At 36.0% G+C, this 229780-nt stretch overlaps 12 protein-coding genes across 16 annotated transcripts; 3 read left to right on the top strand and 9 right to left on the bottom strand.

Moving 5' to 3' along the window:
* Nucleotides 1–8370: 8370 nt before the first annotated feature.
* Nucleotides 8371–12800, bottom strand: dynll2a (dynein, light chain, LC8-type 2a). The gene is made up of 3 exons (XM_051128484.1): nt 12638–12800; nt 9513–9649; nt 8371–9420 (listed from the first exon to the last, which is right to left on the bottom strand). The coding sequence occupies exons 2-3, from the start codon at nt 9642–9644 to the stop codon at nt 9283–9285; spliced, it is 270 nt and encodes an 89-aa protein (XP_050984441.1). The 5' UTR covers nt 9645–9649; nt 12638–12800; the 3' UTR covers nt 8371–9282.
* Nucleotides 12801–15667: 2867 nt separating this feature from the next.
* Nucleotides 15668–19976, bottom strand: srsf1a (serine and arginine rich splicing factor 1a). Its single transcript, XM_051129295.1, has 5 exons — nt 19851–19976; nt 19517–19733; nt 18699–18904; nt 17405–17577; nt 15668–16618 (listed from the first exon to the last, which is right to left on the bottom strand). The coding sequence occupies exons 2-5, from the start codon at nt 19705–19707 to the stop codon at nt 16424–16426; spliced, it is 765 nt and encodes a 254-aa protein (XP_050985252.1). The 5' UTR covers nt 19708–19733; nt 19851–19976; the 3' UTR covers nt 15668–16423.
* A 991-nt stretch (nt 19977–20967) lies between these two features.
* Nucleotides 20968–29201, bottom strand: aldoca (aldolase C, fructose-bisphosphate, a). The gene is made up of 9 exons (XM_051129294.1): nt 29097–29201; nt 26021–26151; nt 25729–25940; nt 25113–25167; nt 22504–22664; nt 22331–22414; nt 21955–22129; nt 21671–21870; nt 20968–21582 (listed from the first exon to the last, which is right to left on the bottom strand). Exons 2-9 carry the CDS (start codon nt 26130–26132, stop codon nt 21487–21489), a joined length of 1095 nt encoding a protein of 364 aa, XP_050985251.1. The 5' UTR covers nt 26133–26151; nt 29097–29201; the 3' UTR covers nt 20968–21486.
* Nucleotides 29202–32431: 3230 nt separating this feature from the next.
* rskra (ribosomal protein S6 kinase related a) lies at nt 32432–45053 on the bottom strand. 2 transcript variants are annotated; one of them, XM_051128570.1, is made up of 12 exons: nt 44853–45053; nt 42146–42394; nt 41962–42045; nt 41787–41855; nt 41499–41568; nt 38473–38580; nt 38277–38317; nt 38118–38145; nt 36038–36127; nt 35779–35867; nt 35517–35627; nt 32432–33213 (listed from the first exon to the last, which is right to left on the bottom strand). In XM_051128570.1, the coding sequence occupies exons 1-12, from the start codon at nt 44877–44879 to the stop codon at nt 32896–32898; spliced, it is 1284 nt and encodes a 427-aa protein (XP_050984527.1). In that variant the 5' UTR covers nt 44880–45053; the 3' UTR covers nt 32432–32895. The 2 variants fall into 2 exon arrangements, with proteins under 2 accessions (XP_050984527.1, XP_050984526.1); XM_051128569.1 differs by lacking the exon at nt 41499–41568 and having other exon boundaries at nt 41787–42045.
* Nucleotides 45054–45485: 432 nt separating this feature from the next.
* On the bottom strand, nt 45486–74812 carry LOC127177231 (protein KIAA0100-like). Its single transcript, XM_051129374.1, is given in 41 exon segments — nt 45486–46662; nt 46754–46888; nt 48155–48256; nt 48465–48586; nt 49029–49164; nt 49267–49377; nt 51522–51608; nt 51750–51930; nt 52018–52136; nt 52222–52377; nt 52462–52583; nt 52674–52856; nt 55429–55528; nt 55613–55819; nt 55901–56058; nt 56188–56485; nt 56582–56781; nt 56868–56967; nt 58162–58352; nt 58487–58710; nt 59244–59362; nt 59441–59643; nt 59729–59920; nt 61153–62191; nt 63512–63717; nt 63831–64095; nt 64209–64396; nt 66044–66162; nt 66258–66394; nt 66505–66572; nt 66679–66803; nt 66881–67004; nt 68878–69070; nt 69186–69246; nt 70889–71007; nt 71340–71481; nt 71562–71611; nt 73675–73773; nt 73775–73802; nt 73893–74030; nt 74540–74812. Coding segments are annotated over 40 exon segments (6663 nt in total). The 5' UTR covers nt 73961–74030; nt 74540–74812; the 3' UTR covers nt 45486–46476.
* A 2342-nt stretch (nt 74813–77154) lies between these two features.
* On the bottom strand, nt 77155–81035 carry glod4 (glyoxalase domain containing 4). Its single transcript, XM_051128501.1, has 9 exons — nt 80870–81035; nt 80628–80677; nt 80392–80512; nt 79928–80072; nt 79654–79790; nt 77988–78074; nt 77799–77912; nt 77622–77708; nt 77155–77530 (listed from the first exon to the last, which is right to left on the bottom strand). Exons 1-9 carry the CDS (start codon nt 80957–80959, stop codon nt 77465–77467), a joined length of 897 nt encoding a protein of 298 aa, XP_050984458.1. The 5' UTR covers nt 80960–81035; the 3' UTR covers nt 77155–77464.
* Nucleotides 81036–84087: 3052 nt separating this feature from the next.
* Nucleotides 84088–86616, top strand: mrm3a (mitochondrial rRNA methyltransferase 3a). Its single transcript, XM_051128735.1, has 4 exons — nt 84088–84495; nt 85051–85295; nt 85387–85554; nt 85654–86616. Exons 1-4 carry the CDS (start codon nt 84122–84124, stop codon nt 86166–86168), a joined length of 1302 nt encoding a protein of 433 aa, XP_050984692.1. The 5' UTR covers nt 84088–84121; the 3' UTR covers nt 86169–86616.
* Nucleotides 86617–88475: 1859 nt separating this feature from the next.
* nxn (nucleoredoxin) lies at nt 88476–177547 on the bottom strand. 2 transcript variants are annotated; one of them, XM_051129379.1, is made up of 8 exons: nt 177042–177547; nt 111127–111244; nt 106097–106230; nt 104303–104403; nt 103038–103144; nt 100562–100741; nt 100300–100424; nt 88476–89503 (listed from the first exon to the last, which is right to left on the bottom strand). In XM_051129379.1, exons 1-8 carry the CDS (start codon nt 177348–177350, stop codon nt 89321–89323), a joined length of 1257 nt encoding a protein of 418 aa, XP_050985336.1. In that variant the 5' UTR covers nt 177351–177547; the 3' UTR covers nt 88476–89320. The 2 variants fall into 2 exon arrangements, with proteins under 2 accessions (XP_050985336.1, XP_050985337.1); XM_051129380.1 differs by lacking the exon at nt 177042–177547 and adding an exon at nt 119781–119801.
* A 543-nt stretch (nt 177548–178090) lies between these two features.
* Nucleotides 178091–181072, bottom strand: txndc17 (thioredoxin domain containing 17). The gene is made up of 4 exons (XM_051129381.1): nt 180793–181072; nt 180467–180548; nt 179907–179982; nt 178091–179766 (listed from the first exon to the last, which is right to left on the bottom strand). Exons 1-4 carry the CDS (start codon nt 180935–180937, stop codon nt 179698–179700), a joined length of 372 nt encoding a protein of 123 aa, XP_050985338.1. The 5' UTR covers nt 180938–181072; the 3' UTR covers nt 178091–179697.
* Nucleotides 181073–185147: 4075 nt separating this feature from the next.
* p2rx8 (purinergic receptor P2X, ligand-gated ion channel, 8) lies at nt 185148–192855 on the top strand. The gene is made up of 12 exons (XM_051129835.1): nt 185148–185336; nt 185471–185615; nt 185740–185811; nt 188719–188794; nt 188954–189044; nt 189188–189271; nt 189417–189558; nt 189650–189771; nt 191936–192029; nt 192114–192179; nt 192263–192348; nt 192520–192855. Exons 1-12 carry the CDS (start codon nt 185200–185202, stop codon nt 192566–192568), a joined length of 1164 nt encoding a protein of 387 aa, XP_050985792.1. The 5' UTR covers nt 185148–185199; the 3' UTR covers nt 192569–192855.
* Nucleotides 192856–196529: 3674 nt separating this feature from the next.
* On the bottom strand, nt 196530–204573 carry fam222bb (family with sequence similarity 222 member Bb). Of its 3 annotated transcripts, none has more exons than XM_051129903.1 (3): nt 202721–202845; nt 201762–201927; nt 196530–201536 (listed from the first exon to the last, which is right to left on the bottom strand). In XM_051129903.1, the coding sequence occupies exon 3, from the start codon at nt 201517–201519 to the stop codon at nt 199894–199896; it is 1626 nt and encodes a 541-aa protein (XP_050985860.1). In that variant the 5' UTR covers nt 201520–201536; nt 201762–201927; nt 202721–202845; the 3' UTR covers nt 196530–199893. The 3 variants fall into 3 exon arrangements, with proteins under 3 accessions (XP_050985860.1, XP_050985859.1, XP_050985858.1); XM_051129902.1 differs by lacking the exon at nt 201762–201927 and adding an exon at nt 204106–204573 and having other exon boundaries at nt 196531–201536; XM_051129901.1 differs by lacking the exon at nt 201762–201927 and adding an exon at nt 204378–204573 and having other exon boundaries at nt 196532–201536.
* Nucleotides 204574–207307: 2734 nt separating this feature from the next.
* On the top strand, nt 207308–222344 carry flot2b (flotillin 2b). The gene is made up of 11 exons (XM_051129881.1): nt 207308–207514; nt 209630–209711; nt 210241–210331; nt 213111–213234; nt 213333–213451; nt 213564–213677; nt 213776–213895; nt 214033–214247; nt 215763–215946; nt 216038–216187; nt 220310–222344. The coding sequence occupies exons 1-11, from the start codon at nt 207466–207468 to the stop codon at nt 220346–220348; spliced, it is 1287 nt and encodes a 428-aa protein (XP_050985838.1). The 5' UTR covers nt 207308–207465; the 3' UTR covers nt 220349–222344.
* The last annotated feature ends 7436 nt before the right edge of the window (nt 222345–229780 follow it).

Here is a 229780-nt window from a genome sequence, read left to right as displayed (position 1 = left end):
CATCTCCTTTCCTCAGCCAGCACATTAACCCCGACCACTGGAGCCATCCTCATGGAAAAACGGGCCCTCTCCAAGCATGGAGAGGCGCATCGGATTGACCTTTCCACCTCGGCCCCCCTCTCGACCCCTCGGTTTGAGTCTCGGCCCATCTGCATTTCAACACAGTACCAGCGCATACTCAAACTCCTGCCCTCACTCACTCACTCTCGCCAGCCATGACACATTGTCAGCAGCCCATGGGGGGCTCAAAACCTGCCCTCCTCAGTGCCCCGACTGCATGCCATCATATCGTTCACTACATCCAGGAACGAAGCTGTGAAAATGCTTGGATGATTTCTGTGTTTAAGAACGAGGGAATTAAATTGAGAGCCATTGACTTGCTCACCCCCCAGATTGATGCTGTACTGCTTCCCAAACCCCCTGCTGAGACGTTTTACAACAAATACAGAGTTAAATTGAGTTCAGTGGTGTGATAACAGATGATTCACAAACAAATTACTCTAATGAGCCCAGTCTTTCAGTAAATCATAGACAGTAGTCTGATGATGATAAAATGCATGACTCTTCTGAGTCGGATCTTTTAGTGAATCGTAGACAAAGTGCAATAGGCACAGTCCGACTGGCAAATAAATTAATCTACTGATTCAAAAAAAATTTTTGGGGGGGGGGTTTCTGCATTTTTTCTAGAGAGGACAGTGAAGATTGACAGGAAGCTAATGGGAGAGAGAAAGGGGATGGGATCAGGAAAGGTCCATGAGGCAGGACTCGAACACAGGACACCCAAAACGCAACTGCGCCATATGTCAGCGCGCTGCCCACAAGGCTATCAGCGCCTACCTGATTTGGATCTTTAGTGAATCATAGGCAAAGTGCAATAGACGCAGTCCGACCGGCAAATGAATCAATCTACTGATTCAGATCTTTTAGTAAATCATAGGAAAAGTGCAATAGGCTTAGTCCAACCCCCAAATTAATGAGACTTCTGATTCGGATCTTTTAGTGAATCAAAGGCAAAGCACGATATGCGCAGTCCGACTGCCAAATGAATGAATCTACCGATTCAGATCTTTTAATGAATCATAGGCAAAGCACAATATACACAGTCCGACTGCCAAATGAATGATTCTACTGATTCAGATCTTTTAGTGAATCATAGGCAAAGCGCAATAGGCTCAGTCCGACCTCTAGATTAATGACTCTTCTGAGTCGGATCTTTTAGTGATCTGATATTTTAGCAGTACACACAGTCCGACTGCCAAATTAATGAATCTGCCAATGCAGATCTTTTAGTGAATCATAGGTAAAGCACAATATACGCAGTCCGACTGCCAAATGAATGATTCTACTGATTCAGTTCTTTTAGTGAATCACAGGCAAAGCGCAATAGGCTCAGTCCAACCGCAAGATTAATGACTCTTCTGATTCTGATCTTTTAGTGAATCAAAGGCAGAGCACAATATGCGCAATCTGACTGCCAAATGAATGAATCTACCGATTCAGATGTTTTAGTGAATCATAGGCAAAGCACAATATACGCAGTCCGACTGCCAAATGAATGATTCTACTGATTCAGTTCTTTTAGTGAATCATAGGCAAAGCGCAATAGACTCAGTCCAACCGCAAGATTAATGACTCTTCTGATTCTGATCTTTTAGTGAATCAAAGGCAGAGCACAATATGCGCAATCTGACTGCCAAATGAATGAATCTACCGATTCAGATGTTTTAGTGAATCATAGGCAAAGCACAATAGGCACAGTCCGACTGCCAAATGAGTTACTCTTCTAAGTCAGATCTTTTAGTGATCTGATATTTTAGCAGTACGCACAGTTCGACTGCCAAATGAATGAATCTTCTGAGTCGGATCTTCTAGTGAGTCATAGGCAAAGCACAATAGGCACAGTCCGATTCCCAAATGAATGACTTATCTGAGTCTGATCCTTTAGTGAATCATAGACAAAGCACGATAATCACAGTCTAACTGGCAAATAAATGACTCTTCTGAGTCTGATCTTTTAGTGAATTGTAGACAAAGCCCAATAATCTCAGTCCAACTGCCAAATAAATGATTAGTCTGATTCTGATCTTATAGTGAATCATAGACAAAGAGAAGTTGGTGCAGTCTGACTGCTAAATGAATGACTCTTCTGATTTGGATCTTTTAGTGAGTCATAGGTAAAGCACAATAAGCGCAATCTGACTGCCAAATGAATGACTCTTCTGATTCGGATCTTTTAGTAAATCATAGGCAAAGTACAATAGGGGCAGTCTGATTGCCAAATGAATGATTCTTTTGATTCAGATCTTTTAGTGAATCATAGGCATAGCACAACAGACGCAGTCCAACTGCCGACTGCCAGTGACTCATAAACATAAACTGCAACAAGATCCGTCTTGATTTTTGAACGAATGATTTTTATGAGTCAGTTCATTTTGGAGAATCAAAACCAAAGTGCAGACAGTGGATACAGTTTAAACAATTATCTAAACTAATGATCCTTAACCGCTAATTTTACTTATTAACTGCTGACTAGAAAGTTGTTTACGTGACAAAGTGGAGTAAAAAATATGAGGCTTGTCAAGAGCAAAAATTTTATCAAATGAATTAATTAAATGTATTCCCACATTTTGTAATGGAAATTGAATTGTTCAGTGCAGTCAAAATTCGTACTATTCTTTGATACTTCACAATAAAGTTATGAGGTGATTTTTTTATATATCCCATTACTCAGATTCACCACAATGTTCTTTGTGATTAAATCTTAACCAATTCATCCGTCTCCACATCGGTGCAATGCAAACATAAGCGAATGACTTAGCAATGTCTGGGGACAGAGCGAGAAGGAGGCCCTGCGGCCAATCGCTCAGTGAGCGTGGAACGAAGCCCAAGTTTCTCAGGAACACTCATAAAGCGTTGCGCCGCTTTACAACCCCATTGCTCAACATCACATGCCTTGAGAGAAGGGATATTACCTGAGATAAGGCAAGAGGGATCAAGCTTGGCACCAATCTGACCTCTCCCTCTATCCCTGCTCGCACACACAAACACAGAGAGTGGGACATTTTCATAGGGGGGGTTTCAGACCTCCCAGGGCTTTCTGAAAGACATTAAAAGTCAGGCACTGATGCACAGTAGCTATGTGATGCATTTGCTAAAACAAATGGTGAACCACCGACCCTGGGACTATAATATGTCTTGCTGGAAACTAGTGGAGAGAGAGATGTTTTGTCGAAATCAAAGAGGATCAGTGCAGCACCGCAAGGACTGTGTCACTTGTAGATTCTATAAATCATGTCTTGGTGATAAGCTAATTGCCTTATCCTTGACAGCAGCTCTCTGAGAAAGCAATAAAGGGGCAGGATTACAAGACGTAGAACCATAAAGAGCAGGCCGGCGGTGGAGAAAGAGGGAAAGAGAATGACGAAAGACTGGGGATTGAGAGAAAAGCACAATGAGAAACTAATGTTAGCAGAAGAGGATCTTCAAGCCTAATGAAAATGCATGAGTGAAGTTATCAAAGGCTTCAAGTAATGCTATCAGGATAGTGTAGGAGATTCAGGAAGTGACTATTCCTTCCTTGTCGATTCATAGAGTGTGGAATAAAGGTCAAGAGGAGAACTACTTTCCATCAAGACTGTGCAGCCTCGTAAAAGACTGTGTGCAGCACCTTTACCCTGTTTCCTGTAGTATCATTGACACTGTTGGTCAAAGAAATTTCAATAAATGTCTCAGAAATCTTGGTGATGTCTCAGCAAAGTTGCATTTATTTGATCAAAAATACAATTTAAAGCTTCTATTTTGATATATTTTAAAATGTGTTTATTTCTGTGATGGCAAAGCTGAATTTTCAGCATTATTACTCCAGTTTTCAGTGCTTAATGCTGATTTGGTCATAAGTAGCACAGGTATATTGTATGGGTCAATATATTGTATGGGTCAAAATTAATGATCTTTCTTTTATGCCAAAAATCATTAGGATATTAAAGATCAGTAAAGATCATGTTCCATGAAGATATTTTAGAAATTTCCTACCATAAATATATCAAAACTTAATATTTTATTAGTAATATGCATTGCAAAAACTCCATTTGGACAACTTTAAAGGTGATTTTTCTCAATATTTAGATTTTTTGCACCCTCAGATTACAGATTTTCAAATAGTTGTATCTATTGGCCAAATATTGTCCTTTCCTAACAAACCATACATCAGTGGAAAAGCTTATTTATTCAGGGTGTATAAATCTGAATTTCAAAAAATTGACCCTTACTACTGGTTTTGTGGTCCAGGGTCACATACAAAGTTTTTTTTAAAAAATAGGGTAAATTATAATTTTAAAATATAATACATTGCATTATGGATGTAAGAGGATCTCTTCTCTGTTTAGTGAATCAGGTCAGTGGTGTTTACAGGTCTGGAGTGTGAGTGTTCAGCCTGACTGCCTCAGACATTTCCTGCATTGCTTTGTTAGGCCCCATGGCTGCCACTCAATTTAGAGCAAAGCTATTAGAACAAACTGCTCTTGGGGGCACAAAGGTAGATTGGGCATGACGTTGAGAAGCTAATCGTCTAAATGTCCCCTGTGCAAGGACAACTTTAAAGAACGAGGACAATTGATCCTAAATGGAAGGAGGATCTTAAGGAGTTCATGCATGTGTCAACTTAATCTGAATAATAATAGATTTTTACTTCAAATAATGCTGTTCTTTTGAACTTTCTATTCTACATCAAAAAAATCCTGTAAAAAAGTATCACCGTTTCCATAAAAATATTAAGCAGCGCAACTGTTTTGAACATGGATATTAAAAAGAAATGTTTCTTGAGCAGCAAATCAGCATATGTGACCCTGGACCACAAAATCAGTCTTAAGTCGATGGGGTATATTTGTAACAGTAGCCAAAAATACATTGTATGGGTCAAAATTGTTGATTTTTCTTTTATGACAAAAATAATTAGGAAATTAAGTAAAGATCATGTTCCATGAAGAAATTTTGTAAGATTCCTACTGTAAATGTATTAAAATGTAATTTTTGATTAGTAATATGCATTAATAAGAACTTATTTTAAAGGTGATTTTCTCAATATTTAGATTTTTTATTTTTTTTTTGCACCCTCAGATTCCAGATATTCAAATGGTTGTATCTCTGCCAAATATTGTCCTATCAAACCATACATCAATGGAAAGCTTATTTATTCAGGTGATGTATAAATCTCAGTTTCGAAAAATTGACCCTTACGACTGGTTTTGTGATCCAGGGTCACATATTAGAATGATTTCTGAAGAGTCATGTGACACTGAAGACTGATGCTGAAAATTCAGCTTTGCATCACAGGAATAAATTTAAAATATATTAAAATAGAAAACAGTTAAACTGTAAAAATATTTCACAATATTACTACTTATTACTGAATCTTACCCTGAACTTTAGAGCAAAAGAATAAATAAAAGACGTCATTTAGTGTAGTCATCTTGTTCAGTTTCTCTTCTGCCTCAAACAGCAAATTAGTCCCTTTTATTAAAAGAAGTGTGGAAATCATTAACTTCCCAGGGGAAATCCTGTCTGTCTTATCCTTTCCAGCCTACAAATATCACAGGTCCTTCTTTACATCACCATGAAAACTATGTGATCTTGATAAGGACTGTGGGGAGTTGTATTAAAAGACACATCTTTCCTTCTTTTGTGGTTTGCAGCACTGGATATCAGAAAATGGGATTTTTCCAGCAATTAGACATGAGATTGAACATTCACACCTATAGTGATTCAAATCTATGGCCTATATCCTATAACCACATCCATCATCATATCACTATATGTCTAGTTCACTATATCTGTCAGAAAAATCTTACGGTTCTAGCAAATGCAACAAGACCAAAGACCTTCCCTTCTGAAGCACTTTACCCGGCTAAGAATAAACTTGCAAAACTGCCATAGTCATAAAATCAGAATGAGGAGAAAACAAATAGCCATGCACCAGCACATCTTATCACATATAATGGGCTGTAAAAGAAACCGAAAGACTCTTGAGCTACTCAGATGTGATTGGAATCTGATTTCGCATGATTATCTTCGGGAGGTTAATGGTGCCACACCAAATCGGTGCAAAAATACCAAAGTACCAGCAAAGCAAAACATACATCAGAACAACATACAGATACCAACATCCCAGCTGAATCAAAAACAACAGACATCATCACAAAATCTGTAATGGTTTGACTGGTTAAAATGGGACTAGTATTGGTTTTAATGAAAACTGTAAGAGTTTCTACTGGTAATTGGTCGCCTTCTATTGGTGGGTTTGTTAAAACCACTAAATCCTAATGGAATATGTCCCAAAAAACAGTACAGGAAACTATTAGAATTTCTGTGATGCTTTCTATAGAGTGTTTTCACGACATCATCAATCGGCCATATTGGCGACACTGAATGTAAACAATGCCACTGAACTGAACGAAACTTGCATATATTGCTGATTATTGCTGCTAAAAATGGTCAATTATAGTTATGTTTTGGGCTTTACTAATCGGCCGGACTGGGAAAAATATTTGGTATACTTTAGACTGCCAAAAGTTATAACAAATCAAGGAGAAGAGTGCAAAAACTGTCTGAGGAACAAAAGGTGTTTGTGGTTGGCCAGACTGAACCAGGATTTCAAGGGCAAGAATCTTAACAACATTCGTGTTCGTTCTTATAATTTCTGGTCAGGTAGGTGCAATATTAGGTTAATATCTTATTTAATACTGCTCGTACGTATCTTTACCACCTATTAACTCTCTATATGATTTAGCAGCTTCTAGATCAATCCAAAAGCTTTCAAAATGGTCGCACATCCGGGTAACTGACCAAACCGTGAGATAAGTGCAAACCCCTGTTGGTTTTTTGTTTGTTTGTTTGGATGGCTGACAAGTAATATTATGTCAGTAAATTATACGATATCCACCTTATTTTAAAAGTAAGAGTGGCTGCCGCCATTTGTAACTTGAATGTGCGAGGCTTCCGGTATCAGTCGCTTTCAGTTATTTTAGCTAAAAGAAACAAAAAATTTGTTATGCTGCTTGATATTGCACGCTGGTATCTCTTATATTATTGCAATTTATAATAATAAACTGACTGGCTTGTAGCATAAATAGTTTAACCGTTTACAGCACTGTTATTCTTCTAGTTTTTTTATGGGTAATAAATCACATTCACAGAAAATGACGTTTGCATTTCAAAATAAAGTGGATATCAAGCGATAAATTAAAAAAAATAAATTAGCTTTACCTTGCTGTTTGCGATGAAGGAATCTCTTATGACCCATATGGATAAAATTATATATATATACCCTGGTGAAAAAACCAAGAATATGCTGGTAGGTATGTTTTGATTCTGGAATGCTGGTTAGGTAGGTTTTGATGCTGGTTTAAGCTGGTCCTTTGCTGGTTTTTGCTGGTCATGTTGCTGGTCAAGGACCAGCATGAACCAGCAAAGGACCATCTTAAACCAGCTAAGGACCAGCATAAACCAGCTAAGGACCCGCTTAAACCAGCATCAAAACCTACCTAACCAGCATTCCAGCATCAAAACATACCTACCAGCATATGCTGGTTTTTTCACCGGGGATATATAAAAGATGACATTGCTTTGACAAAGCCAACAACACACCGTTATTTTACTTAACCCAAAATTTCAAAATGTATGGTACTGTTGTCACTTTCCCCTGACGTTCGCATATGCTTCCCATCTAGTTATTTTTGGGGAACCAAAAAACGTTCTGGAAACATTAAGGGAACGTTCTATTTACATAAATAAAACGTTCCTCGCTAACCAACAAAGAATGCTAGAACGCCTGTTTATAGGAACTAGAACTGAACGCTCCCAGAAACAAAAATAGTTTGTGGGGGTACAGTTAAACACAACATGCTTACGTTTATCCAGTTTTAAGATGCTGTATTTATCCATCACAATTTTAACTTAAACTTATAGACAAGATTTTGTCATAAACACAGCGTTTTTGTACTGCCAAACTTTCCTTTTCGAGTTTCACATGGACTTCACAAAATGTGTTTTATGAAATAGCCATAAATGTTTTAAAACTTAATTAGGGCTATTAAGATCTCCCTAGCACTAAAAGAAAGGTTTTAACACGTTAAATTCCCTCATAAGTTTTTTACACAACAGCAGGTGTGTTGAAATATCGACGCTCACCATTGCAAACTAACGTCTCCATTTCAGAGGCTGTAGGCCTCACATAGGCGTTGCACGATGAGAGGGAGCCCTCTTGTGTTTACCAGCTGAAGTAGCAGAAAACACGCTGTTAATGGCTGCTTCAGGCCCTGGAAGAACATCAGTCGAAGCCCACAAGAGAAATATAGAAAATGAACACACACAGTCTTTCCATCACACATTTTAATGAATCTGACAGGCCGCTTTTGTCATGGGCGGTACCTGAGTGGGCATATGGCATATGCTATGTGCAAACTATACAGTCTTATGATTATGCAGACAGATCAAAACTGTAAAAAAAAGCCAAAAAACGAACACATGCAAATTAATTCTACTCATCTGGAACAGCAGACAGGAAGACGGCAAAGACATCTGTTGTGCGATCAAACCTTAACTACTTACATTCAGAAACCTGTTTGTGAGAAGACTTGACAACAATCTGATAGTTTGATGGAGTTAGTATGTCACAATATGAGTTACATATAATGTTTTTGCTTTTAAACTTTATTATATGTGCACCTCCATTACATCTAGTCCATTGTATATTCAGACAGACATTTGAAACAGTCAGTATGGGTTCTCTCAAACGCAATACCTCTCAAAAAGAAAATATACATTTACTGGAGAGGTATTCAGACAAACATCCTTTCTAGTACAACAGAACACTTTAAATCAAACCATACAACCAAATGTGCTTCTATCCATCACCCCAAATATGACATACAGCGCATGGCATTCAATGTATTACAGCACTAAGTCACCAAAAATATATCCATTTATAGCAGACATATGTGCTGGTCAATACTTTACATTTTTTCAGCCACTTTTTGTTCGTTTTTTTATTTTTACAACATATGTGCTAGGAAAAACCCGCAAGGACCATTAACGAAAACTTGGGCCTCTAATGAAAAGCAATTTAACTGCAACATGTACACAAGTAGTATGGGACATGATCCATGCAGTTGTGCACAGCCAGCATAGTCATGGTATGGTCTTGTTTAATATTCGTAGATGACATCAGCCACCAGTGCATCACAGTCTTCATTGGAGATACATTCTACGGTCTGGTTCGGTCCGGACTCAGCCAGACTTGAAGAGGAGAATGGCCACCTGGCCCAAGTAGAAGTAAATGAAGTGTTTCGTCTCATGGGTCACGTAGCTGCCGAAGTTCCTTCCCACAATGCAGTGCCACGTAGGATTGTATTTCTTATCGAACTCCTGTAACACGAGACAACGTGGTTTGAGCATGGCGGAAAACGCAAGCACGACAAAAATACACGTTAGGAGTCTAAAATAACAGCGCGACTCACCTTTTTGATGTACGCGGCAATGTCCTTCTCTATGTTGTATTTCTCCATGGCCTGCGTGGCACAGTCCACCGCATCCTGCTGCATGTCTTCAGACATGTCAGCGTTCTTGATCACAGCCTTCCTGTCGGTCATGGTGCCTGAAAACGAAGAGACGAATGATGTTAAGTCTCCACCGAGAGTCAAACAGTGGGGCCTTTCTTCCCTGACAATGCCAGGTAAATTCCTGACAGAATGCCATCAACGGAGAGGATCTGATTTGTTGAGGCAATTCAAATGACACTAGATACTTTCATGAGAACCAAGCAGGTCTTTCAGTCTAGCACCAGCATTTAAAGCTAGTCAATAAAGGCGGTATTTGCATACTATTAAACCTGGACCCAGAAAACCAAGTCAAATTGTTCTCAAACAACACTTTTTGGAGTTAAACCCAGTATAAAAGTATACATGTAGTTCAAATGCACAGAAAGAAAACAGTGGTCAAAAATAGCAGTCAAATTCTATTTTTTGGAGTTAAAACATGGGACTTCAGTTAACTAGCAATACCAATACTGAGATATATGCAGTTCAAATGCATAGAGAACACATTTGTAGCTAGTCAATAAAGGCCAGATTTCCATACCATTAATGCTGGGCTCAGACAACCTACTCAAATAGTGGTCAAATTCCAAATGTTTAGAGTTAAACTATTGTATTTAGTACTTTAATTAACCAGCAGTACCAATACTGGGATAGATATGGTTCAAATGGATGGAAAGCACACTTGCAACTAGTCAGTAAAGGTGCATTTGCATACTATTAAAGCTGGATCCAGAAAACCAAGTCAAACTGTTCTTAAATAACACTTTTTGGAGTTAAATCCAGTATAAATGTACTTTAGTTAAAAGTTTAGCAAAACCAACATTGGGATACATATAGTCTAAATGCATAGAAGGAACATTTGTAGCTAGACAAAGACCATATTTGAATACAACTAATGCTGGGCTTGGAAAAACTAATCAAATACTAGGCAAATTCCAATTTTTTTAGGAGTTAAATCCAGCATAAAAGTACTTTAGTTATCTAGCAATACCAATACTGGGATAAATATAGTCCAAACGCATAGAAAGCACATTTGAAGCTAGCCAGTAAATGCCAAACTTGCATACAATTAATGCTGGGCTCAAAAAAACCCTAATCAAATAGTGGTTGAATTCCAAAATTTTGCGGTTAAATCCAGTATTTAGTTTTTTAGTTAACTAGCAATACCAATACTGGGATACATGTGGTCCAAAGCACATTTGTAGGTAGTCAATAAAGGCCATATTTGTATACCACCAATGCTGGACTCTGAAAACCTACTCAAATAGTGGTCAAATGTAACGTTTTTGGAGTTAAATGCAGTATAGAAGTACTTTAGTTCACTAGCAATACCAACACTGGGATACATATAGTCCAAATGCATAGAAAGCACATTTGTAGCTAGTCAATGAAGGCCATTTTTGCATACTACTAATGCTGGGTTCAGAAAACCTAATCAAATAGTGGTCAAATGTAACATTTTTGGAATTAAATCCAGTATAGACGTACTTTAGTAAACTAGCAATACAAACACTGGGATACATATGGTCCACATGCAAGGACATGGACGACAAAACCCATTTGCAGCTAGTCAACAGATCATATTTGTATACGGTTAATGCTGGGCTCAGAAAACCTAATCAAAGAGTGGACAATCTCCAATTTTTTGGTGTTAAATCCCATATAAAAGTACTTTAGTTAACCAATACTGAGATACATAAAGTCTAAATGCACAGAGAGCACATTTGTAGCTAGTCAAAAAAGGCCATACTTGCCTACTATTAATACTGGGCTCAGAAAACCAAATAAAATGGTGATTAAATTCAGATTTTTGGAGTTAAATCCAGTATTTAGTACTTTAGTTAACTAGCAATCCCAATACTGAGATGCAGAGTCCAAATGCATAGAAAGCACGTTTGTAGCTAGTCTACAAGGACATACCTGCATACTATTAATACTGGGCTCAGAAAACCAAATCAAATAGCTGTTGAATTCCATTTCTTTGGGAGTTGAATCCAGTGTAGACGTACTTTCGTTAACTAGCAATACCAATACTGGGACACATATGGTCCAAATGCATAGATGGCACTACCATTTGCAGCTGGTCAATAGACCATATTTCCATATACTATTAATCCTGAGCTCACAAAGTAAAGTCAAATTGTGCTCATATTACAATTTGAGGTACATTCTAGTATAAAAATACTTTAAACCAGTTAACTAGCAATACCAATACTGGAGTACATACAGTCCAAATGCATAGATATTGAAAGCACTATAATTTGCAGCTAGCCAATAAAGGCCATATTTGCATACTATTAATGCTGGGCCCATAAAACAAAGTCAAACTGTGCTCAAATTACAATTTTTTGGAATGAAATCCTGTATAAAAGTACTTTGCTTAACACTGGGCCCATAAAACCCAAGTTGAAATGTGCTCAAATTACTTCTCTTTTGGATTTTAATCCTTTAATTAACAAGCAATAAAAGTATTGGGATACAAATGGTCCTAACTCATTTCCATAAATGGCACTACAATTGGAGCGAGTCAATGAAGTCCATATTTGCATACCATTAATCCTAAATCAAACTGGGTTAAAATCACATTTTTTAAAGTAAAACCCAGTACAACAGTACTTTTAGTTAACTAGCTATATCAATACTGGGATTCATATGGTCCAAATGCATACAAGCAAACTAGAAAACCACTGATGTCAGCACCTCACACCACGTTGATTTAGCAGTTGAACTTAATTATATTGTGGCAGTCGAGTGATTGACTGATGAAGGTCTGGAATCATTTATCAAATCATTGACAGATCAGGATGGAGGAATGCTACGTCACACCTCCATTCACAGCGTGCGCGTTTGATGTTCAGCAAATCAATGAAACTCAGGTACACGCGGCGTTCTCATTGTAGCGCTTTCATTTCAAAGTCAAATGCACGCGATTAAAATGTTGCAAAAGAATCGCCATTTTAATATTTAAAACGAAAACATCAGGCTCAAAATGCATGCAAGATCATTTTTTTTGTAGATCACACGAGATGGTAAACTATTCAACTCACCTTTCAACAATATTTGGCAAGAGAAATTTGCAAGTCAAAACAGTCGCCGTACGAGCTTTCGGATGTCCCTTTGACGCTATGAGAGGAACATAAGGATCAAGTCAAACGCCGACTGGTGCCCGCGCTAAAATCCCTGGCTCTCCACAATGCCGTCCTACACAGCGCTCGCCATTGGCTGCAGACCAGCCGCTCCCTGCGCCCCTCTGCCAGCATCTTATTTCATCCCACAATGCATCTTTAACCGGAGACCAGAGGGAAATGTGCTTGTTTGGTTATAAGCTGCAGGACTGTGTGGGCCACAAAATAGCTTAAATTAGAGTCGGTGGACCTTCACAGTAAAAACACTTCACAATTAGTGAAGGACACTTGATGCAAGGTTAGAGGTATTAATCTGTCGTAGCTCTCATGGTCGGTCCCACACAGTGCAATGCGACTAGAAATGGAAAATGAAAGAAATGTAATGATGCCGGTTACAATCAACCATGGTTTTATTATATTAAAAGTGTAGCAACCATGGTTTTTCGGCACATTGATTACCATTTATATAAACACAGTTTTACTACAAATACCCTACTATGGTTAGTGTTTTGGCAAAACCATGTTTTTTTTGGTTTTATTTGTGGTAAAACCATGGTTAATCTTCGTAAATGTCCTTTAGTATTTTATAGAAGTATGTAGGAAAATGAAATGCAGTTCTGCCCTTTATGCCCTTAACACTCTGTTATCAAATGAAAATATTATTTTAGATATCAACAGATTAACTAGAATCAAGGCATGCATTTGTGCTGAAGATGTGATTGCATGCTTTTTTAAAATGCTATTTAAAAATTAGAAATGCTAGAAATGCTTTCTGTCCTTCATAAGTTTCCACTCATTACAATTAAACTCAAAATTGTGTATCTTTGCACGTTATCATGACAACCAGTCGGTATTTTTCACAACAGTAACGGTTTAGTTTCATTGGATGTGATGGCCACTTACCTAAAAAGTAGAGTAACTACAAAAAGTAATAAACAGGTAGATTACTTACAAATTGTAATCCATTACTGATTCCAAATTACATGACAAAAATTGTAGTTAGTAACGTAACCCATTACATTACACATTTTAGGTAATATAATTTTACTAGTTTTAGATTAGGCCTAACTATATTACTTTTAACTCCTTTGTCACATTGATTTAAATAGGATAATCTAGTACCATATTGGCATTAAATGCAGAGAGAGAAAATATATTCCTTTTTGTTGTTATTAACATTAAGTGCATTAAACATATTTCATCAATGTTTCAATGTTGTTTGTGAAGGAACTGCAGGGGGTTTATGAGTTTAAAGAAAAGCTCATAATAAATTAAATCAGTTTGTTTTAATTAAAATAAATAATTTTAAAATCAGTCAAAATAACAAAAAAAGTGAAATATTTTTGTTTACCTGCATGTCATGTGACCATAACCAACGTCAGCGTCAAAGAACTAATGAACATGCAAATGTGACACTTAATTATTAATATATTTATTTTAAATTTCATGAGGTAAATATATTAGGTGAAAGAAGGGAAAATGAGGAAATAGGGGAATCAATCAATTATGAATCATTTATTGCTACTGTGTAAATAATATGTAATCATGTAATCCATAAAACAAGCAACTGCAGTCTGATTACGAGTATTTTCAAATGTGGTTTCATCTAATTACAAGTACCTAATTTTTTGAATCTGAACACATGTATTCAGTTACTACCCAGCTCTGGTAATAACTTGTAATTAATTTAAGTAAATGATTCAGGTTCATTCACAAAAAGAACCGGCTCATAAGAATCATTCTTCCGAGAGTCGGGATACACTGATTTGTAGTGTTTTGTTTTTGATTCACTATTAAGAACAGACTCATCTACTGCAATTAGCTTATTTTCCCTAAACAATTCTCCCATATTTTAGACTATTTATAGCTGCTAAGCAACTACGCATATTAATATAGAATGTGGCGACAACCTTTTTTTTTTTAAACTAGCAGTATCCTGTAGCTCTCATAGAAGAGCATGCTGTTAACATGACCATGTGTTAAATTCCCAGGTAATGTATGAATTGATGACATATAAACCTTAAAAGGGAAGTTCACCCAAAAATGACAATTATCCCACAGTTATTAAGCTGACAGAGCCAGGATATTTTTATTATCAGACTGAAAAGAAAGAAAAAGTCATATACACCTAGGCTGGTTTTAAGGTGAGTAAATCATGGGATGAATTTCATTTTTTGATCAACTATCCCTTTAAGTACAATGTAATTAAATCACTTTGTCATGTTCATAAACATCTGTTACCATTTACTCATCCTCATGTCTTTCAAAAACTGCACAACTTTCTTCTGTGAAATGAAATTAAGATATTTTGAAAAATGTGCACATTCATGTAATGTTGTTTTGGACTGCATTTCACTTCCACATATTTTGTTCCACGAAAGTCAAACAGGCTTGAAATGCTATGACTGAAAACAATGTTAAATTGCAGGAGAACTGTCCATAAGAGTCAAAATATTCAACAATTCAGAGACATTTAAAAAAATAAATAAATAAAGGCAGCCTACACATTTCTTTTTGTATCAATGAAATCTTTATTTAGGCAAAAACTGTTCACTAAAAAGAAACAAAAATGCTAGCGATGTTAAAGCATCAACTGTCCATATTAGGACGGTTTAAAATCTAAAAATGCCTGAGTAAACCCCTCATCCCACATGCACTTTAAGTTTACCATACTGTTCCTGTCGATTCCATCCCCACAGACTGCTCCAGCATCTGCTCCGCCAATGTGTTAAAAAAACGTGAAGGGCCAAAATGTCTACATTTTCCACTGAGGTATAAAGAAAATAAAGCGAGCAGGGAAGTACTTTTGAATTGCGGTCCTAAAATCCTATGATCCTGGGAGCAATTGTTCCTGTTCCATGTATCCAGCATTCCCTATCCTATCTTCATTACGTACTGATCCCAGTGATCCGGCATCCACTGAGCCTCTCCTCCAATCCAAACCTTAAGATACCAGCAAAATCAAAACAAAGAGTTAGAATCAATCCACTCACCCTGCCTTCTTTGATGCATGCATACAGCATTAAGGCCAAGACAGACTATTACGACGAAGAACCTAACACTAAGACTGAATCAAACATGTTGATAAAAACATGAAAGTTGCAATCTATCTTTGGAGACAAAAACCCAACTAGACGAACTAAACCCAACTAAATACACCACCTGATTTGAAAGTGATCTACAACTGGTTCAGTTATCCAAATAAGTCTTTTTTTTTTGTTGCAATAGAGGTTTGTTCTAGGAGTTTAAATTCACCCTTTTACGCAAGAGTATAGATTTAGTAATCCTTTATTACAAAACATCAGTTGAGAGTCACGTCTAGAGGAAGACAGCATAAAACAATGATTGTTGATGACTGACACCATCCCATGAGCAACTTTCATACATGGCATTTACAAAAATATTGGGAGCCATTACATAACCCTTTGGTCTATGAAAAAGACTTCCACTTCACATTTAAAAAAAGAACAAAAAAAAAAAATAACGGGGGGGAAAAGATCAAAAAGTCGGTTAAAATGCAGGTAAAAAAAAAAAAAAAAAAAAAAAAAAAAAAAAACACACACACACAACCAGTACAGAGAAAGGGGGGGGGAAGAGACATTCATAAGATGATCAAATCTTATGAAACAAAGAGGGTGGAATTAAAACATGGGGTTTGTATCAAGACTGTAAAAACAAAAATGGTTCAGGGGCTCAGAGAGGGCTCGTTTAGGAGCGAGAGCGGGAACGGCTATGGCGCGGGGAGTACTGCGGGGATCCACGGCTGCGGCGCGGGGAGTAGCTTCGGCTACGGTTGTTGCTGCGGCTGCGACTCCTGCTGCGACTGCGGCTCCTTGACCTTGATCTTCCGTAGCTCGGACTGCGGGGACCGTCCACCCTCACACGGATGTACGCCGTTTCTCCCTGGCAGAGACAGAACTTTCCATTGAGCAAGTGTGTATACAAGCATGCTAACAGTCATTATACTTACCAGATTTCCTGCAACAAAACTATGTTCTTCGGTTGTACACCATTATTCCCATTTTCATAAACCAGTACGAATTGACTACCAAGACGCCAAATTTGACCCGGTTTAGCTTTTGTATGTACAAGAAAAAAAAAAAAACAGACGACAGATTTTACAGATACTAATGCGTTTACAAACCTGTCTGATAAGGAATCTTGTAATTGTTATGAAGCATTAGTATAAGTGGGAGAGTTTGTATTCTTACATTTTATGCACTGAAGTGTAACCTACACGAATGTAAATAAAGCGCATATTAAACCAGCATGGCATAATATTAATTTAACTGAATCGTAGTGTTTGTGAAATTACAATAGAGTTATTCTTTATTATGATATTTAAATGGCTTTAATATATCATGCAGCCTACAGTCTAATAATGCATTTGAAGGGTTCTTGTCTGTGGAATGAGCCCCTTCCGGTATTTTGTTGGTTACAATTTATTACTTTTTGAATCGAGTACTCATCCAGTTGCTAAAGAAATCTGAACAAGGTTACCACTAAAAAGAAACTGATTAACAGCCCCCCCCCCAATAACTCATAGTTTCAAGATGCAGCTATTGATGCAAACAAAGCAAATACACTTACAATACAGATCATCCCAGTATGACATTAGGTATTCGCTTACCTCAAGAATATTCCAAGGCTAAGCATATCCAAAAATCTAGATAAAGATCTCAAACGTACCTCATGCGAGCGGAACTTTGTGTTATCCAGTTTGCGAACGGCGTAGGTCATGTCTTCTTTGCGAACAAACTCCACCACACCAGTTCCGTCTCGGAAAACGTCAGCGTAACATACATCACCTGCTTCACGCATGTGATCCTTTAGATCCTGCCAGCTCCCGCTTGGTGGAAGCCCTGGAATCAAATACAACGGTCAATACGGTTTCAAACAGCTCTTGAACTAGTCCAGGGGTGTCCAAACTCGGTCCTGAAGGGCCACTGTCCTGCAGAGTTTAGCTCCAACTTGGCTCAGCACCCCTGCCCATTTCTATTTTGCCTTGGGGTTGGAGCTCAACTCTGCCGGACAGTGACCCTGCAGGAGCAGGATTGGACACCCGTGAATTAATTAAAAGAGAAGGTCACTTCCAGAATAAATATTCTGGAAATTTACTCACCCACCCCCACGTCAAAGATGCTCAGGTCTTTCTTCAGTAACAAAGAAATTAAGGTTGAGAAAAACATTCTCGGATTTTTCTCCATATAGTGGACTTCAATGGCGGCCAACAGTCTGAATGCCCAAACTGCAGTTTCAATGCAGCTTTAAAGGGTTCTACACGATCCCAGCCGAGGAATAAGGGTCCCAACTAGCAAAACTATTGGTCATTTTGTTTTGTTTTTTAAAAATAAAAATATAATAATAATAATAATAATAATAATAATAATAATATTATTATTATTTTTTTATTTTTTTTTTTTAAATCACAAATGCTCAGCTAGCATTAGCTCTGTGATGCGCATCTTCATTAAGCGAAAGGTCACGCGTGACATAGGCAAAGTAACGACTGTTTACAAAGCGAACAAACACCCTTTACCAAAAAAAAAAAAAAAGTAACAATGTAGGACAATTTAGAAGTTGGAGGAGAAAATGAGAACCCACAGGTCCACAGACAAAGAACTAACCATGCATGCACTTTCCAATGTGACTGCATAATGTGTGAAGACACACATTGCAGAACAAGCTGAGCATTTGTGGTTAAGTGTATAAATAACATTTAAGAAGGAAAAAGAAAAAAAAAAAAAAAAAAAAAAAAGCTTTGAAGCTGCACTGAAACTGCAATTTGCATCTTCAAACCGTTGGCCACCATTGAAGGCCATACTATAGAGAAAAATCCTAGAATGTTTTCCTCAAAACCCATAATTTCTTTACAACTGAAGAAAGGAGGACATGAACATCTTGGATGACACAGGGGTAAGCAAATTATCAGTAAACGTTTGATCTGGAAGTGAACTTCTTAAAAGCAATGATGCTACCATACCTGAAACAATTACTCTATACTCCGAACGTCTGGATGGGGGTCCGTATCTACCCCTAGGAGCCCCACCACCACCACCTCCTCCTCCTCCTCCTCCGCCGCCGCCACCACCTCCAAAACCTCCTCTTCCGCTCCTGGGAAACTCAACTCGAAGGCGATAGCCATCATAGTCATAGCCATCACGGGCATAAACAGCATCTTCGGCATCTCTAAATGAAACGAAACAGGAAAAGCATGCAAATACCAACCTGGCATGAAAAACCGGTCAGTGTTGCTAGGGGTCGCACTTAGTTAAACTACAATCGACAACTTAACATACCAGCTAGTTAAGTGATTTAAAAGTACTGCAAAATTGCCTTAAAATACAAAAATACAGAACAGGTCAGTGCTAACCAAGCGTTTACCACAAAACTCACTGAAACTAATTTGAATCAAGCTCAAGTCGTCATTTGTGTAGTTACAAAGCTAATTTCCATATCCAAACCTAGCCTAACAAAACCCAACTTAAACTCAAGTTTACACATTAATCATTTTAGGTTAAATTTAATAAATAAAAAATTGCAAAGCCTACTCTCAGTGACTACAAACGCTAGTAAACAAACGAAACGCTGGAAACATGGTGAGCACGGCTAAGCTAATTAGCACGTTAGCACAAAGCAAAAGTAAAAATCGGACTACAAAAACATAAACTCACTTCTGTATAGATTGTGCAAACACGGTTTTCGAGTAACAAGTTTCTCTATTTTAAGAAGTGAAACCGGCAACGTTGAAATAAACAGACTGGATTTTTAGCTAAATGCTCAAGGTTCAGTTGTACCCACCTGGGGTCTTCAAACTCGACAAAGGCGAATGGAGGTCCGCCTCGTCGGTTTTTCAGATCGATGTCTCGAATGGCTCCGTACTTATAAAACACATCTTCGACATCTTTAGTGCGGATATCAGGAGGCAGATTCCCCACATAAATGCGGCAGTCGTTGTTTCCAGCAGGGCCGCGAATCACACCACCAGACATCTCTGCACCGATATACCTTCACCTTTCTGTTGAGCAGAGAAATAAATTACACTTTTCGAGTCTGCTAAATAGCAGCTGTTTGCCTTAGCGAAATGCGTTTAAAAAACGCAACACCAGTCAAAATACAAAACAAAGAGACTTACTATTGTTTGAAGCGCCGCTCGCAAGCACACGACGAGAGCGTGTTTCCTCTGGAGTCGCGCGGGTCGCTTCCTCTTCAGCAAGCGCGCTTTACCCACAGCGAATGAATCTGGAGAACCGGGGTGAGCGGCGGTTAATGACGTAGCTACATCCGCGTCGCGAAATAGTTCCGATAGTGACGTCTAAAACAATAAAAATGCGCTATATGACTGAGTAATTAGTGTGGATACGGAACGAAAGGTATGCCAAGCTTTTATTATATACCGTAGCGTTGATTATTTTGGCCCTCGGATTAAATTAGTCGTCTTCTTCTTATTGTTTGCAGCTGCTGCTGAGGTAAACTGTAGATTACCGGTTGACTTACACTGAGGGAACGTTTAAAAAAACATAAACCATTTGAAGTTACACTTATGAGGCATATGAGCTTTAATCGGTATTTCGTTAATAATAATAATACTAATATGTATTAATATAATGAAGGAAGCATAGTCTGTATAGAGGGTTTGCCCCGTAGTCAGGTAACGGGATGCGCAGCCATATTGGAGATACTCAGATGCAAACAACAGCATTGAGTTGTTGAGTACCATTGAATATGTTGTTCTGCTAATTTATGCTGTCTAAACCACAGAAAAAATGTGTGGAAGCTGCTAAATCATATAGAAAAGGACTTAGTAAGCAGGAAGGGGCGCAATATTTTGACAAACTAAAGTTAACAGGTGGTAAACATACATAGGAGCAGTATTAATTAAGATATTAGTCTAGTATTTCACCTACCTGACTGGAAATTATAAGAACAAACACAAATGTTGTCAAGATTCTTGCTCTGGAAATCCTGGTTCAGTTTGGCCAAAAACAAACGCCTTTTGTTCCTCAGACACTCGTCTGCTTGATTTGTTATAACTGTTGGCAGTCTATAGTACTCCCAATGTTTTCCTGGTCCAACCCGAATATTACAACCCAAAACACGACAATAATTGACCGTTTTCAGCAGTAATAATCAGCTAAATTTATGAGTTTCATTCGGTTCAGTGGCGTTGTTTATGTCCAGTGCTGGCGATATGGCCGATGCATGATGCGTTGTGAAAACACTCTATTGAAAGATTAGAGTCCAGACACATCTTCTATCTTCACAATTTTATTGCAGGAGTTTCAGTTTGTATTCAGGTTGTCAATTTAGTTTCACTTTTGTTTTGTCAGTGCGTCACGGCAAATATTCAGAATCACCAGATACTCATAAACATGCCGTTATTATTCATCAGAACAGGCTTTATTAAAGCTTTAGATGATGAAACGATAGATTACAGAAGCATACAGATCCTTAAGATAACTAACATTAACAGTAAGTGATAAGGATCAATATAACACCGTCAACTGTAACTTTATTAATAAGCTTGTCAGTTCTATTACTTTCCTAAAGAATTATGTAGGCAACGAGCTATAATTTTACAATGTTTTCAAGACAAGCAGAGGACTCCACAAAATTTTGCATCCTCACAAACTTACTTAGCAATCACATTCATGTGCTATTTTACTGTATATCAACATCACAATCTATCTATGTTTAGGTGTTTTATATGGAAGTGGCACTGAAATCTGCTAGCTTTCAGCTAATGCTGGATTACGGGAATCAGTGGCATTTCAATACGCGTAGCTAGAAAGGTAATGGGAAAGACCAGTGGCTCCGCTGCTGTCACCACAAATCGTGTACTTCCCTTGAGAGGCCAGACTGTTGATCTGAGGAGAAAAGAAGAAGAGGTTAGACTGGAGATCTGTCTATCTATCTATACATCTGTCTGTCTATGAATAGATTTGGTTGAAATGCCTCTGCTCGTTTGATGAATTCCTCGGTTGCGGCAGCTTCGTTCTCTCTCTGTCCGCGCCAGGTCTTCAGAGCTGAGGCCTGTAGAGCTCGGCCGAATGAGAAGGTGAGAGACCAGGGTTTCACCAGTGGGCAGTTATTGATGGCGTTTAGGTTAATGGAGGCCTCCTCCTCACTTTGGCCTCCTGAGAGAAAAGTAACCCCTGAAAGTGCAGGAATTCTCCAGTCAGTGTCCAGACTCATCACTGAATTTGAATTCAGGTGTACGTTTTTTACTGTATCCTCACCTGTCACTGCGGGCGGGACAGTACGCCGCAGAGCAGTGACTGTTGCCATTGCAACCTCCTCTGCGCTGTATTTGGTTGGGCAGCTGTGTCCAGGGGTCACCATGTTGGGCTTGAGTAGAGTGCCTTCCAGATACACATGATGATCAAACATGGCTTTGTAGACTTCTGCAAGCACCTGAAAAAATGAGAGTGAATCTAAATCATGTGATCATTCCAGCAGGTTTGAATGTGTATAGCATATTTAAGGAATGGTTAACTCAAAAACTGAAAATACTGTCATTATTTACTGGCTCTCTTGTTCCAAACAAGAGAGGGTGAATGACAGAATTTTTATTTTTGGATGAACTATCCTTTTAAGAAGTAGAGTATAACCAACCCTCTCTGTAACAAACTGACAACGCTTCAGATCATGGTCTCCATCAGGTAGGATCTCAGGTTCCACTATGGGTACAATCCCATGCTGCAAGTACATTATGGACAAGAACTTGTGCTTTAACAATTTTCCGTTTGTATCTCATATTAATAAATTTAGCCTAATTAACATTTTACCTGCTGACAAATGCTAGCATAGCGAGCAAGGACTTTCGCATTTTCTTTAATGCACAGGTTTGATGGGGTTGTATCACTGATTTTCATCACACAACGCCACTTTGCAAAGTCAGCTCCATCCTTTTTATACTGTGCGCAGCGTTCTGAGAGCCCATCCAGACCTGTTGAGACAGTAGAGCTGCACTTAACACTAACTATCATGTTAAAATTCTGACAAATGTTATGTTCCAGGTCAAAATGCCTCTAATTGGATTAAATACAGTTCTCCAAAAATCAGTGTTGCCAAGTCTGCGGTTTTCTCACAGAATTAGGCTTCTTTAAAGTTTTTGTTCACTTCCAGAACAAAAATTTACAGATAATTTACTCACCCCAAGATGTTCATGTCTTTCTTTCTTTAGTTGTAAAGAAATTCAATTTTTTTGAGGCAAACATATCAGAATTTTTCTCCATATAGTGGACTTTAATGGTGCCTGTGAGTTTGAACTTGAAGCTTCAAAGTGCTCTAAACAATCCCAGCCAAGGAAGAAAGATCTTATCTAGTGAAACAATCTGTTATTTTCTAAAAAATCTTTTTTGCAATTTATATAAATTGTAAGCTTAAATGCTTGTCTTTTCTAGCTCTGCGTCAACTCTGTGAATTCAGTGTTTACAAAGTGAATGCACAAGGAGGGTCAAACACCCTTTACAAAAACAATTTTGAAGATGGAGTAGAAAATGAGATGGGAGTTTTTCAAAATACCCTAACTGTATTAAACCGGAATGCACAGAGTACATGCAAAGCTAGACAAGATGAGCATTTAAGGTTAAAAAGTAAATAAATTGTCCATTTTATTTTTAGAAAATAAGCAATCGTTTTGCTAGATAAGACCCTTCTTTTTTAGAGCCTTTGAAGGTGCTTTTAAACTGCATTTTGGAAGTTCAAACTCACCACAGAAGTCCACTATATGGAGAACATTCCTAAATTTTTTTCCGCAAAAAACAATTTCTTTATGACAGAAGAAAGAAAGACATGAACATCTTGGATGACAAGGGGGTGAGTACATTATCTGTAAATTTTTTGTTATGGAAGTGAACTTCTCCTTTACCACTGTTACTGCGGGTTGAAGCAACTTCAATAAAGTGATATTTTAGCGCCTGAAATGTGAATTTTATTAAGGGAACCGCTTCAAAAAGCGTGTATTTTACCCCCCGGAAAACAATTTTTCCTGGAGGACCCCCCAAGAAATGCGATTGGGCTAGTTTAGTGCTAGTTTTGAGTAGCAATTGGGTGGGTTTTGTTGTAAAAACTTGGCATCACAGCGTGAAAAACCTGTAACGTTAATCCTTCTCACACCTTACAAAAGAACTAACATGAAAATATATTATTTTTAAAACTGTATTGAACAACTATCCTTCAAACTTGTTTTTTCCAGTCATAATAGCAATTTCATGTGCACATTCCACAAAACATCACTTTGCAGGCATGACACTGTGTTTACAATGGATGCAACAGAATGAGAACGAGAAACGAGGTATCAGTTACTGTCGGGGATTTGTTGTGTCGTATCGCGCCACACCACATCCAGTGTAGACAACATCACTGATTAAAATAGGTTCTATTGTCTTTTGTCACGTTGCGTTGGCGTAAGGGGTAGTTTACGCAACACCATTTTCAACTAAACACTGAAAATTTGAATGCATTTGGTCATTAATTTACCTGACAACAGTGGGTTTTTTTTTTATCTATAACGATAAAAATCCACCTAGTGGTATTTTCAAATCAAGACGTTCTCAGCTTTTTGTCTGTGTGATGTCACACTGACAAAGGCCGCTCCCACGATAGTTGATTGACACGGCTGTCTTACCTTAGACCCGCCCTGAGCTGTGACCGACTCTGACCACCATTGTGTCGACTCCAGTGCAGGGGAAAACAAGAATGTCTATGATAGAGCGACTGAGGTGTTTTGTTGTTGGATATAATAATGAACATAGCACTCGTCATTTACTTCCAACATTTGAGCCGCTAAAGACGCAGAGGATTAAAGTAACAAGTTTTTTAAGGGAATGCACCGATCCCTGATCTACATACAGGCATCTATGTTCATCATGATCCAGCTTCACCTACAGCAGAAGTGAGTACAAGGGGTTTTTATGCATCTTTGCAAATCGCCTTTTTTAATAATGTGTTTCGCGGCTAAATGCAGCTAAAGTAAACAACGGCTCATCAGCCCACAGAAGAGAGGGGCAGGCCGAGCAGGGCTCATTAGCATTTTAAGGCAAATGCATCAAAATGGGTCAGCCATTAGTGAGATACATCAGCAACCAATGACCCCTTTAAAAATGACATTGCCACCTACTGGCCTGGTATGCATAATACAGCATTTTCAGACTTTTTTGTGGATCCGTGTGAATGGGGATTGTTTCGAACATTCAAATTTCAACCAGTATTTCAAAAATGTGTTGCTGGTCAAATTGACCTGGAACATAATATAAGCGTCAAACACATCAAAACTTACTAAATCAATAACCAAAGAAGTAATGTAAAAGGAGTCTACCAACCAAAAGTATCAATTGTGAAATCGAATTCAAATTGAATTATCATATCCAGAGAATGGATGTCTTTGAAATACCTTGTGTAGTGGTTTCTCCATTAGTCCCTGGCAAGGGGACTACACCTTTATCAACCTGTAAAGAAAGAGCAAGATATTTTAAAATTGAAATATTTAAATTCAGCTCATTGACTTAAACTCCCTGTCAGAAGAAAGGTGCAAAAACTGGTGCATAATTAGTACCTTGGCTTAGAATAGTAATGTGAACCCTTAAAGGGACAGTTCACCCAAAAATGAAAATTCTGTTAGCTTTTAGGGGTAAATAGAGTACAAAGTTGCCCCTTTAAGAGTACCACCCTAGTGTCAAGCAGTTTACCCCAAAAGGCATTTTTGCACATAAATAAAAAAAAAAAAAAATTCTAAAAAAATGTTTCCCAAAGACAGGCTTTGTGAACACTCCTCATAACTGCGACTATTTGGACAGCCAGCCAGTCCCATTCCAAAAATATCTCACTGATTGAAGTGCACTTGAAAGGCTTTTTTTAATGAGAGATGACATGAAATTATGGATCAAATGGGACTGAGAGATGTTGCATTCCAGATTCCAACTCACAGTGCCTGCATGAGCACCAAGGCACAACATGTCAAAGCAAATGCGCTTACATCTACCCCAGTGAACCCAGGTGAGACTTCATACCTTGATTCCAATAGTGATGCCCTTGTCCTTAATCATCTTGACAAATGGGACGCCATCATCAGAGTTCTGGTAGAGTGTTTCGTGAAAGAAGATCACTCCACCGATGCAGTTATCGATGCGGTCATCAGCGGTGAAGAGCACCTGTCGGTAGAGGCGGCGGTTCTCCTCGTTGTTCTCTACTCCTATCTGGTTCAAACGCTTCCCCATGCTGCCTGTTAGAACATTCACAGGATCAAAGTGAGTTTTTGCACACTGCAATGTATGTTGACAAAGTAGAGGGAGCCACACTAACCTATGGACTCGTCCGCAGCTAGGATGCCTTTCCCTGGTGACACTATGCGTAGAGCTATCTCATGTAGCTCCTTCTTTTGCTCAGTGGTGAGGGGAGGAAACTGATGGGTCATCCTAAACGTCTAACACGACCTGAAGATAGGGCAGAAAGTGTAAATGAACAACAAAGGACAATCAGGATAGGATTTCAGTGACATCACTATATTTTGCCTTCCTGCTGAAGTCATTTATGCTTATGACAGGGTTTGTATAGTTCACATACAATGTAGGAAAAATAGATAGAATGTAGAAATCTAAAATCTGTGGAAAAACAGATAATGTCCTGACCAAAATTACCAGAAACTTGTTTTAAGTTTGCAAACATTTCCTAAAACATAACCATGTGTAACTCGAAACATGGATAAATATTTTATCCTTTATATTAACAGCACGTTGGGCTCTATATTTTACAGACATTTATTATGGTGTGTGCACACCAAAAGCTAATTTAATTATTTGCGTAAGTAGATTGCATATAAAGTCGATGCAAAAGACCCGAATAGATGAGGTGACGCGATTGTACGAATGCGCCATATACGCCATAACAGCGTTAAAAAAAACTACAAACATGGTGGATATGCGCGACCGACGGACAGGTAGAGAAAGGGGTTTGCGTGATAATCAATGTCTAACCTGATGAAAAAATATTTATTTAAATTTATCCGCATTATATTTAATCTTCAGCAACATTGTGAACTTTCATAATGATAAGTTTGGTCATTAACTTTTAAATGTATCATTATGCAAACACATGAGCAGACTTCCCAGCATGGAAGACCCGCAACTGGGCAGATCAACGTAACTTTTTATTTCTCTTAAGTACGGTAGGAAATCAAATTAAACGAAATGTAGATGATGTTAACTCTTTAACAGTGACAGGATGCACATAATTCGTAAAACCACGTGATATGCCTGTCGGATGTTGTTTTTCTTGATTTTTTTGTGTTCTAACATGGTTGACTAAATGTTTTCATTTTGTTCGGTTTAATTCTGTTCATACTAGTCATACAACTTATGTAAGCAAACTCCAAACCCCACACCTTTCCTTTTTGGAACTGTCCTTGCAAAAAGTTACATATAACAATGTGTGTTTTTCAGCTTTGAGGATGAACCTCTTGACATCCATTTCCTGCCTCCTAGCAAGGATACAGTGATGTGAAATACGATCTGGAGTTCGTTATTTCAAAGACGCACAGCACACATTTTGTCCAGTTGCGTCCACACCGCATCGAGATAACAACATCTTAACTTTTCAGAATGCTGCAAGTGCACCGCAGGTCATGTGACAAGAACCAATGAATCAGCTTCATCCTTTCCCGTAACAACATTGAAAGCTCAGCCAAGATGGAGGAACAACTGATCATAACTGTTACAGGAATAACCATTTTGAAATAAATTTTGAAATAAATGGCTAGTGTTTTCCACACATTTTTAGGTGTGACATGTGAATGGCCCCTAAGGGGTCAGCAACAGAGCATCCATTAAGGACGCAGCTATGACAAAGTAGTATGTCCCAAAGCTTGCCTACTATTCTGCTAAATTCTCCAAAGTATGTACTTTTCCTTCACTGAAGAGTACATACTTTCACGGCATTGTATAAGCAGGCAATTTGGGACTCTGGAGTGGGAAGTTCGCATGACACGTTGTCACACAAGCCAATCAGCAAAGAGCTTATTGACAAGTCAAGTTGTATTAGAAAATAGAGGGAAAAAAGGTATCTTTTCTGTGTTAATCAGAGTTTTTGTCGTAACTAGCCGCGACAGCGACACACAAAAAATTTAGAAACGGTTTGTATTTCTGCGACGTCACCGCTGGAACCATGACAATTTTAATCTCAGGTACTGCTTATGTGCTTTATTCAATGTTAAAAGTGCCTAATGTGAGTGTGAATTTCATATTGCGTGACATTTATAGCCATACTGAAATCAATGATAAATAATTTACCTCAGATTTGGATAATAAATGTAAATAAAACATATACGTTAAAACTGCAAACTCACTGCAAACCAACAAGTGTTTTCCATGACAAAGATGGTATCAGTCACTCAGTGTGTAGTTTTAGTCATGTTAAAAAGGTTTTATATTTATGAATTAGATTTTAAACTTGTCAATTTCATTGGGATATTTGAGTAATTCTGTCGAGTCAAATTGCTTGTCGCTGGAATATTGTCATGTCGCGATAAAAGGTATCTTTTGTCCTAACTAGCCGTGAGAGCGACATGCAAAATTTCTGTTTTAGAAACAAGGGCACAGAACAGATTTCAGTAATTCAGTAGGTTGGTACATTGGTATCTTGTCACATTGACACAGAAAACCATCCCGCAAGTAATCTACAGAAAACCAATTGGTTTCATTTATGAAGCTTTAATTGGTTAGAAATTGGTTTCTGTGAGTTTAATCTCTAAAAAAGGTAACAAACATTAATAAGATTTCCTAAAGATTTATACAATGTAAAAAGTATTTTTGTATATAAAACAAATAGTGTTTCAGCCTTTTTACTGAAATTGAAGGTTAATTCAGCGTGATCCTTGCGTGTTCCTTTTTTTAGTGTCAACTAAAAAACCACCAACAAAAAACAAAGTTAAATAGATAAATCCAACACAACTGTGACTTAAAATCACAGCAGCTGTTTTACTCAATGCTACTCAATTCAAAAATGCCAAGCATTCACTTTCACAAAACCTTAACAACGATTTCTGCAAGTCTTGCAACTTTGTTATCCGCAACTGAAGCACCGACACAGTTTACAAGCCTAAGCATATATAAATTACTCTCTTTATGAATAACTAAACCACCAAAGTACTGCAAAATGTTATTTTTAAGAGTACTCAACTGCTTGAAAACACACGGCTACGTGGAAAACTGATCGTGCACATGATTCTCAGCACTAAAAAATGATCTATACATTGTCTTGCCTGTGAAATCATAACTTTTTAGAAATAAAACCCTTGCAAAGTTGTCTCTCCACTGCATATTTCATACAACAATTGTAATCCAAAATGGTGATGGCAGTAAATTCAACAGATGGAGTTACTCACCAAGTCAGAGCAGACCGACGAACTCAGACTGAAGGGGCTTTTTTCTACAGACGAGATGAGACGTGACTGAATCTTTAACAGTGCCAGTGTCCCAGTTCTTTATGAAGGTGATATCCCAGAGGATGCTGACACTTGTAGGGCGGAGCTTAACGGCATGCCCTCATTAAGTTATTGGAGGAGGTGTTAAAGGCCACCAAAGGTTGCCCACCCGATCCCATTTCTCTAGCAGCATGTATTCTCATTATTTTACACAATGGGTAATGCAATTAAATGAGATTTATTGCATTTTCTAAACAGCAAAAATTGCTAGGATAGAGTGGGTAGTTGCCAGGGTGTTGCTATACAGCTGTTACAGTTGGTTATTAGGGTAGTAGTGTACTCAAAATAGATAAGGCTCAGATCGCTTGTTTTTTCAACTGGCAAGTAAAAATTGGCACATTATGTGAGGTAGCAACTTTGTAACCTGTTGGGTCTTTCAGGCCACATCTGCTATTTAATTTTAAAGAAGGCTGTATTTCCGTCAACAATATAATTAGATCATATACGCCTTAGGCGAATCCTCAAATCTCTAGTCAGCTGAGACTCCCATCATACCCATAGGAAAATGTTGGCAGTCACAGAGCGGCTGAGATTCGAGCATATGTGTGGTAAAAAATGAGGTGGGGTCATGGCATAATTTCTAGTTCTATACAGGTGAGTAGAATTTTTAGATGACTTTATGATCTAGTTTTCAAGGACAAAGAGGAGTCAAAGTTTGGAGATTCAGTTTACCAAAGCATCGATCTGTTGTGAAATTATGTGATGATAAATGTGGCTTTAAGTGTAATTGACTAACATCACATATATATGTACGTAATATGTATAGAAATAGCCAGACTTTTTTTAGGAGCATGTTGTTCAGTTCTTAATATGAAACCAATAATGTACTGTAGATAAAAATGGCAGGTTTAGAGGGATACCCGATGTCTCATTATACATAAAGGACCGAACCCATTGAAAGTAGACTCTCAGGAGAACTGTTAAGAGTTACGGATATTTTAAGCCTCCTCTACTGGGGCTGTGATTTTTTTCCTGATACCTAATTAAAAACATTAATAATGATGCTTTATCTGGTGTTCAATTTTCAGCCCTATTAAGGCTGCTCCCATTTGGGTTTGTCATTGCTCTCACAAATAGGTCACACCAAAGTCTCAAAGTTGGAGAAATGTCTCCAGATATCATTCACAGATATATATTTTACCATTCTATCATTTGAATTGTGATGACATGAAGTTCTACTTTCTTCCTCCACATCAATCGATTCACAAGTTCTTTTTTAGGTAGATATGTTGAGGATGATCTTTACAGTACTGCTGAAAAATGTTCTCAGATAATCAAATAATGGCAACTGATATTCAGATACTTTTTCCCACTATATACACCGTTTAAACTAAATTGTATTGCAATGCATTGTATTATGGTTTAGCATAGCACCATGTATGTACATTCCATTGTACATACTAATGGATATTAACAGTATATATATTCTATGAATCAGTGGCAATCAACATTATCAACCTCAGTGTTTTTGATTTTCTCTGTGTTCCCAAAATCAAACGGTGTCCGTTGTGAGGTATATTATTAAAGCTGTAGCCTATTGTATCCATCAATGGGAGTTTTCACCATTTGTATTTAGATCTTATATTTTTAGTGACTATTTCTGCAGGTTACAGTGATACTAAAAAGATGGCGACCAGTGAGTCCTTGCTTCAAATGATTTTGTTCAAAACACAGTTACATTCGGGAGTGAAATAAGTGGCAGGCCTTGTTTAAAGGATTACCCCAAAATGAAAAAATTGTCATTAATCACTTACCCCCATGTCATTCCAAAACCATAAAAGCTTCATTCGTCTTTGGAACACAATTTAAGATATTTTGGATGAAAACTGGGAGACTTGTGACTGTCCCATTGACTGCCAGGTAAATATCACTGTCAAGACATAGAAAAGTATGAAAGACACCATCAAAATAGTCCATCTGTGGTTCAATCTGAATTTTATGAAGCAACGAGAATAGTTTTTGTATGCAAAAAAAAAGTTTTTATTCAACAATTTTGGAGAGTATCCGCTGGACGCAAACTGCGTACACCGTTCTATGTCAGTCGCACCACACGGATACGTTTTCTACATATATTTACGTTTTGATTTGAACGAAAACAGCATATCCAGTGTACGCAGTTTGCGTCCAGAGGATACTCTCAAAAATGGTGCTACACTGACATGGAGGAGACGAATTGTTGAATAAAAAGGTTTTTTTGCGTGCAAAAAGTATTCATCGCTTCATAAAATTCAGACTGAACCACTGATGTCAGATGCACTTATTTGATGATGTCTTTCATACTTTTCTGAGTCTTGACAGTGGTATTTACCTGGCAGTCAATGGGACAGTCACAATCCTCCCGGTTTACATCCAAAATACAAGACGAAATAAGCTTTTATGGGTTTGGAATGACATGGGGATAAGTTATTAATAACAAAATTTTCATTTTGGGATGGAGTAAGCAATTCACTCAATCATTCATTCTGTGCAGGAGCAAAAAAAAAAAAATTATTCATTAATGATCAAGTGACATGTCTTTGAGTGAGTCACTAAATTGTTCGCTCACCAATTTGTTCAAAAACAAATATTTAATCAGGAGAGAAACAAGTGAAATATCTGTACAAGTGAGTCATTGAATCATTCACTCAACTGTTTCATTCAGAAACACATTTATTCAGAAGTGAAACAAGTGACGTTACTGAGTGAGTCACTAAATCATTCACTCAACCTAGTGGTGTCAATCGATTAAAAACTTAACTACTTAATCGCACATTTTTTTCTAAAATTAATCACGATAATCCTACCTGGCATTAACATTTTTAATTATACTTTTATATTGCAATAATTTCACATTCAAGCTTCAAATTCATGTAGAAACAACATTAAGAAAGTATATTTTTAATGTGTTTAATGCAATCATCACTGATTCCAGCTGATGTCTTTATGAATTTATTTTTAAATATTTTGAATGCATTAAACTGAAAAAATTAATCACCTGCGTTAACGTGCTAATTTGACATCACTAACAGTGAAACAAGTGACACGTCTGTTTGAGTGAGTCATTGTATCATTCACTCTGTTTCATTCAGAAACTGATTTATTCAGAAGCAAGACAAGTCTTTTTGAAATGAATGATTCAATGAATCATTCATTTAACAAATTCATTCAAAAACACTGATTCATTTTGAAACAAAACACTACTGCTGAGTGTTGTATGGTGATGCACAGAAGTTGATTCTGCTTTGGCTTTGGAACTATTATTTGCAAAAAAGTAACTGGAAATATTGTGTCTAAAAAGTTTCTCGATATTAATATCTCAATGTACTTATGTGTTTAAGCATGATAAGTTTTATTTATTGTTGTCAGATTATCACTCTTATGCTGCCACAGCAAACAGGGCATCACTGTAAGTGGTATGAATATAAAAACAAATGTAAAAATGAGATTAGTTTTAAAATGAGTGAAAATATACACAGGAACAAAAGAAAATAAAACCCAACAGTTCTTGTATCATTAAGGCAAATATCGGCATATTATTAAACTTTCAAAACAGAGGTAACATTGTCAAAAATCTATTAATGAATGCTATTACTGGCTATTCACATAGACTGATTTGTTTGTGCTCTATGTGGGTGAACTATTAGAAAAATACTGTGGCATTTTATCTTGTCTTTGGCAAAACACTGAAGAGAAAAAAACAGTTTATTTTTGTTTTCTGTTTTCATGGAGAATTGGTTCCTATTGCTTTTGTTTCAGCCCCTACTGTGTCTTGATTTACCTTAATCTTCATCAAGGTAGGAGACAAATCTGCAGAGGTGGATGGAGAGTTCAGTAGGTCACACTCAAAATTCTGAAGAAGGTCTAATGATAAACCTCGCATCGACCTTTCCGGTCGGTCAGGATGATTCTTCAGCTCCAGGATTGGCTTGATGGGACTTTTCTGCAGCAGCTGGGAATCAAAAGACATGCCGTGGAAAAACTTCTGGTTTTGATAGAGCTCCAGGCACCTTAAGCGACGTGTGGGGATCTTGCACAGAAGCTATATTCAAAAATGATGAAAGAAATTTAGGAAGAATTATAGAATGTTTGTACAAACAACAGGGTTTTAGGCCAATCAGATTTGAGGGCAGCAGAAATAAAACGTAAAGAAATGCTAAGAAATTCATTTAAAAGAGGTGTGTTTTTGTTATTAAATAGACTATTAGTACGAATTACCTCTAAATTATATCTAACACATAAAATATGGGGTATTTCAATAAACATTAGAATTAATGGTGTAACACTATATAATAAGGTGTCATTTGTTAACATTTGTTAAAGTATTAACTAACATAAATGAACTATACATTTATTACACTGTTTATTAATCTTTGTTAATATTAGTTAATAAAAATACAGTCATTGATTGTTTGTTCATGTTAGTTCAGTGCAGTGCATTAACTAATGTTAACACAACTTGTGATTTTAATAATGCATTAGTAAATGCTGAAATTAACATTCATTTTTTAAGCATAAAATGCATAAATTCATTCATTTTTATATATATATATATATATATATATGGGGAGTTGACAAATAAAAATTGGACTGCGTCCTATGGTATGACATAGCAAAAATGGAGGAAAAAAAAACTTAGCATACAAATAACATGAGAAAAATGTATCTTCATCCTTACAGTTACAAATAGCATGAGAGAGGAGAGGTTTATCTTCAGTGTCTGAGTTTTGTTTTTGTTTTTTTTTGCATTTTTCCGTCACACCATAGGACACATTGATACGTCAACTACCCATATACACACACAGTGCTTTGCACAAGTAATCAAACCATTTTTTTCACGTTTTGTTATGTTGCTATCTTATGTTAAAATGCTTTAAATTACTTTTTTTCACATCAATCTACACTCTATACACCATAATGACAAAGCAAAACAGTGTCGCCACTACTTTGTAAACTTTGTATTTTAAAAATAAAAACCTGAAATTAGTACATTGCATAAGTATTCATACCCTTAACTCAGTACTTAGCTGAAGCACCTTTACAGCCTCAGATCTTCACCCTTTAAGCTCTGCCAGCCTGGATAGACACAGACGCACATTTTCTGGTTTCTCCTGAAATATTTGATGCGTTCAAGCCAAGGCTGTGGCTGGGCCACTCAAGGACATTCACAGAGTTGTCTATAAGCCACTCTTGCTGTGTGCTTAGGGTCATTGTCCTGATGGAAGGTGAACCTTCAGCCCAGAGGTTCTGAATGCTCTGGACTGGGTTTTCATTAAGGCTATCTCTATATTTAACTGTGTTGAACTTTCCCTCTACTCTTACAAGTCCTCTCAGTCCGTGCCGCTGAAAAACAGCCCCGCAGCATGAGGCTGCAACCAGCACACTTTAGTTTTGGGATGCTACTGTGCAGGTGATGAGCAGCACCTGCTTTCCTTCAAACATGATGCTTGGAATTGAGATTCTTCAGACTAGGCAATATTGTTTCTCACAATCTGAGAGTTCTCTTGGTGCTTTGTTGCAAATTGCAAGTAGGTTTTAATGTGTCTTCACTGAGAAGAGGATTGAGTTGGGCCACACCGCCATAAAGACAGGATAGGTGGAGTGTTGCAGTGTTGTTTGTTTCTTCCACCTGCATATATGATCAAGGAGCTCAACTAAAGTGACCATCAGCTTCTTGGTCACCGGTCTAACCAAGCCCCTTCTCCATCAATTGCTCTAGGAAGAGTCCTAGTTGCTCCAAACTTCTTTCATTAAGGGTGCTTCATTAATGCTTCTGTGAACCTTCAATACAGCAATTTTATTCTGAACTCTTTCCCAGATGTGTTGCTTAATGCAACCGTATTTCTGAGCTCTACAGGCAATTCTTTTCTTTTCTTTTTTTTTTACCTCAGGGCTTGGTTTTTGCTCTGATATGGATTTTCAGCTGTTAGACCTTTTATTAAGATGTGTGTGCCTTTCCAAATCATACTCATTCAAATGAATTTGCCACAGTTTAACTCCACTCAAAGTGTAATAACATTTACAAGCAATATGAGTGCTCCTGAGCTAAATTTCAACCGTCCCAGATAAGGGTTTGAATACTTATGCAATGGAATCATTAACGTTTTTAATTTGTAATAAATTTGCAAATATGTTTTTTTGCTGTGTCATTATGGTGTATGGAGTGCAGATTGATGTGGAAAAATATAATTGCCTTTTATTGTATAATACATGTTTATGAATATCAACCATAGTCAAAACCTATATGCATGTAAAAAAAACAACAACAACATATAATTGATTTTAATTGTATTATGTATATCATATAAATACATACATACATAAAGATTATTTATAGCATCTCACCTCTATGAGCAGGAAGGCCAGAGTTGGACTGAGGGTTGCCGGCATGTCATATGGACACTCACTGACGCTGCTGAGCATATCACAGTGATCTGCTTCCGGCGGCAGAGGAAACTACAAATCAAAATAATCAAGAAAAGACTCACACAGTCTGTATAAGCAGCCCGTAGCACTTTCTCCACATCACTGAGATCTGCACATTGAGACTGACACATCCATCAAGTATAATGCTCATCTTGCTGTATGGCCTCTGGGTATGTCTCACCCCTCCAGTGGCTAAAGCGTAGAGAAGAACGCCAAGAGACCACCAGTCTGCAGCGTGGCTGTACGGGCCGCCGCTCAGGACCTCAGGAGCTGTTTAATGACCACATCATGTAATTAAACATCCACTTTTACAGAAATAGCTCATTTGCTTAGAGCTATACATGTCTTTAGTTACAGCCAGATATAGATGATGGTAAACACAGTCTTACTACGGAAATCCTTTCCCATTTAAAAAGAGATGGTTGGGATTTCTGCCTTACCCATGTACTGTATTGTGCCGCAGATAGTAAACGCTCTATCCCCACGCTCGAGTCGGCGAGACAGCCCGAAATCAGTCAAGCGGAGGTGACCTAAATGAGACGGCATTAATATTCCTATTGCACAATTCCCTTTACTTAAAGCTAAATGAGTGCTTCACAGTTGGGATGGTCTTTTGAAAACAATCCAAAGACACAAACGACACACACGGTCCTGGCATATGTGAAAAAAAGGCAAGATAGTTTTTTTTTTAGAATAACTATGTGGATATATGTTCATATCATGTGAAGTTGTTAATGTTAATGAAGTCTACATAATAGTCAGCAAGGACACAATGACAACAGTGATATTTCTCTGGTTAAGAAAATATGTATAATTTTGTCTTCTAATGAGGAAATTTTATAGAAAAACCACGGATGAATTTGGAACTAATGGTTATTTCAAAACTGAAAACCAAATATCTTTAAATATACATCAATCTGAATTACTTGCAATCAAAATTTAACCCTGATATATTGTAATAATTTTAAAATGTATGCTTTTTTTGAATATTCAAAGTTTTAAAAAAAATTGCATCTATAACAGTTTAGTAGCATATTAAAAATAGACTGTCAATATTTAATGTAACATTATCGAGCTATCAAAATTATTCAACCCCTATTCATTAATTACTGGAAAATATTTGATATATAGTAGGTTAATTTATACATTTGTACAATATCTTTGTATAGCACTTTTTTACTTAATACTACATTTAAATATTCTTAGACTATATTACCATAAATCCTTCAGTAACTAAGATAAAGGTGAGTATGTTGAGGACAAACCTCTTAAAATATAATAAAATATAACACTGAAATATTTTCATATTAAAAATATATTAAATATTTTTTGTCTGTACAACCAGTCTTTTGAAAGCAGAAGGTAAAATTAAATAATAATATAATGCAATTAATAATAATAATAATAATAACAATAATAATAATAATAAAATTAAATAGTTAAATAAAATAATAATAATAGAATTAAATAAAATAATTAAATATAATAATAATAATAATAATAATAATAATAATATAAAATCTATTAAAATATAATGAAATTACTAATTATAATAATAATAAATTATAAATAAGAATAAGGAATAATAATAAGAAATTAACAATAACAATAATAATATTAATAATAATAATAATAATAATATAATGAAATTAATAATTATAATAAAAAAATCTAAATAATAATAATAAGGAATAATAAGAAAAAGAAATTAACAACAACAATAATATTAATAATAATAAATTCTAAATAATAATAATGAAGAATAATATTATTATTAATAATTACATTAAATTAAATTAAATAATTAATAATATTAATATACTGAGATTATTATTTTTATTATTATTAATAATAATAAACATTAATAATAAATTATAAATTATAAATAATAATAAAAAGAAATTAACAACAACAATAATTAATAAGAATAATATATAATAATATTCTTAGTAATAAATAGTAAACTAATAATCAATAATATAATTAATAATAATTAAATTAAATAATTAAATAATTATTTAATTAAATACTTAATGTTAATATATAATTAATATTGTAATAATAATATAATGAAATTAATGAAATTACTAATGAATATTAATATTATTATTAAAAATTAAATTTATTAATAATAATAATATATAATTAATAATAAAATATAAAGAAATTCTGTGTGTTATAAATAAATAAATAAATAAATAAATACATATTATATTTATTATATATGTATGACTTAAAAACAGCAGTATTGAATATATATATACAGTATATATATATATTCAATACTGCTGTTTTTCAATACTGTTATTTTTTTATTTTATTTTTTTCAGTACTGCTGTTTTTAAGTCACTTATTTGTATGGTAGGGTACAAATATTGTTGAAAAGCTGCTGAAAGCTGTTACAGATTCATAAAGTTGTGCATTAATGTTTAGAGCCAGTCTGATTTTTTTCATCAACTTTATGTTCTCAGAATCACTCAAATATGTATTAATAAACTTGTTATAATAGTTTACTGATACCTTTATCAGTCAAAAGGATGTTCTCCATCTGTTTAAGAAAAAAAAACAGTCAAAATGGTCATGTCAAAAAAACTGAATATTCCTGAAAATTGAATGTGTTCAGTATTCACCAAAATAAATCAAACTAAATAAAAAAAAGTATTATACTGTAACTTATACCTTCACATCCCTGTGTATTATTCCAAAGTCATGCAAAAAACCTGAAAATTAAAAATAAACGTATGTTAACTTATAGTGTCATTGATACAAATTTACAACACCTGTTTGTGAAAACAACCCAAAACTAAATATAACAGATTCATTAAATAAAAACTAAGTGCTTGTTCATATACATAGAGAATCTAACAACACTCACCCAAAGCAGAGCCCAGTTCAGCAGCAAACACTCGAACATCTCTCTCATCAAAGCAGCCGTTCAGTGTCCAGTAAGTATAGAGATCTCCAGTGCTGCAGTAATCACACACTGAACACAAACACACACGAGCCAGAGATGAGAGACGACAAAGACAATGTCACAGCAGACTGATTGGCCTGACCTTGAGGCCAGCTTCTTATAGATCAAACTCTGAGGGACTTCATTCAAGCACAATATGATCTGGAGCAGTAGTTTAGAGTATAATCACAAGCCGGTGACACAATTTCAGTCTGTCACAGGGTCACGCAGGGAGACTTTGGAAAGGAAGAAGACACAACACAATGATTAAGTCTCATAGCTTGCCTTGGCAAATGGATGTGGAGAGAAAAATACATGTGGGGGAAAGGTTTAGCAACAGAAACACATTGAACGAAACAGATAAATCACATGGAAAAGGACAAAATTAAATAAGAGTAATGCACTGAGAGCAGATCTTTAAAGTAATGTACAACTACAGCTCTCTTGACAGATATATGCACTCTTATAAATCTGGTAAACTCAGTCAATTTCACATGATATCCATGCACGAATACAAGGTAAACAGCACAGCAACATTAGAGTTGGATCAGAACTGTTTGTTTGTGTGGCGAATGTGGGCAGATGGGGAAGTGTTTTGAAAAACAGTCAAACTAATTTCACTAGTAATGCAGTTAGTACAGAAAACACACTTCACCTTTCACTTCACTTGTTCCTTTAAATCAGGGCTATTCAAACTTTCAGATGACCCCAAATATACAATATATATATTGTATGTAATTAGGTAAATAAGGCAATTATATATTTAAACACCCTTTGTGATACATACAATATATATATATATATATATGATTTTATTTTATTAAGTATCATGCAAATGATCATTAATTAATTAGTATATTAATATTAATAAATAATTCTGTATAATATATTATTGAAAATGTATATTACATATGAAAGATTAAAAGGCTTTTAACCTTTGTTATACACCCACTGTGATAAAACTGTTACTATTGTAAAAACGCTGCTTAAAAATAAATAAATAAGTTAACTTTATGTTTATATTACATTAGATATTATTACAATATATTTAAAATATAGAATCATACTTTGTTACATTTATATTTATATTAGTTCTGTCAAATGATTAATCACAATTAATTGCATCCAAAATAAAAGTTTACATAATATGTGTCTACTGAGTATATTTATTATGTGTGTGTGTGTATATATATATATATATATATATATATATATACACACATTCAGTGTATATTTAGAAAATATTTACATGTATTTACATGTATATAATGGTATTCATATAATTAATATTATAAATAAATATATTTCACATATAAACATAACATATTTTTCTTAAATATAGCCATGCAAGTGTGTGTATTTATATATAAATAATAAACATACAGAGTACACATACATATATTGTGTTAACAAACACTTTTATTTTGGATGTGATTAATCGTTTGACAGCACTAATTTATATTAAATATATTTATATTATATTATATTATATTATTATATTTTTGATCTTTGTGATACACCCACTGTGATAAACATGTTATTATAAAAAATGAAGCTTAAAAGTAAGTAAACATATAAATAAATACAAAAAAAAGTTAAGTTTATATTTATATTAGATTAGATTATAATATATTTAAAATATACAATCATATTTTATATGTAAAATGTATATTTATATTATATTGTATTATATTATCATGATTAAAGAACCTTTGTGATGCACCCACTGTAACAAAAATGTGTTATTATAAAATATACTGCTTAAAAATAAATAAATAAATAAATAAATAAATTTAGTTTATATTTATATTATTATATATTTAAAATATATAATCATGATTAAATGATTTATGATTAAAGACCCCTTGTGATATTTCCACTGTGATAAAAAATTATAAAAATAGCTGCTTAAAAATAAATAAATAAATAAATAAGGTAACTTTACATATATATTGTATTAGATATTATTATAATATATTTAAAATATATAATCATATTTTATATGTAAAATTTGTATTTACATTAAGTAAATTTAAGAAAGCACATATATCTTCATGGTCAAAAGCCATGTCACTGTGCGAGAATAATGTGATGATATAAAGACAGCATGCAAATGATCATTCATTAATTAATATATTAATATAATAATATTATAAAATATTACCTGGAAAATACTTGATATTTAGTAGGTAATTAGGTAAATTGATACATTTGTAAAACATCTGTATAGCACTTTTATATTAAATATTCATCTAGACCATACTGCCATAAATCCTTAAATAAGCAAGCTGAAGATGACTGTGTTAGGGATAAACTTACAAAACATATTTTATATTTTTTCAATAGACAAAAAAAAGAATATCAGTAGAATATAATAATGTGGGGATTTCCAGCTAGGTATATTTGTAGAAATAGCCAAAAATACACTGTATGGGTCAAAAGGATCGATTTTTGTTTTATGCCGAAAATCATTAGGATATTAAGTAAAGACCGTGTTCCATGAAGACATTTTGTAAATTTCCTACCGTAAATATATAAAAATATTTGATTAGTAATATGCATTGCTAAGAACTTCATTTAGACAACTTTAAAGGTGATTTTCTCAATATTTTGATTTTTTTGCACCATCAGATTCCAGATATTTTTAAATAGTTGTATCTCTGCCAAATACCGTCATATCCTAACAAACCATACTTTAATGGAAAGCTTGTTTATCCAGCTTATTGATTTATAAATCTCAATTGAAAGAAATTACTCTTATGACAGGTTTTGTGGTCCAGGGTCACATATATATGTAAAAATACCTTACAGAATATATTTTGTAACTTTTGTATGTTGATTCTCTCAAAAGCCCTCTGTGAACCCCTGTACCCCAGTCTGAAGCCCCCTGCTTTAAAGCAAAGGAAAATAAGGAGCGGAAGAGCGGGTTTGTATGTGGTGTGACTCACTGATGAAGAGATTGCTCTGGCTCTGCCAACAGTCCCGGAGACTGAGGAGGAAAGGATGTCTGACTTGTCGCTACAACGTAACAGTTGACAACACAAAACGAGATGGACGTGAGCGCAGGCGCTGAGAGGAAGTGGGAAGAAATCATAACGGCATGAGCAAAACAATTGAAGTATGAAATGTGTGCATGCTTATAGGGCATCGAGTGAGAGGACGTCAGTGCTGTCTATGTATCACTGGCCCGGTTAGAACCAGATCCGACGAGCCATAGCCGACACAGAGTGACTCACTTGAATTATCACCTCCTCTTTGGACTGCTGGAGGACTCCATGTCTCAAAACCTCCGCTTTGGGTAAAACCTAACCAACAGCGACAGCAGAAATTCTGGACAAGGATGATGCAGCGTAGCAAACATAAAACATTTTGGAAAAGGCAATAAAATGAAAACAAGGCAGAATAAGTCACCTTTATAGCATAAGTCTCATCTTTAGACACATCCTTCACCTTCAGGATTGGACCAAATGAGCCTTTAGCTACAAAACCAAGAATCTGAGAAGAAAATCACTCTTTTAAAAAGACACAACAGTTTTCTCTTTCTTGATTTATGTCTGTTTTTGTAAGGATTTTCAGACTTATGACAGTGAACTACCTGTAAATGCTTACGCCCAGTAAACCCGTGAGGAAACTCAGGCAGGAAAACGGAAATAAAGCCCGGCAGTGTCCACTCCAGACGGGGCCCCTCAGGGTTTGAGTCTGAGGGCCGAGATTGCTCAGAGACGGGGTATTCTAGGTGCTGGGCGCTGCGTCTAAATAGACTGTGATGAACAAGCTGAGCCGGGACAGACAGAAAGCCCTGATGACATGACAGGGATCTCCTCTTCACCAGTGATGATGATTCCTGCAGAAATGACAACATCTGTGATTAATAACTATACAAAAATTATAATTCTGCCATCATTTACTCACACAAATTGTTCCAAACCTTTAACCTTCTTCTGAAGAATGCAGGTAACCAAACAGCTGATGGACCCCTTTGACTTTCATAGTAAGGAAAAAACATACAGATTCTTCAAAATATCTTCTTTTGTGTTCGGCAGAAGAAACAAACTTGTATAGGTTTGGAACAACTTGCGGGTGAGTAAATTATTCAGAATTTTAATTTTGGGTGGACTATCCAGCTACCAAAGATATGTTCTCAGAATGTTTTGATAACATTCGCTTTAAATTATGAAAATGTTACTCCTGGAAGTTTTTTTCGTGAACGTTGGAGGAATATTCCATTCTATCATATGGAAATATTATTTCTGAATGTACTCAAAACATCCATTTTTTAAATGTTTTAAGAATGTTATGTGCAGCATTCCAACATTTTATGCAAACATTCTGCAGATATTAATAACAGCATAAAGAGGTTCTGAGAATGTTATACTAAGAACGTTTTCTCAATGTTATGAGAATGTTCATAAAGTAAAAATAACATTGTAAGGATGTTCCATGAATGTTGTACTCATAATGTTTTATGACAGCATTATAAAAACATTAAGCAAATAGTAATAACATTATAAGGATGTTGCGAGAATGTTACCTCTCAACATTACAAGAACATTCATTATGGAAATCACATAATAAAGACGTTCCATGAACGTTGTTGTCACGCTGGCATTGTGTGCGGGGAAAGACGAGGAGGAGCGAAGAAGTCCAGCACATAGAGTTTTATTAAATAATCCACAGTGAACAGGAACGGACAGGAAACAGCAGGGAACAGCAACCACAACATAAACCGACAGAGAATCAAATGCACGAAGACAAAACAATCACAGACAAACAAACGTGAACACAACCAACCTTAAATACACAGAAGAACCAATCAGGGGGAGACAGGTAAACAATACAAACAGTGACATCATAATTACAAACGGAACAGGAAGGACCAAATAAGGGCATACGGGGAAAAACACACAAAAACAGTCCAAAGGGTCTGACAGTTGTACTTAGCACATTTTATGAAAGCATCCAGAAAATAAAAAGTAATATTAAAGGAGAAGTCCACTTTCAGAACAAAAATTTACAGGTAATTCACTCACCCCCTTGTCATCCAAGATATTCATGTCTTTCTTTCTTCAGTCGGTAAGAAATTATGTTTCTTGGGAAAAACATTCACAATTTTTTCTCTATATAGTGCACTTCTATGGTGCCCCCAATTTTGAACTTCCAAAATGTCATTTTTGAAACAAAATTTAAATTTGTTTAAAAAATATCAGATTGTTTTGCTAGATAAGACCCTTCTTCCTCGAGTGGGATCATTTAGAGCCATTTGAAGCTGCATTTAAACTGCATTTTGAAAGTTCAAACTCGCAGGCACCATAGAAGTCCACTATATAGAGAAAAATTCGGGAATGTTTTCCTCAAAAAACATAATTTCATATCGACTGAAGAAAGAAAGACATGAACATCTTGGATGGCAAGGGAGTGAGTACATTATGTGTAAATTTTTGTTCTGGAAATGGACTTCTCCTTTAAGGACATTCCAAGAATATTATACAAAGGAAGTTTCTCTTAACATTACAAGAACATTCATTAAGTACAAATAACGTCATAAGGATGTTCTCTCAACATTGCGGGAGCGTAATTAACTATCAGTACCATTATGAACATGGGGTATTAAGACTTGTATGGCTTAATATAACATAAAAGATGTCTCTTACTGAAATATGTAGTCGAAAACTTCTGAAAGCTTTACGTTATTAAAAAATCCTCATCGTTTTATACATAATTTGGACTATAAAGGGTGCCATTATGACATGGCTGCCCTCTGTGAACTACTAAACATCTATTTGACATCTGACAGATGTAAATGTATCCATTTAAATTACATTTAAATGAGTGTCATTGCATTAAACAGGAAAATATATCAAGTGGCAGTTCACCATCTAGTGTCATTCATTTTCTTACTAGCCTACATGCAATGAAATACCTTTTTGGGAGCAAATTTTAAAACAATACACAAAGTATTTTTTCCCTGTTGTTCCTGTCTTTTCATTCTTTTCTGTTTCTACATATATTTTTCAGTAACTAATTTTGTCATTCATTGTATAATGTGATTTACCTCAGGCTAATTTGTGTCTATATCTGTAAATATCAATATCATCCGGTACTTTATCTGTTGTAAACAATTCCTAAAACAGTAAACACATTTGTCTGAATATTACATGAGGAGACATCTCACGTGTCAATGTAATTTGAATTCAATAATGAATTTGCCTCATGAAATTGATGTTAGCCTCAATATTTGAATCAGACCGAATTGTGTACACACAGCATTACTTTAAACAAACTCGTGAGGTGTAAACACTCACCTTATTTTTACTCCCGTCGCCGCCCATCACACGCCCATCACATTTTATCAGCAAGTAACGAATAACTCGCGACTTTCTTTTTTAAAATCATCAAATCTATTCTTCATCAAAAGCCCGTCAATTAAAAGTGAACTCGCGTTACTCACATCATTTCCAAACAAAACAACGCTGTTTCAGCAGGCACACTGGTCAGCGTCCAAACCTTTGATACACACGCACGAGCTCAAGACTCCGCCCCGCCCACTCATTAATATTAACACGTAAACAAAGATCACGTTACAGCGATGTACTGCATGAATCAGAAACGTCATAATTGATTGATTACGTAACTCACATACTCACAGACGTGACCTTCTTTTGTCTAGAGGCTTCCAACGGAGAATCAATGTACTAACGCACTGAAGGATAAAAAGCACTATTTGGTTAGCGATCATATCTTATACTAGCATATTATGCACATCTTTATAATTAAGTCTAATACATTTCTAAGCAACTACAATATTTTATACTAGTATATCATGCTCCTACTTACATTTTCTGTAACATTTATTTAAAACTATTTTAATTGAATAGGATTGATTATGGATTATTTACATAATAAAGTTAAAAATAACTCAGTCTGAAGGGCTTTTGGGGCCTGCTTTTATTTTATTGACAAATATTAATTTACATGCTTGCTGACATTTAATACCTCCCATTATTTGTACAAAGAACAATACTAGGCCCATTGCCTAATACAGTGGGGGAAAAAAATCTAAATAGTGCTCATTTTTAAACATTTAAGCTGAAATAACAAATTCCACTTTTGAAGCTGACAAGCAAAAATCAGCAGCATAATTGAAATAATACAGAAGATAACCACAGATACAAAAATATCAGAAAATATTTTGTGTAAAAAGTGCCATAGTGTTAAAATTACAAAGCATTAATCAGACAGGCTGCAAAAATGGGATAAAACAAGACCAAGCTTCCCATGATGTCCAACTGGTCCACAGGCAGAAGATCCTCAGTCCATTCGCTTTTGTATTGCACTATGTAGTTAGTACAGTAAAACAGTGGTCAGCTAGCTAATATCATGTACAATTTAACATACTGATGGGGACAAATCCTTGATTTAATTCAGTGATATTTCACTAATTGTGGAATAATATGGGTTACCAGTATGTGTGAATTTCAGATTCTGGCCTACAAGTATCTCCTGATCCAGCAGGAGAGGCGTCACAAAGCTCCAAACGCAAACCATAGACAAACCGTTGAATTGTAGGACACTGTCTTGAGCTGCAAGGATGTTATCTTACTAAATAAAGGTTTAATGCTGTATGGAGTTAATTTAAACATGTTGAAATGATTTATGGCACAATAGGAGCACATCAAAAACAATTTTAGGTGTACAGCACTCATATTAGACAGTAGAACGACAATCCATTCTCCCATAGCAGGACCAGCACCTGCAGTCACGGCTTGACCAATGGGCTGGTTTCCATGTCCACACCCTGCGTGGACGTTTAAAGGCACCACTGGTGAAGAGGAGAGAGACCTCGGACTTTGTTTGCTTCTCATCGTCCATTCCTTCTGCAGTAAGACACAGCAGCGCTTTTTCAAGACCAGCATCTTTGAAGGAGCTTCACTTGCGGCGACTGAAGATGCTCTTTTTGCTGGAGCTCTTGTCGGCGGTGCTGAAGCCGATCAGAAGTCTCGCTTTCTCATCCTCCACTTGTTGCTGGAGGCTGCTGTCTGTTTTCCCATCGGTTGCTTTACCTCGAGACTCTGAGCCTGAGGCGGGTTTCAACCGCAGCTTCTCCTTTATCATCTGTTTATTTGGGACAAAAGTGTAATGGAGTTTGAGCAGACTCCTATTATATGTTGTTTAAAGTATGTGTTTCGGGATTGAGAGCTATTACCTGTGCGACTAGAGCTTTGCGACTGTCTCTCTTCACAGCCATAGCGAAGTCCAGCCAGGTCCAAGTGTTGTTATGATACTCCAAACAGGGCAGAACCAGGTTCAGATCCTTCCAGTCTACACTGCTCTTCTCTCCCTACAGATACACAATGAGAGAAACATATAGAGGAACACTAGAGAATGTGATAAACTAAATATTAACAATTATTTCAAATATTGTTGATTTTTTTTCTAAAAACAGTGTCATTTCTTGTCACTTCTTGTCTTGTAATTCAAGTAATTGTAATCCATTTCCTTAAATCTTGAAGATTAACTGACCCTTCGCCAGAAATTTGATTGACAGGCAATTTGACCAATCAAAACGCCGAAACTGACAGACAAATATGCCAGACATGATAGTAGATTAAAATTGGTGAACTTGAAAATTAGTGTAACCACTAGTGCTGTCAAATTATTATTTTTTTTACTAATTAATCACACCTTTTTGAAATTAATTGCCACCTAACATTAATGTTTTTAAATGTACTTTTACATTGTAATAATTTTACATTCAATCTTCAAATTAATGTAGAACCAAAAATATTTTGAATATTTGTTTAATATCTTTTTATGACGGAAGGTGAGTATGACTGATACCAATATTACTGTCTCTAGGAAATTGGTCTTTTTTTCCCCATTATTTAACCACTGACTATAGCTATTCAACATTACAGTATAATGCTATAAATTTTAACAATTATTATAATTTAAAAATAACAACTAAGTTTAGTGAACTAGAAACAATCTTCACATAAACCCATTATTTACCTGTGCCCTTCAGCAAGAGGGAAATATACAGAAATTTAATAAAGTTATCAAACACTAAATACTAAATTTAGATGAATCCTTAAATCCTTTCATTCTCTGATTAACAGAAATCACAGCAGCTGGGTTATTAGTGTATTTGGCTGCTATTACTTTAAGAGCTGCCACTGCTGAAGGTGACGTGGCTCTGACACGCTTGTAGTTTCATTCATGCTTTAATATGAAATATGAAAGACCCTTCTTCCATGGCTGGGATCGTTTACAACCACATTTGGGATTGTTTGAAGCCGCATTTAAACTGCATTTTGGAAGTTCAAAATTGGGGCACCATATCAGTCCATTATATGGAGAAAAATCCTGAAACGTTTCCCTCAAAAAATATCACTTCTTTACAGCTGAAGAAAGAAAGAAATGAACATCTTGGATGAGAAGGGGGTGAGTACATTATCTGTAAATGTTTGAGCGCTTCTGCTTTTTCTGGTCATGCGCATGTAGGAAAAAGCAGCACTGTTTTATCATACTAGAGACATTTGAGTGTGTTGAAAGTTTGCGAAGGGTCAATTATAACTCTTCTTTGTATTCATTTAGTGCAACCAACCTTGTAACTGACACAGAGGGGAACCTGGGGAATCTTGATGTAGATGAAAGAATTATTCATGGCTGCTCTTTCTTTCATCTTATCAATGTCATCAACAGGATGCTGAAAGGGAAATACATTTTTAGGTTAAAAACCTTGGTTACACTTCATTTGTGACTTCTATTTGAGAACATCATAATTCATTACAGACTGCAAATGAAGCTCTATAATGAACAAATGAAAAAACAAACAACAAAAAAAAACTAAAAATCAAAAGGCAAATATCTATCATAAGCAGGCATTTTTTATCATCACATTGAACTAAAAGTACCTCAGGTGGTTTGCGAAATGATCTCCTGACACCAGCGGTTCGATTTAACCCTTGCGCGACCCCTTTCCCGGGTCCAAGCCCTCCTATGGAGTCTTCAGAGAGCTGTCTGGGTTTCACGACACCTGCGATTTAAGAAGAAAACAAGCCTTAGACACTCCACAATGCACAGGAAAGTCACCCTGAAGCCATTTCAGACACAAAACCCTCCAATGTCAATGGAGCGATGAGCTTTTAATAGCCCAGGATGGGCCATCAGTGTGACATAACATCAGCACACAGCAATCTAATACCCTCACTGGAGCGCAAAGGAGAAAAAAATCGATGTAAACCGATATTGATCAACACGGGCTGCACTATGGATGTCAGTACAGCGAGTGCAGAGAGTGGGTAAAACAGGAACATAAAGACCAATTCTGGCTATTCAGAGTATCAGAATTTTTCTTGCACTTTGATAAATTGTAATTATTTTGAATTACTTGCATATGATGAAATTATGAACAAAGTTGATTATCCCTGTTGCGATGGGAAGGTCATGCTCATGACAAGAAAGAAAATTTCACAAACCTGTAGTAACCAGTCTAAACTTGTCTTCCTCATCCCCAACTTCCTCTTCTTCCACATTTCGTCCAGGGAAGAAAAATCCCATCATCCTCTTGAAGAACTGGTACATGAGCTGAATGGTAAGTGGTACCACATTTACCTACAAATAAAAGCATTTTTCAGAAGGATGATGACGGATGTATGTTAGAATAGGATCCTCCTGTGTATTGATGCAAACAGAAATAGATTTCATGATATTGACCTCAAAGTGCTCTTTGACGGAAATCCCTCCCACTGGAGGGCGGACTTTACTGAAGATGCGGAGGGCAAGCTGGCGTCCTGATTGACAGGGGCTCTGAGGGCGCAAAACAACCTATAACACAGAACATGAGCACAGTTACACCCACATCAAGTACTTGTGTTTGTCTAGATGCAAACCACAAAACAAAGGAAAACATGGACATGGTTGCATATCCTGCTGGTCAAAGCCAACCGAAAATGATTGGACAGATGAAAAAAAAAACAAAAACAAAAAAAAAAGAGACAAAAGACGTAAAAGTGGAAGGCAATGCAACGAGCCTGCGATATCAAACTACAAGTTAGAATGCAGGTGAATTTTGTCCAAACAGAAACATAAAAACTCTCTGAGCAGGCATATGTCTGGATGAGGACGAATATGTCGACTAACAAACATAGGATTTTACCCACTCCATACATACCCTTACATGCTGCACAAGAAAAACCAAGAGTTATAAGATTAACAAATAGTAGAGATGTGCAAAATGCTAAAATGTTCTGGTTGTCTGAATGACTAGTTGGAAGACCTGTATAATTAGGCTGGTTTAGGATCATGTTCACAAGACAATGGTCCAACATGTTTCTTAGGGATGTACAACATGGACGCTATCACAGTCCTCACAAAATGATTATAATAATGCTATCATCAGACAATTTTATGTTCGATAATTTGCTACTAAAGCAATAATTATGATGGCTAATAATAATTCATTTTAATACTATATCTGTAATTACGATGAAAAAGTTTCAAATCAAAATTAACAAAACCTCAATATAATTTACATGTACACATTTACTGTAAATGGAGGTGAAATGCTATAAAAATAAACAGGACCCCTAACTAATAAACTAGTTGGCTGCTGGACAACTAAAACACTAGATGATCATCAGGGGAGGGTCAAGTCTGCTGATTGCTAAACTAGAATACTGTCAACTTTTTACCTTACATTTAACAGCTAAAATGCTAAATACTTAATTAACTGGCCCTTAATTAATTAACTAGTTGGATGCATTAGAAAACTAGGTGACAGGATGGTTCATGAGGGGACAGTATGGTTAACAAATCTACCAGAATAGTTAACATGTTACTTTAATATTACATCTAAAATGCTAACTACTCATTTAGATGATCCCAAATAAACGGACTAGTTGGTTGTTAGATAAATTTACAGTTAAGGGACAGTATGGCTGACAAGACTACTAGTTGTCAAACAGCCTAGAATATGCATAATGCTACCTTAAATATTACAGGTAAAATGTTAACTACTCATTTAGTTGACCCCTTGTTGATTGACTAGTTGGTTGTTAGATAAATTTACCTTTGAAGGGTCAGCACAGCTGATAAGTTTACAAGTTGTCAAACTTGAATATGTTAACGTCACCTTAAATACTACAGTTAAAATGCTAAGTACTCATTTAGTTGACCTCTAGTTGATGACTAGTTGGTTGTTAGATTTAGCATGAAGGGACAGCACAGTTTACAAGCATACTAGTTGTCAAACTAGAATCCGGTTAACGTTACCTTAAATATTACAGCTAAAATGCTAACTACTCATTTAGTTTACCCCTAGTCGATTGACTAGTTGGTTGTTAGATAAATTTACCATGAAGACAGGATGGTTGAGAAGTCTACTAGTTGTCAAACTAGAATACGGTTAATGTTATCTTAAATATTATAGCTAAAATGGTAATTGCTCATTTAGTTGACCCCTCATAGATTGACTAGTTGGTAGTTAGATAAATTTACCACTGAACGGACAGCACCATTGACAAGTCTACTAGTTTGTAAAATAGAATAAAGTTAATATTATCTTAAATATTACAGCTAAAATGCTAATTACTCATTTAGTTGACCCCTAGTTGATTGACTAGGTTATTAGATAAATTAGTAAACTAGGTGATAGACAAGGAACAGCGTGGCTGACTATTTTTTGTATGTTTATTTCTAGTAACTGTCTAGTTGGACTAATGTTTTGGACAATTAGTAGACCATCATGCACCCTCTCTAACAAATGGTATGAAAAAAAATCTATATGCATTAAACCAGCCCCCTATGCAGGCTTCCGTTCAGACTGATTTAAACATGCGTAAACAACCACACAGAGACATTTGCATAAGTTAGAGAACAATAACAGCAGATTTTCAATTACACATCTCAACTGTCACATGGTTTAGTTATTTCCTCAACTTGGACATCCAGTGTGAATCATTAAGCAGTACCTTGTATGCAGCATTGGGAAGCAGGTTATTCATGGTGAACCAGCCCAATTCTAGGAGATGCTCTGCTGTGTCATCTGACTTATTCAGCTGTGAAAGAGAACATCCCATTAAGACATGTAGCCACTGACGCAGTCACATACACAGTAACTAACGTTTTACCAATGATTAGCAAACAGCATTCAGCAACTTCAACCAAAACATTTGTATTGTGAGTCCTTGCAGACTCACCTTGCTATACATGAACCGCTGCAGTTCAAGTTCAGCTATACCCAGCTGTCCATCTTCTTCTGTGAGACACCAGCGGGCCTGAGCAAAGTAGAACTCAGTACGACGCACAACGCTAACATCTTCTGGGGGTTTACGCAGCTCCAATTTGTTTGCCCTTTGCAGTTGAAAGTCCTTAAAACACCTTAAAGGAGGCAACAAACAGTGATAAATCTAAACATTTTGAACTAATATTTGATGATCAACTGCTAGAATTGTGACAGTGACTGACCGGATGAGGATGTTGAGCTCCTCACTCTTCATCTGCATGTCCGTCTTCTCTTGGTTGAGCTGATTTTGCATGTGGTTGATTTCCGACAGGTCATCTCCTCTGCACTCTTCTGACTGGGACTGTAAGAGTCAAATAAGTCATTATGAATGAACCTCAGAGTAGTCTGTAGGACATGACCTCATTGAACACACTAGGTGGACTAACCCTCATGTTGGAGTAGATCAGTTTCTCCAGGCAACGAATCTGAGCCAAATGCTGGCGTACGGCTTCCTGAAGGTGCAAGATACTGCTACGCTGCTCCTCAGGGTTGCTGGAGATCTCTAGCTGGAACCGTACACGCTGTTTTCTCTCGCTGTGCTCCTAAACACAGCAAAAGATTTGGCAAATACAACACAAGAACACATTGCAAAACTAATGTTCAGACCAATTGCAGTCAGTTCGAACCTTGCGCCGGGGCTCCACGTGGAGCAGCAAGTTATTGACTATGTCCAGGATCATGGAGTACTGCACTGGATTGGTGGAAATCTCCAGGTCATTGTGGATGAGGGTGAAAGTGTCGACTGCACCTGATATGACCGGAACAAAGCAATAATATATCTCTGACAGAACAACTACTAGCATCATAAGCCAGTCCTGTTCCGCTTGAGGTTACATACCAGCCTGTTTCTTTAAAAGGTCCTCCTTCTCATGACGGTCACGGATCTCTGGTGGTTTGATGGAGGTGGCCAGTTCAGGGTCGATGTCGTGGCTGTACCCGATGTAGTACATGCGACAGCTACAGCGAGAGATGATACGCTGGACCTGCTGGGTCTCCTGTACTTGGGATGGCTGGTTCCAATCTAAATCGGAGCAAGAAGAAACAGGTCAGATAAACTAAACTGTGGCTGCTGATTGGATGTGCAAAAGGTGTTGCCACAAAGGAACGAAGATGGTCATTATTTTAGTTTTCTTTGCTCAAAAAAGTTCTCGTAGCTTCATAACATTTCGGTCGAACCACTGATGTCACATGGACTATTTAACAATGTCCTTACTACCTTTCTGGGTAGTTGGGTTGCTGTCTATGCAAAGTCACAAAGCTCATGGATTTCATACTAGCTGTCAAACTAGAACACAGTTGTTGAACATGGTGGTTAGATAAATTTACCATGAAGAGACAGCACAGTTTAGTCTACTAGTTGTCAAACTAGAATACATTTAACATTACCTTAAATACTAGAGCTAAAATGCTAGCTACTCATTTATTTGATTCCTAATAAATTGACTAGTTTGTTAGATAAATTCACCATTGAAGGGACAGAATGGTTGACAGGTCTACTAGTTGTGAAACTGGAACGTTTAACATTACCTTAAATATTACTAAAATGCTAACTACTCATTTAGCTGACACCCAAAAAACGGACTAGTTAACGTTACCTTAAATATTACAGCTAAAATGCTAAATACTCATTTAGTTAATCACTAATAAATTGACTAGTTGGTAGTTAGACAAATTTACCTTGAAGGGACAGCATGGTTGACAAGTCTACTAGTTGTCAAACTAAAATATGGTTAATGTTACCTTAAATATTACAGCTAAAATGCTAACTACTCATTTAGTTGGCCCCTATTAAATTGACTAGTTGGTTGTTAGATAAATTTACCATTGAAGGGACAGCACGGTTGACAAGTCTACTAGTTGTCAAACTAGAATACAGATAACATTAACTTAAAATTTTCAGCTAAAATGCTAACGACTCATTTGGTTGACCCCTAATAAAGTGGCTAGTTGATTTTTAGAAAAATTTACCATGAAGGGACAGAACAGTTCGCAATTCTAGTAGTTGTCAAACTAGAATACAGTTAATGTTATCTTAAATATTAGAGCTAAAATGCTAACTACTCATTTAGTTGGCCCCTATTAAATTGACTAGTTGGTTGTTAGATAAATTTACCATTGAAGGGAGTGAATGGTTGTTAAATCTATTAGCTGTCAAAGTAGAACATTTTAACATTACCTTAAATATTACAGCTAAAATGCTAAATACTCATTTAGTTGACACCTAATAAACCGACTAGTTGGTTGTTAGAAAATTTTACCATTAAAGGGACAGTACAGTTGACAATTGTACTAGTTGTCAAACTAGAATACCATTAACGTTACCTTAAATATTACAACTAAAATACTAACTACTCATTTATTTGACTGCTAATGAATTGACTACTTGGTTGTTAGATAAATTTACTACTGAAGAGAAAGCACAGTTGACAAGTCTACTAGTTGTCAAACTAGAATACAGATAACGTTACCTTAAATATTACAGCTAAAATGCTAACTACTCATTTTGTTAATCACTAATAAATTGACTAGTTGGTTGTTAGATAAATTTACCATTGAAGGGAGTGAATGGTTGTTAAATCTATTAGCTGTCAAAGTAGAACATTTTAACATTACCTTATATATTACAGCTAAAATGCTAAATACTCATTTAGTTGACACCTAATAAACCGACTAGTTGGTTGTTAGAAAATTTTACCATTAAAGGGACAGTACAGTTGACAATTGTACTAGTTGTCAAACTAGAATACCATTAACGTTACCTTAAATATTACAACTAAAATACTAACTACTCATTTATTTGACTGCTAATGAATTGACTACTTGGTTGTTAGATAAATTTACTACTGAAGAGAAAGCACAGTTGACAAGTCTACTAGTTGTCAAACTAGAATACAGATAATGTTACCTTAAATATTACAGCTAAAATGCTAACTACTCATTTAGTTAATCACTAATAAATTGACTAGTTGGCAGTTAAATTTACCATGAAGGGACAGCATGGTTGACAAGTCTACTAGTTGTCAAACTAGAATACGTTCAACGTTACTTTAAATTTTACAGCTAAAATGCTAACTACTCATTTACTTGACTCCTAATAAATTGACTAGTTGGTTGTTAGATAAATTTGCCACTGAAGGAACAGCACAGCTGACAAGTCAACTAGTTATCATATTAGAATATGGTTAACGTGAATTTTACTGCTAAATTGTTAACTACTCACTTATTTGACCCCTAGCTGACTGACTAGTTCAGGGGTGCCCAAACTCAGCCCTGGAGGTCCGGTGTCCTGCAGAGCTCCAACCCCAATTAGACACACCTGAACCAACTAATCAAGCTCTCACTAGGCATACTAGAAACTTCCCGGCAGGTGTGTTGAGGCAAGTTAGAGCTAAACTCTGCAGGACACCAGCCCTCCAGGACCGAGTTGGGGAACCCCTGGACTAGTTGGTTGCTGGTTTTAATAATGTTCTAAAGATGAACAAGTCTTACGGGTTTAGAATGACATGAGGTTGAGTAATTAATGACAATATTTTCATTTTTGGGTGAACTAACCTTTTAACGCTTTAATGAACTCAAGTGTTAAAATTGCACACCTGTGGTGGTGCTGACCATGCCTCCAACAGCCTGGCCGCTCTCCATAAGCTCCTGGACTGAGTCCAGGTTCCTCTGCCTGTGCTCCTCAATGTTCTTAACCTGTAGGTCCACAAAATGAGATATGATCAATTTAATTCAATGTTTCATTGATTATAAATGCATGATAACTTCTGCTGAACCCACCTCCAGCCACAGCTGCCAGTCTTCCTGTTCAGAGGGGTTTTGCTCCATGGTGGCAAAGTACTGCATACCATCCAGCAGACACGTCCAAGTGGTCTTCTGCTTGAGCGTGTCGTTGTACCAAGCAGGATGGTGCTCACATTGCAGTAGTTGAGCCTTGGCGGCAGATACCAGTACGCAACCGGCAGTCTCTGTGCCTCGAAGCATCATCTAAACACATGGGAAGATGTTTAGACCTGCTTAAACAGTATCTTGCATTATGGGTTACTGCTCTCAAAGCTAAATTCATACCTGACCGTTGACAAGCTCTATGAACCAGTTGCGGTTGTACACATCATCCGTCTGGCATGCGGCAATCCCACAGAGCTGGTCACTCACTCCTGCATCCTCTTCAGAGAAGACCACAAACTTATCAGTCTCCTCGATGAGCTTCTGCAGCATGGATGTTCCTAAAAGGGATCACATAAATACATCAACTGGGGCAAAGAAAGCCTGGGTACACAGAAGACTCACCAGTTCCAATTAGCAATTGGCAAATGAGCTACCAGATTTCAATTACAATTACAAGAAGAGCACACCTTCATTCTGACTCTTCTCTGGACGAGTGGTTGTGGTGATGACTGGTGTAGCGGGAGCCGTGTTTGACGAGTAGCTGGACATGGAGCGTTTCAGCTTTTTTGTCTGCACCTGGGTGTCAATCCGCAGACCCTTCAGAGCCTCAGTAGAGAGGTTTCTCTTCAGCACGGCTGCTTTTTTATAGCCGTCGTACAAACCAAAGGCAATATTCCGGTTGGTCGTGGTCCACGAAGCCCTCAGATCCACCAAACACAACTTGTGTGTGTAGGAAGCATTGCTCTCGTCTTTTAAGTTCACCTCCTAAGACAATTTAAGCAGTGATATAGTTGGTTTGTCAATCAATAAAGGCCTACTTACACTGGGGAAAATTTTTTTGAACCAAAAATTGCGCCCCACCTCCTCTATGCGGTTGCTCTGTCTCTGGTAGCTGAGTGAGGACAGGCTGAGCAGGTGGGTCTTCTTCACCTGGGTGTTAATCTGGTGGTCGGCTGTCTCGTCCCATGTGGAGGCCATGAGGTGCACAGTGACCAGAGAGAGCTCGCTCACCATCTGAGTAACGTTCCACTCGGAGATCAGTCGTCTCATCACAGTGCCAGCTGTAAAACATGCATCGATCATTTCAGCAGAACATTTTAACAGTGTGTCAAGTGGGGAGAGTGACTGAGGCTGTTTGGTCTCTCACCCTGTGGGATGAGCCTCTGTGCTCCTCTGGTGAAGACATGACCTTTACTGCACTCCACCTGAATGCCTCTCTGCTGAGCAAACGATGCCCAGTAATGGACCTGCACAGGAACATTAAGACAGGTTTAACCTCGGATATGTCATCATATTTACTTATCAACTCATGAATCTTTCCAATATGATGAAAGATAGGGGAGGGAATCTTTCAGTACCTCATGATTCAATTTATTTAGATTCTTGGGGTCACGATTCGATTAAAAAACGATTCACGTTTTTCCTATTTTTAATCACGATTCAGAATTTTTCATCAAATGTTTAGTACGCACTGGACATCAAACGCACTAGTATTTTAATACAAAAACATACCAGTCTATAGTATGGGTAGTCCTGACTCAAGAAATCAGTGTTTCCTATTAATTATTAACTTCCTAATATGTCAAAAATATTTTACACTTCCCATTAGGGATTTGTCCGAATTTGATACCATGTTCAAAAAGGAAATGACGTACTAAGAAACCCCTAAATACAAGATGGGAAGAAAAAATACATTTTAATGTTTTCGCTTGCAAGTATATTGTTGGGTAATTATACTGTACATAAATTACGGGAATTAGGGAGCTGTTACTAATATGCGGTACGTTGAAATTGCTTTTGAATGCATGTTCGGTTTTTACTTTCACTTTCGAGATTTGCGATTACACGGAGTGGTAGTAGGCCTTCTTACCACATATTTTACAAGATTAGATGTTTATCAGTGGTGCTCAGGATCTGCAAATCATTCATCATCGTCCTATCAGTCATCTCTCTTTATGTGGTAAGTGAAATATATGTTATGTACTCAACTGTAACAGGCTACCACTAGCAAGTGGCTAACCTGTTGAGATTTTGAAATCCAGTGCATCCATCCATCATAGATGTGCTCCACACGGCTCCAGGAGGTTAGAAAAAGGTCTTCTGTGGCGAATCAATGCGTTTTTATAAGAAAAATATCCACATTTACAACTGTATAAACCGTGGAGCTGTGTGGAGTACTTTTTATGATGGATGGACGCACTTGATTTGGCTTCAAAATCTCAACACCCATTCACTACCATTATAAAGCTTGGAAGAGCCAGGACATTTTTTAATAGAACTCTGACTGTATTCATCTGAAAGAAGAAAGTCATATACACCTAGGATGGCTTGAGGGTGAGTAAATAATGGGGAAGTTTTCATTTTTGGGTTAACCATTCCTTTTAACTAATATAAAAGGGAGGCGTGCATAAAGTATCGCCCAAAAGAAGCAGGTGTGTCACCTGTAGCTGCGGGAAAGACGCCGTATAGGACATCTGCTTGTAGTGCTGGCCGAGCTTCCTGCGAGTGGGTCTGAGGCTGTGGAAGAGCTTGCCTCTGCAGATGGGCCGGGACACGCTGGTCCAAGTGGCCCAGAAGTTCTGCATCCAGCGCAGGGTGCTGCTGTAGAGGAGGATTCTGGGTTGACAGGGCTCTGAGAGAAAACACAAACACCAGCCTTTAAAACCAGAGCTTAAAATACGTCTGGAATACACTACATGACTGCCATCCATTTTAAAAAGCCTTGTAGCTTTTATCAGCATCTATGAAACAAGCTATAGTTCTAACCTTTGCCACAATGCTGGTCGAGGTCCATGGTGATGGAGAGGTTGAGGTTTTCAGAGCGGAAGGCCCTGTAGGAGTCGTGCGGCTGGCCTGAGGTGACATCCGCAACATTCTCTGCTACACAGAGCATTACAGCATGGTGGTCATGTGGATTACCATGGCATAACCATTGGAGGTCAAGGGTCATGCATAGGCTCGGGAGGTGCAGGAAGCAGATATCATCATACCTGTATAGAAACAGATCACAATTTAAAGGGACAGTTTAATTCTTTAATTCTTTAAATTACTCACCCTCATGTCGTACTAAACCCTAAAGAGTTCATCTTCATAACACAAATTAAGACATTTCTGATGAAATATGAGAGCTTTCTGACCCTGCATAGACAGTAACACAGATGAAACGCTCAAACAGCCCAGAAAGGTAGTAATGACATCGTTAAATTATTGTTGAATAAAGCCATTATTTTTGTTTTCTTTGCACACAAAAAGTATTCTTGTAGCTTCATAACATTACAGTTGAACCAATGATGTCACATGGACTATTTTAATGATGTCCTTACTACTTTCTGAGCCTTGAACATGGTAGTTGTTTTGCCGTCTATGGGGCCAAAAAGCTCTTGAATTTCATCAAAAATATATTTATATGCGTTCCGAAGATGAATGAATGTCTTACGGGTTTGGAACAACATGAGGGTGAGTAATTAATTACAGAATTTTCATTTTTAGGCAAACTATCCCTTTAAATCAAAATGTCACGTACTTGGAGGCTGTTCTAACGTTGACATCCAGGTCACCCTTGAAGACAAACTGCCCAGGATTCCAGTCAAAGTTTAGCTTGCTCCACTCCCAGTGTAGGTTCTCTGTGGTGTTGTAAGGGTCCTACACAAATAAAACAGTACAGTTAACATTAGATATCTGCACGTGTGAGGGGTTGCATGTGGGTGTGCTTGTTAGTACCTCAGTTGCAAGCTGATGCAGGTTGGCCTGTTCGATGTCCATTACCCAGCGGCCATGCAATAGAAGTCTGCTTTTATCCCACCAGGTTAGAAGAGGGGACGGGTCAGCTGTGGGTTTGGTCAGTAAATCAACAGCCTGGCCAATCAGTGTCCAAGCAGGATCCCAGCACGGCCCCCACACAATGGTGTAGAGGGAAATATTCGCTACATAAACAATTAGACCAGTTGAGTCACATAGTTGCGGCATCACATTACAGACTCACAAGATTAAGAGAGTGTTGTGACTCACAATGTACATCGTAGTAGAACTTTAGTGGTGGCATATTCCTGTAAACCGTCACATCACCCCACGGCTGGCCGAGCTGGACCACCTGTTTGCGCTTTGCTCTCAGCTGCCCGTCCTGCTCGGTACCCATCAGACGTCCAGACAGCGACCACTCTCTGATCTCAAACAGGTAACGGGGATAGTCCCGGATTCGCACTAAACCACACAAGAAAACAAGCATGCTAGCCATCATGGACTTACTAATAATAATCAGAAATTACTAATAATAGCAGTTTTCACATGTAGCAGTCAGCAAACTACACTCACATTTGATTCCAATAGAGTCTGAGATTAGGATGATGCTATCTGTTCTGTTCCAATATGGCAAAAAAATTTATGTGACGCAGCTTCAAAGGGCTCTACATGATCTCAGCCAAGGAATAATGGTCTTATCTAGCAAAACAATCAGTCATATACTAAAAAAAATATATACTTTTTAACCACAAAATGTTCGTCTTGCACTAGCTCGACTTCATACATTACGGAATTACATCAGAAAGGTCATGAGCGGTTAGTTCTTCTTCTGTGTACTTCCAAAGATCATCGGACATCAGTTTTAACTTTTTTGGTAAAGGGCGTTTGACTTTCTTTGCACGTTTACTCTGTAAACACTGTGTCAGTACATAATGTGTGACGTCAAGCTAGCGCAAGCAGGCATTCGTGGTTAAAAAGTAAAATTTGTTTAGCTAGATAAGACCCTAACTCCTTGGCTGTGATCATTTTCCTCAAAAACCTTAATTTTTTTCGATTTAAAGACATGATGAACATCTTGGATGATATTGGGATAAGTAAATTATTAGGAAATTTGTCTTCTTGAATTGAACTAATCGTTTAATAATAAACTATAAAACTAAATAAATTATACTAAATTTATGCCAAAAAATTATACTATTTATTCTAAGCTTGCATTCTCTATTAAGGACACATGCCATAATTCCTTACGATTTTGGTAAAAACAAATCTTCTTAGGGTAGCACTAGCCATCTTTAGCATTAGCATAATCTGTTAAAACAAGGTCTAGGTAAAAGGTTTACTATGTTTGGAACAGATGTTTTAGATTACTGACAGTAGACATTCACTAGCTAAGAAAACAAGCATCATTCATTGGATTACTTATTTAAAGCAGTGTCCAATCATGATCCTAGATGGCCACTGTCCTGTAGAACTTAGTTCCAAACCCAAATAAACACACCTAAACCAGCTAATCAAGGTCTTCCAGTTGACTAGAAACATCCAGGTACATTTATATTTACACATATATTTATCCAATGCAACTTGCATTGCATTTAAGGCATACATTTTATCAACTGCGAATCGAACCCATGACCTTGGTGTTGCTAGCATCATGCTCTACTGTTCTACTGCAGCTAAAAGCACTTTTGACTCACCCAGAAATGCATTAAGCTTGAATTTAAAAGCACGGCACCACTGGATCACCAGCTGAAGGCCGTCTCTAGGGAAGGGGCTAATGCCATCGATGTCCCTCAGCTGCTCTCGGATCCGCTCAGGCCCGTGCAACGACTGATCCGCAAGTACCACCAGCTCTAACTCCGACACTGTCCAGGTGAGCAGGGACTTGCGCATGGGCGTGTTGGCGTACAGTCGCTTGGACCGTTGAATGTAGATCTCAATGTGCTTACGCTCAAGAGAAGTGTAGAGCTCCTCGATCTTACGGGCCGGCAGGAGCTCGCCGTGCTGCTTGCGTAGATCGGCCACTTTCTTGTCCAGCAGCCCCAGACGCTTGGCGCTTTCTTTGCTTTCATCCTTCATTAACTCGTAGTTGTCACGTAGTTTGATTTCAAAAACATCGTCCAAGAACACAAAGGAGAACTGGTTGATGCGGATCAGCAGGTCCGGTGGAAGGCGACTAGGTTCTGCTGAAGGTGCGGCACTGCTGTGTAGGGTTTTCAGCCACTTCTGCACGCTGATGGCCTTGTCGAAAGTGTCAGAGAAGTTGTACTGGTAAGGGAACTCAATGGCAAGGCTGGGCGCAGTAAAGAGCCAGGCGCGATTACGAGATGTTTGCAGGAAAGGGAATTGAGATCTGTGCTGTTGCATTATCTCAATCTCCTCCAGCATCTGCACGTCGGCTCCAGAAAAGGAGAAGATGTCATTGCCATCGAAGTTGAACACCAAATGAGGAGTCTTCATCAGCATGGCTCCAGGCCGTTTGGAGAGCGACAGTGCTTCGGCACTGATGATGATGAAGTTTGTCTCGGCCACATGGGCGGTGAGCCGCGTGCTTGCCAACTCTATACAAACTAACGTGCCGGAGGAAGAGGCTGCAGACTCTGTTCCGTCCTTCTGTTGTATTTTTAGAGATTCAGACAGCGTCTTCCAATAGCTTTGGCTCTCGGTGACGTGCTGGTACAAAAACATGTGGTCAGATGGTGTCCACTGCACTGCCAAAGCGTTTTCACTCCGCACCTGATCATATGAACAGGGAAGGAAATAAAATCAAGATGTGGTTAAAGTCAGCATGAAATGAAAACCATGGTCGTCTATCTTCACTATTGTAATTTATATTTGAGTGAAACAGCTAACAAGAATAAAAAAGTAGGAGTCGATTTTGTCCATCATGAATTGACTGGAACGGTGATGTCTGCTAATTGCTGCAACCTCATATGAGTGACAGTTTGCTGGAGGGGAGGGATCATTATCATTCCCTTGTGAGCGTGCACACATCATTAGAAAAGACCGTCATTGCGAGAGAAGGTTAACTTTTTTCATTACAGATTACGAGGGCACTTGAATTTTATACAAATACCAGAATCTAAGACACATTTAGTATACTAAAATATACTACGACTTGTATTTCAAAGCAACTATTATAATGCAATTAACGGCAAGTGCGCAAAATATGTGCAAAGCACAGAAAGGTACATGATTTATTTGTATAGCACATTTCTATGTTTAATATGGATTACATAATCAGAGAATATTTGTTTTCTGTTTGAATTGCTTTATTTAAAAGTAGACATTTCACTCTCTATAGACATATTTTCATATCTGTACGGCAAGTATACACAGTTTAGGATTTTCGCGCTCAAGTTCACAGAGACAGAGATGGCAGAAAGTGCATCCTGTTTGCTTTATTTTACAAAAGTTTTGTTGTTATTCTCAGTGCATGCAAATAAAAAGAGTCTTTACAGATTCGAAAGATGTACTACTTTTATCTGTATGACCAAAAATGACAGAGTATTTTAAGAGCAAGTGACCGCATCGGTGCCTTCATACAGTGAGTGCACTGTTGTTCAATAGCACACATTTTTTTGTAGGTTAACATTAGATGGAGCAGCCATGTAAGTTGCTACTACATACATCTTTCAGATAAAAAGCCATATTTGAGGTTGTTACATGATACGCAAGTGTGATGTGTTAGCAAATATACCAGCTGTTAAAAATCTGTCCATCACGGACTATGTGACTTTGAAAAAAAAAAAAAGCTTTTGGATTTCATCAAAAATATCTTAATTTGTGTTCCAAAGATAAATGAAGGTCTCATAGGTTTGGAACGACATGAGGGTGAGTAATTAATGACAGAATTTTCATTTCTGGGTGAACTATTCCTTTTCCCGTTTTAAATTTTAATCTTAGTTTTGGATCCTGCTATAGCTGTTAATGAAATTTGACATGAAATGATCAATCACTGCAGTCACTTACAACCACACAGAGTGGTTATGACCTTTAATAACTGATCCTATGTGATGGAAGTCATGACAGCTGTGTGTAGGAACAGTGCAGTACCTCTAGACTGCGGGCGCTGATGTGGTAGGAGATAGTAAACGCAGTTAGGGTCATGATGGGGTTGGGAGTTTGGGCGGCTGGGCAGCAGGGCTCAATACTTTCAGTGAGGGCCTTCACCACAGCCAGAGAAACACCCTGGACAGAAACATTCGAGTTCTCCCCCGAGCCTTCAGCTACCACTGTGTCCACCCTCACTGAAACAGCCCCTTTAATACAATACAGAAAAACAAACTTTCATTAACTGAAACAAGCTAACATGCACTGATGAACAAAAATCTCATGCTTTTTAGGTATAAAGAAGAAAAGCAAGAGTTCTCACCTGCCACATTAGAAAGTGTAAATGTGTTTACATCCTCAAAATTGAGTTTAAACTTAAAGATAGGTGGTAGACGGGTTGAAGGCTTTTCTGGAGGGGAATGTAAGGGGAAGTTCTCTGCTTTGTCCAGTTTGAGAACAGAGAATAGACGTGACAAACACAGAGTGCAGGTCTCAGATACTTCCAGCTGCAGGCCTTTCAGACTGGACTCTATACAGGCACTTCCAGAAGGGTTGGAGTTCACCGTCCTCGACTTACTATAGCTGCCCTGTGGACGAGTTATTTAAAAAAGGGTATTTTGTAAAGCCAAATGGTTATTGTTTCAAAACTTATCTTTCATAATAAATGACAACTTACTACATAAATGCGTATTGATTTTACCTGCAGTGTGAGGGAGTCTAGGATCAGGGCTTCGCCCCAGACATGTTTTCCAGGTGGATGAGGAGCCTGCTGGATATGGGAACCCTGGCCCACACGCCACCAGAAATGATCCAGGGACAGAGAGGCTTTCTCAGTCACAGTCAGACTCTTCACCTCATCCTCTTCTGAGCCCAACAAGTGCTCTAGTTCTGTGAGACAAACCAGATTCAGTCACAAATCACAGACACTTTTGAACTGAAGTGTTCAATCAATAATATATTACCAGAGGTTAAACAAAAAGGGATTTTGAAATGAGAATTCAGTCATTGTTTTATATGCTTCAGTGCTGATGTTATTGTCTAAAACTTTTAAACTAGCTTTTGTATAGCTGAATTAAACTTAAAATAAAATGAATTATAAATATTATATTTATATTAAAAATAAACTTAAATGAACTGTTAGCTTGACAACTAAGTGAAATAAGTTGAAGTACTAAAGTTGAAATACTAAAATAGTTCAAATTAAAACTGAAATAAAGCTAAATAGGAATATTTAAAATAGCAAATACAAATTAAAAAAGCACATAAAATATAAAAAATGTTAAATGATTAAAATGAAAACTAAAAATATATCAAACTTTAAGTTGCCAACAGGTGGCGCTGTAAATTATAACTGAATATTGGCATGTAGATGCGTTATATAAAAGAGGACTCTTACCAAACGTGAAGTTTGGTGCAGATTGGACATTGCATGTTCAAGTTAGTATAAAACAAAGTAATTTCCTGTTGCCAGCATGTGGCGCTATAATTATAACAGAATATTGACATTTAGATGTGTCTAGGCCAGGACTCTTATCGAATGGGTGAAGTTTGGGGCAGATCAGACATTGTCTGAGCTACAACAACTTCTATTCCCACGGCAAAACATTGAACTTTGACAGGCCGCCACAGACACGCCCTTTAACGAAAACTTAAGATCTTCACAATTTAACATCGCAAAGGCCTTTAGAGTAGACTAAGCAATTAAAATGATGATGTCATTAAATCACTATGAGGTGTTTGTTAGAGCATAAAACATGACACTTCCTGTTGCCAGCAGGTGGTGCTAAGACTAAAACTGAATATGGGCATGTAGATCTTTTCAGGTTCAAACATGGGAAGTTTGGTGCAGATCAGACATTGTATGCCTGAATTATAACAACTTCCTGTTTCATTGCGAAACATTAAAGTTTGTCAGGCCGCCACAGACACGCCCTTCAACGAAAAACTCAAGATCTTCACAATTTAACATCACAATGGGCTTTAGATTACACGCACCAAATTTGGTGTTGATCTGTTTAAATCTCTAGGAGGAGTTTGTTTAAATACAACGCCTGAAAATGGTACAAAACGGCACAAAACTTGCCGAAAAAAAAAATTCAAATGAACAAACTTTCTGTTGGGTTTTGGATTTTGTACCGAGGGACTTTTTTTGTAGGTATTGGTGTGTTACATGTGTCTACCGAATTTCGTACATGCATGTGAAACAGCTTGAAAGGGGAAATTTTATAGGTGGTACTATCGAGCCATTTTGCCACACCCAGTCCTGAAACTCATATCCGATGCAGATTTTCACCACTTTGGTGCGTGTGCAAAGTTTCATGAGTTTTCGAGCATGTTTAGGCCCTCAAAAATGCGATTCAATTTGGAGAAGAACAACAAACTGAGCAATTCCAACAGGGTCCTTGCACTATCATTCATCTCTAACTGACACGGAACAAGAACTAGAGCTATTTAGAGTATTTCCTATCTAATCTGAAAAGGTTCGTCACCTCTATTGTTTTTAACAGCATTCAATAGCCACACTTCTCTATTTACCAGTGTTGGCTGAGATGAAGCCCAGGGCAAAGGGTGGTGTATCTCCCAACTGCACTGACACATTGACATTAGACACGGAGGAGGTTATCATCACGGGAGCGTCCAGCTGAGGGAAACGCCTGGGAGACAAAAGGACACTTATGTGAGAACAATAAACAAGACCTCCATTACTGCCCAATCTGTGATGCTCAGCAAGCGATCGGGCTGTTAATACCTTTTTTTACGAGTTGTTTTTTTGTGCGAGAGCTGGTCCCATGACAACATGTCCAGCCAATGGGAGAACTCCTGATGACGGTAGTGGATGATACAAGTGTTGATAGTGACCGTGCTAGAGATGTCAGCAGACGTCACCTTAAGGAAATGTGAAGCCAGAAACAATAAGGAAGGACAAAACTAACATGAAACTGCAAAAAATACATCAAAGAAAGACTTTCATATAGAAAGCAAGCAAAGCAACTCACCTGCAGTATTGTTCTGAGTGTGTTCAGACATATAATTCTCTGTCGACTTTGTGACAGCAAAAGACCATCTGAAAAACACCCAGTACCCACAATATCTATGGTCAAGTGTGTGTTCAGATCCCTAACTCTAAGCAGAAATAATAGTGATAAAGAGTGTGTTCTTGTGCACTTTACCCTCCAGAAGAAGCTCAAGGCGGCTCTGTGGGAAACTGAGCTCAGGGGTGAAACTCTTCAGAGGAAGCTGCTCATCATCACGATCATAACCCACCTTCAACGACTTTAATGTCCAGTTCAAATGTCTGCGAAATAAACAGTTTGTTAGAGCACAAAAACAACATTCAGGGTTGATCACAAGGACTGTAACATTACTGCTCACCTCTTCTGACTTTGCATGGAAAGTGTGATATTAGTGTTTTCAAAATCCACATTGACCTTCTGTGGAACCAGGCTGTGAAGCCGATCAATTGCTTCCGTTTGGATGAAAGTGTCTTCTTTCTCATCTTCAAAAGGCACAATCATGAAAAAGCTTTAACAGTCATATTTACAGCAAGGTTATTATTACATATGTGACCCAGGACCACAAAACCAGTCATAAGGGTCACATTTTTTAAATTGAGATTTATACATCATCTGAAAGCTGAATAAATAAGCTTGTTAGGAAAGAGCAATATTTAACCGAGATACAACTATTTGAAAATCTGGAATCTGAGGGTGCAGAAAAAAATCTAAATATTGAGAAAATCGCTTTTAAATTTGCCCAAATGAAGTTCCTAGCAATGCATACTACTAATCAAAAATTAAGTTTTGATAGATTTATGGTAGGAAATTTACAAAATATCTTCATGGAACATGATCTTTACTGAATATCCTAATCATTTTTGCCATTTAAAAAAAAAAAATAATAATAATAATAATAATAATTTTGAGCAATACTATTAATTTTGGCTATTGCTACAAATACACCTGTGCTACTTATGACTGGTTGTGTGGTCCATGGTCACATATATTATATTATAGTAAGTATAATATATAATATATTTACAACAGGGTTAATTAATTCACTAGTTGAAATAAAAGTTAACTGAAATAAAATAGAATACAAAAAAAAAAAAAAAAATTATTCCAGTTACATGCCAAGGCAACACTGGAAGATGAATATGAATTACTCAAATATGTAATACTTAAATTTAAATTAATAAAAACTACACATATCGCCATATTAAAATAAATAACTAAATAAATAAAAACAAAATTAAAATGGAAAATATACATTAAAAATCTATCCATATATTATATATATATATATATATATATATATATATATATATATATATATATATACACACACACACACACACACAGACACTAGTATTATTAAAAAAATACTATTGTAACCTTTCACCGTAAATAAAAATATATATTAAAAAAATTACAGTAATATTTATTGTCCATTTTTAATATAGTTTTTTTTTTTTGTATTATTGTTAATTTTTTCCTTTTTCAAATATTAAACTACAGGTTTTTATTTTAGTAGAAAACTGCAGGAAGTCCTTTAAGCTCTTCTCTTTTGTTAAAGGGGTCATCGGATGCCCACTTTCCACAAGTTGATATGATTCTTTAGGGTTTTAATGAAGTCTACAACATACTTCGATTAAAATTTCTCAGTGGTAGTGTAAAAAACACCCTTTTTACCATGTCAAAATCAGCCCTTTTTAGAGCGAGCTGTTCTGTTGCATGTTCCTTTAAATGCTAATGAGCTCTGCTCACCCCACCCCTCTCTTCCGTGGGGTGACGAGGCGTAAATGTTTACTTTAGCCGCAAAACTTGCTAACTAGCACATCATTAAGAAAGGTGATTTGCAAAGATGCATAATAAAAAACTCTTATACTGCTGCAGGTGAAGCTGGACGAATGATTTGTGTGAACATAGACACATTTATGTAGGTCGCAGACGCATTTACGTAAATCGCCGGGCGCATTTACTTCAAAAACGAAAGTAATGTTAACCCTGTATCTCGGTCAGACTGTTCTCAGCTCACTCAGCTCATTTACGGTGGGTCTAAGGTAAAACAGTCATGTCAATTAACTATCATGGGAGTGGCCTTGGTCGTTGTGACATCACACTGACAAGAAGCTGAGAATGGCCTGATATTACTTTTGAAGATTAAAAAAATACCACTGGCTGGATTTTTATTATAGGGTGGTTTAAAGAACATCTAAAAGTGAGTTCTGCATCCGAAGACCCCTTTAAGAGCATGTGGCTTAACAGTTTTTAATTAAATTAAAGCGTTCACAATTTGATAATCACACTAACTGCATGACTAACGACTAACTGCATAGCTCTAATGTAAGGTGTGTAGCTTAAACGTCAAACCTGCAGTATGAGTGGTGCAGTCAGCAGGAGCAGCTCCTAAAGGTTTAGGTAACTGGCTGAGGAACAGGCCCTCGTGAAGCTCAGCCAGCAGAGTTCTCACACACAGTCCCAGATGGCCTGGCCTGAGACCAGGAAGACTCACGTCACCATTCAGAGCCAGACTCAGCGATACCTCAGCCAGACATGTGTCCTGCTAATGAGAAGACAGGCACTGCGTTAACACCTCGTAACCACTTAAACCAACATTTAAGTTTTGTACACCACATAGTGGGGTAACACTTTAACACATAAATGGGTGCTGTACATACCAGTCTGCTGCTCTTCAGAACTTTACTGCTTAGTTGTCCCACTGAGAAATCCCAAGCTAACCTGTCAACATATCAGTAAGTTGTCATTTCAGTAGTCATCTGGTTTCTCTAAATGCCTTACTCAAAGCCAAATGAAATCCTTATGGAAACTGAACAGGGATGCACAATATGCTGATACCATTTTGGTTATCAGATTGTTTTAAACGTTTATCATTTAAAGGCACAATATGTACGTCTTCACCGCTAGAGGGCGCATATTCAAAACAAATAAATAGGCAAAGTTGTCTGATGACGCCATGATTGAGTGTGGAATCATGGGAGTTGTAGTCTTCATCCCCACAGCCGATGCAATCTGTCAGGACTTGGGCAGAAATCCATGGATGAGCTAATGTATTAAAGACTTAAGTCACTGTAATATGAAGCAGGATGGGGCTGAAAGTCATAGAAGCGAAACAAGGATGCTGGAGTGATTGCTAATGAAGGACGAGCGTGATACATGGCTCGAAAGCAGCGAAGCTTTTATTATGCCGCAGTTGAGCACTTTCGCTCCTTCCGGTCATGCGTACGTGAGGTAAAACAGTGCTGTTTTATCATACTAGATACATTTGAGTGTGTTAAAAGTTCTGTTATAATGCTACTCTGTGCATTCATCACTTGTCTAATAAAATGCATTAAAGTGTCTTTGGGGTTTCCATGTTTTATAATAATAGCAAAAAGGCCAAAAATAAATGTTGCCAAAAACTGCTGTTATTTTAAACTTTCTTTTCAGTAAAAAAACTATCAGGATTTCCATAAATATTGAAAACTGAAGACTGGAGTATTGGCTGCTTAAAATTCAGCTTTACCATCACAAGAATAATTACATTTTAAAAAAAACAAACAAACAAACAAACAAAAAACATTAAAATAGAAAACATTCTAAATTCCAATTGTAGATTTTTAAAGTTTTATTCTTAATTTATGTAACAGTATAGATTTTTGATACTGGCCATTAACTACTATGGTGATTCACAGCATTAACATGAAAAACGTATCGGCTTAATGGTTTTAAAGGGAACCTATTATGCAAAAATCTAAATCTAAACCATATTTTATACAGTGTTTGACCACAGTTGTGTGGCTGCAGCGTGTGAAAACAACCAGCATATAATGGCAAAAATCCACCCACTAATTTTTTATAATCCCAACAAATCATAAACAGTTTCTCAGAACAAGCAATTCCAGATTTATCCCTACATACACATCATTGTTCACACATCGCATTCATTATTGGAAATGACTGACTTTTAAACCGATTTCGGTTCGAACATATAAGGCTGAATGCAGATGCTGAGAGTTTCTGACATTTTTAGTCCGTGAGATTGTCTGGTTTTGAGTTTGCTGGCTCTTGAAGCTCCACCCCTCTTCTGAAAAGCAGGGTGGGAGCACCAGCTCATTTGCATTTAAAGGGACAAACACAAAAAACGGCATGTTTTGGCTCCTACCTTAAAAGTGGCAATTTTAAGAAGCTATAAAAAATTACCTGAGGTGTATTTGGAGCCAAAACTTCACATAGACACTCTGGGGACACCAGAGACTTATTTTACATCTTGTAAAAGGGGCATAATTAAAATTTTCACTTCAGTTTTACCCATTACGCACAAAGCTATTAGTCACACAACACCATGCAGAAGTATTTTTCTTCTTTTGCACAGGTTAATCACCTTTTACTTTGATGATCCAGCAGCAGAGTGATGGCAGAGGACGTCATGTGCCAGAGTGACTCAGGGAGGGCCAGATTCAACACCATCACATTTATAGAGTCAATGTGGAATGATAGCAGCTGCAAAACACACAGTGCTGGAAACTTCAGAACAGAAAACGGCATTCCAAAGGTTTTAAAAAGCACTTCTTTCATACAAAATTATGTATAAAGGAGTCAAAAGGTTAAATATAATTTTGCACGTGAATTTGAACGTTAAGGAGTATCATTTTTAAATCTTGTAGTGATATTTTTGAAATAGCATGTACTTTCTTGCCCTATTGAGTTTCATTGAAAGTGCATTACTATAACACAATTTCCAGAACCAATATTGATCTTCTGTGGCAACCAATTTCATGTCAGCTATGTGTTGAGCTTAACCTGGGATACTCCAAAACAGTCAAGTTGATTACCTGAGAGAGGAGGTGCAGGGTAGAGGGACTGAGAGGAGGTCTTTTTGAAGTCTCCTCATTGCTTTTGGGAGCCCGGGGCCTAAATGGCTCCTGCAGGTCAAAGCGGACCCGTGCCTCACCCACACATAACGCCAAAAACCTCCTAATAAATACAACACAATCACAATTACCAATCATCAACAGACAATATTTACACTAACTACATCCTGTAGCTATACTTACGGCAGGTCCGGGTTAACTATTTTGCAAGATATCCATATCCTGTCAATTTCCTACAAGACACAAACAGATAAGGCTTTATAGTGCTGGAAAACATATTAAATATTAATGCACCATATCAGCTGCTGCTCTTAACTATATAATGCCTGCTGTATCATATTTGATATGCAAATTTCTAAGGCCTCTACATTATCAATATGATCAAAAATCCTTAATAACCTGTTGTACATAATCTATTATATGTCTTCTGTCATCTGACTAATAGTTTAAACTTTTTAGCAGGTGAAAAGCCTTTTAGTATAATTGTAAAAAAGTCTGCCCTCAAATAATACAGAAAAATGTAATATTGTGAAATATTATTACGATGTAAAATAATGTTTTTCTACTTTAATGTACATTTGTTTCTGTGATGCAAAGCTGAATTTTTAGCATCATTACTCCAGTCTTCAGCGTCACATGATCTTTCAGAAATCATTCTAATATGCTGATTCAACATCGATTTTGGAAACAGCTGTGCTGCTTATTTATTTATTTATTTATTTATTTATTTATTTATGTTTTTAAACGTGATACTTTTTTCAGGATTCTTCTTTACTTAAAATAGAAATCTTTTGTAACCATATACACTACCATTCAAAAGTTCGGAGCCAGTAAATTTCTATTCTTTCTTTTTTGAAAGAAATTAATACTTTTATTCAAAAAGGATGAGTTAAATTGATAAGAAGTGACTGCAAAGACTTGTAATGTTAGAAAAGATTTCTATTTTGAATAAATTCCTGGTCTTTTAAACTTTTTATACATCAAAGAATCCCAAAGGTTCCAAAAATATATTTGGACATTATCCAACATTGAAAATTCTAATAATAAATCAGCATATTAGAATGATTTCTGAAACATCATGTGATCATCAAGCTTTGCATCACTGGAATAAATTATATTTTAAAGTATATTAAAATAGAAACCATTATTTTACATTGCAATAACATTTCACAATTTAACTGTTTTTTTCTGTATTTTTTAATCAAATAAATGTAGCCTTAATGAGCATAAGAGACTTTAAAAAAAAACACATTACAAGTTTTACTGATCCCAAACTTTTGAACAGCACTGTAGCTATACTTATCCATATATGTGACCCTGGACCACAAAACCAGTCTTAAGTCGCTGGGATTTATTTGTAGCAATAGCCAAAAATACATTGTATGGGCCAAAATGATTGATTTTTCTTTTATGGCAAAAATCATTAGGAAATTAAGTAAGGATCATGTTCCATGAAGATATTTTGTAAAATTCCTACTGTAAATGTATGAAAACTTTTGATTAGTCATATACATTGTTAAGAACACTATTTTAAGACCTTTAAAGGCAATTTTCTCAATATTTTGATTTTTTGCACCCTCAGACTCCTGATTTTTAAATAGTTGTATCTCGGCCAAATATAAATCTCAATTTTGAAAAAATGACCCTTACGACTGGTTTTGTGATCCAGCGTCACATATCACTTTTAAAAAAAAAAAAAAAATTCATTTTAAAATAAGAGCATCAAATATGATATATCAGGCTTTTGAGAAATGTTTTGTTCACTAAACAATTATCATTCTACTGCATTGCACTATATTTTTGGCACCCACAATAAAAACTACAGAGCTTTGATTGTAAAACTAAGCATTTAAATATGATAAATATGATTTTGGAAGGTATGACAACTGATATGTGTATGTATTTTATGTTAGTAGTTTGATTTCATTAGCTTACATTGCAAGCTATCAGAATTTCCTCATACTTCTTGGCCATATAAATATTAGCAACTGCTCCAAATTGCATATTTTTGTGCCTTTGAATAAAATCGATTTTTAGACTCTCACTGTATCATACTAAATGAGCCATAAAAGCCTCACGCATCAAAAAAAAGATACTCAAGCTCATATGTAACCCCTTTTTGTTTTGTCTACAAGTTCAAATACTCTTCCAATTCAAAAGATAGATAGATAGATAGATAGATATTTTTCTGACTATTAATTCATATGTCAAGCTTTACAGGGTTAAGAAGACTTTAATAGGGCTGACATTAGATGTAGGCAGACCTGTGTTTTATTGATGCAGAAACCAAACCTACCAGAGTGTGTTGAGGCTGAAACTGAACACTGATTCCTCGCACCGAGAACAGACCCACAGATCTGATCTTGAGCTCAGCATTCAAGACATTGTGGAAAAAAACGGACAGCCAAACTGCAAGCAAACCATCTAATGAAACACAAAAGGGCAGATTTAATAGGTTTAATATTGCGTTTACAATATCACTGACATATTAATTCCAGCATGCTGGCTTCTTACCTAAAGAGCAAAATGAATACAACTGCCAAGATGAGAAATACTGAGATGGCTATCAGCAGGGCAGACATTGTGCTGCAAATATTCCTTCACATTTAGCCCACAATCATGGCACCTGGTAGAAAACTGACTTCAGACCACCTGTCAAAGTCAACCACATTATTTCCTCCACAAGTTATTAGTTATTACAATAAACTGAATAGAGAGAAATAAATGAGGATGGAAGTCTATTAACATTTTAAGAAGCCAAATAAATGCATTCACATTTATCTCATTAATATGTTATCTGAAATATCAGCTATTCAAAATTTGTTCGTTACAAGCCTTATTAACAAAATAGTGACACAGAATCAAAATGTTGCATTTATTAGCATTTCACAAAGCTAGATAACAGATTAAAGGCTTTGTGCAATCAATAATGTAACATTAACACTGCACAGATTTTTATTCTTAACCAATCTCATCATTTGATCTTGTTGTTGTGCCACTGTGGCACTGCAAACAGCTGTTGGGTGGAACTTGCAATGTTGATTAAAGCTGCATTAGCCCGTTAGCTGGCAAAACACTACCGTGCACCTCTAAGCAAAAGTCATTTAACTTCCTCAATAAGGTGTTTACTTTAATTAGCAGCTTTAAGTCGGGTCACCCACCTGAAAGGGTTTGAAATGCAGACCAGCGGATCTTTACGTGTACACCGCCCCTCCGTCTCATGCTAGGCTAACTGAGCTAGCAGCGGGATCATGACAGATCTCTGTCATTAAACTGACATGCTAATCATGTTTATCTGCTTCCTAAAACACACAGCGTTATAACGACATCCGCTGTTAAGCTGATAAACCAGATTTCATTCTGATTTGGGATTTAAGTAATGGGCTTTCCTCTTGTAATACTTCAGTTTCAAGTGTGAAGGCAGAAATACTACCTTTTAAGTGATGCTATGGGAGTTTTTCATAATAAAAGCCCCGGCATACGAGAACACACAACCGAAGAAAACATATTTTGTTCATTATTTTTAATCTAAACACGTACAAATTTGAACGCGTCTTCGCATCGTTATAAACGAAAACTCTTAAGTTCTCAGTCTTATTTTAACTATTATAAATTGCTGTATGTAAACTGGCAGCTTTATGAGTTGGACAGTCAGCTGACTGTCATCTTTTACCTCAGACAGTGTCACCTGACCACAGGTCACCTTTCAACTGTTTTGGGCCTATTTTGGTTAAGCTGTTTCCTGAAATTGCAGCCTGATTTCTATATTTTGATTTGTTGATATATTAAATTAAGCATGACATATGTTTCGAGTCAGTAAGACTTAAGGTTCTGTATGTGTTCTGTATGTTCAACAAAAATAGTAGTTTAGGAGGAAAATTAATGAATTCAATTTAAAATTTTAACAATAATTTTAAGTCATTCTGTGGCCTCCTGTTTAAGACCTCTGCCCTACACTCAGTAAACATTTGGTAAACAATTTATTTATTTAAATCAAATGTATTTATTATTTATTTAAAGCAAATTTAGTAATTTATTAATCTACTTATATCAAATTTCAATTGAATTTATGTAGCTCATTCTATTTTTGTAATGTTTTTTTTTTTTTTAACACTGGTTTTCTCTAAACTTTTCCACAGACCCATTAGCACTCCCTTGTGGCCCCCTGGGTGTCCCCGAGTCTGGTCTGGGAGTAGACAGCTAGCTTTTAACACAGTTTCTGTCCAATCTACATTTATAACAACTCATACTATAATGTAGAAGAATTACAATACTGATCCCTGCTGGTCAGCAGAATGAAAGCTTTCGGTCTTTCTTTTTTTTGCACTTTGGTTCACTGTATACTATGGAAACTTGTTTCCGCCACTGAATAAAAAAGGTAATAATTACTTTTTATCTCATAATTCTTACTTTTTTTCTCACAATTGTGTCAGAATTGTGTGATACAAACTCGCAATTCTGACTTTTTTTTAATTTTCTGACTTTATAATACGCAGTTGCGTTAAGTCAGAATTGTGTGATATAAACTCGCAATTCAAAGTCTTTTTTCCAATCAAAAATTAAACTTTATAACTTGCTATTGTACGTTTATATCTGATGAGAAAGTCAGAATTGTGAGTTTTTATGTCACAGTTCTGACTTTATTTCTTGCAGCTGAGTTTATATGATGCAATTCTGAGAAAAAGTCCTAATTGTGAGTTCATATATCGCAATTCTGACTTTATTTCTCGCAATTGTGAGTTTATATCAGGCAATTCTGCAAAAAAGTGTTTTTTATTAGTTTTTATCACAAAATTCTGAGTAAAAAAGTCATAATCATAAGTTTATATCTCACAATTCTGACTATTTCTTGCAATTGTGAGCTTATATCATGCAATTCTGAGAAAAAAAGTCATAATTGTGACTTTATTTCCTGCAATTGTGAGCTTATATCATGCAATTCTGAGAAAAAAAGTCATAATTGTGAGTTTATATCTCACAATTCTGACTTTTTTTTTTTTTGCAATTGTGAGTTTTTATCACGCAATTGAGTTTTCATCACACAATTCTGAGAAAAAAAGTCATAATTGTAAGTTTATATCTCACAATTCTGACTTTATTTCTTGCAATTGTGTTTTATCATGCAATTCTGAGTAAAAAAGTCATAATTATAAGTTCATATCTCACAATTCTGGCTATTTCTTGCAATTGTGAGCTTATATCATGCAATTCTGAGTAAAAAAAGTCATAATTATAAGTTTATATCTCACAATTCTGACTTTATTTCTTGCATTTGAGTTTTCATCACGCAATTCTGAGAAAAAAGTCATAATTGTATGTTTATATTTCACAATTCTAACTTTATTTCTCACAATTCTGACTATTTCTTGCAATTTTAAGTTTATATCACGCAATTCTGAGTAAAAAAGTCATAATCATAAGTTTATATCTCACAATTCTGGCTATTTCTTGCAATTGTGAGCTTATATCATGCAATTCTGAGTAAAATAGTCATAATTGTGAGTTTATATCTCACAATTCTGACTTTATTTCTTGCATTTGAGTTTTTATCACGCAATTCTCAGAAAAAAAAGTCATAATTGTAAGTTTATATCTCACAATTCTGACTTTATTTCTTGCAATTGTGTTTTATCATACAATTCTGAGTTAAAAAGTCATAATTATAAGTTTATATCTCACAATTCTGGCTATTTCTTGCAATTGTGAGTTTATATCTCACAATAACCTTACCACATACCATGAAGCTAGTAATAATAGGAATTAATTTTGACCAAAAGGCAGGAAATGTTCATTTTAATACTCACTTAATATTTGTAACATTACACTTCCTGATTATCCTCTTTATTTATCAAACCTATTTACACTTTCAAGAGAATATAACAACATAATCGTGAAGAATTACTTTTTGTACTTACACAAATATACATATTTTTCACCATGTCCAAAAGCAGAAAGATTTTTTTTCGTGGGGTCCTTGATAAAGTTAATGTTGTTTTCATAAAATAAAACTGATCACCATTAATGAACCACTGATAATGTATAATAACAAAAATCTTTTCAAGCAGTTTCAATGATGGCAGACATGTTTATGCTGAAGCCTTCTGCTTGTTGTGTTTGGCAAACCACTCGTCACTCTTATCTGCAGCCATGGCCTGTGAAAGCCAAACAGAGAACACATGAACGCGGTTTAAAAGTGGATCACATGCTTTACTTCATAATTTATATTGTGGTGAGACTGATTACCTCATCCAGTAACTCATTCCCCTTAGGGTCCATGGCAGAAAGCTGCCTGAATGCTTCATCGCCCACAAAGCAGATCTCATGACCATCCTACATTAAGTGGAGATCTGAGTCAGCCAAGCAAACATCTGGCAAACACTCAGCATTCAATCTCAATAACACCAGACAATATGGACTCACAGGATCTGCAAGAATAACAACTTCCACCGTGGCTTTTCCAGGTGTGTCCAGACTCACAAGCGGGGTGAGGATTTTCTGCTTTTCTTTTTTCATTAGGGCTTCAATGTCTGGCAACTGCAAAACAAACACATTTCTTTAAAATTACACCAAGTAGAATGGACTTCACTGCCTAATGTTGAATTAGCTGACCTGATCCCGAGGACAAGCAAACGCGATCCTTCCAAAAGCAGTTCCATGATCCACAGCGCCTCCAATGTCCTGTAACTCCAGCTTACACTACAAAAGCACAAGACTTATTAAAATAACACATAAAGTACTGTTCAAAAGTTTGGGGTTGGTGAGATCTTTGAATGTTTTTAAAAGAAGTCTATGGAAGCTGTTTTCACCACTGATTAAAAAATAAAAAAAAGGGAATTGCAACTTTTTATCTCACTAATTCTTACTTTTTCTTTCTCACAATTGCAAGATACAAACTCACAATTCTGACTTTTTCTCAGAATTGTCAGATATAATCTTGCAATTGCGTGTTATAAAGTTAGAATTACGATATAAACTCACAATTCTAAGAAATAAAGTAACAATTCTAAGAAATAAAGTCAGATTTGTGAGAAAAAACTTTTTTTTCCTCACAATTCTGACTTTTTTCTCTGAATTATGAGATATAAACTCACAATTGCGAGTTAAAAAGTCAAATTTTGAGGGAAAAAAGACTGATATGTTCTTAGAATTGTGAGTTTATATCTCGCAATTCTGACTTAACTCAGTTGTGTGTTATACAGTCAGAATTGTGAGATATAAACTCAATTCTGAAAAAAAAGTCATAATTGTGAGATGTAAACTCACCACTGTGAGAAAAAAAAATCAGAATTGTGAGATTAAAAGTCGAAAATACCCTTTTTTATTTTTTTATTCAGTGGCGGAAACTCTCTTATGCTCACCAAGATTGCATTTATTTGATAAAAAAAAAAATCAAGTAAAAACAATAATATTGTGAAATATTCTAACAATTTAAAATAACTGTTGTTTATTTAATGTATGTTAAAATGTCATTTATTCTAGTAATGGCAAGGCTAAATTTTTGGCATCATTACTCCAGTCTTCAGTGTCACATGATTCTAATATGGAAACATTTCTTATTATTATCAATGTTGAAAACCACTTAATAATTTGGGGAAACGTAAGTCTTTGATGAATATAAAGTTCAGAAGAGCAGCACTTACTTGAAATAAAAAAAATTTTTAACAATGTAAAAGCAAAGTACTTTACTGTATTTTTGGTCAATTTAATGTGCCCTTGCTAAATAAAAATATTTGTTTCTTTAAAAAAAATGCTCCAAACTTTTAAATAATAATGTGTATACACATTTCAAGACACTGGACGACAAAATCAGTCATAAGGGAGATTTATGCATACTGAAAGCTGAATAAATAAGCTTTTCATTGATGTATGGTTTGTTAGGATCGGATAATATTTGTCCAAGATACAACCATTTGAAAATCAGGAATCTGAGGGTGCAAAAAATCAAATTATTGAGAAAATCGCCTTTAAAGTTGTCCAACTGAAGTTCTTAGCAATGTATTTACAGTAGGAAATTTACTAAATATCTTCATGGAACATGATCTTTAATGATTTTTGGCATAAAAGAAAAATCAATCATTTTGACCCATACAATGTATTGTTGGCTATTGCTACAAACATACCCATGCCACTTAGGTTTTGTGGTCCAGGGTCACATTTGTATAAAGGGCCTGATATAGTTATATAAAAAAGGAATTCATAAGGTCTTGGCGAGCGGCATGTTCTCATAATTTAATTATTGCCAAAAATACAATAAATGGATTATTTTCAGCCAAACCTGATTATCTGAGAATCCCATTACGGCAATCTTTTTGTCCTCATTTTTCTCAATAACCTTCATTCCCAGCAGAGCAGACCAATAATGAACAGAACACTGTAGATCAGACACTGCCAGGGAGACTTTCTGGACAGGATCTATGACCAGGACCAAAAACAATCATTTTAGAGTCAGTATACAATGCTACACTTAACTACTACAGTTACTTACTTCCATATTTCATAAAGGAAGTTCTCACATCCCTGTCATAACACACATTTAGTGCAACACCCACCACGGTTTGGCTGTTCCTTGTCTATAAGGTAGAAACGGTATCCTCCCGGGGCTTCAGTCATGTAGAGAGAATCTTCCACTTGTGTTAGAGGCCAGTTTAACCTCTTAGCATTACTCACAGCCTGACTAGACTGCAGTGTGAGACCCTGTTATTGAAGGGCACAGGAAATCACAGCTTCCTTTTTAGGCAACAGAAAATATACAGTTGGGGGCAGAAGTCCAAAACTGCTTGTGAAAATGCTTCGATTGTAATTTAATTAAAAAAAAATAAATAATCAACTGTATTATGTCAATTCAACTGAAAGCCTGAACTGAAAAATGATCACATGAGAGTTCACATGATCAGTGTTGCAACTTTATGTGCATTTCATTAGTGGCCTAAATGAAATGCACATAATGCCTAGTGGCCATGTTTAGATGCTACTTTATGTGTGGTTTCAAGTTATAAATGCTTTATATATTTACCAAAAAGTCATTGCCAAGGCGATATTCACCCACTCCATAATTATAGGTCAACTCTGCAACAAAGTGGTCATCTTCTGGTCCAAAGCCTACCATGGTTTTACTCCATTTTCCATCATATGGACTGAAAACAAAACAAGTTGTTATAAGGGTATACGCTCATATTTAGAATTTGACACGTTATACAGGTAACTGAGCTAGTCGAGTGAAAAAACAAAACTATTAAAAATATGACGAACCCATTGCAGGTTGCTTTGCAGCCCTCCTCAAATTCTTCATGACGTAGAATCTGTACATTACAGTTATTTGTTATTGTTTACAAATGTAGGTTTTGAGTCGGAACATAAATAACCACGTGCCAACCTGTATTTGCCAACAGCATCATTAACTGACTTATCAATAATAATGGGAGAAAAGTTCCCACTGTATTTGCAAAACAGAACTAACATTTTACAGTAAGGTCAACAGACACATCTCCTACCTTCATTCCTAACACATCCCTGTAAAAAGTGGCTGTTTTGGTCCTATCTCCTACTTTAAAAACAAAATGCAGTGCTCTTCTTAGTGCCATCACTTCTTAAAGTCTGCCACTGTAGACGCGATGATCACACACTCCGTGTCAATACACACACCTGGCGATCGACTGCTCTGCTATCGACAGCCCACGGAAGAAACCAAAAGATTCAGTTTAATTTCTACGTGCCTTTGTAATGCCATTATTTACCAGGGCATATTACGTCACTATTTTTATATACTGTAATGCAAACTACAAGCATGTTACACACTACATGTTAAAGTGAATATTAATAACACATTTCTTGGTAAGTTCTTACATGGTGCAGTCCGTGCAGGAGGCAGTGAGTCAACCACGAGAATCGGTTCCTTTGAACAGTTCGTTTCAAAGAATCAATTCAAATGTCACTGTTAAAGGAGAAGTCCACTTCCAAAGCAAAGATTCACATATAATGTCATCCAAGATTTTCATGTCTTTCTCTCTTCAGTCGTAAAGAAATTGTGTTTTTTGAGGAAAATGCATTTCTGCATTTTCTCCATATAATGGATTGCTATGGTGCCCCGATTTTGAACTTCCAAAATGCAGTTTAAATGCGGCTTCAAACGATCCAAAATGTGCTTGTAGGAAGGAAGGGAAGAAGGGTCTTATCTAGCGAAACCATCGGTTATTTTCATTTTAAAAAATACTAATTAAATACTTTTTTTTTTATCTCAAATGCTCGTCTTGCCTTTCTCTCCCTGTACTCTGTGTATTCTGGCTCTAGACAGTTAGGGTATGTCGAAAAACTCCAATCGTATTTTCTCCCTCAATTTCAAAAATGATTTAAAAATCATCTTACATCGCTGCAGAAGTACCGACCCAGTCTTTGCAAAGTGAACATGCAAAAAAGATCACCCTTAACAAAAAATTTTGAAGTTGAGGGAGAACATGAGATGGGAGTTTTTCGACATACACTAACTGTCATGAACCAGAACAAAAACAGTCCAGGCAGAGTAAGACAAGATGAGCGTTTGGCATTAAAAAGTATATAAATTGTATTATTTTTATTAAAATGACCGATTGTTACACTAGACAAGGCACTTCTTTCTCGGCTGGGATCGTTTACAACCGCATTTGGGATCGTTTGAAGGCGCATTTAAGCTGCATTTTGGAAGTTCAAAATCAGGGCACCATACCAGTCCATTATATGGAGAAAATTCTCAAATGTTTTCCTTAAAAAACATAATTTCTTTACGACTGAAGAAAGAAAGACACAGACATTTTGGATGACAAGGGGGTGAGTAAATTATATGTGAATCTTTGTTTTGGAAGTGGACTTCTCCTTTAACGCATTTTTCATATTAAGTAATGCTTATTGCTATTTCATCTGTCCCAGTCAGTGTGTTATTGCCATTATTCAACTCAAAAAAACAAAAACACTTAACTTGAAACTGTTTCATATAGTGTTGAGTTAGTTGTAATAGAAGTTGTAAAACTTTTTATAGTACATTAAGAGGGGGAAAATGCACTTCCATAATGTACTTGTAGTTAGTTACCACTTGTAGTACACTTGAGTGTACTAACGTATGAAAGATGATTAAGTGTACTACAGGTGGTAACTGAATACATTTTTTAAACACATATAGTGTAAAATAAAGCAATAAGCCCCATGAAGCTGTGGTTACAGTAAACCACAGCTTCACAGGGCTTATTGCTTTTATAAAACAGTTATTCCATATACGTAGTAAGGTTTCACAAAATAAAAACAGAGCAAATAAAGTGTAATGATAAAATTAAAAACATGAATCTTCTGCCAAACAATGTAGTTCATCAGAAACAGTTGTGGTTGCAACAAAGTGGTTGCTGAGTTTATAACTCATAATTCTGACTTAATAACTTGCAGTTGCGTGTTATAAAGTCAGAATTGCGAGTTATAATCTTGCAATTCTGAGGGAAAAGGTCAAATTGTGAGTTTATATTTCGCAATTCTGACTTTATTTCTTAAAATTGCGAACTTATGTCTCTCAACCCTGGTGAAAAAAAACAGCATATGCTGGTAGCTATGTTTTGATGCTGGGATGCTGGTTAGGTATGTTTTGGTGCTGGTTTAAGCTGGTCCTTTGCTGGTTTATGCTGGTCCTTAGCTGGTTTATGCTGGTCCTTTGCTGGTTTATGATGGTCCTTGACCAGCAACATGACCAGCATAAACCAGCAAAGGACCAGCTTAAACCAGCACCAAAACCTACCTAACCAGCATCCCAGCATCAAAACATAGCTACCAGCATATGCTGTTTTTTTCACCAGGGAATTCTGACTTTATAACTCGCAATTGCCAGTTTAAAAGTCAGAATTGCAAGTTTGTATCACGCAATTCCGAGAAAAAAAAAGAATTGTGACAAAACGGAAACGGACTTTCATACATTTTAGTTCATATTCAGGGTGTCTCAAAATAGCACAGTTGAGTACACTTAGGTGTTCTTAAGATTATTTTAAGAAGTACTGAAGTATAATGTTTAGTTTATTAAGTTCAAACTTAGTGTAGAAAATAGCACTTTGTGTACGGTAAGTGAACTTTTTTCACCTATTCGTTCCTTCACACCAAATCCCTGGTGAAAAAACCAGCATATGCTGGTAGGTAGGTTTTGATGCTGGTTTAAGCTGGTCCTTTGCTGGTTCATGCTGGTCCTTTGCTGGTTCATGCTGGTCCTTAGCTGGTTTATGCTGGTCTTTGACCAGCAACATGACCATCAAAAACCAGCAAAGGACCATCATAAACCAGCAAAGGACCAGCATGAACCAGCAAAGGACCAGCATAAACCATTAAAGGACCAGCATAAACCAGCAAAGGACCAGCATAAACCAGCAAAGGACCACCTTAAACCAGCATCAAAACCTACCTAACAAGCATATGCTGTTTTTTTCACCAGGGATGTCATCGGTTCACCGGACTCATTACCAATACATTTGGTCAAGTGAAATAATTAAAGTACACTGTGTCCACTTTGATATGTTTATGATTCACTATATAGTAACCAAGTATAAACATATTTTAAATCACTGTCGTTTGTGTGTACTTGGTAGCCTATACCATTAACTGATAGTTGATGAGACAAGACTTTTTACGACACCGGTGAAGTGAAGCAATGAACTCTTGAAAAAGATCCGACTCAAAAGAATCATTTACGAATCGGACGTCTGTAGTTCATTCCCTGTGACGCGGATGACGGGCGGTCAACAAACATGGCAGCGCTCATGTATAACGTGAGTCGTGGATTTGTGATTTTCGGGGAATATAGTTTATTACTCAAAGGACATAAGCACCAGATCTTGGTGAATTCGAGACGATATGTCCGAGCCCTCCGGCGGAGACCCGTGGCGGTCTTGTATCCTGATGGTGAGCGAGAGAAATTAATTAAATCAAATGAAGCAGCTTATAAAATGAACGAGAAGCTGTTCACACAGAAGGACAAACACAGAGAGAAAGTCTCTGAGAAAGCTGGCAACAAGAAGTGGAGTGGACATGTCTCTGAATGTGCAGATGAGTCTCCAAACATAAAGGACAAACTCGGTGGACTGCGCTTCGAAAAGGCTCCTCCTGGAGATAACAGACTCGCGTAAGTAAATGTTGAAAATAATTCATTGGAATTCTTGAAAAATTCATCACATGAGTTTTAAATGGCAAGATGTCTGATTAGTTTGCATTTAATTTATTTTGTTTATTTATACATTTTTCCTGTATTTAATAGAGGAGCACCAGTCATATGTTTGGATCGCTGATAAATCTCATAGTTTTTTTTCCGTAAGAACGGGCGCGGCCATTTGTAAATTTTATGGGCCAGACTTCCGGTCTCTGCGTCTAGCTGTACAAAACAGGCCGTTTTGCTCCTTGATATTGCAAATTGGTGTGTCTTACCATGTTACTCTAATGTATTATCTTAATTATGAACACACTGGTTTGTAGTGCAGTTTTGCCGTTTACTGCACGTCATTATTCCTCTGGTTATTTGGCGGAATATGAACCAATAGGTTTACTTCCATGTTAAAGAAAAAGGTGGATAGGTTTATCAAAGTGTATTGCATTGATTTTATTGCAAGCTCTCATTAACATTTTGCCATTTATCATTAAGTTACACACTGTAATTTTAAGAAAACTGTCGTTCTCCTCTCAGGAAGGTGGCCAGTGTTGCCCGTTCCCGAGCGTTTCGGGAAAAGGAAGGTAAGGTGCTGCTGGAGGGGAGGCGTCTGATCTGTGACGCTTTGTCTGCTGGGGCGTCTCCTCAGACACTCTTCTTCAGTGCGGTGGAACGACTGCAGGAGCTTCCGCTAGATAAACTACAACAAGCAAAGCTTATCAAGGTCAGATATGAAGACATGAAGATGTGGTCGGACCTGGTCACTCCTCAGGGTGTCATAGGTGTGTTGCTGAATCTCTAATAAACCTAGTTCACTTCTAAATGTTTATAACACAAAGTAAATCACACAGTTTTATTTTCCTCAAATCGCAGCTGTATTCTCAAAACCGGATGCCTCCCGCCTGACATTTCCAAAAGATGCACGTTATCAGTCGGTCCCTTTGTTCTTGTTATGCGACAATATACGTGACGCTGGGAATCTAGGGACTATTTTACGCTGTGCGGCAGCTGCTGGCTGTGACCGTGTTCTTTTAACCAAAGGTATCTAATACATTTCAAACCATGCTTTTTTTTTTAAAAAAAAAAATGATCTCTTCTAGGTCAAAAATGACCCATGCCTGTTTTTTTTTTTCTCTCCAGGTTGTGTGGACGCCTGGGAGCCCAAGGTTTTACGGGCAGCAATGGGAGCTCATTTTCGCCTTCCTGTCTTTCCTAATTTAGACTGGGATGAGATTTCAAAGCACTTACCAAAGGATGTGGTTGTCCATGTAGCAGATAACAGCGTTAGTTTTATAAAAGCTCCAGTTCCAGGACAAAGAGAAAATGGTTCTTCGGATGAATACAGTGACAGTGACTCTGATGAAGAGTCTGATGATGAACTTTCACTCCCATGTCTGAAGTCTCAGGTGTACTATGGGAGTTGGGCTCAGAGGAACACAGCACTGGTGATTGGCGGAGAGACGCATGGACTGAGTCTGGAGGCTCGTCGATTGGCTGAGGAAACGGAGGGGAAAAGGCTCTTCGTGCCCATGGCTCCAGGAGTGGAGAGCCTGAACTCTGCAATGGCTGCTAGCGTACTGCTGTTTGAAGGCAGACGGCAGCTTTTGCAGTTGTTGGACAAAAGACGGCGAAGAACAAGATCTAAAATCATATAATGAGTGTTTTTCTTGTAATGTATTAAAGATGTTTCACCAGTACTGTCTTTTAAAATTATTATTATGCCTTTTCACTGTTTTTAAAGTCTGTGTGAAGGCAATTCTGAGAATTGTTTATAAACACATTTTTAAATATTAGAAATGTATTGCTTAAAACACATTACAAAGACTGTGAACTATGCAGTACTGAATTGTGGAGTTAAACCGTTTTTCACCATTTTTTGTTTTCAGGATTTTTTGAGCTTGATTTTTCATGCATCACTATAATAACTAGAGTGTATTTGCATCAACGGTTCACACACTCAATCATGGGTTACTGTCACTACCATTAGTTACTACAGCCTACAGTTTGATAGCTAGCTATGCCTTTGTCATGTAAATGCATATTACCTAGTTGTAATAATATATAAAACAGCTCGGTCTCTTTATTTAAACATAGAGCGTGTTCACAACGTGTCATCAATTGGCCATATTGGCGACACAGAACGTCAACAATGCCACTGAACCGAACGGAACTTGCAAATTTTGCTGATTATTGCTGCTGAAAATGGATAGTTATTGTCATGTTTTGGGCTGTAGTAATCAGTCGGGCTGGGAAAAACATTTGGAGTACTATAGACTGACAAATGTTTTAACAAATCAAGGAGAAGAGTGCAAAAACACTATCTGAGGAACAAAAGATGTTTGCGTTACCCATGCAATCCACGCTTTTGTTTACATCCAAAGATATCCAATATGGCCGCGTAACTGACCAAACCGTGACATAAAGATGTAAACCCATTGACGGTTAAAGAGACGGACAGATTTCCCTCGAGTGGGCGTGGTTTCAGTGCCACCAGCAGACACGCCCCTAGCGTTTGGCAGCAGAGAATACTGCTTATTTTTCAAGCTTTTGATAAACTATTTACTTGTTTTTTTTTTTTTAATCCTAAAAGTTTGGTGGGGTGGTTTGTCGTGTGACAAACTCAGAACACATATTTAATATTGCTTTACGCATTCTGTTATTTCCCTGATAGCACACATACATCTTGAAGATGTCTGTTTGACATCAGCAACACGTATTTTTTTAGTGTGTTTGCAATACGTCTATAGGACGTTTTCTATCTCTTTAAGACATTTACGATTTAGAATGTATGTAAAACTGACATCTTACAGATGTCTGTCAGATGTTTGTACACAGCAGATGCTTTCCAGATCAAGTGATCTTTAACAGACATTTTGCAGACGTATGTGTGCTAACTGGGTCATCCAGTAGAGGGCGACTGTTTGCTTTCAGAGTAATCACTTTGTACAATACACTTTAAAGAAATCGTTTCCCCAAAATTGAAAATATGGTGAAAATGTACTCACTTCTGAGGCCATCCAAGATGTAGATGAGTTTCTGAAACCGATTTGGAGAGATTTAGCATTACATCCCTTGCTCACCAATAGATCCTCTGCAGTGAATAGGTGCCGTCAGAATGAGAGTCCAAACAGCTGATTAAAAACATCGCAACAATCCACAAGTAATGCATACGACTCCAGTCCATCAGTTAAGGTCTTGTGAAGCAAAAAGTTGCACGTTACCATCAATAAGCCATTTTAAACACCACACTCAACACTATAAGTGAATTTATGCATCACAACATTATAATGTACAGTATGAAAATTGGAAACTGTAAAGTTAAATTAACTGAATCTATATATGTGGCCCTAGAGCACAAAACCAGTCATAAGGGTCAATTTGTTAAAAATTGAGATTATTCGTCACCTGAAAGCTGAATAAATAAGCTTTCCAGTGATGTAAGGATATGATAATATTTGACTGAGATACAACTATTTGAAAATCTTGAATCTGAGGGTGCAAAAAAAAAAAAAAAAAAAAAAAAAAAAAAAAAAAAAAAAACATTTGAGAAAATCACCTTTAAAGTTGTCCAAGTGAAGTTCTTAGCAATGCATGTTACTAATCAGAAATTAAGTTTTGATATATTTACAGTAGGACATTTACAAAATATATTCATGAAACATGATCTTTACCTAATATCCTAATGATTTTTGGCATAAAAGAAAAATCGATCATTTTGACCCATACAACGTATTGGTGGCTATTGCTACAAATATACCCATGCTACTTATGACTGGTTTTGTGTTCCAGGGTCACATATGGAAGTGGGAATGGAAGGTTGAAGGGAGTACATTGCATTGTGGGATATTTCAGTATTTCTGGTTGCATATTGCATTATCTTGATCTCTGCACACAATATGCATACTACAGAATAGTAGGGGAGTATGAATTGCAAACAGCCCCAAGTATAAAGAGAACACAGAGACATTTTAAACAGTGAGTTTTAATGGCTATGACATTTCAAACACAACCAAGGACAGACAGACTGTGTGCTTTAATTGGCTACATTTCATAAGGAAGCTTGCAATTAGATGCCGTTTATTGTGCCTTCAAAAAACATAGACCGCTTAATACAGGGGACCTTCACAGAAAATCCACTTAAATGTCATGTTTGAGATGGGAACAGATCAGTCATTCAACATCAAATATCAACAAGAAGGTGGGCGAATAAGACCTTTAAAGAATCAACTACAGACAACTGCATTAAAAATAAACAGCGGCAGCTACACGAAGAATAGATAGCGCCTTCTATACAAGGATATTAACATCAGCTTGCCCATGTATGCATATTTATCAGCACCCATAAGTAGAGAATCACATAACGTATGGCCACGTGAAATGTGCAGTGTCTGTGGAAAAATAATAATAATAATACATCTACCAAGCTATATTTATTCTAAGCTCTTGATTCTTAAAACAATATCCAAGGATAGAAGGAAACACTTGATAAAAATCTCAATAAAAGCAAATCGGAACAAATTCGTGTTCACTTGCAGCTGCAGGGATCAATCTAATCTCTAAATGTAACGGCAAAAGACAATCAACGTTAAAATCTGCATTTTACCATCAGCGCTGTAGTAAATGCAAGGCACCACAGGAGGAGGCGGCCGCCACTTCGAGATGGAGGGGCACGTATTAAAAGAAGTAAAATGTCAATACAAAGTACGCGTCTGTTCGAACAGTCTGACAGGAAGAGAAGAGAGAGCACGCCTGGAGGTCAAGGGCCAGATGGAGGTTCGGGTAACAGGGCGCAGGGAGCTCGAGGACTTCAAATGGGCTCCGGTTTGAGCTTCTCGGCCAGAAAGTCATTAACAAACTGTTCTACCACAGCAGGTGTGATTTCCTCCACGTCTTTAACGTATTTGGCACGGGCCGACATGTCCAGGATGGTGAGGAGAGGCGCGGCCTCAGGCAGGTTGGTGTAGTCCCGCAGGGAATCGCTCATATCGTCCTGTCAGGAGATAAAAACATTGACTTAAGTGATTGTCTGTGAAGAATCATTGACGAAATGACTAAACTGAGCCTGCGACTACAAAAAGTGAAGAAATTAACTGGAAACAACCACCAAGGAGATACTGGGACACATAAAAACCGCATAGAGTGCAGTATAAAGCTCTCAAAATCAGCATGACGGCACAGACGGGGGAGTCTCTTTCTATCCTATCCTGAGCAGAGTTGAGAGCTCCTCTCACTCCCCACAGGGAAGAGGTCTCTGCTACAGCAGGGGAGGACCAGGAGGGGGTACAAAAACATCGCATCACCCACCTTGTTGCTTTTGAGGCACTACAACCCCAGGAAACTTCAGAGAGATGAATCACACAGTGCGAGTGTGTGTGGAAAAAATTTCCATTATTCCAGATGGGGGTTCCTAAATATGTGCTTGTGGGGTAACAAAGGCGGACGGAGTGATTTTATTTTCTGAAGCTCTGTTGCAGTCTTTCTCTAAGATGTGGTTTGACCTTAATACTTCACAAACCCTACGGCTCCATAAAAGCTGCTTACCAAAATATACAAATACTCATTTAAAAAGGGATAGTTCAACCAAAACACTGTCATTAATTACTTACCCTCAAGTTGTTCCAAACCCGTAAGACCTCTGTTCATCTTCGGAACACAAATTAAGATATTTTTGATGAAATCCGAGAGCTTTCTGACCCTGCATAGACAGCAATGCTACTGATACATTTAAGGCCCAGAAAGGTAGTAAAGACATCATTAAAACAGTCAAAGTGACAATTTTTTAAAACTATGAGAATACTTTTCGTGCGCAAACAAACAAACAAACAAACAAACAATAACGAATTTATTCAATTTCTTCTCTTCCTTGTCAGTCTTCGACGTGCAATAGGATTTCATCAAAAATATCTTTATTTGCATTTTGAAGATCTTATGGGTTTGGAACGACTAGTTTGAGCTCCATATTCTGACTATATTATACTAAATATGCCTTAAAAGTTAATGTGATACAAATGAGATACAAAATGTTGCACATATGCAAACATTTTTTAGATTTTCTATATCTATATCACACCTAAAATGGTTTCAAATTATATATCTGGTCTAAAAAATTCAAAGAACTAGATTTTTTTGACTAATAGTTCATGTCAAGCTTTATTTCATATGTAAAATAATACATAAAATAACATGTAAAATAATAAAATAACTCAATGGACCCGTTTCAATGGTCATCAGCATTGTAAAAAAGTTTTTTATATTTAGATTTTTTTAAAACGTATGTACATTTATAACAATATTTTGTATTATGTCACCTTTGCCACCCCCGCCCCCACACCTGCACATCATCTTATATTTCATACAGCTGACTGTTGACAAATATGATGCAGGGCAACAACTCCATAAATGCAGTTATGTACTAAAATTCAAGATATTAGTGTAAAAAATGCCCCGTATGCGTTTTGTCTCATATTTATATATATCACATATCACACAATATTATACGGGCGGCAAGAGCAATATGACACGGGTGCTGATTTTGTCCTGATCTATCACAAGCTTATATGTGATTTTATACAACAGTTCAGTGAATAAGAAGTTGATATTGTTATTTTAAACACAATATTATATGTTTTTGCTCAATTTTGCAGAGAACATATTACCGTTGAAACCAAAGCAGAATTGTTGCGCATCTCAGAGCAACACAGCAGTGGTTAGTTTCTGAATAAATCTGCACTTTGAATGAATCATATGAATCAATGATTCAAAGGCCCATTCATAAAGAGAGCCATTTACTTCATTCCTGAATGAATCAGCTGTTTAAACAATCAAATAAATTAAGGAAAAACTCAAAGACATTTACTGCCACCTGCTGGCAGATTTAGTGTCTTATTTAGAGTAGTAAAAATAATAAAAACATTAAAGGGATAGTTCACCCCAAAAAAAATTTAATTCTGTCATCATTTACTCACCCTCATGTCATTTCAAACCTTTCTTTTGTGGAACATGAAAGAATGTATTTTGAAGACTGTTGGTAACAAAGCTGTTTTGGTTACCAATGACTTTCACTGCATGAACAAAAAATACTGAGATGTTTTTCAAATGATCTTCTTTTATGTTCCATAGTTTACGTTAGGCCATTGCAGCCTAAATGTTTATTGTAATAAATTTATGTTGAATCGAATAAAATATTTCTTTCTGAAGCTACAATTTGTAATTTCCACTTGATTCTTTCTCATTTAACACAAAAATAGCTTTAAATAATCTTTTGTGGGTATTTTCACAGTCAAATTTATTTAGCCATTAATTAGATTAATTAATCGAAACGTCATGTAATTAATTCGATTAAAAATTTGAATCTACAAAAAATATATCAGTGGTACCCTCCCATTCACTGCTCTTAAAGTGCCCCTATTATGGTTTATAAAAGGTTCATATTTTGGTTTTAGGAGTCCCCAACAACAAGTTTACATGCATGCAAGGTCAAAAAACACTTTTATTGTTTTATAATATGCATTTATTTTTACCTTATTTGCTCAACGACTTCCAAACGGTTCGTTAAAACGAATCATTTGTCCAAACCACTCCTTTGCGTGACACTAATCTGCGGTGATTGGTCCGGTGACGCAGTCTTTTGTGATTGGTTTAACGTTACTGCATGCAGCGAATTTCAAACACTGAACGCCCATCACTGTTAAAGTGATGGGAAGTTCGGATCATTTTACCGACTCGGACCTTTGAGTCTCGTTCAGCAAAATGAACGAATCTTTTTCGAGTCATTTCAGCAAAATATAATAAAAATGTTACGTGTTACTTCCCTAACACATCTACTGCTTACACAAACGTTGATCACACTACAAACAAGACAAAACTATAATGCTATAAGAAACAGATAAGATTAATTCATTGTTTACCTGGGTCTTTAGTCTATGATTTGCTCACCTCACCTCTTATCTGATAATTTGTCGGGTTTGAGTCGTTCGTTCATCACGTGACAGCCCCATAAGGTGAACGAACGACTCCAAAAACCCGAAGACTCGAAACAGGTGAACTAATTCCAGTTTGGGACCTAATAGGATGTTGCGCATACGTGACTGAACGAATCACTCCCCGAGACGACTCGTTCGTTCGGAGTCACATTAAAGATTCGTTCAAAATTAACTCTGAAACAGCCAGTATATGCGTCAACCCAACGCAGAAACGTACTGATAAAGCACTTCAGCGTGTACACCAAAGTACTGTTCTATTCTTTATCAGAACTTAAAGTAATAACAACGACAAACATTCACTATTCATCGACACATTTCTAGACAGTAGCGAGTGAACAGATAAAGCTGTCAGCAGGTTGGCCATGAGAGCAACACGTTTTAAAGGAGTACTCCACTTTCAGAATAAAAATGTCCTGATAAATCTGCAGTTTGAACAAATCATATGAATCAATGATTCAAAGGCCCATTCATAAAGAGAGCCATTTACTTCATTCCTGAATGAATCAGCTGTTTAAACGAATCAAATAAATTAACGAAAAACTCAGACATTTACTGCCACCTGCTGGCAGATTTAGTGTCTTATTTAGAGTAGTAAAAATAATAAAAACATTAAAGGGATAGTTCACCCAAAAAAATTTTATTCTGTCATCATTTACTCACCCTCATGTCATTTCAAACCTTTCTTTTGTGGAACATGAAAGAATGTATTTTGAAGACTGTTGGTAACAAAGCTGTTTTGGTTACCAATGACTTTCACTGCATGAACAAAAAATACTGAATTTACTCACCCCCATGTCATCCAAGATGTTGCACGACATAACGCATAACTATGTATTTTGAACGATGGCTAAAAAATACAACCATCAATTATTAATCACACTTACAGGTAGAGGTTCAGAGTAGCAAGCCGGTCCAAATAAACTGGGCACTGATCCATCTTTTAAGAGCAAGCCTTTGGTGAACCCCCGCATTGTACTTAGGATACAGCATCTTCTCGACATGACGTAAACCACATGGAAATTTTACTGTGTTTGTGGGCGGGCAAGTTGTTCGTGACGTAGAACGTGGGCTGACATTACGCAAATGTGTTACTTTGTGACGTATGGCCAGAAAAAGATTCGAATTCCTGACGACTCGTTCAGCCAATTGTGAGTCTAGATAGACAATAACTTTGTGTATCGTGCACTGTCGGCTTTGTAGATAGTTTATGTTCACATACAGCTACATGACACAATGCATGAAAGGTCATATTTGAAAAGGCATAACAGGAGCACTTTAAAGTTTACCCTTAAATGTGAAAAAGATCTTTTTTCTAGACATAACAGGCCATCTCTTATTTCTCTTTATCTACTTTTCTTTTAAAAGTCATCCAAATGAGTGTTTCTTGGAAAGAACCGCACAGTAAGTTCACATGGAATACATTATAACACAACGTGTGGTTAAATATTTACCCACAAGAGGGCAGTACAACAGTTTCGAAGAGATTTTGGTTTAAATATTTTATCTCTGACTGGCTCCCAGTGAAACTATTAGCTATTCCATAGCAGTACATGAATTAAACCGCACAATCAGATCTTGGGCCCGTAAAAGAGTCGCCATGCCATTTTTGCTACCTAAAAAGGACATGTAAGGCAACAGAAAGTTTGTGACCTCGACTTCAAACAAAACTACTAAGAGATGCAACGGCAGTATTGTTACAGTGAGGAGAAACTAAGCATTTTATGAGTGGCTTTTTTACATTTGAAGCCTAACATTAGACTGCACCTAAAAAATACTCAATATTAAGGGTGGGGATTGAACCTTAAATGATCGCCTGATGATTTCCTGTTTTATGGAGCAGGAAAAGTAGATCACATGAGGGTCACTGGTGGTTTTACCCATAATCACTTCCTTTTCCATGTTCCAGATGCATTCCACTATCCGATGTGAACCAACAACACACTGCAACTGATTAACTCACATTGGTCAATAGGAAAAATCGCTGCATGAGGCGAGACAATGGCTGTCAAAATTACAACACAGAAAGCGGATAAAGATCAGCGAAAGCCGTCCATCAGCAAAAGCAAATACACTTAGAAACAGAGTCTGTCAGTGTAACCCTTCCAGGCTTTTAGATATGAAAAGATTACATCTCACAGGCTGTCTGCCTGTCTGTGGTAAGCCATGCATCTTCTTTTGTGGAAAAGCTAACCTTGTGTAAACTGTTCTTCAACCCCGGCGGGCCTTTCGCACACACATAGTCGCTCGCCGCCTCCAGCGCTGAGCCCTCCGTGTGGAGACAAAGGGTCGGCCTGTGGCTGCCTCCAGCTGCTAGCGTGATAAGGGCCAGTGTGTTTACTAAATTGCACCGGCCCTACAACGTGAAGTTTATTCTGCCTATTGTGGGCCTGTAGCATTCCATAAGCATTAGCCATCTGCTCATGCAAGCAGAGATATGGCTGTCTGATTGGCCAGCTCACTACGAACGGCCCGTGCTGATTGGTTATCGGAGAGCTCTGATCTGAACCCAACAGTGTTCTAGCAGTGCGCCGCACCAGACGTTAGGTTCAAATAATTGCACACTGGAAATAAATAAAAGCCATCGGTGAAAGAATGTGCCTCGTTGCCAGGGTTTGAGCGAGTATTGCGTCACTGATTAAAGGATTATTCTCAGTTAAATATGAATTAAGGTCTATCAACAGCATCTGAGGTATGTTGGTTTATAAAAACAAAGACAGCATTGGGGGAAAATGTTCTGGTTTAAGCCAAGTTAAACATAAATCATAAAACAAAACAACATTTTGGGGGTTTATTAGAACAAAATTAAATACAAATACACTATTGTTCAATTTTATTTTTTGTAAGTCTCTCATGTTCACCAATGCTGCATTTATTTTACCAAAAATACAGTAAGAACAGTAAAAATGTTAAATATTACAATTTTAACATAACCAACCCCGAACACATATATAATTGTGCTAACCATCATATATTCAAACATGCTTGATTTAGTTTTGCTTGTGAAGGAATTCCACATGCCTTTCTTCTAAATAGCTGCTCAATGAAACATGAAGTGTTCAGAGTTCAGGATAACAGGGAGCTTTCAACAGGCGTTTTATACTTTGAGATCCTACAGCTGGTTTGGGCCTGTGCAGACTACCAAGTTTTTACACTGCATCTCATTTTCCTTTATTTCTTCACTTCACACTATCTGCTCTGATTTGACAGCGCTGGCCTGTACACATGAAGTTAATCTTTGATTCTGATTCACAGTTGATTTCTGGACTATGTTAAATGTGAAATAATATGCTATGAATGAAGAAAAATAAATAAATAAAGACCTGTTGAAAATGTGTTCCATATAATGGCTTACATTATAAGAATGTCTTCAATAGAGGATAATGTAAATCAACAACTTCAGTGGCTCGCTGACAAGAGGACTACAGAAAATAACAAGCATAAAGAGCATTTACAGTAATGAACCTACAATAAAAGTCTATGGGCCAAGGCATTGTGCCAGGATAAACATTAAAATACACAATGTTGCAAAAAGAATCACCAAAGGACTTAAACTTTAAAGTGTTTTCATAAGACTAGTGTGATATAATTGCATATTATCATTGTGCAGTGTCATAACTTGTATAATAATATGTATTATTACTTAAAAATATAATAAAACAACACAGGACAAGAAAGGATAAAACAAACAGGCAAGACGAAAAAAAAACAAAGCAAAAGCAAACAAAGACAACAAAACCAAACAAAACAAACAAACAAACACACAAAAACACAGCAATACTAAAAAACACTAAGCAAAACTAACAAAAACTACACAAAACATGACGAAACAAAATCATACGAAAAAAACAAAACAAAACCCAACACAAGCAAAGCAAAGCAAAACACAACAGAACAAAACTACATAAAACACCACAACAAAACACAATAACTACAGACAAAATCAAACAAAAAACTAAACAAAACCAGCAAAGCAAAACACAACACAAAACCAAACACAACAAAACAAAACCAGACAAAAAAAACACAACAAAAACAGAGCAATAATAAAAAACACTAAGCAAAACTTGACGAAACAAAATCATACAAAAAACAAAACAAAACCCAACACAAGCAAAGCAAAACACAACAAAACTACATAAAACACCACAACAAAACACAATAACAACAGACGAAATCAAACAAAAAACTAAACAAAACCAGCAAAGCAAAACACAACACAAAACCAAACAAAACACAGCACAACAAAGCAAAGTGAACAAAAACTACATTAAACACCCCAACAAAAGACAAAACACGACCAAAAGCAGAGCAAAACACAAAACAACAAAAACTAGAAAAAACACCCCAACAAAATAAAACAAAACACAAACAAAAACACAACACAGCATATCAAACTAAACTAAACAAGACCACAACAAAAACAGCACAAAACCCAACACAGTAAGGCAAAACACAAAACAAAAAAGACAAAACACAACCAAAAACAACACAGAAAATCAAACCAAAAAACTGAACAAAAGGCCACGACAAAACAAAACACAGACAAAATACAACACTGCGAAACAAAGTGAACTAAACTACATAAAACACCAAAACAAAACAAAACAACCACAAAACACAATCAAAACACAGACCAAATCAAACAAAAAACTAAACAAAACACATGCAAAGCAAACAAAACTAAACAAAACAAAGCAACTGGAACAAAACCTACAAAACACCATAAAACACAACCAAAAACACAACATAGCAAATCAAACAAAAAACTAAACAAAAGACCACAACAAAACAAAACAAAACTGAACAAAAACTACAACAAAAGACAAAACACAACCAAAAACCAAACACAGCAAATCAAACAAAAACTAAACAAAAGACCATAACAAAACACAACAAAAAAACAAAAACAAAACACAACACAAAGCAAAACACAAAACAACACAGCAAAGCAAAGCAAAACACAACAAAACTAGATAAAGCACCACTACAAAATAAGACAAAACAAACAAAACACAGCAAATCAAACAAAAAACAAAACACAACAAAACAAAGTTATATGTAACAATAATTACATAAAACACCACAACAAAACAAGACAAAACACAAATCACCAACAAAATCAAAAACACAAGCAAAGCAAAGTGGAAAATAAACAAAAAGCAAAAATAGTAAAGAGGAAGGCACTTTGAAAATTTGTAAATGTGTAGCGTAGGGTTCGGTTTAACATGCACAGCTTAAAAACATGTGCAGGAATGCCTGAAACTCAAACCATGGCATAGTGAAATGCCATCCTGAGGATCTGCCATTTCAGGGTGTGCCACACACACACAAAGACTGAACGGTGGCAGGAAAGTTAAAGTGAGAAGGGGAAAGGAAAGAAAGGGGCGGCTAATCGTCTATTAATTACGGCTGCTGTCTCTCTCTGCACGACTTCCGCAAAGGTCACAAAGAGAAAACAGGAGATAAGAGTTATGAAAATGTTGGCTTTCCTCCCTCTTGGCATGCAGGCTTAAAAGACGAAGAGGTGATCAGGGAGAAAAACAGGGGAGGGAGAGAAAGAGAGAAGGGCACAGCTGTTTTGGCACCCACTAAGTTTGAGGCTTGTGCTACATGTGCTTGCCATTCAACTGCAGCTTCTTTTATTTACTGCATGTACATGCTGGTGATTGGAGGATTGTTTTACATATATATACAGAAACAGATGGCACATCACACTTGTGTGTAAAAGCAAGCAAACATTCTGATTGTTGTGGCAAAGAAGAGGTTTTCAAAATCTCACTCAATAAAGCCTTGAAGAAACAGTTCACCCAAAGAATGGAAAATCTGTCATCGTTTACTCACTTTCATTTCGTTGCAAACCTGTATGACCTTTTCTTTTTCGAAAGGTTGAATTATGAATAATGTACTGTTCGCTTATGCATTTATGCATTAAAATAAATGGGGACCAGAGCTTTTAAGCTTCAGTGATGATGGAAATAATGCAAAAGCACCATAAAATGATCATAAAAATAGTCTATACAACTTGTGCAGTACATTCTTAGCCTTCTGAAGTGATATGTTATATGGCTGCATGATACTGAAGAAAAATGTGAACAAAAGTTACATTAAACACCACAACAAAGCAAAACAAAACACAACACAGCAAATCAAATAAAAACTAAACAAAAGACCACAACAAAACCCAACACAAGTAAAGCAAAACACAAAACAAAACCAAACAAAACACAGCAAAGTAAAACAAAGTGAACAAAAACGACACCACAACAAAACAAGACAAAACAACTAAAAACAAAACACAACACAGCAAATCAAACAAAAACTAAACAAAAGACCACAACAAAACAAAACCAAACAAAATACAACACTGCAAACAAAGTGAACAAAAACTACATTAAAACCCTAAAAAACAAGACAAAACACAACCAACAACACAGACCAAATCAAACTAACCTGAACAAAACACAAGCAAAGCAAAACAACAAAACCAAACAAAACAACAACAACACTGCAAAACAAAGTGAACAAAAACTACATAAAACACCACAACAAAACAAAACACAACCAAAAACAAAACCCAACACAAGCAAAGCAAAACACAACAACAAAAAAAATCAAACACTCTTCTCTGCAACAACAATCAGAATGTTTCCTTGCTTTTACACACATTATGCAGGTCATTCTTTGCTACCAGCATCAACTTAAAACTACGACTTTTCATAACTTTAAGTATTAAAAACAAAATTATTGCAAGACGTTGCAAAAATAATAGCACATTTTGCACATTTGCAATATTTCGATATATTGCACAAACCAACACTAAAACCTAAAGGGTCATGAAACCCCAGACTACTTTTTCTGAGATTTTAGCAGAGGAGTTTGTGTTGCACAACATAGATGACAATGTTAGCATCCGTTAATTTTAATTGTTGGAGACAATGGGTTAATTTTGTGCTTTTTGCACTATTTTAATCTTCCGGGTTTAAAATCTACATTGTGTTGATGTCATGGTTTGTGACGTGGCAACGGACTATAGTACTTCAATGACACGTCGCTGTCTCATAATTATTCATGAGGCTGCGTGTCTTTATCCTATGAGAAGACGCTTCGCCTAATTATTCACGACAGCGTGTTTTGATTTGCTATGACAGACGCTTCAGGCCGTGACATTGCATATATTAACTGAGAGAAACATTCATGGATCGAAGGAGTGTGTTTGTTTTTGTTTGCTTTGTAAGAGTTCGGCACAAACATGATTCATTCATAAAGTGAGTGTAATAGTGGTTTTTACAACTTGATGCAACCCATCAAAAGGATTATATTAAATATGCCTTAAAAAGTTAGTAGAGGTGCAACAGCGTGTTTATATATATGTTTTTGATGCAGAGTGCAAATGGCTGTGCATTTATTTGTGTTGTTAACTCAATGGGAGCGAAATTAAACTGTCTGAACCGTCTGAACCCGAAGTTGACTCTCTCCCCTCTTCCCCCTCTGCTCCGCAGCGCACCACGCCCACTTTGGAAGCATTTTTTAAAACTGTGGTGAGAACTAACCAGTGCTGAAACAGGGGGTTTCCATGATCCTTTAAGTTGTTGTTTACTGATAATTTTCATATCCGGTGAACTCTTAACCACTGCGGATTGAGTCAATTGGATCAGTTTTATTCATGAACGAATCTGATTCATTGAAAGACCTGAACAATTGTTTATAGTGAAGTAAATGAAGTTCGTAAATAAATGATAAACTTTCATTTTTGGTCGCACGTCACCTAACTGTTCGATTACACACATAAAATGGACAAACGTACCTCTCCAGCAACAAAAAAGAGCAGTGGTGTCTCCTCCTCCTTTGCCTTGTATTTAGCCATGATCTTCTCTGCGATTGGCTGGATGAGCTCCTTGGCCGGCTCCAGCTCTCCTTCTTCCTCAGCGTCTAAATGAGAGGTTAAAAACGGTGAGATAACAGAGGAAGAGGAATGATGAGGGCAGAAAGGTGATGAATAAGGATAGTAGTTAGAAAAGCACTTTGAGTGCTCCTCTGCAATGATCTCAAACACAGCATCATCTCACCTACGAACAGAACCAAGCAGGGGCCTTCATGCAGCTGCACGGCGTTGGATTCGCTAAGCTCCAGCACGGGCCGCGGGTGCCACGGGAAGAGCCGACAGTCAGGGTCGTTGAGAATCTCCACCCGGCCCTGTCGCGTGATCATGTGACCCTCTGTGTCCAGTAAAATCAGTGTGGGGATACCTGGAGAAAGTTAAACAACAACAAAACTCTATGTAATAATATTCTTTAAAAGGGTCATCGGTTGCCCATTTTTCAGTTGATACGATTCGTTAGGGTCTTAATGAGAAGTCTGTAACACACTGTAAAAAACACCCTTTTTGCCTTGTCAAAATCATCTCTGCAGACATCATCCGTTTTGTTGCATGTTCCTTTAAATGCTAATGAGCTCTGCTCACCCCACCCTTCTCTTCTGTGGACTGACGAGCTGTTCTGTTTACTTCAGCCGCCAAACTTGCTAACTGGCACATTATTAGGAAAGGTGATTTGCAAAGATGCATAAAAAACCCTTATACTCCCTTATGTAAGTGAAGCTGGATCACAAATTATTTGCACAAACACGGGCGAATTTATGTAGAACACCGGGCGCATTTCCTTAAAAAACGAAAGCGTCTTCAGGGCTCAGATGTCGGGAGTAAACCGCCAACGCACATTTATGTTCAAACAACATGTGAAAGTGAGTTTTGCATCCAATTACCCTCTTAATATTCTTTATGTAAGGGATAATCAACGGTTTGCCGTGCATTAAAGGATTTTAAATTCACGACGCGGAGGCAAAGAACCACCAGACGTGAAGCACTAATTTATATTAATCTGTTTTTCACCAACCACAGCAACACATTTGGTTACACTGCTATATATTAAACATTAAATGGGCTTAGAGGCCGTGATTTATTCACCTGTCTTGACATAATGTGGCATCTTATTGGCCATTATGGGATTCAAGCTATGGGATTCAAGCTTTCTTCTTTCTTTTGAGGAAAACATTTGAGGATTTCTCTCCATATAATGGACTGATATGGTGCCCCGATTTTGAATTTCCAAAATGCAGTTTAAATGCGGCTTCAAACGATCCCAAATGCAGTTGTAAACTATCCCAGCCGAGGATGAAGGGTCTTATCTAGCGAAATGATCGGTTATTTTCATTTTAAAAAATACAATGTAAATACTTTTTAATCTCAAACGCTCGCCTTGTCTTTCTCTGCCTGAACTCTGTGTATTCTGACTCAAGACAGTTAGGGTATGTCGAAAAACTCCAATCGTATTTTCTCCCTCAACTTCAAAATTATTTTAAAATCACCCTACATCGCTGCAGAAGTCTTTGCAAAGTGAACATGCAAAGAAGATCAAACACCTTTAACAAAAAAAAACAACAAAAAAAAAAAAACAGTGATCGATTCTGAAATTGAGGGAGAACATGAGATGGGAGTTTTTCGACATGACATGAACATCTTGGATAGGCAAGGGGGTGAGCACATTATATGTGAATCTTTGTTTTGGAAGTGGACTTCTCCTTTAAGCTACATAAAGGTCCTCCACACCCTAAACACAACACCAGCACACAAAGACGGCCTGTGGTCACACTGATCTCTCTGTACGGCCATCCGCTCTCAAATCCTCTTTGAGATAGAAATCTGACTGCAGTATTAGTGGCCTTATCAGACTCACACAGTGACTTCAGGCTGGAGGTGGAGGGACGGGGGAGTCAGTATCAACTCATCCAAGATGAATTCCACACATTCCACACTGGATAGGCATAAAGCCAGTTCTTTCTCTCTCAATGCATCCACTCCCAATGGAAAAGAGATGAAAGCAAAACGAAAAAGACTTTTTTTGACATTTAAAGGGGTCATATGATACCTGGTCCAGAGTTTTTTGGGGCCAAAACAATCTGAATTTATTTTTTCCATCACCATTTTACACACTCTGTGACATTTGTTGCTGTCACAGCTAATTACGCTTTAAGTTTTAAATTAATTCTGTCATTATATGTGATGCACAAAGGAAGGAGATATTATGAAGAATGCCTCAGTGTCCATACAGTGAAAGTCAGTGTTGGTCCAGTGTTGTTTTGGACCCCGCTGTCTTCCATTATATGGATAGAAATAGTTTAAATACTCTTCAGAATACTTATTTTGTGTTCTGCTGAAGAAATAAAGTCATACAGGTTTGGAATGACATTAAGAGTGAGTAAATGATTAAAGAAACTTTGCCAATGGTTCAACTATCACTTTAAAAACAGAACTGTTTCTTATACTGAGCTGAAGCATGATTCAGAGAAAGTGAGTTAAAGAGAAGAAGAGGTGGGGAACAGTAATAGTAAAGTAAACTTGATTAGCCGCCCACATTCCTGAGGTCCTACAGCTCAGTTTGCAGTTCCTGGAAGGGTCAGCTGTATGCAGCGCGACATCCAACCACACGCTGTTACATCAAACAAACGCACTTCCACCTGAGCCAGAGTTGAAGTCTACAGACGTACCTTGGATTCCATAGAGTCTGTTGAGTCGTGACCGCCTGGCCTCGTCTGTGTACGGCACCGCCAACCACGGCATCTCGCTGAAATACTGCGTAAATGACTCCTCTGACCTACATCACAACACATACGTTTCAGACTTCATTGTGTGTTTAAAGTGTCCTCCAACTTTACCATAATCAGATCATTATTGGAAACAAGCAGCAAATATGGCTGATATTATGTGTGGAAGATAAGAATGCACAATATATTGGTGTAGGTTAACTACCAATATTAGATATTTTTAATCTACTGTTATCAGTTGATTCATTGTATATTTTTGTATATTGTGGAAGCCTGTTTCCAACACCGAATAAAAAATTAAGATAAAAACTCACAATTATGACTTTTTTCGTAATTGTGCATTTACAACAAGCAATTTTTATGTTTTTTCTCAGAACTGTAAGATATAAACTCACTGTAGCAAGTTATAAAGTCAGTATCGCCTGGAAAAAACTTGTAGTTGCAAGAAAAAAAAAAACTCAGAATGGTGCGATATAAACTCAAAATTTTGACTTTTTTCCTCAGAATTGCGAGATAAAAACTCAGAATTGCGATAAAGTCAGAATTGCAAGATACAAATTCTAATTTATGAGAAAAAAGTCAGAATTGTGAGATATAAACTTGAAATTGTGATGAAGTCAGAATTGGAAGATAAAAAACAGAATTTTGAGGAGAAAAGTCAGAATTGCAAGATACAAACTTGCATTTGTGAGAAAAAATAATTTGCAAAACTGACTTTCTCACAATTGTGAGTTTATATCATGCAAATGTGAGCTCCAAAGAGACAGAACAGTCTTCCTTCTCATATTAGAGTCACTCCTACTCTAAATATTTTTAAAAGAAGTCTGAAGGCTCATCCTCTATGTTTAGCTTTTGAGATTGCAGTGTGTTGAGACATCACTTTCTGTTTGTACTGTTTTTTGTATTCTATTTGTGTTTTGTTGTTGTTTTCTTTTACGAGGAATAACTTTGGTCAATGCTCTGTTGTCGTAATAGTGCTTTAGAAATAAACTAAACTGAAACTGAATTCTTAAAGATGTGAAAACACAGAAATGCTATGATATAAAAATATTTCTTATATATATATATATATATATATATATATATATAAAGATATATATATATATAAATATATATATATATATATATATATATATCTGATAAAAAAAACAAAAAACAAAAAAACAGAATTAAGAAAATACAAAAAAAAGAAAAAATGTGTTTCTTACCTATCAGCACTGACAAACACAATCTCAAATTTTTGCCCTGATTCTTTCACTTTCCGGTACGATTCCACCAGCACTCGGGTTAGACTGCGACAAGGAGGACACTGTGAAAGAAAACACACACATAAACACATACATAAGTTATGGCGAGATCTCCTAAAGGGTTTCTGATAATAAACAACACTTAGCGGCCTAGAGAGAGCGCCCAGAGCACTTAATATTACTCTCCCTGCAGTTCAGCACTCCTTCAAAAAAACAAAAAAAACAAATGGGACTAGGACCTGGAAGAGCTTTTAAACTCATTCTGTATTTTATGGCTTGGAGGCATTTTCTGCTGCATGTTTTTTCTCTTTTCACAAGAGTGCTACATACAGCCTGACACGCTTCACTCAGCTCTCTTCAAGAGCGCTCCAGCCCCGCAACGACTTTTGACTACCGGCAGGCCCAGACTGAACGAAAGCTCAGCAGATTTATGCAGAACTCAAACGCCTGTCATTCACAAAGTTTTAAACATCCTCCGGCCCTCTGGGTTTCTCTATCAAATATTTAGGTGGATCTGATTAACGCTTCCAGCTACCAGTATACGTGTAGTACCACAGATTTGTCACTTCTGATAAAATTAATACATCCTTGCTGAAAAAAACTAGTAAAAACATATCTTACTGACTCGGTTTTATATAATATATATGAACAGCATATTATTTGTAGATTAATGATTAAATAAAATGTAATTTAATAGTAAAAATAACTGATTTGTAATAAAATCACTGTTTTGCTAAGGTCATTTGAGGTCATTTTCAAATGGCTAGTAAAGTGGCATTAGTATATCAACGGAAACAATACGTCCAGGCACACTTAGTCTTATAAAAGTCACTTTAATAGAGGTTCACTTTACGCTGGTTAGGAACGAGGAATGCGGTGCTGGAATAATAAACTGAAATATATAGTCTGGTTTTGTGGCTCATCTTCACAATTTGTCTGGGTTTGGAAAAGGGGGGAACTGGAAAAACAAGCTCCCGCTACTGTGGCTTCAGCCCTGTGGACTGGCACAAACGGTGCCCGTGTTTGCCGAAACCAAGAGAAACGCTGTCAGTCAGGAAAGCGTTCCTCTGTGAATGTGAATGAGTGCATCACGTACTGGTGTTACGAGTGACTTTTACAGTGGGAAAAAACAGGGTGTGTGTGGAAAAGGTTTCACATGGTGGGAAACCCAAGAGGAACAGTAATGTCTACTGTAACACCACTCAGCTTTGATATCCGATTCATCAAAAAAAGGCTCTTATGAACCGCTTCTTTTAAAAGAGTTAGAGGTCGACCGATATTGGATTGTACCGATACCGATAACTAGGTTGGACCACACTGTCCGATACCAATTAATTGACCGATAGTTTTTAAAATGGATACTGAATGTAAAATAAATAGTGCTCTACTATTAAAAAAAAAAAAGTAGCCTACTGAACCATACTTTGTAAATGAATAAAAATATTAATATTAACTATATATTGATTATTACAGTTCAGTAAACATTTATTTTATTATATAAGTTACAAACACACATAGAAATTAACATTTTTATGGTTTTAGTTTTAATTGCCTATACTATAATGACCTATACTATTCATTACCCTACTATAATAACCTTTTTAAAATAATTTTGCTATTGCAATCAATTTATAATGATATTCGTAGGAAAACAAAAAAATACTTGTTTTGTATATGAGATGAGTTTACAGGTTACAACTGTGATTTTGTCTCTAAAGTACGGCTAGGTTAGAGACACTAACACAAAGCACTCACCCAGTGTGCAGAGAAGTAAACCCCCACATAGGATCCCTCCAGGGCACTGCTGTCTGTCGTCTGTCGGTTGTTCCTGAGCAAGGGCCCGGCCACCACCTCCGCAAAGGGCTTCGGCCCCCAGGGGAACTCCAGGCCTGCAGGACGGGTGAGAGAAGAGCAGAGCAGAGGCAGGACTCTGATTACTGTCACACAATCCTCCTTTCACTGCCAGCACAGCACATGCATATGTCATTCATATATTTATAATACACACGAGTCTCTCCTCTGGAACCTGACGGCACATGGATATCAAACGCTGTGACAGAGGAGAATGGGAGATGATGCAAATATCCGGTCCTAATGTGGAAGCTACATTTCCCATACTGCGACAGAAATTCGAGTTGAGGCACTCATTCTCTGTTTCTACGAATTATTACATAATCATTTAAAAATGTCTAACATCATTAGCAACCAAATCAGTCACTCAATAGAATTTAAATGAATTACTGAATCAATTAGATTCCATTAATCAGTCTGATTTGCAAACAGGATCAGGATCTGAAAAATTCAGATAGGAAAGATCAAAATCAGTGAATGATTTGGTTACTGATCTGGTTCTCAAGTTCAACTATTATGATTTTTTTAGTGATTGATTCTTAGTGATATGAATTATGAATTCACTAAGAAGTCTGATTTGCATACTGGACCAATATGTTTACTGAAAAGACCCAGAAAGATGTGAATTTGGATCATAACGATCAAAATCAGTGAGCGATTCATTTAAGGATTTCTGTCTCGAGTTCAACTTAATCAATGACTCATATTCAAAAATGAATCAGTCTGATTTGCAAACACAACAACTCTGTTTACGAAAAAGAAGTGGAATGATCAGAATTCAGATCAGAATTATCAAAATCAGTGAGCGAATCATTTACTGATCTGATTCTCGAGTTCAACTCACTGAATCAATCACTCATATTCATTAATTAATCTGTCTGATTTGAAAAACCGTTTACTGAAAAGAAGTGGAATCATCAGAATTCGGATAGAATGATCAAAATCAGTGAGTGAATCATTTACTGATCTGATTCTTGAGTTCAACTCACTGAATCAACCACTCATATTCATAAACGAATCTGTCTGATTTACAAACACAACAAGTCTCTTTATGGAAAAGTAGTGGAATGATCAGAATTCGGATCAGAATGATCAAACTCAGTGAGTGAATCATTTACTGATCTGAGTTCAATTCACTGAATCAATCACTAAGAATTATGAATAAATCAGTCTGGTTTGCATACAGGACCAATATGTTTACTGAAAAGAATCACAATGATCAGAATTTGGATCATAATGATAAAAATCAGTGAGTGATTTGTTTACTCATCTGGTTCTTGAGTTCAACTCACTGAATCAGTAACTCATATTCATAAATGAATCCGTCCGATTTGAAAACACAACCTGTCTGTTTACTGAAAAGAAGTTTCTTGAGTTTCATAAATGAAACGGTATGATTTGCAAACTCTGCAAATACTACGAATTTGTTAACTGAGAAGAACCAGAAATTAGAATCAGAATGATCAGTTAGCTGGATGATTAATTTACTGATCTGGTTCTATATTCAACTTACATAATCAATCACTCATACTCATATATGAATTAGTCTGATATGCAAATAGGGCCAATCTGTTTACTGAAAAGAAGCAGAACGTTCCAAATTTGGATAAGGATGATCAAAATCAGTGAATGATTCAGTTACTGATCTGGTTCTCAAGTTCAACTCAGTGATCAATTTACTGACAGCTGTTTGTTTATCAGTGAATGTTTATCAGTGAATTATGACTTAAATTTGAGCTTGTTAGTAGATTTTAAAAATTAATATGTGTGGAGCACTTTCATGAGCATTTTTGTAGCTTAACAACAAGGTCACAGGACAGAAGTGTCTTTATTCTTTGTTACGGGCTTTATTAGTCAGAAAGGACAAAAGTGCAGGGCTGTGGCTGTGCTTTGAAACTCCCACGCATTCAGCCTTTTGTTATGGCAAGGGCCCCTTCCAACCCTCTGCCCTCTGAACCTGCTCCTGTACTGGCTACTGTGCATGTTCACACACTCACACTGTACAAACACAGCGGATATTCCCCGTCCACACATGCTTTCAAACTAAAGCTCTTGACTGTGTCATCACGTAGAAAGCAGAGTCATCAATCCTGTGCTCCGGCGTTTGAGAATGGCACTGTGCTTCATGAATCACCGAGTTCATTTTTCACTTTTACTGCTGGTAAATGTTGGAGGCGAGGCTCATTAAGTTGAGGAGGTGAATCTGTCATGTTGAACTCCTGACAAATTCCACCGCAAGAATGTTTTTACGAAAACCACAGTGGCTCCCTGCATTTCTAGACAAATAAAAAGCCTTTCTTTCACCTGCGGAGAGGAGATGCATGACACCACTCGAGTGTGCCGAGGGCTATCAAATGCACAGAGCTCTTCAAATACAGTTAGCATACAGACAGGTGAAGAGCAGCGAAAGACAACCATGTACCGTGGTGACAAGTCAAATACTGTATGCAGAGTGAGTTTCTGAGGATGTGAAAGGCAAGGGATAGTTTACCCAAAAATGTAAATTCTGTTATTAATTACTCACCCTCAAGTCATTCCAAACCTGTAAGATTTTTGTTCATCTTCAGAACACATATTAAGATATTTTTGATGAAATCCAAGAGCTTTCTGACCCTGAACAGACAGCAACGCAACTGACACATAAGGCCCAGAAAGACGGTAAGGTCATCATTAAAATAGTCCATGTGAAATCAGTGGTTCAACAGTAATGTTATGAAGCTACATGAAATTTTTTGGTGTGCAAAACTTAATTCAACAATTTCTTCTCTTCTGTGTTAACTGATTGTGGGAATTATGTCGCTGTCTATGCAGGGTCAGAAGGCCCTTAGATTACATTTCCGAAGATGATGAAGGTCTTACGGGTTTGGAACGACATGAGGGTGAGCAATTAATGACAAAACAACATTAATTAATATCGAATTAATGATAAAATTTTCATTTCTGGGTGAACTATCCTTTTAAATAAATGATTTACTCACCCTCATGTTGTTCCAAACCTGTATTACTTTCTTCTGTGGAACACAAAAGCACTCCCAGATAGCACACGTACATATGCAAAATGTCTGTTAAAGATCACTTGATCGGAAAAGCATCTGCTGTGTACAAACATCTGACAGACGTCTGTAAGATGTCAGTTTTACACACATTCTAAATCACTGACATCTAATAGATGTCTATTTGACATCTGAAAGAAAACGTCCTACAGACGTATCTCTGATAGCGCACATACATCACATAGATGTCTATTTGACATCTGCATTTACATCTGGAAGACGTATTTGCTCATCTGCGATTCGTCTATAGGACATTTACTATCAGATGTCAAATAGATGTCTATGAGATGACTTTAGGATGTTCATGATTTAGAATGCATGTAAAACTGACATCTTACGGACATCTGTCAGATGTTTGTACACAGCAGATTCTTTCCAGATTAAGCGATCTTTAACAGACATCTTGCAGACGTACATGTGCTATCTGGGATTGCAGATGAGCAAACAATCTAAAAAAATATGTCTCGCAGATGTAAATGTAGATGTCAAACAGACGTCTCTGAGATGTACCTGTGCTATCAGGGATAGTTTTGGAGCATCTTCAAACAGGACGTTTCCACCATGTAGTATTAATGTAGTAAACTCAGATTCATGAATCTGCTTATATGAATGTATCAAACGTACTAAATCATGGTTCGGTCATTGTTCTTGAGTCAACAACTCAATTCTCGGTCTGTTAGTCACACTATCGTATGACCTCAGAAGATTTAAAATATAGAGTTCACACACCAGTTTGTCGGACAACAAGAGTTCAAACTCAGATAGCACATGTACGTCTGCAAGTTGTGTGTTAAAGATCACTTGATCTGGAGAGCATCTGTTGTGTACAAACATCTGACAGACATCTGCAAGATGTCAGTTTTACATACATTCTAAATCATAAACATCTTAAAGACATCTAATAGATGTCTATTTGACATCTGATAGGAAACATCCAATAGATATATTGCAGACAAGCAAACAATCTAAAAAATACGTCTTGCAGATGTAAATGCAGACGTCAAATAGACGTCTACGAGATGTACCTGTGCTATCAGAGAAGTGACAAAGCTCTGTTAAGCTCCAAAAATGACCAAAACCATTATAAAAGCAGTCCATACAACCTGTGCACTATATTTTTTCAAAGACATAAAATTGTTGTAATTATTAAGCTGTAAATTTAAGAGGAACTGCGACCAGGTCACTGTTTTCTTGAACTGATTCAAGAACTAAGTCAGATTTGTAAACAAATTTTTAAGTCTGATTCGTGAACCTGAAGAATCAATCAAAATCAATCACAAACTCAAAACAATCAATAGTCCACAAATCTAGTTCTCAAGACTCAATTTACACATTCATTTAGGAGACACTTTTATCCAAAGTAGCTGTTTCCATCCAAAGTTGCAAATTTAACTTTACCAAAATTGGAATATCGCATAAAACATATTTGTGAATAAACACCATGTTTCTCCTAAGAGTCCAAATAATCACTTCCTGATAAACTGGCACTAAATATCACCAAGAAAAGTGGGAAAACCAATGAACATAATAATAATAATAATATTTTCATATATAGTAATTTACTTGTGCCTAAGAGTGAGCAGACATTAGAGCAGAGCTTTATGGTTGAACCACTGACGTCACATGGACTATTTTAACAATGTCCTTACTACCTTTCTGGACCTTGAATGTGTCATTTGCTTTCTTGTCCATGCAGGGGCAGAAAGCACTCAGATTTCATCAAAAATATCTTAATTTGTGTCCTGAAGATGAACTAAGGTCTTACAGGTTTGGAACAACATATGGGCAAGTGAATAGCAACTAAATATTCATTTTTGGGTGAACTTTCCTTTAAACTCCTGTAGAGAATGAATGGGTGAAAAACTGAAGCTGGGTACTCACCTTTTGGATCATCTCTAACCACAAGCAAGCCGTTTCGACACACCACCTTCCCCGTGGTAGCATCGATGAACACCAGAGAAGGAATACTAGTCACCTTGTACTTGTTCCAAAGCTTCATCTACAAAAAGAAAAGACAGACATTGATTGAGATGAGAGACTGGGAATCAAAAGATATTCAAAAGGAATATGACTAAAAGAATAAGAAGGAGTGGAAATGTTTGTGCTGAAGAGAGACGGCATGATTCATACAGCTCATTCCTCTTTTTTTTCAAAGATATTTTGCCTTTTTAACCATTAGAGATACAATCAATACTTTCCCATCTTTATACAGTCCACGTGAGGCATAAAAATAGGCTACGAAACAAGCGGCTGAGTTTAAACGTCTTCCTCTCGCTCTGAAGTATAAAGAGACTCAGAAATGTGGCGAGTTGAATTAAGTGCTATCCGCAACCGAGCAGAGCCGACGAAGAATTAGCTAAGGGCCAGAATCAAACATCTACAGGGCTGATTCAACTTTAAAGAGACTGGCATCTGAGGAGATTCGAGGAGAGAGCTTTTTCTTTCTGTAGTCTCAGTGAAAGCGTGGCACACGGGCTAAAAAGCCAGCGATTAAACCGTGCTCTACTGAGCCGTTTGCTCGTGTCGTCTCACGGCCATGGGCGCCGCTGCCGTCTTCATCCTTTGCTGGTGAGAACAAACCTGGTAAATTATTCAGGACGTGGACGTGCGAAGGTCTAATAGATGAAAGACGCCTATGAAAGTAAACTACAGTAACTGCGGCCGACTGATGCGAAACATGTAGCACATGAAGTGCAGGTGCCTTGGACATGAATGATTCATCAAAACACTACACACACACACACACACACATGCAAAGACTAGGGCTGGCAGTTGATTAAAATCTCAAACTAACTACAAGATATGCTAAAAAATAGATCAAATTAAATAATAAATAAAGAGAATACTACTGTTTTAGTTTTCCGAATTTGTACATGGCTTTAAAAGAAAAACTCCATATTGAATTTATTAACATACAGATAAGGAGCCATGACTAATTGTACAATAAATGACTTATTTTTAATAATCAGATTGAATTGATAAAACTGACCAAACTAGCAGAGAATAAGGCTGGGGATTTATATAAGTATAGATTTAGATGCAATTATGATTATGTTATTTTGGTTGGCCACTCTAAAATGTGCAGTTTTACTGTACTGGGGGGGGACCACCATTTGCCTCACGTAGTACAACACATCTCCTTCGCATAGAGTTAATCAGGTTGTTGATTGTGGCCTGTGGAATGTTGGTCCACTCCTCTTCAATGGCTGTGCGAAGCTGCTGGATATTGGCAGGAACTGGAACACGCTGTCGTATACGCAGATCCAGAGCATCTCAAACATGCTCAATGGGTGACATGTCGGGTGAGTATGCTGGCCATGCAAGAACTGGGATGTTTTCAGCTTCCAGGAATTGTGTACAGATCCTTGCAACATGGGGCTGTGCATTATCATGCTGCAACATGAGGTGATGGTCGTGGATGAATGGCACAACAATGGGCCTCAGGATCTCGTCACGGTATCTCTGTGCATTCAAAATGCCATCAATAAAATGCACCTGTGTTCGTTGTCCATAACATACGCCTGCCCATACCATAACCCCACCGCCACCATGGGCCACTTGATCCACAACGTTGACATCAGCAAACCGCTCACCCACACGACGCCACCTACACGCTGTCTGCCATCTGCCCTGTACAGTGAAAACGGGGATTCATCCGTGAAGAGAACACCTCTCCAAAGTGCCAGACGCCATCGAATGTGAGCATTTGCCCACTCAAGTCGGTTACGACGACGAACTGCAGTCAGGTCGAGACCCTGATGAGGACGACGAGCATGCAGATGAGCTTCCCTGAGACGGTTACTGACAGTTTTTGCAGAAATTCTTTGGTTATGCAAACCGATTGCTGCAGCAGCTGTCCGGGTGACTGGTGTCAGACGATCTTGGAGGTGAAGATGCTGGATGTGGAGGTCCTGGGCTGGTGTGGTTACACGTAGTCTGCGGTTGTGAGGCCGGTTGGACGTACTGACAAATTCTCTGAAACGCCTTTGGAGACGGCTTATGGTAGAGAAATGAACATTCAATTCACGGCCAACAGCTCTGTTGGACATTCCTGCAGTCAGTATGACAATTGCACACTCCCTCAAAACTTGCAACATCTGTGGCATTGTGCTATGTGATAAAACTGCACATTTTAGAGTGGCCTTTTATTGTGGCCAGCCTAAGGCACACCTGTGCAATAATCATGCTGTCTAAAATGTCAATAATGCCAATGTCAATAAGCTCTTCACTGATTGGCTTGTGTGACAACGCATCATGCAAATTTTCTGCTCAAGTTGAAATTTTTGAAATTTTTGAACACAAAAGACGCAATTAAGGCATATAGCGTATGTTCACGGCAATCGTGTCGTCTAATTTGCATCATTTGCACCGCCCGGTGCAAATTAGCATATATTTGTGTCTTTGCATTGACTTTGAATGTAATCTACTCATGCGAATTACATTAGCTAATGGTGTGTGGACACCAAACACAAAGCATAAATTTGCATTGCGTTACTCTAGTTTACTCGCGGGATGTTTTCGTGTCGCTCGCACGAACAAAAACATAAAAACAATAAACTTACAAGCTTAACAATACATTTTTGAACTTGTGTATATCGCGCATTGGCAGCAATCATGTCACCCAATTTGCATAATTTGTGTCGCCCGGCGTGAATTTGTGTCCATTCGCGTCTTTGCATCAACTTTATATGTAATCTTCTTAAGCGAGCAAATTAACTTCTGATGTGAACACCATAAGACTCATTTGTTTTGGGAACCAGACTACACTGATCATGTTATGTTTTTGATTTATTAAAGAAAACTGGCTCATAAGAATTGTTTGCGTGTAGTTGTGAATCAGACTACACTGATCACAACTAAAGTAAAATATAATTTCTATTCACACAGCCACTGAAAATACTAGTAAAAGATCTGTCATCTGGAATCAATACGAGGATCAATCAAAAGAAGATGACTAAAAGATTGACTAGCAGATGAAAATAAAATAAAATAGAAAAATAATAAAATATAATAAAATAAAATAAACACAGCCTTGTGTAGGGTCATTCTGTGTGAACTCAACCAGATGTTCCTGGCTCAAATTTTTTATTTTTTAAACATTTTTCCTGTAGAAAAACAAACATATATAGTGATGAAAGCCAAAACATTAAATGTCACTGATGAATATTAACAGAGTAAAAATAACTGAAATAAAAATATTCAATGAGTGTGAAGTCGAATGTTAAACGTGGAGAATAAAGCAGCGGAGGTTTGAATTACTTCATTCTTGCACTACTTGATCAAACTCTTTGATGCATAGCTGATGAAATGTTTTCACCGGAGGAGAGTTTCGATGTGAAGAGGCAGTCAAAGAGTGTTACTCTGTTTCTCTAAGCCTGAAGGATTGTGTCCAGACCACGGCTCCAACACAAACCTTCAGTGCTGCCATAGTCAACAGCGCTCAGCTCGCTCAATCACTAGCCCGCCTGCACCCAAATTTCTTACTCCTGCCTGAAGCACACATGGCCTACACTGCAGAATCAGTGAGGTTAAAGGGCGCTAACTGTGAACGTCTTAAATATCAACACTGCGGCTTACCTTACACACACCTGTGAATCTGACACAGCTGTGAGTTTGGACTCAGATCTACCGTGAGTCGCAAGAGAGCGGACGTGAGGGAACAAAGTGCCCCCGCAGGCTAAGAGAGAGCTGTATGAGCGACTGGATGAGGGAGACGGCTAATATGAAATGAAACACAGCTCCATGATCAGCCATGTCAACAGCTGCCCATCAGTTCAGTGAGGCTAAAAAAAAAAAACTCTGAACCTGATGAAAACAGCCAATTAAGGAAGGACATGGACAGTGATGAATGCTGACATGTTTAAAAGGTCAAAGACTTTCTTCACGAAATGGGCAGATAAGCCAAAATAAAATAAAATAAATTAAAATAAAATAAAATAAAATAAAATAAAATAAAATAAAATAAAATAAAATAAAATAAAATAAAATAAAAAAATAAAATAAAATAAAATAAAATAAAATAAAATAAAAAAAAAAATAAAAAAACAAAAAAAAAAAAAAAAAAACAAAAACAAAATGATAATAAATACAATTTAAATTAAATACACAAATACACAAAATTATAAAAAATACTTGTTTATTTGATTTTATTTTGTGTGTTCTTTTGCTTACTTTTATATTATATTATATTATATTATATTATATTATATTATATTATATTTTTTAATTAAACAAGTAAAATAAAAATGTAAAAAATGAAAAAGTAAAATACTAAATTAAAAATAAAAACAAAATAAAAAATAAACACAATAAAAAAAAACAAATATTTAAAAAATAAAATCAAATACACAAAATTAAATAATTAAATAAAATTTCAAATACTGTTTGAAACCAAATGTAAAATATTAAATAAAATACATAAAAATAGAAAATAAGAAAATAAACACACTAGATTAAAACAAACATTTAATAATTAAAAAATACATTAAAAATTAAATTTTAATTAAAACATAAAATAACTATAGAGATTTATTGCAACGTGTTTGCTTATTTTTATATTGTATTATTAAATTAAAAAACTAAAAAATACTAAAAATACTAAAAATAAATAAAAACAATTAAAATACTAAAAATAAATAAAAACAAAAGTAAACAAGCAAAAAAAAACAAATAAATTAATCAAAACAAACAAACATTTAAAAAATAAAATACACCAGATAAAATTACAAATATTTTTTGACAATAAAACAATAAAAATTAAAGTAACAAAAAACATAAATCAAAAAATAAACACTAGATAAAAACAAATATTTAATATTTATTTTTTTTAAAAAAACGCAAACAAATAAAGCAAAATAAATAAACTATAAAATAACTACACAAAACATAAAAATGAACCTAAAATATCAAAATATATAATTAATATTAAACTATTAAATAAAATCAAATAAACTCTAAATAAAATAAAAAATATTTTTAAAAAGCATAAAAAAATAAAATATTAAATAAAATAAAAATATAAAATAAAATATGAAAAGTAATATGCAATAAATAAAAATGTTAAAACATTTTTTACTAAAATAAAACTATATTAAATTAAATCTAAAATAAAATATCAACAGTACAAATAAATAGTGCTCAACAATAAAAAAAATGCTCTATAAAATTACCTGAATGAATTAAAGTGATGGATAAACATTAAAAAAACCCCAATAATAATAAATCACATAGTCCGACATTACTTTTGGCCATGTCTAACCAAAATGAACTTGAAATAACCTTTTTTTAAATTAAAGTATGATGTTTATTATTTATTAGTAACTGATACGTATACAAAATATGCTTGCTACTGTATTCCCGTTTATTTTGCAGCAATCTATACAATCTAATCTATACAGTCACACTTGTGCATTTCCATACTTCTCTGCTGCATCTCTCTCAAGTAACATTTCCTTTCTGTGCGCACCTGCATGCACACAAAATATCACAGAAACACCTACATACCACAGCATGAAAAGAAGCACAGCGCGAGGAAAAAACTGAAAATGAGCAAAGAAACCAATGGCATTCAGCTCTCGCTTTCAAACGACGTCTATAGACAGCATTTGGTTGTTTCATAATGGAGCAGCCTGGCAAATCGCTCCACAACTGAGATCATCACGCTAGAAAGTATCACAATTCAACCGATTAGCATAATCCTGCAGGGGATGATGGTCCGTAACACACAGCGGCTACATCACCTGCATTCATCAATAGCGGCTTCTCGAAATAATGATGATTTATGCCAAATTACTTCCAATTTCCTTCTATTTCGTGCTCATGCAATTCGGGTTTCCATCGCAAGCGATGCAGAAAAAAATCATGCGATTGTTCAGTGACATTGTGATGAAAAGCTGTCGGGGAAAATCTCAGCTACTCTGCATATTTTCAAAGTGTGAGCTTTTTTTTTTCACCTTGTTATTAATTTTTTGATTTGTATATAATGGCAACATTTACACAGACTCTCTGGAGGGCCGCAGACTCATTTGGAAAGCTCTGAAAACTCATGCTGTACGTATGATGAAATACAGCAGATTTCATTTCACACCAGCAACAATAACGGCCTCAGAGACGTGCCAATGGCAAAAACAACAAGCGTTAGTGACAACGCTCATTAATAACCTTCGTCTACGGCCGTTTGTGTTGTTTCTCTGCTTTACTCAGAGCAAGGCCTTTCGATGTGCCAATATTCCCTGCTGTGACCATTTAACAACCACAGTGGACATTAACTATACATTACGTTCACTCAAACAAAACACGGGCCGAGCGCAGGCCGTTTGTTCAACCGCAAATGCATCAAACATGCTTGAGTAGTACTGAAAGAAGCGCTCTCTTCTTTGAGAAAGTGACTGTAAATGGATGAAAAGAGACATGATTATATATACTGAAGAAAATAATGTGTATTTCGAGAGCCATTAAAGGTTTTTTTGCATGGCGAAATAATCATGGTCCCATTAGCCTACTGCATGTGAAAAGGTGGATGCGTTTTAGGAGGAAATTGTATAATTTGTTAATAAGACTCTCCATTTGTCATCCTGCAGAAACCCTCTTTGTGTATGTTGGGTGTTGTAGCACAAAATATGCATATGTCTCAGTAACAGATGCTGTGGTGCCGTCTAGTTATGATTTGCGGATGTAGAGTCATTCTGAGACACCGGAAATCAGATTCAACCTCCTCATATGATGAATGGGTACGACAAGTAAAATAAAATGAAATAAAATAAAATAAAATAAACAAAATAAAATAAAATAAAATAAAATAAAATAAAATAAAATAAAATAAAATAAAATAAAATAAAATAAAATAAAATAAAATACACACACATACAAAAATTACAATACAATATAAAAGTAAACAAACTAAAAAAAAACAAATTAATATATTTTCTAATAAAAACTAAACAAACAAAAATTTAGGTGAAAATATAAAATAAATACCAAAACCAAAACAAATATTTATAATAAATATTTGATTAAAAAAACAAAAACTGAACTAAAAAAAAATTAAAAATATTTTAAAAATAAAATAAGTTAGCGCCACTGCGCTCCGGGCGTCCCGTGTTCGAATCCCGACTCCCCCTCTCAGCCCCCTCTCTCTCCCACTTCACTTCCTGTCAATTCTGATCTGTCCTATCACAATAAAGGCAAAAAAAATGCCAAAAATAGATCTTTAAAACAATAATAATAATAATAATAATAATAATAATAATAATAAATATTAATATATATATATATATATATATATATAACAAAAAAAAAACAAATTAAATTACATAAAATCAAATACACTGTAAATAAAATGAAAAATATTTTTTTGAAAAATTAAATACAATTTTCAAAAAAAGGAAAATACAAAATAAACACAAAATAAAAAAACTAATAAAATTATATTGAAACATTTAAAAAAAAAATAAAGAAACAAAATAAATAAACAAAAAACAACAAATAAATAAAAAATTAAATTTAGTTTGAAATATAAAATATAAAATAAATACCCAAATATACACAAAACACAAACATTTATAAACTATACTTGAATAAAATATAAAAACTAAAAAAAGAATTATAAATATATAAACATAATAATAATAATAATAATAATAATAAAAACAACAATAAAATAAATAATATAATATTTAAAACTAAAATATAAACAAAACGAAAATATACCAAAAAACAATGAACTTTAAATAAAATTAAAAATATGTTCTGAAAAATAAAAATAAAATAAAATAAAAAACAAAAAACTAATACATTTATCAAAACAAATATTCAAAGTGTTTTTAAATAAATAAACAAATAAATAAAAGAAACAAATAAAAATGTTAAATAAAATGTTAAACAAATATTTATTTAAAAAACAAAAACAAACAAATAAACAAACAAAAACACTTCTGGATATTGCAAAAAAAAAAAACAAAACAAAACAAAAAAAAACTTTTGAATATTGCTATTTTGAATTTAGAGTTTCAGGATGTACGGTCCTGTTTGACCTGTTTGACATCAGGTCAGTTTATTTTATTTAACCCAGCTGTGGTATATATACATACATATATATTAAAATGTTACATATTAATAATAAATAATACATATTATTATTATCTTGATGTAGAACATTAATTAAATGTTAATGGCTTCTTTAAAAAAAAAAAAAAAAAAAAAAAAAAAAAAATAAAATTAGTTGGTAGTTTCGCTTACAGGAAAATGATGCAACATGGTGCAAAACATTACTTTACTGAACACTTTGAACCCATTTCAAATGATGGAAGGCCGAAAACCAGTCGTTTAAGTATACAAGACACATTTGATGAAACGCACAAGTTTTTGATAAACAAGAGGAAAAAAAAAGCAGCACTGCTCCATCAACCCTCCTGAAACAGTCACACTGACCAAGACGTGTCAACAACAAAACTACTGATGATGTAAAAAAAAAAAAAAAATTCCTTCAACAAAACATTTTCAAACCCAAAACCTGTGACACTAATGCTTGTACCCACATGATTGCCTGATTGAGACTCTCGGGACAGTAAGCGCTGTTTAAGGCTGCGGCCAGAACTCCCTTCCCGCCATCAGTCTCCTGTGGTCTCCAGTAAAAAAAACCCGCCTTACTGCCACTGGGCTTCAACAGCTTTGCACGTGACTCCTACACCAGAGTCCCGCTGAGCCCGTTCGACTAAAAGATATTCCCGCAGTCATCGTCCCATTCACCTCCCGTCGTGAGATCTGTAACTCCGAGCGGATCCGCTTTCATCAGAGGGGGAGAATGAAGAGCATGTGCCAAGTAGCAGCACCACAGTTTGAGAAAACACCCACTAAACAATGCAGGCAAGAAAAGAAACACATGTACAGGGATCAGCCTGTCATCGAGAGAAAGACAACGCTCGTGCACTTCAAAGGAAAACGCATAGGCGTTTTTGGCAAACGCTTAAAAGGATGCACTGGAGCACTACAGCGTCAGACAATAAAGCTTGAGTTGCAATTCATCCCCGAATGCTTCTGCAGAGCAGCGCGGTTACTTGGTGACTTAGCCGACACCGTATTGCTTTCATGGAACTCATAGACATTTCTGGCAGGATGCCTTCGGACATGTAGACTCCGTTCCTTTAATCCTCTTATTAATAATCTGCATTAGATAAAGAGATCACTAACACGTCAGCTGCTAACCAGCAAAAATGGGCTGTCAATCACGCTATTCACAATATGATTTATTGCTGCTGTGACCTCAAAATAGACTATTAGTGGACTCCATTAAAGATGATAATGTGTATCATTTTGAGCTCTTTAAGTGGAATCACACGCCTCAGACACAAGATTAAAACTCAGGAGTCCTACCTAGGTCTATTGCAAATATCATTATCACCTAGTAACCAAATTGGAGGCATGTTGAAGGCATGCCCACTCTGTAAATGACTGTAGAGTAGAGTACATATCCTCTTTCACTGTTCTCCGGATCTGAATGCGTCCACAGACCTATCAAAGAGGATCTAGCGTCTCCTCTTACAAATGAATATATATATTTTAACCGTGTCTGAAGGCAGCCGAATATCTGAAATAAAAAAACAAAAACAAAAATTGTAGAGCAATTTGATTTTATGAGCAGAGGCACCTGTATCTATGAACAAATAATAAAATAAAATAAAATAAAATAAAATGTAATTAAAACAAAGTAAGAAAAAAAAAAGTTTTCCCCTTTTTTTCTGTTGTAGAGCAAGCACCTGATTCTATAAATAATAAAATGAAATAAAATAAAATAAAATAATAAAATAAGAATATGAACAAACAAATGTAATTAAAATTTAAATAAATAAAAATAAAACTTTTTCTTTCCTATTGTTGAGTATGCCTGCAGGCACCTGATTCTATGAATAATAAAATTAAAAAAATAAAAATAAAAATAAAAAATAAAATAAAATAAATAATAAAATAAAATAAAATAAATAAAATAAAAAAATAAAAATAAAAATATGAATAAACAAATGTAATTAAAATTTAAATAAATAAAAATAAAACTTTATTTCCTATTGTAGAGTATGCCTGCAGGCACCTGATACTATGAATAATAAAATAATAAAATAAAATAAAATAAAATAAAATAAAAATATGAACAAACAAATGTAATTAAAATTTAAATAAATAAAAATATTTTTTTTCTTTCCTATTGTAGAGTATGCCTGCATGCACCTGATTCTATGAATAATAAAATAAAATAAAATAAAATAAAATAACATAAAATAAAATAAAATAATTGAAAAAAGAAGCTAATGTAATTAAAATAAAATAAAAAAATATGAACAATGAAATGTAATTAAAATGAAAAAAAATAAAAAATAAAACTTTTTTTCTTTCCTGTTGTAGAGCATACCTGCAGGCACCTGATTCTATGAATAAAATAAAGTAAAATAAAATAATAAAATAAAATAAAAAAATTGGCAAGTTACGTTCCATATACAGTGAAAAATTAACAGAATTATAATTGTTCCATGCAATTTTACTGTTAAATACAGTAAAATAAGCATTTTAAAAAGTATGAATAGCACTTTACCTTATAATTTAAGGTTAAAAACAAACAAAAAAAAGGTTGAAAAAGGTTGTTTATCATTTATACAGTATTAGGGTTTTACTATTCTTTATTTATTTAGTTTATTTGCTACTGTTCAAGGAACAGTAATTGTCATTCATAATTAAATGAATTATTTTAATACTTAAATGATATAGCAATTGTAATTTTGAAATATTAATATATTAATATATTTACCACTTACATTACATTTTAGTCATTTACGTAGTCTAATATATTACAATAAATCAGTTAGTGTGGTAGACGTTATGTTATGAAATATAAAATATATGGGCACTATAAATGCATCCCATAATGTCTGAAAATCTACCGTAAATTTAACCAAATTGTTTTTTTTTTTTTTTTACAATGCAGCGTGGTGCACTGAGACCAGAAACGAGTCTCTTCCCATCTGAAGGGGACTGAGAGACATTTCCTCTAGCCTCAAACCTCAGCGCACGCAAAGTGAAATAACATGTTGCATTTCATTTAGCAAAGCAGCGTCGCTCTGATGGCAGAGGATGAGTAAAAGCCTGGATGCAGTCAGTTTCGTACTTCGAGCAAGGAGAGAGAGAGAAAGACGCTTTGGAACAGTATGTCCATTTCACGTCTCGCCCATACTTCCTCTCTGATGAGCATAGCAGGCCTCGCTCGCCCGCATTCACTTCATTACAAAAGCTGCGACGCCTTTATGACCTCCGTCGTGAATGACCAATCACAATTCTAGAAAACGGACTCCTCACGCACGGCCATTTACCCTGCCGCCGCTTGTAAAACGCAGCGTGATATTGCGCCATAATATTTACAGGCTAAAATATTCATTGGCCCATCCGTTAGCGGGTACGGCCATTGTACACGCCAACACGCCGGCTAAATTGCTTTTGGATAGAGGGGTTCGGTTGCCATGGAAACTGCCCAGTCAGGACATGTCATAGAGTGGCAGGCACATTGTGGGATCTCGGGTAATAATTCACTGATAAATTAATGCTTTAGTGAGGAAAACAGGTGCCGGAGTGTCACGAGGGAGTTTAGAAGAGGGGAACAAAAAAAGAGACATGCTCATTCAGACGGAGGGGAAAAAGTGAGACGGAGTGACACAGATGGAGATGGAGGGAAAAAAAAAAAAAAAAAAAAAAAAAGGAGTGCAGGGTGTTCTTCCAGCTTTAGCCCTGGCCGTACAAAAGCCATTTTCTGAAAGCAGGATTAATCCTGACTTGCGCTCTCAATGGCAGGGGTCTTTAGTGCTAGATTTTACTTAGTAAAGAAGGCCGGCTAAAAGCAGGGGATTGTAGGAGCGTAAAAAGCAAGGCTTTAAGCGATACGCAGCATTGTCTACGACAAATCCCGTTTGCTGCTGGGCCTCTTAGGAGCAGGGTTAGAAGTCACGGCGGTGTGGGGGCGCTTTCTGTCCCCTGTGCCTTCACTAGGCTGGAAAATAATAGATGCTCTACCACTGATCTTAACACTACAGCTAAGAACAAAATACAGCTCTTCTTACACTGGAGCTAAGCACTGCCAACTAAGTGTCATTATTCAAAATATACCGCAATAAGGACAAACGGCATTATATATTCATATAGGTTTAAAAACAACATACATTCTCGGGTCTCATTTCTATCCAGTTATGCAAACGTTTTTTTTCTACTGCACATGGAAGAAGAAATCATATTTCACTAGAGTTAAGAGTGTGAATTTGCTTGATGAGTTTCTATTGAATTGTCCCGTCCACTCAAGCTGCACGCAAAAACATACTGCGCAAACAGTGCAGTCCGATTCATAAATAAATGATTCATTCAAACTAGGGCTGGGCGATATGGTCACGATAATTTTTTCATATCAGTCGATATTGATAATTATCACAATAAATGTCAAATCTTTATTTCTTTCAAGTTTAAAGTCAGATTTTTGCTCCAAAGTGAAAGTTGTAGAAACCTTAACAAGACAAATATCTAAATAGAAAAATTAATTTCTGCATGTTCTATAGTTTTATTGTTTCACATCAAGAAACAGGTTTGGGTTGTATGATAATAATAATAATAATAATAATAATAATAATAATAATAATAATAATAATAATAATAATGATGATAATGAATGAATGATGATGATGATGATGATATCACTTTTTTGTCTCTTAGAAATGCACATTTGATAGTAGCTTGAGGATGCAAAGGTAAATTTTTGTTCATTATCAACCAGTAACATCTGTAAAAATTGTAGCAACCTCAGTTTTATATGGTTACATTTATTCTGACCCAGCATTGGTCTCATATAGTAGCAAACATACATTTTAAATCATGATAAACACAGTTAAAACCACACATAATGGTACCTCAATACCATGGTAAAAATATAACTACATGGTTTTATAGGTTGCCTATTTGTATGAAAAAAACGTCAGTCTAAAAACATTCAGTATAAATGAACACATGCTATAGCTTAATCACAGATACATACATACTATAATTATATACCATTACTCCTGTAATAAAATTCAATGTTAATATCCCACATTGCTGCCACAATACCATGATGCAGTGAGTGTTACTACAGTAAATCCATGGTAAATGATGGCGATGTGTAGATTGAAAAGCCTTCTGACTGTCTCATTGCACAGTCATTTGTGTTTGTCGCTGAATTCAAGTGTTTCACACAACGTGACGGAGCTGTTCTCATATCGTGTCTTTTGCGCGCTCAAGTTCGTTATTTCAAATGTAGGCGCGCGGCAGCTGCGCTCATAACTTCCCATTCACACAGGGCGTCAGCATTAACGCTTCACGGAGGGCGTGTCTGAAGCTTCGCGCCGATTGGCCAGTGTCTGCACTGAATGGGATTGGCTAGCATCTGCACTAGTATATTTGCATAAGGCGATCTGATTAGCTGACGCCTGCGTTGGCGCTTGAAAAGTTGAAAAAAAAAAAAAATTAACTTCTGTTGCGAATAACGCCAGTGACGCGACGTAACGGATCCATAATTCAGTTCGCCAACGCTTGACGTCACTCCATTCAAACTAAATGAGAAGCGTTATCGCTGACGCCCCGTGTGAATGGGGCGTAATGGAAGCGGCGCGGTCGTTCCTGAGTTTCTATTGAATTGGACTATCCATGCAAGCAGCACGCAAAAAACAGCATAATGCGCAAACAGTGCAGTCTGATTCATGAATAAATTACTTGTTTAAACCAGTTCTTAATGATGCATTCTAAAAGACTCACTAATTTAAGAGTTACTGGTTTGAAACAGTGTGAAAATCTTTAACTGAATGAACCCACTGGATCAGTCACAGTGAATCAAAGTCTTGATGAATTTCTATTAAAATGTCCCATGCACACAAGCTGCACGCAAAAACCAGCATAGTGCACAACCAGTGTAGTCTGATTCAAAAATAAATGACTCATTTGAACCAGTTGGCAATGATTCACTCACAAAGACTCACTAATTTAGGAGTCACTGGTTTGAAATAGTGTGAAAAATCTTTAACTGAATGAACCCACTGAATTAGAGTAAATCAACTTCTTGATGAGTTTCTATTGAATTGTCCCATCCACACAAGCTGCACGCAAAACAAGCATACTGTACAAACAGTGCAGTCTCATTCAAGAATAAATGACTTGTTTTAACCAGTTGGCAATGATTCACTCAAAAAGACTTGCTAATTTAGAGGTGACTGATTTGAAAGAGTGTGAAAAATCTTTAACTGAATGAACCCACTGAATCAGAGTGAATCAACTTGATAAGTTTCTATTAAATTGATCCAAGCAAGCTACACGCAAAAATCAGTATACTGTGCAAACAGTGAAATCCAATTCATGAATAAATGATTCATTTGAACAAGTTTTGTTAATGAATCATTCAAAAAATTTAAGAAGTCACTAGTTTAAAACACAGTGAAAAATCTTTAACTGAATGAACCCTCTGAATCAGTCAGGATGAATCAACTTCTTGAAGAGTTTCTATTGAATTGTCCTGTCCATGGAAGCTGCACGCAAACACACTGCGCATACAGTGCAGTCCAAATAATGACTTGTTGAAAAAAAAAAAAAAAAAAAAGATTTTTTAAAATATAATACAAATTAGTTTTTTATAATATGAATGAATAATATGAATTTTTGCTCTTATGTATATATAGATCACTTAACACTATGGTGCAATAAATCATGCTTTTACACGACATCTTGTTTAAACTTGTTCGTTCGTTTTGAGTCAAAGCCTCAAAAATTTTGTTTGCATAAAATCTTGTTTTACTTGTGGAGACTCGTAGAGTTTTTAGCCAACAAAATATTTCAACTCAAACTAATATTTAATGTCCATTTATTTATGTATAAAGTATCTGTGTAATAAACGTGATGAAATGTATTGCAGAATAAACAGAGTGACAGTGATACAAGATCCAGATCACCCTGTCGGGAGCTTATCCTACGATGTAAATCATCCCATAGATATCATACCTGGTTTGCAACTGAAGCCATTTGCAATTGAGCACTTTCATTATTATGTCATGGATGCAAAAGATGCAGAGAATGCGAGTACAGTCATCAATAGAAATTCCCTTGTTTAAACCAGACCAGATTGTTTTCATATCCTAGAGTCCAGATGAACCATTCCCCAGTTTTGGGTGCGGTTCCTTAATGCTCACTCAAGTTCTGCAAGCCATCAAACGGACTGTGAGGTAACAATGCAGTGTCAGCAGTGGCCCTTCCTTTCGGCTCTCAGCACTTTGAGACCTGAACAATTTCTGGCAGAACATTCTGGCACGGCACCAACCGGACCAGGCTGAGGTTGAGGGCACGGTGGTCTGCGTCACAATGGCCCCACTCACGATGAGAAGAGGTTCACTTAGAGCAGGTTTTTCATAGCTCCTGCTTCCTGCCAACAGTCACATCACACCTTGCAGAAAAGGAAAGGCAATACTGTATGCTGAGGTGGGTGGCAAAGACCTACAGAAACAAGAGCTTAAGCCTCCTACACATTCATCCCCTTCAAAAACCAAGGAATCTGAAAGCTTCGCTGAAGATGCCAAGCACGATACTTTAGGTTTATGAGGGGGTGGGATCATTCATTCCCTTCCCTTCTTTCATCACCCCATCCTGACCTTTCATTGAACACCCACTCAGTCACTCTGGGAGGAAGAGGAGAGAAAGGGAAAGAATGAGAAAGGCAACGATTATGCACTTAAGCATTGCTACACCGCAAAGATTTCTCATCAGCGGCCTGCAATGCGATCACTCAGTGAAAACATCAGGTCTAATATCCTGCTGCAGAGCCACTGAAGTACATACCACTCGGACCCCCTGATGGGCATTAGGAAATCATGACCACAAGAGCTATTGACACTGATTCGGGGCATTGGGGCCGGTCCGAGAGCAAGCCACTGTGGCGGAGATGGCATGTTGGTCTTGCGTCTTAAATAAGAAACAAAAATATATTGGTTCCCATGTCAGGACAGTTCCAAAAGAACAAACTACTTCCAAAAATGACATGCAGGAAGTGGTACACGAAAAACGTCATATTGTTGGCATTCAAAATGAGAGGAAAAATCTTTTTATAATCTAGTTTAAAACATGTGTTCTTAAAAATATACTTTGCATTCGAGTTGGTTTTGAATCCATTTAGCAAAATTTATGATTTAAAAACCAAACTAAATTCTCTGAATACATGCAAGTGCACCTTAATTTTAAAAACAAAACAAAAAATTAAAGTATATTTTTCCAATGTTAGAAGAATTTTTTTTTTACAAATAAAAATGCTTACTTTCTAAATCAAAGCATTAAGAATATCATAAACTCATATATATAAATTTACTTTTAAATTTATATAATAATTATAAACATTTTAAAATTTATTTTTATTTACCCTGGAAAAAAATGGTTGAGTGTTATTTATTTAATCATTTATTTATTTCTAAAATACCAGTTTTCTATATTAATATATTTACTATATTACTATAACATGTTTGTTTTTATGTAAGTATACATGCATTTATTGGAAATGGAAATATTTTACAAAAATATAAAAGCCTTTACTATCAGTTTATATATATATATATATATATATATATATATATATATATATATATATATATATATATATATATATATATATATACATACATATACATATACATATACATATATATATATGAATGAACAAAAAATATAAAAATGTTTTAGAATGATGAAAAAATTGTAATTTACCCCACAAAAAACAATTAACAAAAAATTAAATACAAAAAATAATAATAATAAAAAAAGTTTTTTAATGTTAATATATTTACTATAATATATTTTCTGTTAATTTATCAGCATTTTTATAAAATTATTTATATAAAATAAATAAAATTATAAAAATAAAAAAATAAAATTCTTTACAGTCAGTTTTCTTTCTAAATCAAAACATTAGGAACTATACATACATACATACATACATACATACATATATACACATCTGTGTTGATATTCATATTGATATATATTATAACATATTTTCTGTTAAAATACATGCATTTTTAAAATGGAAATATTTTATAAAAATATAAAAGACATTACTGTCAGTTTTTAAATCAAAGCATTAAGAAAACCATAAACTTAAATTAAAAAAAAGAAATGAAAAACTGTTTATGTTTAAATGTAAGTACACAGATTACGAAGCGTCATGTCATTGACCCATCTCCAAATAGTAGCACATAGTTCTTGAGAAAACTCAAATACCCATCCATCTTAAAGAGACAGTTTTATTTTTAGGTTCCTCCCTAAATTCACCAAAGCTGAACATCTTCAGCATATGGGATGTCTCAGCCTCCCCAGGGCGCTGCAAATCTCAGAAGTTTTTCAGTGGGCTGCACAGCTTCATAAAGCTACTACAGAGGCCTGACAGCAAGACGGCTACAAACGCTATTTCAGAAGAAACTACAGGAGCATTTAAATGGTCCGCCAATAGCATTTGTCGATGTATAAAGTGTTTCACACATCATATTTCTGACAGTGTCATAAACTACACCTTTATAATGTGAGACGATGATTCGTTTATGTTTTTATGAGAGCAGGAATGGTAACCGTGTGACTGTGTGGCATGAAGAAACTCTGGATTTCACTGTGACGTTTTATATCTGTCCATTAACCCATTTCCTCTTCTCTTCTTTCGCTCATTAAACAGCACATCTGTTTTCTGCAGCTGCAGGGTAGCATTGCTGATTCTGACCAGTCTTATTTAACGTGCACAAACGCGCTAATGCCCTTATGCTCGCTGATCCCAGAACAGCGTAAAATGCTGTTTAATCAGATTTTCAGAGAGCCGATTATACCGACAACTTTCATAGGGTTACTGGCTTACAGCACACCGAATTTCCAAATCATTAAAACCCTCAACCTCTTGACCTAGTTTTGACTTTGCTTGGACTGCCGCATACAAACGGACGTCTGCGTTGGATAAGCAATGCCTAAAAAGTACCAAAGCTATGTTAAACGTCCCTCAGAGAGATTTACGAGTGCCAGTTGGTGTGCAAAGGAGGGGAGTGTTATAAGGAGAAGGATGTAGACAGCTGAGCATCAGGCTTTCAGGGTCGCTTCAGCACATGGGGCAGCTGTTGGCCGGGCGGCACGGTGGGCAGCGGTGGGGGAGGGGTCAAAGGTCACAGCTTAAAACATGGTCGTAGAGACGATCTGGCCTTGAAACATACACACCAGTCACCTCAACACAACCCCTGCACTTCGGTGACCCACGAGTCCCCTGTGAGTCTGTAACTGAAAGCATCTTTAAATAAACAGCAGCCTTTAAAGATCTGCCACCCCATACAGCGCTCTGATGCCGCACACAGATGTAAGAAGATCTACTGGTAAAGCACACAAGCTTCATCAACGTAACTTGAGCAGCACGGAAATGTGCTTGAAAAGGAGTACATCAAACACAGCGTGGCATGGTGAAGATGTGCTGTCAGCATGATGGAGCTTTCGTCACCTACAGTGGGGCTCAGAGATCAGTGGCCTAGGGATGCCCAGGGTCTCTCTGCAGTAACGTCTATAGTTCGACGGAGAAAGACCGTGCACTGTAAGGCCATTACAGCCATGAAAATTTGGTTGATTTGGCTAATTGCAATTATAAATGATATTGTAAAGTAAATCTACTTTAATTATTAATAATACATTAATACATTTTACGAATGAAACACTAGTTTAAATCTAAAGATATTTACAAAATTGTATTGAAACACAACACAGTGAAACAAAAACAAAACACCAACATAACCCAAAACAAATTAAACTTAAATCAAATTTAAAAAAAAAAAAAAACAGAAAAAACTAAAAACAATCCAATCCAAAACAAAAACTTAAAAAAAACAATCCCAAATAAAAAAAATAAACAAAACATCAATCCAACCCAAAACAAACTAAAAAACAAAAACTAAACGCCAACCCAAAGCAAAACAAAAAACCTAAAAAAAATAAATAAATAAATAAATAAAATCCAACCCAAAACAAAAATTAAACAAAAAATAAATACTAAAAAAAACTAAATCCTCCCAAAAACTAAAACAACAATCCAACCCAAAACAAACACAAACAAAACATCAATTCAACCCAAAACAGACTAAAAAGCAAAAAACAAACAAAACATCAATTCAACCGAAAACAGACTAAAAAGCAAAAAACAAACAAAACATCAATTCAACCGAAAACAAACTAAAAAGCAAAAAACAAACAAAACATCAATTCAACCCAAAACAAAACAACAACAAAAAAAAAAACACAAAACAAAAAAAACGAAACACCAAAAAAACTAACCAAAAACAAAACAATCCAACCCAAAACAAAAAATAAACAAAAAACAAATACTGAAAAACAAACCAAAAACCCATAACAAAACAATCCAACCCAAAACTAAACAAAACATTAATTCAATCCAAAACAAAACAAACTAAACAAAAAACTAAAATGAAAAAACAACACCAACCAAAAACAACAAAAAACCCGAACAAAACATCAATCAAACCCAAAACAAAAACTAAACAAAAAAGCAAAGAACTAAACCAAACAAAATCCAACCAAAAACAAAACTAAACAAACACAAACTTAAAAAAAAAAAAAAAAAAAAAACAATCCAAAACAAAATAAATAAACTAAACTAAACAATCCAACCCAAACCAAAATAAAAAACCAGACCAAACTAAACAAATTTCCCCAAAAAACTAAACAAAACAATCCAACTCAAAACAAAAACTAAACAAAAAACAAAGAACTAAACAAAACAAAACAATCCAACCCAAAACAAAACAAAAAAACTAAACAAAAAACACCAAAAAAACTAACTAAACAAAAAACTAAACATAAATCAAAACGCCAACCACAAAAAATACAAAAAAACAAATCCAACCAAAAACAAAAAATAAACAAAAAAATAAATACTAAACAAAAAACAAAACAAACCCAAAAGCAAAAAACAAACTAAAACAAAACACCAAGCCCAAACAACAAAACAAAACACACACACACACACACACACACACACACAAAATTGTCTGGTTTATTATCTTTGTGGGGACTCTCCATAGGCGCAATGGTTTATATACTGTCCACACTGTATTTTCTATCCCCTTACCCTAACCCTACCCCTAAACCTAACCCTTACAGAAAACTTTCTGCATTTTTACTTTCTCAAAAAATCTCATTCTGTATGATTTATAAGCTTTTGTACCCATGGGGACCTCAAGCCGGTCCCCACAATGTCAGGTTTTACTATCCTTGTGGGGACATTCGGTCCCCACAATGTAGCAAAAACAAGTACACACACACACAAAACAACAACAACAACAACAAAAAAGAAAATAACAAAATAGTATTTTTAACCCACCTAAACTATTAAATAAAAGTAAAATCCACAGTTATTAAATTAGGACTGACCCACAGACAATCATATTTTAAAAAAGCTAATTAATATGGACTCATAAAACACTTTCTCTTCCGCTTCTGAATTTAAAACCACTTCTAGTGATAAGAAGGTGCCATTAAACAAGCCTGCTGTGTAGTTTTTATAGCCAATGGCCACATGAAACCAGATACTCACAACAGGAGCTTTTTTCCCCCCCTTGCATTTATGGCTGGGAGAGCCAAAGTTACCCTTCAAGTTTCCTCTTGAGTCCTCAGTTGACTTACTGGCCCTTTTCCCTATAAATCACCTTTGCTCTCAACTCAACAAGACAGAAGAGCTCAGCAGAAAAGCAGTACTTGATGTAGCTGTTTGTTGCAGCGCTCCATATGTCTGGATAGCTGATGTAACCTCTGCCCGCTAGTTGTCAAACTTGTCAAAACTTGCCAAACATGTAGTAATTGACATGTGAGATGCACGTTCATTATTTAATTAGCCACATAATCAAATCAAACTAATAAAAAATGATTTATTACAACAATAGAGCACTACGACTAGTTATATAATGACTGCTCACGCCCTCAATTCACTTTCAAAATAAAGGTTCTCAAAGGAGGTTTTCTCAGTGATGCCATAGAGGAAGCATTTTAGGTTTTCCAAAAAACATTTGCTGAACAGAAGCCATGGAAAGCTTCCCTGGATATTAAAGGTTATTCGTGAAACCAAAGACGCCACAGAACCTTTTATTTTTAATAGCGTATGTAGATTTGCAATCGGTGAATTTCCACAGAGCAAAGGCTGTGAGAAATCCAGCCCAGTGACCCGAACAAAGTAATGGGAATTATGGGAAGAATGAATCACGCAGTGCGGCTGAGCGAGAGAGGTCGGCATTCGCTGTTTATTATCCTTCTGAAGTGGATTGGAAGTCGTTTCCTTGAAGTGGTGTGGCCGAGTACCGGTTCCTTTAATGTGAGCAAATAGGCACAGATAAACATGCTCAATTGTTTTGCCTCCTTGTTCCTTCAGGGATTGTGTATTTGCTCTGTGAACCTTGTAGAGCGCTACACTATTAAGACAGGAAGGAAGGGGAGCGCCGTGTGCTCCGGTCCAACTTGGTCCAGAATTCCTTCCATAAGAGCTGAAACTGAAAACTACATGCCAGCTATTACCTGAATCTACTAACATAACACTTTTACAGTGCTTTTCCCTTTCAGAAACGTTTATGTAGTGTTTTATGATGTCTTATGCACTGTGTAAAGAGTCATTAAACCATAAACCGTGATCTCGCCAGCCAATTGTTTACGCAAAGGTCTTTTTTCCTGTGCATAATCTGCATGGCTGGGAGATGTGTGCATTGTAGTTAAGCAGCGCTGGGTATGACTGCAACACTGGGCCTAAAACCTCATCAGAAAGGTGTGATTAATGTTTTCCACTGATGGAGATAAAGGACTCCCTGGAGAGAGAAATGAAAGGGAAAAGAAAACAAGAGAGGAAGTTAAAAAAAGAGAGAGAGAGAAGGATATTGCGGCTTTTGGCCCACAAAATGTGTGTTAGACGTAAAAAGTAGATTCGAAATTCTGGCTGCCGTGCCAAAACCTCGGCTTTAGACATGTTCGAAGGTCACAATTCAAGATGACCACAAGTGGTACTTGTAAAACTGCAATAAGACATAAAAAATTTCAAGAAGCTGACGCTCTCTTTAGCTGTATAGACAAAGTCGCAATTATGAACACCAGTGGCGTGTTTCTTTTGACTGGGGAGGACGATGCTCTGCGTGGATTCATTCATAGGTGACATAAAGTATAACCAGTTTTAATTCATAAAATAATATAATGCCTATAAATTGTAAGTTAATTTTATAATATAGATAAATTAAAATGATAATAAAATGTATACATTTAATTTAATTGTATTAATCAAATTTACATTAATTTATTTTTTTCATTATAATATATTCATTTTAATGAATTATAAATTATTCTTTAAAATAAAACAAATATATACTTAATGTAATTGTATTAATTGAATTTATTTTTGTAATTAAATTTTGTAAATAAATTAATTAAAATTATAATAAAATGTATAATTTGTTTCATTGTATTAACTGAATTTCCATTAATTTATTGTTAATAAATTCAGTCATTAAATGATAAAACGTATATTTTATTTAATTGTATATGAATTGAAATTACGTTAATGTAATTAAAAAAAATAAACTAATTTATTTTATATATATATATATATATATATATTTGAATGATTATATATATATATATATATATATATATATATATATATATATATATATATAAATTAATTCATTAAAATTTTAAAATAATACAATGTATACAATCAAAATAATAAAATCAATAATGAATTTATTTGAACTATAGTATATATATTTATATTTATCAATTTATTTGAATTAATTATAAATTAATGCATCAGAATTATAACAAAATGTATACATTTAATTGTATTAACTGAATTTACATTAATTTAATTTTTTATTCATTTTTAATATATTTATTTATAAATTAATTTTAAAATAATAAAATGTATAAAATCAAAATACTAAAATCAATAATGAATTTAATTTGCGTGTGTGTATATATAAATGAATTATAAATTAATTAATCAATCATAATAAAATGATTAGATTTATATCATTTAATTATGTTCTGTATTTTTTTTAATTATAATAAAATAAATATACATATATAATTTCATTTATATTATATTCACTGCAACCTGTTTGAATATTCAAAACACTGCTGGCTGCTGAATTGCCTCTCGTTGTTTTTTCAGCATCTCACGCCATGAGCTACAATTTTAAATTACAAATAAGTCAAAAATGACTCAAAAATAACTCCCCAGAAAGACCCTAGGTGTTTTGGACAGGAACAACATGTTTTGTATTATTGTCTATATCAGTTTTTATTGAAGTCCCGCCTCTAATTTTAGTGTTTAAGAGTCAATCGTAGCATTAAATATCGAGACAGCCAATCAAATTTTAGACTGAACGATTTAACCATGCCCTCAATAAACACTGCAACACCTCACACTTCACCCCAAGTAAGTTATTTGTTTTCCAAGAAAGCAGTAAATAAAAACAAGCAATAGATGTGAGGTGCAATCGAACAACACTTAACCCCTGTGCTACTGTGACAGTCCTTTAATAATCCACTTTCAGGACTAAAAATGTGTTTCACAGCTGGAGTCCCCAGAGGAACCATGTCAGGCACAAAAGCAGCACACATCAGTGCGGCAAAGCTCTGTCAGAGAAGGCCTGGAATGCACTGCAGGTTGACACAATTTATAAATAACCAGCAGAAAGAGTCAGACACAAAAGACAGTGCTGTTCAGCCCCTCCACCGAGCAAAGCAGCTTCGGTCTGGCCATACAGCCTTTAACTTGGCTAGTGCCAGCAGCTGGCGTTGCCAACAAATCAGAGAATGTCAAGGCAGCCTTGCTGCCAACAAAAGGCTGTGTGTGTGTGTGCTGAGAGAAAGAGAGAGTGAGAGAGAAAGAAAAAGAGGCAGAGGGCATTGCCTGCAGCAATTGAAAACGATTTATGAAATAAAACACAAATCCATGAAATCGCCAGCTTCAAATGATCCGGTTTTCCCTTACTATGATTGAACATTATTATAGTGGGGGGTAAAAAGAAGGATGAGTTTTTTGGGGCGAATGTTTATGAAACTCGATATACTGTTTATACAAGAACCAGAGTTAAGTAATTTAGTAAAATAATACTATATTTTATATACACTATAATTTTTTCAATAATCAGCTCTCAAATAAAAACTGAGATATATATATAAACATTACCGTATTATCCCTCCAAAACTGTTTTGATTGAAAAATAAATCAATCTTCAGTTGCTGAAATTTTGGTGCATCACTAATAAATAACAGCTACGGTATACAGTATTTAAAATGTATTCATTAAAATTTTTAATTTATTTATTATATATAAATAAGACGACGTCCCTTCGTAATAGTTTATCGGATGCAGTGTTCGACTGCCAGAGAGAAATCTCTGTTGATTACAGCTTTGATTCTGATATGAATCACTGCCGTCTGCTTCTAAACTAACACTACATCCACTTTAATCTGCTAAACCACACTGTGACCAGACAATGAAACACTTTTGGATTAGGGGGGAAAGTACGATGTAGCAGCTATGTTTAATTTGTTACGGTGCAGAACACCAGATTGCAGTGTTGGATCAGCAAGAAACATGCTACAATTTGCCAAAAACGCTGCCTTCACAAAACAGCGAGAGATGAAAGACGAATCAGCGCGACTGTGACCTGCAGACAGGAGATACTTGGTGTAGATTCGCAAACAATTATCTGTAATGAATCAATTAAAAAGAATAAATTCATGCCTTAGGTCAGAATTGTTCTTTGGACTGAATTGTTCAGAGAGGATGATTTTTGACTGAACCACAATAACTACAAGGATGAAAGGAGGGTCGAAACACATGCCGGGAGTCGAAACACATGCCGAAGCCGCAATCTACTCCGGCTGCCACGTCGGAGCCATAACGTGCTGCACACTGTAAGAGATTTATTCATCATACAGTGTAGATAGCTTCACTTATAACACAAGTGTTTAATAAACTTGCACTAGAATAGGCTAGACTAATCAGTGATGATATTCTTTGATAATGTTAGGCTGCTTTTAGCCTTATGCTGGAGCTGGTTTTGGGCAATGAAACTAAGTATGTAAGTATTTAAATAAATTAGCGTGATCTTGCAGGCTGACGATAGGACTCAACACTACTGTAGCATATTATTCACTCACCCTCCATGCATCTTAGGTGTATATGACTTCCTTCTTTCAGACGAATGCAATCGGAGTTATATTAAAATTGATCCTGGCACTCCCAAGCTTTAGAATGGTATAGACAGGTGTTTCTCTTCATCAGTCCAAAACAAGTCCAATAATATGCATCCATCCATAATAAAAAGTGCCTCACACGGCTCCGGGGGGGTTAATAAAGGCCTCCTGTAGTGAATCAATGCATTTTTGTAAGAAAAATATCCATATTTAAAACGCAAGAATCACTTTAATCTAGCTTGCGTTAACAGTTGTACACGGAACTTGCTTCTTTGACAAGGGGCATAGCAGTACTGAAACACAGTCTAAGCTGTTCGCCAATCGCAACGCAGTGGAACAGCTAACCAATCACAACACATTTCCTTTTCCGAAGGCGGGCCTTCATTAAACCCGGAACTAATCGAGCCATTTGCACCAGGCTGAGAGAAAGGTATTGTAATAATGTGAATTATGTTAAAAATAATGCGTTTTTCAAACTACAAAGCATGAAAGCATGTCAATTGAGCATGTCATGAAAATCAAGACTTTGTAAAAGAGCATAATAGGACATCTTTAAACCATATTAGTTTAAACTTCTGATATAGGGTTTTCTGATCGCACACATCGAAGCATGCACACAAAAAATGGCTGTCGCACGGCATGTGTGCACCAAGTTCTCTTTTGTGTCTTACTGCGCTTAAACAGTCAAATACACACAGTAAGTTTATGTTAAAAGCACACAGGAGTTACATAAACAGTCGGTTATGTTTGTGAAGGTAAACAGCTGGGAAATCGCATGTTTATATATTAGATCTATACTATACAGCAAATAAATCAGTAAATCCACAGCTCTCTCATCTCCTCTGAGGCTGGGAATCTAAATAGTGTTCTGTGCTCATCTGTGCAGCCAAAGACAGAACAGTTAGCATGCTTTGTTCAAGCTTTCACCATGGTGTTATATACTGGTACATCATTTTCACTTACGAAAACAAAATGTCGGCCCCGTGGGTGGAAAAATGTGCAGATTAAGGGGTGGTAATATTATAATAAGTTCCTTTTTCTACGTCACAGGTGGAGCGAAATCAGAGCAGCTAATTTTTTGCATGTTTGCAAAGAAAGGCTCATCAAAAAATATGGCTGGGTTGTTCTTTTTTTACATCTGGGTTGGTAGATTCACTTGGGACCTGATTATAGCACTTAAACAAGGAAGAAAAGTCTGAGTTTCATTATATGTCATCTTCAGTGATGAATTTGTTAATTACAAACACAGACTGGAGTCGTGTGGATTATTGTGATGCTTTTATCAGCTGTTTGGACTCTCATTCTCACGGCACCTATTCACTGCAGATGATCCACTGGTGAGCAAGTGATAGAACTTTTGTGTGACCTATCAGTTCAACATAATTTATAATGATTTAAATCTTTTATTAAATGTAAACATTTACGACAGCCAATCAGGACAGTCTTGAAAGTAGAACTAATTAGCTTCCCATTTTTAGTTTTATTTAACAAAATCTGTCTAAAGACATGTCTTGTGTCGTGTGCATCACATCCAGGTCCTATTTAACTAGACGTGTCAGCCTCATCTGCTTCAAGCGGATCTAATTAAATGCTGTTCCACATTAACAGGATTGAGTCAACTTACCGTTTCCTGTGCACTGCCCCCAACAAGCTTCTGAATGGCATTTACCGTAATGCACATGAGCAGCCACGAGATGAAACATTTCCTTCTATACATATGTGCCACCAGACAGAAGCGAAACTGACATCTGTACGTACATGGAGACTGGCTTTATATTGTTCCCCGGGGATTGTGGGACATGCTGGAGTAAGAGGGGGAAGGGACTGCTGTTACACTAACACAAAAGCAGGAACGATTACATTTAGAGTAGTCTTGAGCCTTGAGGTGAGTATAAACCTGCTTCAGATGCTTGTATTTGTTCAGTTTAAGGAACATCCTGTGCAAAGCTACAACACAAAGACTATAATAAGTACCTCAGCCCACTTCTGTTTATTCTACAGTTCAACTAACCCAGACTTCCATAAGGAATTTGGCATTGTAGTTTGAAGGGTGAGTGGGAAAGTCTTTGTTAAACTATACTAAAGGTCATGACATGGATTTTTTAAAATCATTTTAATATGTTTTTTTATATATTTATAATGTTAACAAATAAATATGTGGAAAAATGATTATTTTCAACCCTTAGTCTAAAACGGCTTGTTTTAAGGGATGGGTCCTTTAAGGCTTCTCTTTAATCGGCCACTGTTATGATTGGCTAATGTCATTGCATAGGAAACAGTATCAATGCCCCCGCGCTATTGCATGTGAGAGTTTTGACAACATGATTAAAATAAAACGGTCATTTCCTGACAAAGCATTATGAAATAATTTACTTACCGTTTGTGATGCAGCTGCAATCAAATCTAGTACTACATCTTTCAACAAATGTTTCTTTGTTAACTCTACATCACACAGTGCCTCGTTTACAAAACAAAACCCTCCAAAACAATCCTCAGACACGATCCGGGATGTCATTAAAAATAAACTATACACTTGTTCCTTACACTGGTATTCTTCTGATATCTGTACAGACGCAACAAACTGTCTAAACCAAACAAGTCAAAGCAAATGTTCTTTCAATCCATTTGTCCTACTGACTACAGACTTAAGCGTGTGGACTGTGTCAGAAAGCAAAAACACATCTGTATACTGTATCCAGTGTAGACAAGATAGCAGCAGGGATTGTAATTTCTCGCATTCAGTGTGTCAGACGTTAGACGAGAAAATCACTTCCAGAACAAAAATTTACAGATAATGTACTTACCTCCTTGTCATCCAAGATGTTCATGTCTTTCTTTCTTCATATGATGTTTTTTGAGGAAAACATTTCAGGATTTTCTCCATAATGTGAACTTCAATGGTGCCCCTGAGTTTGAACTTCCAAAATGCAGTTTAAACGGTTTCAAGACAGTTAGGGTATGTCGAAAAACTCCCATCTCATTTTCTCCTCCAACTTCAAAATGGCCCTACATCGCTGTTTACATTTTTTTTGTAAAAGGTGTTTTATCTTCTTTGAATGTTCACTTTGCAAACACTGGGTTGGTACTGCTGCAGCGATGTAGGATGATTTTGAAGTTGAGGGAGAAAATGAGATGGGAGTTTTTCGACATACCCTAACTGTATTGAACAGGAAAAAACAGTTCAGGCAGAGCTAGACAAGATGAGCGTTTGAGGTTAAGAAGTATATAAACTGTAATTTTATTCAGAAAATAATTGATCGTTTCACTAGATAAGACTCTTCTTCCTCGGCTGGGATCATTAAGAGCCATTTGAAGCTGCATTTAAACTGCATTTTGGATATTCAGACTTGGGGGCACCACTGAAGTCCACTATATGGAGAAAAATGTTTTCCTCAAAAAACTATTTCTTTATGACTAAAAGATCAAGGCAAATTTGATTTCTCATGTCATGACCCCCTTTACTGTAAATTGCAGAAAGCAAGCTTCAGGCTAACCACACTTCCTGGTGAGTAGTACTCAAACTGCCACAGCTGGTCTTTTCTGTGACACATTTGGCTTGCCATGAAAGTAAATATATGAAATTGTTAGTTTGGTTTTCTTTGTGCACAAAAAAGTATTCTTGTAGCTTCATAACATTACGGTTGAACTGGGTCAAAAAGCTCTCAGATTTCATCAAAAATATCTTAAGAGGAGAACTCCACTTTCAGAGCAACAATCTACAAACATTTACTTACCCCCTTATCATCCAAGATGTTCATGTCTTTCTGTCTTCAGTCTTGAAGAAATTATGGTTTTTGAGGAAAACATTTCAGGATTTTTCTCCATATAATGGACTTCGTTGGTGCCCCAAATTTGAACTTCCAAAATGTAGTTTAAATGCAGCTTCAAAGGGCTCTAAACAACCCCAGCCGAGGAAGAAGGGTCTTATCTAGCGAAACGATCGGTCGTTCGGAAAATAAAAATTTGTTTACTTTTTAAGCACAAAAGCTTGTGTAGCACAGGCTCTGGGATGCACGTCCACAACGCTACGTACCATTGAATCACGTCGAAAGGTCACACAAAACTACAGACCCAGTGTTTACAAAGCGAACAAAGCGATATGGAGTTTTCGCCATACTCTACCTTTTGAGCCGGAGTACACAGACGATGACGTGATTGGTAGTGTCGTGGACGCACATCCCAGAACCTGTGCTTAAAAAGTATACTACTTTTTATTTTCCGAAAAAAATGAACAATCGTTTCACTAGATAAGACCCTTCTTCCTCAGCTGGGATCATTTAGAGCTCTTTGAAGCTGCATTTAAACTACATTTTGGAAGTTCAAAATCAGGGCACCAATGAAGTCCATTATATAGAGAAAAATCCTGAAACGCTCTTCTTAAAAAACATAATTTCTTCATGTCTGAAGACAGAAAGACATGAACATCTTTGATGACATGGGGGTGAGTAAATTATTTGTAAATTGTTGTTCTGAAAGTGGACTTCTCCTTTAATTTGTGTTCTGAAGATGAGTCTTACAGGTTTGAAATGACATGCGGGTAATTAATTAATGACAGAATTTCTATTTTTGGAAGAACTATCCCTTTAAATCTCATAAAATCTATAAAATATATTGATCCGGTTTCATTTTGTTCATCCAGTCAGTCAGCCCAGCAACTGCCACCATTAGGCATCTAAATGACATCTTTAGCTCTCTGGTTTGTATGTGGTTTTATCTCAGCCAACAAGACAGCTGAAAAGCATGTGGCATTTCTTCCTTTTTTTTTTTTTTTAACTACTTCTGAGCAGTACAATGTTCACTTGTGCGACATTGTTCTCTCAAATGAATCTGGGTGGTCTTATTCATTCTATACAGTGGCTAATGGGTCGATCTGGACCGGTTCAGTTCAAACCGGACTTTACAAGAGACTCTTTAGGGGTTTGGCTTCCATCTGCCAAGTTTCCTTGAAAAGAAAAAGCCCTCAAAGCACAGTGTATCCCTGTAATGAGCTCACAGACAATGCAAACGGCCTGGCCGTTTAATTGAGAAAGTCAGCCGACTGCACATGCCCAACAACAAAAACAAAACTCACAAAGGACCAACGCAGGCACGTATAGAAGACATGCTCGCTCTGTCTTCTTGTTCTCCGATTGAGTTTTTCCCTCACATGAGCGGCTCGCTGGCTCAGGTCCATCAATGCTTGCTTTTGTTTGTCTGCAAGTCAACAGTTCTTGCAACATTTCCTTCACCTGAACACCAATCGCTCATCCTAAACATCTCCTTATGGTTCCTATCAAAAATCTTGCTCCATTGTTGAATCCAAATCGCCCAATAAACCACTAATTTCCTTTGAGACCACAAACTTGAGCATCACAGAAGCAGCTGAGCCCATTTTTTAGTTTAAAAATGTTTTGTATCTATCATTTAAAATGATCCTTTCAAAAATATGCCTCATATGTTTGCCTAGTCAGAAAGCTTAATGATTCCTAACAAAGAAAACGGGGCAGACTAACCTCAAACTGATGGAGGTAATTTTTTTTTGGTCTCCAGGGATAACTCAACAGGATGTTTGCTAACTGGCGTCATCCCCTGTAAATCCTTTGTGCTTTCATGAAAAGCAATAACAAGAGGCATTGGTCAGACTATAAAACATACCAGTTAACCCACTACAACCAGTTCAGACAAGCCATTCAAATTTATTTATTTAAACGGTCATTTTTGTGCAGCTGTGCTAAGTGAGCTAACATTACAAGGTTAGGCTACATGTTAAAAATAAAAAGCAGGATATCCTGCATTCAGTGTTTTCCCCCTCGACCAAATTTTTCACTAGCAAATGCACAGCACAATAAAATCTTTTTCTATCTCTCAAAATTACAACCATATGAGACCCAATTCATATTTTCAGGAGTTTGTGATTATCATAAGGGAGATTAGCTCTGTACTCAGATAACCCGAGACTTCATTCCCCCACCCTTCACAAACAGACACCAAGCCAAAACACGATCCTCTCCAAATTAAAACCGTAGCTATTCACTTGGAGCTTTTGCTTACCATACAAGAGAGATCTGCTCCTTTCCTGAGCCTTTTAGTATCCCTGTGGCTTTATGTCAGAGAGACGAGCCAAAGAGAAAGACAGAGGAGTTGTAATACAATTATTTTGCTCTTTAATAACCAGCATTCCTGCAATGAAGTCTGAGGGATTGTGGTTTCTGTTAGATGGATGCTGTGGGCTATTGTACGAGGACACGAAACAACACACTGCTGGTTAGGCTAGGGAAACCTTATAAAATAGTACTACTTTGTCTCGAAATCAGTTTCAAATACCCTGAATTGTCTTTCCAGGTTACAATTTCATCACATACCCACAGGCTAACATCACATCGTTTCCTAGCCAGAAGAAAACCTACACCGTGAGGACCCAAGTGCTTTCCTTTTTTTTTTTTTTTTTGTCAGACTCGATGACCACATTCCTCAAGGCAGTCCAACGTCAGCTCGGCAAGCAATCAATAGCATGTAATTATGATGACAGGCTCTCACTCTCCTACGCTGTAAACAGATCAGTCTGTTGTAAATGACTTTGTTTGATGTTAATACAAGAACAATCTCACAAGCACATAAGCATTCACACCAGAAAAATGAGTGGCTGTGGGACAAAAAACACCTTTAAGGCTAAACAAGTTCTTTAAGGCTTGATCATACCGCCAGCAATCTTCCAGACTTGATAATGGAAGTGTATGGGTGGTGAGATTTTAAAGTCCAATAAAGTGCATCCACCCATCATAAAAAGCACTCAACACAGTTAAACTGCAATCTCTAGTATCCGCTACCCGTTGTACGCACGTTCACGAGAGCGTAGCATAGGACGTACTCGGTGGTGATGAATGTGGAAGCGCAGGGGAGAGAGCAAACCAGAACACCAGTCATAAATTAGAAGTACAAAACAAGGATTTGTAAAGAAAAATGTCTGAGGATTTTGATATAAGCCAAGAGGAGGCTGGTTTTCCTTTGCTGTAAACAAAACTTCTCACAAGTTTTCACAAGACTAGCATATTCTCACCTGAGCTTTTGCTACACCTACTGTACGTCGTACATCATCCGCTGGAACGCCACTCTCTCATGAACACAACTACGACAGTTAGCGGAAGCTACTCTTTATAAAGTTTTAAATATGGATATTTTACTTAAAAAATTTATTTGCTTTAGAAGGCCTTTGTTAACCAATGTGGAGTTTTTTTTATGATGGATTGATGCACTTTATTGTACTTCAAAATCTCAACACCCATTCACTGCCATTATAAAGACTGGAAGAGCCAGGACATTTTTTAATATAACTCCGATTGTATTTGTCTGAAAGAAGACACCTGGCGTGAGGGTGAGTAAATCATTATTTTTCATTTTTGGATGAACTATCCCTTTAAAGGGTCAAATTTGAATCTGATATACCTTTAAAAGGTGCTTATTAGTACGTTAAAGCAGTAAAATGTTCCCTTAAGGTACTACTAAGTAACATGTAGGGGTAAATTAGCTACAGATGTGTCCCTTTAAGGGTTCTTCCCCAGTGACAAGCTGTTGTACAGCAAAAAGGTACAGTACTGATCAAAGTGTGAACAGCCTGTTATTCCTCAAATGATTAATTTTGTGTCAATAGTGACATTTACACATTTAGTTACTACAGAAACCAGAACTAGAAATGCCTGCTAGCAACCAATCAGGTCAGTGACTGGCTGGCAACATGCACTTAAAAAAAAAAAAAAAAAAAAAAAATCCCTGGCAGTGTGAATGGGTACTCAAACTAGAACCACTAATGTCAAGCCAATAATGTCCTCACCACAAGATTTTTAAAACAGTGACGGAATTTGGCTAGAGACAAAAAACAAAAATAGAGGGCAAAAAGCTTGTTCACTCCCAAATCAAGTAAGCTGCGGCACACAGTGATGGGCATCGCGTTGAAAGACAGCCCGTTCCCAGCTAGTGGAAAAGAGCATCAAGCATTCTCCCAATGATTGACAGTTATGCCAGACTCAGCACTGACCAGCATGCAATGTTCTACCAGCGAGAATGTTGTCATGACACTAGGTGCGTTTCCATTACATATTTGCACAAAACTTTTGCGATGTAACACGTGCAGATTTGGGAAAACTTAATAACACCCTTTACAAAAAAGATAAAACAGCAATGTAAGGTGATTTTAAAGTTGGAGGAGAAAATGAGACGAGAGTTTTTCGGCATACCCTAACGGTCTTGAACCGGAATGCACAGAGTATGTCGCATGCACATTGCAGAGCTAGACAAGAGGAGCATTTGTGGTTTGACAAAGAAGATATAAGACAAATCACATGAAATCAGTATTAACAAACTTAATTTGTACTACAGAGGTGACACAGATAAAACACAAAAGCGGCTTATAGGTGTATTTTCATATGTTTAATGAGGCTCAGAGGTGGCATGAGTGCAATCAAATTCATAAATTCACGTTGAGATTAATGTTTTAAATATAAAATTTTGAATATAGACATTTTAAATGATTTAAATAACTGAAAAGCTACTTTAAAAATGAAAGTAAAACTGCCATTAGTTGGCGGCAAGTCACTGATTTAATTACTGAATCATTCATTCATTTGATTCCTTTAAAGCTGCCTCTCAGCGCAAACACAAATATGCTGACATTTTTTCCATAGTTGCACGCAATAGTTTTCAGTTGCAAATGTGGAAAAAAAGCATTAAAACTTATGCGATATATGTGTCCATGGACCACAAAACCAGTCATAAGATTCAAATAAGCTTTCCATTGATGTATGATTTGATGGAGCTACCGGCACTTCCACAGTGGGTACAACAATCGTCTGACCACCTTCACTGCGTTCCTTTACCAGAAAACCAACCATTCCCGAAGTCAATCAGGATAGTGCATCCCATGTCTTTCTTCAGCCCTCCAATTCCCACAACCCCCTGCCCCTGGCCTTGATCTACAATTATCAGCACTAACTCTCCATTTTCACAGAAAAAAGGCAATTTAACGCTTAGAAAGGTTAATGAGTGAATAATTACATTTTTAATGAAGTCTGAAAACAGCCTGACTGCAGGGGAAATACAGAGAGAATGGAAAAAGTGAGAGAGCAATCTGTGCGTGTCCAGAAGGCGAGTTTAATCCTTGACACCTGTCAAAGTGCTCAGACGGCGCAGACCCCCATGGTTCATTAAAGGCTGCAGTTGCACAGAAAGGCTTAACCCTTTGAGATGGACCTCTCAGCCCAGGGGGAGGTAATCCACACACAACTGAAGATACACTCCTTTCGTTTAAGAACACATCTGTCTGAGGCACACTCAGATCACACCTCACATTTACCGCTCTCTTTCGCGGACTCTACAGGGTGCTCAGTCAAACAGTAACCAGGAGCTTAAGCGAAGCATTTTAATGCAGGACACGTCAGTCATACCAAAGCATTTAAGAATGATATTTGTGCACAGTATAGGGTGAATTGAGAATAGGGGAAAACAGAAGCTAGAAGAAGAATCGAAGGTAAAGAAAGTTGTTAACGCACATAAACCTGCACGCATGCCAGCGGGATGCATCGAATCTTGCTCAAAGATAGTGTGGTCCCCCACCGAGAGTTGGCGTGAAATACAGTTGGCATGCCGCCCAACATTCCTAGTGTCCATCCCCCAATCCTGCAAACCAGCAGCCCAACCGGCTTGCTGCTTGGATCAATAAACTGGCAAGGAGACTTAATTGTTTCCACACACCAAATTTCACTTCCAGTCAATTGTGCACCTCCCCCCAGCTTTGAACTTGACTTGACATGCAGCCAAATGCACAGAACGGAGGAGCCAAAATGTGAAATCAAGGTCACTTCGGCTGGTTACAAATGTAGGTATCCACTGTGGTTGATGGGACTGCAGGGGGTCTGGCCTTTAGAGGGGGTTTAGTGGTGGATGAATGAGACAGAAGAAGAGGGGATTATGGGGGCCGGTCGTAAGGGCCCTATTGTTCGAGCCTGAGAAAGTGTGTAATGGTTGCATGGCTGCATTCAGAGCATAAGAGAGCATCGACTCCTCAGAGCGACGGGGAACCTTCGAGCAATGAAGGGCGGGTTAGTAGAGTCTTGCAGAGCTCTCTCAACAGTCTATTAAAAGTCCACGACACTTGTCTTTTATAGGAGTTAGGCCACTGTGGCAAAGCGATGACTTGGTGTTGGTTTCAGTTTTGAGTTTATGGCTGCTAGGATAGGTCCTAAAAGGCAAACTTAATGTATACCTTCTTGGAGACTTGCGGTGGCCACTGCGAAGACCACAACGTATCCCATGTGTCATTTTATGATTCTTGAAGGGTACTCAGGGTGCTGAGGTCAAACTGATGCAGACTTCCACCAGACAGTTTATGCCGCATTACGTCACCAAAGCGCAGTGGACCATAAGGGCCTCGGGCAACATTTGGGACAGGGCCCTGGACCAGAGAACAGCAATGGTAAACTGCTTCTCACAGGAAAAACTGGTGCAAGGAGCTACTAAGAAGCAAATCCTTCCAGTCTGCGAATGCAATTATCTCCCAGGCCTTGAGCTCCTTCCACCAACAGCAAATACATGTTGTCATCATAATCATACCAGTGTTTTTACAAGGAAAGACGGCTAATCCATCTTGTCATTCTGGAATGAAGCTGGACCAGCAAGAAGGTGGGAACCAGACTGGTTAATTACTTAAATTCAATTGCGTGAAATCGCTGCAAGAAAATATGGGAGTAGAAAACAAAACAAAGGGTAAAAATGAAAGTGAAAAAGTACCGGGAACAGAGGCCACCTTCCACTCTGTCTTCAAGGAGACACTCTTGTGAGACTGAACAGTGGGCAAGCGAGGCGACACAAAGCGTGTGTTCAGGTCTCCCCCTTTGGCCTTTTCACCTCGCTCTCGCGTAGTAAATTTTTAAGCGGCTCTCTCTACACTTAAGTGTCTGTTCTCACTATTGGATACTCACCCCTGCAGACCATTAAACTTTAAAAGTATTTATGTTTCAAATGGCACAGACCCCCAGGAATCACTGCTGAGAATGAGAGCCTGCGACCTCTTTCTTCGCAATACAAAATGCACAGAAAAGAAACAGCGACAAAAATGCACCAGAATGGATTTCCTTCACAACCCAATTTAGAACAAGAAAAAATTTAAAGCGACAGTCCACTAATTTACTCACCCTCACGTTATTGTTAAGGAATGTTCATGCCGCTTTCTCCCATATGATGAAAGTTAATCAATGGGGCATAGCGACATTGACATGAAACCTGGAGTTACGCAAGTTTAGGGTCGGGTACCGAACTTGGTACTTTTAAAGGTATCGACTGAATTGCATCAGTACTACAGAGTACCGATTCAGATTAAAATCAATGGTGCCAAATTTTAGTACCTGAGAACGCATCTGTGCGCACATTACAGACAGAGAGAGAACGGACAGGATCACGGAGTCCATTTATAAAAGCGTAATTTACACTCTTAAAAATAAAGGTGCTTCACGATGCCATAGAAGAACCTTTTTTGTCTAAAGGGTTCCATAAGGAACCTTTCACATCTGAAGAACCTTTCTGTTTCACAAAAGGATCTTTGTGGCAAAAGGTTCCTCAGATTATAAAAAGGTAAGAAAGAGATGGTTCTTTGTGGAACCAGAAATGGTTCTTCTATGACATCGCTGTGAAGAACCTTTTAAAGCACCTTTATTTTTAAGAGTGTACTCATAGTGCGGAATGTTACGGAATTCATAAATTTTTAAATAAATAAATCAAAAGTAGGTCTGTCACTTAATTCGAATTGTGATATTGACTAGTGTCTGTGAATGTTAAAAGGCAAAAAGAGAGTTTAAATATGAATCCTGAATGTTCCGCTTGCCTCTGTATGTATGAATGGCGGAAATGCAGTTTTGTTTGCTGCACAAATACTAAAGCACGCATGACGCTTACTGTGATTTTTGGTCTCAACGTCTCACTATATGATGACATGAACACATGAACAATCTCCAGAGCTGCTGTGAGAGTCACTTCATGTGAATTTTACCGTTTCATTTAAGAAAACTATGTTCATTTGATTAAAAGTAAATAAATTTTTAATGCCTTTATTTAATTATCAGAAAAATTAAAACGAGAATTTATGGAAAAAAAAAAAAAAAAAAGAGAGAGAAAAAGAGTGTGGGGCCATATTGTTCAAAATGTTGAAATTGAGAGTTTTGGACTTATTTTTTTTCACTGAAATAAATGTTTTTGTTATTACACAGACAGTAAAATACCAGTACTGTATCGGTTAAACAGTATCCAACCCTACGCAAGGTGACACATAGACTAAATATGCAAATAAAGGGATAGTTCGCCCCAAAAATTAAATATCTGTCATTAATTACTCACTGTCACGTCGTTCCAAACCTGTAAGACCTTTGTTCATGATCAATGTCCTTACTACTTTTCTGGGCCTTAAACATGGTAGTCGTGTTGCTCTCTATACAGGGTCAGAAAGTTCTTTTTCTTTTATCAAAAATATCTTAATTTCTGATCCAAAGATAAACAAAGATCTTACAGGTTTGGAACGACATGAAAGTGAGTAATTAATGACAGAATTTCCAGTTTTGGGTGAAATATTTGGGTGAAATATATTTAAGAGCCAAAGCGGAAACAGGGAAATTATGCTGGCTTCAAAAAACTCTGTAAAAATGCATACTTAAACTTTCTTCCCAAGTCCTTCGCTTCACTGTTGATTTTGTTGCCGTTTTCCCTGTAGTTCACACAATGCAAACCCAGACCACAAGGACCTGAACCCACAACCCAAATTCCACCACTTAGTATAAACCTCAACCCAAAAGCCAATCTGCTCATGTGAAAGAGCCCTGGTCCTGCCTGCAACGTTTTCTTCTTACTCCGTCCCACCAGAGAAGAGACTGATGCGGTTTAACTGAAAATAATTATCAAAATAACACAGCTGCTTATTCCAGAGCAAATCAAAAGATGAGCCATGAGCACAAACCACTATGAAGACATATTTCACGTCGTAATTACAATCATGGCTAACAACAGAATGTTAATTGGCGGAATTAACATGGTATATTATGACATGCAGTGACTGCAATTTAAAGATCAAAGCCTGAGACAGTTCTTTGGAAAGGCTTTTTAATCTTTTAACCCGTCCTTCAAGCTGCGTTGACTTGAGACTTCCCCAGTCAGTCGCCTCTGATTTTAATTTTCCCATAGATGCCTGCATAAACTGGAGTTATGGCAGACCAATTAAAATACTGTTCTAGGTTAGCCGGCGAGCCTTTCAAGGCCAAACCCACTCACGGGTATCTCTTCAAAAAAAAAAAAAATGGCGGGGGGGAGGGTGAAGAAAAGAATGGGAACAGGGAACAGAGAGAAAGGAATGGCACAGCAAGAGCCTGGAAACCAAAACAATACCACTGAAACTTTTATTGTTGAGTTCACCGCCAGAGGAAACAGAACGGGCAACACCTGCAGTTTGTGGTGTGAAAGATCAAACTGATGCACAAATGTTTTGTTCTGGTTGTGTGACATGCTTCCAGAATTGAGATCTTTCGCATATACACATTTAAATCATCTGATTAACCATGACATTAGTTTTTTCTGTTTTGTGCAAATGCCAGACTTATTTGTTCTGAATCATTTTAACCAAAAGTTATTCTTACCTATTCGCACCTATTCTTAGCGAAAGGAAAACTATTTAAGTCATTCTCAAAAAACACAGATGCACTAAGCCACATTTCACTGTTTAATACCCACAAAATAGGCCACAAAAGGCAGTTTACTGCATATATATCCATCCCTGCACTTACATAAACTGCTTTGCTTTTTCCTTTTAGAAATATTCCATGTGCTGAGGCCAAGCCAGATATTTAGTTTGGCTGCTCTCACAGCTGGGGGACAAGAGACAGAATAAAATGAATCGAGGCAGGATGAAGAATGGCCGGTCATTCACTTGAGGGGGTGCCTTTGTTTTCATCTACACCCTCCTCTGTGGACTATAGACTCTCCCTCTCATACACACATTAGCACAAGAGGCACCATTCAACTGTGTGCATTAAAACATGAGAGCAACTTTCCATATGGAGTATATATATATATATATATATATATTTTTTTTTTTTTTTTTAAATCAATATACAGCAAAACTCACTCACTGGTCACAATGTTTATGGTCATACACTACTACCAAGGCTACATTTATTTGATAAAAAAAAAAACAAAACAAAACTGGAAAACAGTATTATTATATTGTGAAATATTATTACAATTCAAAATCGTTCAAAAATTTTTCCAGACCTCTGTAATTCCAGGAGGACTCAAAACAATAGTTACGCATCTGTCTCCAGCAGACTTGAGCAATTCAGGTCAGTCTTCAAGTGTACAATCCTGACCTCTGCAATATTTCATCTAACAGAGCTTTGCAGGAATAAGAAACAGGAGATATGATCTTGGATGTGAATCTGTGTGTATGGCTTTATGGGCCATTCTACAGAAGTCAGAGTTGGAAACAGCTTGAAAACATTTTTTTCCAAAAAAATGTATGTATGCAAATCGTATAATATCCAGGGTGTACATTTCTAATAATTATGCAGTTAATTCTCATGTTGTATTTTACAGACAAAATTTGTCACTACCGAAACACAGTGAAATATAATTTAATAAGAAGGGTTATATTGACCTATTAAGATTTTGCTTACATCTACATTGTAAATATATTTTTTGCTATTTTATAACATTTTTTTCAGAGGTAAATTAATAATTTTTTTTTTTACAATATTTCAAGTGTAATTTATGAGATTTGCTGTCATACTGATTTCAAAGTTAATGATTCATTAGTTTGAATATACATTAAACCAAAAACTAGTTTATAATTCAGTATACTTTATTTTTGACAAAACATCCCATGTTTCGGTCGTGACTGTACATTTTCGGTAGTGACTAATGTTTTGGTATCGACCACATCACATAACAGAATTTTAACTTGCATACTAAAACACTACTAAAACATACTAAAATACTAAAAATGTGCATAACTGTACTAAAATTTTGTTTATTTCCCCCAAATAAAGATCATGTGTTCCCTTTTGTCACTGCCAAAACAATGATGAAATGTTTCGGTCGTGACTATTTCGGTAGTGACAATTTTATGGGAAATACTTTTGAAAACTCAACTTCAGATACTCTTGAACCTAGCTCAAAGATGCTAATCAGAGCATGGTAAGCTAGCACAGTTCTGAACAGTTCAGAACACATAAAAACTAAATGTTATGGAATAACTCTCAAAAACGTGCTTATTTGCACTAAATGTTCGCTAGTGACGTTCCTTAAAGTTACACAGAGATTTTTGAACTTTTGAACACATTTACCTCAAAATGATGAGACCCATCTACTCACACCATGTAGTTATGAGAGAGAGGAACACAGGAATATTTCCTGATCATAAATCTAGGGGTGTAGTTAAAATCATCTTTTACATAAAGTTTCAAAATTTACAAAGAAAATATCAAATAAATATATATTTTTTTAACTTAAAAGATACTTTTTAAAACAACAATGAAAAAAAAAAATAATAATAATAATAATTTCAATATTTTCATAAGCTGAAATTTAGGTGTTAGGGTTCAGGACAGCCACCTCTCAATTGAAAGTACCCAATAAATGATGATTTTATATATATTAAGCTTACTGATATTTTAAATATTATTGTGGGTTTCAACAGATAATAGAAGGATCTTAATAAACATCTAAGATTTGAATACTTCCTTTTTAAATGTGTTTTTGATTGTGGGACAGCAGTTTGCACCAATTCTGCAAAAAAAAAAAATTAAAATATTGAGTAAATTGCCTTTAATGTTGTCTAAATTCAGTTCTGAGGAATGCATATTGCTAACCAAAAATTAAGTTTTTACGGTTTTTATATATTTTTATATATTTACGGTGGGAAACTTACAAAATATCTTCATGGAACATGATCTTCACTTAATATCCTAAAGATTTTTGGCATAAAAGAAAAATCAATTTTGACCCATACAATGTATTGTTGGCTATTGCTACAAAAACACCCGTGTGACTTACGACTGGTTTTGTGGTCCAGGGTCACATATAAGACGGCAGCTATATGTACAACAGCTTGGTGCCTTGTTCCCATTTGAGAGGATTTCTGCAGTATTTATACTACTCAGCAGCAGAGGAACGTAAACAGACACTGATTAGTGTATCAAGCTGTAATTAGTGTTAAGGGGCTTATGGGTTATTAAAGCGAGGATTTGAGGCATGTTACTAATACCCGTCCTCCCTCCCCCACATAGCGCCACCCACGCAGTCAAGCAGCACTCGTCATAGTCTCTATTTGATGCAACCTTCTGACAGAAGAGATTACACAGAGATCTTCCAGAGGAGCTTGAGTCACCACAGGTCATTCGAGGTTAATAGGCCTCGCTCCGTAATAAGGATGTGGTTTGTAGAAGATGCCACGTTTCGGCAACCCGTACTCTCCAGGCAGCCAGCGTTCTCCACGGGACATCCCTGACTAAGTTTCTGTGACAGAAAATGGTGAAATGGTTTGGTCTGCAGAGCCCTTGGAGGCTCGAATTACTGAAAGGACAGTAATTCAAGGTTACGTGCTGGGAAACTTTCTCTGCGAAGCAGACGCAAGCAGCGTATTAAAAACCTTTCAACAACCAAGTGACATAGTAATATTTCTTGAGTGAAAACATTCTCTGAAACACTCTTTAAGTGTTTCACGAATGAAATAAAGTATGGTAAAAGGCAGAATTATCATTTTTGGGTGAACTGTTATTTTACACCTAACAATTATCTCAGTACCGCCCCTTTAGAAATAACACTTTCCTTTAGAACATCAGTCATCACTTCTTTATGAACACCAGTTTCTAGCCGGTTTTCAATCCCAGCAGCAGCTGCTGCTCATATTATACTGCTGCAGCCTCAAGCATACCCGCCCATGTCCTACTGGAGGCAGAAGAGGCAAAGCAGCACTTGGCAGTCAAACAGGCGGTCCTTACACATGGCCTCTCTTGCTATAAACAAACAAGCTGCACATTCACCCCATTCCGAGCTGAACCTTCGCTCCATCAGCAGCTAGTGATGCATACAGAAACAGAAGGGCACGGGGAATGAGAGGCACCCAAGGCAGAGAAGCAGAAGCAGCATCCAGGGCCAAACCGCCTGGTCTGAGGAGAGTTTTAAAAAGCTGCTGGAGGAATGAACAGGTGGTGAAGGACATGCTCACCTGCGCTGGGTGGAGGAGCCGCAGGGTTAATGAGAGGCTCCAGCTTTCCTTACGATTCTGACATGAGAACAATAGCAGACTCTAAATATACTTGTAGAACTTGTAAAACATAAACACGTTTAGAGAGAGTTAAACAAATCTACATAGACCCAGACATGAACACAAATCTAGACAGACAGATAATCAGATTTAGACAAACAGATCTTGATAGACAACTCCAGACAGACAAACAGACAGACCAACAGAGACAACAGAAAGATCTGGTTAGAACATTCCAGACAGGGAGGCAGACAGACCAATTTTTTTGTATAGGCAGACAGACAGACAAACCGAGACAGACAGATGGACAGATGGATATTTTGTATTGACAGACATACATATTGATATTTTGTACAGAAAAGTAAAGAGACAAACAGATGTAGACAAATACATATTATACAGATAGAGAGACAGAAGATCTAGATAGATTTAAAAAAATATTATACCGACAAGCAAGCAGATAAAGAGATATACTTTGTATTTACAGACAGACAGACAGATGAACGAAGACCAATATTTTGTACAAACAGACAGACAAAGACTCATATTTTGGACAGACAGAAAAACGAAGACCAATATTTTGTATAGACAGACAGGCAAAGGCCAGTATTTTGTGTAGACAGACAGACGAAGACTGATTATTTGTACAGACAGACAGACATCTATATTTTGTATAGACAGAAAGAAAGAAAGAAAGAGAGAAAAAGAGACAGATGAGAACCGATATTTTGTATAGACAGACAGAAAGACAGAGACCCATATTTTGTGTAGAGAGACAGACAAAGACTAGTGTTTTGTATAGATGGACACAGACAGACAAGAACTGATATTTTGTATAGACAGACATACAGAGACCGATATTTTGGTATAGGCAGACAGATGGATGGATGAAGACCAATACTTTGTACAGACAGACAGACAGACAGACAGACGAAGACCGATATGTTGTATAGAGAGACACAGAGATTGAGAGACAGACAGATGAAGACCGATAATTTGTATAGACAGACAGACAGACAGAGACTGATATTTTGTATAGACAAAGACCGGTATTTTGTATCTGCAGACAGATGGATGGACGAAAACCAATACTTTGTATAGACAAACAGACAGACAGACGAAGACCGATAATTTGTATAGACAGACAAAGACTAATATTTTGTATAAACAGACATAGAGAGACCGATATTTTTGTATAGACAGACAGACTGACAGACAGACAGACGGACAGACAAAGACAGACAGTTTGTATAGACAGACACAGACAGACAGAAAGGTGAATGCAGACCAACATTTTGTATAGAAAGGTAGACAGACAGATCTAGGTAGATAAATAAAGATTATAAAGATTAGACCAGGGGTCATCAAACTTGTTCTTGGAGGGCTGGTGTCCTGCAGAGTTTAGCTCCAACTTGCCTCAACACATCTGCCTGGAAGTTTCTAGTATGTCCAGTACTACTACTAGTAATGCTTCATTTACAGCAGAAACTATTACACAAAATTAATGCAAAATTAATTCTGGAATACCAGATGAATCCTTTTTTTTAAACCAGCAGGTTTAGGACCTTGATTAGCTGGTTTAGGTGTGTTTGATTAGGGTTGGAGCTGGTTTAGGTGTGTTTGATTAGGGTTGGAACTAAACTCTGCAGGACACCAGCCCTCCAGGATCGAGTTTGGGCACCCCTGGATTAGACAGACAGACAGATTTAGACAGATCTAGACAGACAGAGATTATACAGACAAACAGGCAGATGAACAGCCCAATATTTTGTATAGAAAGGTAGGCAGACAGACAGATCTAGATAGATAAATACACAGGCTACACATCTAAAATAAATTTTTAAAAAACAAATATTTTGCAAATAAGAAAATAATGTGGCTAACATTTGATGTACCTTTCAAATCAGAGCAAAACTCTAATAAACTAGGCAAATAAATAAGTCACCACAAAGACAGGTAAACAATGATAAACTGTATAACTTCCGCTTTCAGCATATCTGCTTGTGAACTACACACACCGAACACAACCATCGACATCTGGCTTAAAGTTTAACCTGCACCAACAATGCTAAACAGAAAAGGGACACGCTACGCTTTTCCACAGCAGTAATCTCACAGACGGTATGAAGCGTCTCTAATTGCCCGGACACATCTATCCAGAACGCTCTCAAAAGATGCGACCTCTCGTGCTCGTACAAGCGCCTTAAGCTGATAAACCCTTTCATTTCATCCAGCCTCGGGATCAATTCCCCCTTAGTTTCAAAGGCTGTAGAGAAAATGATTAATCAAAACAGCGATTACGACCATCCACAAAGTCACACAGACTCCCCACTGTTCGCTCTCAGCGGGAGGCTACCGCCGACTGTTGCCACAGCTCTCATGGAAAAAGCCCACGATTCTTCCGCTTCACTTACAGCAGAAACTATTACACAAAATTCACGCAAAATTAATTCTGGAATTCCATCCTTTTTTTTTTTAACCAGCAAGTTTGTCATAACATATTTAACAATATAAACGATTCAATTTCTGAATTTTCTGCTCTTATAATACACCATTTAGAATTATAATGTAATAAAACATGGTTTAAAAAAGAAGAAGAAAATTGACTATAATTTTGAGACCCATCTTTTCACACTGAGGACAACTGAGGGACTCATATGCAACTATTACAGAAGATTCAAACACTCGCTGATGCTCCAGAAGTAAACACAATGCATTAAGAGCTGGGGGATGAAAACTTTTGGAATTTGAAGATCAGGGTAAATTTTACTTATTTTGTCTTCTGGGAAACATCTAACTATCTTCTGTAGCCTCTGAAAGGGCAGTACTAAATGGAAAAACTATGATATTTAGGCAAAATAAGAAAAATGTACTCATCTTCATTCTGTTCAAAATTTTTCAGCCCCTGGCTCTTAATGCATCATGCTTCCTTCTGAAACATCAGTGAGCATTTGAACCTTCTGTAATAGTTACATATGAGTCCCTCGGTTGTCCTCAGTGTCAAAAGATGGATCTCAAAATCATGCAGTCATTGTTGGAAAGGGTTCAAACACACAAAAATGCTGAAAAACCAAATAATTTGTGGGACCTGAAGGATTTTTCTGAAGAACAGCAGACAGTTTAACTGTTCAGGACAAACAAGGGATTCATGAACAACTATCACCAAACGAAAAAACACAGTTGTGGATCATTCAGGTAACAACATAGTATTAAGAATCAAGGGGATGTAAACTTTTGAACATGGTCATGTTTATAAATTCAATTATTATTTTCTCTTGTGGACTATATGTAAACATCTTTTATGTAAATAAACAATTTTTATTATTTTAAATAAACAATAACTTGCATTTTGTAGGATCCCTCTTATTTTGGTAAAATAATTAACATTCTTAATGATTATGAAAAGGGGGGTGCAAACTTTTGACCTCAACTGTTTATATATTTTGTATATTTTATTACATTATAATTCTAAGTTATAATATCTATGTATAAACGTTTAAGAATCAGGCAGTGAAAAACTCAGGACTCAAAACTCCCACAACTTATCGCCGGTACTAGTGGGACATGAATCTAGTGGTGTAGAAAAACACTCCAAACATGTTTTTTAATGTTCATCCCAGATGTGTTTTTGAACAGTCATTTCTCAGTGTCATTTCATGATCCTCAATCAAGCGACTCCTCAACAGAGCAACAGCTGGAGGTAGACGATTCATATCCCACAGCCCATTATTTCAGCTCTCAATGCAACAAGCTTATGAAAACATTGTTTGGTGAAGGTTCTTAAACCCTGTTTATACCCACAGTAATTTTATTCAGCATAACATCAAAAAAATGAACATTACAAATGAGCTTAAACAGGAAAAGTTCACCCAAAAATAATAATTCTCTGAAATGTACTTCCAAGACGTAGAGGAGCTTATTTCTTCATCAGAACAAATTTGGAGAAATTTAGCATTACATCACTTACTCACCAATAGATCCTCTGCAGTGAATGGGTGCCGTCAGAATAAACAGAATGATAAAAACATCACAATAATCAAACACATAATCCACGTCCATTAATTATTAGTTATTATTAACTTTGAGGTGAAAAGCTGAGTTTGCAATAAATAAATTGATCATTAAGGCAATTTTACCTTTAAACTGAACAAACTAAACAAAATGTAACTTAAAATGCCTTAATGATGGATTTGTTTATTATAAACACACAGCTTTTCACTTCACAAGACGTTAATTGAGGGACTAGAGTGGTGTGGACTACTTGTAGATTATTGTGATGTTTTTATCAGCTGTTTGGACTCTCATTCTGACAGCACCCATTCACTGCAGAGGATTCTTTGGTGAGCAAGTGGTGTAATGCTACATTTCTCCAAATTTGTTCCAAAGAAGAAACTAAAATCTAAATCTATATCTTGAATGGCTTGATGGTGAGTAAATTTTTAGCAAAAAAAACAAAAAAAGGGTAAACTATTAATTTAATGCCTTGAAAAAGATTTCATTTTAAGTTTGCATTTCATTAACATAAAATGTATGTAAGATGTGTAAGAAGTGCTTCAAAAAGTGCTTGGATCATTGATGCTCACTTCCATGAAGTCAAGCTTTTCTCAGCTTTTTGAAGGCTCACAGCTAATGTCGGTGGAAATCACCAACTGTCACTAAAAACGAACGACTTCCTGTCATTCATTGTGAACGCCTCTTCGGCCTACCCCTAAATAACCTTCTGCTAAAACTCTCTCTGTTCTTAAATTTTCGTTTTAGCACACACTTACGGCCCTGCATTCTGGAAATTCTCCGACGTTTCCCACAATTCAATCACAAGACTCCAATTGTGAAGTACTGAAGGCTCACAGTTCAGTCCGCTGCGAGTCCAAACCACACTGCAAGAAAACTCAATTATTAGGCTTGTCCTACTTGCTCTGCTCTGCCAACACACACTAACGACAGCCCTGCATTCATGTGGAATTTGATAACGTCAATCCCAAAGAAACGAGATGCATTGCACAAGAGAATTTGCATTGTTTTCTTTCGCTTTAAAAACGAAGAGGATTTTCCCAAAGAAAGCTCAGGACAGTGTTTTTTTTCTGAGTGCGTACTGGGCGCACAAGCCGCAAGGATTGTATGACATCCTTTGTCGAACACCAGACGTATAATAAGGTCAATAAAAAGCAGATGGAATTTTATTTGACACTATACAACAAAAGCAGCCAGCGGGAAATGCTTCCAGGTTCCAGGGGCCTCAAGCACTTTCGGCACAAATGTTAAAAACACATTTGCAGATGATATACTAATAAAAAGAAAAGAAAAGAAAAGCAATGACAGATTGTGGAAGCATCCTTATTGGAAAGTTTTGTACTCTGACACTTTGAGACGTTATAAAACGGAGCTAATTTCAGGGTCAGCGGCACGACGTCCCATTTCCTCCACGCTTCACATCTGTTAAAGCTAATGTACATGCTGTAGGGCAGCACCTCGGTCCTGTTATTAGCCACACCTGCACCTTTAGTCAATCAACAGCTTTTGGTCCGCACGTAAAGCTCCTCCAACCGTTCAAACTGAAATGGGAGAAGCGTGCAAGACTAGCAATAACCCTTGGCAAATAAAAACCGCACAAACACACGTATAGCCTCCAGAAGCTAGCACTCAATAGCTTTGGTTTACTGGCTGAGGTTCAACAGCACACGCCTGCAAGGAACATTTGGATGTTATACTAAAGAGGCATGACAGACAACTTAGTCTGATTCCTTTAGATACAGCCACACTATTGCATGACCAGATTGGAAAATTAACTTTACCATCGGTATGCCCATTAGCCTCGCTGATGAATGCAAAATTTTTCAGCTGTTTTTCATTTTTCAACTCAAATAGGCTTTACATAACTCACCTTATAGGCTATGTAAAATTTTCCAAAAAACACATTAGTGCTGGACGATACACCAGTTTAAATGATTAACCGGTTTGAATTACAAGCAGCTAAACAATGTAAACCGTGTCATAAATTTATCCCTGTTAACTGCATGCATAAACTTCCGAATAATGGTTGGAGAACTTTTAGAACCATTAATAACACATACAGTAACTAAATGTTCCCTTAGGCAAATAAACTAACTTATCTCTATATAATGCATAGTAATATAGTATTTAAAAACGCAGCACTGTTTTCTTGGTTACAACAGTAAACAAAGAAATGCTGTATTTCCACTGTTCCATAAGCGCCACCTGCTGTCAGCGAGTGAATTATGCATCTTATTCAGCGCATCTTCTGTTTTTGTTTCATGCAGATATGATTTATGTAGCATAATTTTACAAAGCTAAGGTTAGAACATTTTGTTTTTACTGTAAATTTTGAAATGATACAAACTAATTTACATCAAAAACTGCTCATGCATGTTTGTTTGGATCGTGGTTAAAATGCAGTGGTTAGAACAAATGACAGAATGACAGACAGAATGATAGAAAGAACAACAGAATGATAGTGACAGAGAGAAAGATAGAATGTCAGAGCGACGGATAGATTGATAGAAAGATAGAATGACAGTGACAGATAGAGTGACAGATACAAAGATAGAGCGACAGATAGAGCCACAGAGAACAACAGAATGACAAATAGAACAGTAAACCGACAGATAGATGGACAGAATGACAGAGAATGATAGAACAATAGAACGACAGATAGGGAACAATATAATGATAGATGGAATGACAGAGTGCGACAGAACAATAGAACAATAGATAAAGAATAATAGAATAATAGAACAACAGATAGAGCGACAGAATGACAGATCGAACGACAGATAGACAGAGTGACAGACAATGACAGAGCGACAGAGATAGAAACAGACTAGATAGAATCACAGAGAACAACAGAATGGTAGACAGAATGATAGAACGATAGATAGAATGATAAAATCAGAGTGACAGATAGATATAACAATAGAATGACAGAGCAACAGATCGAATGATAGAGCGACAGACAGAACGACAGAACAACAAATAGAATGATAAAGCGACAGATAGATGGATAGAATGACAGATAACGATAGAACAATAGAACGACAGAACGATAGACAGAATGATAAATAGAATGATCGATAGTTAAAGAATGATAAAACAATAGAACGACAGAGCGATAGAAAGAACATCAGAACAATAAAACAATCTAACAATTTTACAGACAGAATGACAGAGCGACAGATAGAGACAGACAGATAGAACCACAGACAACAACAGAACGAGATAGATAGAACGATAGATAGAACGATAGATAGATAGAACAATAGATAGAACAATAGATAGAATGATAGATAAAACGACAGAGCGACAGATAGAGTGATAGATGGATAGAACAACAGAGAATGATAGAATAGAACGACAGATAGAGCGATAGATATAACGATAGAATGACAGAGCAACAGATCGAATGATAGAGCGACAGACAGAATGACAGAACAACAAATAGAACGATAAAGCGACAGATAGATGGATAGAATGACAGAGAACGACAGAAAGATAGAACGATAGGATAGATAGATAGACAGATAGATAGACAGATGATAGAACAACAGAGAATGATAGAATAGAATGACAGATAGAGCGGTAGATATAACAATAAAATGACAGAGCAACAGATCAAATGATAGAGTGACAGACAGAACGACAGAACAACAAATAGAACAATGACAGAGAAAGATTGAACAATAGAACGATAGAGAACGATAGATAGAATGATGGATAGGACGATAGACAGTTAAAAAAAATGATAGAACAATAAAACGACAGAGCGATAGAAAGAACATCAAAACGATAAAACAGTCAAACGATAAATAGATAGAACGACAGATAGAACAATAAAACAACTGAATGACAGATAGTGTGACACTGAAGACTGGAGCTTTGCCATCGCAGGAATAAATTAAGTACTCAAAAAGAAAGAAGTTTAAAATTGTAATAATATTACTGTTTTACTGTATTTCTGATCAAATGAATGCAGTCTTGGTGAGCTAGGACTATAGCTTAAGCTCAAACTTCAGCTCTGAGAAACTGCTGACAACCACAAACGCCACAGAAGATTGAGACAAACAGTCAAATGAGTTTCTAAATATACTGTTACTTCAATAAGAGCATGACATTTGTTTCTAAACAGCAGCTATTTTTGCCAAAGGAATACGAAAAATGTGTCGCCTACAAAATTACCCGCCACTGTGAAAGCAAAACTGCATTTAGCTGGTGTTAATTTCCCACCCTGTACACGACTGGAGTTTAGCAGCTTCCCTCTAAATCTAACATCTGTCTAAATCGCCAACAGCAAAGCCTAGCAAAGCTGGTGGAGACCGACTGACACAGAGGAGTCACTTCAGGTCAGAGCAGGTCTCGTCCCTCAAAGATGAAGGGACAAGCGGAAGCATCCGGATCGAGGGGTCACTCCGATGACTTCAGAGGCGCTAATCGGCTGTAATCCACTTGAGATGAAGCTATTAGAAGGATTTGGCGAGGCCCAGGATCTCCCCGCTTACTGCAGGAGAAACGTGCTCCCGGTTCATTCTCCAGGCTATGTGGCAGAGTTCGTGCACCAGGGTTATATAACGTCTCATCAACCCCTGTGACTCATTCACTTCGGTTCTTGTTAATCACAAATGCACTCCAGTTTTTATAGCTTTGGGCAATTCTGACAAGAAAAAGGCCAACTGGATTAATACTTTGAGGGAATTTAGCAGAGAGTAAACTATAATAAAACCCTTAATTACATATTTCCACTGTGGGGTCGTTTGATCTCAAGGCCAAGAAATGAAGATCCTCATCCAAGGCGTCAAGACCCTTAATTAAGACGTCGGTGGTTTTGGAGTTCTAAGATATTCGCTCTCTTTCACCTCAATTTCCATTTTCTCCAGCAGAACGATGGCTGGGAACAGGCAATACAGAAAAATCAGCCTTTTTGTATATTAAAACAATACAAGAAAGCTTGTCACGTCTCAAAATCAACTGGGTTGAAAAAGTTTTAACAAGGGTTTAACTAATAAATGAATAAACAAAATGTTGAATATGTTTAACAGAATAAATTAAATACATAAAACCTTAAATTAAATATGTTTGACAAAACATAACAAATAAATACATAAAAGTTAATATATTAGCTTGTTTAACAAAATAAATAAATAAAATAAATAAATAAAAACAAAACAAAATAATATGCAAAAGTTAAGATTAACTTAAATGTTTAAATTAACTAAAAATAAAGTTGTTTACTTAAATTATTAACTCATGCATTTCTTTTGTTAAACACATTAAACTTAAAAGATATGTTCAAATAAATAAATCAGTGAATTAATGTTTACTTAAATATGCTTAACAAAATTACGTAAGTTATGATTAACTGAAATATTAAAATTAATAAAAAAAAAGTTATGTTTATTAAAATATTAACTTGCAAATTTAGATATGTTCTAATAAATAGAAGTTCACGTTTACTTAAATGTTTAACAAAATAATTATGTGAAATTAATATTTTACCTTAAATGTTTAAAATTAATTTAAAAAAAAGTTATGTTTACTTAAAATATTAACTTGCATGTTTAGATATGTTCAAATAAATAAAGTTAATGTTTCCTTAAATACTTTTTAACAAAAGATTACAAAAAATTACGTAAATGTTAATATTAATGTTTACATTAAAAAGAAAAAATAATGACTACTTAAAATATTAACTTGGTAATTAGATATGTTCAAATTAATAAGTTCATGCTTACTTAAATATGTTTAATAAAATAATCATGCACAAGTTAATATTAACAAATGTTTACATGAATTTAAAAATAAATAATTAAAAAAAAAACTTTTGTATTTAATAGATAAAAAGATTTCTAACTTAATTTCAAATAAATAAAGTTAATGTTTACATGAATGTAAAGATAAAATTAGAATAATTATTTTACTTTACTTAAATTGTATTTACTTTGTTAAAGTTTTTAACTTACAGATTTTTTTTACTTAGGTTAAAATAAATAAAATGTAATTTTTTTCTAAATATGTTTAACAAAATACTTAAAAGTTAATATTAATAACTTAAATGTTGTGTTACATAATATGTAAATCTAAATAAATGTCAAATAAATGTTAATATTTACTCAAACATATTTAAAATAATTATGTAAAAGTTAATATTAACCGTTTACATGAATTTAGCAATAATTTAATTATTAAAAATTAATAAAAGCTATGTTTACTTATATTAACATATGTATTTATTTTGTTAAAGACTTCAATAAGTTAAAATAAATAAATAAATAAATAAAAAGTTCATGTTCACTTAAATAGGTTTAATGAAACAAATCAATAAATATTATTTAAAATAATATTTAGTTGTCTTTATACTTCAGCATGGTGGGAACCGAATATTTTTGGGTTCCATAAGTTCCCTGGTATGGACTAATTTTTAGAGCTTTTTGGAGCTTTATAGTCAAAAAATAAATAAATAAATACATAAATAAATAATTGACCTTTGTTGTGGAAAATACAAGCCTTCGCATATTTAAAAATATCTTCTTTTGTGTTTGACCGAAGAAGGATGATATAAATACCAAACTGAAAGGCATTCTGGTGAAAATTAGCAACAAGTTGAGACTGATACCACAGCAACACTGTGGGCAGGATTTCTCACTATGTGGTAAGATAAGACCAAAAAAAAAACAAAAAAAAACAACTGTTCATTTCTCCCCACACACACAGCGCCAGGTTGTGAGGGTGCCAGACTGCAAGGAGAGACAGTCGACATGTTTGTGCTGCGCTTCCACACTAAACCACAGGGCAACCAGCCACCACACACCATCACTGAATCACTGACTCAACGACAGCGTCGATAAGATCACATCTGTGGGAACACAGCCATAGGGACAGATGACAAAGCACTGCGGGACGATTCCACTCCGGGCCAGAGATCAAAACGGCCCTGTACAACATTAATAAATCCAAAAATCATTTTAAGCTGTCCTCAAACACGCTGGGACGGGTACAGTCGATGTCTCTGGTTCAGCTGCATCTGATACTCATTTCGTCCACATAAAAGTCTCATTTGTGCATCCTTTCAACAATCTTCAATGACAGCACGCACACTTGGAATGAAAGTCAAGGAGGATGAATAAGAACCAATCACTGCAAAGCTTTCCAGTCACTCTGGAGTTATGACATGACAAAATGAAAGATGAGCCGAGGAGAAGCGTTAAAGAACACGCAGTGTCTACCAAATTAAACTTCCCCATGGTGTTTTTTTGGCAATATGAGCACAGTGTGACTCCACGGCACTATTGTACTGAAGCTTAGAAGTGAACTCATTAATAATAAATGTATTTTCCTCAAATTTTTCACACATGCTGAAACATTCTATGCAGATGCATGAAGAATGAAGATGCATTCTTAAGCATTATTAGCATACACAGACTTCTCTATGATTTCTTGGTGTGTGCAATGATGCCAAATGATCAAAAGTGACAGTAAAGACACTTCTAATGTTACAAAAGATTTCAATTTCAAATAAATGCTGTTTTTTTAAACTTTGCATTAAGAAAATCAAGGTTTGTGCAAAAAAATATGCCATCAAATATTAAGCAGAACAACTGTTTTCAACAGTGATAATCAGAATGTTTCTTGAACAGCAAATCAGCATATTAGAAAGATTTCTAAAGGATCATGTGACACTGAAGACTGGAGAAATGATGCTGAAAATGTTTTTTTTCTTTTATTATTATTTTTATTAGTAGTAGTAGTAGTATTTATTTACTTATTTATTTAGGACCTACTACTACAGTACAATTAGATAATCCTAAAAGAAAATCAGTTTAATAATACTAGGGCCCTATGAAATCTGTTTTATTATTTTTTTTATTTTTCAGAGTTTTTTTTTCTATATTCAGTTTTTTCTCCATTGTAATTTTTCTGGACTCAATGGTTAAAATAAATAAATAAATAAATAAACATTTTTTTTTATTATTTAAAAAAAAAAGTCTAATTAATTGATATCATGATTAAGAAACACAATTTAACAGCAATTTATTAAAAGTTAAACAAACATTCAGTTAAGACCCTATGAAATGTTGTTTTTTTTTTTTTTTTTTTTTTGCTTCTCAAATTTTCTTACTAAATTCTGTGTTTGACATTAATTTCCTGATTCCATTTTAATGGTTTTAATAAATTTTATTAAACAGTAAGCATCAACTGATTTCACTGTAAAATAATTTATTATTTTATTTATTTTTTCCCAGAAATACTGTGTTGTGCATTTACATTTTTCTGGTAAGCAAATTCTGGTAAATCATTTTTCTGGTAAATATTATAATAATTTTATTAGCAGTAGTAGTACTTCTATCATTACATCAAGTAACAATTTCTTCAAGTTAAACCAAACTTTTATTTTGACAGGTTGCTGTGAAGACCTTTAAGTTTCTGTTTATATATGATATGACAATAGTTTTCTCAAAAGAAACTCATGCTCATGAAGTGACTCTCAGAGCAGTTCTACAGATTAAGTTTGTGTTCACGTACTCATATTTTGAGGCAGCAGAAGCTGAAAACACTACGACCGTCACAAGCGCTTCAGTAGTGTGTAGTAAACCAAACCACACGTCTGTGCCATTCATATTTAAACAGTATTTTTGCAGCTTCATATTCACTTTTATTTAATCATCCAAAATTTGGCAAATTCGGTGACATTCCGTGTTATACAGTACATTCCATTTTTATGACTAGATTCCGCAATTCCTTGCGTTTTCTGCATCACCGAAATCATAGAGCCCTATAATACACAATAATAAAAATGACACATTTCTTTCTTACTTACTTTTAATAACTTCGGCTGCTAATTGACTAAAAATAAATAACAATGAACCATGATTTCCAAACAGGCTTCATAAATCTAAATTAATCTAATGCTTTACAACCCAGTACATTAACTTCTGATTTTTTTTTTTTCAGACCCCAGTTTTAAAACCACTTGAGATTCAGCATGTTCCTGGCCTCAGTCCTCCTTATGAAATGTGACTGCAGTGTTTACTCTGACTTGCTCAGTACTGGTGGACTAGACATTCCTAAAATCACTGCAGACTCTAAATTCACCCAGTACTAAATATGGCCGACTGATTCATTACATACCTTAATCTGATGTTGTGTTGAAGATGAAATCTATAGGCCACCCTGCTCCTTTCTGTGAGGCTTGTCTTGATTTCCTGGCAAATTTTGTACCCCTGCCACAAGGTGATAAACGGACACAAAGGCCCGTTTCAGTCAAGCCAGACTATCATCTGAAACTTGTACTTGGACGACAAACTTGTCCAGGGTCACAGCCCGACAGCTATTGTTTTATTTTCCCTCTACAGACTGCTGGGAACAGAACGGTCTCACGTTGCCTGAGATTAAGCCCTTTCCCCTGGCTGTCCTTTCCTCGCCTGTTTTCATCTCGTCTCTATAGGTAACTAAAAACCTAAGAAACCAGTCCTCCACTAGGATTCACCACGTCCACACTCCCATTGTTACCATTCACAACATTACAGTGCTTCAGTGAGAAAGACACAATAGGGACTGAAAGGAGGTGTAAATCTAGTCTGCCAGAAAGAGTTAAATTTGGCAAGTGCTGTTCGTGAAGCTCTGCAGAGTCTCGCTAGCAACTATACATTCACACACAAACACACACACACACACACACACACATTCCTTACATAATCTCTTGTCATACAATTGCAAGAATATGTGAGTTCAACAGGGTCACAGACAGACATACACACTTCTCCATCTATAACAGCCACTGTAGCTTTAGGGGATGTATTTGAGTAAATACGATTTTCTTTGATCTTTTCTAATAAATGTTTGTTAAATGACGTATTCAAGCGCTCCAAAGAGAGCTTCCTTTCAAGTCTGCTCTACATTTTTGAAAATTAAGCTGCAGAAAACACATTATTCAAAAATAGTCATGATTATGACACGCTCACCATACGCTCATTAACATAAGACCCATATTTACATATCACCCAAAACTGAAATGTACATGGAATTTACTCACCATCAAGTTGTTCCAAACCTGTATGAGTTTTTTTCTTCTGTTGAGCACAAAAAAAGGTATTTTGAAGATTGTTGGGAACCAAAAAATTGATGGTAGCCATTGACTTCCATAATATGCCTTCCATATTATGGAAGTCAATGGCTACAAAATGTTCATTTTTGGGTAAACTGTCCCTTTAATTTAGTTTTTCATAAAATAATGAAATAAAATAAATAATATAATAAAATTAAACTAAATTAATTTAAAATAAAATAATAATAATAAAAAAAAAATCAAATAAAACATTTAATCAAAATAAAATAAAATAATAACATGAATTTTAAGAAGTAATTTAATTCAATTAAATCAAATTAAAATAAGAATAAAAAATAAATTCTAAAAGAAAACAAAAATAAAAAGAAATCTAATGAAATGAAATCAAAATATAATAAAATTAATAAAAAATTAATTAAATCAAATTAAAATAAAATAAAAAATTAAATTATATTATATATATTAAATTATAAAACAATAAAATTTAAAAAAAATTAAAAACTAAAATAAACTTAATTTAATTAAATCAAATTAAAATAAAATAAAATAAATAATAAGATTAAAATCAAACTAAATTTAATTAAAATAATAAATGAAATAAATAATTAAATAAAATCTAATTAAATGAACTTAAATTAAACTAAAATTATAATACTTATAATTAATTAAACAATAATTAAACATAATAACAATACAATAAAATAACAAAAAATGTAAATGTTATTTACTTAACCTCATGCCATTTCGCTATGACTTACTTTCTTGATCAAATGTTGATATGTAATTGTGGGTGGTCTTATGTTAATAAACATGAATTATTCCTGTAAAAGAGTATGTAAAATGCACATTATATTGGTACCATGTCAGTGAACATCCGATACTGGAGATTTTTTCAATTTAAAGATACTGGTTATTGGCTGATATTTAATGGTTCATGGTCATTTCTGCTATTTTTACTTTTACATTACCTAACTTATACATAAGTTAAAACTAAACTTAATTTAAACTTAAAAAAAACACTATTAAACAATCTTTAGATTAAAATATCTAATAAAATATCATTTTTTCTTACTAAGCATCCAAAATGAATAACAATGTTGTGATACAAACTTCACTTAATTGACTCTTTTTAATTTTTAGTGCTTTATTTTTAATTTATTCAGACTGAATAGTAAAGAAACGTAATATTAGCCATAACAAAAGCTTATTAAAATTGGGCTTCCTAAAAACAAAATTTGAAAGTTTTCAAAAAACCTTGACTAGAATTATACTTCGGGGTTTTAAAAAAACCCTACATATTATAAAAGTGTAAAACATGACCCATTTAAGAAACCAAGGGCCTTATAAGACCCCAGCAAATGGTTTTACATTTGATCATTTAATAAAAAAAAAAGCACAATCTCTCTAATCTGAAATGAATTTGGTGTGTCATTCACAGGTCCGTCTCAATTAACCTGAGCTCAGCGTTTCCCACCGAGCGGCATTATCAGCACACGCCGTCACTCAGCAGAGAGAAAATCTGTGTTCGCTACACCGAGCCAAATGTACCGTTCACTGATAGCGAAGCCGGTATTATCACCTGCAGATAAGGCTGTCTTTTTCTAGCCGCCAGGCCTGAAATCAAAGCCGCGCGGAGGGGCGCGGCTCCAGGATATGTGATGAACGGGGAGCGCCGGGTTTTTCATCAGATCACTGACACCCTGATGACAGCAGCCCTTAGCGATCTCAAAAGCTCAGAGCAGCTGTCTCTGAATCTGCCGAGACGGTGGCACAACCGAGCTCCAGAAGGCCTCCTCCTATTTCTCTCGGATGCGAGACCGCCGGCCCGCCGTTTACTTTACGATGCTGGCAGATCTGGGCTTTGGCAGTAACTGGGCCAAACCCGTAATTGATTTACGAGCAGCTTTCCCCACTCCGCCTGATGCGAGTGTCCTTGTAAGGCAGTGCCAGCACAGACTTCCCTTGATACCCTGCAGACGCCCACCGCCAAACACGACTCCTCTGACCCTTTTAGAAGAAAACATGACTGGAAAAAACACTAAATAAATATGATAGGGCTCACTGGCTACACACATTAAGTGCACCGACGATGGTTGCGAATACTGGGTCCAGTCAGAAGTGAAAACAGAAGCCATTTAGAGTAACCATATCTACTTACAAACAAACAAAAATGTATTTCTCACCCTCACGTCATTTACCTTTTTCATACAATGACAGTAATTGGGGGCAAAAACTAAAAAAAAAAAAAAAAATGTGACAACACAAAACCATAAAAGCAGCATGAATTTAGTCCAAACACCTTGGTGACTATATTTCAAGTCTTCTTAAAAAAAAATAGCCATACAATAGAGAGAAAAAAGAGCAAAATGTACATAATTATCTTCCAGAAATCATTAGGCATGACATAACTTCTGAATTTTCAATTCTGATGAACTAATTGTGCAAACAAGACATGCAAGAGTATTTACGGTACATTTAACTTCTATACTGTGGCATTTTTTAAATATTCAGGGACAAAGTAATGTGGGACTTCGCTTGGACTGTAAAACACTGTGCAATGATATTATTGACTAATATTTTCCAGTCCAGGTTATATCAATAGGGGTGCAACGATAATGCGTGCGATTTCCACGAATGCGTTGTGCTTCTTTCTTGAATCGATTCTGAGCTCAGTTTTTAACAGCAGATGGCACTCTGTGCTTTTGAAACAGCCGTACACTACTCGCGTCCAGTTTCTTACACACACGCCACTTGAACCTAAAATAATCATTCACAAAGTTCAAAAAGGTTGAAGCGAATTAGAAGTGTGTTCACTGTAAGCTGTTTACATTAATCTCACGTCATAAAAGCATTAAAGCCGAAGTGCAAGTACATTCGACTACTTGCATTACTCCGCCAAACACACACTTTGTCGTGAGTGTTTAAGTGTGCGGTTAAAAACTAGCCTAGAGCTCCATCTGCTGTTGTTCAAGATCCAGAATCACGATGCATTCGGAAAATCTAATCGAAACGATTTAACGTTGCAATACTACAGTACATATATGAGTAGCAAATAGTTTTTCAGAGGGGAAAGTAGTGCTGTCAAATCGATTAATCGCAATTAATCGCATTGGAAACGAAAGTTTGTGTTTACATAATATACATGTGTGTATTGTGTATATTTAAATATGTATGTGTGTATGTACATGTAAATTTTTATTATATTTTGGATGCGATTAATCGCGATTAATCGATTTGACAGCGCTAGTTTTTTCATAAAAAAATGTTTTTGCAACTTTAGAATACACTCCTTAATCACACCTACATGCTCGAGTTTCCATTTTAGGGTGTGTTCATACTTGCACTTTGGTTCGCTTGGTTCATTGGTCTGCTTAGCATTCACACTGGCATTTTTGACAGCGAAACTAAAGATACCGAACCTAAAGGCATGATACATTCACAACCTGATTGGTCGGGCTGAATGACGTATATTTCGTAACGGAACTCACCGAACACTCAAAACAAAAGGAAAAGGTGCGTTCCACTTAAAGCGACGCTGCACGTGCATGACATCAAAGTACCCATTCACTGATTGGTCTGCTCAGAGCCGGTGTAAGTCGAATACACCTAATGCCGTCTGCTGGACTAAGCGCGCTCATTGTTGCATGCATATGATTTTATTTTCACCACCTGCAAACTCACAATGAGCTCATAAAAGACACTTTACCTCCTCGTTGCTCTACGTTTGCCCTCTACTCATTTTGTCAACTCATTCCCTCTTGAAATCATGTCACATAGTGTCGCATCTTGTCATTACTTCCTGTTTTTGGTTTGTTTAAAAGTATTTGGTCCATGTTGCATTCATATTTATTTCGAACTGCACCAGAGTTCGTTGTTTGGTGCACACCAGAGTTCGGATGGCAGCGTTCACATGAACCGCAATCGCACCAATCGAACCAAACATGACAAGTGTCACAGTATTCATAAAAAGTAGGTGAAATATACCCTGATTACTTGCTACTTTCTGTGAGTTCTGAAGTGCACATCCGCTGGACACTTTACTCTCCCATGATGCCATGATAAAGGATTTTTGAATGGCAGTAAAGCATTGAAACTAACACCGGTAGGTCAAATGACAATGACAATATGACAAATGTAGTACATCTGGATATATATAGGGCTGGACGATTAATCAACAAGTACTCGAAACCGAAATTCAGAACCTCTAACTGACGTAATTTCCCCATGTCAGTTATTGAGTTTTATTTTTAAAATTTTGTTAATACTTTCCCCTTAAAAACATAATACCACATATGTAGTCAGCACTAAACATACTTTTTGCAGTGTATCACACGTGAGTGGCGCGTTTAAGATGCTATGTCAAGTTAAAAGAATTTAAACTTTTACAAACAGCGCTGCTCACCAATGTCAGTTCCAAAACAGTGGACCAATCAGAAGACCCCGGAGGCGGGGCAAGCATTGCAAGCTTTTGTTTACAGTAGCAGGCTGACATGGCAACTTTTGCATTTGACGGCAACAAAGTAGGCATTCTTCACAGCGCTTTTTTTTTTTTGGTAAACCATTCCTGAGTGCTGCGTCTCACAGTAAATAATCGTTCACTAATCGTAATCGAGTTAAAATGTTCAATTAATTGAGATTTTGATTTTAGGTCATATCTTCCAGCCCTAAAAGACACTGGATATATAGAAAACTGTTTTAATGATTGTGGTGTACGTATTTATTAAAAAGAACTACCTACTCAAAAAGTGCATGATTTCAGACGCAGCCCATTTCAGAGAAACAAGAGCTTATAGAAATCCTATCACTTCCTCTCCAAAATAACTTGATTATTTAAATACATTTTGCTTTCATGTGGTCTATAAATGCGCTGCGGGTTATCGTATCTCTCACTTGCCTTCATGTTGCAGATGTTACAGAGTCAATACTTAATCCGCAGCTTGTAAGAGAGTCGTAACACGGTTAGAGGCTTTGTTTTGGTGTGGAGGGCTTATCTCTGCATGACTGGGTAAGCAAATCTTTGGCTGATGGGAAGCAGGACAGACGGAGTGAAGTGAAAGAGGATGAGACAAACCAGGTAATAGAGCAGACTGAAAAAAGCAACTTAAAAGAGGAGGAAATATACTTGGAATAGCATACCATCTAACGTTTACTTTTTCAAATAAAGTATTGCAAGTTTCTTTGTTCTCCCATTTATTCACTGATCATCATTTTTGGTGTGAACAATAAAACTTCTGGGTTTTTTTCTTATTAAAAATAAATAAGCAAGCCCAGTTCAGGTGACAAAAAGTACTGCAATGCATTACTTTTCAGAAAAAGGTAGTATCCTCACAACTATGTTCCTTATCTGTGAAGATTTCCAGTCAGAAATTTGCATAGCTCAAATCATACTTATCTGACCGCCATCAATTCGTAGTAGCGAATGAAGAGGTATCATATCGATCAAGTCCGGTATGGAGTACCACAAGGCTCAGTACTAAGACCGTTGCTTTTCACACTTGACATGTCGCCCTTGGAAGATATCATCAGGAAACAAGGTGTTAGCTTTCACTGTTAAGTTGATGACACTGAGCTCTGTATTTCTTTGCAGCCTGACAAAGCATACCAATTTGCAAAACTAATGCAATCCATAGTTGATATAAGAAACTGGATGACTAGTAATAGTTTTAACTATCAGACCAAAAACCTCTGCTTGTAATAACCTAGAACACTGTCTAACACATGATGGCTGTTCTGTCAATTCTTCATCATCAGTTAGAACCTAGGGATGCTATTTGATAGCAATTAGTTACTTTTTTATGGAGTAATCCAATATTGTAATGCATTACTTTTAAATAGTAACTTTCCCCAATACTGTATAGCATGTATATAGTGCATATTTTATATATGAGCGAGACCCACTGACTTGACCTAAAATTTCTAAATGAAACATATAACAAGGTTGTGACAAACATAATGAGATCATGTGATAATTCAGCATACTACCAACTGAAACATTTAACCTGGAGTAATTCACTTACTATTTAAAAAACCTAGCAGGCAGTGTAGTGTACCGAGTATGGAGCTAGTATTTTATTCCAAACACAGCCCTGGTCTCGCCAGAGACGAGTCCTGCAGCTATACACAGAGCCGGCTCTCTTCTGCCCCAGGAGAGAGGGAAATGAGCCACTTAATACCCCGCGGTACCACAACCTCAACTCTGCTTTGCAGCAGGCCAACATCACACAGCAATTAAAGCCTTCAAAGAACACAAACACAAAAGAGCCACTATATTCACTCTCCCATGAAGAGAGGAAGGACGATTCATCCTCATGCTGGGGCTGCAAATGGGAACGTGACATTGGTCGGTCAAAGTCTTTACAGCTCAGACGCTCTGCAGGACGCAAGATGTTATTACTTCAAAACAAACACTCTTATCTGGACCAGGCTGAGCCGTTTACATCTCCCATTAAGAGCAAACGAAATAAGCCTCAAGTCAAAACCAAAGATGTGTGATCCACATTACAGCAACCTACAATGTGTTCGGATTATTTATGGCTTAATATTGTGTTACGGCTTAGGCTGTCTTGCTAACGGCAAAAGCATTTTGGCATGCAATGTAAAAGTGTTGCTAATAAGCAGAAATAAGACACAGAATATGTTGTAATATGTATGCGTGGATACGAGGTACAAAAATGTATGAATGTAAACATGAATAAGTTGACATATATACCAAATATATGCATTAATATATATATAAAGAGAGAGAAGGAGAGAGAGAGAAAAATACATAAACGTATATATATGTTTGTGTGTGTAAATTTTCTTCCTATTGTAATTCTTATTATAATATGAGTTTCTTTATATAATTATTATTATTTACACATCATTTTATATATATATATATATATATATATATATATATTTTATTATTATAATATTTATTAATGAATAATTCTTATTTTTCTACACCAAGAAAAAACACTTTTACAAATGTACCAATTCTTCAATTAGAGCTTTTATACAGACTTACAAATGTAGAAAAACACAGTGGAAAGTAATAAATACATACATAAATATAAATACATAGGTAAATTGTTGCATGAAATCATAACTGTGTTAGAACAGAGAAGTGGAAATATCTATAAAAATAGTTGCATGCAAACACAGCATATTTGTAACCTTAAAACTCAAGGAAAAACATTCTATACAACACCAAACATGCCAAAAAACAAGATTCAAAGCTTATGAAAACACCCTCTGCGTAATTTGCACAAATGTCAGCATTTAAAAAAAAAGGCCTTGGCCTATAACAAATATTGGCATCTAAACAGTAAACCACATTTTCTACCAAACATCTAAATAAATCTACAACACTTGCATAATACCAAAAAACCCCTACAAATCTAAGTTGAATAATCCTTCCTTAAACACACTCCCACACACAGAAACACACAGCTTCATTATCTTCTTCTCACCACACACAGCATTTCTCGGTGTGTATTATTAAAACACTGCATGCAGTACAATCAGCATTTTGCATGGTGGCAGATTTTATCTTAAATATTTATATGGCTGCCACCGATGCCACTGTTAACCGGTACGAGCCATTAAACGCACATCATTTGCTCGTCAGTGAGACGTGCCAAGGCATGCTGCAGGAGGAGGAGCTGGTGCAGTGGACCAAAATGGATACCAGCACACAGGGGCAAATCTGAGCATGATCCAAATGGCATTAGCCTTTAAAACAAACATCACTCAAACCCAAGATAAAATATTGCACGAAAATATCCAATGACCTAATGACACAGCGGTAAACATATAGGGAAAAATCCCACCAAGCAATTCATGCAAAGCCGAGTTTGTTTTTAGAATGACAATCATGATAAATTCATTAACGTTTCTGGTGGAGGTAATACAAATTTAATAAAGGTTATTTCTCATCACTGGTATACCAGAGATGAAATATTCATAACCACAGGATCTCATTTGAATAAGCAGGAGGATAACTCAATTAAAAGTGCTCTGAGACGCAGTAACAATTTCCAGATTTGTTTCAATAAATGACACAAAACGGGCCTGGTAAAATCTGCACTGCAAATGTGTTTTCAATAATGAAACAGTTTAAAAACAGGTCCGTTTAGGTCTCCCTGCTACACCCTTATTTTAAAAAGGGTACGACGGCAGAAATAAATCATGTAGATATATTACAACAATTTGTGTGTTATAACCCAAGCGTTTACTTTTAACAATTGCAAAAAAGCTATTTTTTCACCCTGAAAAGATGCATTTAGCAAGTAATTATTTCTACAATTTTCTATAAGCGCTCATAGTCTAATTCTGTAATTAATAATGACTGTAATTTCCGCAATTAAGGTTTTCCTGAGCAACACCTTTTTATTCCCACACCGGACGTGCCTTAAAACTAGTGAGCAACAAAACCAGCCTGCATTTTTGACTGTATAGGCAAGTGCAAACGGGGGAAAAAATGTGTTTAGGTTGGCGGTGATTAAAACAGTCATTGTGTAACGGTTTAGGGTTAGTATGTGCATACTGTGGTTTGTAAAGGATGTGTTTTTGTTTTTTTCACCTTCACAGCGCCTAGCAGCATACAGCCTCTAGCTATAATAAAAACACACCTGCCTACAACGAATGCTTTATTATTTTTTGGGATGACAAGTAATTTGTATACTGTTAAGTGTGGCTGCTTTTCTTTGTGTGTCTAATGAAAATATTCCAAGCTTTTTCATCCCAGACTTTCCATCCATAAAATCCAAAAGGCTCTTTTGCTATGAGACCGACTGGATAAAACATTTACAGATCTGCCTTAAAAAATAAAAATGCATTAGCTGTATGCATGAAAATATCTTGCTATCTTATTAAAAAAAAAAATCTCAGCTTTGAAAGCAAGAGTACAGATTTATACTCTTTAAAAAGCAAGTTTAATTAGTTCCCAACTATTGAGAAGAATATAGAGATGGAGCTCATTTATCATCTTGCAATGAAAGGTCAAAGGGTTTAAAACATTAGACCAGACTTCTTTATCCTTTACACCTGCACACACACACACACACACACACACACTTTTAGTCTGTTTGTTGTTTTTTAAAAAACAAAGACAATTATATAATTGAAATCATTTCCAGTCTTGTGTCATTTGTTAAATCCACTGACTCATCTTACCTTTTTGTGTCTGTCTTTAAAAGGCAACGCCGGCCATTGCATCTCCTGCAAGAAGTCCTGCCACTGTTTCTGGTCCTGATCCGATGAGATGAAGACGATTTCCAATTTGTCCTTGTGCTCCGAGGATTTCTTAAACTTGCTGTAAAACTCGCAGAGACTCGCGTTGAACTGTTTGCAGGGACCGTTCAAACTGCAGCCGAAGTAGAGCCCGAGCAGAGACAGCTTACTGCCCAGCGAGTGAACATCCACCTCGGCTTTCTCCCCGTTGACGAGCCGCTCTCCGAGCAGATTCACCAGAAACTCCGACATCGCTGCTGAGCTCTCGAAACGGTCTGGTTTTGCTTTGGCTGGCTTATTCGGCCGATTTTAAGGTAAACCCAAAGTGCTCGATGGATATCCGCAGGCCCTGGTGCCCAGTTTGGCAGTCCCGGAGTCGCCGCACGGGTTCGAGAGACAGCGGCCGTCGTGTGTCTCCACTGTGAGCGGTGTTAAGGAATGCGCTCCGGTTATAGACCGGCCCTCAGCAACAGCGCCGGCTCCCGCTGCGAGGCTTTCACGACATCTACTGGCGAGATGGTGCAATTGCACCATGGCATACTCGGTCCACAGGGTGACGGGCAAATCACACCCGCAGTTTGCATAAAAAGATACCTGTTTTTTTTTTCTCTTTTGTACAGATGAATGTATAGACACATTCTCAGAGTAATCAGTACATGTTATGCTTTGGGAAATTATTCACTTCTTTCATTTAAGCAGAACATGCTGGTTACAGCGATTACCTCATGCATCCTGAAATGTTCATTTCAATTACCACTGAAAGCAACCGAAAAACAACAGAACGGTAAAAACCACTGCTTTAAGCAAAATAATGCTGCATGGGAAAATTGCAACCAGATACTGTACAATAAACACCCATTTACTTAGTAACTGTATTCATTGTTTTAATAATAGGCTAGCTGAAGTTAGGAATAAAAACAAAAACCCACGACTGCTTAGCGCACAATAATTCTCTATCATATTTACTTGGACAGCACAAAAACACATGCAAAGTTTTTCAAAACATTTTAATTTTGTTCTGAATATAAAGTCAAAGTAGCAACAGCCATAATCATATCTCATAGGTTAGGATCATGAACAATTTTCGTTATGTATGTTTACTGTATTTTAATTGATTCACATGTTTAGTGTTAAAGGGATAGTTCAATCAAATTGAAGATTTTGTGTCATCATTTACTCACCTTCAAGAGTTTTTTCTTTTGCTGAACACATAAGAAGTCTTTTGTTGTTTTTTCACACTAGAAGTCAATGGCTACCGTCAACTGTTTGGTTAACAACATTCTTCAAAATATCTTCTTTTGTGTTCAACAGCTGAAAGAAACTCATACAGGTTTGGAACAACTTGATGGTAAGTTATGCCTATTTTTATTTTTATTTTACACTGTCAGTCAAACGTGTTTGAGCAGTAAGATTTTTAATGTTTTAAAGGAGTCTCTTTCAAAACCTGCATTTATTTGAACCAAAGTACAGCAAAACAGTACAATTTTGAAATATTTTTACTATTTAAAATAACCTTTTTCAAATATATTCAAATATATTTTAAAATGTAATTTATTCCTGTAATTTCAAAGCTGAATTTTTAGCATCATCACTCCAGTCACGCAATCCTTCAGACATCATTCTGATATTCTGATTTGCTGCTTAAAAAAACATTTATTATTATTATTATGTTGAAAACAGCTGAGTAGAATTTTTTCAGGTTTCTTTGATTAATAGAAAGTTCAGAATAACAGCATTTATCTGAAGCTGAAATGTTCTGTAACATCATAAACGTCTTCATCATCACTTTTGATCAATTTAAAGCGCCCTTGCTAAATAAAAGTATTAATTTCTATAATTTAATTCCCCCCAAAAATTATAGTGACTCCAAGCTTGTGAACCGTATAATGTATAATTTTACAAAAGCTTTTTTATTTCAGATAAATGCTGATCTTCAGATCTTTCTATTCATCAAAGAATCCTGAAAAAAAAAATGCAGTCCACTGTTTAAATATTGATAATAATAATAATTTTAAAAAATGTTTCTTGAAGAGCAAATCAGAATATTAGAATGATTTCTGCAAAATCATGTCACGCTAAAGAGTGGAGTAATGATGTTGAAAATTTACCTTTGATCACAGGAATAAATTACATTTTAAAATATATATTTAAATAGAAAACAATTATTTTAAATAGTAAAAATATTTCAAAATCTTTCCATTTTTGCTGTACTTTGTATCAAATAAATGCAGGCTTGGTGAGCAGAAGAGACTTCTTTAAAAAAAAACATTAAAAATCTTACTGTTCAAAAACTTTTGACTGGTAGTGTATCTCTTTATTATACTTAACTTGAAAGAGCGATCAGAGTCCCTTTTTTGATAATCACTTGAAATGTCTGATTATGTTACAAATTAAACCTTCTGTGCATACACCGTTTCATTTACATGAATGCTTTCCAGACTTGTACAATCACCACAGCATAATTCCAGGTCACAATTTGTTTTGCTGAACACTGCAGAGCAGAAGCACAGATTGCAAATGACAAAAATAATAGCGGAAAAACTGTGTCATCATTCAAATGAAATGTTGTGGTTGTCATCCAGCAGCACGTGACAGGACATTAATCCTCTGTGAACAACATTCGAACCAGGTCTGTTTTGAAACACTCCTCTTCAACCAGCTTCTGAGGCTTTAAAGAGACAAAAAAATGTTAAATGCATTTACACTTATATATAAATTACACTGATTCATGTGTATAGTACATTAACAGGATGCATAGTAATGTAAAATGTTGAATCCACTCATCAAACAACATGCACTGATCTCTACCGTGCCATAGCGCAGCAGTGTAGGTACTCCAGTCAGCTTCAGATTCTTCTTAAAGTCATTATTTGGGTCCTTCCAGCTGACAAAAACAACGAAATTAGATATTAACACTTAACCAAACAAATCTAAAATTAAAAATACAGTCAGGCCATCCAAGGTGCAGATGAGTTTGTTTACTCATCAGAAGAGATTTGGAAAAATTTAGCATTACATCACTTGCTCACCAGTGGATCCTCTGCAGCGAATGGGTGCAGTCAGAGAGAGCTGATAAAAACATCACGATAATACACACGTACCACTCCAGTCCATTAATTAACGTCACAATTTTTATCAGCTGTTTTGACTCTCATTCTGACGGCACCCATTCGCTGCAGCGGATCCATTTGTGAGCAAGTGATGTAATGCCAAATATTTTCAAATCTGTTCTGATGAAGAAACAAAGTCATCTACGTGAACTAGAACTTTAATTTAGGCCAAAACGAATCTTGTATATGCAGCAACGTACATGCAATATTTCTGTTTATATAACCAGTCTCACTGGAAATAATGTCTTGTAAACTTACTAAGGTCTGTCTCCTACTTGGCAGTAAATGAAAACAGATCCCTCTGGCAAATGAGACAGCTCTCCTCGGACCACTGGCTCTGCTGCATGAGCAAAAAGGGAAGAGAAAAAACTCTTAGTTTTATAATTTTTTGAAATTGCACAACTACTGTATAATGCAGGCGTTTCCAAACCTGTCCTGGAGCTCCCCAGCACTGTATGTTTTGTCTGTCTCCCTTATGAGACACACCCAGTTTAGTTTTTCTTTACCAAGCCATGAGAGAGATGTGCAGGGCTGGGGAGCCTCCAGGACAGGTTTGAAAGCCCCTGGTAGAATGTTAAATGTACCTTTCACACAGTCAGGACACCAGCTCTTGCCCTGGTCGTCTTTATCTCCAGAGAAGTAAGCGAATATGTCTTTTCCTTTTCTTTCAGACACAGCTTTACAAAATTCCTCGTAGCCGTGAACAGCAACATTCTCGTATTTAGTCATGATTTGTTTTACTACTTAACGTTTACGGGGAATCAGTTGTTCAGATACAAAGTCCAGCTCCAGCTGCAGAAAGCAGAAAGCAGACTGATCTGTGTATGAAGTCAGCTGACTGTACCACTTAGGTAACAGCGACGAGTGACGTGTGAAGAAATGCGCTTGTGCTTCTGCCAAAATAAGAGTGGACTATTTTAAAATAAAAGTCTGGATTTTGCACCTCAGTTGAGCATTTTGAACACATATATTACAACTGAAATATTATTTAAAGATTATTACACGTTTACACATTTTATTATATATTTATTATATAATATTGCAAAACACAATATACAATATATATTAGTGGTGTGCGGTGGTGTTCTGAAATGAGGAGGCAAAATTTTTAAAATTAAATGTAAATTCTTTGTTTAAAAAGTTAGTTAAATAAACATTATCTTCACTTTCAGAAATAAATAAATTATATATATATATATATATATATATATATATATATATACACAACATTTTTATAATAACAATATAATCAATATTCTATTTATTAAATCCAAGTATGAATCTCATCAGTGTTTTTAAGCATTTTACATTTATTAAAATAATATCTCAACGCAGTAACAATTTAAATAATACATATATATATATATATATATATATATTTTAATATTTTTACAATAACAATGTAATCAATATTCTATTTATTAAATCCAAGTATGAATCTCATCAGTGTTTTTAAGCATTTTACATGTATTAAAATAATATCTCAACGCAGTAACGATTTAAATAATATAGTTTATTTGTGAACTTGTGTTCAGCTATTTTTTTTTTTTTATTATTTTTTTTTTTTATTTTTTACTCTTTCGGATCGTCAGTCAAAGCTCAGTAAATATTGGTCACAGACACAGAGATTTATTTTAAATTTCACCAAGCTGATTTATAACTAAAAACTCCCACATATCATGTTTTCATGTCATTTTAAGTCATATTTTGATGTAACAAAGTGATTATATCTAAGTGTTTGAGTTGTTCACTTTTTTTTTTTTAAATTAGTCTTTCCATTAACGCCATTATATTGTGCGTGAACGCGCATGAATACAAGAGGCGGGGTTTATCGCATGAACCAATCACATTCGCCTTAAGGGATCTGTTAAAACCAAGGGGCAACCTTGACGCCAACACGGAAGTGATTAAAACTGCAACTAATCGCTGGCCGCTAGAGACTGGCTGCAAAAAGGAGTCAATCCCATAGACTCCCCATGTTAAAATGACCAACTTCAAAGCAGAAAAAAAAAATGTTTACAGCCTGGTTCAAAAAGTGATTTTGGTCTATATAGCTAATTTAGCCCTTCATGTCAACTGTGAGAGGGGTGAATTTTTTTAAACTCATCCGTTTAATTTATATTAAGCCTTAAAGTTTTGCATAATTTAGGGCGTGGCCACTTGAGTGGCAGGTGGATTGCCGCTGCTGTCACCACCGTCGCGCTAGGCGGGCGTGGTTTCAGCAACCAGCTCCACCCACGTCCCGCCTGTTTGCCCATTTTCGATTATCCGGGAGTGACGTGCAGTGACGCGATTCCAAGGTGGCGACGGCTGACTTCAAAAGCTTCAAAAATGCTTTTCAGAAACCTACGGGTGACGCCACGGACACTACGTCCATATTTTTTTACAGTCTATGGTTGAAACTCAACGGGCTCAGTGGAGGCGAGAGAGACGCGGACTCCGCGAGAAGGTCCTGGCTGCAGCCTGCAGAACGGGGTGGAGCCAGTGTTGCCAACCTTTTTCAATGGAAAGTAGCTAAACCCCATTTGAAAAGTCGTCAAATGTCGCTAAATGACGTCATACGCTCATCAGCATATTAGCTACGTCGTATTGTCTTGCGTCTCTGTGCTCACATACTGCTATTTAATGCAGCCAAATTCAATAAAACTGTTTTCATTTATATATTTCATAGATATATTGATATATTTTACGGTTTCTTTTGTCAGACAACGGGGTAAATATGAAATAGTGACTGAAACGCAGCCCATTAGGACTACATAACCAGCTCTCGAAGATATTTATCTACACTAAAATCGTGATTCATAATCACGACATTGTCTAATGAAATAAAATACACATACGATTAAGACAATGGCTGTGCTGTGATTTCGGCTATACTTGCATGTAAAATAGAGTTAGAAGCAACAGAATATCTTCTTTTATCTGAAAGTGCTGCTTCTCTGCCGCACACTGAACAGAGCAGACGCAGATAGAGAGAGAGGGAGAGCGCGCGCGCGCTGGGAAAGCACAACTTTGCGCTCGCGCGGCAGTACCAGAGTGTCTCATAAACTAAATAAGGTTTGTCCAAGAAGTCGCTAGATTTGTCGCTAGGCGCTTTTTCGAAAAAAAGTCGCCAGGGGGGTCTGAAAAGTCGCTAAATCTAGCGACAAAGTCGCCAAGTTGGCAACACTGGCGTGGAGCTGCATGTGGGGCAGGGCTACATGTGTCGCCCCGCCCACAAATTATATCATTGGTTAATGACGCTAACGCCCTCCGCAGGATTTTATTTCCGCTCGTTTGTCGCTGCGTTGGTGAGTAGTTGAGCTACAAGTTTTGTCTTATTTGATTAGTTGCAATGTTTGATTACAACATTGCGTTCATTATATCACTAAGTACGCGTTTAGAGAAAAAATATGGATGTATAAACAACTTTTTTAGATGGCTTTTAAGAAGGTCTTGTTTTTTATCCTGGAGGGAACTTGTGTGTGTGTGTATTATTACATGTTAAATGTATGTGGTAACAACGGAAGACACAACAGGTGGGCCTCTGCTAATAAAACAGTGATGTTAAACTGCTGTTTTGTATGACCAATAAAATGAAATACTCAAACTGCATTATCTTCATGTTCTTTGAGTTTATTCCTCTTCATATATTGTTTAGTCCAACGCTTGTGGACTCCCAACTTTCTTTAACATAAGGTAAACTCTATATTTTATCTCTACATGTACACACAATTTATTGTGAAAGGTTTTGTTATCAGAACAAAGCAATAGCTGTCATGTAGTTCTTATAAAAAATGGCACTTTATCAATTCATAATTCTAAGACAACATTTTCAAAGAAACTTTAAGTGTTGAGTTGGTGACAAAAAAAAAAAAAACCATTAAATACAAGTAAATGCGTAAATAAAAATAAAAACCCATAAATAATTTAAATTTGCAAATAAACATTAATTGTTGCGATATACAGTTCTTAATGCACAAAGATATGACAGGTCGAAAGCAGGAAGTAGATGCTTGCTTAAAAATAATAATGAAATTTTGCCCAAAATAATGAATGAAAACATAATGTATTATGTTTGGTATAGATTAATATTACGTGTAGATAATTAACGAATTCATAATATATTGTTTATTTTTGTATGTAAGTTAATATCACGAATGATATTCTATATATATATATATATATATTCATAGCTTCAGCTGTGCTCTTAACCGCATTTCCTGTTTACAGAGGTGTCTACGTCATTACATGTCATTAGCCAACTGAACCATTTATTAATATCACATGTAGATAATTAACGAATTTATAATATATTGTTTAATATTTTACATGTAACAGATATTTAATATCACGAATGAATCGTAGCTTGAACCATGCTCGTAACCGCATTTCCTTTTTAAGGAGTTGACTACGTCATTACATGTCATTAGCCAATGAAAGCATTTGTGGGCGGGGAGATGCGTGTGGCCCCGCCCCGTTCTGCAGGCTGCAGCCGGGTATACTTGGACGCCGCTGTAAATTTACCGGCTGGTGTCACTGTTGGACAATGTTGCTTTAGGAAAACGTTATATTCTGTAATATTGGCGCCCTTTTCATTTTGTACTACTATTCTTTTTTCTCATTCAATATTTTGAGGAGACACTGCCTAGGCTATATGACAGTTTTCAGACATATGACAGTTTTTTAAAACTTTAAAAATCAAAATTTTGCATGTAAAGTCAGTATTTTTAAAATTATGATAACTAAACCAAAAACGTATTAAAACTTGACAATATGTAAACTATTCTTTAGATAAATCTGCTAAAACTGGGCAATTGTTCAAACCAAGTTTAAAAGCTCTAATGTACGGGTTTATGAATTTACATTCTAAACAAGAAAATCAATGTATACGAGTATATTATGGAGGGCATGTAAATTGCAAGATGACGTGAGGCACATGACAGCGTGTCTCTTAGGGATGCAGGGCGTATGAGCATATCGTGAGCACGTCTCCAGCTGCACGAGCAGGAATGGCTTTGCAGAACAGTCTAAATCGATTACTTTGTCTCTTTGAATATACAACAGTCAGATATGTGGGCACGCAGAATAAGAAAATCGGATTTCTGTACAGAATATTTCAACTCGCTGTCATGGGATATTTGCTTGGGTGAGAGCTGTAATTAATTTTAATCTTAACCACAACCGAAAGTTTTGCGTAAGCTTCAGGTAAAATCATCTTATGTGATGATGCCAGCTATGATGGTTTGATGGCAAATATTTAAACGTATTTTACCTCAACAGATGGGTATTTTTAAAAAACAAAGGATACCAGGTAAAAGATGACACTATTGAGAGTTCTGTGGTAACTAAAGTCAAAGGAGTTGCACGTGTCAACACAACATATACAGATTTTTGGGGACCAGAGGACTATGTTTTCCCCAACCAGGTGAGTCAAACCACACCCTACAAAAGTTTAAGTTCATTCAGTTCTGTTTCAATCATATTCGTAATGATTTGGTTTATCAGTAATTTCCTTCAAACATAAATCTTTTGGTTAATTTTGTTTCTAGGGTGAGAATTTTCTTTCTATAATGACCAGTTTCATCGAGACACCAAACCAAACATTAGGTAATTGTTCAGAGGTAAGACAAACATTTTCCCTTTAGCATTTATTATACTTTTATGATCGATATCTCACATCTGCACTTTCAACAGCATATGTAACACATCTGCTGTTCTTTCAAACACATTTGATTTTTACACAGTGACATACTCTTTTAAAAAAAAACAAATCACTTTTTGATATTGCTCTGTATAATTCTATGCTTTAATTATTTTAAGCTAATTAGCAACATTAGCAGCTGATTACAATAGGCTGGATATCCTGTCTCTGTTCCATTCAGGCCATTAACAGTGTAAGAGCACTGTGGTTATTTGTATTAACTGATGTGAAACACTACAGTTCTATTACTTCCCCATTATAAGTGTGTCAATTTTCTACAAGCATCATTTCTTATTTGTGGTGAGCCTTAGGGGCTATTCATATATAATGAGTTTTTGTGTTTCTAAATGCAAAACACAGGGCATTTAAAGACAGAACTAACTTAGGTGCTGTTTTGAGATGCTACAAAATATATATTAGGGCTGTCAGACGATTAAATTTTTACATTACATTAATTGATGCATTACATAATGCTTCGATAAATTAATCTAAGTAATCGCAAAAATAATTTGACTGTGAAAATACCCACAAAAGATTATTGAAAGCTATTTTTGTGTTAAATGCAAAAGTATCAAGTAGACATTACAAATTGTAGCTTTAGAAAAATATTTTATTTAATTCAAGATTTAATACACATAAATATTTGGGCTGCAACAGCCTAACCGTGTAAACTATGTAACATAAAGGAAGATAATTTGAGAAACATCTCAGTATTTTTTGTTCATACGATTAAAAAGTCATTGGTAACCAAAACTTTGTTACCAACAGTCTTCAAAATACCTTCTTTTATGTTCCACAAAAGAAAGGTTTGAAACAACATGAGGGTGAGTAAATGATGACAGAATTATTTTTTTTTGATGAACTATCCCTTTAATGTTTTTATTATTATTATTTTTTAAAAAATGCTGCTCTAAATAAGAAACTAAATCCGCCAGTAGGTGCTGGTAAATGTCTTTATGAGTCATTCATTCATTTGATTCGTTTAAACAGCTGATTCATTTAGGAATGAAGTAAACAGCTCTCTTTATGAATGGGCCTTTAATTCATTGTTTCATACAATTTGTTCAAAACGCAGATTCATTCAGAAACTAAACACTGCTGTGTTGCCCTGAGATGCGCGACAATTCTGCTATGGCTTCAAATGTAATATGTTCTCTGCAAAATTGAGCAAAAACACATAATATTGTGTTTAAAATATAACGCAATCAACTTCTTATTTACTGAACTGTTGTATAAAATCACATTTAAGCTTGTGATAGATTGGGACAAAATCAGCACTCATGTCAAATTGCTCTTGCTGCCCGTGTGATATCGTGTGATATGAATAAATAAATGTGATATAAAAAAATAAATATAAGACAAAACACGTACAGGGGCATTGTTTGCACCAGTATCTTGAAATTTATGGCAGAGCTGAATTGATGGAGTTGATGCCCTGCATCATATCTGTCAACAGTCAACTATATGAAATATAAGATGAGGTACAGGTCTGGGGCGGGGGAATGCGTTAAACTGACAGCACTAAATTTTATATATACACTCACCAAAATTATAAACGCAACACTTTTGTTTTTGCCCCCATTTTTCATGAGCTGAGCTCAAAGATCTAAGACTTTTTCCATGTACACAAAAGGCCTATTTCTCTCAAATATTGTTCACAAACCGGGTTCGGTACTTTCGGTACTGAAATTTTAAAAATGTCCATTTCCCACTCACATTTGAGCGCTGTTGAGCTGATTTTTAGACATCACTGATTGGCCATAGTGTTCATGCGCTCAACAGACATGACTGTGATTGGTTACAATGATAAGTGCTTCACGCTCTGCGACATATGTGCAGATGTATTAGGGATCCGCTGACACACGCAGCTTTAAAACGCTCCCATTGTGCTTATGTGTGAGCGCACGGTGAGGAGCGTGAAGCGTTTATCATTGTAGCCAATCACAGTCATGTCTGTTGAGAAGTTTTTAATATTAAAAACAAACAAGCAAGCCCTGCCCAGATTAAAAAAGTAATGCAAACGTAATGCAATACATTCTATTAAAAGTAACTAAGTAATGTAATTAGTTACTTTTTTAGGGAGTAATGCAATATTATAATGCATTACTTTTAGAAGAAACTTTCCCCAACACTGACTGTTACATCCCTAGTAGTAACCAATTGCATGTAATCTGGATCATGTAATCAGATTTAAAAAATCAAGTACTTGTATAGAGTAGGCCTATATTACATTTCAGTGCTCATATTCAGATTACAGTTACTTTTTTATGGATTACATGATATTATTCATATTATTCGCACATATATTCACACAATGGCAGTAAATCATTTATAATTTACTGATTGACCACTGATTTTCCTCTCTAAAAATCCTAATAATTTATTTTACATTTTCATGATTTAATTAATTATTAGCTTTTTGTCAACTCAGAAGCCCTCTGCAGTTGTTGAATTTAGACCAGTTTGGGAAAATCCTGGTTTAATGAATTTAATAATGAATGCATAAACTAGATTGCGTTACTAACTACAGCGTTCATTATGTAATCTGTAATCAGTAATAGACTACATTTGTAAGTATACAGTTCACAATTTGCACAAAAAAATGGTGACATTTTATCTTTTATACCTTTTCATGCAACTTTCTCACAATTACGTATTTACATCTCACAATTCTGTGTTCTTACAAGTTTCTCCAAATTTATATATTGCAGTTCTGTTTGCAAATTCTTTGGAAAACAAATAAAATAGTGAGGAAAATAAGTTTGAATTGTAAGACAAAAAGTCAGAACTGCCATTGTAATTTTTTATCTTGTGGTGTCTTTTTTAGAACCCCTCAGTACCACATAACACATGCTCTAAGGATGAAGAATGCACAGTGGGAGAGGCTGTTAGGGCTGGAAACGGTATTATTTAAAACTGTTTATTTTTTCAAAAAGTAAGCTGATAACGAGTTATGTATCATGCTATGATAATAAAACCACGCTGCATAATAAATATTTGCCATCTGTAATTTTGTTGTTTATAAATATGCAAAACCTACTAAATGGTTTCATCCTTCTTAGGAATTAAAACTGGCATTTGTTTAAAAAAAACAGACAATGGCACTTGTGAAATATATGGCTGGTGTCCCATCGAAACACGCAGTGATCCACAGTAAGAATATTTTCTCTCACTCTTTAAAGTACAATTACAATGTTCATCCTAGACAGTGTTATTTCCACCTCAGAGTATACAATTAAAAATGGTCAATATCTAGTTTAAAATAAAAATACTTTTTTAAAACAATTTTTTTCCAGCTCAGCCACTGTTGTAAGACAAGCTGAAAACTTCACCTTGTACATAAGAAACTTCATCAGATTTTCCCTGTTTAACTTCTCAACGTAAGATATTCACTCTGATGCATCTATTGGTAATGAGTACAAATCCTGTCTGCTTTTATGTTAATTAAAAAGCACACAAAACTTTACTATAAAACAATTTACTGCACGATCATTCAATTATCTCAAATGTTGTTTTCCTTCACAGATCAAATGTTTTAAAGGAAAACAGAAGATTGTATTTAAAGAACTGCTTGTATAATGAAACTGATCACCCCTACTGTCCTATTTTTCGGCTGGGAGATATTGTGAACAAAACTGGACATAGCTTTGAAGACATGGCTCGAAGTGTGAGAATAATGAATGCATTGCAACATTTAATTTAACAGACATTTCATGCTTATTATACTGAATCTATTATTTTGATATTATTATAACCAGGGTGGATCTATTGGGGTTCTGGTTGAGTGGCGCTGCGACCTTGATAAATACTCAGATTGTCGACCTAAGTACAGCTTTGTACGTCTGGGCAACTCGTCAGAAACAGGTGGATTTAGCTTCAGGTACATTCACACTGCTTTTATACTAGTCAAAATCATTTATTTATTCATTCAAAAGAATACAGTCGGAGTCATATTAAAAAATGTCCTGGATCTTCTAAGCGTTATAATGGTAGTAAACAGCTTTTGAGATTTTAAAGTCCAATAAAGTGCATCCATCCATCACAAAAGTGCTCCACACAACTCCAGGAGGTTAATAAAGGCCTTCTGAAGTGAATCATTTGTGTATGAAAATTATTTAAAACTTTATAAACCGTAATCACTAGTGGAAGCTAGCGATTACGATTTATCAAGTTTTAAATATGGATATTTTTCTTATACAAACACATTGATTCACATCAGAAGGCCTTTATTAAACCCTCTGAGCCGTGTGGAGCACTTTTTAAGATGGATTTATGCACTATATTTTGCTTCAAAATCTCAACAGCCATTCACTGCCATTATAAAGCACATACATCTAGATATGCATCTAGAATGGCCTGAGGGTGAGTAAATCATGGGGTAATTTTCCTTTTTGTTCCAATATGGTTCAGTTATAGAGATGTGGGGATCACAGTGTGCGACTCCTTGAGTAGTAAATTGTTAAATTTAAATTTGCATTCACTTTGCAATTGTTAAAATTAGAAATGTATCTTGTTTCCCTCGTTCCAAAATAATCTTTTCCCCCTGTAATTTGGCTCCAAATCTCAGGTGAAAACCGGCTCTACAAAATAGTGGATTACTCAGTAAATATTAAGTAAATATATGAATGGCTTTGAATATTTAGGCTTTCATCACTATTTATGTCTTTCTTCTGTAAAAAAAAAGGTTAACAAAATCAAAAATTTGAGCAGGGGAAATTTCTAATACAGTGGCATGCAAAAGTTCGGGAACCCCTTGTAGAATCTGTGAATAATTTTAACAAAATAAGCGAGATTATTCAAAATGCATGTTATTTTTTATTTAGTACTCTCCTTGGTATGTATACAGATATGTTACATAAAAGATGTTTATGTATAGTCCACAAGAAAAAAAAATGCTGAAATTATTATAATAACCCCCTTCAAAAGTTTGGGAACCCTTGGTTCTTAATACTGTGTGTGGTTACATGGATGATTTACAACTGCTTTTTTGTTTAGTGATAGTTGTTCATGAGTTCCTTATTTATCCTGAACAGTTAAAACTGCCTGCTGTTCTTCAGAAAAATCCTCCAGGTCCTGCAGATTCTTTCCAGCAGTGACTGTATGATTTTGAGGTCCATCTTTTACACTAAGGACAACTGAGGGACTCAAACACAACTATTAAAAAGGTTCAAACATTCACTGACGCGCCAGATGGAAACGTGATGCATTAAGAGCTGGGGGGTGAAAACTTTTGAATTTGAAGATCAAGGTAAATTGTACTTAATTTGTCATCCGGGAAACATGCAAGTATCTTCTGTAGCTTCCGAAGGGCAGTACTAAATGAAAAAAAAAAAAAAAAAAAAAATAGTTCAACAAAATAAATGAAACTAGGACATCTTCATCCTTTTCAAAAGTTTTCACTCCCCCGGCTCTTAATGCATCATGTTTTCATCTGGAGCATCAGTGAATGTTTGAATGTTTTTTAATAGTTGTGTTTGAATCCCTCAGTTGTCCTCAGTGTGAAAAGATGGATCTCAAAATCATACAGTCACTGCTGGAAAGGGTTCAAATATGCAAAAGATGCAGGAAAACCAAAGAATCTGCAGGTGCTGGAGGATTTTTTTGAAGTACAGTGCTCAGTTTAACTGTTCAGAACAAACAAGGGACTCATGAACAACTATCACAAAACAAAAAAAAAAAAAAACAGTTGTAGATCATGGGACTCATGAACAACTATCACAAAAAAAAAAAAAAAAAAAACAGTTGTAGATCATCCAGGCAACCACACACAGTATTAAGGACCAAGGGTTCCCAAACTTATTTTGATAAATGTCAGCTATTTTTTTGTCTTGTGGACTATATGTAAACTTCTATGTAAAATATCTCACTCAGGAGAGTACTAAATAAAAAATAACATTTATTTTGTATGATCTCTTATTTTGTTAAAATTATTCACATTTTCACAGATTCTGCAAGGGGTTCCCAAACTTTAGCATGCCACTGTATTTGGTTAATTTGACACGGAATGCTGTTATGCTTAGTATCGACAACAACTGTCTTCTCAGATTTGCTCGCTATTTCACTGATGCTGCAGGACAGAGGCAAAGAACACTTTACAAAGTGTATGGAATTCATTTAGACATCATGGTATTTGGATCGGTATGTGACTGAAATGCTAAAGACATCAATGCACAGGTGATATAGTACATGCTTGTAACATATGTATGTTTGAGTCTTTTCCAGGCAAGAAAATTTAGTATTATTCCTACGATTGTCAACATAGCCTCTGCTCTGACTTTAATTACTGCTGTACGTATGTAAATATTCATATACATGCATCATACATCATTCATTTCAATGTACTGTATATAACAAGTTTGTTTTTCCCAAAGGCTTCTTACGTCTGTGACATTATGCTACTGTACATGATGAAGAAGAGGAGCACTCACACAGAGTTGAAGCTTGAGAGAATGACAACGTATGTAACAGAAGCATGTTTGCTAGAAATGCTACTGTGCTGTATACTTTGATGTAAGAATAAACAGAATTCAAGTAATGCATTATCAATGGTTCTGTCATGTCGCATGTCATTACATACTGAAAAACGAAACTGCAAGTATTATTCACATTTATTTTATACCTCCTTTAGGAATGACAGAGAAATTCCAGTGGGTCTGAAGAGAAAATTCAGTTTATGATACAATAATAGTAATGGGAAAAGCTCCATATACATCAGCAAAAATATAAGATGAAGTTTAGTAAACGTTGTTTTTCATTGCCTCTGTGGAAATATCTCAATGCTAAGGTTGCTCCATGAGATACGATCCTGCCATGTATTGCAAATGAGGGAATTGCTGGTTCTTAACCGCTAGTTTTAGAGGAATGCTTAGTCTGTCAGCATGGACTTCAGACAGAAATGACTCAATACATGTATTGCATTAACTTCAGAAGGTCAAATATATAATTAAGTCAATTATATTAGCATATGATGTAAGACATTAAACGGATTCAATGGATTAATCATGTTTGACTCTTTTTTTATACCTCTCCTCTTGAGATTTTTTTTCAACGTGGAAGTAAGCCTATAGGCGAGACTTCCGGTTCATTAACTGCCATAGGGACATAACGAGAAGAATAACAACGTGCAGTCAACAGCAAAACTTCTTGCACTACAAACCAGTGTGCTCAAAAATAAGATAATACATTAAAATAATGTGGTAAAACACACCAATTTGCAATATCAAGCCGCAAAACGAGCTATTTTGTACAGCTAAAAACAGTGGACACAGATGAGGCCGAAAGCCAGACCGTAAAATTTACGAATACTCAATACTACAATGAATTTGTTGCTGTATGATGATTAGTAGGGCTTTCCTAACCACTTCTGCCACACCAGTTTCATTAAATTCTTAAAATGACTTGAGTAAAAAAATTTACAGTATGAGTTAGTTGTAACGACTCAAAATTACCAGAAGAGGTCATAGTAACACAAAACTGAAAACAACTTCACTCTCGATTTGTCAAGTCATTCTTATTCTCTATAAAATGTATAACAAAATTGTGTATAGCCTATATTATATTTCATCATTAGAACCTGTCGGGACTAAGAGCTTTAGTGGCTCCAAATCCACCACCTGCCCATCCACAGAGTTTGGCAAAAGATCGAGTGTCCTCGTTTAACTCCTGTATTCTTTGAAGATGGCATCATGGCACAGTTTTGTACAAAGCCAATTAGAGCTGTGTCACATAAATGCCCTGAGGTTAACTGAGCTCCGACGCAAGTGCCAAATCTGTGGGTGGTAATCCATGTAAAAATAAAGTGTTTTTCTCTACACATGGTAGACACTTCTAAACCCCTTTGACAAGATTATTATTGAGCCCCCAAGAACACTAAATAACATACTGATGTATCTGCACTTACACAGGTTTAATAAACACCACTGGAAATGAATGACGGATTGAGTGTTTACATATGCAGATGCAATTTATCTTCATCTGACAGTTGGGGAACATTGAAATCACTCATGCATTAGTGTTTAAAAGCATTCATTTTCTATTTGAAGTGAAACAGAGAGAGTCTAACTCGGATACATCATTTCATATATAATTTGCTCGTTATTCTGTCAAAATTATGGCATGACATTCTCCCTTCCCTGGTGAAAAAAACAGCATATGCTGGTTAGGTAGGTTTTGATGCTGGTTTAAGATGGTCCTTTGCTGGTTTATGCTGGTCCTTAGCTGGTTTAAGCTGGTCCTTTGCTGTTTTTTGCTGGTCATGTTGCTGGTCAAGGACCAGCATGAACCAGCAAAGGACCAGCATAAACCAGCAAAGGACCAGCTTAAACCAGCATCAAAACCTACCTAACCAGCATCCGAGCATCAAAACATACCTACCAGCACATGCTGTTTTTTTCACCAGGGTTACCAAACCTAAAACCACCTGTACTCAGCATTGCGCAGTGATACAAATAGTGAAAAGTCCCAGCGTTGATAGACTAACACCGCTCAGCCAATCGAATCTGAGGACCGGAATTCACTGTTAATCCTAGGCAAGCATTTATAGTAAAGGCTAGAAGGGAGACAGCTCTGGCTACTGGGCATGCGCACATCAATATAACGTTATTTTTGTCACACTGTACAACAAAAATACTGTTTTTGTATTATAGTAAGGGCTAAGTCTAGGGTTGGTGTAGATGTGGATGTTAATAACGCAATCTAAGAGGTAGAAAAACTAATTCATCCCCTCCACCTTTATCTTCCTAAGTGGGCGTGGCCATTTGTACATTTTATGGGTGTGGCTTCCAATCTCATCCACATCCAGCTAGTTTTAGCTGTACAAAACAGCACGTTTTGCTGCTTTATATTGAAAATTTGTGTGTCTACTATATTTTAATGTATTATCTCAATTATGAGCACACTGGTTTGTAGACAGTTTTACTGTTTACTGCTTGTTGTTATTTTTCTCGTTATTATCCTGTTATTTCCAGCAAATGAACTGGAAATCTCACACATAGGCTTACTCCAGTGTTAAAGAATAAGGCGGATACAAATATTTTTTAAAAAATCCAGTATGATTTAAGTCATTCTCCACTCTCAAGCATATCTTTCCAGGCTGGTAGTTACAGGCTCTGGTAAGTATAGTATAACTGCTTGTACATAGTATTTTAAAATGTAATTTCCCTCATTTCAAATAGATAGCTAGCAACACCAGCAAAACAAAATGGCTACTACTTTAAATACATGTAACACACTTTTTTTCACACTATTTATCAGCTTTTGTTTTTAGATTTTGACTCAACATACTGAAAATTTAATAGATTAGATTTAATAGACCTGAAAATCCATCCTAAGTCCTGTAGTTTCATTTAATATAATAATAACTGACATTACCTGTACTGATTAAAGTTAAAGACATTTTAAAGGGTTAGTTCACCTAAAAATGAAAATGCTGTCATTAATTACTCATCCTCATGCCGTTCCAAACCAGAGGTTGCATTAACCGAAAATTGTCCATCATTTACATATTTTTTTCAGTGACGGAAAAATCTGAAGGCCGTCCGTCACTTTGACAGATTACACTGAAGGTGATCTATTAGTAACTAATTCCCACGCCTGTCTAGTTGGTAGCAAGTGTGGCAGCAGAGCACTGGATCCAGAACAAAAATGAAACTGTCACGAACCTTTTGCTATGCGTTTGATTATGCACAGGCGAGTATCCAGTTTAAGCTACAGTGATCTATCATGCCACATTAGAGAGTGCCAAAAGGGTATTTATTGCTTGAGTTTCCTAATGAAATGGACAGAATTTGAAATCTGAGACTTTGTTTCATATCAAAGGTAACAAAACACAAAGCTTAGTCTATCTGGATTTATTGGATGGGAGGCACACTATGTACTGTTCATTCATCAACTGAAAACAGCATATTTTGCTGTAGTTAGTGTTCTACGCTGTCACTGCAGGGTGTGGTGTTGAACATGAAAAGTGATGCAGTCTCTGTTCATCTGTTCTCTTTAAAGTAAATGCACAAGCCTATATAGCCCTGTAGTTTCATGATTAAAAATGAAAATGTGAACAAAGAGTAAAACAAATGTTTTTATATTTGATCGGTAATAATAGATTATGACGGAATTTTTACAACCCTGTCCGTCAAAATGACGGACAATGTTAAAGTCTAACGCAACCTCTTTTCCAAACCCATAAGACCTTCGTTCATCTTCAGAACACAAATTAAGATATTTCTGATGAGATCTGAGAGCCTTCTGACCCTGCATAGACAGCAACGCAACTACCACATTTAAAGATTAGAAAGGTAGTAAGGATATCATTAAAATAGTCCATGTGGATTATTTTAGCGATCTCCTTGCTACGTTTCTGGACGTTGATCGTGTTAATTACATTGCTGTCTATGGGAGGGTCAGAATGCCTCAAAAATAAATTTATTTGTGTTCCGAAGACGAACAAAGCTTTTATGGGTTTGAAAGGACATGGGGGTAAATGATGAATGACAAAATGTTCATTTTTGGGTGGAGTAACTCTTTAATTTTATAAAGTTACAAATATATGTTTTATGCTCAAAAATAAAAAAAAAGACTTAATTTATTCACTTCTGTGTCAGTCTTAACCATTTTTTTGCCCAGCCTTATTTATTCAAAACAGAATATACAGACAATTAACTGTTTATAAAACTTTATAAAATGACAGTTGAACCACTCATGTCACATGGACTATTTTAATGATGTCCTTACTATTTTTCTAGGCCTTGAACGTGGTTGTTGCGTTGTGATCTATCCAGGGTCAGAAAGCTCTCGGATTTCATCAAAAATATCTTAATTTGTGATCCAAAGGTGAGCGAAGGTCTTGTGTTTGGAACGACATGAGGGTGAGTAATCAATGAAAAATTTTTTATTTTTGTTGGTGAACCATCCCTTTAAGAAACACAAAAAAATGAAAGGAGATTGCACTTAAACATAGGCGTCTGACATTTGTCTTATTAATCCAAAATAATTACTTACTAAATAAATCTTATATAACCAGTTTGGTTACAGTACACAGAAATCAGAAACGTTCAACTGTAGAAGAAGACAAAAACAGACATGACACACTTTGCAAATGCAAGTCAAACTTTATTTTGGTTAGAGGGGAATGTTTGTGCAACACGTTCCTGAAAAAATGTGTATCTGGAATGACAGTTTTCGGTTACACAAAAACAGGTGCGCACTGCTACCATTCAAGTGACATTTTGTTCTTTGGTGGAACAAGATGAGACACACTCAACTCCTAACACACACTCCTGTAGTCCAAAACTGCCATTGTGTTGTTTTGGGGAAGGGGAGTGGGATGTGGGAGGGAAGGGAGCAGGGTGATGGGGGCAGGAGTGCATGTGCTCCAAAAGACAAAGAACTTTCCAGAGCATTCCTTCGAATGTTTCAAGGACACTAAGGAGTTCAGCAGCGTAGCTCGCGCCACCTAAACTAGTGATTCAGCAGCAACTATTCACATCCGAACAGATCTTGCACCTGCAGCAGCACACGGTGTTCGTTTTTTTTTCTTTTTCTGAACGATATCAGTAGTTTTTTTTTTTTTTTTTTTTTTTTTTTAAGTAGCTCGGTCCCCCGTTCGTGAGCGGTGCACGACTTCGACGGAATGCGCGCTAGCGCCGGTCCACTTTCCATCCCAATGGTCACATACACACGGTCCACATCAGCCCAGAGGAGGCACTTCACATAGAGATAGTAACTATTAAAAGAGTAACCTGACTTTGTACTCTTGAGCTGTAACAAGGCATGAAAAGAGGATCGAAAGAAATACAGGAAGTCTAAACGTTCAAGCTTTACAATGACACGGTCGACAGGCAAATGGAATAACTTATTACGTCTGCCGACGCTCAACCTACTAACAATATTGCATTGCAAAAAAAGGCATAATATAAATTAGATCTTAACTCTATCCTCACAACATTTATAAGAAATAACTTTTTTGTAGTCAGAATAAAATAGCAGCTTCATGGGCAACGTATCCTAATGTGAAAGCTTAAACTAGGCCTGGACGCAAACCTTGTAGTCGAGCTCTCGCTTCCAAATTTGAGGAAACTGCTGCAATGGTAAACAGAGCAAATAAAGATGCTAGCGTGGGAAACATAACATGATGTGGTGTTACAGCCCAGTACTACACATACATTGCTAAATACAAAAAAAAAAAAAAAAAAAAAAAAAAAAAAACTCTTTCGGGAGTTCACTCCCCCGATTGATGGTTTTACAAAAACAAATTTAACTAAATATGAATTTATATTCTACACCATGCCTATAGTCAAGGACAGTTCAAGGATCAAATATTTAAGGCTTCTGAGGGGCAAACAGGGAGGTTATGATACTGGGTGTCACAGCTCCACCCATTCGCTCGTCTGCAGTTGCTCCACCAAAGTCTGACAATACCCATGCTCCACTGCCAGATGGCCTGCCCTGATAAAGGTGGAGAGACTCATTCGACGTAAAAGTCAAGGGAGAATGTGAGAAGAGGCACAGGTAGACCTGAGAAAGAGAGAAACTCTCCATGGGAGTTAAACCGTGGAGCACGGGATGGAATTCACAGAACTTAAAATGCGTCTTTTGTTTAGGTTATTTCCCGTCGAACAGACCTAGACTGTCACCGGCGGTGCATTTCAGCTATTTTAGATAAGACCGACATGACACATCAAGTGCCTAAGGTGGGTGGAAAATGCAGTGGCAGGCTTCAGCTGACACAACAGCGTGTGACGGAGATGGAAGTGATCCCGCCAGGGAAGAGCGGTATGGTGTTAATGATGGAGCAAAAGCAGGGAGCCAATCCGCCCCGACACACAGCATTCACACCGGCTAATCACACCTCTCAGTTACAGTAGCACAGCAGTAAAGCCACAGGCTAGCCCGTGGTGCTCATTTATATTGCGCTTACATCAACACACTTCCGTCATCCAATTATGGTCAAGGACGTCTTTCCATTAACGACGAACTAACATGCGAGCGGATGATGACGCTCCTCCCAAAGGTAGCTTTGGGTCGGTCCTGTAGTGAGTCGAAGCCTGCCGTTACCGTCTCTTTCCAATGAGATTCAAGTAGTAACAATTAAGTTGAAAGACAAAATAAAACCCTAAGCTATGCAATTAGGGCACAGCACAAGTCCCGAAGCAATTTCAGTCTACAGCAGTCTCCATTTAAACTGAAATCTAATAGGATAGTTGAGGAGAAAAAAAAGGGGGAATAAAAAGGATAGTGCATTAGCTGACACTTCAAGGGAAGGATTAACATTGTACACAATGTGGCTTGACTCAGCCCTAGTGTAACATTTCCATCTAAGACTTTAACCTGATTCGTGTTCAACAGTCTGGAAAAGAAACAGTCTTGTCATATGTGCATATCCCAGTATCAGTTTGCACTTTCATATCGATTCAGAATTAGTTACAAAAAGCACAATATGTAAACATTGAGAGGAACAAAAATAAAATCAACCTCTATACATTGTACAAGCTGTTAGCTTAGATGGAACAGCCAAATATTTCAGTTTCATGGCACCCCTTAAATGTCTTCATCGAGTTAGTACTTCAAATCTCAAGTAGGCCTAAACTACAAACAAATGGCGTTTGCGGAGAACGTCTTCTCTGCTTTTTAAATAACGGACATTTGCTAATCAACAAGAGAAAGCGGATATATGTTGTGTGGTACATTTTTCATTTGGATAACACAGACCAGATAGGAATGGAGAAAAAACAGTGCTGATCTCATAAACTGAAGCTGTTATGGCTGTTTTCTGGAATAATTAAAACAGACTAAAATAAATAAATGCCTACAGTGTTTTCCAAAAGCTACTTATTTAAGAACTACTAAAAGTAAAAAAAAAAAAAAAATCCAAGTGGCACATGAGGGTTCAGCTTTGTGGTAGCCACATAAATCATTGTACAGGAAACATTCAGTAGATCACTTGCTAGACAAAACGGGAAGAGGGGGGAATTCTTTCCTTGCGCTCAAACTAACACTGACTGGCCGCAGCTCATCTGTACCCTGGGTGGTGGATGTGCACATTTCTACTATCACCTGAATCTGTGGCCCTGCTGACTGAGGCTCTATGCATCTTAGCCATCGTGCCAGGATTCTGTGCCCGGAAGCAGGGCGCCTGGAAGTCACCGCCCATGTACTCCATGGTCTGCATCAGGTTCGTCTGGCTGGAAATGGCTGCCCCGGTCCTGTACTGTGCTCCGGGGGTGCAGTCTATGGAGGCCCCTGAGAGGCCCCCGTGGAACGGCCCCACCAGGTCTTGAGACCCTGAGCTGTCACTGTTTGGCGTGGGCAGGATGTTGTTCCAGGGAGGCTGCATGTAGTGGCCGTTACTGTAGCTCATGGGCATCCCGTTGACCGGAGGAGATGGCGTTGGTTTATCGGTAGAGGGCTTCAAGTTGAAGGGCTGCGCCATGCACACCTCCTGCGGGTAGCCCATGTTCTTGGTGAGGAATCCTAGACCCTCTCTAGGGAGATTCTTGCCCTCCGGAAGGTGCTGAAGGTGCGCCAACTGGTGTTGGCCCCAAGGGCCCTGCTGACGTTGTTGCTGTGGCTGGGAATGCTGCTGCTTCATGTCACTGTGGTAAAGAGGCATCCTGTTCATGGCAGAGAGGTCAGGAGCAGGACCAACCTTGTCAGAGTTACCAAGGATGCAAGAAGGCGGAGGACCCACGCTGGGATGAGTACACACCCTAGAGCTCGCATTGATGAGCTGGTTGCGGCTGATGGGACTGGGGTTGGCGATCTGTCCTTCGCACATGGAGGTAGAGCCCATGCCAGCCCGAGCCTGGCAGAACTGGTTGATCTGATTGACGATGCTGCTTAGGTCACTGGGCCGGTTCTGGTGCAGGCTGGCAGCCATGGACAGCGGGATGGTTGAGGTAGACACAGTCACATTGGGAGGGGCGTCGGCGTCGGGCAGCTTGCGTGGCATCTGTAAGCCTGCCAGAGGGGGCTGTAAGACCCCAGGAGCCGGAGGCCCGGCGCAAGAGGCCTGGGATTGGGAGAAGCCCTGGGAGTGCTGCAGGCTCACCGATTGTGCCATGTCCGGCAGATGCCGGAGTCCTTGCGGACCAGGCAACTGTGGCTGCTGCTGCATGAGAGTCTGTTGGTGGTTTAGGGCGTGGTGCGGTACTGGCGGTTGGTGAGCCTGGCTCTGATGTAAAGCCTCCTGGTGTGGTTGTAAACTGCTCTTCTGCTGCAGGGACTGCGGGTGGGCCTGCAAGGCCTGAGAGTGAGCGAGACTCTTCTGGCCTAAAGGAGTCTGAAGGTGGGGAACAGTGTGAGGAACGTTTAAAGTGCTGGGATTGGCGTAAAGCCCACTGTGCGGGTTCATGATGAGCTTAGGGAGAAAACGGGCTCGGCCGCCTTCGATGTCCTTGAGGATCCCTTTGACCGGGACTTTGACAATGGCCAAGAGGCCCGTCCGGGTGTTGACCTGAGGTGGGTAGGGGCTGTAGCGCTGGCTGGAGGTGTCGAGACCGTTGACGGTGCGGCGAATATGCTTCCTCTGAGGTACTTTCACGCTATTGGGGAAGATTTTTATAGTCAGTGGGTTATTGGCAACTTTCTTAGCATAGGCATCCAATTCCGCTGGGGTAGGATAGTGTGCTGATCTCATCCTCTGTGTAGTGTCCCCTGTGAGCAAGACAAGGCCAAACGTGAAGGGGAATGCAAGAAACGTGGCTCTCATATGTAACCCTGGAGCACAAAACCAGTCATAAGTAGCACGTGTATATTTGTAGCAATAGCCAACAAGACATTGTATGAGTCAAAATTATAAATTTTTCTTTTATGACAAAAATCATAAGGATATTAAACAAGTACACTTCTAGAACAAAAATGTACAGATAATTTACTCACCACCAAGTCATCTAAGGTGTTCGTATCTTTCTTTCTTCAGTCGTAAAGAAATTGTGTTATGGAACGTTCTCCATTTAGTGGACTTTTATGGTGCCGTGAGTTTGAACTTCCAAAATGCAGTTTAAATGGGCTCTAAAAGATCCCCACCAAGGAAGAAGGCTCTTACCTAGCGAAAAAATTGGTTATTTTCAAAAAAAAATAAAATAAATAAATAAAAAGTACCGACCCAGTGTTTACAAAGTGAACGTGCAAGGAGGGTCAAACACCCTTTACAAAAAAAGGCAAAGCAGCGATGTAGGGTGATTTTAAAGTTGGGGGAGAAAATGAGATGGGAGTTTTTCGACATACCCAAACTGTATTGAGCCAGATTACACAGAGAAGCTGCATTTAAACTGCATTTTAGAAGTTCAAACTCACAGACACCATAGAAGTCCACTAAATAGAGAACATTCCTGAAATGTTTTCCTCATGAAACAATATTTTACAACTAAAAAAAGAAAGACATGAACATTTTGGATGACAAGGGGGTGAGTAAATTATCTGTAAATTTTTGTTCTGGAATTGAACTTCTCCTTTAAGTAAGATCATGTTCCATGAAGATACTTTGTAAATTCCCTAGCATAAATATATCAAAACTTAATCTTGATTAGTAATATGCACTGCTAAGAACTTTAAAGGTAATTTTCTTAATATTTTGGATTTTCAAATAGTTGTATCTTAGCCGAATATTGTCCTATCCTAACAAATCATACATCAATAGACAGCTTGTTTTATTTGTCAATTAAAAAAAAAAAACTGACCTATATGGCTGGTTTTGTGATCCAGTGTCACATATGATCTTATCAGGGCTCTGACAGAGCAGGGTCAAAAGGCAGAGCAAGTTTCACTAACAAAGAAACAAACCAGGTCAAACGTGCATGCGGCATAATCAGAACAAAGCTCGGTTTACGGGCGCTTACATTTCTGAAGTCCAGTGTTCATCTGCGTGTGCGAGAGAAGCTGGAGGGAGGGGTTTGATACCGGCAGACAGGCCAGCATGTCACAATGAGACTAATGCAACATTGGACTCTCACTCCTCATCACACTGCAAAGGAAACAGTCACGTCAGGAACAAAAACGGACTCACATCATTGGTCTCTTAAAATACACGGTGTAAAAAAAGAAACATTGGCTATTTTCTCCTCTGAGGGCGTCATTAAAGAGATCCAATTTTACGTGTAGATGTAGGTTGAATGGAACACACTGTGCAACGGGACTTAATGAGAGTAATAAATTATTACGAGGAAATTTCTAGTTTAATTAGTGGTGGTTTGCTGCAACGCAGCAGCAGCAGAAGCAATAATCAAAACGTCTTAGATTAAAAGACCTGCAGATTGAAAACCAGCACGCAAAAGCTAAGTAAGTAATATCAAGTAGGGTGTGCTAGTCAACACATGACATGATTTACAGCCGGCCGCAAGAAAACGGCAACTGCAGGCCCTACCCTTGCTAATTCACCTGAACATCCATCAAACGCTGTAGCTATAGATCTCTGTAATTGCCTCATTGTAGCCATTTATTTAAATATCATGTATTCAAGCATGACCTTTTTAAATAGCTCTCTGAAACAGCTGGTGTCAGGGCCCACGGTGCACACCCTGCAGTTTGAGTGTCAGGAGTGCGATGCAAACGCATTCTCCCGTCTGCCTGGCAGGTGCCCAGGGGCACGGCAGGGGATGCGGCAACACGACCACAGGCCACATGCTCCCAGCTGACTCCTCCAATCTGAGATGTGCAGGTGTCAAAAAGTGCAGTCGAGACAGAGCCTGACATGTTCTGCACACCCAACCCCCAGCTATTTTCATCAGGGAGCTGCTTTTAATTTTACACTCAAGAGAACGTGTTATCAGCTAAAGCTGAGACTCACAATGCCTGAAACATCCTGGATTTGTTTCAAATCAGAGATGACCCAAGTACGCCGTGTTATATCACCCCCAAAATGGACCACTGGATAGGGGGAGTTGTTTATTTAGGTGGTGCTCTAGAAATAAAACCTTTGAACGGAGTTCAATATCTAAACTCTACAAGCAAACACTGTACAGCCAAGCAGTATTTTTGGCTTACATTGAAGCTGACACACATTTACGGTCTTAATTAAAAACAACACGAGCTTTGGAAGAGCTGAGCTACGTTGTGAAATGGCAAACACAATTAGCAAAGCATAAAACCGAAGCACTTTGAGTTTAAAGCACAAGTTGTGGTTGCCATTTCATCCACCCTATAATAAATCAGCTAGCCAGCAAAGTTTGCTTAGCCACAAGCTACATGCATTACAATGATCTCAGATCAACACAGACACACTTACACAATTTAGGGTCACTGTAGCGCCCATCTGCCCTCTAGACAAGATGTATCCGGTCGTCGTGCTCGTTTAACCCCCATCAAACTACCAACCGATCTAAAAGGTGATCAGAATGAGATCTCAGCCTGTCTTGGTACCTCTGCTTCTACACTTGCTACAAGCACTAGCATATAGCCTGTGTCTTCTTTGTGCGAGCCACTGCCCGGCTTTCATCTCACAGCTTCTTAAAACCGCATTCAAATGATCAGATGGGAGGTGTCGAAAGCGAAACTTACTCTCTGGCTTCGGGATGAGACGTGCGATTGTTTAAAAAAGCATTTTGCTTGGTTATTCGGCACCTGTGCTTTGCTTGTGTCGATAAAGCGCTTGTCTAGTCACTGCTGCTGCCCAGTGCCCACTGCTGCAGCCTATATCCGCGCAGGCGCATTACGCTTTTCCCACGTGTCTTCCTCGCGGAGGTCGAGGAAACGCGAAGGTAACTTGGCTTCAACGCGCCACCTACTGAATGGGAATTACACTGGCTTACATTTTACCCTGATCATTATATTATATTATATTATATTATATTATATTATATTATATTATATTATATTATATTATATTATATATTTTTGTTATAATGTGTCCTGACTCCTAATTCAATATTTTACTCTATTGCATTAAAATGCAGTACAACAATTTTTTGTTTTTTTGTCACAATGCAAACTAAAAAAACAACAACTTAAAAGTCCACTAAACTTTTTGTTAAAAATGATTTTGAAAAGCCCAATATTTTGATATTTTTGTGTCTTGACTTAATATTTGACTCTATTGCATTAAAAATTAATCTAAACAAATAAATAAATAAATAGTCCAGCCTTTTTCATCATCAGTTTCATGGTATATATTATATTCTATTACATTCTATTACATTCTATTCTATTATATTATATTATATATTTTTGTTATATATATAATTCAATATTTTACTCTATTGCATTACATTTCAGTATTACAAATATTTTATTTTTTTGTCACAGTGCAAAATAAAAAATAACAACAGCTTCAAAGTCCACTAAACTTTTTGTTAAAAATTATTTTTATTATTTTAAGCCCAATATTTGGATATTTTTGTGTCTTGACTCAAAATTTGACTCTGTTGCATTTAAAATTTATCTAAACAAACAAAGAAATACATAAATAAATAGTCCAGCCTTTTCATCATCAGTTTCATGGTATATATTATATTATATTTTATTTTATTTTATTTTATATATTTTTGTTATAATGTGTCCTGATTCCTAATTCAGTATTTTACTCTATTGCATTAAAATGCAGTACTACAATTTTTTTTAATTTTTTTTGTCACAATGCAAAATAAAAAAAAACCAACCACAACTTAAAAGTCCACTAAACTTTTTGTTAAAAATTATTTTGAAAAGCCCAATATTTTGATATTTTTGTGTCTTGACTTAATATTTGACTCTATTGCATTAAAAATTAATCTAAACAAATAAATAAATAAATAGTCCAGCCTTTTTCATCATCAGTTTCATGGTATTTATTATATTATATTATAGTATATTATATTATATTATATTATATATTTTTTTTGTTATATATATAACTCAATATTTTACTCTATTGCATTAAATTTCAGTATTACAAATATTTTGTTTTTTTGTCACAATGCAAAATAAAAAATAACAACAACAACTTAAAAGTCCACTAAACTTTCTGTTAAAAATTATTTTGAAAAGCCCAATATTTTGATATTTTTGTGTCTTGACTTAATATTTGACTCTATTGCATTAAAAATTAATCTAAACAAACAAAGAAATACATAAATAAATAGTCCAGCCTTTTCATAATCAGTTTCATGGTATATATTATATTGTATTGTATTATATTATATTATATTATATTATATTATATTATATTATATTATATTATATTATATTATATTATATATTTTTGTTATAATGTGTCCTGACTCCTAATTCAATATTTTACTCTGTTGCATTAAAATGCAGTACTACAAATATTTTATTATATTTTTTTTCACAATGCAAAATAAAAAACAACAACTTAAAAGTCCACTAAACTTTCTGTCAAAAACTATTTTAAAAAGCTCAGTATTTTGATATTTGACTCAATATTTGACTCTATTGCAGTAAAAATGCATCTAAACAAATAAATAAATAAATAGTCCAGCCTTTTTCATCATCAGTTTCAAGGTAAATATTATATTATATTATATTATATTATTAGTTTTTCAGTATTTTTGTTATAATGTGTCCTGACTCTTAATTCAATTTTTACTTGAATTGAAAATAAAGTTCTAAAAATATTTAAAACCCTTAATAGTATTATATAGTATTATATTTATATATTTTTTAATTATTTTAAAAAGCGTAATATTTTGATATCTTTATGTCCTGACTCAATATTTGACTCTATTTATTTAAAAATTAATATATATAAATAAATAGTCCAGTCCTTTCCATCATCAGTTTCATGGTATATATTATGTTATATATTATTAAAACCCCTAATTTTAAGACTGTTAATTTTTTTTTTTTTTTAAATTTTGTTATAATGTGTCCCTACTCCTAATTCAATATTCTAATCTAATCGACTGCGTTTAAAAAATAGTGATACAAATATTTTTGTCACAATGCAAAATATAAAAATAAATAAACAAATAAAATAAATAAATAATAATAATAATAATAATAATAATAATAGTCCAATACACGTTTTAATTTTTTTTTTTTAATATTTTAATATATAAATATTTACAATATTTTAAAAAATAATCCAGACTTTTCCTTCATCAATTTCATGATGTATATTAAAATAAGTATAATGGTCTTACCATCTGATACCATTCGTGCACGATAGTACCAGTAAGTCTTTCTTTCTCAATCGTAAAATGTATAAAGCCATAAAATCTACCCCTGATGCTACTAAAATTAAAAAATGAATGGCGACAAAATGGGAATAAACATTTCAAAACTAATAAAACATAATATCACGTGTACAACACGTTGATTATATCCATGCAGCTCATCAATAAAAGCACATATTGCGCAGACATGAATACTGTCATGTATTTAATGAGTTCCCTACCTAGACAGCATGTTTGGCCATGATAGGCGCCATAAGTGCTGTCTAATTAGGGAACTCGCTAGGTTTGACAACACAGCCGTACAGTATCACGTACCACCCTTCCTTCCTGTGGTGGGTAGGGTCGCTTGTGTTGACAAACACTAGGGTGGAGATCAGTTCATTTTCCGAGTTAAAAAGCTGCTAAATAAACGCTTTTTATTAAACATATAGGAACACACGCGAAAGGATTATTGTTTGGTATTAAATGCAAGTATGGGTTGCTGTCTGACTGTTGGACCAAATGAAGCGCTCGTTGTGTCAGGTATCGTGACATATGTGTTTTACTATAGCTTGTAATATTAGGAATGTATCATTTATATGCAATTATTACATTCATTTGTTAATGAAGGGTGCATATGAGTGTTTGTTTTTGCAGGTGTTATGAATTGTGTGGTAAATCGTGCATTAGCTAGCTAACATAATGTACAGCTACTACGTTAGCTCAGCTCTTCCGCGTTTACACCAGTCATTCATAACTGTGTCAATTATTTTAGTGAATCATATTTTTCTGAAACGTATGATAAATTCGAGCGTAAACATATTCTATTATGAAACTCAGAGTTTGCCCTTAATTTCCCTTTTGCATCTTACTTTTGCTAGGTTCATCGCGTTACACTGTAGTGATTTAATATTTAGTATCTCTTTACATTCATTCATAACTAATTATACTTGATCGAAACGGCCACTTTGCATGCTAAATAGTGTGGATACATTGTGCAAAAGCCTGAGAAATGGCAACGTGAAGTACTGTTTATTTGACCCAGCATTTAGATAGTATCAGATAACCATACCATTGTATTTACATAGTAACTCAAGGGTGTCTCCAAAAATACTATACTACCAAAAGACCAAATTTATATTGTGAAAAATTAATATTAAAATATGCATGAAATAAAATATTTTGTTTCTATTATGTCACGTTTTTACTCATTACAGTAATGTACTGGGAGATATATTTTTTTATTTATTTAAATATTTATTTTTTTAATTATTATATTATTTTTTTTTTAAATTAATTTATTTAGTTCCTTTAATATTATTTGTATTATTTTAAGTTTTTGTTACTGTTTTTGTCTTTTCCACAGACCCCCTAGCATTCCCTCGAACCTATTAAAAAATAAAAAATAAAATAAAAATAATTAAAATAGGTAAACCTTAAAAAAAATTAAAATGTTCTTTTAAGTAAAATTTTATTCATTTTAAGTAAAATCAACTTAAACTTAAATTTTATTTCAGGTAGTAAATGTAAAAAGTTTAGCTTGACATTACAATTACATTAAAATAACTAAAACTAAAGCTGAAAAAAATAATAAGACTATATAAACATTTAAGACAAAATAAGATAACATGTACTAAAGTTTCAAAATACAAATAAAAAATAATTCAAAATATGAAAATATGAAGTTTAAACTTATTAGTCCAATAAACTTTTTGTTAAAAATATTTTTAAAAATTATTTTAAAAAGCCTAATATTTTGATTCTTTTGTCTTGAATCAATATTAGACTCTATTGCATTAAAATGAATCAAAATAAATAAATAAATAGTCCAGCCTTTTTCATCATCAATTTCATGGCATGCATTATATTATATTATATTATATTATGTTATATTATATTATTAATATTTTTGTATTTTTTATAATGTGTTCTGACTCGTAATTCAATATTTTTCTTTATTGCATTAAACTTACGGTACTACAAATATTTTTATTTATCATTACTTATGTTTTTATGTCACAATAAAAAAAAAAAAAAAAAAAACTTAATAGTCCAATAAACTTTTTGTTAAAAATATTGTTTCAAAATTATGTTAAAAAGCCTAATATTTTGATATTTTTGTGTCTTGAATCAATATTAGACTCTATTGCATTAAACATCAAAATAAATGAATAAATAGTCCAGCCTTTCACATCATCAATTTCATGGTATATTATATTATATTATATTATATTACATAAATATATAAAAGCCTTAAAAATACAGTAATCCAAATATTTTCATTTAATGTTTTTGTCACAATCCAAAAAAAGACAAATTAAAAAAAAAAAGCAAAATTTTAAAAAGCCTAATATTTTGATATGTTTGTGTCTTGACTCAGTATTTAAAATAAAAATAATTCATTTTATTTTTAAATAAAAAAAAATCAAAATACAAATAAAATCTATAATAGTATCTCAGTAATACTACAACAACACTAATGGTTGTATTCAGTCAGAGTACTATGGTATGGCTTGTTTGTAAAGGCATCTTTCATAGCATCTTTTAGTTAAAGTATGAATCACCACTGAACTCAGTTCACACAGATCCTATCCTTGTAATGTTTGACTGTCTTTTGAGATTATCACTGCAATCACAAGTGTTTTTTTTCTCTTCCAGGTGCCTGTTGTGGGTCAGATGAAAAGACGTATGTGGTGGGAGGCTGGGCGTGGGCATGGTGGCTTATATCAGATACACAAAGGTAATGCCAGTCAAATAAATGCGGATCACAGGTTTACACGATCACATTTCACTGTGCAGTGCAGTAAATCTAGTCAAAGTTCACTGTAACAACACACAGTCAATTTTTAGCAGTAACTGAAACGCCTGACCTTAGAAAACTAAAAGGCACACACCTTGTCAGGTGTTTGTCAAACCAGTTTGGCTGTATAGAGGTCTTCAGCGATTGCTTTAAGAGCTACTTTAATCACATACATCTTCTGTCATTCGGATATTGATGCTGTACTATTTCTGTTTACTTCTTAAATTTCCACGATCAGCTGAACTAGTTGATTTATGAGCTGATCTCATGCTTTTGTATCAAGCGTTTGCTTCGTGAACTTATCTTTGATTGCATACTGAACTTCACTGCCATTGTCTTTGGCCTTTTGTCCCATGTTTTGAATTCTGCAACGCTAACATGCTTTGAAAAATCAGGTTTTTCTTGCCTTAGGCATTGGTTAGTTATACTTGAAGGTTGTGGTTGACTTTTGGTATTTCTTTTCCCCCAGAATTACACTAGAGATTATGACACTACAGCCTAAGTGTGAAGACGTGGAGACAGCGGAGGGAGTCGCTATTACAGTTACAGGAGTTGCTCAAGTAAACACTCTGTCATGGAGCACTCACACATCATTTACTGTTGTATAATTACATGTAGTATTAGATTTCCATCATCAGATTTACTTTTAAACACAAATGTCGGGGTGAACCGTGAAGCTAGAATCTGGAGGAAGGTTTGGGATCTCCACGAACAAGATTAAGCACTTCTAGATTAGTAGTGATTACAGAATACAGTACTTTTCTATAGAATACAGTAACATTAATACTGTATTAATGGTTGAGTCATTATTGCAGCTTAGTATCAAAAAGGCCTTGAAAGTTATAGTATACATTTAGGGCCCTAAGATTTCCAAGATGTGGAAAACATTGACGGAATGGTAGAATCCAGTCATAAAAATGGAATTGACTGTATAACACGGATTGTCACGGATTTTGCTGAATTTTGGATGAATAAATCGAAAGTAGGTCAGTACACTTAAATCAAAACACAATATGGACTAGTGTCTGTGAAAGTTGCAGAAAGACTATTTAAATATGAATTCTGTGTATCTCTGTGTGAATGAATGGCGCAGACATGCGGTTTTGTTTACTACACACATACTGAAGCGTGTGTGATGCTCGCTGTGTTACTGCAATGGTTTTAAGGAATATTTACCAGAAAAATGATTTATCAAAATGTAAATACACAACACAGTATTTCTGGAATGAGTGGATGAATGAATGAAGGAATAAATAAATAAATAAATCATTTTTAAATAAAATCAATTAATTAGAGATGCTTTTGATTATTAAAAATGAATGAAACCATTAAAATGTAATCCAAAAAATTACTGGAAAACACTGAATTTGATAAAAATAACACTGAATTTGAGAAAGAAATAAAACATATTTCATAGGGCTGTCATTTTTATTAAACCTTTAATACACTGCTGTTAAATTGTGTATGTTTCATGATTTCAGTTAATTAGACGTGCCTTTTGATTAATATTTTATCATTTTACCATTAAAATGATATACAATGGGGAAAAAAACGGAATACAGAAAAATAAAAACAGAAAAAAGGAATTTGTGATAGTAAATACATTAATAATGTTACAAAAGTTTTATATTTTAAATACTTGCTGTTCTTTTGTAATTTCTAGTCATCAAAAAATCCTGAAAAAAATCACACATCACAATATCACAATAGCAAATATATTAGCAACACAGTTGTTTGCAACACTGATAATAATACATGTTTTTGAGCAGCAAATCAGCATATTAGAATGATTTCTGTGACATCTGAGGATCATGTGACACTGGTTTTAGACGGTTTTAATTTCAGTTAGCTATAATACGCCTGGGTTTAATTTTAGTTAAGTTTTAGATGGTTTTAGTTTTAGTTAACTATAATAATAGCCATGGTTTTAGTTGGTTTTAGTTGAAGTTAAGTATAATAACCCTGGTTTTAGTTTTAGTTAACCATAATAAGCATAGTTTTAGTTGGTTTTAGTTTTAGTTAACTAATAACCGTGGTGTTAGTTGTTTTAAGTCTAAGTTAACTATAATAACTATAATAACTATAGTTAAATGTAATAACCCTGGTTTTAGTTGTTTTTAGTTTTGGTTAACTATAATAACCCAGGTTTAATTGGTTTTAATTTTAGTTAACTATTATAACCATGGTTTTAGTTATTTTTAGTTGTTTCTTAGTTAACTATAATAACCATGATTTTAATTTTAGTTAACTGTGATGATCATAGTTTTAGTTGGTTTTAGTTAACTATAATAATAGCCATGGTTTTAGTTGGTTTTAGTTTAAGTTAAGTATAATAAACCCTGGTTTTAGTTTTAGTTAAGCTAAAACCAACTAAAACTATGGTTATTATGGTTAAGTTAACTATTATAAACCCTGGTTTTAGTTGATTTTAGTTTTAGTTAACTATAATAACAATGGGTTTAGTTGGCTTTAGTTTTAGTTAACTATAATAACCGTGGTGTTAGTATATCCATATAATAAACCAGTTAACTATAATAACCGTGGTGTTAGTATATCCATATAATAAACCATATAATGGTTTTAATTGTAGTTAAATGTAATAACCATGGTTTTAGTTGTTCTTAGTTTTGGTTAACTATAATAACCCAGGTTTAGTTGGTTTTAGTTTTAGTTATCTATTATAACCGTGGTTTTAGTTGTTTTTAGTTTTAATTAACTATAACAACAATGGTTTTAAATTTAGTTAACTGTAATAATCCTGGTTTTAGTTGGCTTTAGTTTTAGTTTACTACAATAACTATGGTTTTAGTTGGTTTTAGTTTAAGTTAAGTATAATAACCCTGGTTTTAGTTTAGTTAACCATAATAAACATAGTTTTAGTTGGTTTTAGTTTTAGTTAACTAATAACCGTGCTGTTAGTTGTTTTAAGTCTAAGTTAACTATAATAACTATGGTTTTAATTTGAGTTAAATGTAATAACCATGGTTTTAGTTGTTTTTAGTTTTGGTTAACTATAATAACCCAGGTTTAGTTGGTTTTAGTTTTAGTTATCTATTATAACCGTGGTTTTAGTTGTTTTTAGGTTTAGTTAACTATAATAACAATGGTTTTAAATTTAGTTAACTGTAATAATCCTGGTTTTAGTTTAAGTATAATAACCCTGGTTTTAGTTTTAGTTAACCATAATAACCATAGTTTTAGTTGGTTTCAGTTTTACTGAAATAAGTGCTGCCTAAACTTTTGTAACGGTACTTTTTAACTTGTATTACAAAATGTTTTTGAAGAGTTGAAAAAGCCAAATGAAGCAGTGGTTTAACTCTTGCTTTGTGTTTTCGTCAGGTCAAGGTTATGACTGACAAAGACTTGCTGGCAGTTGCCTGTGAGCAGTTTCTGGGAAAGTCTGTCATGGAAATCAAGGCTGTGGTCCTGCAAACCCTGGAGGGACATTTGCGTTCAATTTTAGGTTAATAGATTACTAACAATTACAATAAGCTCATTAAAAAACAATGCTTACATGTGTGATTCAGTAAAGCTGATGTTTTGCTGCTGTTCTTACAACAGGCACTTTGACAGTGGAGCAGATCTACCAGGACAGAGATGAGTTTGCTCGGCTGGTAAGGGAGGTGGCAGCTCCTGATGTGGGCCGGATGGGCATCGAGATCCTCAGCTTCACTATAAAAGTAAGATATGTGTGTTTCTTAATGCAAAATCATGCTCATGGACAAGATGCAGAAGTGACCTCCCTTTATTCTAGACCTCAATGAAAATATGAACACTTGTGTTTCCATACAGGATGTCTATGACAAGCTGGACTACTTGAGCTCACTTGGAAAAACTCAGACAGCGGCTGTACAAAGGGATGCTGACATTGGAGTGGCCGAGGCAGAGAGGGATGCTGGGATTAGAGTAAGAAACATTTGGCTTCACTGTCTTTATTGCTAATGCATAATCCATTAGATATGTGGCATTTATTAGCCTCTGTTTTCTCCCACCACCCTGATCAGGAAGCTGAGTGCAAGAAAGAAATGATGGATGTGAAGTTCTTGGCGGACACTAAAATGGCCGACTCCAAGCGAGAGCTGGAGCTGCAGAAAGCCTCTTTCAACCAAGAAGTGAACACTAAGGTTGGATTAAATTTCATTTCAATCCAGGGCCATCATCATAAATCACAGTCAACTTTATCTTATACATTCACATTTATGAGTCTCAGATGAGAGTGATAGTAATCATATTACTAGATATGTGTTCCTTCTGTACACAGAAAGCAGAGTCTCAGCTGGCCTATGAGCTACAGGCAGCTAAAGAGCAGCAGAAGATCAGATTGGAGGAGATCGAAATCGAGGTTGTGCAAAGGAAAAAGCAGATCTCCATTGAGGAGAAAGAGATTGATAGGACAGAGAAGGAGCTGATTGCGATGGTCAAGCGTCCTGCTGAAGCAGAGGCTTACAAGATGCAGCAGTTGGCTGAAGGACAGAAGTGAGTGTGACCTCTGAATCTATCTATCTATCTATCTATCATCTAAATACATTAATATTTTAGTACAATGCCATTAATATATTATATAAAATGTTGAAAATATTTTTAAATAAAGATTTTAGCATTAGATAAATGTAATAAAAATTTAAATATAGACAGAAACCAGAAAATAAACATTAAAATATGAATAGATATAATAATCTAAAAATAAAATATGAATGATAAGCTATGATAAACTATACATGAAGACGTAACATATTACACACACACACAAACATATATATATATATATTTCTATGTATATCTATTACTTTTTACCAACATACAATTTTTTTAAATATAATAATATAAAATTCATATTTGTATATAATAAATAAGATGTTTAAAAAAAAATAATATTTTAGAATTAAATTAAATAAGTAACAAAATTCTAATATACACAGAAATCAGAAATATAGCCATAAAATACATTAGACATTATAAAGAGATATTATAATATAAATAGATATGATAACCTAAGAATAAAATGTAAATGATACATAAATACATGGTTAACATATTATTATTATTATTAGTATTACATTTTTTAAAAGTCTAATCATACAATATTCAGATTTTAGTTTTATAATTAAATAAATATACTGTAATAAAAATTCTAATATAGACAGAAATCTGAAAATATACATTATAAATGGAAATAATAATATTAAAATAAAAATATAAATAGAAAATATAATTGTTATTATAAATTATGCATAAATACATAATTACATATTACATTTTATACACAACATAATATATATATATATATATATATATATATATATATAATAAAAAATAAAATATATTGTATTAAGTATTATTACCATGTACCATTACTATCATCTATCGCTTCATTAATTAATATACACTAATTTGTTTTCCAATGACAATAATATAAAAATATAGACAGAAATCAGAAAAAAGACATTATAATATAAATAGATATAATAATCTAAAAAAAATGTAAATTATAAATTGTACATAGTAATTATATAAATACATAATCAACATTATTATTACAATTCAGATGCAAAAGCCTCTAACTCCATCTGACATATTTCTTTAAAACGAGCATAGGTTCCTATGTAAGTTCTGGTACTTCTGATTGGGCTGAGGCTGGAATTTAGAGAGTTGAATATAAAAGTATTTGATGGACGTATAATATGTGTCAGGAGCATTCACTCAGTATCATTATCTCATTTTTGACCGAGATGGCTTTTAGCTGGTTTTGCATCTGAGCTCTTCATATATATATATATACTGCTAGTTGATGGATCGTCCCTTGTGGGATTTAAACCTGCAATCTTTTAGTGTCCATCTGTGCTTCTCCTCTACTTTCAGAACAAATGTTGCGCAGATGTTGCATCAAGCCCTAATAGGATGTCTGATTAATCATGTATCCATTATGTATTTGATGAACTGATCTTTGACACACACCAAGATGAACTGTGCTATATTTGTCACACTGAACAGGTTGAAGAAAGTGCTGACTGCTCAGGCCGAGGCAGAGAAGATCAGGAGGATCGGAGAGGCTGAGGCCATCTCTATCTCATCTGTGGGGAAGGCTGAGGCTGAGAGAATGAGGCTGAAAGCAGAGGCCTACCAGCAGTACGGAGAGGCCGCCAAGACTGCGCTCGTCCTAGAAGCGCTTCCCAAGGTGAATGAATGTTTCTCTTATGTTCTTTGGATTGCACATGGTCACTATGGGCCTGGATTACATATTTAGATTTTATGTCCATCACCTACAGATCGCTGGAAAGGTAGCAGCTCCTCTGTCCAGGACCAATGAGATTGTTATTCTGAGTGGGGACGGCAGCCGTGTGACCGGGGAGGTGAACCGCCTCCTCGCCGAGCTGCCTGTGTCTGTTAATGCACTCACGGGTGTGGACCTGTCCAAGGTAAGACTGGGAGTTAAATTAAATGATTAAAAGACAAAACCATGAAGTTAATCAAGCCTTAAAGACAAAATGCTATGGTATATTTTTTGACCAAGTGTTTTATGGTGATGGGCAGTTCACTGAAAATATACAGTAACACTTTACAATAAGGTGTCATTTGTTAACATTAGTTAATGTATTAATTAACACGAACGAACAATGAATAGTACATTTATTACAATATTTATGCATCTTTGTTAATGTTAGTTCATGAAAATAGTTGTTGACTGTTTATGTAAGTTCACAGTGCATTAACTAATGTTAACAAACACAACTTGTGATTTTAATAATGCATTAGTAAATGCTAAAATTACCATTAACTAAGATTATTAAATGTTGTGGGCATATTGTTATTCTTAGTTCATGTTAACTAATGTAGTTAACTAATGTTAACTAATGAACCTTATTGTAAAGTGTTACCAAATATACATTAATATGCATAATAATAAATAATGAGATGATAAATAACCCACAAAAACTGACATTTTCCATAAATTATTTAAAATAATAGACAACAGTTGTACATTTTTAAATTTTGCTTCTCAAGCCCAGGCTATTTTGACTATGTAAATAATAAAACAAAATACTAAAAACTAAAATCAGTTATTTTCAATGCTACAAGTGAATTTAGGCATCACAAAATTATAATGTAGTGTATAATTACAAGTTAATAATTTTGAGATTATACTATTATAATAATATTCATTTAAGACAACATTAAATAATGGCAAAAGGTATAAATGTAATAATCAAATATCTAATTTAAATATTTAAGAATAATCACTTTGTTTTATAGATTTGGATAAAAGAGTCTGCTAAATGAATAAATAAATGTGCATCTGAATTATGTAATTTCTGAATAAAATAATGGCAACACTTTAAAATATGGTCCATTAATTAACATAGGTGGTTCAGTAAACATGAACTAAGAATGAACAATACTTCCACAGCATTTATTAACCTTAGTTAATGTTAATTTCACCATTTACTAATGCATTAGCAAATTCAAAAGTTGGGTTTGATAACGTTAGTTAATGCACTGTGAATTAACATGAATAAACAATGAATGACTGTTTTTTTATTAACTAACATTAACAAAGATTAGTCAATTCTGTAGTAAATATATTGTCCATTGTTTGTTCATGTTAGTTAATACATTAACTAACATTAACTAATGGAACCATATGGACTTTTCTCACATTTACGGGTTTCTCAACAGCAGACGTCGTCACGGAAGAGTACCACAAATATATTTTTTGCATTCCCATTTGCTCAAACAGCAAAAGTAAAACTATACGATAATGTTTTCATGACTTTCAATCAAAGGAAAAAAAATTGAGAGAGATTGATATCAGCAGTCAGAAGAGAGAACAATGTCAAATTTACCATCCCTCTCATAGACGCAGCATTAGAAACACCCTCGCATTAGCTTGAACTGTTTTTTTGTAACTTGATGAAAAGGTGATATAATACAAAGAATAGTGTTGTTAATTTTTTCATACATTTTTAAAAAAATCTAAATATAAAAAACCTTTAAGGATTTGTTATGCTGATGACCGCTGAAATGTGTCATCGCAGTCTTGTGAAAAGGGTCCAATGTAAAGTGTTACCAACAGATCTGTAACATGATGATATGTTTTGCCAATCAGAATAAAAATGGAGTTCCATTCCCACAGCCGACATTTATAGCATATTTTTATTAGGGCTGGGTAAAAAATAGCGATTTCTTGTTTTTAGTCGATTCTCATCTTTACAAAACGATATTGATTCTTAAATCCCAAGAATCAAGTAGTCTAGCCTGTTTGCAGTTAAAGGAGAAGTCCACTTCCAGAACAACAATTCACAAATAATTTTCTCACCCCCTTGTCATCCAAGATGTTCATGTCTTTCTGTCTTCAGTCGTAAAGAAATTATGTTTTTTGGAGGAAAACATTTCAAGATTTTTCTTCATATAATGGACTTGATTGGTGCACCGATTGTGAACTTCCAAAATGTAGTTTAAATGCAGCTTCAAAGGGCTCTAAACCATCCCAGCTGAGGAAGAAGGGTCTTATCTAGCGAAACGATCTGTCATTTTTGTTTTTATTTTTTTTTTTTTTCAGAAAAAAAAAATTTGTATACTTGTTAAGCACAAAAACTTGTGTAGCACAGGTCCTGGGATGCGTGTTCACATATTGAATCATGTCGAAAGGTCACGCTGGTGTTGTGCCCATTTTCAACTCCTGCCAAATTATTACCCCCTCTCACTGAAATCGCTACCTGATTGCCTATAATACTCAGGCAATACTGGAACTACAGACCCAGTGTTTACAAAGCGAACGCGCAAAGACTAAGAAATGCAAGTAAGTCAAACGCTGTTTACAAACAAAAAGCTGCAGCGATGTCGGATGATTCTGAAGTTGTAGGAGAAAATAAGATGGAGTTTTTCACCATATTCTTTTTTTGTGCTGGAGTACACAGATGATAAACTTAGACGTGATTCGTAGTAGTGATGGGAAGTTCGGATCATTTTACCGACTCGGACCTTTGAGTCTCGTTCAGCAAAATGAACGAATCTCTTTGAGTCATTTCGTTCATTTTAGCAAAATTTAATTAAAATGTTACGTGTTATTTCCCTAACACATCTACTGCTTACACAAACGTTGATCACACTGCAAACAAGACAAAACTATAATGCTATAAGAATTATAATTATAAGATTAATTCATTGTTTACCTGGGTCTTTAGTCTATGATTTGCTCATCTCACCTCTTATCTATCGTTTTCGTGTTTGAGTCGATCGTTCATCATGTGACAGCTCCATGAGATGAACGAACGACTCGAAAAACCTGAAGACTCAAAACAGGTGAACTAATTAAGCACAGAACATGACAGGATGTTGCGCATGTGCGACTGAACGAATCACTCCCAGAGACGACTCGTTCTTCCAGAGTAAAATTAAAGATTCATTCAAAATGAACGAATCATTCAAGAACGACCCATTACTAATTCGTAGCATCGTGAACGCGCATCCCAGAGCCTGTGCTACACAAGTTTTTGTGCTTAAAAAGTATACAAATTTTTATTTTTCGAAAAAATGGCCGATTTTGTTTCGCTAGATAAGACCCTTCTTCCTCGGCTGAGATTGTTTAGAGTCCTTTTAAGCTGCATTTAAACTACATTTTGGAAGTTCAAAATCGGGGCACCAATGAAGTCCATTATATGAAGAAAAATCCTGAAATGCTTTCCTCAAAAACCATAATTTCTTTACGACTGTGTTAGGCCAGATGAACATCTTGGATGACAAGGGGGTGAGTAAATTATTTGTAAATTGTTGTTCTGGAAGTGGACTTCTCCTTTAATAAACGAAACGGATAAGCGCACCTCCCATCCAAACGCAGTAAGCTTTGTGCATTGTTACTTTTGATATATAACAAAGTCTCAGATTTTAAATTCTGTCCCTTTTATTACAATACTCGAACAATAAATGCCGTTTTGGCAATGTTTAATGTGGCGTGACAGATCGCTGTAGCACGTCAGTTTAGAAGCCTCAGAGAAGCGGAAGTGAATTGATCATCTCCTGCGCTTTAAAACGGCATGAATTAAAAATGAATAAATATCCGAAGGTATGTTAAAAGAAAGAGTACAACTTACCGAAATCCATATCCGTGAGGCTATAACATATTCATTATAATTTTTATGTTTTAATAAATCCGTCAAGTTTTTATGATAGCCGCCATTTAAATGTTTATATTTCAAAAAACGAATTGGTTTAGCAATATAATTATGTAGCTGTAAAGTTAGTATTTGTATACAAAAATCAGTTAATTTTAACCCCCAATATTATAATGTAGTACCAGCTGACTCTCTTGTATGTTTTACAGTATTATTTAAAGTTTTTTTTCTTGAAAATATGCTGTGTACTGTATCTGATATATATTCAAAATAATCAATATTAAATCAAATCTAACTGAATAAGAATTGCAAGCTTATGAATAGAAATCGAATTGAATCCTGACATTCATGTCGATACCCAGCTGTAATTTTTTTGTATGATATGTCATATTAAATATTCATCCACCTTTTCTGTCTGTACTTTTACAGATACCACTGTTGCAGAAGATAACAGGTGCTCAAGCATGAAGTCAATCAGTTGTGTCTCCACCATGATGTGTTGTATGCACTCACAGGAACTGCCTTTGGAAGACTTGGAAATCTTTTTTTTTTTTTTGAATGGAAAAAAAAAAAAGCATAACAAAAAACAAGTAGATTTTTTTATACCTCTGGTGCCTTAATGTTTCATAGGACCAGAATATCTGCATGCACTGCTGCTCCCACATTTTTATTTTTAAATCACTTGCCGCTGGAGTCATTGTACATCTCATACATCAAGAGACCATTAGAACAATCAGTGTTGGTTTTTGTTTCATTTTGTTACATAAAGTTGTAGTATCAGCTTACAAGATTTAACCTATCACTCTTTTTCTTGACTATTTTATACACTTCATCTCTGCACTGCACACTAACACTTGATGGTGAGTCAGCTTTAGATTACAATCAAATCTTTTTATCTATCCAAAGTCAAGCACTACTTTTTCCATTTATGCTCACATTTCTAGCTACAAAGAGGCGACTTTACCTTACAGATCCTGCCATGATTTCTAACATTCAGGAAGTCTGCCACTGATGTAGAGTAGCGAGTAGCATTCAGTATACTAAGCTCTTGGGCAAAAGCATTGCCTTACGGGTAAATATCAGTGTCATCTGAGGTAGAATCAAGCCAAGTGCTCCTCTTCTTTTAAAATGTTGCTGACATAAATAGACATGGCCTTTATAAATCAGTTCATTAGTTTTAATTTTTTTTTTGCTTGTACATTTTTAAGATATTTGGATTCTGTGTGATTTTGTTTAATGTATATTATTGGGCAAATTTTGTTTTTAAAAAGAATTTATTTGTTTTTTTGTTTTTTTTTAAGCAAACTCTGAAAAATGTCGGGATATCCAACCAATCCGATGTTGTTAATATAGTTTCATGACGACAGAGTTGAGCCATTTTTAAGATAGTATAGTTTTTGTATAGTTGTATGACAGCCATGCCTAACAAAATCTTTCTAAATATTAACACTAGATACTGTAATATCTGTCATGAGATGAATTGAAATCACCCTTTATGGACAATAATGTTCTGTTCTGTAGTGGTTTATTTAGATTGTGTACTCTTTCGTCACTGTGAAAGTTATATTACCTCGTTTTCCCTCATTCAGAGTTAGTGGCGGTTTGCAGTAGAGTTTGTACATTTATTCTGCTGTATTTAGTAGTGCTGTGAAGGGGCAAAGTCACTTTTACTTGTTTGTTTGTCATGCTAATGAAACACCAAATGATCAAGCAAAGAGATCGCACTCCTCTTTGTAATATAAAGATTTTATTCATAGTTTTTATCTGCTTGTCATCTATGTTGATTAAATCTTTATAAAACTGATTTATTGTTTACCCTGCTAAAAAAAAAAAACAGCTGGTCAACAAGCCTGGTCTTAGCTGGTCATCAGGCTGGTTTCAGGCCACTTCCTTAGCTGGCCAGGCCAGGCTGGGAGACCAGCTAATACCAGCTATTTCCATCTTAAACCAGCCAAGACCAGCCAACCAGCTTAGGCTGGTTTTAACTGTTTTTTTTTTCAGCAAGTTTATTTTGTTTTAGGATAAGCCCCTGAGACTTCTGTTTTTCCTCATAAAAACAGATTCAATCAAACTGTAATATTATTTTAAAGAACATTTCTATGTTTGATTCATTCAGAACTGTTAAAGCCATGTCAGGTTTAGCCATTTAGCATTAGAGCATCATAGACTGTTTATGTGCTTTGTACGGTATTGGTAATGTACTATACTGCGTATTGGACAAACATTATAGGACTGTACGACACGTTAAAGCTCAGATGTGCTTCTCTTTTAGTGGGTCAAATGATACACAAACTAACCCCAAATATGCCATTGACCAAATGGGGAGAATTTGGTAGTTTTATACATACTCTTTACACAGCATGTTTATGGTGCATGTATTTCCAAATGTAATAAATGTAATGTGACCCTGTTTTTGTCCTGTTGTGAATGTTGTCTCATTCCATTAAAGTGCTCATAGAAACTGTGTCAACTTTATGTAATTCAATACGAATGAATGTGAGGTGCTGAATGTGTGCAGAGGTTGTTTGCTATGAAACACTGACACCGTGTGGTTAAGATGCGCAGTGTATGATGGCTCTTTTAAAAGGCAAATCAAACAGTCGCCTCCGTGAAATCACCACGGGCGTGTTTTATCTTAATATATATATATATATATATATATATATATATATATATATGTATATACAGTCGCTAGTACTCTTTTGAAGCTGTACACTAAAGTAAAGGGATCAAAAAGAGTGTGAATGTGACAAAGCTGCTCCTAAACAAGGCAAGTCCAATAACACAGACTACTTTTCCATATGATGTTTTCAGGACCCGTCATCAATCGGCCATATTGGTGGCACTAAATGTAAACAATGCCACTGAACCGAACGAAACTCGATAATTTGCTGATTATTGCTGCTGAAAATGGTCAATTATTGTCATGTTTTGGGCTGCACTAATTGGAACGGGGAAAACATTTGGAGTGCTACAGACTGCCAAAAGTTACAAATCAAGGAGAAGGGTGCAAAAAGGCGTTTGTGTTTGACCAAACTGAACCAGGATTTCCAAGGCAAGAATCTTGACAACATTTGTGTTTGTTCTCATCATTTCCAGTCATGTAGGTGAAATATTAAGCTAATATCTTACTTTATACTGCTTGTACGTATCTTTACCACCTATTAACTTTTGTTTTTTTTTAAATATTGCACCCTTTCCTGCTTACTAAGTCCTTCTCTATATGATTTAGCAGCTTCCACACATTTCTTCCATGGTTTAGACAGCATAAATTAGCAGAACAATGTAGTCAGTAGTACATTAACTGTGCAGTCAATGCTGTTTACACATGAGTATCGCCAATATGGTGATCGCATCTAGGTAACTGACCCAATCGTGATGCAAGTGCACCCTCTATTGTTTTTTATGTAAACGCACTACATGGACGAGTCAAACGTGGGCCTTAAGTTTTAAAAGAAGAAAGATTTGTAAAGAAAAATGTTGAAGGATTTTGATATAAGCTAAGAGGAGACTGGTTTTCCTTTGATGTAAACAAAACCTGGTTTTTGCCAGTCTAGCATATTCTCACCAGAGCTTACGCTATGCCTACGTCCTACGTCATCCGCTGGAACGCCACTCTCTCGTGAACGTGTACATTTAGCGAAAGCTAAAGATTACGGTTTATAAAGTTTTAAATATGGATATTTTTCTTAAACAAATGCATCGATTCACGTCACAAGGCTTTTATTAACCCATCTGAGCAGTGTAAAGCACTTTTTATGATGGATGGGCACACTTTATTGGTCTTCAAAATCTCAACAGCCATTTACTGCCATTATAAAGCTTGGAAGAGCCAGGATATTTTAACTCAGATTGCATTCATCTGAAAGAAGAAAGTCATATACACCTAAAATGGTTTGAGGGTGAGTAAATCATGGGGTAATTTTCATTTTTGGGTAAACTATGCCTTTAATCTGAGCTTATGCACCTCAGCTTTTGAGCGAAAAAAGCATTATTTTTGGAAAATTTTGCCAATGTTTGCTCAAAAACTGAGGTGCTCAGATCTGTGAGGCTTACAATTAGTCCAAACAGTAATACAAAACCTCACAAATCTAACAAGGTGGAGAGAAAAAGCAAAAAAAAAAAAAAAAAAAAAAAAAAAGTATAAAAATTATCGAAATATTGTGGAAAATTGTTGTACCCAGTGTAACACTTACCAGAATGAAACAACGTATTTGTTGTTTACTGTTTATTATTATTATTATTATTAATTCAAGTCCAAATGACTTATGAGAGTAACTGAATCTCATAACAGGGTAGTAAATACACCCACATGATGGAGTTTCTGGAGCAGCTTGTGTGGAATAAAATGAAATCTCCAGAGAAACACATCATATTCGTACATATTATACTCGTCTTAAAGCACATGGGGCTACTTTTCAGCATCAGGTGTCTATGCTTCATAATAACATCAAGCTTTGCGTAATATAAGTATGCGACAGAACTAATTAGGTGCAAAACACATTTAACAGCTTTTCCATCATTATGAGAACATTAGGAGTATTTCAACAATCTGGGGGGCGACTATAGTCTTTACTGTTTAATATCCTGGTGAAGACATTCAATGCACATGAAATATTTTGCGTAATTAAGCCTAAATGCTCAGATGTCAGCTTTTTCTTCTAATCCTCTCAATATTTAATCTGCCAGCGAGTGTGGAGGACTCCACATCCCACCAGCAGATGCTTGTTCCACCACATTAATCCAGATTTTTTAACTCCTTGAACACACATCCTCTAGGCATGACATTAAAATAACCTCACAGCACTTGAGAGAGGAGGAGAACTTCATTTATCTTTGTTCAAGATGTAAAAACCACTACTCTGTCTCTTTGTTGGCTGTGTGGAAGTGTCAGAGTGTCGGTGAGTGAGAAGTCCTGAGGATAAAGCCTGACTGTAATTACTGTGCTCTCAGTCTCAGCAACACAGGCAGCTCGGAGCTCTCCTAACAGCTAGTGCATGCTATGGTGACAATTATCAAGTGCAACCGCAATCATCATGCTCTCATCCACTCTAAACTAACATCTGATGCCATGTGAGGTAACGTGTTTGACACCTGGCGACGTGTTTGCTGTGAATGTGCAATATTCACCTTAAGTGCATCTCAAGTTGAAAAATTACGACTTGAGTGGGAAATTCAAATGACGTGTTGTTGCACTAACCAACACTCGCTTACTTTACCCTGGTGAAAAAAACAGCATCAGCATATGCTGGTAGGTATGTTTTGATGCTGGAATGCTGGTTAGGTAGGTTTTGATGCTGGTTTAAGCTGGTCCTTTGCTGGTTTATGCTGGTCCTTTGCTGATTTTTGCTGGTTATGTTGCTGGTCAAGGACCGGCATAAACCAGCTAAGGACCAGCATAAACCAGCAAAGGATAGATTCCTCGCTGGATGTTTTTTTTAGTGTCACTTGCGCGAATAAACCCATAATGGTGTGTGCACACCAAAAGTGAGTTTAATTATTTGCACAAGTAATTACAAAGGCAATGCAAAGACGCAAATAAACACAAATTCACACCAGGCGACGTGAATGACGCAAACTGGCCGACGCAAAAGTCATAAATGGACGATATTCACTTGAAACGTGTCTTCTGTGCAAGTTGAAAATGTTCAACTTGAGCGGGAAATTCACAATGCACTGTTGCGCAAGCCAAGTCGCTTGCTCTAGATTGCTTGCGGGATGTTTTTCACGTCACTTGCGCGAATAAAAGCATAATGGTTTGTGCACCAAAAGCAAATGTAATTATTTGACTGAGTAGATTACATACAAAGGCAATGCAAAGACGCGAATAGATGGGAATTCACGCCAGGCAATGCGAATGATGCAAACTGGGTGACACGATTGCTGTGAAAGCACAATATTCGTTGAAAAATTTCAACTTGAGCGGGAAATTCACATGATGCATTGTAGTGCAAGCCAACACTCACTTGCTCTAGATTCCTCGCAGAATGAAAAAAGTGAATTTAATTATTTGCGCTAGTAAATTACATACAAAGGCAATGCAAAGACACAAATAAACACGAATTCACGCCAGGCGACGCGAATGACGCAAAATGGCCGATGCAAATGCCGTAAATGCGCAATATTTGCCTTAAACTCGTCTTCTGCGCAAGCTGAAAAATTTCAATTTGAGCGGGAAATTCAGACGACTCGCTTGCTCTACATTCCTCACAGGATGTTTTCCGCGTCACTTGTGCAAATAAAACCATAATGGTGTGTGCACACCAAAAGTGAATTTAATTATTTGCCTTAGATTACATACAAAGTCAATGCAAAGACATAAATGGTGAAATCGCCCAGCATGAATTCGCCTTTATTTGCGTCTTTGCATTGACTTTGTGTGTAATCTACTCACATGAATAATAAAGTTTGCTTTTGGTGTGAACACACCATAATAATGCTCTCACCCATTTTCCAATGGTTTATTTTTGCATTAGTTTTCACATTGGGGAGACTGAGATTCTTAGTAAGTAAGGAAGCAAGCAAGCAAGCAAATAAATAAATAAATAAATAAATTCCAAAATAATAATTAATTTAACTAATATTAAAATAGTAAATATTAAAATCTAATGCTAATTATAATGTTTATTTTTTTAAATGTTAATAATAAAACATATTCATTTTAATCTTACATAAAACAGTATTTAACAATGAGTAAAAGTGTTTTTATAAATTGTATTATTATTATTTTTTTTTTCATTTTTTTTAATTTGTTTTCCTTTCCACATTGGGGAAACCAATGTTAGTTGTCACACTTTTCACTCTCAAGATTGGAACCTTTTTTCTTCCCTAAACAGCAAAATTTAAACAGTAAAAAAAAATACTACTAAAATGGAAAATTAATTAATTAATGAAAAGGTAAATTAATACATTTTTAACTCAATTTTTATATAAAATTATGTTTTACTAATTACCATTATTATCATAAAAAAATGTAAAACCCATAAAATTAGTAAAAACATCTTCGTATTAAATGTTTGTATAATCATGTCATTGCTCTGTTACAGTAAATCTCAACCACAAAGGACTTGAGAGGAGAGATGATGTGTGTAATTGCAGTGCTGTTGCTCATCTTCACGCAAGTCCTAGGGGTTTAACATTAACTTGTTGACTAAGTAACAGACCCAGCCAATGCGTTTATTGAATTTAAGTCTGGATAGCCCTTCTAAAAAGGCAATTTAAGTGCTTTAACCACTTAGCTGCATCATGCTTTAGGAGGAAAAGAGAACTGATGAAATTATCGATCTATCAGAGAAGTACATGAGTCACACAGTGTGCTGGGATTAGGATGCAGCGCCGGCACAACATGACTGCTGCTGACAGCTTAAGAACAAACCGCCTGACAGCCAGCTGCTGTGAATGAGAACCACAGCCATCTTCAGACCTGACAGCTGCATTAAAGTTTCAAATAGAATTAGCGCTGTGACCGCTGCAGAATGAGGTGAGGAGGTGTGCGGGAGCCCTGTTAAAAACTACATGATCCAGTCTCAGTGTCAAAAACCTCTGGCTGAACTCAACCTAAGCATTTACCCACAATGTTTTTTTGGGGTAGGCTTTATTAATGTTTATTTCAGTTTTATTTTTAGTTATTTTAGTATATGAAGTTAAACTTAAAGGCATAGTTCACCCAAAAATTATATTTACCCCATGATTTACACACCCTTAAGCCATCCTAGGTGTATATGACTTTCTTCTTTCAGACGAATACAATCAGAGTTATATTAAAAAATGTCCTGGCTCTTCCAAGCTTTATAATGGCAGTGAATGGGTGTTGAGATTTTGAAGTCCAATAAAGAGCATCCATCTATCATAAAAAGCGCTCCACATGGCTCTGGGGGGTTCTGAAGTTAATCAATGCATTTGTGTAAGGAAAATATCAACATTTAAAACTTTATAAACCGTAATCTTTAGTTTCTGCTAACTTGTACATGTGCTCACGAGAGAGTGGCGTTACAGCGGATGACGCAGGACGTAGACGAATGTGGTGACGAACATGAAAGTGCAGAGGAGAGTAAAAGTACAAGACGAAAATTTGTAAATGACTGGTTTTCATGCAAACAAAACTTGGTTCTCAGAAGACTACCATATTCTCACCGGATCTTACGAAACGCCTACGTCATCCGCTGGAACACCACTCTCACTCACTCTCTCATTTTGTGATAATTATTGACCTAGATAGTTCAGAGAATTGTACTGCAGTGGTTTTTTCCACCTAGGACTAGTTCACAAAAGTAGATTTTTTATATTTTCTCAATCATTTAATAAGCAATTTGATTGGCAGCAGTGATTCTAGGGGCAAAGTTGTCCGAAATGAGGAGTTCTATCGTGTGATATGCGTGCGTATGTGCGAAAAAACGTGCAATGTACAATTGATGCCCTTGAAAAATGCGATATCACCCCCCCAGTGGCAGATTTCTTTCAAATATCTCTTAGACCTTTGGGGCCATGAGTCAAACAGGCCCACCAAGTTTCGTTCCGATCAGTCTCCATTAACCTTGTCTAACAGGTGCTCAAAATTCATTGGCCAATGGCGGCCATGTTTTTTGAGATACACAAATGTCCTTATAGACACTTATGCACTTAGGACCAAAACAGTGCACAGTGATTTTCATGTTGATAAGACAAATGGTTATGCAGTTATAGCCATTTTTATGTTTTTCCCCTCTTATAGCGCCACCAAGTGGCCAAGCTCTGAAATTTTTGTCCTGTGACCTTAGATTGAGATCTTACATAAGTGTTCTGAGTTTGGCAGAGGTATCTTATTCCATTCAGGAGTTACAGGCATTTTACTAAAAGTGGCCCTGCCCCGTTCAAAGTCGAAAGTTCAACTTTTTTTCATTAATTATTGATATTCACTCTCCAGAGAATCTTTCTGCACTGGTTTATTTCCGACTGGGCGAAAAACCTAGGACTAGTTCGCAAAAGTATGTTTTTCTAAAAATGCGAATACCTGAGAAAACACCAGGCTCAGGACTGAATTGTGAGCTTTGTCCGGCGTGAGTCAAGGATTTCAACATCATAAGACACTTGAGCCTGCGACTGACGGTTTAGGAGTTATAAGAGATTTCGTATTTTTGCTCGCTGTAGCGCCCCTGTCAGGCTGATTGGGGCGAGCCTTGGTCACGTTGTCAGCGATGTGAGTACTACCATCTCTCCAAGTTTTAAGTCTGCACGATCAGCTTTATATAGATATGGCCATTCTAACAATTACAATAGGGTTTCAGGGCTACGCACTTAAACCTCTAAAAAAAACACAGTTGCTGGAGGCTGAATTCAGTCGCATAAGTTACAGACACTCAAACTGGGACAAAACACATCACCTGTGAATAAAAGATTATAATACTTTCGCCGATCACATTAAGTTTTCGCAGAGCACCATAATAGACTATTACCTTAAGTATTATGGCAAGCAAACTGAATTTGCTGGCAATTTAAGGCGTAAACTCTACAAATGGTTGAAGGAGACGCATGCTTGGCATACTAAATTTGTCGCACAGATTTTGAAGCTGTTCCCAGACAGATCCTGACAGCATATTATTGTACATATTTAGGCTGTTGTGACAGACATGCTGGCAGCGTCAGACAGACCGGAACAAACGTTAGACACAAACATATAGGACATAAGTGTAAATGTGAGGCTGTGGAAGATATGCACTGAAATAATTGCTTTTCCAACATAGTTAAATATAGCCTATTACCTGTAGGAATAAATTACTTACAGGAATAAAATTAAATATAAAATAAATAAATATTACAATAAATATAAATGTCATGTTAAATATTAAATACACCATTACATTTATAAGATTTTTAAGTATTCCAAATAAATGATGTATTTTTGTAGAAATCCTATAGCAGGGC

This window comes from Labeo rohita, chromosome 15 (genome assembly GCF_022985175.1).
Source record: "Labeo rohita strain BAU-BD-2019 chromosome 15, IGBB_LRoh.1.0, whole genome shotgun sequence".
NCBI classification, from domain to species: domain Eukaryota; kingdom Metazoa; phylum Chordata; class Actinopteri; order Cypriniformes; family Cyprinidae; genus Labeo; species Labeo rohita.
The sequence above is the reverse complement of the archived record's forward strand: the minus strand, read 5'-3'. Positions and strand labels throughout refer to the sequence as shown.

What these genes read in the sequence shown, in the direction of transcription:
- glod4 (XM_051128501.1), bottom strand. Translation starts at nt 80,959, where the DNA reads ATGGCACTAAGAAGAGCACTGCATTTTGTTTTTAAAGTAGGAGATAGG. An exon ending in TGGGATTCTCAGATAATCAG is followed by an intron (nt 78,075 to 79,653) that starts GTTTGGCTGAAA and finishes GTGCTTTTGTAG; the next exon opens with TGTAAGCTGGAGTTACAGGA. An exon ending in TTGTTATTCTTGCAGATCCT is followed by an intron (nt 77,709 to 77,798) that starts GTGAGTCCATAT and finishes CACTTAATGTAG; the next exon opens with GATGGTCATGAGATCTGCTT.
- fam222bb (XM_051129902.1), bottom strand. Translation starts at nt 202,799, where the DNA reads ATGCTGGCCTGTCTGCCGGTATCAAACCCCTCCCTCCAGCTTCTCTCG. An exon ending in GAACACTGGACTTCAGAAAT is followed by an intron (nt 201,537 to 202,720) that starts GTAAGCGCCCGT and finishes TCTTGCTCACAG; the next exon opens with GGGACACTACACAGAGGATG.
- dynll2a (XM_051128484.1), bottom strand. Translation starts at nt 9,644, where the DNA reads ATGACCGACAGGAAGGCTGTGATCAAGAACGCTGACATGTCTGAAGAC. An exon ending in TTGCCGCGTACATCAAAAAG is followed by an intron (nt 9,421 to 9,512) that starts GTGAGTCGCGCT and finishes CTCGTGTTACAG; the next exon opens with GAGTTCGATAAGAAATACAA.
- flot2b (XM_051129881.1), top strand. Translation starts at nt 207,466, where the DNA reads ATGGGTTGCTGTCTGACTGTTGGACCAAATGAAGCGCTCGTTGTGTCA. An exon ending in AGAGGGATGCTGGGATTAGA is followed by an intron (nt 213,678 to 213,775) that starts GTAAGAAACATT and finishes CACCCTGATCAG; the next exon opens with GAAGCTGAGTGCAAGAAAGA. An exon ending in CAGTTGGCTGAAGGACAGAA is followed by an intron (nt 214,248 to 215,762) that starts GTGAGTGTGACC and finishes CACACTGAACAG; the next exon opens with GTTGAAGAAAGTGCTGACTG.
- mrm3a (XM_051128735.1), top strand. Translation starts at nt 84,122, where the DNA reads ATGGCAGCGCTCATGTATAACGTGAGTCGTGGATTTGTGATTTTCGGG. An exon ending in CCTGGAGATAACAGACTCGC is followed by an intron (nt 84,496 to 85,050) that starts GTAAGTAAATGT and finishes TTCTCCTCTCAG; the next exon opens with GAAGGTGGCCAGTGTTGCCC. An exon ending in CCGTGTTCTTTTAACCAAAG is followed by an intron (nt 85,555 to 85,653) that starts GTATCTAATACA and finishes TTTTCTCTCCAG; the next exon opens with GTTGTGTGGACGCCTGGGAG.
- srsf1a (XM_051129295.1), bottom strand. Translation starts at nt 19,707, where the DNA reads ATGTCTGGTGGTGTGATTCGCGGCCCTGCTGGAAACAACGACTGCCGC. An exon ending in GTCGAGTTTGAAGACCCCAG is followed by an intron (nt 18,905 to 19,516) that starts GTGGGTACAACT and finishes CGTTTCATTTAG; the next exon opens with AGATGCCGAAGATGCTGTTT. An exon ending in CAAAGTTCCGCTCGCATGAG is followed by an intron (nt 16,619 to 17,404) that starts GTACGTTTGAGA and finishes TGTCTCTGCCAG; the next exon opens with GGAGAAACGGCGTACATCCG.
- rskra (XM_051128569.1), bottom strand. Translation starts at nt 44,879, where the DNA reads ATGGGCGGCGACGGGAGTAAAAATAAG. An exon ending in AAGAGGAGGTGATAATTCAA is followed by an intron (nt 38,581 to 41,786) that starts GTGAGTCACTCT and finishes GTTTGTGTTCAG; the next exon opens with TGTGTGATTACTGCAGCACT. An exon ending in CATCCTTTTGACTGATAAAG is followed by an intron (nt 36,128 to 38,117) that starts GTATCAGTAAAC and finishes CGTCTCATTTAG; the next exon opens with GTCACCTCCGCTTGACTGAT.
- txndc17 (XM_051129381.1), bottom strand. Translation starts at nt 180,937, where the DNA reads ATGACTAAATACGAGAATGTTGCTGTTCACGGCTACGAGGAATTTTGT. An exon ending in GTGTCCTGACTGTGTGAAAG is followed by an intron (nt 180,549 to 180,792) that starts GTACATTTAACA and finishes TTGCTCATGCAG; the next exon opens with CAGAGCCAGTGGTCCGAGGA. An exon ending in CACTGCTGCGCTATGGCACG is followed by an intron (nt 179,767 to 179,906) that starts GTAGAGATCAGT and finishes GTCTCTTTAAAG; the next exon opens with CCTCAGAAGCTGGTTGAAGA.
- aldoca (XM_051129294.1), bottom strand. Translation starts at nt 26,132, where the DNA reads ATGACCCATCAGTTTCCTCCCCTCACCACTGAGCAAAAGAAGGAGCTA. An exon ending in TGGAGAAACCACTACACAAG is followed by an intron (nt 22,665 to 25,112) that starts GTATTTCAAAGA and finishes CTGTCTCAACAG; the next exon opens with GTCTGGATGGGCTCTCAGAA. An exon ending in ATGCTAGCATTTGTCAGCAG is followed by an intron (nt 22,415 to 22,503) that starts GTAAAATGTTAA and finishes ATGTACTTGCAG; the next exon opens with CATGGGATTGTACCCATAGT.
- p2rx8 (XM_051129835.1), top strand. Translation starts at nt 185,200, where the DNA reads ATGGCTTTGCAGAACAGTCTAAATCGATTACTTTGTCTCTTTGAATAT. An exon ending in ACAGGTGGATTTAGCTTCAG is followed by an intron (nt 189,772 to 191,935) that starts GTACATTCACAC and finishes CTGTCTTCTCAG; the next exon opens with ATTTGCTCGCTATTTCACTG. An exon ending in CTCTGACTTTAATTACTGCT is followed by an intron (nt 192,180 to 192,262) that starts GTACGTATGTAA and finishes TTTTTCCCAAAG; the next exon opens with GCTTCTTACGTCTGTGACAT.
- nxn (XM_051129379.1), bottom strand. Translation starts at nt 177,350, where the DNA reads ATGTCGGAGTTTCTGGTGAATCTGCTCGGAGAGCGGCTCGTCAACGGG. An exon ending in CTGCTTGGTTCTGTTCGTAG is followed by an intron (nt 100,425 to 100,561) that starts GTGAGATGATGC and finishes CCTCTCATTTAG; the next exon opens with ACGCTGAGGAAGAAGGAGAG. An exon ending in TCTTTTTTGTTGCTGGAGAG is followed by an intron (nt 89,504 to 100,299) that starts GTACGTTTGTCC and finishes ATCTCCTGACAG; the next exon opens with GACGATATGAGCGATTCCCT.